At 53.0% G+C, this 228605-nt stretch overlaps 5 protein-coding genes and 1 long non-coding RNA gene across 15 annotated transcripts; 1 reads left to right on the top strand and 5 right to left on the bottom strand.

Moving 5' to 3' along the window:
• The first annotated feature begins 3049 nt into the window (after positions 1 to 3049).
• On the top strand, positions 3050 to 186056 carry CDH23 (cadherin related 23). Its single transcript, XM_058421437.1, has 68 exons — positions 3050 to 3232; positions 14482 to 14556; positions 17731 to 17808; positions 43461 to 43603; positions 46468 to 46515; positions 46703 to 46795; positions 79764 to 79958; positions 83201 to 83329; positions 89275 to 89353; positions 99130 to 99242; positions 101166 to 101354; positions 109350 to 109499; positions 110747 to 110905; positions 125494 to 125558; positions 126080 to 126317; positions 126864 to 126969; positions 127052 to 127179; positions 130150 to 130222; positions 130474 to 130590; positions 130911 to 131023; positions 133115 to 133222; positions 134397 to 134586; positions 135378 to 135523; positions 135855 to 136074; positions 136898 to 137050; positions 138049 to 138162; positions 139353 to 139501; positions 146886 to 146946; positions 147824 to 147972; positions 148948 to 149083; positions 149269 to 149657; positions 149750 to 149851; positions 151449 to 151598; positions 152319 to 152447; positions 152572 to 152700; positions 153605 to 153832; positions 168816 to 169037; positions 169121 to 169240; positions 171111 to 171291; positions 172142 to 172275; positions 172504 to 172713; positions 172857 to 172964; positions 173424 to 173526; positions 174365 to 174490; positions 174575 to 174778; positions 175000 to 175458; positions 176262 to 176378; positions 176948 to 177172; positions 177256 to 177425; positions 177689 to 177826; positions 177982 to 178101; positions 178522 to 178699; positions 179328 to 179539; positions 180057 to 180251; positions 180552 to 180662; positions 180855 to 180984; positions 181143 to 181406; positions 181531 to 181692; positions 181809 to 182065; positions 182325 to 182422; positions 182506 to 182626; positions 182799 to 182878; positions 183180 to 183220; positions 183495 to 183555; positions 183937 to 184066; positions 184148 to 184270; positions 184451 to 184564; positions 185508 to 186056. The coding sequence occupies exons 2-68, from the start codon at positions 14487 to 14489 to the stop codon at positions 185832 to 185834; spliced, it is 10080 nt and encodes a 3359-aa protein (XP_058277420.1). The 5' UTR covers positions 3050 to 3232; positions 14482 to 14486; the 3' UTR covers positions 185835 to 186056.
• C8H10orf105 (chromosome 8 C10orf105 homolog) lies at positions 140665 to 143812 on the bottom strand. The gene is made up of 2 exons (XM_040070572.2): positions 143760 to 143812; positions 140665 to 141630 (listed from the first exon to the last, which is right to left on the bottom strand). The coding sequence occupies exon 2, from the start codon at positions 141623 to 141625 to the stop codon at positions 141209 to 141211; it is 417 nt and encodes a 138-aa protein (XP_039926506.1). The 5' UTR covers positions 141626 to 141630; positions 143760 to 143812; the 3' UTR covers positions 140665 to 141208.
• VSIR (V-set immunoregulatory receptor) lies at positions 157113 to 167297 on the bottom strand. 3 transcript variants are annotated; one of them, XM_040070569.2, is made up of 7 exons: positions 167109 to 167297; positions 162251 to 162712; positions 161526 to 161573; positions 160134 to 160241; positions 158678 to 158705; positions 158055 to 158242; positions 157113 to 157819 (listed from the first exon to the last, which is right to left on the bottom strand). In XM_040070569.2, exons 1-7 carry the CDS (start codon positions 167170 to 167172, stop codon positions 157782 to 157784), a joined length of 936 nt encoding a protein of 311 aa, XP_039926503.1. In that variant the 5' UTR covers positions 167173 to 167297; the 3' UTR covers positions 157113 to 157781. The 3 variants fall into 3 exon arrangements, with proteins under 3 accessions (XP_039926503.1, XP_039926505.1, XP_039926504.1); XM_040070571.2 differs by having other exon boundaries at positions 158055 to 158239; XM_040070570.2 differs by having other exon boundaries at positions 162251 to 162709.
• A 1312-nt stretch (positions 186057 to 187368) lies between the features above and the next one.
• Positions 187369 to 194891, bottom strand: LOC120755940 (prosaposin-like). The gene is made up of 15 exons (XM_040071580.1): positions 194767 to 194891; positions 191181 to 191305; positions 190825 to 190899; positions 190616 to 190741; positions 190226 to 190420; positions 189593 to 189736; positions 189272 to 189328; positions 189022 to 189030; positions 188830 to 188937; positions 188543 to 188629; positions 188268 to 188451; positions 188028 to 188197; positions 187872 to 187952; positions 187619 to 187726; positions 187369 to 187536 (listed from the first exon to the last, which is right to left on the bottom strand). Exons 1-15 carry the CDS (start codon positions 194825 to 194827, stop codon positions 187501 to 187503), a joined length of 1566 nt encoding a protein of 521 aa, XP_039927514.1. The 5' UTR covers positions 194828 to 194891; the 3' UTR covers positions 187369 to 187500.
• Positions 194892 to 195522: 631 nt separating this feature from the next.
• On the bottom strand, positions 195523 to 217764 carry PSAP (prosaposin). 4 transcript variants are annotated; one of them, XM_040071999.2, is made up of 14 exons: positions 217663 to 217764; positions 208728 to 208861; positions 207607 to 207681; positions 206788 to 206913; positions 206336 to 206530; positions 205475 to 205618; positions 204931 to 204987; positions 202204 to 202317; positions 201334 to 201429; positions 200966 to 201152; positions 200661 to 200812; positions 198884 to 198964; positions 198340 to 198447; positions 195523 to 197796 (listed from the first exon to the last, which is right to left on the bottom strand). In XM_040071999.2, exons 1-14 carry the CDS (start codon positions 217715 to 217717, stop codon positions 197761 to 197763), a joined length of 1560 nt encoding a protein of 519 aa, XP_039927933.1. In that variant the 5' UTR covers positions 217718 to 217764; the 3' UTR covers positions 195523 to 197760. The 4 variants fall into 4 exon arrangements, with proteins under 4 accessions (XP_039927933.1, XP_039927930.1, XP_058277641.1 ...); XM_040071996.2 differs by lacking the exon at positions 217663 to 217764 and adding an exon at positions 215713 to 216036; XM_058421658.1 differs by lacking the exon at positions 195523 to 197796 and having other exon boundaries at positions 198280 to 198447.
• Positions 217765 to 222441: 4677 nt separating this feature from the next.
• LOC120755900 (uncharacterized) lies at positions 222442 to 224355 on the bottom strand. 5 transcript variants are annotated; one of them, XR_005701909.1, is made up of 2 exons: positions 224315 to 224355; positions 222442 to 223908 (listed from the first exon to the last, which is right to left on the bottom strand). It is a non-coding gene; the product is annotated as an uncharacterized LOC120755900 (long non-coding RNA). The 5 variants fall into 5 exon arrangements; XR_005701906.1 differs by having other exon boundaries at positions 224006 to 224345; XR_005701905.1 differs by having other exon boundaries at positions 224010 to 224345.
• Positions 224356 to 228605: the final 4250 nt, after the last annotated feature.

The raw sequence follows: 228605 nt of genomic DNA, 5'->3' as shown, positions 1-228605 counted from the left end.
AGGCCTCGCTGCAGGGAAGGTGGCACAGCCCTGGGGTGCTCCATGAGCCCACACCGGGAACGAGCTGCTCCAAGGCCTCGCTGCAGGGAAGGTGGCCCGGCCGAGGGGGCGGTGGCACGGGACGGGGCACAGGCTGTGCTGTGGATTCTCTGTGGCCGTTCATGGATCCTCTGCGCCTGTAGATGGCACCTTTTCCTCTGCTGAGGAGGAGGAATAAACCGAGCGAAAGGAGAAAACCCAGGCTGCTAAGGTAGGGCTCCTCGAGATGTGCTTCGGGTGTGCGGCATGAAGGGACCCGGGCAATCCCACAGCTGGCCCCGGTTTTGGTCCAGATCACCTGGATCATCACCGGACCCTCTCCCAGTTTACACTGCCCATCGCTAGGAAATCGCAAGGGATTTCCTGAGGGAAAAGTGCTTCCAGCTGCACAGAGAGCTGCTCCAAAGGTGGTTTGGTGTTTTTTTGTTTTTTTTTTTTAACCCTCATTAACCCGTCGTGGATCTAACGAGCCCAGCCTGGGCTCTCGGTGGCCCCAGCAGGGGACAGGTGCTGCTGGCTCCACCTGGGGCTGCACAGGGAGACCGCCCTGCAAAGAGGCTGCTTTGGGGTCTGCAAGGCTTTTTGGGGCTCACCAAAATCACCTTGATCCTTCTTGCCATGTGTCACCACCACAGGAATGCTTGTTCCAGGGGTAGTTCACTCGGACCCACCTGTAAACACAAGCTGGCAGATCCCTGAGGAATTCCCACAGAATTAGGTTTGTGCTACAGAGGTGAGCCCAGCTTCTGCCCCTCCTGCTGTCTCCAGAGGATCACCTTACAAATGTGCAATTTGAAACCCAGTACTTCTGTATTTCTAAAGGGAAGAAAAACCCAACAAAACAGAACCAGCTGCTCTTTAGGTGCTTTTTTTTCTTCTTCAGAGTGAGAATTCCAGCGATCCCTTAACTTTGCTGGGCTTTCTCACCAGCTTCCTTCACTCATAAATTCCTAAACAAACAGCATGATTCTAATATTGGCCCTAAAATTCTGGGTGAAATGGACCTGGAAATTAATTTCACACCGGAAAAGCCAGCTCACTGTCAGCCACAGCACAGGTGGTCGAAAAGAAAACTCCAAGATGGCTCTACAAATTAATTCTGTGGCTCGGATGAGAGGGTAGCAGGCAGGGAGCTGCCTCCCTCACGGCATCATCCCAACCCGCGCTGCACCATGGCGTGCTGGAAAGCTGTGGGACACGGAGGGTGCACCACACCACCTGGGGCTTGTGGTCTGTGGGGGACAAAATCACCGTGTTTCCTCTGCCAAAAAAGTGGAAGCAGGGGGCACGGGCTGCTTTTTCCTGAGCATGAAAACAGCCTTCCACTTTTACACAGGTCTTACCTACCGGGGGGAAAAAAAAAAAGGGGGGGGGAGGGTAGTTTGGGGAAGCACTTCCAGGGACCCTTGTGGGAGACTCCTGGGGAAAAGGAGGCGTGAAGAAATGACTGATGGCACAATATTGCACGGGCTGCTTGTCAGGCAGCGATGTCCATGTGGCCCCTGGAGCCCGCGGCAGAACGTGGTCCAGGGCAAGCAGAGGTAATTCAGGGCCTTAGCGGGGCGGGATTTTGCACGTGTCCGTGTTTTCCCTGCCTTCCGTGTGATATTTCATCTATTTAGAGGCAAACGGCAATCTCGGCTCGCGCAGCGCAAGGCAGGCAGAGGAGCGAGGAGAGCTGGATGCGGGAACGTTCCCTGGCTGGGTGGAAAATGAGAGGGGGAGAAGGCCTGCAGTACAATTTCAAGGTTGAGTGAGTGGTGCCAGGAGGCTGCGAAAGGCTCTGCTGAGCTGCTCTGTGTTCACGGGCAGGATGGAGAAGGGAGGTCATGGGATCTGCCTCCAAAAAAATCAGGTTTCCCTGTAATGAGTCTGTGGAGAAAGGCTGGGATAGAGGGAGGTTACCCCGGCCCTGCAGCTCCCTGCTTTGGGGTTGGTGTTAATTACGATCCCAGTAGCAACCAGGAGCATCTCTCTGCTCACAAAGCATCACTTTCTTCTACTGCCTTTTTTTCCCAGCTCTGAGCCTGTGGAAAGGCACGTCTCCCATGGGCTGGGTCTTGGAGTACCATGGATTTCTCCTCACAGGAGCTTGGGAACATCAGCTCAGCGTGAGCTGGTCTAAGGCCCGGCCTGCACACAGCTATTGCTGTCCTTGCCTGATTTAAACCAACCCTGACAGGGAGGTACAGATCACAAGATACTGAATTCCTGTGTGTTTTGTGAACCTAGGCACTGAAATCCCCCCAGTCCTCCCTCCCCTCCTTGATGGGCAGGGCTGCAGCCTGTTCTCCATCAGGAACGGGACCGGGAGCCCAAGCCAGACCCTCAGGCCAGGAGGAACTCAGCCTTGTTAGAGCTGACTTATGTAAAACGGGTGACATATCTCCAAACCAGTCAGGATGTGAGCAGAAATCCACGGTGCGAAGCCACGGCACAGGAACCTGGCAGAGGAGAGGTGTGCTCCTGCTTAAATAGAAACCCTGACCTGAATTTATCAGGGGAGGCCGTGAGTGAGATACCACCTGTGCAAAGTCAGAGCAGCTACAGGCACCCAGGCCTGAGACATGTCTTCACCTCAGCTTTTGCTGTGGTTCCTCCCCGTTTTTGTCATGTCTCCCCTCACTAGCTGCTTGCCTTTGCGGACATGGCTGGGATGCACACGGCGTGAGGAGCCCGGCCGCGTACACGCTGCGGTGTGATGTTGAAGAGGGAGAGGCAGGGATGAAGCCCCCAGGAGAGAGAGAGACCCCCCGGAGCAGGTGGCTCAGCTCAGCAGGGTGCTCAGAGCCCCAGACAGGAAACACCTGTACCTCTCCTCTCCTGGTGACCCCCAAGGTCGGTGCCGGCCACGCAGGCCCATTCCTTATGGAACCTAATGCAGTGCAGGTGTGATGTGAGGAAATGATCTGCCAGCACCTTAATTAGCTGCAGAGAGCTCATTGCAGTCACCTGCTTGCCAGGGACTCCGGGTCTCAGCCCCAAAGCAGCCGCAGGGGTGCCAGGGTTGGTGGGGGAATCCCCCCATCCCCAGGGAGGGGCAGGAGCAGACCTGTGCCCAATTCCGACCAGTCAGCCCCGGAGCTGTGCTAATGGCATAATTCGAAGCTGCTCAAGAGAGGCAAGGGCTTAATTACCCTCTCCTGCTGCAGGGGTATTTTCCCACTGGTGCTCCAGGATCAGGGCTGTGGAGGTGAGTGGAGGGGAAGGGCCCTCACATCCCTGGAAGTGCTGGAGGCTGGCCAGACAGGGCTTGGAGCACCCTGGTCCCGTGAAAGTGTCCCTGGCCATGGCAGGGGGATGGAACGAGATGTCTTTTAATGTCCCTTCCCACCCAAACCATTCTGGGATTCTGTGGCTCCCAGGCGAGGTTCCAGGGTGGGCTTTAACAGCACATCCGCACTTATTTAGCGTTTTAATCAAGACTGGTGGCCATGGGCTCGGCCGCGTGGCAAAGCTGCGGCCACACGTGTGAGTAGCAGGGCAGGACCCGCAGCCCTGCCCCTTCCCGGGATCCCGGAACGCGGAGTCACCCCCGCGGTGTGGCTGGTGTCACCGCCGCTGGCTTCCCGCGGCTTTGTCGCTTCCAGGGCGGCAAGAAACGGGGCGAAGCGGGGCGCTTGGCCCTTCTCCCAGAAGCTGCTCGTAGGGAGGCGTTGGCCCGGGGGCAGGAAGGCCGTGCCAGGCTCGGGAGGGCACGGGGGGGTTGGTGGGAGCCGGGCAGGCACAGCTCCGGGGACAGCAGCCGGGCAGGAATATCCGTGCGGCTCCGCCGTGCCCGGATCGCTTTCCTGCTCATGTATGATTGATTTACCTGCTCCGGGCCCCGCCAGCTGCTCCCGAGCGCGGGTCAGAGAAATTACAGCGTTAACAAAAGCGAAAAAGGAGAATTCAAGCCCCCGAGGTGGAGTTAAACTTTCGGTAACCAGCGCCCGCTCGGGCTGAAGTCGGGGTTGAGCGGGCGGCTGCTGCCCGTGGGGGGAGCCCGGGATTTGGGAAGCGAGCCGGGGATTTGGGGCGTCTGGGAGTCCCCAGGGAGGGGTCAGGAGGGGGGAGAGGTGGAGCCGGCGCTGAAATCCCGGGTACCTGGGCAAGGGGCGCTGCGCCGCCCGCGTCAGTGCCTCCCGCGCTCCTTCCCTCTCCCTCCCCTTCCTCCTCCTCCTCCTCCCGCGGCTCACGCGGCTCGCAGGGCGGCGGGGGGGGCCCGGGGGGTCGCCGCTGACACCGGGCTCCGCGACATCCAGCGCAGGTAATGCCCCGCCGCTTCTCCCTGCTCCCGGTGGGTTTATCCGTTCGGGAGGAGCGGGATGTGGGGCCGAGGGCATCGCCCCTTCCCTTCCCTTCGCGCGGGGTCCCCCTTCCCAAACCGCCTCGGCTCGCTTCCACCGAGCGAAGGTGTTTTCCTGGGGGCCGAGCCCTGCCTTTGTTGTTGTATTTTGGGCGGGGGGACTCGCTCGGCGCGGTGAGGACGGGGGGAGCCCAGCCTTTCTCCCCTTTTCCAAAAGAACACCGGGAATGTGCGGTGGTGCCCGCTGTCCTGCCCCCGAGGGAGCGGGCGCCGTGGCCCCCCACCGTGCCTGGCTCGAATTTGGAGTTCGGGCTGCTCAGGAGCTGCAAAGTTTCCGGGATAAGCCGGGGCTGAACTTCTTCCCAGACGTGGGAATGCCGCGCCGCGGCCGCGCGTGGGGGCTGAGCCGCAGGGGAAGCGGTGGGATTTTTAAATCCCCTCCGAACATTATTAAACGGGAGCGCAGCGTTTTAACGTGCCGAACTCGCCCTGAGCGCTCTGAGAAAACACTTTGTTTTCGGTTGCTTTCCCCCCTCTGATTCTTTACTTGCTGCCGCTTTCCTTCGTCTCCCTCAAAACCTGCAGCCCCTCTTTTCCCTAAATCCGTCCTCTGTCCGCCTTGCCGGCCGCTGTCGTTTCCCCAAGCCGCCTCTCCTCCCCCTCAGCGTTCTCCAGGCGGAGAGGGATGCTGGAACGGGACATTTCCTATGCCCGTGTGTGATTCCTTTGTTGCCGGTCTGGGTTTTTTCCCTGTGCCGGGGAAAAGCCGCGTCTGGCAGCGGGTTCCTTGGGCAGGAGGGCTGGCAGGGCTCGCTGTGCCGGGCTGCGCGCAACAAGCGCCTGGCTCCTTCCCGGGATCTTCCCGCTGCATCCTGCGGGAGCCTGGGACGCTTCGAGCACGTGGGATAGAGCTGGTGCATTGAGAGGTTTGAATTTTTTTTTTTTTTTTTTTTTTTTTTGGGAGCGGGGAGCCGGGGGGATAAAGTATTCCCGTGGGATGCTCGCATTTGTGAAAATTCAGGTGGTTGTTTCAGCAGAGTGAGTTTTGTACCTTTGTCTCTCCTTCCCCCCTGTCCTGGGGAAGGAGGAATCGCTGTGTAGTTCTGTTTTCCTTCCTTGGCACAAAGCTTTCTTGTTTCCAAAGGAGTCGGGTCGTGTCCTGAAAAATACAATGTTAAAGATACCTCTTGTATTCCCACACTATCTTTGTGGGAAACTGTAAAAATTGATGTTGTCCTTTTTTTTTGTTTTTTGGCGATAAGTGGGAGCAGCAATGTTTGGCAGAGGTGGGAGCGGTGGAGCTTGGCTGGCTGCAGTGCTGAGCCTGGGGAGGGCCCCTGCCCCTTTTCTCAGGAGCATCACCTGGGTGCAGCAGGGAGGAGGAGGCAGCATCAGAGCCATTCCTGCAATCTTCTCCAGAGGGATGCCCAGGGCACGGCAGCTCTGCTGACCTGGTGCAAGGGAAAAGGGCTCTGCAGTTCTCTCTGGGCACAGCCCTGAGCAGCTGAGGGTGAAAGGACCCCTTAAAAAAGGATTCAGTTTATGAAGTTTCTTAGATGGTCTGGAGCACAGATTATTTTTGAATTTAAGAAGCTTTAGGATATGGGATTGGCTTGATGAGGGGGCTGGCCTGTGGCCTCTTGTTAGGGTGTATAATATCCCAGCTGCTCGCAGCCAGGCTAATTGAGCTGGAGCTTTGCTTTGGGAGCATGAACAGTTTCATGTGCAACCTAAAACTTCCCTGTTTTTTCCCACTACAGTATCCTGCTTCTTCCAGTAAGACTTCTCATAACATTGCAGGAGAAACGGGGTTATTTTGGGGCTTTTGTGGCCCAGCACCTACAGAGGTGAAAATTCCTGCCTTTGTGCTGATGTTATTATCTGACTCTGTTCCAGTGTGTGCATTCTGCACCTGAAATGGGGAGAAACTGGGAATTCTAAGGGTTAAGACCCAAATCTTGCAGATGTGCTGGATCTTGCCAGGGGTTTGGTAAGGACCAGGTGCTGGAATAGCATTTATCCATGGGCTGTGCTCAGCTTGGAGTTTCAGTGTGGGCAGGAGGTACTTGTTCATGGGTCCTGGTGACTTTCAGTCCGTGAAGGTGAAGATTAGATGGGATATTAGGAAGGAATTCCTTGCTGTGAGGGTGTTGAGGCCCTGGCACAGGGAACCCAGAAGAGCTGTGGCTGCCCCTGGATCCTTCGCAGTGCCCAAGGCCAGGCTGGATGGGACTGGAGCACCCTGGAATAGGGGAAGGTGTCCCTCCTCATGGCTGTGTGGTCTTTGAAGTTCCCTCTGACCAGAGGGGCAATCCTGACACACACTGTCCCTTTTGCAGCCTCCTGGCAGCATCCATTTGAACCCCTGTCCTGGAGCCAAGGATGTGGCTGTACTGTCCCTTCAGAGCCTCTGGCAGAGCCTGGATTGCTTTGCTGTGCTCTGTGTTTGATAAAACAACTGCTCTCCTGGGAAGAAAGGGGTCCTGCTTGATGTGTGCTAAGGGAGAGAGTCACTGGGGGCAAATTCCCAATGGAAGTGGAGCAAAGTGCCGAGTGTGCTACACCTTTGGAAAGGGCTTGTAGGAGAGGGAGTGGACAGCTTCAGGGGCCCTCAGCCACATCTGGGCTCTCAGGAGGGCTCGCATGAACCAGCCTGTCCCTGGTGATGAACTGCTGTCATTAATCCAAATAACTTCATCCCTGCTGCCTGCCTTTGTCTTTCCATGCAATCCTTGCTCCCTGGGGCTGCTCTTTGAGACTGAGGGATTTTAAGGGGGTTCCTCCTGAGTATCCCCATCTTCCTTTCCCTGTGCTTCTGTACTTTTTTTCCCTGCTCCTACAATTCCAGCTGACGAGTGATTATCCCCAGCGTGCCCACCGTGCTGCTCCGCCAGGCAGAGCTTCCCTTTCATTAGTGGGAACAGCCGGCGGGCCCTGGAGAGGTCTTGGAGCAGCAAAGTGCCTCTTTGGAAAGGAGCTTTGTGTGAAAGCAGCAAGGACGCTTCCTCTTGATTTGGATGAGGCAAGAAACGGCCTGAGAGCCTTTGCAGCTCTGGGTCATCAGTGGGAAGTTTTTTTGTGGGTATTCCTACGGTGGTTGTGGTTTTTTTACCCTTCTGCTGAAGCATCCCTTTTACCCTCTGGTTTTAAGAGCTACCATTCCAGTTGCCGTAGGCCTGAACAAAATAGCCTTGCTGCAAACTGCCAGTCTGGAGCTTAGGGGTATCTGGAGGTGGGGAGACGGGATAAAATCCCAGGTGCACACACCCAGGGTCCTGGGCTTGGAGCACTGTCTGCTGAGTGTTTACCAAGGGAGATGGAGTTAACTTGAATAATTCACCCATCTCCTTTGGCAGGGCTTTAGAATGCAGCTCGGTGACCGATTGGGAAGAGCTGGCGGTTCTGAGGCTGGAGACTTGCTCTTGAGGCTGATGCTGAATCCTTTATCGCTGCTGTCGAGGAGCAGTCTGGGGCAAAGCTTCTACTCTGCTCCCCCTGCTGCAGAAGGGGGATCCTTGTCCTGGAAGCTACAGCTGGATGTGGCAAGGAGGGAGGTGCTGAGGCACACCCTTCCAGCACGCCCTTTTTTCCCCCTTTAATCCCACTTCACACACGTTGTCCTCTTCTTCCCCTTCAAACCCCCCTGAGCCAAGCAGAACTCATGTGCCAGATACGGAGCGGGCAGGACACCCAGGATCTGTGGGCATGGGCTGGGTCCAGCAGCACGGGCGCTCCCAGGGATCCTGTGCAGGAGCCTGAGGATGCTGAATGTTTTTCCTGCATCCATGGGCTGGGTCCAGCAGCACAGGCACTCCCAGGGATCCTGTGCGGGAGCCTGAGGATGCTGAACACTTTTCCTGCATCCATGGGCTGGGTCCAGCAGCACGGGCGCTCCCAGGGATCCTGTGCGGGAGCCTGAGGATGCTGAACACTTTTCCTGCATCCATGGGCTGGGTCCAGCAGCACAGGCACTCCCAGGGATCCTGTGCGGGAGCCTGAGGATGCTGAACACTTCTCTTGCATCCATGGGCATGGGCTGGGTCCAGCAGCACGGGCACTCCCAGGGATCCTGTGCGGGAGCCTGAGGATGCTGAATGTTTTTCCTGCATCCATGGGCTGGGTCCAGCAGCACAGGCACTCCCAGGGATCCTGTGCGGGAGCCTGAGGATGCTGAATGCTTTTCCTGCATCCATGGGCTGGGTCCAGCAGCACGGGCACTCCCAGGAATCCTGTGCGGGAGCCTGAGGATGCTGAACACTTTTCCTGCATCCATGGGCATGGGCTGGGTCCAGCAGCACGGGCACTCCCAGGGATCCTGTGCGGGAGCCTGAGGATGCTGAACACTTCTCTTGCATCCATGGGCTGGGTCCAGCAGCACAGGCACTCCCAGGGATCCTGTGCGGGAGCCTGAGGATGCTGAACACTTTTCCTGCATCCATGGGCTGGGTCCAGCAGCATGGGTGCTCCCAGGGATCCTGTGCGGGAGCCTGAGGATGCTGAACACTTTTCCTGCATCCATGGGCTGGGTCCAGCAGCATGGGTGCTCCCAGGGATCCTGTGCGGGAGCCTGAGGATGCTGAACACTTCTCCTGCACTGTTTTGATGGCAGTGCTTGGAAGTCCAGCCAGGCTGCTGCCTGCCCTGGGTTGGAGGGAGGCTCCCTTCTTGCAGGCAGGGCACAAGATAGGAAGTGTCTGGCATCCCGTTCCTGGGCAGGCTTGGAGACAGGCCCTCAGCATCCTCACATCTGCCACTTTGTCCATTCCTGTAGATTTTCTAAGAGCCTGGAGAGAGGCTCCTGTCTTGTGAGACCAGACTGTGTGTGTCACTTCACTGCATGCAGCTTTCCACTTCCTCCTAAAGCAAGAATTCCCGCCTTTCCTTCCCCCCCCCCCCCCCTCCTTTTTTTCTCCCTCTTTCTCACCCTGAACCCAGGCTCTGTTGCTGTTGGCTGCTTTTCCACCTTTTCATCCCACGTTAGCATCATCTGCTCTGCAGCTTTGCTGTGCTGCTTCCATGTGTTGGTGCCTGTTGCCTTGGTCTCCATGGCCCATCCCAGCCTTCCTCCCAGCTCAGGAGCTGCTGTTCCAGCTGAAGAGAGGTTTTGTGATGGAAAATGGTTGCTATGATGCCGATGGTGACTAGCAACCTGTGCTAGAGGCTCTGCAGAGCCAGTGCTGCCCCACTTGAAAGGAAAGAAATTGGGAATTCCTACTTTTCTCTCCCCAGAAATGTAGCTGCCCTCACCACGGGGGGACGGCTGGCAGTGACTGATGCAGCAGGGAATGGGGACTCTCTTCCCAAAGCTCTCAGGGTGTTATTTTAGTATCCCGTGGATGCAGAAGATGAGTTGGATGCGTTATTTGGCTTTTCCTTGGCGATGCCCCAGTCGTGGTGGAAGGTTTGTGTGCTGCCTCTGCTGAGCTGGGCCGTTCTTGGGCTTCTCTCGTGTCAGGGGCTTGGAGGACCGATGTCATTGCCAATGCAGGCGCAGCCTTCCCGCAAGGACTGAGGAGTTTAACGATGACATTTCCTTCTGGGCCTGGGTTCCTGGTTAAACGATGTCTTAATGCCATTTTCAAGCTAATGTTTGTTTCCTGTGGGAAAGCAAACGTCTGGAAGCACCAACCAAAATACTTCCACTCCTGCGGAAGTACTTCTGTTTTAAAATGTAAGTAAGCTGCTGGAAGGGAGGGAAACTTTTGGGTGTTAGTAGTTGTCAGTAAGGAACAGCTCCAGCTTTTTCCCTGGAAGAAGAAAGGTTTGAGTACCCCCAGCTGGGAAGTGCAGAGCTTTGTGGGGAGAAAACACCCCTGTCTCCAACCTCAGCTTTGATTTTGGGGAGAAGGAAGAAGAGAGAGCATTTTCCACACTCTTTTCTCCTGCAAACACCGTCTCAGGTGGGTTGTGACAGGTGCCAGCAGCTGTGCCCTTTATTCCCTGTGGGCATCCATATTCCCCCTCTCATGTGCATACCAATATCCTGGCCTGTATTTATTTAACAGGGAAATTTTATTTCCTTTCGCTGCAGGGAACAGAAGGGAAAAAAAAGTTTTTTTAAAAAAAACGGGGGCCAAATTTTTTCACTGGGAACAAATCTCATTTTCAAGAGTCCTGACAAAATGAGCCATAAAATTACAATATTTCAAAGTGCTTTGTAATTCTAGCGTGGACGGCTCTTCATCATAGAATCTGAAAGCTCAGAAAATATAAAACTCATTAGATTAAAATAAACCACCTACCGCACGGGAGAAAAGCTTATTTATCAATATCAATTTACTTCTGATTACCCTGTTCTGCAATTCGTTATTTTTGGGAATTATGATTTGGGTATGGCTCACGCCAATAGGGGGGTGGGAATGAAAAAAAGAAAAGATCAGAATTAACTTGTAATTTTTTCCTTTTGAATCCTACCTTATTATAAATCCCTGGCCAAGAGGCAATAATGAGGAGAAAGGTGCACATCCAGCAGTGATTTTCTAAGGAGCAGAGGGCCGGGGAAGCTGGGAAGGCAGCAGAGGCCGGTTGTTTTGGTGCCAGGGGTGGTTTTTTGGACCCCATCTCCTGGCTGCCCTTCCAAGGTGATGGAGGAAGCCTGGGAGAGAGGGGTCCTCCAGCAGCCGGATGGATGCGGGGGGATCCCAGTGACACCTCAGCTGCTTCCTTCCCACCTCAGAGCCTGTGTGGGAGCGGGGCTGTCTCTCTTTGGGGGACACCAGGGCTGTTTCACTGGAGGAAAAGGGGCCTTTTTGGGAAGGCACCCCCAGTCCCCTCCTGTGGCAGCCATTCGGGAGGCGCTCTGATTTACGCTTTCGTTTCTTCTCCACAACCCCGGCGCGGCGCGCACGGGGAGCTCAGGCTGTAAATCCTGAGGCTCGAGCATCGCGGTGATGTTTGGGGCCGGGAGGACCAGGTGTGGGGGAAGAGGGGGACAGAGGTTCTGGGGAACGTGTGCAGATGCCAGCATCTGTGTCAAGGGTGTGTAAGGGAGCGGCTCTGCGGACCCGGTGCAGGCGATGGCGCGTTCTGCGTGCGCGGGGCGCAGAGCAAGAGCCCCGGCAGCGCTCTCAAACAGGAGCCAGCCCGGGTGCAGAGCCTGGCGGCGGCTGCTGAAGCACCCCGAGAGCAGCCCGCTGTAGTGACGCACCCCCACAGCCAAGCAGGCCATTCTGCTTGGAAAACGTTTCGGTTCACCTTTGAACACGTAAGGAAGTTAAACTAGAATTTTCCGTAGCCTTCTGCTTGGAATTAGCCCAGAGCCAGCACAAGGGCACTGATTGGGCTTTGGAAGTGTACCTCGAAGCCTGTTGCCAATTTCACAGGGCAAGGTGCCAAAAAGCCCACCTAGACCATCAAGTTCAAAAAAGACCGCACAGAACTACTCAATCGCTTTTTAAGGTGAATTAGCAAAGCGTCAGAGGCTTCTCTGGCACCCGTGCTCGGCTTTTGTTTCTGTATCATTTGTTGTTTTCAGTTTTTATGCAAACCTTTATTTTACAAAACACACTTAGAGAGCCTGTTTTAATGGCTTAAAATAATTTTTAATTTTAAAAATCATTGCAAGCCGTTTCTCTCTGAGGGCTGGCCCCTCAGAGGTGTCGGACCTTCGGGGGGTTTTATCACGCCTGACCCCATGCAAGATTCCATCAGTCTTTGGAGCGGTGGGGGCGTTCCATAGAGGTGAGGTGCCACGAGGCTCCTGCAGCGTGGCCAGGACGTGGGCTTGGCCAGGTTTGGGGGTGCAGCAGTGCTGTTGGGGCGGTGAAAAAGGAGGCATTTGGAGGAGGCAGGCTGAAAAACCTCTGCTCGACCTGAGGTGATTCCTAAACTGTCATGTTCCAGATTTGTTGGCACTGCAGTGTTTCCTCAGCTTCCCTCTTCTCGAGCAGCTCTGTGTGGATGGGGAAGCCTCTGGTTTAACATCAGTGCTTTGGCAGCCAGCAGGAGACAACTCCTGGGCTCCCAGGGACGCCTTGCCCAGAGACGTTCTCACGCTGTAAAACCGTACCGGGTGCTCCCTCCAAAGAGCCTCTCGCAGGCACAAGGTGCAGTTTGATCTGCTCTTAGTCACAATTTTTTAAGTTCTCCCCGGAGGCTTCTCGATCCCATTCCTTAAATTTGCAGCATTCGAGTGAACCATCTCCAAAAACCGCTGAAGAGCTGCAATATTAATGAAGACAGAGAAAAATCAAAATGACATTTCAGGCAATTACTTACATAATGAAGTGACTGACTTGGAATATCCAATATTTAGATTTATCATGACACTCGAAAGGGGATGCTGTCAGCCGCCTTTATTTCTACATCACATAAATTGTTTCTCCACTGCCCTGTTGCTTTTCAAACATGGGCTGTGAAGCTGGAAAATAATGTTCACGCTCGCTTGGGCTGATAGCGGTGCTGTTTGAGAAGAAAGTTAGTGTTTTCCTCAGTGGCATTTTGGCACTGCAGAAGGCAGAGGAACTCATTTCCATCTCATCCTCTCTGGCTGCAGCACCGGCAGTTTGGGCTCTGCATTCCATGCTGGGTGCAGGAACAAGGATGCTGCCTGAGATTTCTTCCTCCCCAAAACCTATTAAGGTGGGGGGATAATTGAGGTGTTTGGTAGCTTTTCTTAATGACAAGAATCTATTCTGCTTTTGTTGGCCAAGTGTAAGGGTTTAAAGGGCTTGTCAGGATGCCTGGCTCCTGGGAAAGTGGCCAGTTTTGTTTAGAAACTGGGCTCTTGGGTGCTCTGCTGACACCGAAGTCAGAAGCTTGTAGCTTGTCCTGGGGTGGAGGTTTAAACTCTCCTGCCCTGGCTGTGTTTTCTGGGGTGATGGGCATGATTACACCGGAATGTCTTCTCAGGCTTTCACTGAAATACCTGAAGATGTACAAAACACACCACAGCACCGTTTTTCCTGTCTAGGCAGAGACCTCTCCATCCCCGAGACTCTCCGTAGCAAAATAGCGGCAGAAATTAGAATTTCAGGCCCTTGCTGCGGTGGCAGAGTTGTTACGAGCTGTCATCTCTGACACATCCATCAGTAAAAATAAGATAGGTGTAGCTATTGCTTTGGAGCTCCTTTAGGAACATCCGTGAGGATTCCCATGAGTCTCTAAGAGGGGAGGGCAGAGCCCTTCACCCTTGGCTGGGTTGGGATAACTCTACCCCTGCTGTGGGTGCAGCAGGGTGCTGTGAAGGGAAGTTCAGCTGGCTGTCACCTCCTGTCCCTGGGGCTGCTGCTGTGCCACCCTCAGCCGGTGGGAGAACATTCCCCTGCCCAGAGCTTGCAGAGCACCCAGGGAAACGCGGAGAGTTTCAGAGCTGGGTCACTGGGGGGTCCTGTCAGCCTCAGGCTCTGCCTGAGGAAGCCTCTGGGGGGGGGTCTTCTTGCGCCTTTATTCCCTGTCTAAAACACGTGGTTCATGTTTGCCTCCAGGGTGGAATGGTTTAAACTCCACGTGTGAATCTCCTCGCAAAGGGGCTCTTGGCTGCGGTTTTGTGGGGTTGGTTTGGAAAAAGCTTTGGGTTTGGTGGTCTGCACACCAAGTGAGGATGTGGCTGTGCTGGCCACTCCCTGGTGGTGCTTTATTCTGTTTCTTTAGTGTGAGGAGCCTTGCACCATGTTCATAATTTGGGAGGGATGAGGGCACGCTTGGCAGCCTCCCTGCTTCCCGTGCTCCCACAGTTCCTGCTCTGGTGGTGTGAGAGGTTCGAGGGGCTCTGCTCCCAAATCTTGGTGCCTCTCCAGCGATTCTGGGTCAAGCTTCCCGTGCAGCTCTGCCAAACTGTATCAAATCCGTGCGCTGGCAGCTCGCTGCTCTTGCTCCTGGGTCACAGCAGCTCTTCCTCTGCTCCGGTGCTGCAGCAGCTCATCCCAGCCGGGGCTGCTCCTCTCCTGGCCACAGAGCTCCCTGTGGCTCGTCCCCTCCCAGGAGAGGAGCTTTGGGAAGCAGAAAGGGGAAAATGGAGCACCTCCGCCAGGAGAGTGCTGGTTTCCATGGCCAAGAGGACGTTTGAAACGCAGCATCGATGTCCTGAGGGTTCCCCTGTGGCATCGGGGAGCTGAGGCACAACCTGGGGCAAGGCTGCACCCCGAGCCTGATTTAGGGAGACAAGGTCGTGTCTGTCAGGTGCTGGACTTGATACTGCCTCTCTTCTTTGACAGGAACCATGAAGTGTCACGTGGCTGCTGCCGGCAGCTTCCTGCCTCTCCTCTTGCTCCTGGAGCTGGTCTCTCCAGGTAAGTCTGCCTTGCTCTCTCCCTGCTTGTTTGCAAGGTGCAGAGGTGGCAATTGCTGTGTTTGTGATCTCCAGGTGAATGTGCAAAGCTGCACTGCTGGGGTGATGTGGGGGTGAGCAAACCTCCTGTCTCCATCCCATGAAATCGTGGGGACCTGCACATCATGCTCCCACTTTTCTCATAGTCCTTACTGACTGCACACAGCTGGCCCTTCTTGGGAGAGAGAGCAGGTGGGACTGGGAGAAGCCTTGCAGAGGGATGGATGAACCCAGCAGTGGCAGATGCTCCTGGTGAATCTCGATGGAAAGCTCTTGGCAACTCCCAGCTGCGGATTTACCAAGGCAAAGCTGGTGCTGGACCTGGCACCAGGGCAATTTACATAAATAAAACCTAAAGAAAACTGGAGGGGGGTGGATCAGGAGCAGGGATGTAAACCAGAAGCTTGTTAGCTGTGCAACAGCAGAATATTGCTGGCCAGGCTCTCCCTCTGCTTTCAGCAGCAGAATGATGCCCTGAACTGTGCTTTAATAGATGCTGGGGGGAAAATAACTCCTGTCCAAGCTGCAAAACCTCATTTCTAATTCCAGATGGGGAAAAGGCAGGGCTGTGGGCCAGAAGAGCCTCCACAGTAAGCTCTTTCCATTGATGCTCTGGATCTTCCCTGGCATGGGGGCTTCTGGGACAATGGCTTTTTGGTGTAGAAAATGTGCCTTTTGGAACTGGTTCTGGCACATCACAGGGTGCATAGGAGCTGTGAACGTAGAGCAAAGCCCCGTGAAAATTTGGATTGTTACAGGACTGGCCTAACCCCGCTGGGTGCTGGTGTGGGGAGAGGGTGCCTGTGTGGCTCTTGCTGATAAACAGTAGCCAGCGTGTGTCCATTTGATAGCACCGTGCCCTTTGGAATAAAGGCTTTTTCCCCCCATTTTCTCCTCTCCTGAAGCCTGGAGATGGCTTGCCCAGATTGGCAGCCTGATTAAGCAGTCAGTGGATGACATTAGCTGTGAGTGACAGGCGCAGTCAATCTCCCTCCGGTGTCATGCTGGATCAAGGAGAGCCTCGCTGGGTAACTGCCCCAGCGCTGCTCTGGAAAGGGACGAACGAGGGAAAGAGGCAATCCCACAAGAGTCCTTTACACTTGCCAGTCTGTCCCGGTGGAAGGGGGATGCTGGGGTCTGCCTGCCCAGCTGGGGGCTTGCAGGCCTTGGATAGGCAGCACACGGAGACGGATCTGGAGGCCTTGCAGCTCAGCAGCATCCCAGCCCTTCCATCCTAAAGCCTGCCCAGGGCTTGGGGTGGCATCTCTTGGGGTGAGAAGCAAGGGCTGGCACAGCTGCTGTGCCTGCGGTAGGGATAAACACATGGATGCCCTGCCACGTACGCACCCTGGGTGCTGCAGGTGATGGGGCAGCTCTTCCCAGAAGGTTTGCAGAGCTCCTGATGAAGCAGTGAGCTGGGATATAATAGGCAAGTGGAGCCTGAGTGCGCTTGGAGTGTTTGGAAGGGGATGGTTCTGCTCCTGCCTGGCTCCCGCTGCAGGAGATGAGCAGAGACCTCTGTCACCCGAGGTCTCCCTGGAGCCTTCTCATCTCCAGGCTGAACACCCCCAGCTTTCCCAGCCTGGCTCCAGAGCAGAGGGGCCCTGACTCTCTTGGCATCTCCACAGCCTCCTCTGGAGTCTCTCCAGCAGGTCCATGTCCTTCCTGTTCTGGAGGTCGCCATCTTGTGTCAAGGGCTACAGGGATGGAACATCCCAGGGTACAGCTGGGGGTTGTGGCAATCTCTCAGAAGGAAACTCCAGCCTTTGTCCCAGGGTTTGCAGCCCAAAGCGGTGTCCTGCCTCCAGACCCTCCCTGAGCGTTTCCCGGCTCTCAGGTGCTGGTCTCCCTCCTCCCTGAGCACACACGTCCCGTGTGCCGGGTGGGTTGGAAGCCTCCCGGCACCCACTGCAGCTGGATTTGGAAAGCGCAACTTATTTTTAGCGTGCTGGTGATATTAAGAAATGTATTTTGAAACAGAAAGGTTTTGCAGAAGCCAGCCCCGTGTGCCAAGGGCTGCTGGGGTGTTTTAGCCTCGTTTGCCCCTCCTGGAGCCTGCTGGCCCCAGCGTGGCAGCCAGTGACAAGTGTGCTGCCAAGCCTCTGGAGATGCTCTTAGCTCTCAAATAACCCATTTTGTCAGGTTCCTTTTTATTTTCTTTCCAGGCACTTAACTCCAGAGGCTGGGATTTAAATGTGCCTTTGCAACAGCACTGCCTCCAGTGCTTTCCCATTTCTCAGGGTGTTTAACCAATCTGGTGCCTCAGGAAAGAGGGCAGCGCTGGAAAATCCCTGTCTCGTTACGGAGGGAGCCCTGGGGGAGCTCGGGGGACACGTGCCCATGTCCCCGGGAGCAGATTTGTTGGGACGCACACCTGGGAGCTGTGTTTGAAAGGTCTCGGGAGCATCTCCTTCCTTGGGGAGCTTGGCAGGCACAGAGACTGCAGAAGCTTGGCCTGTTCTTGTTTCCTGAGGTGGGATGCTGAACACGCTCTGACAAACCTTCCTGGGAAATCATCGCATGCCTCTCCCGCCGCCTCTTTCCCTGCAGCCCTGGAACAGTAGCTCTTTCCTGGTTGACTCTTTCCCTGGCTCCGGCTGCCTTTGTCACTCTCCTACGTGCTCTGCACTTGACTCTGTCCCCTAATGAGGCTGCACGGGCCCGGGGCAGGCTCGCGAGCTCCAGCGCCGTGCGAGCGGGAGTGGAGAGGAGCGAGCCTGGTTATTAAAGGTGAAAGGAGGCAATTAGAGGGAAAGGCAGCCGGGTGATGGGAGAGGGAAGGAGCACGGGGGTTTGCTGGGGTGGCTGACGAGGCAAAAGGCTCTCAGCCGCGGGAGCAAAGCGAAGGTATTAATCCTGGGCTAAAGCAGTAATTGATGCTCGTGGTCCCCGTGCTGTCGGCTTTCGCCCGCCCCTCTGCCTTTTGGAAAATACCAGATCCAGAAAGGCTGGTGGAGGGAAGTGGCTCACCTGCCAGCCTTTATGGGGGACCTCATGGGGCTTTCTGTCCTCCTGCTAGCTCTTGTCTTGGGGCTTACCCCTTGCTGGCATGGTACACGGTGAGCATTCCCGAGCCTTTCCCGGCCTTGCTGGCCCATGCCAGGGAAATAACTCCTTGTTTTTGTCCTCTTCCCAGGACAAGGCAATCGCCTGCCGTACTTCATCAACTACTTCTTTGACACCTACCTGCTGATCAACGAGGACACACCTGTGGGTAAGCGGGATGGGCCTGTGGGCACGGGCTGCCGCCGCACCATGGAGAAGTGTGGAAAAGGAATGCTGTTCGTTTGATTGACACACGGAGCTTTTATTTCTTTATTTAGCTGGGGATCGGTTTTTAGTAAATGCAGAAATCGACCTGGTCATTCTCGGCGCCTTCCCGGGCTCTCAGTCCATTAAACTTGTGGTCTTCAATCAGGGCTCGTGACTGGCTTTTAATGTGGGAGGAATCGATTGGGAGGCTGGGATAGAGCCTGTGGAGGTCCCTTCTGCCACCCACAGCCCGAGCAGCACCTCCTTAAGAAAGGGCTCTTGCTGCACCCACGTTGTTACCAGAGGGTTGGAAGAGTCTGGAGAGATCTCCAGTGACTGCTCAGCTCTACCAGCGCTTCCAGCTGAGCTGTCTGTGCCTTCCAGGGGCCCCTGTGGGCTTTGGGGCGGTGTCTGAGCACGCAGGCAGGACGGGGAGTCTTGGTTTGGGTGGAAGGTAGAGGCTCCTCCGTGGCAGCTGAGCTCTGCAGAGCTCACCCTCTGGAGAAGCCCTGGGAAGGGAGCAGGAGTGAGAGCTGGTCGGGAACAGCCTAATGGAAATGCTTCCTCACGGAGCACCTTGCTCTCCAAGTACTTGAGCTTGAAATACCTTATGGGAATTGGACTGTACTTCTATTTTGTCAGAAAATAGGAAGATTTCCTACAGCCTGCTTTCCAGTGACACATTATGCAAGTCAAGTTGTTCTTGGAATTACTTTGGCGGTTGAATTTCATTTTCTTTTTTTGAACTTTGTACTACAGTGAGTGTGTGTATATATATATATATAAAATTGACTCTTAAGAATATTGGCACCTTGAGATTTTGCTTCCAGATGCACCGGAGGAAAGTGTCAGCCTGGGAAGTGTTGACACACTCAGTTGTCTCTGTGTTTCCTGCTGTTGGTAGGCGTTTTCTGAGTTAAGGTTTATTAGCTTTAAAAAAAAACAAACGTAGCATCTGGAAATACCTTTCTGAGATCCTGAGTGTGAGGAGCAGAACAGTGTGTGGCGCCTGTTCCCTGGAGAGAAAAAAAAAAAAGTGTCTTTCATGAGCGCCCATCCCTACTGCATCCCTCCCTACAGCATCCCCTCCCTCCAAACCCAGCAGCTCCCTGCCTGCTGCCTGCCATGCCGAAAGGGATCTTAAGCAACAATTAAGAGATCATTCCCCCTCTAATCACTTACAAGAGTAAATTAGTCTTGTCAGGAGCTATTAAGACAGAGAGCTTGGAATTCATTAGGCGAGATTGGGCCGAGGGAGCTGCTGGCGCTGCCGCCAGTCCAGGCTGATTAATTTCTCCCAAAACATCATCAATGCCCATCTGTTTCATTTAGGTCTGGGGAGAGCAATTTTCAGGTGGACTGACCCTGTAGTCAGTTATTTCACCCAGAAGCAATGGAAACACACACACACGTGCAGAGGGAGTTGGAGATGGGAGGGCTCCAGATAGGTGCCGGGGAGGGAATTGTAGGAGAAAGGAGGGAGAGGGCTAGAGAGGAGGGATGAGGAGGAGGGATGGTGGTTGATTGGGCTGTGGTGGCATGGGCAGGACAGGGCCCCAGGAGAGCCAGCCGCCAGCAGCTGTATCACCCTGTGTTTTACTTGGAAAATGGGTTTGTTATCCGACTGGGTAACAGCCCTTGGGAGATGAGTGCGCAGGAGAGGCACTGTCCGTCTCTATCCTGCTGCTCTTTGCCTTATGCAAAATCGTCCCAAGGGCCATTTTGCATAATCCCAGACCTCGTGGAGGGCTGTGGGCAAGGGTTGCCGTGGATGCCAGGTGGATGAGTGGCTGGAGGGCCCTGGGAAGGTGGCACTGCTGCCACGGGGGCTCCTGCAGCCCTGGATTTGTCTGCAGGTGGGAATGGGCAGGCATCTCTCCAGGCTCCTCTTGGTCGGGGTCCCTGGTGCTGCCAAAGGAGCGTCTCCTTAGCATAATGTAATGACTGGAGTCTAATTGCCCAGCAAATGGATTTGCTGTGAGCAGGACAGCAATGGGAAAATGAAGATGATCCATCATGTCAGGTCTGTAAGTAGCCTTATAACCACCTAGCTTGGATTCACCCAGGTTTCTCTGAAAGCTTTCATGCCTCAACGCCTTGCAAAATGCGTGACAAAAGAGGCCATTCAGACGAGTGCAATTCCACTTCCCCTTCATCCCAGCGATAACACCTTAGCGTCACTGGAATAATGTTGTCTTAAAAGAGCGGGAGACACTTCATGCACTGCACTTGAGGTGATAACGTGTGCTTGGCCTTGCCCTCAGGCCATGTCACGTCAGGGGCACGGTCAGCCAGGTGGGGACAGCAGCGTGTCCCCTCCTGCCCATCAGACCGGGGTCGTTCGTGCCTTGCGTGAAGCCGGCAGCGAGGCTACGTCTGCATCGTAGCTCGGGTTCACGGGGCTGTGAGCACTTGGTGGGAGGTGCCCCTGAGTACGGCAGGGCTTGTACCAAGATGATCTTTAGGGTCCCTTCCGACCCAAAGCACTCCACGATTCCCTGAAGGACTGGTGCCCCCTGTAAAGCCTGCTGAGGCTGGGCAGCGCACGGCACGGGGTGGGCTGACCATTCCCTGGGCAATGTGAGTGTGAGGACGTGCCGGTGGAGCTGATGACAGTGCCTGGGCCGGCTGGCAGGTGGGGAGGCTGGGCTCCCGCAGGACTTCTGCAGAGGCTGCCTGCTGCTTGATTCCAGTACTTACTCCTGGGTAGGAATGTCTGCAGCTGGGGCTCTGGGCTCTCCACCCCACCAGCTCACAGGGATGCCTGCTGTGACTGCTGAGATGCTCAGGCCCAGGTTCCCCAAATTTGGCTGCCTCAGCACCTCCTGCCACGTATCACCCTGGGACAGCACGGGGCCAAGGAGAGCCCCCAAGCCAGCGAGTCCCAGGGTCAGGAGCAGGGCGGAGGGATGGCCCCAGCAGCGCCAGCTCAGCGCCTTGCCCAGTGACCTGGGCTGTGTTTGCTGCTCAGAGCCCCCTTTTTCCTTCCCTCTGGCTCCATGGATCTCCCAGGAGGCCTGGGCTGTGCTCTCCATCCTGAGGTCCACTGTGCTCGGAGAGCAAGGCGGATGGAGGGAGGGATGGATGGATGGCTGGCTGACAGGGAATTTCATGGCTTGCTCTGCCCTCTTTCTGCTCTGTGCAGCTTTTGCTGAGCTGGCAAACGCTGTGAGCAGGGATATTTCTCCACTAAATTTGAATAGGCAGAGCTGAACCTTGCTCTTTGTGAGATCTCCTTCCGAACGGGCTGCCCGTGGAGCTGTGGCTCTCACTGTGCCCCCGAGGCTGCTGCAGCCTAAGAGGAGCCTGGGACCGGGGAGTGCCACCGAGGTCTGGGTGTACTTTGCTGGCCGGTGGCCGCTGAAGGGTTTGGGTCGGTGTGTGACACCTCGTGCCTGCTGGGACACAATTATTTCACAAGCAAACTAAAGAGGAATGTGGTATTCCACAGGCAGGGTGCTCCGCGGTAACTCCTCACGTGGATCTGAGGCAGCGCATCCCTCTGATATTTGTGGATGATTTGATTTCATTCTCTGTCCTACACAAGGACTAAGGCCAGAGGGATTTTCTTCTCCAGGCAGGGAAGGCTTCCATCCTCCACGCTCTCTATCTGTCCTTTCCAAGGCGATCATCTCTTTTCCAACACGGCCTTTTGCTGCCGTGCTCTGGACAGGGAGATGCTTTGGACCCAGGACAGGTCCCCGGGCGTGCTGGGCAGCTCAAGCTGCTGCTGAAGATAGGGTTATCAGTGTGGGATTGAGCACGGGCTCAACCTGCTTGATCCCACAGCTGTCGGCATCTGCCGGCGCCCGGGCTCCTCCAAATGCATCACTGGGAGGAAAAAGCCAGGAAAAAATGCTGGCTCTGTGATCCCTGCATGCTTCTGGACTGATTAAATCATTTCGGAGCTCGGATCTCCCTGCACGAGGCTTGGGGGCCATCTCCTGGGGACGGCTTTTGTGGAGGGCTGTGGCCGTCTGAGGGCAGACTCTTTTCCCTTCGGCGTCTCCGGGTCGCCCCCTGGCCTGCAGGCCGGTGCCGGAGGGGGATGTACCCGCTCCCGTGCGCCGCATGCTCCAAACGAGGCGCCAAAGCCAAAGAGAGTCTCGGCGCACCACGGGGTTAGAAGTCACAGCCGCACGACCAGAAAGTCCCCTAGGGGCACGCTGTTAATGAGGTGCTAATTGGCTAACGAGGAGGGTGGGGCTCGGGATGAAAGTTTGGAATTAACGCCTCCGGGGAGCGAGGCGGTAGGAGGAATACCGGGAGCAGCGCAGGAGTTCCAGCCGGGAGTCACCGCCTTCCTCGCAGCCAGGTGAGCCGCCAGTGGGAAAACCATCCCCGTATTTGTGTGCGTTTGCTGGCACAGCTCCTAGAACGCTCCCCAGGAGAGCTGCTGCCGGTCAGGGAGGCAAGGGCTGTGCAGCTGGGAGGAAGGCGAGACCTTTCCCCTGCCAGGGACAGCAGTGCTGCGCGTCTAGATCTATTTGTTAAGGGCTTTTCTTCTACTCTGCAGAGCTGGGTTCAGCTGGATCGGCATTTAGGCTTTAGCTGATGGTAGGCTTGCGAGGTGAGGTGCATTTGTAGGAGTCACGCTGGTGGTGCCCCATCCCTGGAAATATCCAAGGCCGGGTTGGACAGGGCTTGGAGCAACCTGGGACAGCAGGATGTGTCCCTGCCCATGAGAAGGGGTTGGAAAGAGATGGTTTCAAGGGTCCCTTCCCACCCAAACCATTCTGTGAGAGGACCGGGGAGGCTGCCCTTCCCTCTGCTCTTGGATTGTCTCTGATAAGCTTCAGCTGCTGGTGAAACCAGGCTGCTGCACGTAAATAATCCCCAGCTGAGAGGGCAGGCAAGTGGGTGAGTGCATGGTGGCCCTTGGTCTGTGGCTGGTGACAGAACTTGGGGACCAGGTGTGTTGGCACTGGCACAGGAGCTTGCAGTTCATAAGGATAGAAAACCCCACAGAGCTACTTTTGTCATTTATCTGACAGAAATAAGGTGAGTTGGCAAGGCTGGAGAACGCTGAACTCCTCAGTTTGCTTGCTGGGTAGGCCGCCCAGCAGCAAACACCTCTGGGGTGCCTGTGTGCCGCGGTCAGAGTTGATTTGGCCTTTTAGGAAGGGTAATTCCAGAGGGATGTGCCGGACTCTGGCTGTGCCGGAGATTGCGCGGTTTTGAGCCTGCCTCACGAGCTTCCTTGGGCCATTGCTGAGATTCTCCTTCCCAAAGGGAGGCTGTGGCCCCCTCACCTTCCTCTTCAGTGTTTGTCTATCACCCAATGGCTGTTTACTGCCTAAAACTGAATTTTCGGGGCTCTTGAGTGCTCTCCAGAGGAGCAGCCTCGTTTCTGAGTGTGCTGGCGAACCCTAATGAACAGCAATATTTGAGAAGAGGATCTCAGCTCTCCCAACTCAAGCCCTTTTTCAGTCATTTGAAGGCCCATTGATGAAATTACTTGTTGAGCTGCAGAAAGTACAGCATCCTTAATGAAAACTTAAGGCTAGAAAATTAGTTATTCCCAACATCAGGAAACTTAAGGTTTAAAAAAAAAAAAGAGCCCCACTCCCACCCAAACCCTTAACCCTGCGTCATTAAATTAATCACTTCATCAATCACTTAAACTTTCATATCTGCTTTGCTAATAGGCAGTAACATTAATGCTTATGTTAAAGAAGGGGAAGAGGGAGAAGGAAGAAAGTGTATTTGCAATATGGACTCATTAACGTGCCAGGGTAACCTTGCTCCTGGCAAGCGCCTCATCAAACCATCCCGAGGTTTGATCTCGCCACCTTTCGAGCCCTGGCACGGGGGCCAGGCCCTTTCCAGGGAGAGGGAGAAAGATGTGTCACTTTGGTAATGAGGGCTGGGGTGATTTTTTTTAATGTCTGGGATGGCTTTATCGGTATTAATTATCCATACAGGGCTGTGTGTAGGAGCTTCGTTTGCGGGCTGGCTTCTCGCTGTTTGTGCCCCATTCCTTGTTCCTCTGGAACGCCTGGGCTTGGATGTCAGCACTGTCCCAGCTCGGGTGAATTGGGCCTTCCAGGCTGATTGCAGACATTGACATGGGTGGCAAAACTGATAAAGAGCAGGGATAACAACGTGAGTCAGGCTTAACAAAGAGAAAAACGCAAGGAGAGGGGGAAAGCATGTACGTGTGTGTATATGTTCAAGTTAGGAGACATATATATATATATATATGTATCTTTGTGGAGGTGTTAATGTTCTAAGGGAATATTATTAGCCAAGGGTATTTCTTGCACTTGCATAGGCTCATAATTCTATTTTTGGCGGGGAAGGTGAGCTGTGATTTCACTATCAGAAAAAAAGGCTCTGCTTGCAAGCAGTGATGAACGTGCTTGTGTGTTTTGCCAGACCCGAAACTTGACGTATTTGGGTTGCGTGAGCTGAAAAAAGAGGGAAAAAACCCTAACTCCTTTACCCCTTACTTCTAATGTTGGCACATCTGAGGGCTCTGCAATCTGAATCTGCCCCTGGATCCCTGGCAATGTCCAAGGCCAGGCTGGACGGGGCTGGGAGCAAGCTGGGGTAGTGGAAGGTGTCCCTGCCTGTGGCAGGGGGTGGAACAGGACAGTCTTCAGGCTCCCTTTAAACCCAGACCGTACCATGACGCCCTCAACGACTCTTTTTACAGAATTTTCAGGCTAGTGAGGAAATTACCCTTTCAGTTAAAACTTCATGTAGTTGGGCACCGTACAAGTCCTTTCCTTTAAGAAAAGAAATTCAAACTATTTGCCACCACCAGCACCAAGTTGGTGGTTGTTGCTTAATGGTGTAAAACAAGTAAAAAAAAAATGCCGAGGGAGAAAAACAACAAAGAATTAAGGAAGGTCCAGCTTGATTGCCTGGGTGGCAGGGCCACCTCCTGGGCAGCTCGTTTTGTCATGTTTTCCATGGTTTTGGGGGGTGTGGGTGGCCTCGGTGTCGTCGCACGACTCCATCCACTTCTGGTCTCGCGGCTTTTACACTGATTTATCGCAGGCGTGTACTAATGCACCCTCCTGCCTTTGAATGGCTTAACGTGCTTGATTGGCAGGGGCAGTTAATAAATTGGTTCCTCCTGACAGGCTGCTTGGGTACATTGATGGCTTTTGAATTAACTGTAGCCACTTGGGAAGGGGGGGAACGAAAGCATTGTTGGACAACTCCGTGGAAACATCTGCTCCATTTGCAGTGCTGGTCAGAGCAGTGAAAAGGCTCTGTGCGCTCCCTCTCTCAAAGATTTATTAATATTGCTGCGTACACGAGGGGGAAAGATTTCAAACACTTGACATTTAATGGTTAGTAACTCAATTTTATTCCATTCATCTGCATGGCTTTGTCAGGTGCCGGCTCTGTCGAGGCTCTGGTATTGTATCACGGAGGTTGTCTTGCTGCCTGTGGGCAATTAGGAGGGTGATTTGGTACCTGAATCCGGAGAAACCTTTTTCTTTTTCCTTTCTAATTGATTATTAGCTTTGAGGTGAGAGCTGGTGTCGTGGAACGCAATATCCTTTCATAAACAGTGATGCGGTGGCTTTGCTTGCTCTGCCGTTGTGGCTTCAAGCAGTTAATTTGAAAAGAGGAGGGGGGCGAAAAAGACTTTGAAATACACAAAGTCCAAGGGAGGCGAACAGTTTGGGGTATGGAGAGAAGCGAGGAGCATCCTCCCAGGCAGAGATTAATGGTTGTTACTAATGATTTTGGGAAATAGAGGGGAAGGAATAAGACGTGACAGAAGACTGTAAAATCAGTAACAGCACTGCGGAAAACCCTGATTCTGGAAATGCACCTTTTCCGATATGACAGGAGCATCGAATTAAACACATCCTGCCGGATAAAGCAGCATTTCCCTGCGAAGGAGCACTGATGTGGACTGGGGCGGTGAGGCAAGAAGTGAGGGGACCACACAGAAAGCACCAGCCTGCCCCCACATCTCTCCCAGCAGCTTTCCTAGGGTCGTAAAGGGCGGGGGGGAAAAAACATCTCCCAGGATCTGCAAGTTGTTCTTTGCCTTGGAAAAACTGTCTGTGCTCCCATCAGGTGCAGAGTGAGGAGTGAGGGCTTGTAGAGAGCATCAGCCAGAAGTCATTGCCCACCCGCTCTGGTGGGGTGGGGGAAAGAGTCAGAAATTCAGGCTCTGTACTGGGGGGAAAAAAGTTCCAAGCTGGCTTCATCACACTGCAACAGGATGATCTCCTGCAGCCGTAAAAATTGGCAGCATCCTCCAAGTTCTCAGAGCGCTGGCAGGAGAATGAGTTTCACTGGTGCTGGGATGCTCCACAGGCAGTTTCTGGCAGCTGTCGGTGGGAAAGGTGTCTCCTAGGAGAGAGGGGAGGTCTCCGTGGATTTTAAATCAGGCGCTTGATTTCACATTCCAGGTTGTAAGGTGAGGGTGTAATTTTTCTTTTATTTTGCTGGTTAGTTCACCTCAAAAGCCAAAATTGCTGAGCTTGGTGGGCATCCTGCTGTAAAATCAGCTGGAATCTGTTGGAGAACCTTTCTTCCAGCAGTGGTGTTCCCCGCTCCAGCCCCCAGAAGCAGAAGTTCACCCGCGGACCAGCAAATACTGTCGGTGGTCTGGGTTTGCTGTTGGTGTATCCTGTACCCAGTGGTCTTAGCCAGGCAGGCAGAGGGACAGTTTCCACTGGGATGCCGCTCCTGGGAGTGAAGGAATGTTCTTAAAAGAAGTTTTCCTGTCGTGGACCTGCACTCAGCCTCTTTTGAACAAGATGCAGCGTCAGTGTTTGGGGTGCCCTGGCTGGAGGGGGGTGACAAGGCAGGGCTGGGCCAGCTGCTTTGCCAGGCAGGGGCTCATTCCTGCTTTCCCTGAAACCCTCTGCCTGTGCAAGTGGCCCCAGGTGGCTGCATAATGGCATCCCTAATTGTGCTCTGAACGAGATTAACTTCTTATCTGGCAGCCTGACACCTTTATTGTTATTAATGTGTGAATTATGCACTGTAGTGGCGTTTTTATGCACAACTTTGGTAGCAAATATTATCCTTTTGTCTGCTGGTGTCCGTTGCTTTGCCACCGTGGGATTCCCAGGCTCCAAGGGTGGGGATCCCAGAGGTCAAGGAATGCTGTTCCTGTTTCTTTCCTTATTAAATGGTCGCTGCCATTGCCCTGCAGCTCCTCCCTTCATTTCTTCTTTTGAACTGTGGGTGGAGGTGGTGGCGAGCAATTCCTCTGCTGAGTCTGGAGTTTCCTGGGACAGTGGTTGTTGGAATAGGACATGGAGGACGTGGGACCATTAGTCAGATGGGGTTTGGGGTTTTGGGGTGCCTACAGAGTTGGAGAGGCTTGGGACGCTGCCAGGCATGGGTGCAGGTGCCCATGGGGCCGAGGGTGCTCTGGCAGGGGCTGGATCTGTTCCTTGGCTCTGGTAGGGAAGGGAAAGGGAGCTGTGGAGGGTTGGGAGGTGGCTGCAATCCATCGACTGCACAAAAAGTAGTAGTTTCTGTGATGTAACTAGCTATTAAACAGGATAACAAGGTCAATAATGTCTTTGCCTGGAAGAGCTTCAGCCAACACTTCTATCAAAACCAATATTAATTTTCACTAATTAGGAGCTGCAGCTAATGAGTGTCACAGCTAATTTACCTCATCCATAACGAGGGAGAGGAGAGGGTCAGGCGCCTGGGATCAGAGCCTGCAAATCCACCTCCCCTCTGCTCCCCCTTCCTTCCTGGCCCAACATGTGTTTGTCACCTGGGTGGCTTCTGTCTTCAGGGACGTGGGAATATCTGTGTCGTGCTGTGCTGCCTTCCTTGGAGCACGGGGATGCTTTGGGAAGGCAGGGAAGGAGCTGGATGGGGAGATGCGCCGTGCAGCAGGTGTTGGGTGTTCCTGTGAGGAGAGGGAAAAAGAGCTTGGAAGGATGTGAAAGGGAAGTCTTTGGGAAAGAAAAGGATGCCTGTTGTCCTGAAGGGGAAGTTCTAGTGGAGTGTTTGCTCTTGAAACTCTTTAATTTCAGAAGCCTTTATTGTGTGTTTTATCCCTGTTCCCTTCCATACCTTTTGCCCACACGAGCCAGCCTGGAAAGCACCAAAGCAGTGAGTCTGTCACCATCTGTAGTCCTGTGACTCGCTCTGGGGGTTCTTTCCTTGGTACCTGACTCTGACAAGCTGCCTGAGTGCAGCAAATGTTTGTGGGGAGTGAATTTTTGTAAGCAGATATCTCTGGTGCTGTGCAGGTCGTCCTCCTGCATGGGTCACAGGCAGGAGCGTTCCATGGACGTTGCCAAGAGTGCTAAGAGGCAGCAGATTTCTGATTTGGAGTTATCCCTGTTTGCCTTGTAAGCTTGATCTGACGGCTCAGACAAGGGAAGAGAGGGCACAGTGAACATTGCATCCCTCTGAAACATCTTTATAGTCTGCGCTTTCTAAACAAGCCGGAGCCTAAGAATGATCCGCAGGGATTATTGCTTTAAATAAGAATACACTAGAGAAATTTGTGGTCTGCTGTCAGACAGCCTGTTGTTAGGGATGGCTAAAATTGACTGAATAAATGATTCACTGGTTTCATTCGCGTTGCCCTGACTATAAACCTCAGGAGTTTTCCTTGTCGGAATTGATCTGTTCTGCCGGCAAAGCCGCGAGCGGCGTGTGCGCCACCAGCCCATCCTGACGCCTTCCAGGAGGACGGAAGAGCTCTTGCCTTGTCCAAGGGATCTCTTCTAACAGACACCCTCCTGTTTGGGGTGTCTGGGGCCTCGGGAAAAGGGCTTGGCTTTTAGGCGTGTCCTGGGAAACTCCCACAGGGAGGTGATGTGCAGAGAAGAGCCTCTCTTGGGAACCAGCTCATCCCAGAGCATCCTTTTGGGGCATCCTGTGAGAATGTTCAGGTGGGAACTGCTTGTGGTCCTGGCTCCCACCCACATGTGTGGTGGGCTTTGCCTCCACTTTTGTTATCCAGCTGCCCAGCTAATTCTGGTTTGGGCAGGTTTATTGGATTTTTCCTCTAGCTGTTGGCCTGAAATTGCCACCCAGCCCGTGGCAGCTCCTGGAGAGGTGTTTCGCTTCTGTCTGCTCCAAGACTCACTGCACCCTTAAATGTCTGGACTTCTTGTTCTTCAGCAGCTCCTCCTGTGTCTGTCCTCAGCCTCAGTGGGGAGAGGAGAACATATAAACATAGATAATTATATATATATATATACACACACACACAGGAGAAATTTGTGCCCTGAGGCTGGGCACGTTATCTAGTGACCATCCTTGTCCCCTGCTTTCCCTTTGGTGGGGGCCAAGGTGGCTGAGAAAGTTTCTTGGATCTTATTGCCCAGGGAAAAGCGACCTTCAGGCAGAGTTCTTGGGGGGAAAAAGCTTCCCCAAGCGTGACAGATTTGACTATAAATCTCCAGATTAATGCCCAGGTTCCCAAGGTCTGTCGTCCTGCCTGGCACGTGAGCTGCTCAAAAACAACGTGCAGGCTCATCAGTCATTTGGGAGGCACAGCAGAAGGGAGGCTGCAGGGAGCCTGTGGACATGCCTGTGAGGGGACATGAGGGACAGATGAGACAGCATCCTCGTCTGAGGGCACACACAGGCGTCCCAAAAGCTGAGGAGCCTGGGATTGTGTCCCGGACAAGAGGTGGAGTTGAAAGAGAGGCAGGGCTTTTGCATGAGAAACAGCTGGAGTGAGGAGACGGAGGGCCAGGGCTGAGGGACACCCCAGGGTCTCTCTTTTCCTCTCTTTTTATCTTATGGAAAGAATCAAACTGGTTTTAAAGTAGATTCACTGTGAGTATCCCTTATTGGTACAGGTATTAAGTTGGTTATGAATTTCTTGCACTTTCACTCCTAGGAAAATCCTTCCCTTATTCGTTTTGCATTCACTCTTGATTGATAAGGTTTATTGTCACTCTTTAATAACCACAAATATAATCTCAGCCCAAATTTGAGGAATTTATGGGAATTTACCTAGGCCAGGGTATCTGCATCGTGCCAAGGACAAGGGCTAGAATAAAGGACAACCAAAAGCGAAGAAGAATGGCTCTCTTTTAATGGAGAGGAGGAAAAGAGGTGCATTTCTGGCTGATGGCAGCTCACTGATCACAAAGCAACAGTGCATGGAGGGCCTGTGGTGTGGTTGGATTGGTGGATTGAGTTTGATTTGAGGTTTTCTTTGAGGTTTTTAGCTGTCTCTTGTGCCGTGGGGATTGGTGGCCCCTGGGACAGTGTCCCCAGGGTTGTGGGATGGTTCTTCTCTGGGCTGTGATGCACCAAGGTTCTTTTATGGAGATCTACAAGGTCCTTCAGTAGAGCCAAGGGGCTGATGTGGATTTGATCTGGAAATCAGTTTTAGGTGGAAAGAGTAGGGTGGGTTTTCTTCATCCAAGAAATGGTCCAATAGCACCGAAAAGGTTCAGCTCTAGTGACTGTGCTCTGAAGAGGCTGGGATTGCACAGGAGGTGGAGGCTGCTACCCCAAAGGGGCTGGAGAAATGGATGTGTGTGCTATCTGTTGGGTCACAGGAGTCTCTGATGTGTATGGGTAGCAGGGAGATGCTGAATTTGGTGGTCAATACCCATTTCTCTCTCAATCAGGGCTTCAGGGGAAACAGAAGCTCTGAAAGTCTTCACTCTGAGCAATTGAAAGAAAAAAGCCTAAAACTGGGACTTATTGGATCACTTTTCTGTTCATAAATTTCCACTTTTAGAACAGTCTGTGAAACCTCGGTGATTGCTTTCTTTTTGCTTTCAAACAACCCAGCAGCTGGGATTTAGCGTGGAGTTTTGTGTTCGGTCTGGATTTAAAAATGTTGTTTGGTTTTCCATGTGACTGAGGGAGGCTTTTTGGGCACTGGCTGATCTGGACACCAGGTGGGGGATGTGTAGGCTCAGCCACTGCTTGCAGCTCAGACCCACCCTGCAGAAAGAGCAGCCAGGCTCCCACAGGTCACCTTGGCCAGGGGAATCATAGAATGCTGGAATGGTCTGTGTTAGACCAACTCATTCCAACCCAGGAACTTGGTATCCCAGGCTGCTCCAAGCCCCAGTGTCCAACCTGGCCTTGGGCACTGCCAGGGATGCAGGGGCAGCCACAGCTGCTCTGGGCACCCTGTGCCAGGGCCTCAGTTCCCTCACAGGGAACAATTCCTTCCCAATATCCCATCTAACCCTGCCCTCTGGCAGTTTAAAGCCCTTTCCCCTTGTCCTGTCTCCCAGAAGACGAGAACTGCTCCTGTTAGGAGGATTTGTGATTTCAGACGTGTCACAGGTACCATATAACCCACAATTTGTAGTACACTGTCGAGGAGGAGTCTGGGCTCATTGCACCCCCAAGGGATTGCATCAGTCTTGGAAACAGCCCTTCGCTGCTTCCCTTCTCACCCTGGTCTCCCTTGCTGCTGCCATGAAATTCCAGCAGCAAGCGTTTCCTGGAGCTCTGAGAGAAAGGGCACTGGGCAGGGAACATCCTGAATTCTTGCAAGGTGCTGTGGAAGTGACTGAGAGATGCTTTTGGTGGTGTTCTGCCTAAAGTCAATTAATTCTGATGTTCAACCCTGCTCTTCTTCTCTGTGACCACTTCTGCACTGTTACATACAAGTAAAACCTTATTAAAGTAAGGCCTTATAAAATCAGACCTTGCTATTTCAGCTGGGCTAGCACCTAGCCTGAGAAGTTCCCATGAGAAAAGAATCATAAGAATAAAAATCAGTTTGCATAACAATCTATTTTTGTGATAAAACAGTTTGCACCTATAAAATTAAAAAGTCTATCCCATGAGAATCTGTGGGAAAAAAAAGTAAACATATCTGGAAAGGAAAATGTAAACATGTACGCTGACCATTACCAACCGATAAACTGAGTTTCAATAATTTGCTAACCTGTTAAATTCAAACACAGTACCTTCTAATACCATATAAAAAGAAACTGTACAATGAAGACTTGACTATCCTACACGAAGACACAAGTGTCTTTGTCCTTCTCTGTTACAGCCCTGGCCAGGCTGCTCTGTGCTTTTTTGGGAAGCTGAGGCAGGCTGGATGCTGTGTGCTTGCAGGAGGATACGTTTTTGTGCAGGTGTCTCCACAAACCCTCGGAAAGCTCTTTGGTGGATTGCATTCCATCAACGTGCAAAGGCATTCCCACCTGACCGCAGTGACCATTTATGTGGGGTGAGCTGCCAGTTGCCAACACTCAGAGCAACACTTGTAGGAGCAATTAGCGAGAAATCCTTTGCCTGAAATATGTTTTTAATAAACCATTCACCGGATATATTCAAATAACAAATAAATCCCTGCAAACCCGAGTCTATTTGCAGACAACTAGCAAATGAGAAAGGCTAAATTAATTGAATGCTCCAGTCACTGGGGAGAACGGTCCAGCTGTAGCAGCACTCTCCAGATGTTTGTTTGCAGAAGAGTGTGCTTTTCATAGGAAAAGAAAAACACTCGTGGGTATATTAACTCAGAGACAAGTTTACAGCTGTGCGCTCGCACGCTCTGCCTCGCTCTCCCACCAGCCACTGTGGAGCTCTGTTCCAAGGTTTCCTCTTGCAATAAACAGCCTCTTTATTTCTCGCTCATTGTCCTCCTGGCCATGCTCAGGCATCTGTGACGTCCAAAGTGAGGCAATGGCCTTGTGAAAGCCTCGGGGGCTTCAGCAGATCTGGCCCTTGCTGAGCTCCAGGGTGTGCCACGTGGTGCAAGTACGGCTGGACCACTGCTGCTTGCAGTCGAGGCTGCTGTGGTTTGGCTCTTCCCTGGTTTTGGGGTGGGTGTGCCACACAGGGCCGTGGATTCGGAGAACAGGGCGCTGTGTGTGGCTGGTGGGAGCTCACAGGGATGAGTGGAAGAGCCTTGGGTTCAGTTTAATTCCATCCAAAGGTTGGAGCTTTGTCCAGCTTCTCCCGGAGGAGCTTGGCCTTATCAGCACACTGGAGTCATCAGTGCGGCGCTCTCCATCCATTTCCCTGGGCCTTGCTTTGTCTCTCTTGTTAAACAGGCCGAGCTGGTGGCGAAGCCCCGTAGCTGAAGCGCCCCATTACTCACAGGCCAGGGGACAATGGGACGTGGGGCCGCTCTTAAACGTCTCTGCACGCCGGCGTCATTAATAACGGGGCGCTGGCACCACGGCTCCTAAATAGCCTCATTTATCAACAAGCAATTTACTGCGGGGCGCAGATAAGCTCCTGCCTCACACACCCAGGCACCGCCTGCCAAGTCTCCCCCACCTCCCCTTTGGCATTTCAGAGGGACAGAGAGGGAGGAAATGCTCCCCTCGAGTTGTGACACGTGGCCAGCCCCGAGGAGCTGGGTTGTGTTTGGAGGAGTTGGGTTGATGGGCTGCCTGTGTTCCTCAGGCTCTGTCACCTTTTTGAGGAGAAACTTCCAAGCCCCTGGTTGTTTCTCTTGGTTCTCTCAAAGGTTGTGTTGTTTTGTTGTGGCTGCCCCTGGATCCCTGGAAGCATCCAAGGCCGAGTTGGACAGGGCTTGGAGCAGCCTGTGATAGTGGAAGGTGTCCCTGCCCATGGCAGGGAAGTTGCGACAAAGCTGTCTTTAAGGTCCCTTGCAGCTCAAATCCTGCCACAACTCTGTGATCCAGGGAGGAAGAGGAGCAGGAAATGTAACCTTTCCAAAACTGCCTGCCTTGGGTTTCTAATTCCTGCCCCGTTGCTCAAGTCCTGCTTTTACTGCAGCCGTATCTTGGAGATCAGCAGGTACTAGCTCAACTTTGGAGAGATAAATCAGGAAGGGGTTTCACTGCATCTTCATTATAACGAGGCAGAATTCATCACCCAGCGCGTGTTGTGAAACCTCAGAGAGTTACGGTGACAGTCCAAGGCCAGTTTACCTGTGGATCTGAGATCTGCAGACAAAAACCTGACCGCTGGTACCATTTCCTGTGGCTTTGGGACTTGGATGCTCGCAGCGCATCCCACTTTGGAGCAAACACCCGTGGTATTTGGGCTGAGGATGGCTGTATTTTTGTTCCCCTGAGCCATTCAGAGAGCAGAGCAGCTGGGCAAAAGCTGCAGCAGGAAAAGGGTTTGTATTCCCTGTGAGAGTGAGAGCCTCGGGGATGTTTCAGCTTTTGTGAGGCGCAGATGAGATTCCAAACGAGACGTGAATGAATCCCGTTCACTTGCGCAAGTGTAATTTGCTGACGGGTTCGTTTCGTTGTTGCCTTTTCTTTTTCCCTCTTTCCCCCATTCATGTTGATCAGCTCCTCGGCTTGACTGGGCTGCTGGTGGAGGAAGCAGTTCAGCAGCAGGACTTTTAGCGGGGCCTGTTGCAGTGGGAAAAGGGGTAATGGCTTTAAGCTGGAAGAGGGTGGATTTAGATTAAGCGTAGGCAAGGATTTTTTTACAGCGTGTGTGGTAGGGCGTCTTGTTTTAGTGCTTTTTCCCTAGGCCAGGCTGGACAAGGCTCTGAGAAACCTGGTCTAGTTGAAGATGCCCCTGCCCACAGCAGGAGGTTTGAATTAGAAGGCCTTAGACACTCCCTAGGAACCTGCAGCATCCTGACTTCTCCATTGGCATTGCTAATGTCCCTGCCTTATGGTTTGGGGGTGTCTGACACCCCAGAGGTGCTGCAGTCCTGGGAGACCTGCTCCGTGGGCATTGCAACCTAACGAGCTTTATCTCCGACCTCATATTAATTGCAGAGCAGCTTCTCTTTTCTAATTAACACAAAGCTATGTTACCTTGCCTGGCTAAAATGCAAAATACCGCGCGTGTCACCTTACTCATAAATCATTTACTTACACCAAGTAGCAGAGCACCTCATGAAGTAGATTTCTGGGACTCTGCTCTTCCCCTGTTTGCCGTGGTGTTTCTTCTAAAAAGTGAGATATGGCCAAAGGGAAGCGCTGAGCTCGAGGGTTGAGGGTCAGCTGCATCTTCTGCTCTCTGCCCTCCGGCTTTCTGTGCTGAGGGGGAGATGGCGGTGGGTGTGTGCCCCTGTTTTCCCGAGCTGAGACCTGTGACAGGCTTCCCTTTGATCTAAGTTAGTTAAAAAACGAACACTTTGGAGGGAACCGGATAGAAGGGAGGAAGGAACAAAGGAAATACTCCCTCGTTCTTTCTGGGGTGTTTCTGATTTCGAAGTTAATTAGAAAAGGATATTCTGTGGATTTAGGGTTTAAACTTAGTGTCAGATGTGTTAATCAAGGCTGCATTAGCCTGGCTTTCCGGGAGGAGTCGGTGGGGAGGGTGCACCGAGTGTTCCCGTGCTTTGGAGGCGGGCATGGATGTGGAGCAGTGCTCGTGGAAGGCTTTGGCCGTGCACAGAGAAGGAATTTTGCCTCAGAGGTGGGGAGCACCCTCCTCTCGCAGAGCTGCCAGAACTGGGGCTTGGGTCTCATGCAGCCAGGATTGGTTTGCTGGCAGCTTCTCCAGGCCAGTTTTGAAAGCCCCCAGGCGATGCTGGGATGTTTCTGCTCACCCCAGATTTATGTTTTCCTTTGCTTTCCAGTTCATCCTGCCTCTTCCCACCCCTCCACGTGACTCACAAGCAGTTGTTAGTAGTCACATGGAGGCAGCTCTGAGGAGCGAGGCTGCGCCTGATATTTAGGGTTTTTCCAGAGTTCCCTTTCCCCAGCCTCCTGGGAGGTGTGTGAGTACTGACAAAGATCACAGTCTGATTTCCAGCTGGCAGTGCTCAGGGATGAAATACATATTCCAGCCGAGCTTGGATTGGAAATGGTCCTGCCTGTTTTGTACCATCTTGGCTGTGCTCCTAGGGATTGCCCCGGTCTTCAGGAAAATTCAGGATATGTAAGGTGCTAGACAGAGTGCTTTCCTGAGTGGATGGGACATCTCATGCGTGTACAGCTCTGCCATAAAAAATTAAATTAATCTCGTGGGGTTTACCCCTTTGTGACCCCACCATGCTCAGTGCTAGTGCTTCCCTCCCTCCCACCTTTTGTATTTATTCTCCAAGTTTACCAAATGGGGACTTTCCACTCCGGGAAGTCTAAATACTTGAATTTCCCAATTCCCAGATGCTCTTCTTGTTCTCTGACCCTTCTCCAACAAAGGTCTGAGTGAACCAGCAGTTAATTTCTTTTAAAATTAGTGCCTTGACTGGTTGGTTCACCTGCAGAGCTCGTGGCTTGTGCCTTGGGAGCAGGATCACATCCAGGCCGGAGCCCCTCCTGTTGTGGGCATGAGAAGGACAGATACCAATAAAAGTGAATGACACTTTTTGACAGAGCAGCTTCTGCGAGGGGACTTTTTTTTTAGGGGTGCAAACAATGGATGGAGCAGAATTTGCATAAAACTCATTAGGAAAAAAGTACAAGTTTCATAAATCTTGTGATAAATTAATGCTATATCGTTCCGAACATGATGTATTAATTTTAGGATCAAATGAATGGGCCCGTGATCATTCTTGGTAATTATGAGGCACCCAGGCAGTTTGGAGGGGAAATTATTCTTAAGGTTTTTTTTTTTTTTTTAAGTGCTGGAGCCCTTTTTTCACCGGAAATACCTTAACAGACCCAAACCCCTCCTTTTACACGTGTTTCTTTTCTTATTCTATCTCCTGGGTGTTTTATTCAATGTGATTTTATTTACTTCCCTCTTTCATGCTGCAGCAGCCTGTTCCTTCCCAGACAAAAGGAAACAAAAGCCCTTTCAGTTTTTGAAAAGTCTCCCTGTTCTCCATGGTCCCAGGGGCAGCCTGTGGGTTTTGTAGTGAAGGAAAGGCAGGAATTGCTGGATCCCGGCTGGAGCAGGCAGGGAGAAGGTGCCTGGAGCACTGCTGTTCGGGACATTGCCCAGGGATGAGCTTTTCTTTGCTTCCCTATTTTCCAGGCAGGTTTGGAGATACCACAGCAATACTAAGGTGCATCAGTGATTTTGGCAGCAATCTCCAGCCTGGTTGGAGAGTTTTGGTTAATAAACCCATCTCCAGCCCAAGGAGGTGCCAGGGAGTGAACAAGGGATGCCATCTCCATCCATGGAATCCTGGAATGGTTTGGGTTGGAAGAGGTCATAAAGATCAACCAGTTCCATCCCTTTTCCATGGTCAGGGACACCTTCCGCTGTCCCAGGTTGCTCCAAGCCCTGTCCAACCTGGCCTTGGGCACTGCCAGGGATGGGACAGCCACCGCTGCTCTGGGCACCCTGTACCAGGGCCTCACACCGTCACAGGGAACAATTCCTTCCCAATATCCAATCTAAATCACCCTCTGTCAGTGTGAAGCCATTCCCTCCTGTCCTGTACCTCCATGCCCTTGTCCAAAGTCCCTCTCCAGCTGTCTTGGAGCCTCTTCAGGCGCTGGAAGGGGCTCTAAAGCCTTCCTGAAGCTTCTCTTCTCCAGGCTGAACGGCCCCAGCTCCCTCAGCTTTTCCACTCACAGCAGAGACACAGCACCAGCACCAAGCCACGTGTTTAAAAGTGGGTTTGGAGAGCTTGTGCGATACCTGTGCTGCTTTGAGACCCGCTGAAGGCTGCTGGAGGGCAATTACTCTGTCTTACCCGTGTCAGTGTAGATGCTGACTTTAATGCCACTTCTCTGCCTGGGTGTATGGCAGCAGCCAGGGGCTGCCTGCACAGCGTCTGCCGGCAGAGCCTCAGGAGGCATGTTTATTTTATCTTTCAACATGCCATTGATATTTCTGTATTTTTTCCTCGTCTTATTTGTGTTATAAAGTTAACCAAAGTGATCGGTTCTGAGCAAACCAAAGAAGCCCTCTGTGAAGGGAATGCTTAGCTCTTCTTTGCCGCTGCTCTCTCTGTCCTGAGCGGCTTTAGAAGCCCTTTTAAACAGCTTTAAGCACCCTTTTACGCACCTCTGTGAGAGCTGGGGGGCGGAAGGCAGGCAGTGCCTCTCTCTGAGGTTTACCCGCTAGCTGTCAGCTCTGCTTATGGACTCTGCCTCCACACTGACTCCCCACTTAAATAACTAAACGCAGCAGAGAAATCACAGGCTCTGTCTCGAAGCATCTGAGGAACCAGGGAAAACTCTTCTGCTGTGCTTTTCGCTTCCCAGCTTGACAAACTCCCTCAGAAATGGTTTTGACTGCACAGATTTGTTTTTCCTCTTTCCTGTCACCTCTGTGTTTGGCTCCTTTCCCTCCCATACATGACAGCAGCTTGTGGTTCCTGGACCAGCTGGTCCAAGGCTTTTTCCTCGCACCATTGGTGAAAAAACCCTTCTTTCTCTGATGGCAGAAATTGTTCTTTTGTCGTTTATTTGTTATGAGAGCCTTTTTTAAGCGGTGCTGGTGTCTCCCTGCCCTTTCTGCAATGCAGTTACTGGAGTGGAGGCAGCCTTGGTGGCGGGTCTGATGCTCCCCATCAGCACCTGCAAAGAGAAACGCGTAACGTTGAGCTCGGTTGAATTTTAGGAGTGGAAACTTCCCTGGCCAAGTCCTTCTGGAAAGTTTTGGCTCAAGTGGTTGAGCCCATCCTGAGAAGGAGGTCAGGGAGTATCTGTGGAGGTTGTGCCTATGGAATGAGCCACCAGACACCTGCTTTGGGATGAGGGGGGGTGAGTGGCTCACCCGTGGAGCTGTGATGTGCCTTTAGGTGCCCCTGGGCACAGCTGGGTGAGGTTGGCAGGGCTTTGGCCTCAGCATGGTTGTGTGGCAGGAGATTTGCTGTTCTGGTTCACCAGAGAATGCAGGAATGGAGGTGGAGAGACCCTGGTGCCTGCGAGAGATGTCCTGAGCCCTGCTGTGCTTTGGTTGCCCTCCCAGGCTGGCACTGTCCCCTCCACAGCAGGGGTTTTCCGTGCACACTCTGTCCCCAGCTCCGCATTTGTCCCCTCCAGGAAATTGGTGAAGCCTCAATCTGAGCATGGGAGCAGCTCCCACTTCCTGTGACCTCCTGCTTGAAACTAGATTTTACTTTACTTCCTTGGCCAAGGAGTCACCATCCTTTTCTTTCCCTCTCATTGCTCAGAGATTGCTGAGCAGCACAGAAATATTGGCATTTCATCTTTTCTTTTCAAAATCTTTGGGAAAGCGTCCACAGAAGGGCTTTCTATTCTTTTTTTTTTTTTTTTTTTCTGAGAGGTGAAAGAGAAAATGAATTAGAGGCACAGAAAAAGGAGCAGGTGACAAATGAGAAGAACAGGGCTGGAATTTCAAGATCAAATCCATCAAATCCCACCTCTGGGTGTGTCTGGGGCCAGCCTGCTCTGCTGAACTGGGCTGACTGGGGAGCCTGTGCTGGGTGCCTGGGGCAGGAAAGCGGGGATGCTGGGAAACCTGGGTTGTCCCATCTCCCTCCCAGGGAAGAAAGGGAGCTGAGGAAATGCGGTGGCAGCTGCTGGAAGTTCTACTTTCAGAAGTTAACTGTGGTGGTGGCCTTAGTGTAAGGTGGGGGTACTGAAATTATTCTAAACTCATTTTCTGCTGGTTTAAGGAGCTGAGGGACAGCTGAGGCGTTGGTGCCTTGTGGCAGCTTGTGACCTTGGTGGAGAAGCCAAAACGTGGTGGCTGTGCCCACACACATGACCCAGAGCTCAGGAGGGGTGAGGACGGCGAGTCGAGGAGAAACTGGCACTGGTTGTCAAAACCAGGATTAAAATGCTTTTTATATTAAAGCCTGGCTGGTGCCTCAAGTTTTGAGCCCAAAAGCCATCGCAGAAATTCCTATTAACCCCACATGGTGTGAATCAGACCTCTTAAAAGGGAAGCTTATTAGGCAATTAATTAGAAACCTGCCCCTTCTGTGCCCTCCATCCCATCCCAGCCCATTCCTGCTGGTCTGGGTCAGCATCTGCCTCTTTCCCTGGCCCTGGGGCTCTGCACTTTCCGAAACCTTCCAGGAGCTCTAGGATCCTTCCAGAGACTGAATTTGTTTTTTCTCCCTTTTCATCCTCCTCTTGAAAGCAAAACCAATGGAGATGAATTGGTGGGGCGCAACCCCCTTTTCCATTTTCCTCCTTGGCAAAGTGGAAGGGCAAGAAAAATGCAGAGGTTTACAGCTGCAAGTGAGGTGCTGAGACAAGGGTTCCCCAATGGGATGCAAATGTACCCCCCTAAAACAGCCAAACCTAAAATATATAAATATATATATATATATATATATATATATATATAGTAAAATCCCATAGGGAAGAGAACAGTGAAAATAAAAAAAAAAAAGCTCCTGAGGTCAATCAAAGTTCAGTGCTTGGAGAAAGAAGAAAATCTGTGTATGTGTGAGAAAGAGGGAGAAGTAGCTGTGATTGAGAGAAAGGAGGCAAAGGGAGACAAGATAAATTCTGATTATCTGTTGGAATCAAGACACTTAACTGCCCTGTCTGATTCCTGAGAGGAAACAAATGGAGCCTATAACTTTGTACTGCAGAAAGATAATTTGTCCCCGTTTCCTCAGCCCTTGCTGGAGCCAGGTCGGTGCTTGGGCTCGAGGAGGCTTGAGCAGCATCTCCAGCACGACCCTGGGGGGAGATGGAAGGTGTTTTTCTTCCTGAGAACCCTGAGAGGGGCGTCTGAGAGATGTGCTGCCGCACTGGCTCCTCATGCCCTGTCCAGGCAGGACCTTCTGCTTCCTGGTGATGGGGGGAAAAGTAGGATAAAACCAATGAATGCAAGAAATCGGTGCTCAAGGAATCAGCGGAAGGTAACTTGAACAGATTTTTGTTGTGGTGGTGAAGGAGGTGAAGCTTTAATACCACACCTGCAAACTTAGGGTAAAACTTGGAAAAAAACTTGGAGCAAGCAAAATCTTAAAGTCCCATCTCTCATTTCAGGCCTGTGTTTCTTATTATCTTCTATTTAATTTGTTGCATTTGTTAATAATGTTGGGTTTGATCTGTGTTTTATGCATTCATAATACTGCTTTATTTTTTCTTCCTTTTTTTCTGAACGAGGTGCTCTGAAAGTAGGACAGTGATTACTGCCTGACTGGGAGATAAGGGAAAGGGTGAAAGAGCTCTTAGCTTTTGGGAGGGTTTATTGGAGATGGAAATTTTCCCTGCTCACACTGCTTCTGAGCTGTCCCTACCTAAGCTCTAGTGAAGTTTCTTGTTTCTAACAAATCAAAGCACAAGGGGTTGAGGGGTCTGTCCTTGGTTTTGCTCCTTTCGAAGCAGAGGGTGGTCGAGCTCAGAGTGCTGTTTACCACGGATCCTACTCCAAAGACTGACAGGAGCAAGGCATGGAGGTGTGACAATGTGCTCTGCCCGGAAATGTCTTGTCTCCTTCTCCAGGTTGTCCTGAATTTAGGAACTCAGTTCCCAGACATTGGTTGGAGGTAGTTGCAGAGCAAAGAAAGAAGAATTAAATGTTAAATGCTGGTTGATTTAGTTATTTATTTATTGGTACAACTGGGTTTGCAACACACAAACCACGAATATGTTTAAAACTGGATGGCACATGGTTTTCCTGTTCAGCAGGGATTTTAAGATCCTTTCCCTTCCAAAGATGTGACCAAGACCTTTTGGAGTTTGAAGTATTTGCTATTCTGGAGGGCAATGATGCCTTGTTGATTTGGGTTTTTTGAACAGGGGGATAAAGTGTGGAAGCCTCTTTTCCTATTAACCTGGGCAGAATAAAGAAGTGTGATCCTGCATTTATTTTGTCCTAGTTACTGGCTTTCCATGCCACGGAGACTGAGTGTCTTCTTTTTCCCTTGGGGCAAAGAAACCTTTGCTGAGGATGACTTTGAGCATCCTCCAGCATGAAATCAAGCTGCTGTCTTGTTTTACTTCAGGGCTACAGGGTCTGAGAAAGTGCAGGGACTTTGTATCCGTGGGGTTGGCTGCACTGAAGAGGTGAGAACATTGCAGGTGAATGCCCTGATCACAGGCTGGGATAAAGCCACTTGTTTTTGTCTTTATCCAAAGGGCCCTTGGTTGTGACCCATCACTCTCTCACTTGCACCTGCTGGTGGAAGGAATGGGGTTTTTTCCCCCCCCAGTGATTAATTCTAGCTGCTCCCTTTAAAACAACTGCTATTCCTCCTCCAAACAAGAATTTGTCCGGGTTTGGGCGCTGAGTCTTGTTGTGGTTTTGTGCTCATTGCTCAGGATCACATTTTGTCCTCTCCGTGGATATGCTCGAGGTGGCCTGAGTCATCTCACTCTTCTTAGTCATGGATGAGGCAGTTCAAGCTTTTAAAGACTTTTTTTTTCTTTTTTTAAAGGAAGAGCATTTTTGCCAGCTCTTGAAATTCTGTGGCTTCCTCTTGTGTCCAGTCCTGTAGGTGATGCAGCCAGACAAATAGTTTGCAGATTTGCAACTGTGGCAGAAGCAGCTTTTTAGCCTAAAAGCCACTCCTGACTTCCCCAAGAGCACTGTGGCTCTCCAGGCAGGGTGTGGAATGGCTCCTTGCATGCTTGGATCCCTATTCCTGCCAGCAGAGCTGGCTCTGGGATGTTCTCTGCACCTGTGACCCTCCAGCCTTTTGCAGCAGGGTCAGAAAATGAATTTTTCCCAAAAGAGCCCAAATTACCAAGGGAATTCACCTGGCTGCTGGTGCCATGCTGTCACCCGAGCTTGTACCAGCAGCAATTTGACATGGCACTGTTACGTCCCCAGTGAGGCTGGTGGCCTTGGGACATGCCAGGCCAGCTGGGTCTTCACTCAGAATGTGCTTCACCGATGTCCTAGGGCACTAAATTTTTAATCACAAAGTCACGCAGGGCGAAGGCAAATGCCTTACAGAAGTCTATTATTTCTTCTTTATCTGCCAAAGTTGTAATCTCATCAAAGAATAAAATCAGGTTTGTTTGACAAGCTCTATTTTCCATAAAATCGTGTTGACTGGCATTTATTATGTTCCTATCATTTAATTCTTTATTAATGGAATCTCATATCGGCTTTTTCCATTATTTCCGCTGTGATTGATGTCACGCCAATCGATTGGGAATCGCCCGCCTCGCTCTGCTCTGCTCTCCAAACTGTGCTGCTGCTTTTGCCCTCTGCTCTGCTGGAGCTTCCCTCATCTTCCCAGAGGGGTGAAATTTGGGTCTCCATTCTCCTTGGCCAGGAGATCTGGGGGCATTTGGCAGCTCTGGTGCTGCCAGAGGTGGCTCACACAGACTGTCTCCCCTCCAATCCTCAAATCCGTGTGGCCAAGGAGAAATCTCACCCTTGTCCCCCCATCCTCGAGGCCAGGCAGCCTAGGGAATCCCCCATCGTTATCTCCATCCAGCGGGTTTGTTCCTCCTGTTTTCTCCCCCATCCTGCTGGGAGAGCAGCTGGGTGGGACAGCAGGCAGGCAGCCACGGCCAGCCAGCCGTGGCAGGCTGTGAGAGTGCACAGAGCACTCGTGGCGGGGGGGCACAATGATCTCAGAAGGTTCTTGTGGGACTGAAGTGAGGCCCCGGGGGTGGTGGCCGTCCCCTGGTTTTGTTGTCAGCTGCTGGCAGTGCCCCTTGGCAGGAAGGGTGTGAGGGAGGCAGGTCAGCGCTTACCCAGGGCAGGCGTGGGATCCTCCGTCTCTAGTGCCAGGGCTGAACCGGGCTCGCCTTCTCTTTTGATAGAGGGGAGGAAGGAGAGGATCTGTGGTTCAGACCATCTGTGGCAGACAGGACAGTCAGACCACGCACAGCCTGACTCCCCTTGAGTCACCGTGGAACATCGTGGGCGTGATTCCTGGTCTTCCGCAGACCTCTGTTCTCTGGCAGGCTGGACGCTGTCAGCTTTCCTTCTTCTCTGCCTCGTCTTGCTCAGGGTTTCTTTCCTCTCTGTGTCTCCCAGGTTCCTCCGTGACTCAGCTGCTGGCCCGGGACCTGGACAACGACCCGCTGGTCTTCGGGGTGGTCGGGGAGGAGGCCAGCCGGTTCTTTGCCGTGGAGAGCGTCACCGGTGTCGTGTGGCTCAGGCAGCCCCTGGACAGAGAGGTAAAGCTGGGGAAAAGCCGCCTCTGCTCAGATAAACAGTGCCTCTCCATCCTCTGTGACAGCTGAGATGGGTGTTGCTCCCTGGTGGGGTTGGGAATCTGAGCGTGGCCACGTTCCCTGGACACCTCGTCACTGTCCCCCAGTGCCGTGGGGACACGGGCAGTGGACAGCGTGCCCTGGTTTGGTCTGACTTGTTGGTTTTCCTGGATGCTGGAATAACATCTGTGGGTTTGGAAGTAGAGGAATTAGTGAGTGGGGATGAGCTACCAAGGAGCCAGGCTGCTCACACAGTCAGGGAAATATACAGGCTTCCTCTTTAAATCTCTATGCCAATTAAATCCTTTACTATTTAGAACAGCGAGTCGAGAGATGTGAGGTATCCCTGCGTATTCAATCTCATCAAGACTTTTCATCCTCTTGCGGATTCAGGCTGCTGGATGCTAAATTTGGCAAAATTCTTGCCTCAAAGCTGTTTCACCGCTCCTATTTTCAATGGCAGCTTTGGTGTGCAAGGCTGGAATCCCATCCAGGTGCCTGCTTTGCTAAAACCTTGGCCCTTGCCGCATTCCTGGAGCAAGGAGGAAGGGATAGCGGGAGGACTGGGAAAATGCCATGCGATTTGGGCACTGTGCTTAATTTCCCCTGTGCTTCTGCTGCCTGTATTTAGTGCTGCCTTGGCCAGCAGCAGCGTTGGGAAGATCAAACCCATTAACACACCTCCGGTGCTGGCGTTCCCTGCCGGAGCCAGCCAGGCATTGGGATGCAGAGGAACAGGGTGGTGCATGCTGCTCAGGCTGGGGCTGGGGGGAAGGCCAAACCCAATTTCACAGTGTTAAGAGCGAGACTTTGGGAAAATAAAGTGCTTTTCTTCACCCCTCTCCCCTCCACCTCCCTGTGCCAACAGCTGCTGGCGTGAGTCATAAATCTTCCCTCATCCAAATGCCTCCTGCTTCCCGATACTTCCTGTGCCAGCCTTAAGCCCAGGAAGGTGATCAATAGATTTCAGGTGTGGAGGGTGTGAAGGGAAGGAGCTGGGCAGAGCTTGGATGGGCTCAGCTGATCCCGGGGGCTCCAAGTCAGCCTTACATGGGAGACGCTGAAGGCAGGCCGGTGCTGAGAATGGATTTGGGAAAGGTGTAAGGGATGTGAGAGAGGTGTAAATGATGGTTTATGGTGGAGGACGAAGTCAGAGGGAGGGGATGGAGATGGGCAGAGGGCTGGGAGCAGAGAACACTGGCCTGCATGCACGTGTTCAGAAAGTCAGGGGAGAGAAAGGCGCTCGGGTGAGGTGCTGGGAGGGGAAAAGGAAGAGGTGAATTCTTGTACAGTGGAGGAGAAAGAAGGGAGAAGGAGTCATATAGTAAGGTAAATGATGCAGGAAAAGATGAAATACAGAAAAGGAGGAAGGAGCAAATGTATGGAGGCAAAAATGAATTTTAAAAGATTTTTCTTTTTTTACTCCTATGAAGATTAGAAGGAAAGCAGATTTTTTTAAAAAAATGGCAGACCCTGAGGCTAAAGAATTGTGTTAAAATAATTTTAAAGACAGCGGTCGGTATGTGGAAGCTTTCTCTGATTATTTTATTGAGTTTTTAAATTTTAAATGCTCAACAGGTTGCCTCTTATCTCCTGTTTTTCCTTTCTTCCCTATTGCGTTGGCCCTCGTGGACGGGTAGGGGGAAAAGAGGGCTGAAAGGCACTGATGCAGCACGGTGGGATGGCACAGGGAGCAGAGCATCTCCCCTCCCCCGGGAGTCCAGCTCTCCCTTCTGCCTACGAGCACTGCCCCGAGGCAGGAGTTAGGAAGGGCTTTCCCTGGTTGTACTGCTTGGATGGAAAGGTGGGAGCAAGAGGGCGTACACACTGTAGGGAGCTGTTCCCCAAACCCTTCTCCAAGGTGAACTTTGACTCTGGTGCAAGCAGAGCTCCTGCTCCGGGCGCTGCTGGCTGCTGCCTGTCCCTGAGCCGATCGCATTAGGAATAAATCAACCAGAGCTGCAGCACGGGGAGCCATTTCAAGCTGGCTTTTCCAGCCTTTCCTGCACGATGCTTTGGAAACTTCGAGTCGCTGTGCTCCGGCAGCTCAGGCAGGGCAAGGACACCAGAGGTGGGAAGGGATTCTCAGGACTGGAGGGGGACAAAAAACACCAGCTGGCAGGCAGGTACCAGATAGGTGTGGGGGCCTGAGACCTCCTGTCCATCTTTACATGATTCTTTGGTAAAATAGGAGCAAAACGATTGCTGGTGGGAAGAAAAGAGTCAAAAAGAGAAGGTCTGCCTCCACTAGCAATATCCCCCTTCCCTGACCCCAAAAAAATTCTTTCCCACTTGTTGTTCACCTCAGCATCAGTGACTTGATTAGATCCCTATTGCAAGCTTTTGATTTAAAGCAATGAGGGGTGGAGAGAAGTGTGTGGGTATTTTCATGGAATTTCAGCCAGTTCTCACTCCATAGGCTTGTCCCAGGATTCCTAGCTGTGTGATAGGGAAGTTGGGAAAGCAGCAGCAGGATTTGGAGGTCCTCACTGAGACTCTGTTGCACTGTCACAAGTCATAAACTGTCCCGTGTTTTAAGTGCCCAGCTGCCAATCAGGGAGTCGGTTCCTTAGCCCTGCATCCTCCTGACCCGGGGCAGGGCACCTCCCGTGCCTGTGGAATACATGGGAGCACTGCTGGCATTCAGATTCCCCGGGGTTTTCTGCCCAGTGCAGGTAATGGCGCTCAAGTACCTCTCCTCTTCTGGAAGGTCCTGAAAGCATTTTGCGTGTAATAACATTGGCTAAAGGTCCCCAGCCTGCCATCTGCAGATAAAAGCTGCAGTATCTTTAATTATAGGGTTTTTTTTCCTTCTTTTTCCCTTTCAGACTAAGTCAGAATTCACGGTTGAATTTTCTGTCAGTGACAGCCAAGGGGTGAGTGTGACTTCTCATTTCACGGTCTGCGGCGCGGGCGGAGGGGAGCGGGGCTGTGGGTCACAGCTGCACGGGGCAGAGAGAGGGGTCACCCTTGGCCCAGAGCCCGAAAACACAGCCACGAGCTGGCCTTGGCTCTAAATCCACGCCTAAAGCTGACACCCTGCTGCTGTCCCTGGCTCCGCAGGTGATCAAAGGGACGGTCAACATCCAGGTGGGAGACGTGAACGACAACGCCCCGCAGTTCCACAACCAGCCCTACAGCGTCCGCATCCCGGAGGTAGGGAGCACCTCTGCATGGATTCTGGCTCTTCCCTCAGTGGCCACTCGTGCTCTCTGGTTGCCACCACGGAGATGGCCGCCGAAGTACAGGGCTGTCCTCTTGTCCTGGACCCTCGCGAGGTTGCGGGAAGATGAAACTTCTGGGAGTTACCGCCTGAAAATGGGCAGAGGCGAAGTGTTTAGGTTTTGGGGGGAAGGAGGTGGAAGAGGAGATGTGGCGCTTTGGTGACATCTTTCCCGTGACGAATGGGAAGTTTGCAAATGAGCGTAAATGAGGATCTGCGTCTTGTTCTCTTCCTGGGAGCTGGGGGTATGCACAGCTCTTGTGACAGAGGTGACCTGAGGCAGGACCAAATATTTCCAAATGCCTGAATTCTGGCAGAGTACTGCCCAAAGGCCTCTGCCCTGGCTGGTGATTTCCTTTAACAGCTCCACAGCAGGACTCATCCCGTAATGTCCCTGGAATAAAATAGGTGGGAGGGGGCCACAGGAGATCATCTGGCTGGAGCTCCCAATAATCCAGAGAGAATTTTCATGTTAGGTCAGATTGCTCAGGGCTTTATCCAGCCAAGTGTTGAATATCCCTAAGGACAGAGTTTCCACAGCCTTCTGCTGCTCTCTGTGCTGGGCACTGCAAGGGAGGTGACATCTACTCATCCATCAGGGGCAGCTTCTGCACCTGCAGCCTGACGTGGCCAGGAATTTACAGGTCTGATGTGAATTTAGGCTTTAAAGCTGTGGCTTCTGCTGCCAGGTGGAGAGGGTGAGGATATTCCATTTGCAGCAGGGGGTTCGTAGGGCGTTTGACATCCTCCAGCGGAGGAAAGCTCTTTTTGCACCGCGGTGCTGGGGCAGTTTTCCTCAGGCCCTTCCTCGGTGTGCAGGTGAGGCCCCGTGTGCATTGTGTGCGTGTGAAATGAAGCAGCTTTGGTAACTGAGAGGTGCAAACGATTGTGTTACCGGGGTGTATTTAATATTCCTGCTGCTGCTGCCCTGCCGTGCCGGACTTTGATCCCTCCCCGTCCCTCTGCTGCGAGGATGAGGTTTCTTCATTAGAGCTGCTTGTGATGTATGAGCCAGGAGCTGGAGTCTCATCTTTGCACCGAGTCATCTGAAACCTCCCCGTGAGAGAGCCGCTGGGTCAGAGGCATTTCTGCTGCTCTTCAGAGCACGAGGGCTGGAGAAATGACTTGGCAAAACCAGGAGCCGGTGCCCCCCACTCCCGCCTTTGCTCGGGCCTCTGGAGCTGGCGGGTGGCTGCCGTGCCTGGCCGCTGCTCCTCCCGGCTGTGCTCTGCCTGCAGAGGTCTGCAGAGCAAAAGGAATGGCACACGAGGGTGGGAGGAGAACAGGCTCCGCTGCCCTGCCCTCAGATTTACCTCTGGATTTGCTGTTACGTGCCCTTCATGTGAGGAGATGGGAATGGGAGTCTGTGACTCCCCTGGGAGTCAGGGCTGTGTTAAGCACCAGTTTTTTATGTACCCGGAGTAACTGTGCCTCATCTCTTCTTGCTGATGGCTTCTGTCCTGAGAGCCAATATTACAAAGCTTGAGCGTTCACCATTTCCTATACTAAGCTGTGCCCAGCCTGGGGAGCAGGGCAGGCAAACGTCCTGGTTTGGAATCATGGAACCTTAGAGTCACTGAATGGTCTGCATTGCAGGGACCTTAGAGCTCCTCTAGTTCAGCTGCTGCCGTGGGCAGGGAAACATTCCACAGTTGCTCCAACCTGGCCTTGGACACTTCCAGAACTCCAGGAGCAGCCACAGCTTCTCTGGGCACCCTGTGCCAGGGCCTCCCCACCCTTTCAGGGAAGAATTTCTTCCCAATATCTAATTTAAACCTCCTCTCTGGCAGCTGAAGGCCATTCCCTTGTGCACTATCACTCCATGCCCTCACATGTGGAAAATTAAGACTGGCTGAGGAAAGGTAACTGCAGGCAGGCGATCTGGACAAAAAAAATATACAAAAGAAAAGGAGTCTGAACCTTGGAGCCCCTCTGTGCCATATCACACTGTGCACGTGAGCCGTGGTTCTGCTGTGGGGGATTCCTGGCTGTTCGGGGTACAGCAAGGCCGGTGTTCCCCCCGTGCAGCCTCCGAGCACCCGGCCTTGGGAGCTGTGCTCTTCTGGAGGTTGGCCTAATCTAATTACAGGGCAGCATGTGCCAGCTTCCAGTTTCTCCCCGTGATCTTTAACCAAGGGCACCGAGCGGAGGTAATGAGCCACAAATGCCTTGCTCCGCCAGCATCCTGGAGGCACTCCTGTTCTTTTGCCAGGGAGAGGGGGCCTTGCTTTGCCAGGCACTGTGAGAGCAGGGGATGGGGTCCCACCACCTCAAGAGGACCCTCCCAAGGGCTGCAGGCTGTGGGAGGTGTCAGCAGTAAACTTTTCCTTTGTCTGGTGGTACAGCTCTCACGGAGAAGATGTGCACTTGGCTTTGAGAGCTGTGCTGAGCCGTGAGTTTTCCTTGTTGCTTGTCCCTGACTGCTCGAAGCTGGAGGTGATGTGGCATGGAAAGGTGGCAGGGACACGTGGGGAGAGGCTGAGGCTGGGGAACCAGCCATGGTGGGGGATGTCGGGTCACCCTATGCTCCGGACAGCTTGAGGGTGAGCAGCGAGGACACAGGTACGAAAACCCACCTCAGAGAGCACCCAGCCCGAATCGAAGGGCTGTGGATAATGAACGAAGAGGGCCAGAGCTTGGAGAAAGAGAAGAGGCTAGTGTGGTTTTCAATAGACTGGCTCTGTGCAGATTTGGCAGCTAATGAGGGTTTTTCTCTTTTTAATTTTGAGATAAATGGACGTATCGATTTGCAGTTGTCGTAGCTAATGGAGCAGCAACCGAAAGGCTATTTAAACCTCGCTGCTATTGTGTGGCACTTGGAAAGTCAAAAGAAGAGTGTGCATAAATAAATGGAACATGAAGTAAACTGACCTTTAAAAACAATACTGCCTCTAAATACCCATCCTGGTGTTTTACGTGGTCCGCTTGGTGTGAGAATGGGAATTCATTTGGGCACGGGCTGCAGGTTGCGATCGCTCCGTGGTGTGGGGAGGGATGGAGAGGATGCAGCGCAGCAGCTCCCAACGCCCAGGCCGGGACCGCTGGAGTGGCACCGGTCCTCTGTGCTCACTGTGTGCTAATCTCATCCCTGGAATAGCTGCCGGGGGGCCGGGAGAGGGATATTGCTCCAGCGTAATCGTCCGTCCCGTCTGGGCAAGGGCGCCCCGTGCTCTGCTTGTCAAAAGGCAGCGAGGCGGGGCGGGCGCGCTCAAGTCTGCAAAGAAAAGGGGAATCCTGCTAGAATTGGCAACTTAATTCACCAAGCTGGCCTCGACAGAGCTCATTAAGTTCCCGTGTATTCATTTCAGGCTAATGGCTGTCATGCTGGCTGCTGTTTGATTTGCTGTAATAGACTTTTATGGCTTTCCAGTTTGCGAGGACGTGCGTGCCCGTGGCTGTGCCCCATGGTGCTGCTGTAGTACATTAGTTAGCTGCTCATGTGCTTGCTACTCTGACCTTCAGGGTTTGTTCTCCTCTTGGATGCATCCCTTGCACTTCATCTCCTGCTCACGGCCTCTTTTCTACCCCCCTCAGCCAGCCCCTCAGCGTCGCGTTTCTGGGAGCCTCAGGGTTTTGGCTTTTAAACAAGGGGAGATCTATTGCCAAGCCTGTGGCAGGCTGTGGTGGCCGTGCCTCAGTTTCTGGCAAGTCCAGTCTGCTTTATCTGATCTTTTTTCCGTTTGGCTGGATCCATAGGGAACTCGGAGTTCTCGGATTGTCGCGGTTCAGTCGCGGTGCTTTTAGGTGAAGCAAGCATGTGGAGAGGAGCCAAGCCCCTGTTCATGGTGCCTGGTATGATGGGGACGTCAGGGTGGGCTGTTCCCCCTGGGTGCCTGCTGGGCTCTCTGTCCCAGTCCCAAGCAGGAAAACTCCTGGGGCTTCCACACAACTTTCCATTTGCCTTTAACTCCTGGGGCAGTGGTGGAGTGACCATCCCTGGAGAGAATGTGGCACCTGGGGGCCTGGGTTAGCGGTGGCCTTGGCAGTGCTGGGGCAACAGCTGGACTCAATCCTAGAGGGCTTTGCCGTCCTCTAAATTGGAGGTAAACTATGAGGTAAACTAACTTCAAGTCTGGTACCTCCTTGGGAAAAGCTGTTTTCTCCTATAAGCTCCCAACATCCCGAACTTGCCGATCAAGTTCAAGCCATCTGTGGCCTTCTCTTGGCCTTGGAGCATCAGCAGAATGCTTTCTGCATGCTGGCAGAAATGTCATTTAATTGTTGGTTTCTTTGCTGAATGTTCCCTCAGGAGGTTTCCATTGGGGATTTCTCTCCTCTTGTGCTCTCCCCCACCTCATTGCCTCCTGTTACATTTATAACACACTGAGTGATTTATGAAGTGATGTGTGTTACGTCTTGAGGTTACACATCCCCATCCCTGGAAGTGTTCAGGGACAGGGTTGGATGGAGCTCTGAGCAACCTGGTCTAGTAGAAGGTGTCTGTGGCGGGGGGTTGGAACCAGGAGGTCTTTAATGTACCTTCCAAGCCCCAAACCATTCCATAATCCTGTGATCTTCCAGTAAAAAGCTCGGCACTGGGCCAGAGATTGCAATTCAGCGCCTCAGTCATTCATGAAATCCCAGCTGCATTGCAAGGGAAGTACCTGTAACTTCACAAGGACACAGGAGTTAGAGCTCTGCTTGCAAATTTGTAACCACAGCTCTCTGCCTTGGGAATGTGCTCATCTCGTCCGGAATTCAAGCAGGCAGAGCTGTGGGAAAGGAGTTTAAAAACAGAAAGTTTCTGGTCTGCATGCAGCAGTGTTGCAGCGACCACGGTCCAGCTTGCAGGTGTCTTATCTCCTGAGCTTAGCCCTGATTTGCCAATTTATTTTAATTGGGAGACAGGCGGGCACTCGCCATCAGCAGCAGTCCCTTCTGCTCGGGGAGCAGCCTTTGGGACTGAGCCTTCACGAGCTGCTGGGCACCATTTCCATCCTTAATATGGGGGTGTAGCTGAAATCGTGGCTTTTATGATGTCTTTTTCTTAATTGTGCAGAAAAGTATTTGGCGGGGAAGGAGGAGAGGAAGGAGGGGAGCATCAGTGCCCCGTCCCTTCGCACAGCCTGGAACCAGACCGTACCACACAGTGGGCAGGGAGGAGCAGAGAAGGGCCCAAAAGCTCTTGCTGTAATTAAAATTATTATTTTGCTTTAAGGGTAATAATGTCAGTAATTACATCAGTTTCCCTGCCATCCTGCCTGGGAGTCTTCAGGGGCTCGTATAATTCCATTGCCGTGGCTCGAGGCCTGATGCTGCGCATACGAAGCAGCTGCCGCGAGCTGAGCTCCCTCTCAGCTGCATTAGCCAGTCCCTTGCACCTTCTGGGGCTTTTTTCCTCCCCTCCTTTAAATAAAAGAGCTTTTACAGCGGAGGTGATAACAGAGCTGATAAGGAAGATGTTCTGACTGCGTTGCAAAAATGGTCTGTAGTCGTTGCTGGCTGCTTTCCTTCCTGTTTCTTTTTTTTAATTCCTTCACTCATTGTTTTCCTTCTCTCCTTACCCTTATGTTTCCATGTGGAGTTTAGAAGTAATTTACAGTGAATAACTTATCCCCCAAATCCAGTCATCCCTTCCTTCTGCTACCTTTGAGCATGCAAAACTGCAAATCAGATGCAGTTTTAAAAATTTACTTATTTATTCATTGCGGGGGTTTTTTGGTTTTGTTTTTAAAACTTCCTGGAAAGGCAGCAGGCAATTTACTGAGTTATTGAAGCTGTGTTCATTAGGCACTGTTGGACAGAAAAGCTGGTTCTCCTTCCTGGGTAGATCAAGCACTTCCATCTCCCCTCCATCCTGGCATCCCATTGGCGTGCCCAGTGCTGGTGATCTCCCACCTCCAGTGCCGTGGGACAAACAGGAGGTGGGGATTTGACTGGTGTTTGCTGTAGCAAGGGGATCTCTGTTGCACAGGTAATCATCTGTAGCAGGTGAAACACTTCCCAAACTTCCCAGACATCCTCAGTTTTAATTGTCTTTATTGTTGCTTTCCATGTGCAAGCAAAACATAAATGGGCTGGGAAGTGCAGGCCCTGTCCTGGGCTTTCCTTCTGGCTTTGGGATGCTGGCGGTGTCTTCAGGCAAGAGCTTGGAAGCACAGCAGGCACCAGCTGTCATCTTCTCCCTGCTTTTTTCCCACCAGGACTGGAGAAAAGAATTTAAACGAGACAGACTGCAGTGCATTGAGTAGAATGTGGGGTTACAGCTGACATTATAGATGTCAGAAGCCTAGAATGGTTTTGATTGGAAGGAATGTTTAAAGGGATATTTAGTCCATCCCCCTGTCATGGGCAAGGACAATTTCCACTATCCCAGGTTGTTCCAAGCCTCGTCCAGCCGGGCCTTGAACACTTCTAGGCCCGGGTCAGCCACGGCTTTCCTGGGCAGCCTGTGCCAGGGCCTCCCCACCCTCATTTTAAAAGGCTTTTTCCTTTGAAGGGGTCACCAGGTAGGAGCTCAGACCTGGAACATCCTTCACTCCGAAGGTCGTCTGCGTGCACGTTTCTGTTGTTACTGCTGGCGTGTTTGCTGTGACGCCAGAGGGTCTCGAGTGACGTCCTGGGGAGACAGAAAGTGTCCCCTGTCCCTTGTCTGGATTCACCAGCGAACAGGAGACCTTGGTCCTTTAATACACGTGACCGAGGAGTGAAATGAGAGATGCAACAGAAACTACTGGGGCGGAAAACTCCAAATGGCGTGGAAGTAATGCGTAAAGTGTCCTGGAGATAACAGTCATTTCCACCAGGCAAAACTTGGGCTCTTTCTGGAAGGGTACTTGCAGCAAAGCTGGGAGTGGGGAGGGGTGCAGCCTGAAAATTTGAAATACTTGTGCTGTCCTGGCCAGGGCGGTGCTGGGCAGGACGAGGGGGATGGGGAAAACTGCGGGTTTTGACCAGAAAGGGGAACCAGCGTGGGGAAGCAAGTAATTCGGTGCCTCCATGGAGGAGCTGTCATGCTGGGAAATTAGGAAATTATCTTGAGGGAGGGAGATGAAGGGAAAGTGTACAGCAGCATTCTCTGAGCGAGGAGAACCCAGGCAAAGAGGGGGAAGGTAATTTCAAATCAGTAATCACTCCTCATGGAAGAAAGGGGGGAAAGGGAAAACGCCCGAGCTCCTTTGCATGGGTGCTTAGGGCACACATCTGCTGATTTCAAAGCTCTGGTGGGTCTGTCCCAGCGTCATCCTTGAGGTCAGGACAGTGCCTGAGCTTAGAATGGCTGATGCCAGGTGCTGCTGGCTCCTCGGGATCCTGCTGGCATTGGTTGCTCAGACCAGGCACGTTCCTCTGGAGCAGAAACAGTGGCTGGTGGTCCCGCGGCAGTTCCTGCTGCAGGAGCAGCTCAGGCCTGGGCTGGAAGGTCTATTTTCCGGGGGACATTCCAGCCCAGCCCTTTCAGTGTAATTACTCTTACACATCTGGGCAGCAGATGGCTTCAAGGTCTCTTCCCTGTCCCCAGAAGGAGGGAGGGCTCTGTGCTGCCGAGAACAGAGGGGTGAGGAGGGAGTCAACGTGACCTACTGGTCACAGAACTATTGAATTAGTTTTGTTTTATCTCCCTTTCCTCTGCTTACCATCCTCTCCCAGGGGCCTGGGATGTGCCTTAGGATCTCATGCCAGCCAGGAAAAGCTGCATCCTCTCCCCTCACATCCCTGTTTGTTTACCTGCCTCTCCATACCTCACCTTTGGAGTCATCAGCAGGACCGTGTGCCTTGATGTAGGAATGGTTCTTAACTCCTTCAGGTGGCGAGTGGCAACTGCTCCGTGCCAGGAAGCAAAAAACCCGCCACTGAAAATGTACTTAACGTTTTTACTGGCTTAATCATGGGTTTAGGCTCCTTTTTTAGTCACAGCACCTAAATTAAGCACTGATTAAGGTCGTGCTGGAAGGGGCTGTGTGAGGGATGCTGGAACTTTAGGGTCCAGGCCCTTTTCCACCTGCAGTAACCAAGATCAGCAGCAGATCCGAGAGGTGGGCACACATTAGCATCCTTACTCTGTGCAGCATGGGAATGTGAAGCTGCAGCTGGCGCAAGAGGCACTTTTTTTGATAAGAACACCATTTTCAATTAAGATGGAAATATTTAGGGAAAATGTTGCCATTTTGACAGCAAAGCTGGGGAGAAATAGCATTTCAAAAGAGCCATAAAAATCGCTCTTGCAATAGATTCATTCCAATTTCTTCTTGAGAATTGCATTTTGTGTTTTATTAGTTTGTAATGTGTCAGTGACAGTCATGTATAATAAGCTTTCTACTGCTGGTCAAACTTTGTGGTAAAATAATAGACTAAATCAGCCTCTCTATAAGTTTTTTAAATATTTATGTGTGAACTGAACTGTTTGTATAGGTTTCAAACTGTTTTCATTACAAATGGAGGGAATTTGATCTAAGTAGAAGTTTCAATCAAAATTAAGGGGCCATTACTTAATTTCAGCCATTAATTGCTGTGGGAACTTAAAATGTGGGTGATTTATTTTGCTAGTGCAGATAATGGAGAGAGCAGGGAAAGTGAATAGAGGGTTCAAGGCAATTTTGGTTCAAGGAGGAAAAAAAATGGGAAGCTTTTCGTTTTGGAGATTTGCTTTATGGGAGATTTGTGAAACATATTTTTTTGTTTTTCTGAGACAGGATGCGAACTCGGTGTGGGTGAAAGAGGAGAAATGGTCACGGCTGTCACTTTGTGTAGGATGATGGTTGCTTGTCCCTCTTTTTCTGGGAGGTTGAGCTCGTTCTGTGTGGTCAAGGGGTTTTGCTGGGGTGCCAGGGAAATGTGTTTGGCCTCAGCTCTGAGCTCAGGTTAGACCAACAGACCCTGCCTTGGCTTTCATCGTGGTGATGTGTTACCTCCTTGGGCTTGTCCTGCAATTGTAACTCAAACTGGAAAGGGTAGTGGGAAGGAGGGGGGGAGAAGAGGAGATACGAGTGGCGTTGGCCACCTCCTGCCCAGCCCGTGTGTGAATAGTCCCAGTCACTCACACGTGTTTGGAGGCACCTCCTGACCTGGAGTCCGGCAGGTTGTGCCAGGATGGCCACCAGCACCACCTTCAAACGGTATTTAAGGAGGAAAAAAAGGAGTTTGTAGCCGATAGGCTGGTTTGCTCATCCAGGGGATGCTTTTTTAGCGCTTTTCCGTTCATTACCATCAGTGGAAGATGACCTTTCCTTTATTAGTAAATCTTTATTTAGAGGTAAGTCGAGAGGGTGGTTTTCCAAGCCATGGAGAAAGAGGGATCTACCCGTGCTCCATCCCATAACCAGAGCTGGATAAAAACCCTGAAAGTGTGACCGTTTTTACTGTCTGTGTGATTTAGATGACCCCGAATCTCCCTGGGTCAGGAGCTGCTGTGCCAGTGCTTGGAAAAACGCTTTATTGAACGCGCTGGAAACGCGCAGCCAGATGTGTGTGTGCAGATTCCTCAGCCCCCAGGAGAAAACGCTGCAGGACGCGCTGCCCACGCCTTGCCTTGAGGGGGCTGAGAGGGAAATGGCAGGACAGGTGCATGGTTTGTTTTCCTGTGTGGAACTCATACCTGTGGGGAAAGCAATTCCGCAAAGAGGCTGTGCCTGCTGATGTGAGCCCCACAAGGGTGGTGGCACTGCAAGTCACCCAGTCCTTGCACTCAGTGGGGAAATGGGTGCTGGGGAAGAGAGGCCAGGGGTTGTGCAGGTGGGGATGTCTCTGCCCCCCGTGTGGGACACAGTCATGGCATTGCCTCTGAGAACACCTGTGAGATCCTGCTGGGGAAAGGCTGGAGCCTGGATCCTCCTCCAGTGACAGGGATCACCACCAGCCCGGTGTCCCACCACCTCACAGGGCTTCACTGCAAGGCTTTCCCTTGGCGACCTCCTTTCTGAGGGACTCGAACACAAGACCTGCCCTGTGGAGGCTCAGGGGCTTATGCCCAAGATAGCTCTGCCTCAGCCCTGGCGGGACCGAGGCAAATGGGGAAAGATCCTCTTTTAGGTCACGGTGAGGAAAACCTCGCTCCCACAGGCCTTTGCAGCCACACGTTAATATTTCTCGGGTTTTGTTGTTTCATTGGTTTGTCAGGATTGTGTCACCCTGTTACCGCATATGCACCCCTCCAGAACGTTCTTCCTTCCCTTGGGCCCCACTGGGTTATTTTTGCCACAGTGCCCCACCCCTGTGATCCTGTGTCGGGAGGAGAGCAGCTCTCCTCTGGCAGGCAGCAAACCCATTTCTCACCTGGTTGTACAAAGCAGCCAGAGCTTCACCAGCTTCTTTCCTACAGCAGCCCCTCTGAAATGGAGCATGGGTGTCTGCACTGTGCTGGCCCCGTGTCCGCGGGGTGCGTGGGGTGTTTGGTGGCCCAGGTGCTTGCACCTAGCACCAAGGAGCCTGATCCCCACGTGTCTGGTGTTTTGGGCTTGGGAAAGGCAAGCAGAGGCTGGAAGGAGAGCACGGAGGAGCCACATAAATGGTAGATGGTGAGGAGAGGAGAGGAGAAGGCAACCTCAAGGAGATCTTTGGGAAAGGCAGGCAGCAGGGACAGGAGAGCAGAGCCTCACCTCCCTTCTGCACGTCCGAGCTTGAGGCTGGGCTGCGGCAGGCAGGCTTTATTTGGGGTGGGGGGGATCTGCTTAAAAAGCCTCAGTGAAGCGTTATGGAATCGGAATGTGAAGGGCAATTGAGCTGAAAGCCGTTCTCCTCCCGCAGCTCCGCGGCGGGACCCGCTCCTGGAATCCTACTGGCAGAGCGGGAGGTGGGGCTGCACCCCTGGGCTGGGTCCTCTCCCTGGGCAGGAGGTGGGCACTGAACACCCGACTAAACCAGAGCTGCGGAGGGAGGGATGCAGAGGAAGGTTTTTCTTTTTTACAGAATGGTGAAGAGGTTCCTGGGCTGCAGATGTCCTTCCCTGCAGGCATTGGTCTGCTCCCCAGTCAGTCCCTGCAGCTCGGGTGCCATCACCCCGTGTCCTTCTGTGGTCACACCCTTTGGCTGGTGCCCTTCCCTGCTCAGAGCAGCTTTCTCCCTGTGGAGCCCGTTAAGAAAACGCCACCCGCACACACAGGGATGCTCCAGAGCACTCGCTGGCATGGCCAAATGGCTGGTAATTTGGAATGATCAGAAGAAGCAGATTAATAAAAATCTTAACAAGAGGAGGAGTGTGGCTAGTTAAGAGTGGATGTAATCACTAAACACAAAAGTGGGTTTTTAGTCACTGTCACTTGTCTGTCTAGTCCTGGGAGTTTGTGGGGGCTTGGAGAGCTGCTGGTGCAGCCCCAAGGAGGGGATTAGAGAAGACCCCCTCAGTTTGGACCCCAGCACAGCCATGGTGTGAAATGCTCAGCCCAGTTGTGTACCCTGTCCTCTGTTATTGATTGCTGAACAGGCACAGTTAAGTGCCTCTCATTAATATTTGTTTTGGTCTTTTCCCTGAATTTTGATGAGTGGAGGAGATGCTGCTTATCTCTCTCCTGCAGGTTTTCTTTCTAGAGGATTCCTCTGGCTGGTGACAAACCTGGCTCTGTAGCCCTCAGGATGAGGGATGAGTTAGTGGCTGACACAAAATCTTGGGAACTCTGCAGAAAGCAAGCAAGGAGGCAAAATTAACACAAAATTAAGAGGTAAAAGCTCCCTGTTCACGTCGTCCAGATGAAATATGGAGTCCCAGGCTCTCCTGTGTTTGCAAATAGTCTTATAAGGGACTCTCTGGGCAGGCAGGTTGTGCTGGCTGAACTTTGAAATGGATGAGCAAGGAGGAATGTTGAGATGTAGAGCAGGCAGCCAGGGACGGCTGCCCAGTCATCAGTGCTCTTGTAGCTGGTTTTGAGGTTTCAGGTTGAGAGCGGAGGCTGTGGCAGTGGACACGTTCGTAGTTTGGGTGGGAAGGGACCTTCAAGTTCCTCTTGTTCCACTCCCTGCCATGGGCATGGACACCTTCCACTGTCCCAGGTTGCTCCAAGCCCCAGTGTCCAGCCTGGCCCTGGACACTTCCAGGGGTCCAGGGGCAGCCACAGCTGCTCTGGGCAGGCTGTTGCACTTCCTCTGCCTTTTGAGGTGGTCTGTGTGGTTATTCCCCTTCTCTGTCCCTAACCCTGCTGTGGGTGGATGACTCTCCCTTTACTTTCTATCCCCTTTTCCCAGGCAGCACACGCTGGCCCTGTGGGCCTAAATTGTTGGGTTATGACCAGTTTCTCTCATCCACTCAGACGTGAAAGGGATTTCTGAAACTCGCTTAAATAGGGCAAAGCACTTTTTCTTCCTGCCTTGTATAATAATGCCTTGTTTGTTAGGCTTGACTTAGCTGCGACTGGCCCACCCAAAGCCATTGAAATGATTCTGAGCAGCAGTTTCTGCCTGCTCAGGTTGTGCTCTCAGGCACTTTAGTTGCAGCTCCTGAAATGAAAGATTTCTGGTGTGCCCAAAGGCAGTGAAGAGAGCTGTTTTAATGTGGTTGCTTCTCCAAGTTTTCAACGGAGAGTTGGGTTCAGGTTCTCCTCTGAAGCAATATTAGAGTCCATGGAGCATGAGAAACTGCATTTGTTTGTGGGTTACAAATGAAGACCTGTCAAAAACCTTTTTAAGCACTGACAGAAGTTTTCTTTTTCATGATACATTTAACTTTTGAAGGCTTTGCCTCCCAAGGAGGCTTAGCTCTTCTCTCTCTCCCTTTCTATGAGTTTGGAAAAAGATGGATGGCAAAAGTTGCTCTTCTCTTTTTCACTCTGCCTCCCCATCTGTTTGGTGGAGTGTTGGATCCTCTGGGGTGCTCTTGCTTATGGAAAATAGTGTGGCCAGGAATGGAGGGGGTGGCAACACTGGGGGAGTGGGACATGGAGGCCTCCTTGTGCTTGAACCACGTGCTTCACCAGCTTCTTGTGGGCAAAGGGCCCAGGTTATTCCCATTGATTTGGTGTCAAGAGATGTTCTGCGAGGGATAAACATGTTTATAGGATTCCTGTCCTTTTGTTTTAAGAAGTAGGACGCCATTCCTGGACACAGGAGTTTGCTAGAACAGTGTCACATCAGTTCTTCATCACGGTGGTTGGCGATGCAGCCCCATTCCGAGGTGCAAGTGGTGTGTGAAACGCGGTGTTGCTCCTTGCTGTCTGCTGCAACTCAGCCTTTTATTCTGTGCAGGCTCTGGACAGGCACTGGGAAGCTGGTTTCAGGCACCATCCCTCGTTTTGTGTGCTCCCAGATACATGCATGGCTTCCATCTGAGCGTCTGAAACATCTTCCTGGCGGTGGGTTTGGAAATACGAAGTGACCGGGCACGTACAGAACAAAAAAGGGCTGTCAGAGCTGATGGGATTGCGGGGTTTTTGCCTCCCTCCAGACTCAGCTCAAGGGCTGTCCTAAAGCATTTGTGGGGAAGGCGAGCACTTGTCACAAGCAGTGTTTTTGTGTAAGCTCGGGAGTGTGAGCTCTCCCCTGTCCGTCCAGAAGGACGGGGATGCCAGGAGATGGGCTGGTGGGTGTCAGCCTTGATGCAGAGAGGTCTCCTCTGGTTCAGGTCCTTCTGCACTGGCGTTGTGGGGAGGGTTCACAAGGGCTTTCCTCCCATTCGTAGGCACTGGTGGTGTCGTGGCCTTAGTGGGACTGGTTGGTGTCAGAAGCCCAAAGAGCTGCCAGGTGCCCTGGCAGGGGCTGAGGAGGAGGAGCAGGAAGGAGAGGAGCAAACAGAAGGAGATGCATGGCTTTTGTGGAAATAAATCTGCTCACAAGGACCAAAGGATCTCCCTTACAGAGGAGGAGAAACATGTTCCTGGGTGTTTGGGGGGATTTTAGCAATCCAGCGGGAGTCCATGGAGAGGAAGTAGTAGCGCTGACACATGGTGGTTGCTTGGAGCTCCCAGACAGTCTGAAACAAGGAGGTTTTAATTCACTCATTCTTCCCATATCTAAAGTTTATTTATTTCAGTTTACTTAGACTTCTGCTTCTTCTCCTCCTTTTTGCCTTGGGCAAGGGGTGGGCATCCCTTGGCTCTGGAGCTGCTCCTGCTGCCCACCCACCACGTGCCACCAGGGCGGGGAGGGTTTAGCACGCCCAGGGCTGCTGGGGTGCCCCAGGCAGCATTTCTGCTCAGCTGCAGCTCATGGAGGTGCAGAAAGGGTGGCCTGGTGTGCTTTGGTCTGGGCAGTGGAGAGGCAGCACTGACTGCTGGTTTCCATCCTCCAGAGGCTGGGTCCAGCTGCTCATGGCCAGAACCGTGGAGATGTCCCTGCTTCAAAAACTGCCCCTTCCTCTGTTTTTTCCCCAAGTTCCTTTGATCCTGATTGCTGAATTACTAGCAGAGAAGATCTTGCTTGTTTCCGCTTGGCATTTTCCTGCTGTGTGTCCCTTCCAGCGCTGTGCTCCCACAACGCAGTCGGGCTGCTTGAGACCCCCTGGGGTCCTGTAGACCACGGACCTGTCCCACTGCCGCGGAGTTCCTGCTGTTGCTTGTAGGTCATATCATATTCTCTGCCCTAATGGTGAGTGCAAGGTGCCAAATATTCCCCCTCCATTCTTCCTTGCTGTCACTTGCCGTGTTCTTTCCAGCAGGGATTTCTCTCACCAAGCTCGTTGTAGGCCATACATTTTAAGTTGGCACACTGAAAGTGCTTTCATTTAATACGTCCTTTATCAGGGTTGATTTTCTATTGCTTTTTCCCTTCGGGTGTGCCTGGGGGAATTTATTCTTTTTAACAGGTTTATTCCAGTGTCAGGTATTGGTTCTAAAAGGCTGAGGAGGGAGGAGGGCTTTGATTTGTTGCATGGAAAATGCATTTGGCTTCTGTTCCCTTCCTTGAACTGTGGAGGGGTGGAAAAGAGGAGGAAACTGAAACTTCTGCCTGTTTAGCAGCAGCTTTCTCACCCTGCGCGTCTGTGTCACACTCGCTTGTCTTCCACCGCCACCAAAAGTTGGGTCCTGCAGGAAGCTGATGCGGAGAAGGTGCCAGACTTCTCCCTGGATATTTAAGTGGCACATCACTAATCCTTGCAGGTAGCCTGTGCGGGCAGAGTTTTCCACCTGCACGGAAGGGCTGCTGCCTGATGTTACTGCTCCTGGTGGAGCTGGGCTGGGCTTCTCAGCTGTGGCAGGACCTGTAGGAATAAGCACTTTTTCTTCTTGTGGAGGTGTGGAGACAGTGATTTTATCCACGGAAAATGCGTGAGCTGGTTGAAGTCCCCCTGTGAGAACTAGGGGAATGGGCACATGGAGACAGGATGATTTTATTATTTTATTGTATTTCTTTTCAGTGCTATTTTCCCTTTATTTTTCCATTATGTTCCACAAGTCTCGAGTTTCTCATAAGCAGAACTAGAAGCAGGGTTTGGGGTTGATGATTTAGTTAAATCTCTAGGAGGGATTAAATTGAGAAATACCCCCATACATCTCCCTTGCAGCTGAGGGTAAATTTAACCACTGATTCCAAAGCTTCTGAAAATGGCTTTGTCTGAAAATGAATTTTGGCCTCTCAAAGTTCAAACATTTATCCTGAGCCAGAAATACACACAGATTTGCTCTCTAATTTAATAAAGCCATCCAAATAATATGATTTGTCCCATAACCATCGTTTATGTTTCACAGCAAAATGATAATGAGAAAGTCATTAGAAGTAATAAACAAAACAAAACCCGCACAGCAAATCCTTCACTGAGCCTGACGGATGGGAAGAGGAGCAGCGTTTGAGTCTTAGGCCACGGGATGTTTGCCGGGTGCAGCTGTTTTCAAGGAGATGCGTTCTTGAAACATTATTTTTGCCCCTTGCCTTTTAATGGGGTTTTGCTGGCGGAGCAGGTCTGCGCTTGGGGTGGGTGCTGCACCCCGGCCAAGCTGGCCTTGCTGCTCTCACCCCCTCAGTTGGTTGCAATGGGTGATTAACAAGCATCTTTCTTCTCCCCCTCCAAAAAAATTCCCCCTCCTTATCACAGCTTTGACAAGGTGCTTTTGTTTAAATTTCCTGGCTGAATCTTGAACCGAGCACTCGGAAAGTGTTGAGAGCAAGAACTACATCCAGATATCAGAAGTGCTCTTTTTTAGCTTTTATTTATAGCTGGCTGTGCACTTTGGGCTGCAGCCTTAGCGCTCGCCTCTGGGTTATCCTCAGCCAGGTGAATTTTTCTTTGACTTCAGTGTTTTGCTCCAGTGGGCGTCTAGATTGGGTATTAGGAAAAATTCTTCACTGAAAATGTTGTCAGTTTCTGGAATAGGCTGTCCAGGGAAGTGCTGGAGTCACCATGCCAGGAGGGATTCTCTGGATGTGTGTGTGTGGCACCTGGGGACGTGTCTGAGTGGTGGGCTTGGCAGTGCCCAAAATATCCTGCATTTGTTGCTGCTGGACGTTTATTCTCTGCCTCTGATCCAGGCATTGAGGGAGGGACAGGATTTTGGTAACAGCCCTTATCTGGTGGTTTACTGGGGCTGATGGGCTTCCTTACAGGTCTCATTAATTGGTTTTTCCATCAGAGGACTCCTTTTGTTGATTTTTGTGCTTTCGGAATCACAGCGAAGGTGTGTGGGCCCAACACACTCCTTCCATCACAGACAGGGCTGGGATGCTGGAGGCAGCGAGATTTACTAGTGCAGAAGGCTCTGTAGGGGGACAGGAGCAGAGAGGAAGGAGTTTTCCCCTGCTGCCCCCATTTCTCAGCCCTTCCTGTCCTCTGCCCATTATCCCTGGGCTTCCCCATCATTCCAGATCCCAGAGGAGCTCCAAGGGCTGGCTCTGCCGGTGCTGGTGCCGTGCATCCTTAGTTTCTGACGCTCCTTCCCTGGCCCGAGCCAAGTGCTAGCAAATAACTCCTCCAATTAAACAAAAAAGTTTTTCATTCTTCTTACACCTAAAAGAAAATAAGTAACAATAGAAGAAATTCCGCTGGATGGAGGTTTTGGAGAGCACATCTTGTGCCTTGCTCTTTTCCTGCTGTGGAGTCCACCTGATGACCTGAAGGGTGCAAACCGAGGCATGTAACACCTTTTTACCTTCCTTTGAAAAACAAATGGTACATCTAAGCTGTCCTTGGGCAAACTCTTGCCCGCTGACATTTCAAAAATTGCTCTTTAAGGTTCCCCCTCACTCCCTCCTTGCTTGTGCTTCGCTCTCCTCCTAAAAGAAAATCCTATTTATGTTTTCACCTTTGAAAAAAAAGAGTTTAAATAAATAAGTAACTGTGCACAGGCTGGAGCTGCGTGGGGGTCAGAGGGGAGAGAGCTCTTCTGCTTTTCACTCCTTTTTCCCACCCAGATACACTGCGAGCAATTGGTTCTCTCCTGGGAAGATGAGACTCCCTGGCCTCCTGGCTGCTCTCATCCAGAAGGAACTTTTGTGTTTAAACGTGCTTAGCACTAAGCTGAACATGAATTTCCCCCAGGCCACCGAAAGCAGCTTCCAAGCTGCATTTTCAGCAGCCTGCTCTTCGCAGGGAGAGCTGCTGGGTGTGTGAAACCTGTGGAAAGCTGGAATGCCCAGAGGCACCCGTGTTTCAAATGAGCTCCCCGTTCGTGTCCAGAGGGCAAATCTTCATCTGGAGGTGCCTGAATTTTGTTTTCCAAGAGACTGAGCCTGAGGATGGTTTGGCAGGTGTACGCTTGATGTACCAGGGAGAAGCAAAGTGGTGTTGTAGTCCTGTGTTTTTGTCTTGGCTGCTCGGATGCTGGGCTGTCCCTGGGGAGCAGGGTGGCTGCTGTGGGTAACCAGCTCTCCTGGGGCTGAGAACTGAAGCCACTGTCGCTTGGGAGTGCTGGAGGAGATGCTGGTGGCTGCTCGTGGCTTTATGGAGAGGTGTAGAGCAGATACGCTCATCGTTTTGGGGGTATGTTCATGGTTCTGTGCAATGGACCTTGTGTGTGGCTGCAGTGTGGAGTCGAGCAAAGCGTGGGAATTGGGATTAAAAAGTGCTGGGAGAAAACCACTGCAGGGAACTGACAGATGTGGTTTGTTAATGACTGCAGAGGTGCTTTGGGTAAGAAGAATTGCAACCCCACGTTTTTTTTCCTGCAGTCTCTTTTTGCTGCCTCTCTGAAGGAAATGTCAGTGCGGAGACCAAAATGCCAGAGCCGGCTTTCCCCGAAATCCCTGTCGGGATGTTACCTGGCGCCTTCCAGGGGGCACCGAGGGAAGGGGAGAGCTCCCTTCTGCGAGAGGAGGGCCTCAGGAAGGTGGGGGGTGATGGCACAGCCACGTTTTGCTGCCCTTCCTGCCGGAGCATCCCCAGGCTGAAGGTGCACCCCGGGAATGGTCCCGGCATTCTCCCGAAGGCAATTCTCATTCAACCGGCAGTCGTTTGGAAATAGTCACTCATCAGGCACTTATGGATCTTTCAAGCCCCTTTCTCTCCCTGATAATCCCACCTCTTGGGAGGTATTGATTCTCCGCTGTTGGCTGCCTCTTGGTATTCCACAGTCTGTGTTAGCCCGTGGAAATCGCTGCGCTGTCATTTTCACAGCAATTACCTGCTCCGGGTTCCTTTCATCCCCAGCCCTTTCCCGGGGATCTGGGCGCTCTATTGACAAACCGCCCTGGAAGAAAGACGGCGTCGGGCTTTGGGAAGAAGACTCACGCAGCAAAAACTTTGGGGACAGTTTCCCTGTGGTGTGATCGTCTCAAAGGTGCTCAGCCAGGTTTTGGGGGAGTTTTTTGGACATCCACCACAGGAGGGATGCCGTGGCTTCCCAGCCTGCAGATGTGACTTCATGCCTTGCTTCTTTGCTTATGCCAAAAACGTAGGAAGTTCTTCACCTGGCTTCTGGGCAAAGGATCAGCCTGGAGAGATGAAGGCAGCTGTTTTCCAAGTCATCCTCAATCCTCTGCTGGGGAATGAGCTCCTTCCAGTACCTGGAGGGGCTTTTGACAGAGACAAGGGGGAAGGGCTTCATGCTGCCATAGGGCAGGGCTTGATGGGATGGGATATTGCCAAAAAATCCTTCCCTGTGAGGGTAGGGAGGCCATGGCACAGGGTGCCTAGAGAAGCTGTGGCTGCTCCATCCCTGGAAGTGTCCAAGGCCAGGTTGGATGGGGCTTGAAGCATATTCCACTGGGATAGTGGAAGGTGTCACTGCCCATGGCAGGGGCTTGGAACGAGATGGGCTTTAAGGTTCTTCCCACCCCAAACCATCCTAGGACTGTTCTCACTCTCCAGGAGGCCGTCCTTTGGTTTGGAGTTATGGTTCATCCATTTGACGAGGGTCAGATTTGGGAATTTGCTTTAATCCCATTTCAGGAGATTTTTTTTTTTCTTTCTGAGTGAACAAAAGTTGAAGAACAGGGTGATTTGCAGCAGTGGGTTTCCTCTGGCCCTGTCTGCTGCGGCACAGGAGCCGCAGCCCCCAGGAGCGGCGCCGAACTTGGCACAGAGTAGCACCTCCAAACTGGAAGGCATTTTGTTATTAAAGCAGCATGCCTGGGCAGTGAGGGCTCTCACTTGAACAGAATCCCCGTTCTAGCAGAGAATAAATTAAAAAGCCAACTGGCCACGGCTGCCTGAGGAGCACCGGGACCAGAGATAGGGCCAGAAGTCAGATAACAAACAGTGTCCAAAATTGCAGCGCCTGGTGCATGGCGTGAAATTAAAACCTTTCCTGCCTCCTCCTGCACGCTGTAACAAAACAGCTCCTGACACAGTCTGCCGGCACCAGGAGTGAAGAGGAGAATAATTAAATACGTGGGAGCTTTTGCATCTCAGGGAAGGGAAGGAAGGAGGCTTTTGTGCCATGGACCTTAGTGGTTTGGTCCTGCAGCTGGACTTGAGTTGGAAGGGTCTCTGGGCTGCCTTGCTGGGCAGGAATCTGCCTTTTCCCGTGTTTTGTTGGCTTTTCCTCCGAGTTTGGTCCCTGCACCTTCCCTGTTAGGCTCGGCAGCAGCCCTGGAATGTGCCTGTGTCGTACTGGCTGTCCTCTCCCCAGACCTGGCTGGCTTTCCATCCCCTGGGAAGGACATTTCTCTGGAGTTAGCACCCAGGAGTGATGAAGAGGGCAGCACTTTTTAATCAAAGTTACATTAGGTGAAGCTGATATTATTCACTCTGCTTTATTGCAGCTATTTTTACACGGGGGTTAGAAGTTAATACTACCCAGCGAGCCTGGTTTTGCTGGATTCTGGCAAGCCCCAAAATCCATCAGCACATCCAGACAGGGCAGGAAAGAGCCCCAGCAAAAAAATAAACTTGCTAGCTGAACTGCAAGGGAAAAAAAAAAAACCAAAAAAAACCAAAAAAAAACCAAAAAAACCAAAAAAACAAAAAAAAAAACCAAAAAAACCACCACCCAACAACATCCCAACAGTTAAAAACCCAAACCTTTTATAAAAACCAGACCCTTGATAATTGAGGGTCTGGTCTGGTCTGGAAGGGCAAAATCCAGCCAGGACCATCAGCTGCAATCAGCAGAAGGATGAGCTTCTCCAATCAGCACGGGAAGGGGAGCGGGAGCCGTAGCAGGAGGGCTGGGAAGGGGGGATACAGGGTTAGTTGTTTTTCCCTGCCCTGGCAAATGATCCTGACTCTCTCCTGCTCCACAGGCACAGGTGAAAAGGCTTGGTCTGATCCTGATGGGGAGCGGGGGTCAGCACTCAGGAGGAGGCTGGGACTGAAGGCAGTGCCTCAGAGGGAGTGGTTTCAGCAAGGAAGGTTTTGCCAGGGTTATGTGCATTGGGGTCTGTCTGGGTTTGGGGTTTTTCCCCCCACTCAGGTAATGCCATGTTAATTCCTTGAACCCGGCGAGGACTCTGGCAGGGATGGGATCTCCTCTGCTGCTTGCAAGAAGATGTGGTGAACTGAGAGAGGGAAGGAGGGAGTTGTCCCTCTGTTTCTAGAAAAGGACAAAAGTGCAGGGTTTTTTTTCTTTCTGCTTTATTTTCTCTCTTCTTCTCCCTTCCCACCTTGTTCCTGTTCTTTAATACAGACATCCCATGCTGGAATGTGCTTTCTAAGCCTTTTCCTGCTGTATTATCCCTGCAGGAGTTGTTGTGGTGAGCTTTTAAGACCCCATGGCCTTGGTTCTTGTGAAGTTCCCAGGGGCCCTCAGAGGCTGGGGCCCCTTTAAAACAAACTCCAGCATGCCAGCCAAGTGCTTTTATAATAAAACACCAGGTCTTTTTAAAAAACCACTTAAGGTGTTTTTAAAATCTGCTTGACACAACTGGTGTCACCAATAGATTGCTTTGACCCTTCTTCTGATGTGACTTCCCAGCGTGCGTGGCCACTTCTTTGGGCTGGATTGTAAAGGCTGGTTCCTTTGGCAACACGAGGAGAAATTAGAGGGAAAAATTGTTTGCCTCAACACAGAGGTTATGAGACTTCAGGCAGACGCATGCAATTGCAGAAAAAAACAGGGTTTTTAGAAGTTTTTGCTGCCATCCTTCCCCAAACCATGGTTAGGGGAGAGTTTGAAGGAGAGCTCAGGTTTTCAGAGGGGGTTATCAAGTTCTCTGGACTCCTAATGTTGAGGACTGGCTTCATATTGACAGAGAGTATGTTTGGATTAGATATTAGGAAGAAATTCTTCCCTGTGCTTCTAAATCCCCAAGGAACAGCCTGAGCAGGGGGTGAGGAGACCTCTCAAGCTGCCGAGGCAGTGGAGACAGCGTGAGGTGCAGAGGGCATGGCCCAGATCAGCCCCCAGGGCTGGGCCCCTTAAATCACAGCACAAACACACCACTTCTAATGGCAGTAATCAGAAGCACAGCTTTCCAAGTAGACCCACAAAATAAATCAGGTTGGACATGGCTTAGGTGCATCACTACGTTAAAAATAACTTTTCCCTTTTCTCTCTCATTTCCTAAATGTCTCATCCCCCAGCGCAACACAAGACACACAGAAACACCTGGAATCTTCAAATGGTCTGGGTGGGAAGGGGCCTTAAAGCCTAGCTCATCCCAGCCCCCTACCATGGGCAGGAGCACCTTCCATTGTGCCAGGCTGCTCCAAGCCCCTGTGTCCAACCTGGCCTTGGACACTGCCAGGGATCCAGGGACAGCCACCGCTGCTCTGGGCACCCTGTGCCAGGGCCTCACCTCCCTCTGAGTAAAGAATCTCTTTCTCACATCTAATCTAAATCTCTCCTCTTTCACTTTAAAGATGAGCATTACGGGTTTTTTTTCCCATTTGGGAAAAAAAAATTCCTCCTTTGGATTTCTGGCTTTATTGTGTGTCTAATTTTTCCTGCGGTTCGAAGCCGAGTCACCTCCATATTTTGTGTTTTGGAAGGCTGTTCCCTGCACGTTCCGCCGGCCCAGGCTGGTAGCTGCTCTCTCTGCCCGTGAGCAGCGCGGGGGCGGTGGGAGAGGGCGACCTGGGGCGTGACTCCCGCGGGGGAGCCGTGCCCGTGCCGTGCCTCCCGCAGGAGCGCTTCCCGCCGGAGTTTGCAACCTCAGCACCAGCAAGGCCTGGCGAGGAGACCCCAGCTGAACCCGTATCGATCCTTCCTCCGGTAATGAAGCCATCCTCGGGAAGACAGGGAGGTATTTTTTGAATCAGCACAGCTGTATGGATTTTGTGTTCTCCCTTGTCGAGGGTGGTACCTGCTCGCCGGCTGCTGCAGAGGCTTTTCCAGGAGTTTCTTTTTGATGGATCTTTGGGACTTGCAAATCCCAGATTTCAAAGGGAGTTGTGGGGTTTTTTCCTTAGTTTTCTGAGGACACATTACTCGCTCCTCCCGTGGTCAGAGGTGGGCTGCTCTGTGCCGGGAAAGGTGCTTTTAGCTTCTCCACCAGAGCAGCGGATAAATAAAATCAGTAAAGTAAATAAATACGGTAGAAAAGCGGGCAGGTTTCTTTCTGCCTGGCAAAGATGGGAATGCAAGAAGGAAAGGTGATCCTCTTTCCAGGATTAGATGCGCTAGATCAGAGGGTCTTTTGGAGATTCAAGAAAAGGGCATAATGAGAAGTGCTGGGATAGGAGGAGATAGCAGAGAGACAGTCAAGTGACGAAGCAAGTCCCAGTTCTTCCTGGCCAGCTTTGGTGGCCCTCCAAACTGGCTCAGGACAGCTTGAGAGCCAGGGAGGAGGCATGGAGAGGGACGTGTGGCTAGATAAGCATCCATAGATTTCATGTATATATTTGCAGTACGTTGTATAAATGAAGACAATACCTAATGATTCGTGGCTATTATTTGAAGTGTCCCACTGTTACAGATTTATTTGTCATTTCTCGTAGTAACACCGATGATAATGAATTCATTTGTATTAATGGGGGTGTCGTGGACTTCCGTTGATATCCCGCATTAATTAATGTACCATTAAAAGAAAGTGGCACCCAATTAATATCAAGTGGGAGCAGTGCTGCTGGTGTCCTGTCATTAGGGTTTCATTTGTAATGCATTGTGTGAACACTCTGCCTTAATGGAAGTCATTTGCCATCCAGAGCATCACCCAGTGGGCTGCCATGGGGTGCCAGAAAGTGAAAGTCAGTGGCAACGGATTAAAAAAAAAAAAAAACCAAACAAACAAACAAACAAACAAAAAAACCCCCAGGATCTGTCCAGTTTATGGCATAGCCCTTGAGCAGGAATAGGAAAACAGATTATTTTGTCTCATCCCACACTGAATGCTGGCTGGTAGTGGTAAATCACTCTGGTGTTTGACTTTGCTACTAAATTTTGATGTTGAGAGGAGGGACGGTGGAAAATCCCCCTGGGTCCTGTAATACCCCTGCCTTTGCTTCCCTAAACAAAAGCAGCCACTGCAGGAGTGCAGACCTTGACTGTGGCCACCTGGATCCACCTGATCCATGCTCACCATCTCTAGGAAGATGAGAGCCAAAGGGGTGCCAGCCCATCTGCCGTGGATGCCCTTGCAGAGAGGGAGGTTGCTCCAAACGCCCTTTTCCTGCAGGAAAATCACACCAGCAGGAGAGATGCGGTGCTGCTGGAGCCAGGGGCTCTCTGACTGACAGGTTTTCACATTCTTGGCGCTTGTGTCTGACTTTCAAATGTCTCGTTAGACCATCTTGGCTTCCCATCTGCTGTCTCCAGAACTGGGACTGACCTACCAGCAGCCGAGGAGGGAAGCACAGACTGCCTCCCAGCCCTCGCCGTGGCCCTGCCTGCTCCTTGAGGGCTGGAGATGCAGAATAGGAGAGAAATGTGGCTTTTGTGATGAAATTTGGCTGTGGATGCTGAGGTAGTGCAGTGGCGATTGCATCACCACCCTTTTCTTCTGCTGCCTCCCAGAGCAGTGGGAAGCTGCTGGCTTTTGCGAGTTGGAACTGGGTGGTCTTTAAGATCCTTCCCTACCCAACCTCCAAACCATTTTAGGATTCCATAACTCCTCTCCCATCTGCCTCTCCTGGGCTTTCCCCCCAAGAGCTGTGCTGCAGAAATGACTGGTGCCACCAGGAGCCCCAGCTCTTGGGGGTGCTGTGCCGCGGATCAGCCACCATATTGGCAAGGGCAACGGGAGATCTCCGGGCTGGAAAAAGCCGGCAGGTTTATCCCACGGGATACCAGAGCGTCTTCTGCTCTGTGTGGCTGCTGAGCGTCGTCGTCCTGCCAGCATGGCAAGTTCCCCTGTGGGCTGGGTGGTTGTGATGCCCCTTCCTCCAGCGCCGTACGCTGGGTCGGGCCGTGTCTGCCGTGAACGAGCGCTCTCGGCTCCAAGTGTGGTTATCCAGCAGCTAATTCCTCTCCAGCTCCTACAAAGCATCCCTTCCAGCTGTGTTTATGGTGTTTTCAAAAGGCCCTCAATTGAATTATAGCTCTGCGGTGGCCGTTTGCCAGTGTCACCCGATAATGAGGGAGGTCACTTAATGGAGAGAGCAACAAGAGGTACATATTAATGAGAGATGATTGAAAGGTGGGGTGGATTTCCACCAGGAAAAATAAAAATTGTAAGAAGGAAATTATCAGGTTTTAAAATCAAACTTTGAAATTGGAAATTGCCTGGCTTGGACGAGCAGTAATGCAATTAATAAATGTAATTAAAAATGCAATTAAGAACACAGGAATTGGAAGTCTGCACACATCCGTGTGAGCGTTCTGAGCTGGCACGCGAGCGAGGGACCCAGTCTGGCAGCCGGATCGCTCCCAGGATGGAGCGTGGGGACAGAAACCAAAACATGGGGCTGGTTTTTTCCTCTCGGCTGAGGCTGGCAGAGGGGCTGGCACTTGCTGTGACTCTGCTTCTGCAGTTATTTCCTGCAGCAAGCGATACCTGGGCGGGAATAGGTGACTTAAATCTGTCCCCAGGGTGAGAGAGGCAGAGTCCCAGCTGCATTAGGAGCATACTCGGAGTCCACCTCAGCTCTGTTCCACAGCACCCCGTGATGTCCTGCCTTCAGCCAGAGGCACTGAGCCCTCCTTCCCGCCTGCAATGATTCGGGATCGGTGGGATCGGCGGGAGCGCCTCTGCCCGGAGCGCAGGGATGTCTGAGCCGGCTTTTAGCAGAGCGCAAAGCTCCTTTCACCCGCCCCACTGCGCGCTGCAGAGGCGGGGAGAGGGAAAAGAGCCGCCAGGAACGGCAGCAGGGAATTATTTAAGAGTAATAGGTTGACCTGAGCTGTAACAGGAGCGCGGAGCAGCGAAGCATCTCCTGATGGGAGCGGTCAGCTCCTGCCTTGCTGCAGCGCGGAGCGGGAAGGGGGCGGCAGGAGTGGGGCTGGCGAGGCTGTGTCGGTGAGGGGATCGGGATCAGAGCTGCCTGCTGCTCGTGCCCGGCGCCGTGTGCCCCCCGGTCCGTTTGCGTCCCTCGTCTCACCGACCTTCCGCCAGCTGCTCGGCCAGATTGCCTGCCGTTTTTCCACATTATTTGCGTGGCTACAGCATGCATCGGCATCCTAATCATCCCCACCAGCTTCTGCCGGGTGACTTTGCCCTGGGAGGTCAGATGGAGGTCCTCTGCGTGGCCAGCCACTGGAGAGGGGCCGCTGGTGTGGAGGGATGAGCCCCAAAGAAACCAAAACAGACAATTCTGGTGTCCAGCCTTCTTGTCAGAGGGTTGTCATGGTTTAACCCGGCCGGCAGTTCAGAGCCACGCAGCTGGTTGCTCTGTGTGTTGGAAAAACAGATGCATTGAAGGGAGTATCTGGAAAATGAGCTCCCGGATCTCCTCTGCTTCGTCTCCCACCTTTGCTTCTTTCCCACTCTGACCCTGCTGTAAAAAGGTCAGCTCTCCATATTCCCCCTCTCAGCCCTTTGCCCACAGGGCTCCTGATGTCAGGCCAGCTGGACAAGAGTGATGGATCCAGGCACGTCTGGGGTGTTGGTGGCCCGTGGCCCGTGAAATGGTTTTGCTGTGGTGGGAAACTCTCAAAGGCACCGTGCAAATCTGCTCCCTGAGCAGAGCGAGTGCTCTGACAGCCAGAGGGACTTAATGCTGTGGGAGCAGGTGCCATGAGCCTCAGGAAAGAGGATGGAAGCTGGCTTTTCTGCAAGCAGCCCTTTTTTTTTTTTTTTCTTTTTTTGTGTTAGCCCTGTGTGAAAGGAGAGCCTTTTCACAAGAAACATTTGAGTTGGAAAGGACCCCTAAGATCATCAACTTGAACCACTAACGCAGCACTGCCAGGTCACACAGCCATGTCCCCTGGTGCCACAGCCTCACATCTTTTAAACCCCTCCAGGGACAGTGATTCCACCACTTGCTTGGGCAGCCTGTGACGGTGCGGGACAAACCTTCTGTGCTGGGTTTGCACGGCCTGGTTTTTGGTAGCAGGGGGCCACAGAGGTGGCTTCTGTAAGAAGCTGCTGGGGGCTTCCACCGTGTCCAGCAGAGACAGTCCCTGATGGCTCTGAAGGTGGACATGCTGCTGGCCAAGGCTGGGCCAGTTAGAGATGTTGGTAATGCCTCTGTGATAACAGATTTAAGGAGAAAGTCAAAACAAAGTTGAGACTGCAGTGTTAATTCCAGCCAGAGAAGAGGAGGTGAGAACATGGGAGGGAAATAACATGGAAACACCAAGGGCAGTGGAGAAGGAGGGGAGGCGGTGATCCAGGCACTGGAGCTGAGATTCCTCTGCAGGTTGTGATGAGACCATGGTGGAGCAGCCCTGCCCCTGCAGCCCTTGGGGATCCACAGGGATGCAGAGATCCATGCACAGCCCTTGGGGATCCACAGGGGATGCAGAGATCCACCCACAGCCCATGGGGATCCACAGGGGTGTAGAGATCCATGCACAGCCCCTGGGGGAGGTCCCACACAAGAGCAGGTGATGCCTGGAGGAGGCTGTGACCCAGTGGAAGACCCGGAGGAGGGAAGGGCCCTGCTCCCAGGCTGGAGCAGCATGTCCTTGGAGGGCTGCACCCCGTGGAAGAGTGACCCACACCACAGCGGTTTTGGGAGGACTGTGTGCCTGTGGGAGGGACTCACGTTGCAGCAGGTATGGGAGGATGGCTGCTCATGAGATTTGGACCCACTCTGGAGAAGTTCATGGAGAACTGTCTCCCGTGGGAGGGACCCCATGGTCTCACAGGGGAAGGACTCCTCTCCCTGCACAGTGGAAGAACTGACCAAACCCCCCCTGCCCTGTCAGTGGGAGAGAGGGCTTGGGGAAAGAAAGGGTGTTTTCTAAGAACTTATTTTACTTCTCATTATCCTCCTCTGATTTTGTCAGTAATAAATTCACTTTGTACTTCTAAGTTGAGCCTGTTTTGCCCTTGGAGTGTTTTCTCCCCATCCTTATTTCAACTCACGACCCCTTAGTTTAAATTTTTCTCTCCTCTGCCCAGCTGTGGCAGGGAAGGGAGAGTGAGCAGCTTTTGTAGGTGCCTGGCATTTGGCCAATGCCAAACCATGACACCTTTCCATGAAAAGATTTTTCCTGCTATTCAATCGAAACGTCCCCTGGCACAACTCGAGAGGAACATTTGGTGGCAGACAAGAGGAGGTGGTGTTCTGACTTTTTTCAGGTGTCTCTCATGTTCCAACCCCCCACTATGGATAGGGACACTCTCCACTATCCCAGGCTGCTCACACTGTGACCTCAGAGAGGGCATCTCCTCTGGATTGTCATCTACTTTGTATTGCCATATTGCCTTGGAGCAGCATCCACCCAAAATTTTATTACTAATGCCTATTAAAGGAAGGTTCATAAGAACACATTAAAGACTACCGGTGTGGCCAGAGAGTGAGGTGTAAATATTTTAAAAGTCCCTTGTTGGTAACCACTTCTTCAGCCTTAGTTGCCCTTTTGCAGGGAATGTTGCATAAGGCTTTGGTGCCCCAGCTGTCAGGGTTAACAGGGCACATCTGTGTCTGGAAACTCATGCTGAGGTCACACGGGAGGTGACAGCCCAGGGGAGCTGTTTGTTGTGGTGAGCTGTGCTTAGGCCATCCCATGACAGCTTTGGGATGGAAACACAACTTCCTGGGAGGATGTCAGGAGGGTAGAGCTGTGGGGCCCGGCAGTGGGACAAGGGGCAACAGGCAGAAACCGATGCACAGGAAGTTCCACCTGAAGAGGAGGAAGAGCTGTCCTGGGCAGTCGCCCAGCACCGGAACAGATTGTCCGGAGAGGGTGTGGCGTGTCCCTCTCTGGGGATATCCCAGAACCCTCTGGACACAATCCTGTGCCTTGTGCTCCGGGATGTCCCTGCTAGAGCAGGGAGGTGGGACTGGAACACGCACTGCAGTCAGACTCATCCTGTGATTATTTGTGATCGCTCACCTCTGCTCCGCTCAGGGAGATGCAAGGTCTCGGTCTCTCCGCTGCCTCCCCCTTGTGCAGCAACATCCTTCCATGTCTGAATAGGGGTTTTAGGGTCGTTCATTCCTTATTTTAACACAGACCTGTCCCTGCTGCTGAGGATCCACTGGAACAGAGCAGTCTCCTTATGATTTAGAGTTAAGCACTCTTGCATTACGGTTCAGTATTTCTTTTTGGACCCCCTCCCCCCCCCAAAAAAAAATTAATTTCTTCCAATACTTTTTTTTTTAACAATTTGAACTTTTCTTACTCATTTATTGCAAAATAAGGGCGGCACAAGCGGCGTCCCTACTTGGCACCCTAGAGCCCTTTAATTCCTGGAGCTGCCCCGGGGGGACCTGGGTGCTGGAGCTGCTCCTGCTGAGCTGCCAGATGAGGGATGCGGTGCTGGAGACAGGTCGGGAGCAGGTTCCGCTCCCGTTTGCCCTCCTCCTCCTCCTCCCCCCCAACAGGCGGCATCTGTCTGCATGTTTATTTTTAATCTCACATCTGCTGGCGTCGTAACAAAGATTTAATGACATGACACAGTTTTGTCACCAGTTCTTTTTTCTGTCGTGAATGAAGCCTCCATCGCAGGCTGCTGCAGAGAGCTGAAAGCTTTAAAAAATGACAGAATTTGGCGACTCGTGTAGGAAGCTCACCTGTTTGCCATGAGCACCTGTAGGCCGTTGTCTGCCTGGATAAGAAAATTATAGATTTTGTTATTTTTGCCCGTTGGTGAGATAAGCATAACCACAATTAGTCTTTGTTAACGAAGAAAAACCATGAAGGATATGCAGAAGAGTCCTATAAATGGACCAAATGCTGCAAAGGCAGAAACATGGTCCAGAACAGGGCTTTCCGAAGGCATCTCCCTGGTCTGTGTCCTCTGCCCGATATTTCCCATCAAACACAAGCCCCAGGCTCTTGTGTTTATCCAGATGTTTTGCTTCATTGTTTACATGAGGGGCCAAAGCTTCGAAGAAATAAAGATGTCAGCTTCCTGCTGAGGAATATCTTGAGCCTCTTTGACCCAGAAATGGCAAAAGGATTTTAAAGACATACTTTTTATGCTTTTTTAAGGCAGATGGCCTGAAATTCCGCTGGGTCCTGACTGTGCCTGCCTGGGCATAAGCATTGATGAGACCTTTTTCCCTGGAGGACTGTTGACATGGGATGTCTGCACCCTACAGCCAGTGTTGCTGGTTTGGGGGAATTTTTTTTTTTTTTTTTTTTTTTTTTTTTTTTTTTTTTTTTTTTTTTTTGCTTGAATTTGAGCTGTGGAAGAGAAGATGCGTACCCCGGAGCACTCCTTACAGGTCTGCATCCTCTCCCCTGTGCGCTGTTGGGAATAAGGGCACGTGTTTGGTGGTGAAATATTCGCAATGACCTGTGCATTTTGGGCAGGATCAGCGATTCCCCTCTCTGCGTCCATGCTGCTCTGCTTCCCGTAACACCCCTCCTATTGCCTGGAAGCCCTTCTGCTCCCCTCCTAAATTCACCCGGGCTGTGCTTAGCCCAGGCTCGTGATCCGGCCCTGGCGGCCCCCACAGCCCCTCAGATGCTTTGGTGTTGATGTCCGTGGCTGATTCCCAGCGCCGGACCTTTGCCGGGTCTGATCCCCTGCGTGCATGGCTCTGGCTGTCCTGGCCACGGAAAGGGAGCTGGTGGGCGAAGCTGTAAAACAAGGATAAGGCCAGGGAAGCGGCCCGGTGCTGTCTGCAGGGCTTGGAGCTGACAGCACCAAGGCTGGTGACCTCCGTGTCCCCTCCAGGCAGCTTCTCCTTTGGAAGGACGAGGAGATGAACTCCCTTCAAAGCCTGCTTTGGGGCTATTGTATGGAGTACAATGCGGGGGAAATGGAGCTCGCCTCTCTCACAGCCAGCCGAGAGCAGCCCCGTAATCGCGGGTGACCAGAGCGGATTTGCATGTTAAAAGCAGTGGCTAGGGGCACTTAAAAAGGAGGGGAAACGTATTCATCAGGGCCAGCTTTATCCTTATGAATATTATTATTCCCAGGGCGATACAGCCCAGACCCTTCGGCACAACCCTGGATGTGCTCTTGCTCTGCCTCTCCCTGTGAATGGGTAATTTGTAATGCTCTGTGCTGTGACTTTGGAACCCCGGCGGCTCTGGGAAGGAGGTGGAGCTGTGGAGCGAGGTGGTGGAAGCAGTGCCCTGGCAGCAGCAGTAGGAGGGCCGTGGGATGCTCTGGAGCTGCTCCCGGTGGTGATGGCTTGGGGGAAGCAGGTAGCCCAAAGGAGGGGCTGGGGAGAGGCTCTGGTCTTGTCTGAGGAGGTGTTTTAGGAGTGCTCGGGAAGCAAGCGCCCACCGCGGCCGCCCATGAAGGGCTGCTTCACCCAGCACACCCCCAGATGACAAAATCCTGGCTCCTGAGCAGTTCAGCTGCCCAAGCCAGGATTAAGGTGCCGAGTGCATGGCACAAAGTCGAGGGTTTACGCGGCAGCAGGCAGGGCTGGGTTAAGCCTTCCAGAAAATGAGCAGCTATAAGGCAAAGGACAGCGAAATTCCGGGAGAGATGGGCTGGGCAGGATGTGGTGTCTCCAGTGCTAGAAGGCTTTCGGGATGGGAATGATTTAGGTGGAGCACAGAGGACAGGTCTCTCCTCTCAGGTCCCTTCCAGCTATATCTTTCATGCTTTTGTGACTGCTGATCACCAAGAAACTTGAAGGCGCTTTAAAAAATAACCCTCAGGCTGTGCCCTGTGAGGCTTTCTAGAGCAGCTTGATTTAGAGGAGGGAAAAAAAAAAAAAATAAAGGAAATGGAAAACCTAAGTGGGAGCTGCAACCTCTGGCACCTTGGCAGAAGTGACACTGACGTAAGGGGAGGGGAATTTTGCTGGAGTCCGAGGTGAGCTTGGGTGTCGGTGTCCCTGCAGTGCCGCGTGCCGGGATACGAGGGCAGGGGGCACGAGGGATGTGTGTGGGATGAGTGTCCTGAGCCTGGGTTCGGCAGTGGCAGAGTGTGCCCTGGGTTCCCTGCTCTGTTGTACTGAATCCTGCCACCCACCTTGAGGGCAAATTTCTGCCGGCCTGAGCCTCAGCTGGGAAAATTTGGATTCTTTGGTTCTTTGCTGATGCCATCACCAGTATTAAGCTGGTTAAATAAGATTCCCTAGTATGGAGCCCTGTTTTTCTATATTTTCTAGTAGAAGCGTTGACTGGGACAACCTTTGCTTTACTGCAAGCCCCATGGTTCCCAAAAACCTGAAATGGCTCAGTTTGTTTTGCAGCTTTGGCCAAGGATTTTCTTGGAAGCGGTGCCCCATCTTCTAAGCTCTGCCTCTCCTCCAGCCTCCTTTGCATCCTCTCAGCACTTCAGGATACTTCTCCATAAGCTGAGGGGGAATAATTTAATATGAAGGGAGTTAACAATAAAACACAGAGACCTGGGGAGAGGTTTTCAGGAATAATCCATATTATCCCACCTGGCCATAACCAGGTCTCGCTTCTGACTTTGCTGCATCCCCTTTCAGGGTTTAGCTCCCTGCCAACCCTTGTGATCGTGTCACAGGCAGAGGGACGTGCCCAAGGTGCCGTGATCCCGTGTATACCTGGAGCCCCGGCAGAGCCTTTTTGCTGGCAGTCTGTGCTCGTGCCTTTAGGGAGAGACAAGAATATGCATTTTAAGATTTGCATAGGAACATGCAGCTGTTCCACCAAAAATGGATAATTGTTCTCCCCGCTGTGAAGTTAAACAATAAGAAGTGCCAAACTGCACTTGCCATTGCTGATTTTGTGCACTCAGCTGCATATTTTATGCATGTAGATTAGTTCCAGATTTATGACGATGGAGCTGTTCATGCCTGCGTTAATCGGGCCAGGTTGTAGTTGCTGTGGAAACTACAACTTTGACTTTTACGTGAAGTTCTGTGTTGCATTTAATGCTTTTTTCTTTTTTTTTTTCATTTCCCCCTATTTTTTTTAAAGCTCTCCTATATTTAATACTTCGTGGTGAAAACAGTGAGGGAGTCGGCGTCAAAAATAAAAGTGCCTTTGGGCAAAAAACAAGTTTCAGTAAAGAGAGCAATTTTTCTGGGAAGTTGGGATGTCTAGGAAAAAGAGGTGTTTGTGATAGAGCGCCATCTTGACCACAGCTGTATCACTATTATTATAAGTGTGCAGCAACTATTATAGGCCCTGCAATACTGTAATAAAGAATACAGCCGTGTCATTTATAAATGTCCTGGAAATACAGGACTGAACTTGCTGGGCCTCTTGATATCACTCCTGGTGGGAAAAGGAAATTGCTGGTGCATGTTTGATGTGAAAACACTGCACAGTGCTATCAGTATTTATTTTTTATCTCCAGAATACCCCTGTGGGCACTCCGATTTTCATCGTGAACGCCACGGACCCGGACCAGGGGGCGGGAGGCAGCGTGCTTTACTCCTTCCAGCCCCCTTCCAACTTCTTTGCCATCGACAGCGGCCGTGGCATCGTGTCGGTGATCCGGGAGCTGGACTACGAGGTCACGCAGGCCTACCAGCTCCAGGTGAACGCCACGGTGAGTCGTACCCTGGCGGCTGCGGGCCTGCAGGTGTTGTTTGGGGGTCATTTTACTGCCCTTAGCAGGGTGTTGCAGCAGTGCAGCCTCTGGGTGGTTCTGGGTCTCTGTGGAGAGCGGCTGCACCTCTCCAACAGCGTCTCACATGTGTCGGGGGCTTTGCAGGGAGGGGGGCAGCTCCCGGGTGAACCCCAGTACAGGGCGTACGGACCGCTCATGGAATGGTTTGGGTCAGGCACCTTAACGACCATCCCGTTCCAACACCCTGCCATGGGCAGGGACACCTTCTGGTAGGCCAGGCTGCCCCAGGCCCCATCCAGCCGGACCTGGAACACTTCCAGAGATGGAACTACATCCACGACTTCTCTGGGCAACCCGTGCCAGTGTCTCACCACCCTCAGTAAAGAATGTCTTTGGTAGATTGAATCCTCCAGGCTCATTCCTTGCACACTGTGGTTTATTACAAGTGGATTCACCGGTATTACGTTCAGACATCAAGAGTTAAAATTTTGGTGGACAGAGGAGAAACCAGGGTCTCAATTACAGTCAATGGCATCACCCTGGGAGGGGACCCCTGGGAGATGCGTCCAGCGTGGCAAATTCATGCCCCTTGTGAATGGGTGTTCAATCCCTGGTGTTCAGTCTAGAGGGAGCTGGAGAACATGGAGGAGCACACAGGCTGGAGCTCTGGATGGTCGCTCCTTCCCCACCTCACACGAAGCAGAGGAAGGTGAGGCTGAGCCCTGCAGTACGTCTGCCCAACTCTGTGCCCAGGAGAGGGGGGGAAACCCTCTCTGCCCCCTCCAGGCAACTGGCTGGAGCTCTTGAAGCATGTGATTTGATCAAGATCGTTGTCTTGATGCAGAACCACAAATGTCAGGGGGACACGGAGGGCTGTGCTTCGCTCTTCACGGCGCCGAGCCCGGACACTCGTGGACTGTAGGGCAAACACCACGGCCTGGCAGCCCGAGCCCTGCACATCAAAGGCTGTGGAATTTGCTCTGGAAACGGGTTTTGTTGTTTGGTTTTTTGTTTTTCATTTTGAAACATACCTCAGATCTGGGGTTTTTTTACTACTCCAGTGGGAAGAGGGCATCTCTGTTTTTTGCTCCCTTGCCAAGGTCTGTCGCTGACATGCTTTCCTGGGATGTGTTACTGAACTGGAAAATGTGGCACCAAACACAGTCCCAGATGGAAATATAACTTTCTTCCAGGATCCTCATTTCCTCAAGGATGCAGTGGTGTCAGCTTGGTCCATCCAGCTCCCTCTGGCCCTGTATCCCAGCAAAGATTAGATGGGGGCATATCTGATACTTCATAGAACCCCAGAAAGGTTTGGGTTTGAAGGGGTTGTAAAGCCCACTTCATCCCAACCCTCTGCCATGGCAGGGACACCTTCCACTATCCCAGGTTCCTCCAAGCCCTGTCCAGCCTGGCTTTGGACACTTCCAGGGATCCAGGGGCAGCCACAGCTTCTCTCGGCATCCTGTTACTTGCTCGATACACTCCTGGCATCCAGTGATTCCCAGCTAATGGAATCCAAAGAATTAAATGTTGTCTCTGAACCGGGCTGGATGGCAGCTGTGGGAATGTCTCCTTGGCTTGGTCAGTGCCAGTAATTCCTAGAAGAAAAGAGATGAGAAACCCCAGGGCAAAGCTGGGAAAGAAAGATGAGGGGTGCACCAGGGCAGCAGGAGCTGGAAGTGCAGATTTTTGCCTGCCCGACGAACAGTTTGCATGGTCCAGAATGGGGAATGGGGTGATGGTGGGCTCAGGGTGGCTGCAGGGATTGCTGAGGAGCACCAGTGCAAGGCAGGAGTCGTTCTGTCCCAGGGATGAAGGCAGCAAGCACAGAGAAAGGCTGGAAAGGACGGCAGGAGAGACAGTCCAGTGAGGAAACTGGAAGCATGCCTGCTTTCTCAGTGCTATCTGTGATGCCTTAAACAAAATTTAAGAGGTGAAGGGGAGGGGAAGGAACATTACCTGAAGAAACAAAGGACTTGAACCTGATGGCACTAACAGCAGAGTTGGAGTAAGCATCCACCCGGCCGCAGACACCGAGCCCTGCAGGTTAAGAGGATAATGTACAAGCTGAGTTGTTGAATAGAGTTTAAATTAACATTAATCTTCTGGCAATCAGTCTTTGCCTCTGCTCAGAGCTGCTTTGGAGGAGTGTGTGGTAACCCCTGATGGTCACCTACCAGCACAGTGCCTGACTGGGGCTAAGGAGACATTGATTCCCTTCCCTCCGAGTGCTCTCTTTACTCCTGCCCTTAGCAAAGGACTGGGGGTGTTGGGGTCACTTTTGAGCACCCATGGGACAAGGCTTCAGCAGGAAAACCAGTGGCAGCAGGAGAAGCTGGTGGCAGTGCCTGCTGCTGTGGCACTGGCTGCTGCGGAGGGGTCATGCTCAGGAAAGAGCCCGGGGCTCTGTCCTGGTGGGAAGTGATGGAGTGAAAGGGAGATGATCATGGAATCATGGAATGGTTAAGGTGGGAAGGGACATTTAAACACCATTTAGTCCAACACCCTGCCATGGGCAGGGACACCTTCCCCTGTCCCAGGGTTCTCCAAGCCCCATCGAAGCAGGCCTTGGACAATGCGAGGGATGCAGGGGCAGCCACAGCTTCCCTGGGCAAACTCACCACCCTGACAGCCAGGAATTTCTTCCTGATATGTGATCCAACCCTGCCTTCTTTCAGTGTGAAGCCATTCCCCCGTGTCCTGTCCCTCCGTGCCCTTGTCCCAGGTCCCTCTCCAGCTCTCTTGGAGCCCCTTTAGGCCCTGGAGGGGGCTCTGGGGTCTCCCAGAGCCTCCTCTTCAGCTGACCAAACTGTGTTAAGGCATCGGCCCTGTGGGTATGAGGGAGGCTGCTGGCACCCGCCCCTGGGTCTGACCGTGCAGAGGTACCTTGGGCTGTGTCTGCATCAGGAAGGAATTTACATTTTGAAGTAGATGTTGAACAGCATTGCTGCATTTTCGCTCAAAATGTGATGAAAACTAAATTGGTGTTTGCTTCATTTGAAAGGGCTGATGCAGCAATGAAATGCATATTGTATTTCAGCTTAGAGGGATGTTCAGTGGACAGTAATTCCAGCAGGTAGCTTGAAAAAGAGATGATTACCTCCACTACTCAGAAATCCTGCCCCAACTACAACCACAAGAGACTTAATGCTGCTGAATAATTCTGGTTTTCTGATAGAAATCCTTTCTCTTCCCTCCCTGCCCCTTCTTTTTTCAAGGACCAAGACAAAAACAAGCCACTGTCTACTCTGGCCAACCTGGCAATCACCATCACAGACGTGCAGGACATGGACCCCATCTTCATCAACCTGCCCTACAGCACAAACATCTACGAGAACTCGCCTCCGGTAAGGGCTGTGCTTGGTGGGGTTTCCTTCTGAAACGGTGCATTCCCAGCCAGATCCAAAACATTCAGCCCCTTTTTAAAACAGGCGGCCTAAGCGTGGGGGTTTGGGAAGCCTGGACCCCAAATAAAATATTTTCTTGGGGGTTTCTTCTTAAATTCTACAAAGGGTTTGTGTTGCTCAGAGCAGACAGTCGCCCCGTCTCCTCCCCACGCTCTATCTGCATGCCATTTCCAATAGAGAACTTGAAGGAAAAATCTAAACGCTCCTGAAATGAGGCAGTTTTGAAAATGCCAGAATCATCAGCCATTTCAGCACTTTGAGTCTTTTCCCCCAGGTTTTGCCAAATTGGTCCAATCATTTTAGTTCTTCTGAAACTCGGTTTGTCAGCAAACTCGCTGTTTGTGGAAAAACGTCTCCCAGTCTCTGAATACAGCAGGGATGAGGGGTTTTTTCCCCCACAGATGTCAGGGAGCGTGGAGGGCAGCTTGGGCTTTGGGTGCTGTTTGCTCTGCTCCCACCAAGGGCTTTAATCCAAGCACCAGCCCCTCTCCGCAGCATCCACAGCTGTGCATCCCACCACTTTGTCCACAGGGAAACGGTTGTGTGTGTGGAAGGAAAAACCTTGCCTTAAAATCATGGCATGGTGGGCACCCACACCACATGTGCATCCCATAACTTGTCTGGTGCTCTGGATCCCAAATGCCTGGTGGCTGAGTTCAGAGGGAGAGGGAACTCCAGCCTGCTCCAGTTCTTGCCCTTTCATTCACTTTGGAGCAAAGCCCTGACGTGGAGAGTGCTGGATCAATGGGGCTGAGTCATACTGTCTCAAATCCCATGGTGACACAGCACATTACTTGTCTGCTGGCCCGGAGGTGGCCAAAAAAACCCCAGCTTATTCATTAATTACTCACAAGGTAAAAGTTTTGTTGATGTTAAGGATATCTCTGGGATTGACAGAGTGAGGGAAATAAAACCCCACAAATTAGGTCACACTTAACTAGGAGGAAAACAGCCTTAAATGAAATTGGAGGTATGGAAGTGCCGTAAGTATGAAAAATCGTAGACTGTGCCACCTCCATGGAGTGCTCTGGTATGCAGGGAAGGGAATGTCTTCCAAATAATGATATATATTGAGGCTCAAGGATCCCTTTGTGTCAATACACTGACATGCACCACAGTTATTCCTGGAACATTCACTGTTTGCAGCCAGGAAAACAGCAAATAGCCACTGTGTAACGTGATACAGGAAAAGGAGGAAGGAATTCCCACCAGGTCTAGAGATTTTAATTTTTCTTGGCCACATGCAACATCTCCAAAGGCACTGAGGTATCCGAGATGGATAGGTGCCACCAGAGGCACGGTGAGGATTGCTGGAGTGGGGACTGCTTTGAGTGGTGTCACCCTCTGGTTTGGACCCAAATTCCCAGCCTTCCTGGGAGAAATTCCGTTGCTGCAACAAGGATGTGATTTGCTTTGACAAGCTTGGGGTTTAACACAGAGTCATTTGGATGGAAAAGACCTGAAAGTTCATCAAGCCCAGCCATTAATTATGTGTATTTTTTGTCTCCCAGTGTGTATCTTCTCATCAGCTCTGCCCTACCCCCTGAGTGGAGCCGTGTGTAGAGTGAGTGTCTTGGTTATCAAAATGATCACCACCAGTTTGGGTGGGGAGTCTGGGCTTGGCCAGCTCCCATCCAAAACCAGGCTGGCAGGTCAAACCAAGAGGCTGTGGTGCATTTTTGGGTGTTGTTTACCCTGACGTGTGACTCGGCAGGTCAAAATGTGCTCAAGGCATCTCGTCCCAGCCCTAAATCCAGGGAGCCAGCACTCCACGCATCTGCTCCCCATCTCTCTCTCTTCCCTCCTTTTATCTGTGGTGCACAGCATGTCTGTGTTCCCCTATCAATGTATCAGGCAAGAATACCTCATCTAAAGTGTATACATTACCTAATAAAATCCTTCTTATTGGGATTATTGCATCAAATTTTAATTTCCTCACTCGAGTAACAGCATGTCAGCCAGCCCGTCAGTGGAGAGCCGATAGAAGGTGAAAAGAGTGGATAAACTGCAGCAAATTACCGCAAACAGATCTCTATCAGCCCTTTGACTGGAATTGACTGGAATTAAGAAGTGAGAAATGGGATTTTTTTTTTTTTTTTCTTTTGCCGTGGCAGCTTTCTGAAGCGCTCACCCCCCGCCCCCTCCTCCTGCTGCAACGCTGGGCCGCGCTTTGCCTTTCAAGTCCCTAATCCTGTAAGAGAGGAAGAAGAAAAAGGGGTGGAGGGGCATGAGGAGGGAGAGAAGTGCAGTTGTAGCGCTTATTTCTCTCAGGCTGGGATCTGGGAGCATAATTGAGAAGCGTTTTGGGCAGGTGCTTATTGTGACACTGAGAAGAAAGCAATTTCTTACCGAGCAGAGGAAGAGGACGCAGCAGGGAGAGGCTGTGCTGTCCCTGGAGGTGTTGTATCTTCTTCCTTGATGTTGTTTACCATCCCAGCGTGGCTCAGACGTCTCTCCTAGGGCACCCCAGTGCGCCTGCAGCAGTGGCAAAGCTCCGAGGCGTTTTTCATCCTCAGGAGGTTTTTGGGTGTCTGTCCTCACCCAGGACAGCTGGAGACTGGGTGGCGTGGTTGCTGTTGGATGTCATGGAAAGGAAGGGTGGCCCAAGCGCTGGCACAAGCTGCCAGGGTAGTAGTGGAATCACCATCCCTGGAGGGATTTAAAAAATGTGTGGATGTGGCACCTGGGGACATGGGCTAGTGATGGCCTTGGTGGTGCTGGGGGAATGGTTGGACGGGATGATCTCAGAAGGCTTTTCCAACCGGAATGATTCTGTGATTCCATGTCCTCCAGGCAAGCTGACAGGGTCTGGAGGAGAGGGGCCATTTCCCCTTGCTGGGCTGCTGTGGTTCTGATGAGCTCCTGCTTCTGCACCCCAGCTGGGGCATGGTGCCGGCAGTGCGTGCAAGAGGAAGAATCCACTCGCCAGGAGACAAGCTGAGGGCTGTGGACGTGTGCTTCATCCCACAGGGAGCCCCTGAAGGCGAGAGTGGGGCCAAACCCCACTGGGGCCAAGACCAGCAGTTGTATTCCCGTGCAGTAGGATGGTGCAGATACATGTCAAACATCATTAAAACAGTTTTAATTCTTCAGCACCATCCCCCTCCTCCTCAGAAACTCTTTGAGTTGAAGAAATAATGTAGAATCAGTGCTGGTTTTGCCCTAGAGTCTCAATAGCTCAGAGTTAATTCTTTCTTACAATATTTCCAGCCCATCAGTGTGAACACTTTATTAAAAGCTCAGGATTTTATTAAAAAAGGATTGATTTACCCCTGCCCCTCTTCAAAAAACCCTCAGATTTTGTTTGGATAATGTGCCATTCTTTATTTTCTTTGCCTTTTTTTAAGCATAGGCTTTCCCAGATTATTACTTTTCTAAACCTTCTTCCTCCTCCCCCAGAGGGGAAGAGTTATACTGCTCTCTCTGTACCCACCAGCCGAGCCCTCTCCTTGCAGCCACTGCTGTCTGCAGTAGGCGGGCGAGGTGTGGCTTGTTTTAAAGGAAAAGTCATGGATATTTGGAGTTTCTAAGAGCTGCAGGGTCTTGCCACAGATTGCGCCCTGGGCCACTTCTTCAGCCCCTTTCCTGGACGGTTCAAGATTGCTCCCAAACACCGTGGTTCCTCGGGAAGGGATAATCCATGCCCAAGAGGTGGCGTCTGCCTGATTTAGAAAAATCTTGTGAAAGACCTGCCAGGAAGGATGGAAACCAGGTGGGATGTGAAGGATCTTGCCGTGGTTCCAGGAGACGGCATCCATGGATGGCAGGGAACCCAGCACCACTCCAACATGTGTTTACTGGACACTGGAGAAACGTGGCTCATCCCCAGGAGATGCTTGTGGAGCAGGAGGAGACACACAGGAGGCTGCAAGGAGAACGGGGGGAGCCCCACTGCCAAAACCCAGCAGCAGGATATCATCATCATCATCATCATGGGCCTGCCAAGGGCAGAGGGTGAACCTCAGCATGGTTCCTCGCAGCCCTTATTGCTGTGATCAAATGTCTGGATAATTTCTCTCCTGTGGGCATCTCTATGGCACGTGCCGCTGAGATATCCGAATGAGATTCCCCCTCCACCCCTCCCAAACTTCCCCTGCTGCCACATCCGCGCTCATCCTTTTATCTCTCCCTCCAGCCCTTCCCCTTGGCTCCTCCAGGAGAGGCCTCTCCCGCTGATAAAGCGGCCCATTGCTATTCCCCAGCCGTCGCAGGGCCCTGCCTTCCCTCTGCAGGAGGCAATTCCCATTCCGTGCTGCTCCCGAGCCGTGTGACAGGTGACGAGCGAGCTGTCAGGCAGGCCCGGTGCCTTCGCCCACTGCCCTTCCGCCGGGGAGCTCCCGCTGTGCCGGGGACGGGAGGGGGCTCTTTGCTGTCCCGTGAGAACGGGAGATTAAAGATTGCAGAGAGTTTGATTCTGCTGAATATGAGCACAGCGTATCGTACAACACGTGATATATATTAACACATATTACACAACTTATAGTATATATTACAATTAAATATATATATATATAGTATAAAGTATAATACATTTTAATTTAAGCAAAACTATGCTGGGACAGAGCACACTGAAATGCATCATCCTTTTCTTTTCCCCTCCACTTTGCCCTGTTCTCCTTTCCATGTCCCCTGTACTGCTTTCCCACCTGCTCCTTCCCCACTTCTGCGGTGTTTTTTCTCTCTCTGTGGGAAAGCACAGTTATTGTCAGTAATTTAGAGGCTCTCCGGGTGGCTGCTGAGCCTCACCATCCGAGTGCTGCTCAGAGGCCAGTGACCTGGGATTTATGGCTAATGTTCTCGGTTAATAACATGGATTTACTTAAGGAGTCCATTGCAATGCCCTCGGAGATCAGGCAGCGGGCAGCCTGCCTGGCCCTGGGAGCCTTCTTTACGGCCAGCAGCGGCATTGAGCCCACAGGGACACGGATCTGGAAGCCAGGGAAGACGGCGAGTCCCTGCTTTCCACCGGTGATGTTTCTGCCACAGCTTTCCCTTTGGCCTTTAGATGATGGATCATGGGGCAAGCACGAGGCTGCCGACCTCGTTAGATATGCAAACGCCTCTGCTGACATTTCCTTTGAGGGAAAAAAAAAATTAAAAAATTTGCTGCTTTCCCCACTGTTAATAAGCCAATGAAAACAAGAACAGCTGAGTTGTAAATTTTTTCACACTACATTAATTACGGGCATGTGCATGTGTTGGTATTCACAGGGGCTCACTGCACTGCGGCGGGGGAAGTTGACTTATGGAGCAGGATATTTTTATTTCAAGAGCTAAACAAGAATTTTGGGTCCTTCTTGCGTTGTTCTTGCCGGTCTTGGGGGACTCTTGGATCTTTTTGCTGGGCTTTAGGAACATTGCAGGATGGAGGGTGAGGTGGGTGAGCTGGCAGTTGCAGAAGCTCCTGCCTGTGGGCAATCCCTGGTTTTCAGCATCTGTCCAGCCCTCCCTCCTCCTCTCCCTCCTCGAGGGTTTCAGTCAAAATCTCTGCAGCTCACTTAGTTGTGCCGATGGTCAGTGTGAGCGGCCCTTATTGCTTGGGGTGCCACATTTGAGGAACACGGTGGCAGAAGAGGACGGGTTGAAACTGGGAGGCCAATGGCAGATTAAACTGGTGTAATGACCAAACTGAAGGTCGTGGTGAAGGGGAGTAACTGTTTCCTCCTGGTCATGCCCTCAGCATTCCCAGCTCCATCCTGGCCTGGGTTAGCAGAGCTCTGCAGCTCGCACCAGAGTGATGAGTAGTGACCCGGGACAACTTCAAGGGCAGGCAGTGGGACTTTCCATGGCTTGCCATGTCCTAGGACAGGCTATCCCTCAGCACCTGGGGCAGGTCGCTGTGGGAGCCCAGCAGTGCTGCGACACGTGTCCCTGTCCCTCCCCAGGGTACCACCGTGCGGATGATAACAGCCATCGACCAGGACAAGGGACGTCCCCGCGGCATCGGCTACACCATCGTCTCAGGTGAGGGCACAGAGGGGACCCCCAAGGGAGGGATGGATGGAAGGAGGGAAGGAGGGAGGGATGGAAGGAGGGATGGATGGAGGGAGGGATGGATGGATGGATGGATGGATGAATGGATGGGTGGATGGATGGAGGGAGGGATGGATGGATGGATGAATGGATGGGTGGATGAATGGATGCAGAAATGGAAGGAGGGATGGATGGAGGGATGGATGGATGGATGAATGGATGGGTGGATGGATGGAGGGAGGGATGGATGGATGGATGGAGGGAGGGATGGATGGATGGATGAATGGATGGGTGGATGAATGGATGCAGAAATGGATGGACAGATGGATGGAATGGGGGAATGACGATGGATGGAGGGAGTGATGGATGGATGATGGATGGATGGAATGGGGGAATGACAATGGATGGATGGATCAAGGGATGGATGGATGGATGGAGGGCATGGAGGATGGGCAATGGATGGATGGATGGAAGAAGGGTGGGATGGATGGATGGATGGATGGATGGATGGATGGATGGATGGATGGAATGGGGGAATGACGATGGATGGATGGAGGTCATGGGGGATGGGCAGTGGATGGATGGATGGATGGATGGAGGGATGGATGGATGGAGGGCATGGGGGATGGGCAATGGATGGATGGATGGATGGCATGGGGGATGGGCAATGGATGGATCAATCGAGGGGTGGATGGATGGATGAATGGATGGAGGGCGTAGGGGATGGGCGATGGATGGATGGATGGAATGGGGGAATGACAATGGATGGATCGATCGAGGGATGGATGGATGGATGGATGGAGGGCATGGGGGATGGACAATGGATGGATGGATGGATGGATGGATGGATGGATGGATGGATGGAAGAGATAGCTCTGCAATAAGCCTTTGTACATCCCATCCCTGGGAAATCATGGAGTAAAATAGATAGAGCGATTTACGATGGAAGGGATCTTAAAGATGATTGTTCCAACTCCCCTGCCATGGTCAGGGACACCTTCCACTAGACAGGTTGCTCCAAGCAAATTTGACAATGCCTCAGTTTGAAACCTTCTATTTCTAATGATGAGCCACAAACAGTTCAGCTTCACACATCACCATGGAGAGGATTTTCTGTTCCGGGAGGGAATGGGACTGGGTATGGACTGAACAGCTCCTGGTGGTTTCTGTGGTGTTTCTAAAAGTTTCAGAAGATGTGATGCAAGGACTGGGCCTGTGAGGGTGCAGAGCTAGAGAATGAGGCTTAATTAAAAAGGTGGTGCCTTTCTGCCTCCTGACAGGCACACAGATCGAGCCTACCTTTGGAGTCTGGCTCTGAAGCCTGGGAACCCTTCTTGGTGTGGATGAGTGGATCATTGCTGAGTCGTGCTTGGCCCCTTTGTCTCCACAGCCAGAGGATCCCTTCTGATGGCAACAGGGGCAGGGCAGGCTGGGGAGGTGTTTCCAGATAAAACCCAGCTGCCTTGTGGAAAGGCCAGTTTTGGGGGGTTGGGCCTGTTCATTTAAGGTGCCTTGAGCTCAGCAATCTCTGCCATACCCCAGCAGAGTTTGGTGCTCCCAGAGCTGCACTCAGATGCTGGTTTGGTGAGGACAGACAGACTGCTCGAGGTGACCCAGGTGTGAGGGACCAGCTTGGTGGGTGTGCGTTGTAACGCTTTTCCTGACATCACTTTCGGGGGGGCTTCTTCCCAGCAAGAAACTACGGCAGTGCCTCCCCTCCCCGCTGTGCCGAATGCTCCGGGTGCTGCCTCCACGTGCAGGAATAATTTCCCAGTTTCTTTTCCTTAAAGCCCAGCCATTTCAAACCCTCTTTTAATCAGCCTTGAGGGTCAAGGTGATTTCACCCTGACTTTCAAGTCCACTGATCCTGACTGGAAGTATCCAGCCTTTGAAGATGCGAGGATTATTTATTCCTCTAATTCCCTCTGCAATTTATTCGAGAGATTCTCCCAGATTGTGGGTATCAGCTGGCCAAGGTGCAGCAGGGACTGTCTTCTGGCTGATACAGGATCTTTTTCACTGGAGACCAGACTGAAACATCAATCTCATTTTGCAGAGGTTGCTGAATTACGGTGAGGATGGTAAAATAGCTGCTAGCTTAGTCATCCTGGATAGGCAGTGGGATGGTGGAAGGGGCATCAGGACGCTCTGGGATCCAGGTGGAATGTGGAGAAACCTGCAGGCAGATCACTGCACACAGCCTTGCATCTGCTTTTGTATGCCAAGAGCTTAACCCTTGCCCGCAGTCCTGCCCTGGTGAGGGCAGCTCTCCTACCGTAGGATCCAGCAGAACAGATCAAGAGTGATTTAAACTATTTTGAACTTTTTTTTTTTTTTTTCCCAAATGAGAATGATGAAGTGTTTTCTTAACTAGCCAGGAATCTTTCTCCTGTCATCACCAGGGTCTTATGGAGAAGGGGTTGGATGGGAATGATCAAATGATCAGCCTTTGGACTGAGCTGATGTTATTTTCTGATGTCTAAGAGTCCAGACACGGGACTGGCATCTAATGCGCTTCCAAAATCCTGCTCACTCAAGGCAAGCAATTTTCTTTTTGGCAGGCAGGTAAAGCCTAATTAATTTCTCATTATCCTCAATCACGATGGTAAAGGTCAGCAAGCAGATTTTTGTGCCTGAGCTGGAAAATTTTTATGGCAATTTTGCAAAAAAAAAAAAAAAAAAAAAACACCTAACATATGGGAATGGGGAAGCAAATTAAATTAGAAACTGACCGTAAGCAAAAGTGAAAGTGGCTGGTGAAAGTAGTAATTAAACCTGGCTCTTCAGCTCCCTTCCAGGAGGGGAGGTAGCAGTGATGCTGCTTCCCTTCCCCTGCAGGGATAGGTGGTACCTTTTCCCAGCTCTCAGAGTTTTTTGGGCACAGGGTTAGCGTGTGGCTGGTCTGATTTCGCCTTTTGGGCTGGTACATACAGCAGTAGAGAGCTGAGAAGCAACCTGGCCGTTCATCATACTTGGGGTGTTAATGCCGAAAGCATTGGTATGATTTGGAGGTGGGGTTTAAAAATGAATTCGGAATTGCTGCTGTCCCATTTTGTCCCATGTTTGGCTCCATCCCTCGGGCAGCCATGTCTGGGGATGTGCTGCAGCAGCTCTTATTTATACAGCTGTCTCCAGCACAAGGTCCTCCCGTGACAGGAACACAATAAAACTAAAAGATTAACCATAACCACATAAAATAAGGCTTGAGATCTAACTTTATGCCACCAGCTTACAAAGCTGTTAAGGCTGAGATGATGGAGGAGCACTGGTGTAGCTGTGCCATGGCTTTGGTATTTGTCCTGCCTGCACTGGGAAATCATTTCCATATCTAATAGGGAAAAGCCGTTCGGTTGTTTCTTCCTGCCCATCAGAGTGTTTTAACTCCAGGAAAATGTACTTTTTCGCTTCACACTTTGCAGGGAGCCGGCTCACTGCCCAATTAAAAAAGAAATCCAAATTGAGACCTCACAACTCAAGGCCCTCATGCCAGCAGGCTGGTCAGTGCCAGGGCTCCCATTGCTCCGAGTGATGCTCCTGCTGCTTTTCCTGTGGCCAGAGCCCGGTGAAAGCCCTCCCTCCCCGGCTGCAGTGACAGGTTGGAGATGCTCAGCCGCTGAGGTCAGGACTCTGTTTGAAGGACAGATAATTAATCCAGCAAAGTAATCCACAGCTCCTTTTTGGCAGATTTATGGAGATAGCCTCTGTACCGGGGACTCTGCCTCATCATCTTTCATTTCCCAGGCAAAGCGAGCGACTTGTTGTATAACACGACCTGTTCTAGATAAGGCTTTTCATTTAGGGGAACTCTCCGGGCTAACAGAGATTGATTTTCCGGCAGAATTCGGGAGGGCCCTGGCGTTTTGGGCAGGATCAGCCCTGCAGACGGCAGTGTGTTTTCACGTTTGCTGCCTCTGCACATCGCCTGGGGCACGGGGAATCCTCCAGCTCTGTAAGGGAAGGATTTTTAGCGTGAGTTAAACAGCAATTTAATTAATAGGCAGGAAGAGACTTTGGCCTGTGAGCTCTTCTCAGAAAAACATACTGACTCACATGTTGCTCGCTAGCAGTAAACTTCGGGCTTCATTTATTTCCAGGATAGCCAGGAGACTTGGAGTCTTCTGGCAGGAGGATGTGAAGGTGACCTGTGCTGGTTGGGCAGGCACTGAAGGGTTAACCCAGGGAATGGGGCCCACACGTCAGTCTCTGCCTGCCGGACACATTTCAGGTGCGGTGATGGATGGGCAGTGGGAGATTGCTCAAGGGCAATCTGTGGATCCTTCCTGGGGCTTGGAAAGTCCTTCAGGAGAGAGGGCAGGCAGCTTTTGAGCAGAGATGGATCTTAGGGCTATTCACAAACCCTCGGATGGGGTTCTGTCCCCCCCACCCCAAGCGGATTGTTTTATGAGACTGGTGCAGTGTCTAGCAAAGCCTCTCTTCCTTAAGCTGGTGCATCCCGAGGGTAAGATGAATTAACAATCATTATTTGCACACTGCAATAGAAGTGTGAGTAACAGAAGTGCGAGGGAAGCTGAAAAGAATAGCTCCTCATCTTCTGGATTTCCTGCAAAGGAATAAAATATCATATATATAGGTTTTTTCTATGTAATATATATATATGAGTAAAAAATCAGTGCAGTAGCTTGCAGAACATGTTTCCCATGCTCTTACCAAGAGCCAGAGTGCCACACTGCCTTCCTTGTGAAAGTGAATCCTTGAGGAAAGGTCAAGCGGCCAAAGAGGTCTCCAAGCCCTCAGCTGCTGACACCCCCTCCGTAGCTTGGCCTGACTTAATAAAGAAGGCAGAGCAGAGCAAACCACTTCCCTAAAACCCTTAAACCGGACATCGGGGAGAACCCTTGGAAGTGGGGAGCTGCTCATTTTGCTATTCCCTACATCGCTCCAGCTTTTTCCCACATTGGACTCGCTCGGTGAACTGCCGGGTGTTGAAGCCCTCATAAATTCCAGCTGCTGGGAGGGCCTTCCTGCGTGATTTAAAGGCAGCCATCATAGCAGAACATTTCTGTAGGAGGACACGCTGATGGGTGGAAAAGTGCCTCGCGCCGAGTTATCCATCAAAAGCTGTTTTTTTCCCCACCCTGCCAATGCAAGGGGATGAGACAGCACAAAGCAAAGACGGTGGCTGCGGTCACAGCCCCTCTTTCCTTGGCTCAGTTGCTCCCCACCTTCCTCCACGCTGCTTTTTGTCATCACGTTGGCATCCGCCTTTGGCTCCCTGGCCATCCAGGAATCATTGGGAAGAGGTATGATTTGGGATAATTGGTTTGCGTGGCAGGTGGTCCCCCAGCAAATGGCCCTCGGTAATTAAAACTATACATTCCCTTTCATGTGTAAATAGGAAACAAAAGCATCCTTTCTGTTTCATTTCTGGGACTTCCTGTTTAACTTCTAGGGATTTAACGTGTATTCAAGGCTGAGCAACCCGGTCTAGTGGAAGGTGTCCCTGCCCATGGCAGGGTCTTGGAATGAGATGATCTCCAAGGTCCTTTCCAACCCAAACCAGTCTGGGATTCAGTGTTGACAACCAGTGGAGAACGACAAACCTGGACCACCTCCGTTCACGTAGTGGTTAGCAAAAACAACTGGTTCTGAGATGGTTTTCAGTGGAGGAGTTTCAGAAAGCTGTGGAGCCTGGAGATGTGAGGTTTATGTCAAAAAGCCCATCATTTTAGATGACGTGGGGGAATGATGGTTGTGGTCCGAGACTCAGAATCCTTTTGTGTGGAGAATTACACTCAGAGCAGAAACTCTGCGGGTTCTGTTCTTCTCTCTGGTACTCGGCCACAGCTCCCAGGAAATTTGGGAGGGGAATTGCACCTTGGGTGATAGATACCTCCTTTTATTTCCTTGTACTCTACATTCAGTTTTTAAAAAGGGAAATGTGCGAGCATTTGATGTGAGCTCCTTTTGTGGCTCTGCAAGATCAGGAGTTCTGCTGGTTATGCTGGGTTGGACAAATCCGTTAGGAAAGATACTGAAAAGGCCTGTCTGCAGAGCACGTATGTGAGAAGGAGTGCTGGCACTCAGCTTTGGGCTCAGATCTGTTATCCCAGAGAGCAGCAAACCGAAGTCCTGAGCAGAAGAAGGGAGCACTGTTTCTAATACAGCACCTCGAATTCCCGGGAAGCTCAGGTTGCAATAACTGGTTTTCCTTTGGAAATGACTTGTTGCCTTTGAATTTAAGCACGGGGCGAGGTCCCTGCCCTGGCAGTGCTTCCCTGCCTGGGGGCAGAAACTCAAGGTGAAGAGCAGCGAGGTGCTCGCGGCAGCTGATGGACTATTTATACGCTAATAGCTGTGTCTGTTGCTGACTCCGTGAACCACATCCAACAGCATCTATTTCGGTGCCGAGGAGCCCTGACGGAGCACATTTTGATTAATAAATTACCTGGAGCAAGGTGTGTGATGGGTTCCCCTTTCACATCTCATGAAAGTCACCCGCTCCAAGCTCAGCGGCGGCTTCCCAACGTGAGCGGCCCTTCCTGTAGAGGGGGGTGGGACAATTATCCTGCCCTGGGAAAACGGCTCGCCCTGACTGGCAGGTAGAGCAGGGCAGTAGTTGCATCTCTCCCTCCAGGGGATTTGCACGGTGCTGGAAGGCTAAAGGGATAGGAAGGAAGGAGGAGATATTGATGTGGGTTGTTTCCCCCTTTTTTTCCCTTCCCTCCCCCCCTTCTCTGGGTTTGAGCCAGTACTTTTAACGGCCTTTTTAAACTGAGAGCTTGGCTGAGGGCAATTAAACATTATGGCTCTCATCTATAAAACCCCTCGTTATAGCAGTGTTTCTCTAAAATGATGCCTATGCCACCATCCGTTCCTCAATGAGCTTGGAAAAACACTGTGAATGGGCTCCTGTGATCCATCCCAGTGCTCCCAACCCAGCATCCCATCACTGCCTGCCTTCCCAGGCTCCTGCCTGGCTGCAGAGCGTGCAGGACCTGCTGCTGGCCCTGTACCTGTACATGGACAGATGGATGGAAAACTTCACCTTCCTCTGGACCCATGTCCTAACAAAAAGCTGGGTTTGTAGGTCCTGAGCAAGCCTGCTCCTCGCCAGGTGGGAGCAACAAGTCTGCCAGAAGCGGATTCATGCTGCCGTCCCAAAGTTCTCAATTTTTTTCTTGTTGTCATTCTCCTCTTTCCCTCTGTCTTTATGATATTTGAAACATTCTCTGCCTTATTCTTCTCTCTGCCCCCCATTTTGCTGCTCAGTCTTTCCTTTCCCATCCTTTAATTTCTGCCACATCTCTGTGTGTACCTCTGGTCTCTCCAGAGAGAGAAAAGACAAAAAACTGGTTAATTTCCCCCACCTTTTTTTTTTTTCCCTCGTTCTCAGGAAAGTGAAGTCAGGTGAAGATGATCAGAGAGATTTTGGCAAGGGAAATGTCTCAGGAAATGGGCATTGTTCAGCAGTGTGAGCGCTTCAGCAGGGTGCTCAGAGCAGTGAGGAAGTGGTGGTTGGAGAGGTATTGGAGACACCTCTTCCCCTACATTTGCAAATTTGAAAATTTGCAAAGCCAGGAATTCTCTGCTGATAGAAAGGAAGCCCCAGTGGGCGTAGGAGGAGTATCTGATAGTGTTGGGGAGGATGAGCTACAGAAAAGCCTCTGACATGCAGCCTGGGAGGCCCTTGGGTCCCCAGTTTAATTGCCCATCCTTCAAAAAATGACTGTGGTCAAATATGAAATGCATAACTATCTTTAGGACATGGAACACAGCACTGTGTTTAGTCAAATTCCTGCTTTATTGACATAATTTCACTAAATCCCATTGTTCCCATATTTCATTACACTTTATATTAGGGGGAGGTTTATGCCCTGAGGCATAAACTTTTCCATGGCAACCTGGTGTCCTGGAGCATTTAAATGCCTGGCAGCACAGTCCAGTCCATCTCGTGGAGTGCCCTTCAAAGCTGGGATCGGAAGGAGCTTCCTAAGGAGTCAGCCATAAATTACAGCGTGAAAGTGGGAAGTCAGGATGGAAAGAGGGGAATTGTCCAAGGGAGGAGACTGGAGATCTTCATGTACAGCAGCGAAAGATTAGGAAAAAAAAACCCTCAAGGCCGTTGCTAATATTTTAAGTGGCCTGGCATCAGCTCATTAAGCTGGCGAGCGGTCAGTGGGGCATTTCAGATGGAGAGAGGAGAGCAGCAAGGACAGGAATGGGAGGAATTCAGTCCAGAGGGAAGATAGAATGGCTCAGTAATGGGGAGAAAGGTGTTGAGGCACTTTGGGCTCTGGCAGAGAGAGGAGAGGCCGGGTGGGAGTGTGAGGGAGGGGGTGGCTGGACCCAGAGGCTTTGGCCATCCCAAGAAAGGTGCAGCTGTGATCAAACACAGGTTGGAAGGGAACAAGGTGGGTGCTCAGTGATGGGAAACAACCTTCCGTGGCAGCAGATTTGTCTTGCAGCTCCCTTCCAGGGAAATGACAAACACTGTGTGTGTTTCGTTCGTGCTGAGACGTATTGAGAAGACAGGATTTATTTTTTGCTTCCTTTTTACTGGGATGGCTGGAATGTACCTGCAGGGTTTCCTGGCTCCCGTCTGCGTCTGGTTCAGGGCTTTCTGCGTGCCTTGAGACGCTGAGGGGAGCTGTGTGGGTGACCATATGCCTGGATGTGACCTCCTTGGTCATCACTAATTCAGCAGCCGGCTCTGCTTTTGTGTCAGGCTGGTGTCAGGTGTCCCAGGCCCCACACACCAACTGCTGGCTTTTGTCTGGCTCCCAGGGAGAGCACCTGGGGCCGTCACAAACGCATTCCCGAGCAGGACATTGTCCTTTAGTGTCTGCTGGCCATGACACCCCAGCATCTTGTCTTAATCCTCTCTGGGTGCCTAATTCCTGAGGAGGATCCAGGCTGGGGATGGGATGGGATGGGATGGGATGGGATGGGATGGGATGGGATGGGATGGGATGGGATGGGGTGGGCTGTGGAGGCAGCCCAGTGCTCCGTGGCATCCCGGCTGGTTGCTTGCATGTCAGGACAGGCGCAGGGGCCCAATCTGGCTCCAGTAGAGGAAAACCAGGCAGCTCCACAGGGTCAACACATACAGCAAGAGCATAAAAGCGGGGCAAGTGCCTACACTATTTTGCTGATACTTTCACTGGCTTCAAATGCATCCAGCTAAGAAATTCTGAGCTGTGTGAGGCTTCTGTATTGCTTAATATAATTTATTTTTCTTTCTTTAAGCTCTGTAGCCTCTCCTTGAATACACGTGGACTTGTATCCCCGTCAGCACCCTCTGGCAAGACGCCCCACAGCTAAACCACCACCTGTTAGGTGGAAAGTTCCTCGTGAGCTTGGTCCATCTGTGCCTCCCTGTGATTATCCTGGGCTGATGTCCCTTAACTCCTGTGTTTTAGGAGAGGCCATGCCCACCCCAGGAACACGGCACCCTACAGATGCAGGTGGTCACTCAGAGGGGAGTGGCCGAATTTGGTCCTGCTTTCAGCTTTGCTGTTGCAAATTTTAATAACTAAAACCCTTTGAAATTCTTCAGCTGCCTCCAGCATTGGCAACTTTTGGCTGTTGAAGGAGAGCCCCATTTTGAGCCCTAAGCCGGGACAGGTGAGAGGAGGAGAGGAGTGTTAGAGCCATGACATTTTAAAGCACATTGGAATGGCGTGCCAGGTTCCCAGAACCCACTGCTTGGAGCTCATGTCCTCTTGCTGCCCTCCCTGTTGCCTCCAGCACTTTTTGGGATCGGCTGTGCCAGCTGCTTGTGCTCACATTCCTGTTATTCTTCTCAGGTAACACCAACAGCATCTTTGCACTGGACTACATCAGCGGAGCCTTAACCCTGAATGGGCCTCTGGACCGGGAAAATCCGTTCTACAGCGCTGGATTCATCCTCACAGTGAAGGTGAGACCTGCTCCAGCCGGGAAGCTCCACGTGGGGAGCGGGATGGGGAGGACATCCTGCCTGGGGACACCCCCTTCCAGGCAGCGCTGCAAACCTGGGATGTGTTGTTCCCCTGCCATCCGGAGCTGTGATGTGCTGACCCAGTGGGATGTTAAACACAGCCGCCTTCTCTGGGGCCCAAAACGTGATTCTCTCAATGTGGGTATTTCTGCTGTCCTGCCTGTGGCTGTGTCTGCCGGCAGCGTGCAGATACCGCAGGGTTGCGTATAGCACCAGGCGCATACTCAGGCACCTCAGCTGTGCCCACTTTTGCCTGTTTTCCCTCTCTCTCCCCTCCAAAACCCTGGATAGGCACGACACGTTGTCTTGTCAGCAGGCAGTGGTGTAACTGGGCATCATCCGTGCCTACCCGGCACGGGCAGGGAGTGATGCTGGAAGAAAAGGCGCTTGTCAAGAAAAGGCGCTGGAGCGTGGCTTGCCGGCCCCACCAGCCCCACCTGAGAGCGGCTCCGTGGCTCTGCTCACAGCCCTGTAATTAAAATCAATACCAAGCTGGGCAGCTGGTTGGAAACACATTTAGAAGTATAGATTCTGCTGGGCAGGGGCGGGGAAAAGTCAGCAGCGTAGGAAGGGTCATTGATTGGGAGGGAGGGAGGCAGCCAGCACGTCGCCGCCTTGTTTTGGCAAGTGTGATGTTTCCTTGGAGGGGCAGAGGGACAGGGAATCACCCTGCTAGGTCCCAGACACGGTTCATACCGTGAGGCTTTGTGTGTGAGGAGGAGATCCTCACCCATCCCTGGTGTCTTTTCATTGAGGCTTCTATAGTTTCAAAAATCGAGAGAGGGAGGATTGTCTGGTTTTAATAGGGACAAAAATATCTGTTTGATCTTGGAAAGGTTTGTGAGCCTGAAAACTTGCCCGCTTTCCTCCCTGCATGACAATGGAGTTCCAACCACATTCTGTTGATCTGATAGATTTCCATGTCCTGTCCCCACAAACTTCGCTTCCTCCCACAAATGCCAGCTCTCTGCGTCCCGCATCCCCAGGACCCAAAATGTTCTCTGCTGCTCTCATCCTGGAGCACGCAGTGAAAATACAGCTGGATTGCTCCTCGCTGGGATCAGCCTGTTCTGCTGTTGTGTGCAGAAGCAGTGAATAGCAATGAGCCGTGTGGGTCGTGATAGCGTTGCTTTTCCATGCCCACAGCGAAGCAAGATTATCCGAAGGACAAGAGGAGGGACTGGGCTTGAAAAGGCTGTTTCACGAGTCTTGCTTCTCTGGCATTAAAATCTCCGCTCTCTTCTTTTGGGAAGGAGGAATTAAAGTCCATCTTGAGACAGAGGTGCGATGCGGACTCATGACTCAGCTCTGTATTTAGACACGTGTTGCCCAAACCTATTTTAAGGTCTAAGTCTTCTTTCCCTCTGGTGCCCTAGTTTTCCATCCCTGTGTTTTTCAACACAGTGTGGTTCACTGTCAGCTCCCAGTCCCACATCAGGGATGGCAGAGGAGAGAGCAGGGGTGCTCTTTGCCCCGTTGAGCCTTCCCTTATTTTGAGGGCTGTCCCCTACATCTCACAAGGGACTTTTTTTTTTGTTTAAATGCTTGCGGTAAGGAAATCTCCCACTTGTCGCTGTGTGACTCCGGATCCTGCCAACCTGTTGCATGACAGAGGCAAGGAAGAACTTGGCCACAGTCATCCTGAGGGAAACGTTAAACCCCTGGGGAGGTTTTTGAGAGTGTTGTGGGACCAAAGCATGAATGATGGGAGAGTTGGGCCAACATCCCTGTGTGTTAGTGGAAGAGTGGCAAAGCCTACTGGGCATCCTCCTGTGGCAAAGCAGAGGAAGAGAAAGCTGCAACCACACCATTTTTGTCATTCTTTCTGGAGAACAAAGGCTTGTCTGTTTTCTGTCCGTGCAGGGGACAGAGCTGAACGATGACCGCACTCCCTCCAACGCCAGCGTCACCACCACCTTCAACATCCTGGTCATCGACGTCAACGACAACGCTCCCGAGTTCAACAGCTCCGAGTACAGTGTGGCCATCCCAGAGCTGGCCCAGGTGGGCTTTGCCCTTCCCCTCTTCATCCAGGTGCAGGACAAGGATGAGGTGAGGTATCCTCTCCCTCCTTTGCGGGGTAGCGCCGGTTTGGTTTCGGGGTGGGCGGGGGAGAAGTCACTGAGGTACCCGTGATGAAGTGCACGCTTCTGTCCCAACGTCCCCTTTTTCAGCTCTCGCTGCTGCCACTGCTCTCTTTGCTGTGTACCCCAGGGCCAGTTTCCCTCCCCAGTGTGCAGGCACTAATGCAGCCAGGGTTGCACGGCCCCTGAGAGGCAGAAAACAGGATTGTCTGAGAGGCTGATCCCCGCCTGCTTCTGAGGGCTCTTGTCAGGCCGTGCTGTGCCAGTCTGGATTAGCAAAGGAGGAAGGAAAATTCCTTCCAGGGCTCCAGGGTGGACCTGCCAGGGACAGGGAAGACAGGAGATGCCCCTCAGGGTGGACACGACTGGGATGCCAGTTCATCACTGCAAACAAGCCAGGAGCATTGGAGCCTTGTTCCTCCCACATGTCGACGGAGCTCTTATTTGTCACGCGCCGATCCGTGCCGTGTTTGGGATTGCAGCCTGTTTTCCAGCCTTGGGCTCCCAGCCTTCAATTACTCTGATTATTTGACTTGTGCAGTTCACGTCTGGCTGCTCCTGTGTGCTGGTCACCCCCCAGCCCTGCCACGCTGCCGGGTGTCTGCTCCAAACCAGTGCTGACACCTCATGGTGAGCTGTCCAAAATCGCTCGGAAAGGCTCTGCCCGCAGGCTCCCGCTGTTCCCGTTCTGCTTCAGGCTGAGCAGGAGAGGAGGGGAGGGGGTTTGTCAGAATGAATGGCATCATGGAATGGGTTGGGTTGGAACGGACCTGAAATATCATCTTGCTCCGACCCCCCTGCCATGGGCTGGGACAGCTTCCACTTCACCAGGTGGCTCAGAGCTCCATCCAGCATCACGGCAAAACATCGTCAGAATGTTTTCCTGAAGCTTCAGGTGATGGGAAACAGAACATCCCCCCCATGCCCCGAAATCCTGGTGGGTCAGTTAAAATGTGCATCTTTCAAGTTGCCTTTCCTGGCTGAGAAATGGATTTGCTGTTCCCCATCCCTGGGTGGAGTTCACCCCATCTCATCAAGCCACCCAGAAATCCCGTTGTTTTTTTTTTTTTCCATCTGAAGTGATTATAACACAGAGCTAATAACCTACTGATGACATGGTGTCACCGTCCAGGAGTTATGAGTTCAGCCTGAAGAGGTGCAGATGAGCTATTAAGCAGATAAAGAGACTGTTTTTTCTTGAAAATGTCAATTGCTAATAAAGATATGGATATGACAGATGCTTAGGATAGTTTCTGAATAGAGCTGCTGTCGTGCTTGCTGAGAGATGTCAGCAGATCCATTCTTGAAGGGCATTGTAACACTTCTGTTTGTGCCACCAGGATGAAGGATCTGTCATTATTTCTGGTTAAAAGCTCATTTTACCGGAGTGACTCCCATTCAAGAATTCACTTTTCAGCCTTGCTAATTTTAAAATGGGAGAATAAAAAATAGCCTTGCCTTCCCCATCACACCAGCAAAAAATAGACGCTGTTCTTTTGATGTATTTCTTTAACTTCCTGAGATTTCCCCAAAAGAATTGGCTGAAATTTTTAAAACTGCTGAGAGAAGAGGATCTCTTGTGCTAAGGGAGTCTGAAGGAGTTTTACTGTACGTGTCTTCAGAGACCATCATATTAGCACGGATTGCTTTGACCGTGGCATTATTTTCACTGATAAGAAGCAGAGGAGAGCTGATTCTTGGAATATCTGGAGGGAGGAAAGTTATAAGCAATTGGTTACTTTTTTTTTTTTCCCCTGCATTATCCTGTGATGGATTTTCCTTATTTCCTCTCATGGATGCTTGCAACTGGGTTAACTGTCAAGGTAGCACTTTGAGGGGGAAATAAAGGGAGAGGATGCCCAGGTGGTGTAAAGATGTGTATGAGATAGAAGTAGGACTGCACCTGCAGCTTCCCAGAGAAGTATTTGTAGAACTCCGAAGACCCACCAACTTTCAGTGAAAAAACTACAGAAAGGTTAGATAGTTGCCTGACAGCGATATTTTGCATGCTCAGGTACCGCCTGAGGGCTGTGAGGGTTTTACAAACCATCTGGATCTGAGGTAGCTGTGGTGGCACCGGGCCCCCTCGTCTCTCCGTGGATGCAGGGGTGCGGGGATGTGTTGGCAAGGACCGAGGTCTTCAGGCAGGGATGTGACTGAGGACGTGGCTGACAGAAGCTGTTCTGGCAGCGCTGGCTTCATGCTGGAGATGACACGACTCATTTGTGTAAGGGGCAGAGGGAAACGAGAAGAGAATTATACACATCTCCAGGGTAAGCAGAGGGAGAAATAAATGAGAGCAGATGGGTTGAGACACAGGAAATCAAAACTGGAGTCTTTGGGAAGATCACGTCGCTCGAGTTTGTCTCCTGCCTCCCAACTTATGTCACGAGGTCCTGGGAGAGTCCCTTGGCAGATTGGTTTATTTCCTGAGCCAGGCCACCCAGGCTGGTTCTGGCCCCTCTGGAAAATCCAGGCACTGCTCCTTTAGCCCTCCAGCTTGAGGTGCTGCTGCGAGGGAGCAGCCCACGGCTGGGCTTTGCCCCGTGCAGGGGCCCTGCGGGTCTGGGTGGTTTTGGGGAGCCTTCTTGTCACTGTGCCTTTGTAGAGCTGGGGAAAGGGCTGGCACGTGGGTCTGGCCTTTAGCACCCACGTGTGGTGGGTAGCCAAGGCTGTTAAACAAGGCTTTTCAAAACCAGGCCCACACAGCCTTTTTTAACCATGGGGTTTGGGGCCTTTCTTTCTTTCTTCTGGTGCGTTTTGCACAAACTGAAATGATGGCTTTTGGAAGGAGTCAGATTAGACGATTCAGCAAAGCACTTAAAAATGCATTTCTGCGGCACACGAGACCACACTTGAAAGCCTATGCTCGGATTTCCCTCTGTGCTGTAAGTGCCTTTCTGCGGCTCGGCTGGCGTTAACCTCTCAGACGGGGTTCCAAGCGAGTGTCTCCAAGGAGAAGCCCTTCCTCGGAGCCCAGCCCCTGCAAACCCCCAGCTTTCGCTCCCCAACGTGGCCGTGGTCCTGTCCCAGGAGGAGCCGGCTGGGCCTGTGAGGTGGGATGGGGAGCTCCTCGAGAGGGAGTTGAGCTGAGGTGGCCTCGCACGTGGATTTGGGGTGCAGCCAAGAGGTGTTCAGCCACGTGTGCTGGCTTCCCTTTCTGCATTCTCCAGGACTTACTGAAAGAGAAGTCAGTACACGGGCTTGGCACAGGGTTTTTCATCTGGCCTTCTTGAGCAACCTGTCTTGTGGAAGGTGTGCCTGCCCAGGGCACGGGGTTGGAATGAGCTGAGCTTTACGATCCCTTCCAACCCAAACCATTCCCGGGCTCTATGAGCCAAGAAAAACGCATTAATTGCTGTGCAGCTGAGTTTCTCTCCCTGCCAGATAGAGAGCAGACCCTTGATCAGCCTTCCCAAGCCATTCAAGAGCTGTTTATGAAAACCCATTGAGGTTTCCTAGTGTTTAGACTGAGTTTATACTCAACTGGACACCCCCAGGCTGTGGTTGGGTTCTCCTCTCATTCACATTCTGGTGGTTCGGCAGGGTGGGGATAAATCCTGTGTGCGAGGTGGAAGATTAAAGCACTGACTTACCTGCTTTTACAGCGAGGTTTGTTTCCAGGTTGAGAACAAGAGCCCTGAGCTGTGGAGCAGCTTGGTGTTAATTCAGAGGGCTCATCTGCTGCTGGGCTGGCTGATCTGGGGGACATGGGTGTCCTTTTTGGATATGCTGGTGTTCTCTACCTGGCAAGGGTTTGGCCGTGCAGGAGAAGGAGCAAGGCATCCTTTGGGGCATCCCCCGTTTCCTCTGGCTCTGAGATCCGTGGATGCCTGTTAAGGGGAGCAGCAGCCTGCTCTGCCAGGGCATGCCAGGGAAACCAGCTCTCCCATCGTGGCTTCCACTTGATTTTCCTCGACACGGTTGAGTGAAGAGGAAGAAAAGGGCAGAAGCTGTCTGAAGCACCACTATCTCAGCCTGACATTTTAAAATCATTTTGAAACAATTCTCTAAAATAAGCATATCGGGGAGGGTAAAATGGGGAATTTAAAATGAGGGGAAAACCTGGGCCATGGGAATACTCTCTCTCTTTGTTGCACGGAGCTCCACCAGAGACCCCCACCAGGATATCCTGTGTGCCCATCCGTGTGCAGGTGGCAATATATGATTCATCCAGAGCATATATATGCATATGACAGGCACAAGCACTATAAATATGATCTACATGGCAAGAAACTGTAAAGGAGAATTGACGGCACACGAGTATTCTCTCCCAAAAGTGCCAGCTGCCAGTCGGGCTGAATTAGATTTCACAGGGGTTTTTGCAATACATGGAATTCACCAGCAAATTACCCTTAAAGAGGGAAAATCAATCATTTGGAGCAGAGATAAGCTGAAGGCGAGGCAGCCTCGGATTGATCCCGTCTGTGCAGGCGTGTGTGGAATTCAGCAGATAACCTGGGGAGAGTGGGGAAGGAGAAAACTCCTCCAGGAGGGAGGGAGCGGGCAAGGACTGACACTTAGGATGGACAAAAAGATGTGAGAATAGGGCTGCTAGCATGGGGAGGAGGGTGGGGAGGGTTGGGGAGCATTTTGCTCCAGGCATCCTGCATTGCTCGCCAGCCCAGTGAGTTCCTTGGGGATGAAGGGGACAAATGCCAGTGCCCAGTGAGCCCTCAAAAGGGTCATTGGCACCGGGAAGAGGAAGAGGGGTGCTGGGATCCTGAGATGGCTGGGCAGTGGGAGAGAGGCAGGTAGAGGCTGTTCTGCATGAAATGCTTTGAAATGAGTGCAGGGAATAACCCCCTTCATGCCTTGTGTTTTCAGAGGGATCAAGTACCATTTGTGTCTGACTCACCTCGAGCCAGGCCCAAGTTATCCAAGCCCTACAAAAAGGCACTAATTGCTTTCAAAAAAACCGCAGCTTCTTATTTCCCCTTCCTTCACATCCACTCCTGAACTCTCAGCTCTTCCCTTTCTTTGTAGACTTCCCAGAATGAGGAATATTAAATCCTCCGTAGCTTGTTGTAGGTAATAGCCCAGAAAGTGCCTCGCAAGTGACTGGGAGGAAAGCTGGAGCTGCACTGGATTTTGTGCTTCAGGCAGGCAGGGCTCTCCATTTTGGAAAAGCAAATTGCACTGAGGGACCCAAGGGCAGATCTGTACTGAGGCAGCGTGAAAAGGACAAAACCAAGGATTCCCAGGCTGCTTTTCCCAAGTCTAGTTCACTTTGTGCTGAAAATGATCGCCGGAGATCAACCTACCCATGAGCCTCAGGGAATGCTGGGGTTGAGAAAGGGTTGTCAGCTTGTCTAGAGATTTGGATTATTTTATTTTTTTCTTTGTTTTCTCATGTAGCCACTGGTAAGTGATGCTAAATATTTGCTGTGACTGCTGGAAGGTGGAGTAATTCCTGAAGCATTTCTGGGTCTGCTGCCACAAGGAAGGGGCTGGGTGGGAGCATTGGTGATGGATGAAGCCAGCAGGGGATAGTGGGTGAAAAAGCAGCGAGAAAAATGATGATCCATCCTCAGTCCCATCTGAAACAGCTGATGCAGCTGCCCCAGCCTCCTGATGGGAGAAGGGATTTCCCGCTTCTTGGTGAGCTCTGCCACCTGAGTGTGGATTGCGAGCTGGAAGAGCAGGTTTTTGTCCGTGATCCACAGCAGGTGCATGAGCAGAACCCACCTGAAGCTTCAGAGCTCTAGGGTGGCAGCTGTACCCACCTGCTGGCATCTCACACCCTCACACCTGAGCTCCCACCCTTGCCTGCCAGGGTCCTACCTGTGCCCAGGGTTCTCCCCCTGGAATTTCAGAGGGATATCAGGCTGACAACCTGTCAGCAAATTGCCCAAAAGTGCTGCGTGATCAGCCAGCGGTGGCTTTTTTGGACGCAGGGAATGGGTGTGAGGTGGATGTGGCAGCGGGGCCACGGCGCAGCTCCGATTACACGCTCCGAGGAACACGCGCACGGAGAACAAAGCAGTAATTGTGCCCAACTGTGGCTCCAATTGTCTTTTAGCTGAGTCGACACGAAATTTCCATCGGTTGTGGTAGTGGCTGAGAGATTTGATTGCCGGGAGGGAGGCAGTGGGCAGCAGCTTTGAGCCACAGCAAGGGCAAGCCCCGAGTGCTGGCATGGGATGAGAGGAGCTGGAAAACGTGTGGCTGCATCCCAGCGCTGGGCGACAGCAAACTTCCCTCCAAAACCTGTTTTTTATGGGTCAATTTGTTTCAGGAGGAGACAGGTTTATTATTGTAGGGTTGCTGAGCTTTGGCAGGCTGCTCCTTAATTTGTGGCTCTAAAGGAAGGCAAAGGACTCGGTTTGTTTGCAGCGGTGAGGAAAAACTCGAGCCATGCGGGAGCTGGGGGTGAGGGGGTGGAGAGGGGAATGAGCACGTGAAGCAGGTCACTGACAACGTCCTCATCCTCATCCTTGGCGCTGCAAGGAGGTGATGGTGCTTGGCTGTGATTGCTGCATGCCAGGACCTCCGAGAGCCCGGGGATGCAGCGCTTGTTTTTCCTCTTCCCAGCCATGTTTCAAATCCGTTGTTTGCTCTGGGTGGCGGGAGCAGGCAGGAAGGGGTGAGGGAAATGTAAGCAGCTCCCTGTGGCTTCCTCTGGAGTGGGGGGTCCTTGCTGTGAGCTGGGCTTAGCCAGGCCCTTCTGCTGGGCAGCTGATAACAATTTGAATATTCAGATTTGCTTTCAGGCATCCGCAGGGGGCTCGCAAGCTCCGGGAACCAGGAGCAAGGAAAGCAGCATGGGGGCCGAGGCAAAAAAAATAAATAGCTGAATAAATATATAAATGGCAAGTCGCAGCAGCCCTCCCCAGAGGCAGCTGTACCCCCCTTCTCCAGACCTCACATGAGGCACTGGAGGGGCTGCTGATTAGGGATAGTGGGTATCTGGAGCTGATCTCCTTCCCCAGCTAGAGGGGAATTAATCCACCTGGCTCTCTTCCTGCAAATACTTGGATTTCTTTTGATGTCTCAACTTTTATCTCATGCCCCCAACAAACTCACTCTTCTTTGGCTTCCAAGAAAGTCCCTTGCATCTCGCTGCCACAAAAGGTGCTCTCGTGTACTGGAGGGAGGGTGCAGACCCTGGGAAAGATCCTGAGGGCTCTACAGCAGAGATGGGCAGAAATTCCTCCGTGAAGAAGCTTTTTGTCACTGGTGGGAAATGGTCATTTGCTGTAAATCGACATGCTGAGGTTAGGGGACAAAACAACTTGGGAAGGAATGCTTTCTTCTGCCATTCTCTGTATCCTCTGCTCCCTCCCTCCCAGGGGTGTGTCTGGGGTGTTGGGAGCACCCCTCACTTCCTCATTTGGCACTGAAACAGCTCGTGGAAAGTGCCAGTCTACCCTGAGATGCTCCCGCTGTCCACCAGCAGAGCACTGCTGGGCTCCTGACGCCCTGGTGTGGTTCTGTGGGTGTCCTCAGGGCTTGCTCCTGCCGTGGGGCTCCGCATGAGCTCTATGAGATTCTGCTCATGTCACCCGCTCTCAGCGGTCACACTTAGGCAGCTTTTGCTATTAGTGCCCCTTCGTGCATTTAATTGGCCACTTTTTCTGATAGGAGGGAGGTCATTCAAGGAAAATTGGAAATTCATCTCTGGCAGCTTCTGAGCTTGCTTTTCATGTGCTCTGCTGGCAGGGCTCCGAAAGCATCCGTGAGTTGGTGGCCTTGCTGCTTTGCTGGCCGGGTCTTGGGAGAGGAGGAGTTTATCCAGTTCCCAATTTGAGCTGCCTTACTGGAAAAAACCTTCTGCATGGGGGAGGCACCCACACTGTGCCCCCAGCCCGATGCAGTGAAATCCCCATGTGGTGTGTGGACCTTCAGCCAGCAAAGGCAACTTCCCCTCCGTGTGCCGCACGGGGTCATCGCAGGGATGCGTTCCCACTCCTCTCATGTGCATGTAGATTTTGCAAATAAAATGCCAACCTTGCTCTTTCAGGGACCCAATAGCGTTTTTGAGGTTTACCTGGTGGGCAACAACTCCAACCACTTCATCATCTCGCCGACCTCCATCCAGGGGAAGGCGGACATCCGTGTCCGTGTGGCGGTGCCGCTGGACTTCGAGACCATTCCTCGCTACGAATTTTCGGTAAGGCTGCACCCCTGGGCTCCGTGGGACAGCCACAGCTTTCAGCACGACCTAACGTGACCATTAAATGTCGGAAATGGATTTGTAGGGAATTCTCAAAGCCTGACAGAAGGCTCACATGGCCTTGCGCATTTGTATGCAAACTCTGAGATAAAGTGTGCTGCCTGAGAAAGGCCGTGGGATGGGACAGACATTGCTGAGAGAGAAATGGAACTGGAAATGAGTTTCAAATGATGACCTTGCAAACAGACCAGATACTTTGGAGAAATAGAGCTATGAAAGATGTATTGTAACGAGACCCACGTGGGGTATTTTAATAGGTGATTGGCTTTGAGGCATTTACAGTGTTCTGTGACAAAAGCTGATAGGTGAAAAAACGCTTATAATGTATTGTAATTAGGAAATAGTTTGGCTTCTGATTGTGATGGCATGAATTTTAACATCTGTACCGTCTCATCCTTCTGATTGGACCAAAAATGGAATAAAATCTTTGAAAACACCTCTCAGGAGCCCCATCTCTGGGTCAGAAAAAAGAGTTTTTCCGACGATTAAACATCTTCCTCTCTGTTGTCCAGTACTTGAAGAGGGCCCAGGAGAAAAATGGACAAACTTTTCAGCAGGACCTGTTGCAATAGGACAAGGGGGGTGGATTCTGATGCTTGATTTAAATTAGGAGTAAGGAAGGTTTTTTCCATGGGGGTGGTGAAACACTGGGGCAGGATACCCAGAGAGGTGGATGTCCCATTGCTGGAAGTTCAGGATCAGGTTGGATGGAGGTCTGAGCAACCCGGTCTAGTGGAAGATATTCCTGCCCATGGCAGGAGGTTGGACTAGGTGGTCTTTAAAGGTTCCTCCCAGCCCAAACCGTTCTGTCGTAGTCCCCACTATGAAACAGTGGAGCACTACAAAACAGCCAAAAAAATCAGGAATTATAATAAAGAAGGAGGTAGGTAAGAGATTTCTTCTGCACTTCCTCTTTCCAACATCCGAAGCCTCAGCTGCAAGAGCTTAAGCTGAGCAGGGCCATAAAAGCTTTATAGAGCATAAAACTTTGTTTTAGGAGCACTGATCAGGTGCCAAAACCCACTCGGTCCTCCTGCTCCAGCTCTCTTGGTGGTTTGCCTTGAGCTGGCTCAGCTGGTGAGGGAGCTGAGGAGAGCCTTGTTTACACCACTAAAGAAGGACAGGTGACTCTCCCAAGCTTCCCAGTGCCTCCAACCCTCCCCTTGCCTTCCCGTTTTGCCCAGCTCTTCGCAAACGAGAGCATCCCTGACCACGTCGGCTTCGCGCGGGTGAAAATCAACCTCATCAACGAGAACGACAACCGGCCCGTGTTCAGCAAGGCCCTCTACAACGTCAGCCTCTTGGAGAACACCACCGTGGGCACCACCGTCCTCCAGGTCCACGTGAGTAGGAGCATCCCAGCTCCCTTTGCCAAGTCCTTGCACTCTGGTGTCCCTCATCAAGGGCTGGCCTGGGAAGGGAGCATTGGGAGATGCTGGTGGCAGGGTGTAGAGTTCTCGTGGGGTTTTGGAGCAGATGTCTTCCCTTTTCCTGCTGTCTGGAAGATGTGTTTCCTGCCACAGCAGGGATTCAAAGAGAGTCCTGCACTGCATTTCATCTGCAGATACCGATGCCAGTGGTCACGGTGCCCCTGGTGTGGCTTTTCCCACTGCCCTCTTTGGAAGCATCATCTTCCTCCACCAAAGCGAGGTCGGTCGCGCCATTAAAAGGGCGAAGGATGGAAAAGGAGGGGCATGGCTCTGTTCAGCAGAGCCTGGTATTACATGGCTGGCAGCAGAACAGAGGCGGGCAGAGGTAGTGGTGATAGATAGCAGGGGGCGTTTCCATAGGGCTCGTTTCCTCTTTGGGTTGGTTGGAATCCCCATGGAGAGGACTCATTTCCTGGTGCATGAGAGCAATGCCAGTGCCAGTGTGAGGCACAGCAAGAGCCACAACAAAACCCTGTGCTGAAGTACCATTGGAAAAGGCACCAAAGCTCCTCTGGGATGGGGAATATTTCAGCAGGGAGCACCAAACCCCCTGCTGCACTTTGGGTGTGTTACTGCCACTACCGTTAGTCATGAGTGAGTTTGCTGGGCTCTCTCTCCAATGAATTTGCTCCAGCTGCCCTCATGCCCTCTCCTCGTCCCCCTGCTCTCCCAAGACGCAGCCCCTGGTCTCCCATGTGTGCAGGAATGCCAACTCAAGAGGATAAAAGCCAGGACAAAAGAGTTGGATGTATATGCCTGTGTGTAAGTGTGTTTACTTTACAAGCAGATGGTGTGAAACTGTATAGAGCCCCCGAGCTGTTCCCATCTGACAGTTATTAATATTTCAAGCAGATGTTTAGCTAGTCAGGCCGTCAGACACTAAACAATGAGATTGTTACTGCGTCTCCTCTTTCCCCAACTTCCAGCTATGCCAGCATTTCAGAGCGAACACAAAATGCCAGGAGTTGAATCCTCTATGATAAATCAGAATGGATGCAATTAGCGCTGAAATCCAAATTGCCCTCCCAGCTGATCCCAAACTTCTAACGACCCTCATAAAGTACCAGCTCCTCCCGCTGCGGCCGCTCGCCTTTGAGCTGCAGCCCTCTGGTTGTGCCACGTCTCTCCACCTGGCCCACGTGCTGCAGACAAAAAGCCTGCTTTCCTTGCTAATAAATTCCTCCTCTCCTTTTCTTCCTTCTTTCCCGCTTGCTTGAGAATATTCCTGGATATTCACTCACTGGGGTTAGGGATGGAGTTTTGGAGAAAGCCTGGCCAGCCACATGGCACACCCACTTCTTTGATGGCTGCTGGATGACATCCTCATGGAAGGGGACTATGGTTAGCTCGCCTCTTTTTGTGCTCCTTTGTGCAAATAAGTGTAGGTTCGGAGAGACAATGGGGTTCAGGGTGCTAAGGATAAATCAGGTGGCTTGTGGGGTCAAGAACATTGATGAACAGGGATGAACAGGGGTGTGCGTGGGCTGAGTGAGTGGTTGCTGAAGGGTGGCAGGAGGCTTCATGCCAGCTGCTGCTGGAGATGGCCAGGCACAGCTGGCAGGACAGAGCAGTGCCTGCAGCACCTTCCTGGCAGGGAGACGAGCAGTTAAAACCCCCGTAGCTGAAGCAAGGGAAGCCCAGTGTTGTGGGGAAGGAGGACAAGTTGCTCCCATCAGCCCAAAAGCCCCCGGGCTCTTTGCCCATTCCCAGCAAGTTCATCCTGGCTGTCCCACCTTGGCTGTGGCTGATGGGCCGTGTGTAGGCGAGGGGAAAGGCTCTCCTCAACGCCACCCTCTCCAGGCTGCCCTCAGCGTGGCCAGCTGAAAGGGAAAGGCAAAAGGAAAGAGCAAGTAGACTTCATTTGCGGTGACAAATGGCCATTTGTTTCTACAGCATTTCAGCTCCTAACGTTGGTGACAGCAGAGAAACATTGCCTGTTACACGTATAAATCAACTGTAAAACAACCCCGAGTGCAGGCAGCCAGCAGGGACCCAGAGCTGCTGCCTGCTCCCTGCCTCTTTCCCTTTTTGCCAAGGGATGAGTGGGCTCGGATCTGTGGATTCCCAGTCAAACCTCAGCCGCTTCCCTGGCACGGCGCAGCCTTGTCCACCCTCTAAGATTTTGTTTGCTCTCTGCTTAGCGTTCCCTCCATCTCCCTGTCCATTTATCCATCTGTTTAATTCTGTCCCTAAAAGGCATTTCTTGTTTATACTCAGGTGGTCATTTGCTTGCACAAGAGCATCTGGAGAGTCTAGGCTCCATTGGAAAACAGCTCCTGCCCTGTACAGGGAGCCCACAATGTGCCCAAGGGAAGCCTTCTCTCCTGCCTCCATGCTCTTGGAGCATGAGGACAAGTTGAGAGAGCTGGGAAAGGGGCTCAGCCTGGAGAAAAGGAGCCTCAGGGGGTCCTGCACAACTCCCTGACAGCAGGATGCAGCCAGGTGGGGTTGGGCTCTATTCCCAGTTAACCAGTTAGAGGACAAGAGGATACAGCCTCAAGTTGTGCCAAGGGAGGTTTACATTGGATATTAGGAAAAGTTTCTTCAGTGAAAAGGGTGGTCAGGCGTTGGAACAGGCTGCCCAGGGCATTGGTGGAGTCACCATCCTTGGGAGTGTTCAAAAACCCCATAAATGTGGTTGTGGGTGCATGGTGAGCTTGGCAGTGCTGGGTTCATGGTTGGACTCAATGACCTCGGAGGCCATTTCCAGCCTCAGTGATTCCATGATTGTTTACGCATGCGATAAACCTCTTAGGCCAGAGATTCCAGTTTTGCAGAGACCAGTGTGAAGGGCTCCTTACTCCAGCCAAAGCTTCTGGGTCACATAAATCGTGGCTGTTTGCAGTTACATGGCCATTGCACGTCCGTGACGACTGAAGGACAAGCAGCCTGTCCAGGCTCTGCAGTTGTTAGAGGCCTCTCTCAATGGAAACTTTGTTTTTGCCCCTGCCCCAGACTCTGCTGTGCCAGGAAAAGGCAGGCTGGAAAGGCTTGGAGGTCCCACACAGCAGCAAACACCTTCTGTGAAGCAGGAGCAAAGCTGGGAGGTGAGCAGAGCTCATCCTGAAGAGATGGGCCAGTTCTGCCCCAGCTACCAGCAGATATTGAAATACTATTTTTTTTTCTGAAACAACTGGCCATGAAGCCTTTTAATAACATAACAGAAAAGGTCAGAGAAAGAATTTCACACTTCTTGAGCAAGCAGGCAGCCAGTATAACTTCATGCCTTCCAGGAACGAGGCAGTGAGAACATACACTGCACCCTGAATTGACTGGGGCTCTGACAACCCTGCCAGGTCCTGCCTGCCTGGTGGCCAGTGGCTCGGGATGGGTGCTGGCTTTCCCAGTAGGAGCAGGCTGGGAGGATGGACCCCGGAGAGGTGTGGTGAGGTGTGGTGCCTGCTCTGGCTCGGGACAGAGGATGTGGGGCTCTGGGATAGGAAGCTCTGGGGAAGGACCATGCTGAGGCCATGATCAGAGTTATAGAATGCTTTAGGTTGGTAGGGACCTTGAAGGTCACCTAATTCCAACTCCACTGCTGTGGGCAGGGGCATCTGCTAATCCTTAGGTCCTTGAGTCCAGAGGCAGGAGAAGCCTGTTACCCACCATCCTGCTCCAGGCTGCCTCCTTGCTCGCAGCTGGGAGTGGTGCCGCTGCTCCACAAGCCCTCCTTCAGCACCTCAGCTGGGACAGGAGAAGAAAGGGAGATCTGAGGGCTCCGTGCCCAGGGGAGGGGGCTGATGCTGCGCTGGCTTCAGACATCGTTGCCCAGGTCCCTGCTCCTTCCTCTCCCAGGCGTGGAGGGTTTGGAAGCAGTCCCCTGTGCTCGTTCTGGTGAGGCTCCCCCAAGGAGCTCTTCTGCGACCTGGCCAGGGGAAGAGCAGGAGGGGGCTTTCAGCTGGAAAGTTTTTTTGGGTGGAAGAAGCTACATAAACATGGCCTTGCTTCTGAGGTCACCAAGACCCAGCCCAGCGTCCAGGGAGCTCCCTCCAACAGGGAGAGGAGGGGGCAGTTCAGCCCGGCATCCCCTCCTGTTCCCTGGTGGTGCCTGGCTGGGAAGCTCCGGGAAGGTGCGAGCCCGTGTTCGCACCGAGCCCGTGGCGTCTCGGGGTCCTGCCTCACTGCAGGGCTGCAGGGTGTGACAGCAGAGAGCACAGTGCCCCTCCAAACCCGCCTTCAGACACTGCTGCTTTGCCAGCAGCTGCCAGGGGCCTCCACAAGCTGTGCTCCCCTTGCCGATGTGTTTGCTAGACCTGGAGAATGGGGAAGGGGCCTAAGACGACCCAGCAGGAGGCGGGAATTAAGGGGCGGGAGATCTCCTTAAGCTCCTCGTTCTCTACAGATCTGCACAGCAAAGTCCTCCTGAAAAGCTCCGATAACCAAAATCATTAAAGCCCAAACAAGCCAAGAGTAACTTGTTTTTAACACAACAATGCATTTGATTTGCCTTGAAGTGTCTGGAGAAAAATGGTTCTCCAGGGAAGTGTGGAAAGTAATCCTAGCTCCGTGATCCCTCCTCTCCGCTTTATTTGCCCCGGTCTGGCTTGGCTGCACAGGCTGGGATCAGTGGCCGTGGGCTCCATCAGCTGGCTGGCAGGCAGCAGCGAGCTGGGGGGATGCTGCCAGTCCTCATCTGCTATCTCACCCTGGAAAACGGCTGGGATGGAGACAGGGAGGCATGGAGGGGCTTGCAGGGAACAAATCGCCCGCTTGATCTCCTTCAAGCCCCTCACAAGCATCTCCCGGCAGGCATTAGCCCCTGCTGTTCCTGATCCTTTCCTGCCAGCTCCCCCTGACTCCAGCCGGGTCAGGCATGGATCAGATAGAGGAGTCATGCTTTGGAAACCACATCGGCACCTCTCGGGGATGGTTTGTGTAGCTATTTGTCCCAAGTTCTTGCTGAGTCAATGACTTCCTTCTCTGTGGGATATCCTCCTCCCAAATCCCTGTGAGGTGACGTGCTCTGCCTTGTCCTGGTATCCTCCTTGCCCTGAAACACCTCTGGCTGGGGTGGGGCTGGGTTTCTCCTGATGACAACCACCCTCAAGGAGTCTGAAATGGATGTGGAGACTTTTCAGAGCTTTAAATACACAGACACACACAAAATACTTTTGGGCAAGCTGCTGGTGGGCATTCCAGAGTTATCTTTTGGAGACCCTCAGAGACAGTGGAGCATCTCCAGCAGACCTCAGATTATACACTGCGGTGCCCGATTCAGCCAGCAGGCATCGATTTCAGCACGGGAATGATTCTCTGTATCTTGTGATATGTGGCCAGGCAGGTAAAAAAAGCACTGCGTGCCCTCGGGGTTTGATAACCTGAATCTCTAAGGCAGTCTTGTGTGTAAAATCCCCACTACTTTCCCTGGTTTTTAATGAAACCTGGATTAAAATTTTCAGATTATTTGACGGAGGATGTGAGGAGATGGTGTCCCTGCCTTTCTGGCAAATACATTAGCCTGTGTGTCCTTATGTATGTGTGTGCATTCGATATATTTGTACACATACGGGTCCACGCTCCTGGCAGTCTCTTTCTCCTGCCCTCCATGGGTTCTCCCTCCCTGAACGTCATCCCCAGCACATCCATTCACCTGGATTCTCATCTTCCCCCTCCCTGCCGCTGCACTTCCTCGGGAGAAGCCTTGTTAGTAAGAACCTAATGAAGTAAATGTGCTAATTAACCTTCCATTACTCTCCTCATTAAATCAACCTTTAATTTGGCTGGCAAAGTTCCTCTCCTTTACCACCCAGCTGTCAGTTTTCTTCTGCTGCTTCGATCTCTCTTTGGCCTCATGTCGGGGATGGGAAAATCAATCCTGGCCTGATTTTCTTTCCCCTTCCTTCCAGCCAGCTGTAAACGCCAGTCAACAAGAAAGTAATAATGTACTTTTCCCACACTGGCAAGGAGAGTTGCAGACATCAATAAACAGCTCTTTAGGATGCAAATCACCTTCCCAATCAGCCATCAGCCTTTGAGTTTGGCAGGGAATGCCATGGTCTGTGGGCTCCCGCATCCCATCGCGCTGCTTTGCAGCCATCCCAGAGCAACTGTGGGATGCCCAGAGAGTTGCATCCCTCTGGGTTTGTCCCACTCCAGGCCCTGATGTGAGTGGAATGGGGCTTTGCAAGCCTTTGGGGGTTCTTCTGGCTCCCTTCAGTACTGGCCCCACCCTGCATCCCGGCCTCCCTTTGGCCACGGGCGCTCTGTATCCCCAGACATCTTGTTGGCTGTTGTTTCTTGGTGATCTCCGAAGCTTTTCCTTCCCCTTTTTCTTGGAGACCAAATGAATACAGAGGGGCAGAAGCAGTTGGAGATCAAGGGCAGTAGCAGAGGCTGCAGCTCTGAGGTGCTGGTGGGTGAGGGGCTCGCCCTGAGCTGAGTTTCTCTCTCACGTGGTGATGGTGACTTGTGGATCAGCCTCCGGGGAAATCCCACACTGCTCCTGATTTTGGAAAGGTTGCATGGAATAAGGACGCAGCCGTTGAAGGCAGGGAGTGTGGTGGGGAAATACCTTGCAAATCAATGGATGGATAAGAAGGCATCTAGAGTCTCTTCCATGGGGAATCAGTGTGGGATAAACCATCCCCTGTCGCTTCCCAGGTGGCACCTGGGTTGCTCTCGCAGCATTGGGACCAGAGCCTGGTGCAGCCCATCATCCCATGGTGGTCGGCAGGAATGCCACCATGAGGACAGCACAGGGCTTCTCAACCTTTCTCAACTGACTGACCCTCTACATGTTGCTCAGGGGGTTGAGTTTGTGTCCTGCTCTGCAGGGAGTCTGCCACACCTGCGTTAGGAGTAACTTGCACCTCCTCTGCCTTTTTGTGTGGGTTGTGGAAGTACAGGATGGGGAAGCACTGGGAGGACTCCCAGGCCAGCCTCCTCTTTTCCTTCCGCTTTATGTGAATGGAAGATCTCTTGGAATGTCCTTGCTGCAGAGGAGGAATGGACAGGGTGGTGGTAACTGAGGACTGCCAGCCAAATGTCGTGGGGCAACCTGGGTGTTGCTGAGTCTCAGACATGCAGAGGGGATCCAAGAACGCAGGAGGGCATTCAGAGGGCACTGGTGGGAATATGAAAGCATGGCCCAGCAGCAGCTCGTGGAGGCTGGAGAGCTCTCAGCTGGACGTTTCTGATGTCCTCCAAGCCTGGGCTTGTCCCTCCTTCCAGCCCTTCTCCCCACCCGTGGCCCACACAGCTCTCCCTCCCCGTCAGCATCTTAATTGATCTTGTTGTTCTTAGTCCCCCCCTCCCCAGTGCTCCATATCCAGCTGTGCTTAAACAGAACAAAATCTCTTCCAATTTCCCAGCCGCTTAAAAGAAAATTGAATCCTTTATCTGCAAGAGGAGAGGAAAACTGCAAACACACGAAACAGTAAAGAGTTAAATAATCAAAGCAGATGATTCCAAATTGCCTGGAAAGTTAAACATGAATGGCTTGGCTTCTTCCTGTGTGCTCCTTGGGTTTTTACAAGTATAAAAATATGCTTGCGCTCCTTGTTCCCACTAAATATTCTTATCAAGTCAGCACCGTAAATAAAGGGAAGGGGAGGAGGGAGTTACCAGGCGTGATTGACAGATCTGAAGTCCTCGTCTTTCTGTCAGGGCCCAGTGCTCTTTGGCTGTGTTTATCTCTTTAATCTAAATATCAATCCATGAGACTGAAATGGGGTGGAATAGGAATCATGACAGCCCGAGCACTGAGGAGAGAGAGGGAGAGACACTTATTGCAGCTTGTGCAGCCGTTCCCTGTCCTGATGGAGCTGTCAGGAAAAATGCACAGCAAGAGCACAGAGGTGGGAAAACAAAACAAAATCACAGCCGGGCCCCTTCCCCCTGCCCAACCAGAAAAAAAAAAAAAAAAAAAAAAAAAAAAAGAGAGAGAGAGAAAAAGCCCCAACAGTTCAGCCCATGAGAGGGAAAAGAAAATCAGGGGGCAAATGCAGCCCTGCTCCTGTCCAAATTGCATCCTGCAAAGCACAAGCCAGGCAGCAGGATCCCCCCCATGCCTTCCCCTCTTCCCAGCAGGAGATGGGGTTGGGTGGTTTTCCTTTGCTGCTGGCTTTGCCTGGTGATTTGGGATGTGGCTGGGAGTTCAAGGGTGAATTTTTCCCAAGGTGGTGCTCTTTGCAATGTGAACACCCTGGCCTCACACCTCCTTCTCAGCAGTCTCTTTAGGGCCATCACTGTCTTCACCTTGATACATCCTCTCCCAGACTCCTCATTCTTTTACACCTGTAGTGTTCCTGTAGAGCCAACACTCCTGGGATTTGAATCTGTTTTCAAATCTGCCCTCAGCTCCCACGTCTCTCCCAAAGCATCCAAGGCTGTGTTTCCTCGAGCAAAAGTCTTCTGTGGGAATCAGCACAGCATCCAGGGGGTGAGTGATGCTGTGACACAGACAGTGTCACCCCTGGACAGATGACCTTGTGCTGCTGACACGCTGAGGTTGGTGTGTGAAGAGGAGGGTCATTTACCTGAACTGGGTGTTTTGGAGCCATTAAATGTGCAAATCAGTTGGGTTTTGCCATTCCCTTTCTCCAGGCTGGGATGCAACATGTTCATGTCCATCTCCACCTCTTCAGCCCATCCTTCCTCTGTTGTTTTTATCCCCTGTCTCCTGCTGGGGCTCTCACCTGGGTGAGGTGCAGCTGCAGATGGTGGGTGGCATGACCAGCTTCCCAGAGCTCTTGCAAACACTTTAGTGATTGTTGAGAATTTATATTTCTTCCACCAGACTTTGACCTTAATTTCTTCCATTTTGCTGGGCTGTAAAATTTGTTAGAGACCCAACAGCGAAGTGATTGAGACATCAAGCCGGGCAGTTGTGGGGTTATTTAATTGCTGAGTTGTGCCACTTGCCATTTAGGTGGACAGCAAGAGAATATGAAACGATGTGGTTCATGAGTGGGCACCCAGCTCCAGTAAAACCCGTGGGCATTTAAACGGGTCTTGGTGTCACCGGTGAAAACCCACGCTGGAAAAGCCCATTTGTCTCCCTTGCGGGCCATCTTCAGTCAGGTGGTGCTTTAAAGCCCTGTCTCCAGCCTTTCCAGCAGCCTGGCTGCAGTACATCCCTGCCCGCTAAATCACGGCTGCCCAGGCAAGTGTTAACCTTGCCTGTGTGGAGCTGATGTTGCAGGGGCTGCTGTTATAAAATACAATCAAGAAGGCTCTTGTTTTCCCTGGTGGCTGGCACGAGAGGTGGGGAAAAGCTCTGCCGTTCCCAGGGGGGTTGATTGACTATTTTTCCCCCCTAGCCAGGTTCAGTGCAGCCCTCTGGGGTCATTAGCGCCGATTGAGCTGCCTGGCTCTGGGCAGGGTTTGGAGCTGCTGGGGAGGTGGTGGTAGCCCGGCATTGCCTTGATTCCCCACTCCCTCTTTCCCGGCTAATCACTGGAGCCACCGGGCTCCAGGGCCGGCCAGCCCGGCTCTGCTCGCGCCTGATTGCCGCCTCCCGCCAGGCAGCCTCCCTCTAAAAGCCTGGGAGAGAGCACGGCCGGGCCAGGCAATGCTGACAAAAGAGCTGTTTTCCGACTGAAGTCATTCCGTAATAACTTTAAGCAGGTTTTCCGCTGGTTTTCCATTCGGCTTTCGCAGCCCAGTGATTGCATCTCATGGATGCCCTTGGCCCTTCGCATTTGTCTCCTCCAAATCACAGATCAAATCCCAGTCCCAGTGGCTACCAGCAGCTAGCTGTTATTCCCCTGGGACCTGAGGTTGCCTGGAGGAAGGGATGTTTGGATGGTTGCCCACTTAAAACATGCAGGTTTTGGTGGCTCCAAAAATCAGTAGGAGGCCAGGGCACGGTTCCCCACCCTAGAATTCCTGTACCACAGTCTGAGCGGCCCGCGGCTGCCCAGTCAGCCCCAAGCAGCAGCTACATCATCCTCACTTTCCTAGAAAACCGAAAGAAAACTAGGAAGCAGATGGGAATCCTCCTTCTGTTTGTTTTCCCGAGCCACAGGCATCTTGCTGGAGCAAGCCAGGGGAGCAGGCAGGGACAAGGCTCTGCCCGGTCACTCCAGTAGCCTGACAGCTTTTTGACGTCCTGTAATTGCTTTCCTGCCACAGCTCTTTTAAGCAGAGAGCTCCTGGCCAAAGCAATTTGTTGCCCATCAATTTTTATTTCCTGCTCTGTGCATGTGAGGGAGGGAAAACAAAGGGGGCGAAGGAGAACAAACAGAGCTGGGACCTGCTCTGGCAGCACCGTGCTGAGGGAAAGGTGGGAAGAGTTCGGCTCTTCAGCCAGGCAGGACATGCCAGCCCTGATCGTCATTCCAAGGTGCTCTGCTCACCCCTGCAACCAACTTCCAGCTGCTCATCCCTGTCTGACAGTCTGGGGGGAGGACTGCCATCCCAGGGGCTCCGTGGGGGATCTGAGCCACCTCGAAGGGCTCTTCTTGGTTCTTTAAGCCCGTGCCGACTCCTGCTGCCGTGCTCCCTGAAGCTGCTGTGAGTGGAGTTAATCTCCGGCAGTTTAAGGAGTCGTTGAGTGGGTCTGGCGGATGATGAATGTCTAAACCATTACCCGGTGAAGCTCCATGGAGCTGTTTAAAACTGAATTCTCCCATGTAAATTTCTGCTCCATCAATCCTGATGACATGTCAAACATTGCTATTGTTTCCCGAACAAATTGGATGACATGCCCGTTCCTGCAGATTTGCCCAGGAGAGCAGAACTGCTCGCCAGCTCCCCGCTTTTGTCTCCAGCTCTGCTGGCCTGGCCTGCGGGCAGGGAAGGCTGGATGTGATGGCCCTTGGTGGGACAAAAGGACACATCCCAAATATTTGTGTTTGGGGGAAGCAGATGGACAGAGAGCCAGGCCGTGGGTATTTTTGTGTGATTCGTGTGCTGCGTGCCCACACCATGCTGCAGCTCAGTTAATCCTTTGGGTTATCCAGGCTTCCTCTTCTTGCCGCTCTCCCAGAGTTTAGCTGCACAAAAGTGGGATTTTTTTAGAAATGGTCTGCGCTGGTGACAGCTCATAAAAGTACAGATGTGGACCCACGTTTCCATCCTGCCCTTTTGCAGGCTCCACTGGGCAAATCCCGCTTTAATATTCCAGGCAGGAGAGGAGAGCTGTAAAAGCCATTTGATTGCTTCTCCAGGTGGAACCCCGAGAAACTTCCAGCCAGATGCCTTTCCTCCCCGGGCTGCGGGAATGGATGCTTGCACGCTGGGGGGGAAAATGAGTCAGTGATTGGGAAATGCCACAGGAAAACAGCTGGCGCCCTGGGATTGCTGACAGCTCGGTGGGATGTGGGGTGTTCTGCAGGCGTGCACTCTCTCGGAGCCCTCGGCATCGCTCTGCGGAGGGAGTGTGTGTTGTGTTGCCTCCCCAGGGGCTTGACCATCTGAGCATCCTTTTTACCCTTAGAGGGGAAAAAGCTTGGTAATGCAGAAACAGGTGAAGATCTCAAATTAAATACGCTGAGCGTGCGTGGTTTGGCTTTTTTTTAGCATGTTCCCTGTCATGCTCAACTAACCTGCTCCATTGCCCAGCATTATCTCTCCATGATGTTCGGTTGCCAGCAAAGCCATCCAGCTGGCCTCACCTTCCACCTCCCCGGTGTAAATCAGGGACATTAATTAGCCCGGCTGGCGAGGTGGTGGATGGGGCAGAGTCAGGCTGCCCGTCCTCCTGGCTCCTCGGGAGAGGAGCTTTTTGCCTCGCTGGCACTTTTGATGTCATCACAGCTTGTGCTCCAACCACCCTCTTGCTCCGCTCTCCCCAGGGCTCCCATTCCCTCCTCACTAACCTTCTTTTAACCTTCCTCCTTCCCTATCTTCTTCTTTTTTCCTCGTCAGAAGAAAATTACACTTTCCCAGTGTTGTCTGTCACCGCAATAAGCACTTACGAGTGCAATTGTATGGGGCCAAATGAAGGGAATTAGTTTTGCCTGTGCTTTCTGGTACTGTCAGACCCCCTGTAAATCATTATCTCATCACCAGCCCATCCAGGTGCATGGAAAATGCTTTTCTGGGCTCTGCTCTCACACCAGCCACTTAGGAATTAATGGAACCGAGGGATTCGCAGCAGTTGTGGGCACAGAAGTCACGGATAGGAAAAATCCTGGATGGAGGTTGAGAGCTGGCAGTCCTCGAAGCGCTCAAGGATTCTGGGGAGAGAGGACCCAAAAAAGGGGCTGGTGGCAGGTGTTAGGATGGAGGATTCACCCCAGAATGAGTTGGCTGAAGGATGCTGGTGTGGGTTGACCCCTCTTGTCCCCAGGATGTTTCCATATGGAAGAGTTGCCAGGCTCTGCCTGGGGTGGAGCACCTCCATGGATGTCCTCTGTGGGGGAAGATGGACCCTAGAGGGACTTGTCCCCCAGGAGCATGTGCTGCTCGCTCTCTGGGCATCTCTCCAGGCAGACTTCTGCAGATTTGTTCCATTTTACTGAACACAATTCCAATGGCCGCGGAAAGGAAATTGCATCGCAGCAGTGGAGGGGAAAACCGGCAAAACCAGTAGGTCTGGAAGGCTGGATCCACCAGAGCACCCTCTGTCTGGCGTCCAGCAGCCAAAGTTCAGAAATGGTTTTCTGAACCGGGAAACAGGTTCGCTTCTCAGCCTGGGAAGATGTTTGGGGAGAAAAGCTTAAATGATCCTGTCTGGTTTTCATGCCTTTTGCTCTCCGTCACCCCGTGGAGTGGCAGGGGAGCAGCACACCGGGGTACAGCTGTGCTCAAGCTCCTACTCTGCTGTCAAGGGTAATCAAGGCCATCGATAAATCAGGAAGGTTTCAGGAACAGGCTGTGTTCCATGCCACTCCTAAAATACAGCTTTTTCCTGGTATCTGGACATAAAATGTGTCTTTGACCCTGCTTCTTCACAGATCTGTTCGTCTCTAAGTAATCCAGACAGGACTCAGTTTAGAAAATATATTGGGGGAGAAAAAGGATGTTTTGGGGATTGCATTCCGCTTTCCTCACCTAAAAATAAAATTTTCTGCTCCTTTTTCCTGCCGCCACTCATGCATATTTTATATGTTCATTAGAGCAAAGACTTTAAAACACAAATAAATCTCGCTTTGCTCATCCAGAGCTGACACAGTGAGTTGTGAACACCTTTCCCAGAAGGTGCTGGTCGTTTAGCTGAGACCAGCCTGCTCCTGCTCTGGCAGCTGCCAGTGGAGTCGGTGCATCCTGCAGCATCCCGAGGCACTCCATCCATGGGAATGCAGCAGATTGCACCCCGGAAGGGCTGTCCTTGTGGAAAGCAACACCAAAATCACTATTCCTTGATTTTCCAGGTCTGCATTTTAACCTGGGGGGCCGTTCTGAAGTGTGATAGGTTTTTATTCCTCCACTCTTGTGGAGGAATAAACACCAGGCACCCATGAAAGACGCTCACTCACCCTCCGCTGCTACAGCTGGGCAGAGGAGAGGAAAAAAAATAATAACAAAACGTTCATGAGTTGAGATAAGGACTGGGAGAAAACTCTCCAAGGGCAGGTACAAAGTGAGTTTATTACTACCAAAATCAGAGGAGGATAAAGAGAAGTAAAATAAGCCCTAAAAAACCACCTTTTCTTCCCCCCAGCCCCTGCCTCCTTCCCACTGACAGAGCAGGGGACAGGGTGTGGGGGTTTTGGTCAGTTCATCACCCAAGGTTTTCTCCTGTTTGGATCAGGGAGAGGAGTCCTTCCCCTGTGAGACCATGGGGTCCTTCCCACAGGAGACAGTTCTCCATGAACTTCTCGAGTGGGTCCAAATCTCATGAGCAGCCATCCTCCCATACCTGCTGCAACGTGAGTCCCTCCCACAGGCACACAGTCCTCCCAAAACCGCTGTGGTGTGGGTCACTCTTCCACGGGGTGCAGCCCTCCAAGGACAGGCTGCTCCAGCCTGGGAGCAGGGCCCTTCCCTCCTCCAGGTCTTCCACTGGGTCACAGCCTCCTCCAGTTGCTTTTCTTCTTAAATCTGTTTTCACAGAGGCTGATTACCATCATTTCTAATTGACCCAGCGTCTGCCTGACCCATTGTCCATCTTCAGAGCCATCAGGGACTGGCTCTGCTGGACACGGTGGAAGCTCCCAGCAGCTTCTCACAGAAGCCACCTCTGTGGCCCCCTGCTACCAAAAACTAGGCCGTGCAAACCCCACACAGCTCTGGAATGCACAGGGAAGGATACGAGCTGTGGCTGAGGAGTCCCAGCTTTCTGCCTTCACGGGGACAGGAAGGGTGTCCCTCAGGAATTACCCACGGAGACTTTTATTTCAGGCGTGCTCCCCAGGTTAGCTTGGTGTGTCAGGGAAAGCCAGTAGGTGTAACGTTTCCCACTGCTAAGGGTTTCAGGGGCGGTGCTGAGGGATGTTCTTGGAGGGCTGTTAGCTAGAGCAGGCTGGGAGTCAGGGATGAGCAGGGCAGTGCAAACAGCCCCTGTCCTGCCGCTCTTGAGGGATAAAGGGCAGCACACCAGGTCTGCAGTGGTGTGTTCAATGCAACGTTTCCATAAATACCTTTGTTTATTAACTAAATTTTATGTTTTCCAGGCAACTGACAATGATGTGGGCACGTATGGGAAAGTCAGTTATTTCTTCAGCGACGACCCTGACCGGTAAGGTGCCTGACTGGCAGGAGTTCGATCCTCCAGAGTCCTCTTCTAGGCTCACTAGGCAGTCTCAGGGCGATTAAAGGCAGGTTATGTCCTGCCTGTGAGATCCCCTAGGATCCCCTGCCTTTGCTGTCTCCCACAGCCGTGGGTTCAGCGCACGCCTGATGCTCAGCACTTTTAATTGCTTTGCTAAGTTGGGACCTCCAGGCACCGGCATTGCTTGAGGCCAGTAAATGGTTTTGTAGTGAGTTTTCAGCCCTGGAGCAACACCTGTGGTGGAAGGTTGGGGAGCAGGCATGGACTGCCCAGCAGAACAGATCTGGGGGCCTCTGCCCCCATTTTCTCTGCCTGTGGAGCAGCGCTGAGGGTTTCTCACTGCTCCGCTATGCAGAGCTCTTGAAGGTGCTCTGTCACCTAATATCCCGCAGAAAAAAGTCGTGAACTTCACACTGTCAGGCCGTTGCCTCTCCGTCTCCAGTGTGTGGTCAGCGAGGCTTTTTCTCCTTCCTTTGCTGTCCCCTCAGTTTCTCCCTGGACAAGGACACAGGTGTGATCATCCTGACCGCTCGGCTGGACTTCGAGACCACGCAGCGCTACACGCTGACCGTCATCGCCCGGGATGGCGGCGGGGAGGAGACGGCGGGGCGCGTCAGGATCAACGTCCTTGACGTCAACGACAACGTCCCCACCTTCCAGAAGGAAGCCTACCTGGGGGCCCTGCGGGAGAACGAGCCCTCCGTCACCCAGGTGGTCCGGCTCCGGGTGAGGCGCTGCAGGGGCTCCGCCGCTTGGGATGTGCAGCAGGGAGACAGGAGTGGGATAAGAACCGCAGGATGGTTTGGATTGCAAGGGACCTTAGAGCTCAGACGGTTCTAACGCCCTGCCGTGTCCAGGAACATCTCCCACTATCCCACGTTGCTCCAAGCCCCGTTCAGCCTGGTCTTGAACACTTCCAGGGATGGGGCAGCCACAGCTTTTCTAGGCAACATGTGCCAAGGCCTCCCCACCCTCAGAGGGAAGGATTTCTTCCTAATACCTAACCTAAACCTCCCTCTGTCAGTTTAAAATGATCAGTGTTTGTGATGGGTTTAACAAACTCTTCCCAAGCAGGTCCCAATGACCGGTTTCCTTCTTGCACGAGAGGAGCAGGCGAGAGGAGGCTGGTTTGCAGATCTCCTGCGGGCCTCTGCTGGGCACAGCTCCCTCCATCCCTTTTCCGGTCTCCTTGGGCCCAGCCTGCACCTCCCATCCCCTCAGCTCTCCCTGGCACATCTCCCATGCCATGTATTCCTTCTGCTCACACCCTAGGCGTCTGATGAGGACTCCCCTCCAAACAACCAGATCTCCTACAGCATCGTGCAGGCGTCAGCCTTCCGCGACTACTTCGACATCACGGTGTCAGAAGGGTACGGAGGTAGGTGCTGGTCCTGGCGCCACAGGCCTCCCCTGGACGTGCCCACGTCTGCTCCCCTGACCCCCGCTGTGCTCCCTTCCAGTGATCAGCGTCAACCACCCCCTGGACTACGAGCAGGTGGCCAACGGGGTCATCTACCTGACGGTGATGGCCAAGGACGCCGGCAACCCGCCGCTCAACAGCACCGTCCCGGTCACCATCGAGGTGTTTGTAAGTACACCGCCTGGCATTCCTCTTTGCTTTCCCTGCAGTTGCTCCATAGCAGTGCCGTTAATTCATCAGTGACCCAGCAAGACTGTCCCACCCCGTGGATGTGTGTGGGTGGATTCCTATTGCACGTGTCTCGTGTATGTGTCATACGTGTCCTCATCCCTCACAGGGTGAGGAGCAGAGCAGGACCGGTGTGGAAATCCCTCTGGAGGAGGGGTTTCTGCTGGGAAATGCAAAACTTCACAGCGTTCCTCGGGAAGATCAGATCAGCGTGTCACTTTGAGGCACGTTGTGGTTTGAGGATGTCTGCAGGGAGGTGTCAGTGATGGAGACAGTTTGGTTGATAACGTGTCAGTCTCGCAGCTGTGGGATCTCTGCCAGGCTGGCAGCAGCGTCAGTCTGGGAAGGTGAAGGAGATAAGGCCAACGATGCTGTAAGACGGGAGTGAAGTCCCATGAGCCTGTCTCTCCTTCAGATCCCTCACCGTGCTCGAGAGAGGGGGAGCAAGGCAGTGCCCAGGGAGTTAGTGGTGGTTAAATACATCCTTCCCGCACCGCGCTTTCGGCAGCATAAACACCTCTTTTTCAAGACCACACTTTAGTGGGTCATCTCCCCGGGTTGGAGCTGTATGCTGGCAGGGTTTAAATAGCTGTCACTTTTCCCACTCACAACCAAAGGGAATTTCTCTCAGCTGGAAAAAGAAAAGAAATAAAAGCCAAAAACTAGGAAGAAAATGAGGGGGAAGTGTTTTGTGACGGCACTTGAGGAACAAGAGCTGTGAGAAGGCAGAACCAGAGCGAGTGTGGAGGGAGGTGATTTTTTTTCATCCTTTGGTTGTTGGTTTTTAATAAAGAAGTCAAACTCGCCTTGTAGATTTCCCATTAGGGGACAATACGCTTTTGTAGAGGGAGTCGCCGAGTCAGAACTAATAGCGCGCGCCGCGCCAGGATCCCAGGAAATAGCACCGCTAATAAGTTTCTGCCTCACTCCCTGCCACTGACGCCCTGCTCAGAGCCATGAGCCAGTGACTCACGGCCTGCCTGTGCCTGGAGGAGAGGGGCTGTGGGCTAAGCGTGGGTGTCTGCCGCTCTCAGCATCCTTGGATAGCACATCCGTGATAGGACAAGGGGGAGCAGCTCCAAACTGGAGGAGAGGGGCCGTCTAGGTTGGATATTGGGAAGAAGTTCTTCCCTGTGAGGGTGGTGAGGCCCTGGCACAGGGTTCCCAGAGAAGCTGTGGCTGCCCCTGGATCCCTGGAAGCATCCAAGGCCAGGCTGGACAGGGCTTGGAGCAGCCTGGGATAGTGGAAGGTGTCCCTGCCCACGGCAGGGGGTGGGAACTGTCTGAGCTTCAAAGTCCCTTCCAACACAGTCCGTTCGAAGATTCTGTGATACAATGGCTGTCTGAGGGTGAAGCTGTAGGGAGGAAGGCTGAGGGTCAGGAGAACATGGAAGCTGGTTTTAGCTGGATAACATTTTGTGTGGCAGTGGAAGAGTGCCGGGTTCTGTCTGGCATCGCTGCAGGTGCCTTGGGGAGCTCCTGTGGCTGAGGAGGGAAATGTCCTTCTCGAGTATTAGGCAGGTGCAGGCCAGCTCTGGCCAGATGGAGAGCCAGCCAGAAGCAAACCCTGCCTCCCTGGGACCAGGCTTGCCAGGCCGTGGCCTTGCTGAGCACGGCCTGATGATCTCAGGAACATTAATGACACGACGCAGCATCTGCTCTGGCTCGTGTCCGCCCAGCTGGAGCCCCAGCTCAGCCCCATCCAGCTGCCTGTGGATGCGCGCTCAGCCTCTCCGATGCCTTTAACCTGCCCAGGCCTCCTGGGTTTGCCCTGGGTGAGCCCCACCGATCCCTGGGAGGAGGAAGAGGGATGGTGAGGATGTCGCCGGGACAGGCAACAAGTTCCTCATTACCCTCAGAGGAGGCATCAGGAAAGCTGAGTGGCTCAAAGGCTGATTGAAGACCACCTGCTTACAGAAACTAAAACAGGGGCTGGCAATTTAATTGCAGCATGATGGGCATCGTTGGCACGTGAAATTGCTTCAAATCTCAAGTTCAGTGGCAGCAGGAGCAGCTCAGCCTGCAGGTCCATCAGTGGTCTCCGGGTAGGAAACGTCTCCAGAGCAGCTCCTGGGAAACAGAGAAGTCCATAACGGTGTTTTAATGTCCTGGCAGCTCCGTCCTTCCCTCCATAGGCAGTTGTTTAATTTAAGGCAGATTCTTAACCGTGTTTAAACAGCGTTTAAAGCCCCCTGGAGGAGCTTTAAACCCGTCCAAAATCTGTTTTGAGGGGTGTTGCAGGCGACTGCTCCTGCCTGGTTTCTCCAGGGTGGCCATAATCACTGGCAGAGACAGGCTTGGAGGGAGCACGTGGGGATGGAAACCAGCTTCCCCCCCGGAAAGCGCTATGGCTGCCCTCCGTGCAAACACCCACAACATTCCTCCTCTGGAAGGAAGGCATCCAAAGCTCAGCAGCTCCCCTGGCCAGTCCGATTTGCCTCACGACCTTGTGGCCAGGACAATCTGGAACAGTAAGCCACCCCTGTACTGCTCAGGGAGGGACAATCAGGTGTGTGTACGATGCTTCCTGTGGTGCCTGAGGCTTCCCAGGCTTGTGGCAGAGTCAGGAGCAGCTCAGGAGACGCTCCTCTCTCAGTGGTGGTGGTTCCTCAGCCCCGTGCTGGGTGATGAGGTGATGGGGTAGGCGGTAACATCGCCAGGGCAGGGCTCAGCAGAGTCACTGGCAGTCATCTCAGCTCAGCTCAGCTGCCCCCACAGTGAAACCCTGCGCTCAGCCCCCAGTGCCTCCCCCCAGTGCCTCCCCCGGGGCCGCCTTCCCCTCGCTGGCACCGTAACCTGGTCACTCCTTGGGGTGCAGTTGCCCGGGAGCATCCCCGTACCAGATTTTTGCAGCTACTTGCCCATTTTGCCTTGTTCCCAACCAGCCTCTCGACCTTCTCTTTGCTTCAGGATGAAAATGACAATCCCCCCACGTTCAGCAAGCCCTCCTACGTGATAGCCGTCATGGAGGACATCATGGCAGGTACGGGGCGCACTCCTGCTCCTTCTCTGGGCTCCCAGGAGGGCCCTGGGTATTTTACAGCCAGAACGGGATGGGCGATGCCTTTTGGGGGGGAACAGCCTGCTGGAGTCTCATAGCTGTGGGGCCTGGGGGTTTGGCCGCTCTGTGCGTGTGCAGGAGAAGGGACCCCTTGGCTGGGTGACCTGCAGGAGCAGTGTGGGGGTGCAGCGCAGTTCTGGCTCATCCCTGTCCTCATTTCTGCCTCCCCCAAGGGGCCACAGTGCTGTTTCTCAATGCCACAGACATGGACCGGTCCAGGGAGTACGGGCAGGAGTCAATCATCTACTCCCTGGAAGGCTCCTCGCATTTTCGGATCAATGCTCGCTCAGGTGAGCCTCCGGACGTGCTCTGCGCTTTTCCTTTCGGCTCCCTCTTTTGCCCCCGCCCTTCCCTCCTCTCCCCCAGTCAGCCTGCTTAGAAGTCCCACAATTTAAGGGGTTCACCAGATTTCAGACACCACCCCTTGCTCAGTCCCCCTGAGAGCTTCAGCAGGGGCATCCATGGAAACTCAGCTCCTCGCCCCAGGAAAGGCTTGGCTGTGAGGGTTCCTGTTAGTTAAGGAGCTGCCACGGCCCATCCATTTGGATCCAAAAGAAAACCTTGGTTTTAAGTGTTTCTTTTTTAACCTTGTCATTTCCTGTGGCTGCAGGAGAAATCACAACAACATCTTTGCTGGACCGGGAGGCCAAATCCGAGTACATCCTCATTGTCCGGGCGGTGGATGGAGGCGTGGGGCACCATCAGAAGACAGGCATTGCTATGGTGAGGGTGGGGAGAATTCCTATCTCCTTGAGCCAGTGGTGCCCACCTGGGGCCGGGACTGTGGAGAGCTGCAGTGTTTCATTTTCGCTGTGTGAAGAGCACGCAGTGGTTGCTCCCTCTGCGCTACCCTGCCGCTGCCCCCGAAATGACTGTCCAGGTGGTGTAGACCTTGAAGTCAGCTTGCTTTCCTGGAAAACCATTGGCACAGGAGCCACTTGACTTTCCAGAGCCCATGGATGTGGTAATGAGTCCCATTTCCCCTGCAGAGCACTCCCTTTGTTCCTCTCCAGAAGGGGCTTACTTGGAGAGCCTATCGGTACACGTGATTATTCCTTAATCTGTTCACGTGCTGCCCGGGTCAGGGGTTTCCAGCTGGTGAGGCATGCCTGTGCTCCTGGGAAGGCTCTGGTCGAGGTGCAGGTTGAAGCCTTGTGTTTTGCATTGCCCTTTTCAGGCCTCAGGGAAGACTGTTGTTGGCAAAGCCAAAAGGAAATATCAGGAGATCAAAAGCCAAGGGTCCATCCTTGATGGACTTGATGATCCTAAAGATCTTTTCCAACCTTAACTATTCCATGATTCTCTCTCTCACTGCCCATGGCATCACATTTCTTTGGAGATTTCATTCATTTGGATGCTCCTGCTCCTGGGATGCTCGGTTGGGTGGCAGGAGACACGTCCCACACAACACAGGGCGATGCAGAAAAGTCCGTGGTTGTGCAGAGGAGTAGTCCTAAAATAACTGTCCCTCCTGCCGAGGGCCGTCAGGAGGTCTGTGGTAGCAGACTGGAAGCTCCCTATGGAACCTCCCAGAGACATGTGATGGCCTTGGCCGGGCACCAGCTTGGCCTGTGGAACGCTGAGATCTCCTTTGGGGCTCCAGATGGGATTGTGTTCTCCTGATAGCCTTGTTAAAAGGCAAAGCAAGGGGGAGAAAGGTGCCTCCTGGTCCCTAAAAAGTGAAAGAATATTAAAACTCAGTGAGATTAGGGCAGGTGGATAAGTTTGTCTGCCGGGATATGTTCCTGGCACTCAAAATAATAATTTTTGATCGGGAATAAATTCAGGGCCCTTGCAAGGTCCCCGGGTGATGTAAGGCACACGAGCTGCTCAGAGTAGGGGTGGATCGGCAACCTTCCCCAGGGACCACCCTGGTGCCTCGGCTTTTCCCTGGAGACTGTGTGTCCAGACTGGCCTCTTCTACCACGGGGTGGCACCAGCAGCTCGGCCTGGTGTGACAGCGGGACACGGTGGCGTGGGAGCAGGGAAGATCCCAGGAAAAGCTCCTCTAGGACCTGCTGAGGGACGGTGGCTGCCAGAGGCTCCCCTGGAGCTGCAGCCCTTTCCCTCAGACACCCGTAGAGCCCCACAGGCTGGGGAGAAATGGGTGCTGTGGGGAGGTGAGAGACTCCCAGGCAGCTGGATGCATCCCACGGGCTCGCTGCTGTCACTGGGATGCCATTTGTCACACGGGACATGAAGACAGGTAACACTTCAGGGCACCGTCCTCGCCCCTGCTCTTGTCTTTGCACCTCCCACCCCGTTTACCATACTCTCTCCTGATTTCTCATTTATCCTTGTTTTTTTTTCCTGTTGTTTTTTTACCAGTCACTCAGAGTTTTCCTTCATTTCCTGACACATTCCCACTGCATCCTCCCCCGCTGATTTTCATCCCCCTTCCAGTGAAGGAGCTGCTTGTAGACACACCTTGTGCCCTGTGGTTGTTCTTAATTGTGATAAATACACAGGAGCAAAACCCAGTTTGGCTATGCCAAGGAGCCTTGGCTGCGAAGCTGCAGGACGTTGGTTTTTTGCAGGTTTTCCCTCCCGAGGGTGAACACAGAATCACAAAACCATAGAAAAATTCAGGTCAGGAAAGGTCTCTGAGAGGCTCAGGTCCAGCCATTCCCTCGGGGCTGCCAGGGCCAGCACTAACCCATGGCCCCAGGTGCCACAGCTACACATCTTTTAAATCCCCTGCGGAATGGTGACTCTGCCACTGCCTGAAACGCGTGTTGGGTACGTCCAGGGGACGTTCCACGCCTCGGGAACCTGCACCTCCTACAGCAGCTTTGCTTCCTTGGTCTCCCACAGGTGAATATCACGCTGCTGGACATCAATGACAACTATCCCACCTGGAAGGACGAGCCATACTTCATTAACCTGGTGGAAATGACCCCCCCCAACTCGGACGTCACCACGGTACGTGTGGGGCGAGGTGCTGCTGGTACTGAAGGGTTGGCTGGAGCAGGGGGTCACCTCCAGACGGGTGTCACCTTCTAGCTGTGGCGTCACCCGTGTCGCCTTCGGTCTGGCACCATCTTGCAGAATTCCGTTCGAAAGCTTGCTCCTGAGCCTCCCCGCTGCTGACCATCCCCTGTGTTTCTTCTCCCTGCTGCGATATTTTTTTTTTCCTCTCCAAATCGTGTGGATTTTGCCCAAATCCTCCTTTTCTTAGCCTCAGCTGCGACCTCCTTCAAGGACCTCTCAGAAAGACTTTGATTTACAGCCTTTCAAGTCCCTCTGGCGAAATAAAAGAGAAGGAGAGGGGGAGGCTTCTATTCCATCACGCCGAGAGAAAAATGACGGGAACAAAATGGAAAATAAATGAGGGAAAAGTGAAGAGAATCCACAAAATCATACAAGGAGGAAGGCTGCAAAAAAAAAAAAAAAAATGGGGAAGAAGGGTCTGGCAGTGCTGCCCGAGCCAGAGCACAGTGGTTTCCTCTCCTTCAGCCCTGCTGCTCAGCGCCAGCTTGAAGTCATCTTGCCTTTGACAACCCAATTAGTTGCTGGGAAAATAATTATTTTGTCACTGATCTGATGTAAATTCAGCTGCGGGACAAGCAGCGGGGAGCTGTGGAAGTTATGAGGGCAATGAAATCGGGGTGTTTTTTAATGTAAATGTCTCCTGTAATTAAAAATGTCACAGGGAGAACAATAAAGCACGAAATATCTGGCGTGGAGGAGAACTCCACCAAGAAATTATTCCCAGCATTCCTGATGTGGCAGCACAAGCTCCTCAGCGTGCCTCTTTGTCCCATTTACTTCAGTTTTCCAAAGGATCCTTGTTTTTTAGCTGGTTTTATTCAAGAGGAGGAAAATCCAGTTTGATTGCTTCACATTCGTGTCTTGTTGTGCCATTACCTCCTGTGCTCACAGGCCAGTTTTGGGGAGATTTAACACTGCAGCAGAGGTCTCGAGGGTGCAAAATCCCTGCAAATGTCATGAAAACACAGAGCTGGATGGAGGAAGAACTTCTGGCTGCTGCTGGTTCAGGGAAACCGAGCTCGACAGCAGCAAACCTCGGCGGGGACTCCCCCGGGAGTTAATTCCCAGCACTCTCCCGTAATTCTGTGCTGTTCCCCCCCGGCAGGTGGTGGCTGTTGACCCGGACCTGGGGGAGAACGGCACGGTGGTGTACAGCATCCGGCCTCCCAACAAGTTCTACAGCCTCAACAGCACCACGGGCAAGATCCGCACCTCGGGCGTGCTGCTGGACCGGGAGAATCCCAACGCCCAGGAGGCCCAGCTCATGCGCAGGATCGTGGTGTCCGTCACCGACTGTAAGCTTCCATCCCACACTGGCTGTTGTCGCTGATGAGCTGAACCTTCCCTGGCCCGATTTTGCCTTTTTGACAAAGTCTCTTCCATTTTCTTTTCTCCTGTTTCGAGCAGGAGTGTTTCTGAGGTTAAAAAATGGGAGTAGCTTTAAACCTGCTGCTCAGGCAAACTAGAAACCCTTCAAAACGTGAGCGCAGTCATTCATGTAGCAGCCCTGAGAATGAGCCTGAGAGGCAGGAACTCTCCCTCCCCTCAGCCTTGCTCCATTGGCATCCCAGAAAATCAATTGACCAGGTGAGGGAAACAGAGCTGATGGGTTTTTCTCTGGAAATATTGCAGTAGGGAAACTTTTCTTAGGAAAAAAGGCAGGCGCACAAAGACAATTCTTTCTTTTCAGGACAAAGGGGAACGGTTTTAAACCAAAAGAGGAGAGATTGAGATTAGATGTTGGGAGGAAATGCTTTACTAAGAGGGGGGTGGGACAGGTTGCCCAGAGAAGCTGTGACTGCTCTAAGCCTGGAAGAGTCCCAGGCCACTTTGGACGGGGCTTGGAGCTACCTGGCCTAGTGGAAAGTGTGTAAGATTATCTTACATTATCTGTAAGGTCCTTTCCAATCCAAACGGTTCTAAGATTCCATCTAATAGTCCATCCGTGGCAGATCATCTGTGACAAATCAGGACCATCGCCCCATCCTGCACTGCTGTCTGATAGCGGGTGAGGGCTCCTTTTTAGGGGAAAAGGGTGGAAGCATCTCAAGCGTTAACCTTGAGACCCCATTCCTGGCCCCCGCAGGTGGGAGGCCACCCCTGAGAGCCACCAGCAGTGCCACAGTTTTTGTCAACCTGCTGGACCTGAACGACAATGACCCCACTTTCCAAAACCTGCCCTTTGTTGCTGAGATCGCCGAGGGCCTCCCCGTGGGCTCCTCTGTCTTCCAGGTGAGCGTGTCCCACTGCTGACATTCCTCATGCTGGGAGCTGCTGCCATCGCTGCTGTGGCTTCTGCAAAGAGGGCTAGCGGCGCATCCTCTCCCTTCTCCTCATCCTCTCCATCTCCGCCATCCTCTCCATCCCCTTCTCTTTGCCATCCCCTAGCAGTGGAACAGGGGGGATGCAGAAGGGGCTGTGCATCTTTACTCCGTGGGCTCGCTTCCGGTGGGGAGGATCCTCCAAGGCCGTTTCACCCCTGCATCCTTGGGGCCGAAGCGCTCGGGATTTCTGTTCCACGACCGCCGTGGCTGGGAGATGATCGAGGTGCTCTCCCCACCAGGTCGTGGCCATCGACCTGGACGAGGGCCCCAACGGGCAGGTGTCGTACCGCATGCAGGTGGGGATGCCCCGCATGGATTTCCTCATCAACAGCACCAGCGGGCTGGTCACCTCCACGGCCGTGCTGGACAGGGAGCGGATCCCCGAGTACCTCCTGCGGGTGGTGGCCAGCGACGCCGGCGCGCCCGCCAAGAGCTCCACCAGCACCCTCACTGTCAAAGGTGGGTGACAAGGACACCTCCTTGGAGGAAAAGCAGCTTCTGTAGGAGACACACGGAAAACAGGATCAGGTCTGGCTTTGTGCACAACAGGACACAGGGACGGCTCCTGTCCCCGCAGGCTCCGTGTCTGCTGTCAACGCGCTGCAGAGATGGGGAAAACATGACGTTTCTGGCAGGGCTACCAGATTCTCTCTCTTTTTTTTTTTTTTTCCCTCCATTCCCCCATCCCCAGTGTTGCTTTTTCTTTTGCTTTGGCATGTGATTCCCATCAGCTGCGTGCCTGGACAGCCCACGCAATTCCAGTTCAGAGCTGGAGCCTTATTGCCGTGGCCTGTCTTTAATTTAATGCCTCGCTATTTACTGGCTTCCTCCAAGTCCACTGCTGAAAAAGGATAAGTGTTATCTGGAAATAAGCTGACCCTGGATTGTCCTCAGGCCTGAGTTTGGAAAAGAAGCTCCTGGTCCTGTACCTTCAGAGCTCTCTGACATGCCCCAGGAAATACTGAGCTTGTATTTAAGCCCCTTATTTTCCTTTGAATGAAGATGAAAACAGGCTTGGTGAAAATAGTAACTTGAGTTTCAGTGATGTAATGGTTTTTTTGGCTGTGAGGAGGGTGATCTGCGTGTATCAGAGGCAACCAAACACAGCCTACAGCCACTCGGCAGGAAGCCGCACTGCACAAGTGGCAGGGAGGGTCGGGCAGAGCGTTCCCCGGGATGCTGAGAGCAGCAGGCAGGAGGTCAGGGAGCCCAGCAGAACCAGCCTGGCATCTGCAGGAGGGGCAGCCCTGGCAGCACGCTCAGCTCCGCTCCCCCTTTTCAGTTCTGGACGTGAACGACGAGAACCCCACCTTCTTCCCCGCCGTCTACAACGTGTCCCTGCCCGAGGACGTGGCCCGGGATTTCAAAGTGGTCCGGCTCAACTGCACGGATGCTGACATCGGGCTGAACGCTGAGCTCAGCTACTTCATCACAGGTGTGAGCCCCTTGCAGAACGGGAGCTTCGGCTGCAGGCAGGCCGAGCTCGGCCAGGGTGTTCTGCGCTTCAGCGCTGCCTTTCCCAGCCCCTCCAAACCTTGTCCGGCATCGCCCTCTGCTGAACGGCCCCGCTTGGCTCCCGGCCCTGCTGGCCGCTGCTGACCCCCGGCTTCCCTAGAAAAGCGCTGGGACGGGCACAACACGGCCTGGGAGCGAGGGCTGGGGTGGTTTTTGTGAGTGTTTGTGGTTGGAAGCTATAAAGGGAATTTTGGGCCATTTTCGTAGCCCTGTGGGCAGCGGGGTTGGGTGGGTGGCGATGCCGCCCAGGCAGTGCCCGGCTTGCTCCGCAGCTGCAGCACCTGCAGCGGGAGCTGGGGAATCCCCTGGCCACGGTTGACTTGCAAACTGCATACTGTGCCCTCAGGAGGAGGGTAAAAACAGAAGTGTCACCAGAGAGTCATTTTTCCCACAACAGCAGCCTGCTGTTTGATGTCACGGCCCCTCCGGCCTCTCTGCGAGTGAAACAGGGTGTGTTGTCCCACAGGTACCACGGCTCACGTGCAGAGTTACCCCAGCTTGCTTCCAAAGCACTCAGGAAATGGTTCAGCTTTTTCTGGCCACTGGGTTTTTCCTGTGCTGTGAGGCAGAGGGAAGGTGCTCTGCTGGGGACATGATACAAAACCATCCTCGCACAGCTGGGCTGACCCCATGCCCGGGGTCAGAATCCAAGGAAATGGCCTCAAGTTGCACCAGGGAAAGTTCAGATTAGATACTGGGAAAAATTTCTTCACTGAAGTGGTAGCCAGGTGCTGGAACAGGCTGTCCAGGGAAGTAGTGGATGCTTCATCCCTGGAGGTGTTAAAGGTCGACAGGAGCAGCCTGGTCTAGTGGGTGTCCCTGCCCATGGCGAGGTGTTGGAGCAAGATGACCTTTAAGGTCCCTCCCCACCCAACCCAAACCATTCCAGGTTTCTGTTCTACTTGTCCTTTGCTGCAGGTGGGAACCAGGATGGCAAATTCAGCGTCGGCTTCAGGGATGGGGTGGTCAGGACAGTCGTGAGTCTGGACAGGGAGACAGTGGCATCCTACACCCTGATCCTGGAGGCCATCGGTAAGGATTTCCAGGGATCCCACGGGACCACTGCCACACAGCCTCACCTGGTGGCCGTGCACATGCCGAGCTCCCTCGCAGGCACGTCAGAGGGGCAGCAACCTCCGCTCTACAAACCGGAGCCTGTGCCTGGTGCTACCATTTCACTGCCCACATGAATTCATGTGTCCCGGTTCCGTCATGACTTTTGCAGAGGGTGTATTCTCCTCTCAGGTTTGCCCAGCCCCAGGGCTCTCCTTTCACGTGGGGAGGAAGGCTCCCTGTTCCTGAGAGGCTCCACACTGTCCAGGGCGGCCCTCTACCCAAAAATGCCAACGCCACGGCATCGTTCCCCCCATGCTGTGCCAGCCCTTGGCTCTGTGGCTGCTGATTAACCCTGAGCCACCTGGCACAGGCAGACGGTCCGTGTGCCAAGCTCAGCTTGGCTGTCATCCCCAGAGCTTTATAATGATGTGCCTGTTCACAGATGACTTGGATGCCCCTTTTGAAAGGAGAAATAAGTGGCCTGGACAGAACTGTTGGGGGCACAGCATTGCAGGTGCCACAGGGGTTGCAGAAGGGTTGCTGCACCGCCTGGGCACCCAGGACTGGATCCCAAGGGACAGAGGGTCTGTTGTGCTCCTCCGATGGGGGTCACACTGCCTGTGTTTTCCCAGATCCCACAGGCTCCCAGCTGGGTGGGTTAGTGCTCCCTGCAAGACAGGCACGTTGAAAAATCCAACCCCAACCCCCTGCGTCCCAGTGCCTTGTTCTTCCTGGAAAATCCAAGAGTTGTGCTGCCATGTCTACTGAAATCAACCCATCCTGGTGCTCTTTGACTGTGGGCTGAGCTGTGGCTATGGAAAACTCATCAGGCTGTCTTCACCTCTCAAAACCCGGGCCTCCAGCAGTCCCTTCACTCGGTGTATGGGATTGCAAATCCTCCCTAATGATAGAAATGAGGCATTTCTAGCCTCACTGGGCTCCATGGCAGAGCTTGGGCTTTTCCCTTTTCTTTCAAAATAGGAATGGAAAAAAAAAAAAACAAAACAAAAACCCCATGGTTCAGTGTGAGATTTGAAAGCTGCAAATAGATGAAATGTTTTGGTTTAGAAATCTCGATCCTGTTATTTCAGCAGCCGTGGGCTGAGCACCACCTGTGCAAAGAGGAGGTGACTGAACCTCCCTCCCTCACTTTCTTCTCCCTACAGACAACGGCCCCACCGGGAACCGGCGCACCGGGACTGCCACCGTGTACGTGACCGTCCTGGATGTCAACGACAACAGACCCATCTTCCTGCAGAGCAGCTATGAAGTCAGTGTCCCCGAGGACATCCCGGCTGCCAGCAGCATAGTGCAGGCACGTGGCTCCTCCCCTGGCACCCTGGGGTGGGAGGTGGGAGTCCCCCACCAACTGTGCCCTGACCATGAGCTGCTGGAAGCCCAGGGCAGAGATTCTCCCTCCCTGCCGGTGGTCTGTTCCCTCCGGGCAGGATGATATGTGTTCTTGCTCATCCACTCCTCTGCTAGTCCAGGCTGCGAGTGCCAGGGACAAGGCAGCAAAGAACAAGGGAAGATTAAGAAACTCACCCCATTTCTGCAGGGGGTGAGAGGAGAAGAGCCAAGCCCTGTGCTTGCGAGGCCGCTTTGGCTACATCCCTGCTTTCTCCCTCCTCCCAAACAGAGATCTCCATGGGGAGGGAGAAGAGTGCCTGCAAAGAGATGCTCGGGGAGGGGGGAAAACCCTCGGAGAGGGAGAAAAGCATTTGGACGCGGCTTTCATTTTTGTTCCTGTTTGAGGGAGCGGTGGGCAGAGCTGAATGGCTCAGTGAGCACCGAATGAATGCGGGCATTCACACAGGCTCCGGGGCCTTCCAGCATCCCTTCAAACCCAGCGCTCTTCTGGAGCGGGCACCAAAGGCTCTTTGCAGAGGGCCCTGGGAAGGCTCCTCCTGCCCTCAGTACCTCTGCCGGCACAGGGAAAGGGGCAGCTTTGTCCCTGGCTGCGGTGGGCAGGATGAGTCACTGGTGGAGGAGAAAGGAGCCTTTTGCCTCCTGCAGCAAAGGTTTGCTGGGAACCGCCGCCTGTCCGCTCCTGTGGTTCCTCATCACCTGCTTTGCCATGGCATGGTGTACCTGATGTGTCTGGGATCAGACATCAGTCTGCCGTCCTAGGATGGAGGTGTGTCCCTGCACAGGACTCCTAAATTTGAGCTGGTTTGGCAAGTCGGAGGGAATGCAGGGAACTTGAGTCTGGCTGGTGTCAAGGTGCCTTTTCTTAGAACCCGCTTCCCAAAAAAGGGGGAAAGTCCATGGCAAAAGACAGGAAGTATTTGGGGGAAGTTGATTTTCCACAGAACAGCATGGAAGAGAAGCAGAAATGAGCCATCGTTCAGCTTTAGTTTAATTTACATCTTCAGTGTGAACCATGCGTACTGAAGGTCTCTCCCTTCAAATGCATCCCCGTGTCCCCACATCCCCAGGGCAGCAGGAGAGTTTCTGAATGTTTCCACATCCCTTTTTCCCAAAACCAGGCAGACCAGAACCAGAGAGCAGGAATGGGAATGCATTGACCACGGCAACCCACAGCTGCCTGCATGGAAGGGGTGACAGGGACCAGGCAGCACGTGGGAGCACGAGCCTCCCTCCAGCTGCTCCGGAGCACAGCTCGGGGGGAAATCTCCACTGAGGATTGCTTTCTATGGAGCAGGTTTGCCCTGGGCTGCCCCTCTTCCAGTAGCCAGGTTGCTCCTGCTCTCTTCCCGGCTGTTTGTTCAGGTGGAGCACAACTTGCACAATGTTTTCCAAAAGAAATGAAGCAGCAGGATTTTTTTTGGACTGCCCAGCAGTAGCTGCACATGGGTGTGGTTTGGATGCCTTCACCAGCCCCAGCAGGAAGCAATAACCCAGAAAGCATTTAGGAACCTGACACTGCAAAATCTCCTGTCACCTCACAGAGCCACTGCCTGGAAATGAGTTGCTCAAAGGGTCTCTGCGGGGTTGCTCAGGATACCAAGGGATGCTTGAGAAGGAAGCCAAAATCTTGGGAAAGAGCAGCAAGGCGAGATCACATTTTGGTGGACTCCATGATGTCCCAGTCCTGGCCGGTGGAGAGGCTTCTGGGACAGGCGAGCGGGCTGTGAGACACCAGCTGGCTCCTCCTGAGGCTGCTGATGGAGCTCCTCAGGGAGCCCAGGCGCTTCCAGAGCCTCAGCTGGGGCTCGCTGGCATCCGCGGCGTGGTGGGGCAGGCGCTCGTGGGGGCCGGAGAGGGCCCGGCCCAGCGCCACTGGCTTGCAGAGGGTGACAAAGATGAGGAGGGTGGCCAGGACCAGGAGGATGCAGAGGAGCCCGACCGTGATGGGCAGCCAGTCTGTCACCTCAGGGGGTGCGGCACTGGCTGGGACCGGCTCCACGGCGGGAACCAGAAGCCCAGGGAGAGGCGGGATGGGAGAGGTCCCGTTGGCAGAGTCCTCTGTGCTCATCTTCCCTGCGGTGCAAGGTGACACAGAGAAGTGGCACGGGTGATTACCACGTGGAAGCTGGACAGACAGCCATGCTCTGGTTAAGCTGATGGGTTCTTGTCATGCTTGGACATCCGAAGTTCTCCCAGCCATGTTCTCAGTGGCACAGGGGATGTCCATCTGCTTTGCCAGGAGGCAAAGCACAGAGGTGGGGTTTACACTTGCCAAGTATGGCCCTGAACTGAAGTGCAAAACCACCTGGCAAAGAAATCTACCGCTATTTACGTGTGGTACCGTGGCCCCTGGGAGCACACACACATTGCATGAAGATTTTCTGGAAGGGATAAATACCAATGTGCTACGGAAAGTTCAAAATCCTCCCCCCAAGCTGCTGAGGTTTGGTTCTCCTCTGTTGCCCAGAAATACAGGTTTGTTGCACTGGCCATCGTTTGGGGCTTTTGTGATTGTTCTCCTGAAGAAATTGGACAGTTGTCCTGTGCTCTGGGAGGGCTCCTCCTGCCTACCCATCGAGCTGCAGTGCTGTACTAGCAGTGTCTTTATTCTTTTGCAGGGGTGAGTAGTAACACCCTCCCCCTACTCGTGCCAAAAATCCTCATGTAAGGCATTTTGCTGACCTGCTGTCAGCTCAGACGTGTCACAGGTGATGCAAACCAGCTTCCCAAAGTGCTAGCAGTGGTAGCTGTTACCTAACACCTGCTGGAGACTGTCCTCTCCTTTCCCCAGCGGGTCAGATCCTCCTCCCAAGAGCACTTGGCACCCACTTTTTTACTCACATGTACCCCCCATGCCCCAGACAGGCTGTGCCAGAGTCTGGCATCTCTCCAGATGGGGATGAGGAGAAGAGGGCTGGAGAAATCCTGTTTGTGCCAACCCTCTTCAGTGCCCTTGGTGCTCCAGCCTCTGTGCTGGAGGTAAAGCTTTATTATGCTGACTTTCCTGTGGAGATGCAGGAGAGCTGTCTAGCTGGTCTGTGGCTGGGCAGTCTCCTGGTAAACTTGGATTTGGATTGAGCCAATTTAAAACTGAGATCTTAGGAGGGGAAAGGTGGGGCTGCAGGGGCTGCCAGATGTTGGAGTCCAGGGCATTCCTTTGGTTGCCCTGGAGGGTCAGGGACCTGGGCAGGGGGGTCTGGGACCCCAGCCCAGAGCCCAGAGCTCAGAGAGACACTGGATTTGATTTCAGTCCATGGGAGAGGCTTCTTGCACTGCAGGAAGCATTGCAGGCCACAAGAGTGTAAAAATAGTAGTTTAGTATATCACAGGGTGAAAAAACAGTGAGTTTGGGATTCTTGGGGTCTCTGGGGCTGCTCTTGCAGCCACCATCCCGAAGTCACACAGGCACGTGTGAGGCAGCAGCCAAACGTTCACCATAGAACATCCCAAAAGTGGAGAAAATACATCAGCGACATAGTTTGAATCACTAAGGGTGTGTCAGCCCGCTCAGGGCTTGGGGGTCTTTGGGGAGATGGTGCTGTTTCCATGGGTCAGAGCCAGGTCTGTGCCTGGAAAATGGGAAATGCAAAAACAAATGGGCCAGCGCGTGAGAGCTGTGTGTACTGCAGGCAGTGCCAGGGGCTGGGGCTCTTGTCACCTCGTCCACAGTGATGTTTTCACCTCTCTTCACCCCAAAAGTATTTTTTTATCCCTGACTAGCTCGGTCCCTTCCCCTCGGCTTTGGGAACAGAGCAGCAATCCCAAGGATCCCCTTGGTGCGTGGACAGGCTTCTCTGTGCTGCCCCAGCACCAAAGCCAGCAGGTAGGGCTGCAGCGTGTCTCACACCAAAGGCAGCCTGAATCAAGGTTTCCACGGCTACCTTCCTGCTGGCATTTGCTGACTGCATGTGTTCAGCGTGGTGACCTTACACTGTTCCTTAAGAGCCAGCCAGGAGGCGTGGACAATCCCTTCAGGCTGCTTTTGCTCCCTTGCTCATGGCTGCAGAGTTTGTCTTTGAAATTCACTTGACAGTGTTCCATAGAAACCCATCGGGAGGGATCACACCGATGTTTTCCCAGGCTTTTTCAGCCGTGCCCTGTTCTCCATCCAGCCTCTCTTCACACCCAGCTCAGCTGGCAGAGCTTTCATAGCATTGCCCCTTCCCAGCATCACTATCCCACCCAGACTCCATATTCTTCACCTGGGTGGGTTAAAAGAGATTTTCCTGTCCTGGAAATCCTCCCCAGGGGAGGTTCATCCCTGCCTGGTCAGCTCCAGATATCACACACACATGAGCTCTCGGGCTCCAGCACTGGCCACCAGGCAGATGAGGATCAGAGGGAAAAAAAAGACAAACTGCAAAAGAAAAGAAAAAAAAGAAAAAAAAAAAAAAAAGGTGGGAAGGAAGAAAAAAAGAATTATTCTCGTGCATGGGCAGCAGAGAGGGTTTTTCTGCCCAGCACCAAGCACTGCTCCCTGGCCTGGCCCAACTGCCTAGTTTGGCGTTTTTTCCATATGCTCTCCCTCCCTTTCCTCAAACTCCCGCAGAGAAAAGGCTGTTTTCAGGCACTGCCTGTGGCACGGCTCCCGTGAAAAGCAGTTCTCATTCCCCTCCCCAGCTTGCTTAGCAGCACTTTTCCTGGAGCTCCCCGACCTTTCCCAATGTACTAAACCTTTCCAGCGGCTTGCAGGAGGAGGCGATGCTGGGCGGTTCCAAACACGGCTGCCCGGCCCGGGCGGTCGGGTTCCCGGAGCAGAGGGCTGGGAGTGATGCTGCTCCCCGTCCCCCTCGCCCTTACACGGCGCAGCTGCCCTCACAGGACTCTCCCCCTCTCCCAGCGGCCGGAGAGGCGCAGCAAGGCGGCGGGGCAGGGAGGAGGGATGGATGCCCGACCTCGTGCCCGCCCCGAGCTCCGCATCCCCCCCCGCTGTCAGCCCTTTCCCCAGGCCGAGGGCAGCAGCTCTGCGGCCGGGGCTCTGTCTCAGCGCTGGGGGTGACCCGAGGGGCCGGCAGCGGCTTTGCCGCGGGGCTTTGGGCTCCGTACCTCTCACCAGCCGGCCGAGCCCGGGCTCTGCTCCCGCACTCCTCCCGCCTCGCCGCCTCCGCCGCCGCGCTCTGCCGCTGCCAGCCCGCTCCTCCCTTGGGGCAGGGTGGCACGGGGGTGGCAGCCGCGCTGGGGACAGCCTGAGCGAGCAAAGCCGAGGGGCGCTGAGCCCCTTCCCGGGCTTTGCCAGCGCCCCGGAGCTGTGTCCCTCTGGAGCCGTGCCCCTTGCTGGGCTGGAGCCCCCCGGGACGCGTCCCTGCAGGATTTGTCCCTGTAGGGTGACTCAGTGGTGCGGTGGTGGGCCGAGCCCCCTGTGGTGGGAGAGGTGGCCCCTGCCCTCCTCATGCCTGCTCCCCCTTTTCCCAGAAAATCTCCTCTTTTCCCATTCTGTTATTGCCCCTCCTCATCCTTTTCTGACACCTTTCCAGTAGCGGGGGGGTGTTGACAGGAGGCTGTGACAGGCTGGCTGTGCTTGCAGAGGATAAAATAGGCTGGAGCTCAGCTCGGCTGCACAAGATGCTTTCCACCTGCAGCAGAAAGAGCTTTTCTCCCACTGCTTGCCTTGCTGTTGTTTTCCCGAGTTTGGGACAGCCTGTCAAAAATCCCAAACCTTTCCTTTGGGACCTCAGCAGGTCAAACCAGCAGCAGCCAAACTTTCCTCAGGCTGCAGGCTGGCAGGAGCACGCCTTGCTTTAATGCAAACTGCTGATTTTTAGTAAAAACCAAATGCCTGGGCTGACCCATATCACCTAGTTTATGTGCCAGAGCCCCAGGCTTGGGGCCAGCTGGGAAGAGGATGGCCCGAGGGCTGTTTGCAAGGTGCAGTTGGCTCATCCTGAAATGCACTGTCTTGTGCAAGGAATAGCACAAAAAGCTGTAAAGGTTTGCCTCCCATCCCTTTGGTTTTCCTCCTCTGGCTACATGATAGCTTCTTCCAGTGCCATGCCAAGGCAGCTGGTCTGCCTGGGCATCGCTCGCCTGCTGCTGCGGGGCCCGTCCGTCCCACGGGAGAGGAGACAGCCCAGCCCTGCCTCAGGGAGCCCAGCAGGTGAAAGAGCTGGTTCGTGAGGGAGAACTCCCCACTGTGAAAGGAAGTCCTTGGTGGAACATGGACTAAGCCACAAGCAAGGTACAGACTGGTGTGGGACAGAGGAAAACAGCATGTGTGGGCACAGGGATGAGAAATCCAGATAGAGGTCCGTATTTTCCAAGTGTTCTGCTGACACAGAGGAAGGGAGGAAGAGCAGTTCAAGGTACCTCAAAACCGCATTTCAGAGGAGCATCTCTGACCCCTGCAAGTGTTGTGTGGGGCTGGGGGTGAGAGCCCTCACTGTTCCCACTGCATGTGCATCCTTTGCAGCATCCTTCGCTCTTTCCAGCATAAATCTGGGTGCAAACCTTCCCAGGAAGAAGAAACTACTGGGTGGCATTGTAGGAGGAAGATGAGGAAGACCCCTTGCAGAGGGAAGCAGGGAGAGAATAAAGGCTTGGGGCATTCCCTACATCCTCGCCCTGGTGATTTTTGAGCGGCCACGCTGCGGTCGAGCTTTGGGTGCTTCGTAGGGAGGGGGTTTTGCCGAGAGAAGATGCAGGGGCTCGGTGCCAGCCGGACTGGAACCCCCGGCCCTGCTGGCCACCGCCAGGTCCCGCTTCCCAGCTGCCGACTGCCCCAGCTGCAGGCCGGGGCTTTAGGGAAAGCACTGCAGTCTTGTTCAGTGACACCAGAGGGGAGCCGTGCCTTGGTTTTCCCAGGGCGGAGGGCGGACTCGGTCCGTGCCGGGACTGTGCAGTGCATCAGAGCCTAGGGGTGCTCCCACCCCTGCTCAGGGGCTCACAAGGACGCTCTAGGCCGGTTTTGTTCACATTTCCTTTGGCAGCGTGCTGCTGCTTGGGTGATTCACCAGGATGCCATGGGCTGCGTGCCCACGGGAGCAGCTCCCCCTGCCCAGCTCCATCCCTGGCGGCAATCGCCGCCGGGACACGCATTGAAATGCGGGGTAGGATTGATGGAGGCACCTCCTCCAGCACACCGACCCGTGGGATTTGTGGTGTGGTCCTGAGGCTCAGCTCCCACCCCAGTCCAGCCGCTGAGCTGGCAGCTCCTGAGCCCACTATCCCTGCTGTCCAGTGAGGAAGGGAGGGTAGCTTACTTTGCTTTGTGTTTGGTAAGCTCCCCAGCTCAGGTGGAGGAGAAGGATGTCCCGCTTTGGCAGGGTAGGAGGACTAGTCCTCATCTGGAATCCTCCACCCTTCACCTCTACTCCTCTGCTTTTCTCTCAAAGGTGAAAGCCACCGATGCGGACGAAGGCATTAACGGGAGAGTGTGGTACAGGATTGTCAAGGGTAAGTCCAGGTGCCCCTCTGTGCATCAGGGAGTTTGTCCCAGGCTCTGCCCAGCCTCGGGAGGTTGGGCTCGCCATCCTTTTGCACTTGGAAGGCCACAGAACCATTTCTCCCAGCCCTAAGCAAAATCCAGCTTTAAGGCTCGTTGCTGGGAAATGATTTGGCATGGATGGACAGCTAGATAGAGCCCTAAAATCAACCCTAAAATCACAGAATGGTTTGGGCTGGGACGGGACCCTAAAGTAGGGACCTTAAAGTTCACCTCATTCCAACCCCCTGCCATGGGCAGGGACACCTTCTGCTACTCCAGGTTGCTCCAAGCTCCTCCAACATGGTCTTGGACGCTGCCAGGGATGGGGCAGCCACGGCTCCTCTGGGCAACCTATGCCAGGGCCTCACCATCCTCACAGGGAAGAATTTCTTTAGAATATCTTTTCCCCTCCCTTCTTTCAGTTTGAAGCCATTCCCCCTTGTCCTGTCCTTCCATCCCTTGTCCTCAGTCCCTCCCCAGCTCTCCTGGACCCTCGTTAGGCCCTGGAAGGGGCTCTAAGGTCTCCCCAGAGCCTCCTCTCTTCTCCAGACTGAACAGCTGATCCACCTGTCCCAGCCTGGATCCCGAGCAGAGTTGTGCCAGCCCTCAGAGCATCTTTGTGGCCTCCTCTGGACTCGCTCCAACACATCCACATTTTCCTTACTCAGTGGGATTCTGTAGCTCCCCCTGGCCTGACCCAGGGCCAAACACTGATGTAGCTGAGTCTGATGTAGCCAGAGGAGATGGGGCTGTAGTTTTGCTGAATAGTCTCCCTCCAAAAGAGGGAGTGTGTCACCAGGAGGGATGTCGAGGCAGCGGGCCTCTCATTTTTTCTCCCTCCACCAGGAAATGAGCACAACCACTTCCGCATCAATCCCAGCACGGGGCTGGTGATGCGAGGTGTGCGGCACCTGGACAGGGAGCAGAACTCCTCCCACGTGCTGGAGGTGGAGGCCTACAACACGGAGCAGGGGCCCATGAGGAGCTCCGTGCGGGTGAGGACCCCGCAGCCCCCGCGGGCTGCACGTTCGCACAAAATGTTTGGGATGCTTGGTCCTTTCCAGTGCTTGCAGTTGAACAGGAAATTAAAAAGATCTGCCACGAAGATGCTGATGGAAGGTGACCGGGGTAGAGAAGAGCTTGTTGGTGGGGGTGGTTGTTTAATTTTGGTTTTTTCCTGTGACATTTTGGTGCCATTAGGCTGCTGAGTGGTGCAGCAGTCACTCAGAGGGCATCCTGCTCGCTCGGGAAGATGCAGCTCTGCCGCTGGGAAGAAAAGCTGAGCCTCAGCCTGTTGAAAACTGTGTGTCCTGGCCAGGCACTATATAAACAATCCAGGACCCCATGGTGACACCCTTCAGCTGTGGCACACCAGCTTCCCACGGTTCCCACAAACCCAGCGCTGCAGTTGCATCTCTTCTTAGACCCAGTGGCGGGGTGGGCTCTGGCTGAGTGTGAAGTGCCCCCAGCACCAGCAGCAAGCAGAAAACCAGGAGAAGGAAGTGTGTTCCCTGGGGAAACAGCACTGAACTTGGAGCAGATTTTCCCACCAAGTCACTAGCGTTTCTGTGTTGCGAGGTCTCCAAGGGTTTGATCAGGGGATCCCACAGGATGGAGGAATTAATGTGCCCAGCGTACCTCCCCCCCAGCAGGGAAAGACTGACTCACTCCGACCCACGGGGCTTGTTTAAATCTGTGATGTTAAACCATTTGTGTTCGCTCTCCGTCACATGGTGTTTGAAGAAGAGATTATCACAGGATCAAGGAATGAGTTGAGTTGGAAGGGACCTTAAATCTCCCCTACTTCCAACCCCCCTGCCATTGTCGGGGACACCTCCGGTAGCCCGGGTTGCTCCAAGCCCTGTCCAGTCTGGCTTTGAACACGCTGAAGTGTTTCTCCCTCGAGCACCGTGAAGCGTTTCTTTCCCAAGCTCTCCCGGTTCACGCCCGGTTTCTCCGGGGCTTCCCAGGTGATCGTGTACGTGGAAGACGTCAACGACGAGGTGCCGGTGTTCACCCAGCGCCAGTACAACCGCCTGGGGCTGCGGGAGACGGCGGGAATCGGGACATCGGTGGCAGTGGTCCGGGCCACCGACCGAGACACAGGTGGGAAGGGCGGGGTGAGGAACACGCAGTGTGGGGCAGAGCGGTGGGATCAGCCACCGCACAGATCCTGGCTTGGCTGGGCTGAAATCCCGTGAGATGGGCTCTGCCGGGGGTAGGCATCAGTGGTGCCTGCCTCTTTGGGGTGCTTGGTCCAGCCAGCACCACGGTTCCTGCTGCCTCCCCAGGGAACGGCGGTCTGGTGAACTACAAAATCGTGTCAGGTGCGGAAGGGAAGTTTGAGATCGACGAGAGCACGGGCCTCATCACCACCATAGAGTACCTGGACTACGAGACCAAAACCAGCTACCTGATGAATGTGTCTGCCACGGACCAAGCGCCCCCCAACAACCAGGGCTTCTGCAGCGTGTACGTCAGCCTGCTGAATGAGCTGGACGAGGCCGTGCAGTTCTCCAACAGCAGCTACGAGGCCGTGATCATGGAGAACATCCCCCTGGGCTCCGAGGTGCTCCGCGTCCAGGCTCGCTCCATCGACAACCTCAACCAGATCACCTACAAGTTTGACCCCAACACCAACCCACAAGCGCTGTCCCTCTTCAAAATCAATGGCATCACGGTAAGCAGCCACAGCATGGTTCCTCCTGGCTTCCTTGGGCACTGGGGGCTTTGGTTTTGGTGGCCACTGCAGCAGTTGCTCATGCTCGGCAGGGTGTGATCACGGTCAGAGGCCAGGTGGACCGAGAGAAAGGGGATTTCTACACCTTGACAGTGGTGGCTGATGACGGAGGACCGAAGATTGACTCCACAGTGGTGAGTAGCTTCTCCCAGCTTCCCCACCACCCGCTGTCTACCTCAGATCCCCTCCCTCTCCCACCTCTGGCGTGGGACAGCCTGTCCTAGCTGAGCTTTCTGCTCCAGCTTCCAGGGTCCGGAAACCCTGATCTGGGGGGAAACCTGCTAAAACAGTTTTGAAGGAGGTAAATTTAGGGGCCTCGAAATACTCCTCAGTGGTTTGTGCTTCAGAGGGTTATATTTAGAAGTTTCACAGGCAGCCAGGCAGGGGGTGATTTGCATTTCTCTCCCAAGTGCAGGGCCAGCCCAGGGGTGCCCGTGGCTCTGCTCTCCACACAACGCCGTGCTCTTTTCTGAACCTCTCCCAGGGTGAGGGGCAGATATGCCAGCCTTAGCTAGGAAAAAGCAAAGGGGTGCCCCAAAAGTGGAGCCACCAAATCGCTGCAGAGGGATAGCCATGACCCCTGGCACTGCTGTGGTAGGATGCAGGGTTAACCCGTGCTTCCTCATCCCTCACTAACTGCTCATTGTTTGTGTTCTCTGTTTCTCCCTCTGCTTTCCTCCAACAGAAGGTAAGCGTGTCCATCGTGCTGGGGACCAGAATCCCTCCCAAGTTCCACACTGAGCTGCAGGGAGGGACTGGGGTGGAGGTCTCCAGCACTGTCCCACCAGCACTAGCCTCCCCACTGCCCCCAGGACGTGGGGCAGCCCCGAGAGCCACCCTGCTGCTGGAGAGCAGAATCCCAGCGCCCTGATCCGGCACTTGGGACAGCAGCTGCCGGATCCGCCGCAGTAGCTGAATGAGTTCTCCCTGCTCCTGGCTCTCTGTTTGAATTCGGCAGCAACAATAACTGAATCACCCCAGGGCGCACAGCTCGCTCCCCAGCTTCCTCCCGGGATGTTGTCGCATTCAGCCTGGCTGCACCTGGGAGCTTGGGGCACCCGTAAATAAATCCCCGGGAACAGAAAGGTTCTTCCTCTCTCATTTCTGTGCTGCCCTGCAGCACTTGGATTACAAACCCGATGAGAGCATTTCCTCTGCCTGATTGTGGCCAAGGTAGCCAGGTCCCCCTGGAGCATCTTGTGCTCATGTGCCTTTTTCCAGGAGGGAGCTCAGGTCTCCTCCACACCCAGCTTTCCCTGGTTGAGCTGAGCACACTCAGCTCTGCTGTCTTGAGCTTTAAAGCAAGTCCTGCCTGACACTGCTGCTGTGAGCATGGGTGAAATCACTGCCAGGAAAAGGTTTAGCAGGAAAGGGTCACCCTGCAGCAGCCTGAGCTGCCCAGATATTTGGAGGATAAAAACCAGAGGATGTTCCACAAAAAAACCATGCTGCTTGAGAGATGCAGCAGCTTTGCGCTGTTTTTCAGCCTCCAAGTGTCCTTCCTCCTCCTCCTGCTCCACCTCCCCCTCCTCCTCCTCCTTTGCAGACAGGGATGTAACTTCAGCACCTGTGCTCAAACAGCTGCATCATTCCCACGGGGGATGGATGGCACGCTGTTGGCCCTTTAGAGGGCTGTGGTGTGTTGGTAGTGTGCCAGGGTGTCAGGGTCAGTGCTGGGTGGGCAGGGGTCTGGCTCTTGTCCACGCCCTGAGCCCCGTGCCCCCCTCACAGGTGACAATCACAGTCCTGGACGAGAACGACAACAGCCCCCAGTTCGACATCACCTCTGACTCGTCTGTCAGTGTGGCCGAGGACAGCCCTGTGGGCAAGAGGGTGGCTCTGGTCCTGGCCCGAGATCCAGATGCAGGCAGGAATGGCCAGGTAGGGAGGGAGACATTTGGACAATGCTCTCAGGCATGTGCTATGATTCCTGGGATTTTCCTGTGCAGGGCTAGGAGTTGGACTCGATGATCCCTGTGGGTCCCTTCCAGCTTCTACGAGACTGTGTGTAGTGTTTCACTGGCACAGAAATCCCCTTGCCAGCATCCTCCCAACCCCTTCCCTCTGCATCCCTGTGAGAGCAAGCTCTGGTCATTAATGCCAGTGGTTTCAGGGGGGGTGTGCAGTTAGTACCAGCAATCCTCAGTCAAGGCATGCAGCAGGAGGGGAATAAACATCGTCCTTGGGCTGTCTGAGGCAGAGAGCTTTGTGGGACAAGTGTCAAAAGGAGCCCTGCAATCTGAAAACCAGCTGTGGCCTCTCCTGCCGTGGGGGCCGGCAGCAAAGTCCTTGGCAGGCTGAGCAGGAAGCTCTCTGACATTTGTTATTTTGATTACCCTGCAGACGAGCGTTAATGAGGTTCCATCGCCCTTAATAACAAAAAATTGCTGGCAGCAGCGGAGCTGCCAGGGGGTTGGCCCTGTTTGCTTCGGGGTGGCTGCAATAAGCCAGCACACCTGTGGGTCCCGCTACACTGGACCTTTCCAAAAGCTGAGACGTCTCGGGGGGATGCTGGGTTTATTTTTGCAGGGTCTCCTTTCTCTTCCTCCTCCTCAGCATCACTCTGCCTGCCCTGCTTTTCTTTCCCTGTGATGTTTCCAGGTGACTTTCTCACTGACGTCAGGGAATATCGGCCGGGCCTTTGAGATCCGTACCACCAACAACACCTACGGCGAGGTGTTTGTGGCACGGCCGCTGGACCGGGAGCTGCTGGATCACTACACCTTAAGGGTCAGCACCAAACCACTCCCCCCTCACCCCTTGGGCTCCTGGTTTCAGCACTGAGGCTGTTCGCTTGGAGCTGTGGGCTTCAAAGTAGCCCTTTTTTCCTTGAAAATCCACCCCCAAACCACAGATCCAAGCATCAGATGGCGGCGTTCCTCCCCGGAGGAAGGAGCACATTCTGCGAGTGAACGTCCTTGATGTCAACGACAACCCTCCTGTCATCGACAGCCCCTTCGGCTACAACGTGAGCGTGAGTGAGGTGAGCACCCAGCTCCTCTCCTTCCATCCTCCCAGGGTCAGGTCTGACCACAAGGCCAGTGGGGACAACGGAGTGTCCCTTGCAAACGTCACCTTGGGTCCCTCAAGGATCAGTGACCCCTTGCCACCCTCGCTTTGGGTGATGTAAGGGTTGGTGACCCCTTGAAAGCCCTCACTGGTGACCTACTCCTAGTTTTGGGCTAGGAAAATGCTCTACAAGCAGCTTAAGCCCGTGAGGCTGCAGGGACCAGCCGGAAGGAGAAGTGGCTACACACCCGTGGAAATGCCACCGAAGTGACACAAGAGACGGTGCGGTACAGAATAAGAATGGCTCTCAGGAAGCAGCTTAGCAAGGCCTAGATAATTAAGCAATAAAACACAATCAGGCATGAGAAAAGACAACTTATTTCCTGACAGTTTAATTCCTGGACTGAGGCGGGGGGGATTCTCAGTTTGGTGATGAAAAATGAAATATGAGTAATAGCCAGTGCCACTTAGCTGTGAGGAACTGCTGCGCATGATTTATAGCTTAGCATTAAGGATATTGCCCTGTTAAGGTTTTCTTATCTATTTAATGTGTATTCAGAGGAGGCTGAAGAACAGAATTTCTGTTTTGATTTTCCCCATAATGGGACTATCCAAAAATAATTAGCCGAGCTCTGGGTCCATTACACAGCCTTCACCTTTGCACACCCTGTGGGTTTCATGCTCTTCCAGTCTGTGCCAGACTAGATAAGACCTAATGTGCAGCTTTCTGCTGAGCTGCTGGGTATCGGGGCAGTGAGTTTGGAGCCTCAAGCGTGTCAGTGCCCTCTCCATATTCGAATTACATTATTAATTAGGCATTTTATATGTGATGAGGCTCGTGGGATTTACGTCACGTGTCTCTGCTGCTCATCCTGCAGAACGTCGGCGGTGGCACGGCGGTGGCCCAGGTACGCGCCACCGACCGGGACATCGGCCTGAACAGTGTCCTCTCCTTCTACATCACCCGTGGGAATGAGGACCTGACCTTCCGCATGGACCGTGTCACCGGCGAGATCGCCACCCGGCCTTCCCCGCCCGACCGCGAGCGCCAGAGCTTCTACAGCCTCGTGGTCACCGTGGAGGACGAGGGCAACCCCTCCCTGTCGGTGAGCCACCAAAACGGGCCTTTGGGGAGCAGGGTGGGTCTGGGCAGCGCCGTGGGAGTGAGCTTGGCACCGAGTGTGGAACGTGAACGGAAGAAAAGCACAGGGTGTAACGTTTTGGTGACTCAGGGCCCAAACCTGCTGTGCACAGATTTGGTGCAGAGTCTCCTTCAATGCCTGGTCCTGCAGGTCCCTCCCTCACAGTCATTCAGCAGGCCTTATCTCCCATCTCCAAATGCAAAAAATATGAGCATCCTATGGGGAAGTGTGCTGGCTGCTGCTGCCCTGCTCACAGGCTTCCGGGTGCTGGGTCTGTAAGGGCTCCAGACATTGCCCACCCATCTCAGCGCTGGGAGAGGCTGGAGCAGCAGCTCAGCCCCAGTTCCATTCACCATTGACATCATGTCTGCTGTGGTCCTGAAGAGCTCTGGTGATTTTGACAAGGGCCCGGAGTGCCAGGACAAGGGCGAGTGGCATCCGACTGAAAGGGGGTTGCTGTGAGACCCCACCCATCACCCCACGGCCTGGGGAAGGGGCCCTCGCTTGGTTCGTCGTTTGTGCCTCTGGGGATGAATTTGGCATGGGAGAGCCAAAAGAGCAAGTACCACGTGGGGCGTTTTCCAGTCCTGAGTCCCTCTAACCCCAGTCTCTGTAGAGCGGTAAGTGAGCGCCCATGTGCACGAATGGTGAGATGGGCTGACACCTTGTGTGGCACTCTGCCATCCTTCCCGTCTCCCACCTCCACCTGCTATCTCTCACCATCTCTCTGCTCTGCCGACGGAGCTCTGCCTGCAAAGCCCTGCTCTACATTTTGATGAAACAGGTCACAGCCAGCAGTGCAAACTGTGGCTGTGATTCTCACTTCAGGCTTTGCACTCTCAGCTCCTCCCTCCCGGTTGGTTCACGCTCCAGCTTCTGCATCAGTTGCTTTGTCACGGAGGCTCAAGCCTAGGTAAGTCTCTTCCCCCGGAAGGAGAGAAGGCAGCTTCATGTGACCGCAGCACACGATGCCACCGGCTCCTCCTTGTCCCCATCATCACTGTGGGAGCATCGCTGTGCTGAGGAATGCCGTGTGCTGAGCTGGCAAATCCCGTTGCCGTGGCAATGGCTTCTTCCCTTCCCGGTGCCAGCGAGGACAAGTGGCACAGCTTATCGCTCCTCGCTGCCCAGGCAGTGTCCCAGCAGCCCTGCCTGTCCTCAGAGGCTCTGCTGTGTGCCCACCGTGTCATGAGCACGCGTTACACCAGCAGCAACGATCCAAATCCCGGCGACACAAAGTGCCCAGTGACCCAATTCCTGAGTGGAGAGAAGAGTTTTGGCCCTTTTCAGAGCCTGAGGATGCTCAGGTCTTGGGAAAGGCTGTCCAGCGTGTTGCTGGGTGCCCCCTGGCCTCACGCCTGGGAGAGGAAGCGGTGTCCGTCAGGGGCTTGCTGCCTGCCAGAAACTGCTTTCACAAGGAACTCCGAGCTGGTGCAACAATGCACAAAAGGGGATGATTGTCTGTAGTTTGTACATCCATCCGTGGGTTTCAAGGTTTGGCCTTCTCTGTGTGGGGGAAGCAGAGGAGATGGAGCTGAGAGAGGACTGGGAAATCCTCACTTGGAAGGGGTGATCTGGGATACCCAGGACAGCAAGGGAGCAGGGAAGACTGGCTGAGAGGAATCTCTTGAGAGCTGGAAATGCAGGAACAAAGGGATAAAATGCTGCTGATAAAAGGAAAATATTTTTATAAAAAAGCATTACAGGAGAGAAAAACCTTCACAAGCTGGTGAGCTGCAACTGGAAGGTGTGTGGGACTTCCAGGAGTCACCTGGGCGCTGTCTGACCCTGAGCCGAGCCAGCGGCTGCCCCTCCCCAGGGGCTGGCCCTGCTCTGGAGTGGTCGGGTTGCTTCCTGCAGCAGCAGGAGCGTCTGCCCAAGGAAGTTGCAGCACCCCTGTCCACTGGGACAGGGGTCCTGTGGCACCCACAGCCCCAGGCACTGCTGGCTCCTGCAAGGCAAGGTGGATGCTCGCTGCCCAGATGATCTCGCGGCTGGGTCACCTTCGCCACGAGCATCTCTGTCATCTTCTCCATGTGGGGTAGTAGGGGCCAAGCACCCCTGTGCAGGACTCTTGCTCCAGAACACATGGAAGCCTGGGAAGCCATTTCTTTGTCTCTCCTAGAAGTCTTTAGTTTTCTTTCTGGCGGGAAAACTGCTGCCACTCAGTGCCCCAGCATGCCACACCAGAGCCTCTGGCAGAGAGCTTAGCTCTGCCTGCAGCACCGGGCATCCCGCAAAATGGGGTTCCTGCCACACAGAGCAAAACCTGTTCCCAACAAAGCTTTGGTCTGTCACTTAACAGTGCATTCGTTAGGGAACAGAGCGACTTGGAGAGGGTTCCAAAGCCGTTCAGACCTGCAGGCAGGCAAAGCCCTGGCATGCCTTTCCAGCGGAGCTGCTGAGACAGGGAGAAGGAAGTGCTGGAGGCACCAGGTGCTGGATTCCCCAGCAAAGCCGGGAAGGGGCTGAGCCCTGGGTGGCAATTAAGCACGAGTCCTGTGCTCAGGATGTTACATCCGTAGTACATGAGGGTGTGGGTGCTGGTTTCTCCTTCATCCCTGAACCACTTTGAGGGTGTCCTGCTGAAGCCAGCGCAGGATAATAAATCCTGCAGCAGCCTGGGGACTCCCCAGCCCGTTCCGGTGGCAAATTCTGTTTCTTCTAGCCACGTAGCATGGAAATTCCTGTGGTGCCAGGGTTGCTCTGCCTGGCCACACCGCCTGGTGCAGCTGTTTTGCTATGACTAATGTTTATGTTTGTCTCGAGGCCTGTTTTTACTCACCTTACAACAAAAAGAAAAAAGGAAAAAAAAAAAAAGAAAAAACCAACAAACACACTCTGAAGTAACAGTGTCTGCCACAAGGTCTGATATCATCACTGGGGCTGAGTCACGCTCAGTGACCGTAGTACGGCTCAGGAGCCGTAGTTTCTTTTGGATAGGCAATGCCATATGCTGTGTTCAGACGCTGCAGGAGCACCCACGTCCCCCAGGGCACCACAGAGTCCTGTCACGGTGGCCCCGGCACTGGCTGCTCTGGCCGTGCTGGCCCCAGGAGGGCAAGGGGAAGCATTTCCCACTGCACCCCCCATGCCTCCACCTCTCCACAGGGGCTCTTGGCCCCGTCACGGGAACATCCTCCAACACCCTCCAGATGAACTTCCTAATTGACAGGCATTAAAAAAAAAAACCAAACAAAAAAAACCCCATAAAAACAAAAGAAAACCATAAACATCCTTTTTTCCCTTTTAATCAGCACTGATAATGAAACAAACAGAAAGATAAATTGCCCTGATCCCAAGCCAAGGATTAAACTGCAGCAGAAATGAGGCTTCTCCCAACATGTGTCCTGCTGAAAAGGCAGCAGCATCACAAGTCCATGGCCATTTCAAAAGGCTGGTAAGGAAAGAGGGCTCTGGTGGCAGCAGGGAGCCTCACCCCTTCCTGTTTTGCAAAGAAAAAAGGTAGTACAAGGTTGTCTGGTGATCCTGTTTTGTTCCATGCTGAATAAAGTATTTTACCATCCACTCCCAGAGAGGATGTTCAGTCAAGGATCCAGAAATGTGTTGATGTTGCAGAGTTTAGACCCTGGTAATAAGTTAATCCTCAGGGAAGTCTGCAGGTGCAGGACATCCTTCCATCCCCACATCCTCAATTTTCAGCTGGTCTGTAAAATGTGAGCTGTACAGAGCCATGCACTTCTCCATGGAAACAGGTAGTTAAAAATCGAAATCCGAGCGAGAGAGGTTCACTTTCAGTCCCAGAGCAGTGGCAGGATGGGAGACAAGGGCAGGGATCCTGCACACAGCTTCGTTTCTTAAGGCATGGCTGGCCCTGGCCCTGCCACCCTCCCGGGGCCGTTGTCTTGGTGAGCATGGCGTGGTCTGCTGGATGTGGTTTCCTCTGGGGTTTTTAGGCTTTCAAGGAATTTGGTGAGTCAGGAACAGGATCTGGAAAAGGGCAGACCAGGGATATTAGTCCAGCTTACAGCTGAAGGGATATTATTCCAGGAAGTGGCCAAACTCTGCTTTTGCGTGGAAAACAGAGGGTTTAGGTCCTTCCCATCTTTTAAGCCGTGGGTCTCGATGTCCTACACGCCACCAAGTTTGCCGCCGATGTTTAACCCCTCACTTTCCCCTTTCCTCCCGCCGCCTCCAGAGCGGCTCAGCGTGGCCGGGCACTCACCCAGGGTGGGGAAGAAGCAGTCCCCGGGCCCGGGGGGCGACAGGGGCGTGCTGGGCTCCGAGAGCAGGTGCCGGCCGGACTCCGAGGGCAGCCGGCTGGCCGCGTAGGAGAGCTGGGGCCGGGGCCGGGGCTCCGCGCTCGCCGACGGCACCGCCTCGAACACGGGGTTCTCAATGCCCTGGGCGCTGCTGCGGGACAGGAGAGGCATTTGCGTCTTTATTCCAGGAGCCTTTTTTATCCCCAGGGGTTTGGCTGAGCGTCGGGAACGGGCCAGCAGGGCGGGGAGCGGGTGCAGGCGGCGGCGCCTCAGCCGAGAGCCGCTGGGGAGCCCGGCGCAGGGGGAAGGTTGAGCCAAAGCGGCTTCGGGCCCTTCCTGGGGTGCTGGGAGACAAGGGCCCTTGAAAAACGGAAGGAGGCACTTCCCATGTGGAGACAGGGAAGAGAAACGGCGATTTCCCAGAAAGGGAAAGGACTCGCCAGCACCCCTTTCACTGTGCCGGGCTGAGGGTATGTGCCGGCTCCAAGGGGAAGGAGGAAAGGACAAACCCTTGTGGGGTCTGGGATGCAGGCTGCAGGGACGTGTGAGGAGCTGGGGGGAGCTGAGAACACATGCCTTTCCTTACCTGTCCATCCTGACAAGCTCGTGGGCACCTGCCAAAGACAAAATGTTTGGGGTGAGTGCTGCCAGCAGAAGGCCCGCCATCGGGCCCAGCCCCACTGCCAGGGCTGTCGTCTGGTGTCTCACCCACCTCCGATTCCTCCTCTCCCTTTGCATTCCTCCCTCCCTCACTCGCTTCTTTAGCCCTCTGCTTTGCTCCCAAACCTTCTTCTCTGCATCCCTGCCCTCTCCTTGTTCACTCCCCAGCCCGGCTTCCTGCCAGAGACCACAGGCTCCAAAGAAGGGGAAGAGGCACTTGTGCAGGCATGGGGTGAAGTGAGGTGCAGCTGCAGTCTGGCCCCACTCGTGCCCGGGTGCAGCCACCACGCACCCATGGCACCGTCCTGGGGCTCTGCAAACACCACCTGCCCCCGTTTGGCTGGGCAGCACCGTGTTGGGTGTTCCCTCAGCCCCTCAGCCGCAGCACATCCCACAGATCCCGTGTCACTGGGCTCTGCTGGATGCCTGTCTGCCAGCACCCTGAGCTGAGGTGCTTGAGTTTCGGCCTAAGATGTGCCAAAAAAAGTGCTGTGTGGAAATAAGCTGGTCCGTGATACCTGAGAGGCAAACCCCCCCTGGATTTTGGCTGCCCTCTGGTGTGAAGTAGCATCCAGGTGATGCTTTGCAGACGGAGGTGGGAGCTGCAGCCCAGCCGCAGCTAAATGGGTGCCTGAAGGGCATGGCTGCCGAAAGCACAGTTCTCATTCTCGTGGCTGGCACTGTGCCCGCTGTTGCTGCAAAAAACCCACTTCTCCAAAGCTCTCCTCGGAGCCTCACAGCCGCCCACCAAGCCGGGAGAGGAAAACCGCAGGGTCCCCGCTTGCCCAAGGGCTGATGAAATGGCTCTGCCAGTTAAGGTGGTGCCCCTTTCCGCCTGATTACCGAAACCTCTGGGAGCCAAGCACAGGCAGGAGCTGGCAGCCGGCTGTGCCTCAGCACAGCCTGGGATTCCAGGGCTGGGGCAGCAGAGGGGAGACCTGGCTTGCTGCACTCCTACGGCCACAGGCGTGTCAGGGGTCTTTTTAAACAGCAGCGTGAGAAAAAGTGCGAATAATGCTTTTCAGTCACTTGGAAGGCAAGGCTGCTGTTTCAGGTATGCAGTGGAGGGAGGGATGAGATGCCTCTCACGGTGGATGTGCAGGAAAGGGCTCAGGGAACATCCACAGAGTCTCAGTGCCCCCAGCACACTGCTGGTGCCCCCTCCCATCCCACACTCCTCAGCAGCAGCCTGCAGGCATGTCTGGTCCTTCCCAGGACAGCTCTGCAGGAGGCATCTGGCAGGGACCTGTCTTTGGGGCACCTTCCACCACGCCCGTGGGCCCTGGGGCAGCCGAAGCAGCTGATCCCAGTGGGGCACATTCCCACCCGGCCCTGCCAGGCCGGCGCAGCGCGGGGGATGGGATGGGTGTCCCGGTACGTACGCCTGCTGCTGGCAGCTTGTCTCTGCTTGTAGATGAGGAGCAGGATGAGGGGCAGGCAGAGGATGCCCACGATGCAGGCGCCCGTGGCAAGCGCGGCGGCCGTGATGTCTGCAACAGAAGAGCACAGAGATGAACCCTCCCATTCACCTGCCCTTCCCTTGGCTTCCCCCAGCCAAAATCACAGGATTGGTTAGGACAGAAGGGACCTTAAAGATGACTAAGTCCAGCACATGGCAGCCCCGTGTTGCCTCAGAGCTGATGCAGTGTGGTTCCCACACACACAGGATTCACCCTGGGATGTGTTGCCAGCTGTGGAGATAAGCTCTGAGGCATCCTGTTAGAACTTGGGCCAGAGTCCTTCATTGCTGCAGGACATCCCAAGGATTTTGGTCCTCTAGATATGAGGAGAGAAGCCCTGATAAAGGCTCCCAGTAACGTTGGAGCGCTGACTCTGACCCACTGCCAGCCTCAAAGTGCTCAGGCATCAAAGGGCCTGTTACCCACAGCCTCTGCTGATTAATGTGCCCCTGGAGAGTGTCACCCACAGAGGCTCTCAGGCAGGCTGGCAGCCTGCAGGCCCATCTGTGACCATCAAGGCACTTGTGGGATGGCTCATGGGGAGGCTGAGGGCTGCTGAAATCAAGGGCAGGTTCAGCTCCTCTCGTGCGCATCCATCTGAGGAAGCAGCTTCTGGCTCCATGTGTCTATGTTTCAGGAGGGGACATTTTTCTCTGTTTTCCTGACAGGCCAGGGTGTCCCAGCACTTGAGACTGAAGTTTAGGGACAAGAAAACACAGCTCATGGGGACCAGGAGCTGCTTCCCTTGTCTGGGCATGCTGTAAAACAATTTTAGCTGAATCTGCCCATTTAGGAGCCAGCAAAGGGGGATACACGGAGCGACCCAGCAAGAAACCAGCTGCACAGTGAAGTGTGGGCATCTCCATGTCTAGACACAGCTCTGGGGAGAGCCCCACATTGTCTGAGCACTCAAGCAAGATTTGGGTTTCCCCTGCTCGAGGCAGAGGTGGCCCAGGTTTGGGGTGTAGCAAGAGGTTCCTGCTCCTCTTTACCTTTCTGTCCCTTCCCATCTGCTCGTGGCAGCGGCTGCTAAATCCCTGCTGTGGGAGGGGGCTCAGGTGCTTTACAACAACAGGGTGAATGATCTCCAGGAGCTTCAGGACTGTCATGTCCAGGTGATGGGCTGAAGAAGGCTCTCCTCCGCCTGAGGGTGTGCCTGTCGTGCGCACCCTGTTGGAAGGGCAATGGAAACCACCCTCCCAACACCCGGCTGTGAGGCTGTGTGTGGGCACTGGTGTGCTGGCAGTGATCCCGAGGGAAGGCACGGGCCTGGGTGGCGAGCAGCACCTTGGAAAGAGGGGTTTTTCCCTTTACCTTTGCCGGTGGTGGTGTGAAATGTGCAGTTTTGAAGCCCTCCTTTGCCTGCAGAAGAGAACAGAAAAGCTCAGGGTTCACTCAGGTCTCAGAGAACTCCCAACCTGCTGGCTGTCCTTGCCTTTTCACCCTGGTATTGAGAGCATCATCCCAGGGCAGCCCAAAGCAGGAGTTTAACCCTGGGAAGTGTTCACTGAGATCCCTGATGCAAGACCCCCTTTCTCCATGGCAGCAGGGCCCATCCCTGAGAGTGCAGCCTCTTTTATTTCAGTCTGAAAGAAAAGTTATCAAATGCTGAAAATCAAGGCCAGGAGATGCCTTCCCCTCCCTCATGCCTCTCCCACTGGGCTGCTCTCCCAAGGTTATCTGTGAGCCCTCACTCAGGCTTGCACCACCAGCCAGCTCCTTTTAAGTTGAGGCTTGTTTTCCACTCTGCCAGAAGGAGGTTGAAGATCAGTGAAACTATGTACTGTGGATTTTATTGCATTCCACCCTCTCGAGTTATTAAGATTTTTTTTTTTTTTTTTTTTTTTTTTTTATGTTTCATTGCTCACTTGCACTAATTCAAACCTACAACATCTGCTGCTCTTTGACTTTTGGAACGTGCCCTGCACTTCCAGCATCAGCACACGCTGCCTCCCCAGCCCCGGTGCTGCATCCCCCCTTCCCTGCGCTGTGCCCTGGCACGGATGCAGGGCTGGCAGGGGCTCCCTTGCCCCCCTCACCTCTCTGGATCTGTAGCTCCACGAAGCCGTGAGCCACCTGCATGGTGTGGGGCTTGCCGTGGCCTTCCCTCCTGACCTCCACGGCGTAGCAGCAGTAATTCCCGCTGTCCTGCAGCGTCAGGTTCATCACCACGATGTGGAAGGCGCCGTGGCGGTCAGGCACAAACTCCACGCCGTGGTGGCCGCTTTGCCGCCCGTGGGGCGATTTCTGGGAGCCGTTGCCCGGCGGCTCGTGGTGCCTGCTGAGGTCGCGGTGCAGCTCCTTCTCGGTGACGTTGCGGATGTGCCTCTTGTCGGAGCAGCTCTGGTCGCCTGTGCTGCTGAAGTACCAGGTCTTGTAGAGCAGGTCGTGGCGCTCGGCCAGGGCGCCGCTGATGCGGCAGGTCAGGGTGACGTTCTGGCCCTCGGGGCAGACGCAGAGCGAGTACGGGGTGGTGATCAGGAAAGCTGCTGCCCCTCCTGCTGGGGAGAAGGTGCCGAGTCAGAGCCCGAATTTGTAGCAAAACTGCCCAAACAAGCACGGCAAACCCACCACCAGTGTTGGCAAAGGGCGGGCAGGCCCTGGCACAGGGTGCCCCGAAGAGCTGTGGCTGCCCCTGGATCCCTGGAAGTGTCCAAGGCCAGGTTGGATGGTGCTCTGAACAGCCTGGGGTAGTGGAAGGTGTTGAAATTACATGATCTTTAACTCCCAGTTCTAACCCAGATCATTGCAGGATTTTGTAGCAGGGCTGGGAGCACAACTTCACCCTAGGAGTCAGCTCTGCGGGAGAGACGTGCTTGAAATACAGCTGAGCATCAGCAGCAGGGAGGCAGGAGCTTCTCTGGGCCAGCAGAGGTGTGGGGCAGGGCGGCAAAGGAGGAGGAGAGGAGAAGCAAGGCAGCAGGCTTGTGAAGGAAGAAACACAAGCGCTGCTGGGCCAGCTGCAAAAAAATAAAAGGAGCAAAAACAAACAGAAAAAGTTCCAGGAGGAGCAGTGACCCCTCCTTTTCCCCCAGATGAGGCGGGGAGCAGGTCCTACCCTCCTTGTTTTTCAGCCCCCAGGGAGGAAAAGGGGGAACTGGCTGATGCTGGCAGTGAGTAGCTGCTGGAATATGAAAACAATTTTCAGAGAGAAATTCTGGAACGCGGGCAGGAGGCGTGGCAGAAGAGGGAGCAAGGGGCACCCTGCGGCATTGCTGGTCCTTCCCCAGCACACGGGTGGAGGGTACTGCTGGGTGAGGGGAGGGAAAAGTGCAAAGACAGGAGAGGTTTTGGTGCTCTGGCCCTGCCGCTCCTTCTCCACTTCGAAAGCTGGAGAAAAAACAGATCCTGGGTTTATTTACTTTAAATTGCTGTGGGAAAGAGGTTTCTGGGGTTGGTTTGCAGCAGAGAAGATGTTACGAGGATGAAATGTTGGTTTTTTGTTGTTTTTTTTTTTATTTTGGTAACATCCTGTTGTGCCATTAGCTCCACCACGTTTCGCTTTGAGGTTTCTCGCTTGCTTTATCGAGAGGGTGTCAATCGCAGGCAGGGCGTGATGTGCCTGCCCGCAAGCATCCAGCCAGGCCAGAGGCTCCCCACTGCTGGGCCACCCCGAGAGCATCCTCCTCCTGGGAGCAGAGTCACTCTGTCACCTGCCTGGCCGAGGCTCTGCTGCAGAGTGAAACCAAAAACGTGCCTTCCACGCCTTGTGGTTATCTCTGACTCTTACGTGGTGGTGCAAGAGCAGCCGTGGAGCCCCCGAGCCCCTGCCCGAGGATGCTCTGCGGGGAGAGGGAAGCTTTGGGAAGGAGATCGGCCCCAGTGCACTCTCTTCTCCGGAGCCCACAGTGCCGAGGAGTCCCCAGAGGCAGGGATGGCGTGACCTTTGCCTGACCACTCCGGCTAATTGCTTCCTGTTCCCACAGCACGTGCAGCAGCACGTCCCCGGAGCTGCTCTGGGGCAGAGGTTTGCGTGGCCTGAGCTCAGCGCTGCAGTCTCGTTTTCAAGCCCTGACTCCTCTTATCCTCGGGTGCTGCTGGGGCCGGGATGCACGGCCAGGCTGGATGGGTTCTGGCAGGTGGCAGAGCGGGTCCCCCAGCTCCTTGCCAAAGCACTGAGCACAAAAGGCACCTCAGATGTGTTTCTCGATACCTGCTGCAAGGGGAAGTGCCCCATTCACATCGGGGGTCTCCTGGGAGCCAGAGGAAGGAAAGCCAGGGCTCTATTGGAGGAAGCCACGCTTCCAACACCTTCCAAAAGTAATCTGCAGGAGTCTTTTGTTTTCCACACAGCCCCCTCGAATGAAGTAGGGCCGTCCTGCTCATCCCCGCACAGTTTGCAGAGCTCTGCCTTGCTGAACCATCCAGCCTCCACCTCCGGAGCTTGATGGGAACCGTCTGCATGGAAAGTCAGCACAGCCCACGCTTTCGGGGAGGGGCAGAGGTTACCATGTGTGCAACTTTTGGCATTGCAGGCTTCCCTTCCTTTTCTGCAGCGGGAGAAGGCTCTCAAGAGCCCTGGAGTGGAGAAGAAAGCAGCTGGCAAGGCACGGCACAGCCCAGAGCGGTGCCAGGGCAGTTGGCGTTCCCTGCCCAAGATGTACCAAGGCTTCAAACGCATGCTGGATGCCAGATGGAGCCCAGAGGAAACATCTTCTGGTGGTGTCTTTATGCTAAAGCCCATGGATCTTAAATCTCCTGGGCCTCTTCCATGCCCAGAGCCCAGGCTTAGCTCCTTCCACACCCCAGTCAAACAATTGCCTTTGAAGTCAGAGCTGCTGGCAAATGCCAAAATGAAGCCAGATGCCCATCTCTGCGCATCTCCGGCTGGTTGGACCAGCTGAGGGCTGAGCTCAGAGCTGTTGTCTGGTTACCATCTGCTAAAGACAGAGGAGGTCTCAAGCAGGTGCCCAAAGTGCTGGCATCACTCTCTTGACACCTGGGAGCTCTGTTCTCAGACAAAACAGAAACACAATAAAGTGCAGAAACCTGTGCTGCTTGGCTGACCAACAGCTTAAATAAATCGGGATTTCACACCACATTCTGGGTCAGTGAAGCTGTCTGCTTCTCCTGTGTTTGGTCCCCGGCCTTGGCAAGCAGGTGTTTGATCTGTGCACTCCTGTGCTTGACAGAAGTGATTTCCACATCAGGCCACCTCTTTCCACTCTGAGGAAATCTGCAGGGATCAGGGGATGGAGCCTTTGGAGGGGCTGTTGGATGCAGAAGTGGAGCAAGGAGCTCTGCTTTCTTCCTCTTCTGGGAGTTCTTGTAACAGGCTCACATCAAAGTGCCCCAAGCCCCATCATCACTGTGCTGTGATTATGCTTCAGAGTTACCAGCCAGGTGAGATGTGCAGGGGCATCCATAGCTCTGCAGGGGCACCTCGAGCACGAAAGAAAGAGGAGAGAAGAAACTCGCCGAGGATGCCCAAGACATGTTAACAGTCCTCATCTCCTGCACCCCAGGGGCCAAATGGCTTTCCAGCAGTGGGGATACCCATCATCCAGGCAGTGGAGGGAGCAGCCTCAGGGTTGTGCCTTGCTCCTCTTCCAGCACAGCCCTGGCTCAGGGATGGCACCTGGGATGCGATTTTGGAAAGCCAGCTCAGCTGCCATCCTTTAGGTGAAGAGGAGCCACTTCCCCATCCACCTGGCTGCCAGCATCCCTGAGCTGGATGTCTCCAAGGGCTATTTCTCCATCAATCCCTGCTAAATTTAGCCAGGGGTTCAGAAAGTTTTGGCAGGCGTGGGGTTGCGCAAAACTCAGTTCCTCTGGCACCAGCCTCATGTTGAAATCAGCATCCAAGCTTGTTGCACTGCAGAAGGCCTGAAGTTCAGTCCCAGCACCCCAGATGCATACACGAAATCATTCAAATCCCTGTGGAGATGCTGGGAATTGCTCCCTGATTCCGAGACTTGGATGAGAAGCAAAACGTGGTTCAATCCACACCAGCCTTGCTGTCCCAGAGGAGAGAAGGGACTTCTGGCCCCATTGCGGTGGGGCATCTCTGGGCATCTTTTCTTCCTGGAGATGCGCTGGCAGAAGTCGCGGAGGCAGCCGCTTTGTCCCGGGAGAGAGGGTGAAGCCAAGCCCGATGCTCATCCTCCGCCTGCGCAGGGCCGGGAGGGATCAAGGTCCTTCCCAGCTTCCTTCTCCGAGTCGTCGTCCGGAGCGGAGCCGCGGCTTTAACGCCACCGCCCCGGTCTCACTGCCTGGCCCCGAACCCCCGAGCGGAAACGCTGCCTGCCAGTGCCGGTGCGGAGTCAGCCCTCTCCCAAAGCATCCCCCCTGAGAAGCGGCCAGAGAGCTTCCAGCGCTGGGAAGCGCTCCCTCCGGGGAAGGGGAACAACTCGGCAGCCCCTCACAGTGACCCTGGCCACGGCTGGTTGCCCACCCGGAGAAGCTGCCCGGCGCATCCTCAGAGAGGGCATCCCAGCCCCGCTCGCACGAATCCCGTCTCTCCCTCCCGCAGGGCTGTTGGAAGGGTCTTCTCACCGTGGCACAGCCGGGGACCCCCACCGTGCCGGGGAAAAGTACCGTGCGGGAGCGGAGCAGCTTTTCCAGCCCGGGGTCTCCAGCGGGAGGCTGGCGGAGACAGGGGGCTGCTTTCCTTCCACGCACGTTAGATCAAAGCAGAGGAAGAAAAACAGTCTCAGAGAAGAGAACAGAACAGCAGTTCCCCTGTGGCCCCTTTACCCCAGCACAAGCAGCGCCGTGTGAAACACTGGCTCGATCCCCCCACACGCACCAAAATCACGGGGCAGGACAGCAAACAACGGCCCGAACAGCCCCGATTCCGTGTGCCCAAGCACAGCCCCGGCAGGCGAACACGGTGCCCCGGTGAGGAGAGTTTTCTCCGGGCAGGGAGGAGAGGAAAGCGAGCTGGATGGAGCTTACCGTGGGAAGCCAGCAGGCAGAGCGCAGCCAGGAGCGGCCCGGTGCGGAGGGACGCTGTCCCCATGGCGGCGGGGTGACGGGGGAGAGGTGGCCTCTGCGGAGCCACCGCAAGCTCTGAGCAGCCCCGCAGCCACGGCCGGACTTGCACACACAGGAAATTTCATTGCGATTCGCGCAGCGCTGGAGAGACCGGCGAGCACCCCCCGGAGGTGAGAGGCTGCAGGGAGCTGCGGGCGGGAGCGCCCGCGGGTGGGGGTCGCTCCGGAGCCCACCTCCCCGGGCACTGGTGCCTCGCTTAGAGCCAGCGGGTCGCCCTGCGTGCGTTTTTGGGGTGCTGAGGAGGATGCTCGCCGTGCCAAGGGACTCGCGGTTGCTGGTCTCCATCCTTTTCCAAGCAGGAGCCGATTCCTTGGGCCGGGTTGTAACTTTGCTCGCAGTTACTGGTTTTCGCTTGTTTGTGAGCATCAAGGAGGCAGAACCTCTCCTGGGATGAACGGGCACCAGGTACAGGGGAGGGTTACTCGGAGCAACGCCGACTTGGAAAAGGGAACGGAGCTTTCACCCCAAAAAATGGGAGCCAAGCCTCCTACAGCCCATTTACACTCTGCCCTGAGACGACAAAGCAGCCCCGTGGTATGACACATAATTCCTCCTGGAGCTTCTCTTCAAATTCCAAAGGCATCAACAAAATCTCTGGCTGCAGCTGAGAGCTGCCTCATTTCCAGTCAGCCTTCCCTGGAAAGAGGAGCCCAGAGACACGTGGAGTTTTGCAAACTGCAGGAAACTTTGCTGTTTGCCTGCTGTGAATCCGGAGTGTGCAGGGAAATAGAAAAGCACCTCATTACCGTGTGGCATTGTGGTTTTTACTGCAAACACGGCTGTGATGCTCCTGCCAAAAATGTAACCCTTGGCTGCCTGGAAGAAATTTGTTGCTGGGGGAAGTGTAGGTGTGGAGCCCAGACACCCCAAGGTAGTGGTTTATTGTCACCAGCCCCCACCTCTGTGGTGAGCCCTTAGGCAGAGTGGTGTGCCGCTGCCACCTCCCCATCCCCAGGAGGGGTGACACTCCCGTAAGACAGCCAGGACATCCAGGTGCCCGTGCAGGGCCAGGGATGGCTGGAAGAGGCTCTGATCCAGCTGAGCCTGACCAGTAGTGATGTTGTGGTCAGCAGGGAGGCGGTGGGACCGTGAGGGGTCAGTCCAAGATGCTTGGTTTTGTTCCTCCCCTGAACCACGGCAGCATCGTCTCCAGGTATTTTCCATCCATATTGCCACACTTGTCTGTAACAACCAGGGTGTCCCCAGTGTCAAGGCAAGGACTCACACAGGCCTCCTCTAAAGGCAGGGAGGCACAGTGGGGTTCAGCATCTATTTTGCGCTGTGCCATGGGCTGCTCCCTGGTGTTGCCATCAATGGTAAACCGTGAAAAGAGGAGGAATCCCACAGAGGCACGCTTTGCTTGAGAACAAGGGTGTGATTTAATCTCAGCACATTTATCTCTGTACCCAGCTGTTACCTGGAAGTGCATCTGAAGCACTTCAGGAATGCACGGCTCATTTCATTTGGAGCCCTGCACTCTGTGTCTCTTGGTAGTGCTGAGCTCGTGTTGGTCACTGACCTTGACAGATCCAGCCTTTCCCAGCTGGCTCCAGAGGCTGCCCAGCAAATGCCTCCGCAGTGCTTAACGCCGTGTCCCGTGTCCCACAGGCCACCACCATGGTGTACGTCACCATCCTGGATGAGAATGACAACGCTCCCGCCTTCCGGCAGCAGCTGTACGAGGTGACCCTCGACGAAGGGCCCTCCACGCTCAACGCCACGCTGGTCACCGTGCAGGCCCTGGATTGGGACGAGGGACCCAATGGCACGGTGGCCTATGCCATCACCGAAGGCAACATCATGGGCACCTTCCACATCGACAACGCCACGGTCAGTACGAACGCCGGCCCCGTTCCAGACACGTCCCTGTGCCGCTCCCTTCACCCCCAAGCTGCCCTCCCCTGTCCTTGCAGGGGGAGATCCGCACGGTGAAGGAGCTGGACTACGAGATCAGCCATGGGCGCTACACCTTGATCGTCACCGCCACCGACCAGTGCCCCATCATCTCGCGCCGGCTGACGTCGACCGCCACAGTAAGGAGCTGACGGGGGGGGTTGCAACACTGTGGCCTCTCTGGGGTCGGAGAGTTCCCACTTCGTGGGCAGTTTCACATCTCCTTCCAGTGGTCACCAGTTGCTTTTCCCAGCTGTGGCCGGTTTTCCCAGTTGCTGTCACCTTGCTCCCTCAAGGGTGTTTCAAAACGGGGTCACGTGCAAGAGACGCTTCTGGGTTAATTAGCCCAGTTATTTGGTCCTGCAAAGACATAGGCAAATTCCTGGAACTCCTTTTAAGTTACATTATGTCTTCTTGAGATGTCCTCTTGGTCCTTCCTGCTTGAAGGGGCAGCAGGTAGTGAAGCATTGCTATAGCATTAATTTCAGCTTCATCTTGATCTTTTCTTGTTATTTATGTGCTTTTAAAAGTCCCTTTTCCCTTGTAAGGAGGTTATTTAAAGCCTCAAGTCATTTTTATATTGCTTTGCTCTGTAGCTCTTTCTGTTTTCCCTGGGCCACAGTGACCCAAACTTAACGCACTGCTCAAAGACTGGGGAGGGCAGGCGAGCAGCTCCAAAGCAAATATTTTGCAGGAATTGAGTACACCGATTATTTTTGTGACCAAAACCAACATTTGACGAATTGTACAGCGTGCCCAGATGGATTTGGTGGTCTGCAGGTGGCAGGGATGGGTTAAATCTTCTGTCTTGATTGCCACAGACCTGTGCCACCCATTTACCTCACCCTGATGTCGAGCCACAGGCTTTGTAATCCCCCAAAAGGAGATAAGTTCTTGTGTGTGAAGGGGGAAAAAAAGAGAAAAACTGCAGGGGAGATACCAGTGTGGGAAATTTCCATGGATAAAATCTGTCTCCACAAGCCTGGCAATGGGACTTGGGAAGTGGCAGTGGACAAAGGGAAGGCCTTCAGATTTGGGCATCTGATACTGCTGGGGATGACTTCTTGGCCAAGGACAGACCCAGGGTTTAACTGCAGGCAGTGAAGGCAATGGTTGTCATGTGCTGCAGGCGAAGGCAGAGCTTCCCCTGCGCTTGGCTCAAGCAGAGACTTGAGCTTGGAAACCCCTTCAGCAACAAGCACCGAAGCCAGGAAAGATAAGAAACACCCTCCCTCCACTGTTCAAGGAGTTTGTGCCAGCAATGCATGAAAACACAGTTTTTAGGAGGAGGTTTAGGGATTATTTGAGATCCCCAGTGATGGGAAGTCCATCACCCTGATAAGGCGTGCCAGTGTTTGTTTTCTCCACTGCTAGGAAACAGAGCAGAGACTTGGATATACTCTCTGTTAAGATTAGATTTAACCAGCAACAAATGCCCATCTGGTGGATTTCACTGTTCTTCAACTCAGGATGAAATCAGAAGACTCCTCATTTCCAGTGTCTTTCTCATAACCACCTGTACCACCAGTGGTGGTGGTGGTGGTTTTGTTGGACCAAGGATGCAACCCGTCAATTTTTTAAAGTTTGCTCAGCATTAGGAATTATTTGTCAGAGGAAAAGGAGCGACCCAGTGTGCAGCTGGCTGCAGGAGACTGGGTGTCTCCAAACTCACGTCTGTGGTTTTGTCTGTCCTCTTTGGACGTGGATGTGGAGGACACTGGGGTTTTGCATTGATTCCCCACCGTGGTGTGTGGCCCAGAGGTTTAGCAGTGTGCAGCTGGAGTCCTGTAGTGCGGCTGCAGGACAGGCACGCTCAGAAATAACCGAGTTTGAATCTCTGAGCTGTGGGATGGATGTCCGGTGAACCCAGAAAAGCCAGAAATACGGGAGGCATTCTGCCATGTCACCCACCAACAGCTTCTTCCCATGCTCATGGCCAGTGGGGTGGTCTTCCCTTCCCCTTCCATCCCTCTCCTCTCACAACCCTCACGCTTCTCACCGTGACCGCAGGTGCTGGTGAACCTCAATGACATCAACGACAACTGTCCCACCTTCCCACGGCCCTACGAGGGTCCCTTCGATGTCACTGAGGGGCAGCCCGGCCCTCGTGTCTGGACTTTCCTGGCCCATGACGGGGACTCAGGACCCAGTGGACAAGTGGAATACAGCATCATCGCCGGGGACCCCCTGGGTGAGTGGGGATGGGGGTCGTCGCCTCTCCCGCTGGCTGCCCCATGGAAGAGCCTGGCTTTGGGGAGAGGGCTCGGGGCAGGAACGCTTCAGAAAAGCCATCCTCCCTCCCAGCTCGGCCTGTCGACACCAGGAAATCCTGTTTTGAGCAACAGGAAACTTAACCTCTTCACGCCTGGATGGGAGGTGGCTGGGGCTTGTGGAGGGAAGGGGGAAATCTGCTCAACAATAAAGGTGAAAAGAAATCAAAAAGGCAAAAAACCAAAGCGCAGAAAGAGAAACTGAGCCTTGTCCTGACTCCCTGTGGGGTTTGCAGAGTATTGGGGACCGAGTTGCTCTCCATCACTCAGGGCTCCACCAGCACCTTGGTGCAGATGGCAGAGGAGCTGAGGGCATTCCTTAACGTGGGTACATCTGGGTGAAGGTGAAGGGAGTGGTGACTTTGGTCCAGGGAATCTGGAAGGCGGAGCTCAGTCCCATCTCCCAGCTGACCCCACTGCAAAGCTTTTCCAGAACAAGCAGGACGAGGCCCTTCAGCTCATGGGTCGTCTGTGCTGCGTAGTCCACGCTGCTCTGGCCATCCCAGGGCATGGAGGGGCTGTTGGCAACTTCAGAAAGTCCCAGAAAACAGGGACAGGCGCCTCTTAATTGGCCATTCACCCCATCCCCTGCTCCTGCTGCTGCCTGTGAGTGCATCTAGCACAGTCCCCAGCTGTCACAATCCTCCTGTATCTGCAGTAATGGGGCATGGGTTTGCCCCCAGACCTGCCACAGTGCCCCAGCTCCCAGACAAGCCACTCCCTTGGGGAGCCAAAGCATGGTGAGAGCCAGGGCCCCGCTGTCTCCGGCAGGGGAATTTGTCATCTCCCCGGTGGAAGGAGAGCTGCGGGTGCGGAAGGACGCCGAGCTGGACCGTGAGAACATCCCCTTCTATAACCTCACCATCGCCGCCCGGGACCGGGGGGTGCCTCCCCTCAGCTCCACTGTGAGTCCCCCAGCCTGGCACGGGGGGCTGCGGCCCCATGCCCAGATCCTTTCCTTTTGCTCTCTGGCTTCATTCTCCTCCCTTCCCTCCACCTCCTTCTCCTGGTCCCTAGGCCTTTCCATATGGGGCTGATTTGAGGAAGCCCACCTCTTGCCTGGGGAGTGCAAGAAAAGGATGGGAGGCATGGAAATACGTGCCACACGCCTGCCCCGCTTCTCTCCCTGGCAGATCCTGGTGGGTATCCGTGTGCTGGACATAAACGACAATGACCCCGTGCTGCTGAACCTCCCGATGAACCTCACCCTGAGCGAGAACGCTGCCGTCTCCAGCTTCGTCACCCGCGTCCTCGCGCGGGACGCGGACCAGGGCCCCAACGCCCTTCTGACCTTCGACATAACAGCAGGGAACACAGAGAATGCCTTCTACATCAACAGCACCGTACGGCCCCGGCCCGGGGGTGGGGTGGGATGCTGGGATGAGGAGGCTGGGAACCCAGCTGTGCTGTCTGGCATCCCTGTCCTGGCAGGAGATGTCCTAGGGGAAGCATTCCGCACACCCCGCGTGGTGTTTTCTCCCTTCAGAGCGGCGTTGTGTACGTGAACCGCCCGCTGGACAGGGAGCGTGTGGCCGAGTACAGGCTGACCGTGACGGTGAAGGACAACCCCGAGAACATGCGCAATGCCAGGCGGGTAATTACGGACACTGCCGGCACCTCCAGCGGCACAGACAGGGGGGCGGGTGGGAAAAGGGGTTCCTGCCGTGGCCACAAACAAGGGGTGCCTTTACCCACGGTGTTTCTGATGGCAGCCCCATCCCCAGAAAGCATCTGGGGGTCACAAGGAGGGGGCTACAGCCCCATCCCCAGCAGAGAACAGGACCAGTAGGATCTAGGGCAAGTCCAAAGTCATTTGTTGACTCCACGCAACAGCGGCAGATGTCGTGGGAGGTGGGGCAATGTTGGGCTGGAGAGCTGGACGACCACAAAGATAGTGGAACCTCCTTTGGCTGACTGCCCCAGCGGGAGGGTCCCTGCACACCTTCGAGGGTAGTCCGGGGAATGCAGCTTTGACTAGAGGTGGGAGAGGGGGAAGGTGAGCTCAAGGAAAGGACATTATGGTCATCGCTCTCTTGTTCCAATTTTCCTTTAGGATTTTGACCTGCTGGTCATTTCCCTAGCTGATGAGAATGACAACCGCCCTCTCTTCACCCAGAGCTCCTACCAGGCTGAGGTGATGGAGAATTCGCCCCCTGGTAGGTCTCTCTTCACTCTCTTATGTGGGTCCCTTCAGGGCTGGATGAGGGGAGCTGTCTCCTGGCCGTGGGGAGGAGAGAGGACCTTGAGCAGGGCAGGGCCGCAGATCAGTAGGACAGGGATGCTGAGTCTGAGGAGCTTGTGCCTTGATCAGCCTTGACGAGGCCGTAGCTTTGGTCCAAGCTGCTTGTGGAAACCCTTCCTGGCACAGGCCAAAACTCGGCACCATGTGGTAATTGCTCAGCTGCAGCAGGTGCCCATGGGCTGAGCGGAGCCTTGGGGGCAGCCCTGAGGACACCCATCTGCCCGATACCCTGAAGAGGATGGGCTGCCATCTCTCCATCACCTGGAACTTCCCTGCGCCAGGGGTTAGAGATTTTTAGAAGAGTCCAGCCTGTCCAGATAGACACTTCCCAGACAAAGATTTAGAAGCACTCTTCTTACTGTTTTGCTTTACCTTCCTGCCGTTTAAATTTCTCCCTGCTCCAAGACCTCAGCTATCCTGTCCTGCCATTGAGCAACACCTCAAGCAAAGGTTTTGGGTGCCTCCAGGTGACACCCTTGGTAGCAGGGTGCTGGTGCCACCCCTCTGATGGATGTGTCTGTCTGTTTGCTTTTAGCTGGATGTCCCACCGCCTCTCCTGGGCCTCTCCTGCGAGTTGGTCTGCAAGGCTGCAGCAGCCACCCCCCCCAGTGCCTCATGCCCCATGAGGCCCGGCTCTGTCACCTCCTCCATTCATTCATTGCTGTCCCTCATGCGTCACTGGGGTGGGAGGGGGACAGGGGGGCCCTGCAGCTTACTGCCACACTCCCTAATGCTTTTGTCATCTCATCCAGGGACTCCGGTCACAATGCTCAATGGACCCATCCAAGCTCTGGATGCTGACCAGGGCAGCAATGCTGTGGTGACCTATGGGCTCCTGAAGGCGTCCCCAGACCTCTTTGTTGTCAACAACAAGACAGGTGAGGTGGCTCAGCTGATCTGTCCCTAGTCCAGGGCCACCAGGGCCCCACGTGGTCTGCCACCAGGCTTTTCCTCTTCTCCAGGTGTGGTTTCGGTGAAGCCTGGAGGTGTGATAGACCGAGAGGCTTTGCTGGACCCTCACCTGGAATTCACTCTGGTGGCTCGTGATGTGGGGGGGCTGAACAGCACTGCCAGCCTGGCAGTGACCATCCTGGATGACAATGACAACCGCCCTGTCTTCCAGCCGGCATCCATCACGGCGCGGCTGTTGGAGAACAGCCCTCCAGGTCAGGACTGGATGCGAGGGTGGGAAATGGGGTGACCTGGGTGTCCCCTTGGGACTGTGAAGATCCAGCTCCCAATGGCACAGTTGACCAGGATGGGGTCAAAGGGAAAATCTGGGAATTGAGGCTGGCCATGTTGCTTGGTGGTGTTTGCTTTGGGACCAAGGGCTTGTTACTGCTGCCCTCCAATCCTCGCTTGAGAGGGCTGTGTCCCACCTTTCCAGGCTTCTCCGTCCTCCAGGTGACAGCCACGGATGCTGACAGTGGCCTCAACCAGCAGCTGGACTACCGTATTGAGGGTGGCGGTCAGGACAGGTTCCTGATCGATGCCACCACGGGGGTGATCCGCGTGGCCAACATCACCATCGACCGCGAGGAGCGCGATGCCTACCGGCTGACCGTGGTGGCCGTGGACCAGGGCACCCCGGCGCTGTCGGGCACGGCCACCGTCAGCATCGTCATCGACGACATCAACGACTGCCGGCCCGAGTTCATCAACCCCATCCAGACAGTCAGCATCCCCGAGTCGGCTCCCCCTGGCACCGTGGTGGCCGAGGTGACCGCCATCGACAGGGACCTCCACCCTCGCCTGGAGTACTACTTGCTGGGGATCGTGGCCCGCGATGACACGGACGCGCTGGTGCCCGAACAGCAAGGAGTGTTCACGGTGGATTTTAGGACAGGTAGGAGAGCGGGAAGGGCGGAGTGGGCAGTGTGGACCCCTCTCCTCGTTTCTGCTTCTACTTCTTCTTCTCTGCATGCAGGTAGGTGTCCAAGGTACAGGGAGGCGATGCTCCTCTCCTGCCTCCCTGCTGTCCTCCTCCGGCTGCCCTGTCTTCTCTTCCCTGTCTGACTGACTTAACTTTGCTTTCTTTTCTGGCTCTCAGCCTGCCAGATTTTTTGTCTCTGTGTCTGTGCTCATTTTTGTCTCCACCCGTGGCCTCCCTCCATCTCACCCATCTCCATTGGCAGAGATGGCCTCCGCTGTGGGCCGGGGGCTGCTCAGCCTTGGCAGACTGGACCCAAGCACCCTCACTGGGAGAGCGAAGGGGCACTCCAGGGGAGGTGGTGGGCACCTTTGGGGAAGGAGGGCCAGGAACTCCCCATGTCTCTTCTGTGGAAGCACAAAGGTGACCCAGGAAAGAACAATGCCCTTGTTGGGAAAGATACAGGACAAGGTTGTTAAAGGCTGAGCTCAGGTGGATGGGGTTGTGCAGGGGAGCAGCAACAGCTGCTCCCAGACCCCTTTTAGATGCACAACTGGAACCCCCAGAGGCCATGTGGAACAGGCAGGTAGGAAGGACATGGAGAAGAGGGGGAGAACAGTTGTCCTTTCCTGTAGCTCTTGAGCATTTTCCTCATTCACCCTTTGGAGAGACAGGAGAACAAGCACGGTGCACGGTGCAGCAGTCAGCTGGTACACACCTCCCTGCCCAAGCTGGGGCACAGGCACAGCCTGTGACATCCATCTCTTTGGGGTTCCCAGGAGCTGTGAAGATCAAAACTCCCCTCAACCGTGAACTAGTGGCCACCTACGAGGTCACCATCTCTGTCCATGACAACGCCAGCGAAGTCATCGACCACTCGGTCAGCGTCCCCAACGGTAAGGCTTGTCCCCAGGTGGTGTGGGGACAGGCACTGGCACAGCCCTTCCCAGGCACCACCGCAGCTTCTGCGCAATCAGCAGCTCTCCCACCTTCCTCCCCATCCTGGCCAGTAACATTCCCAGTGGAACCAGTCCTGGACCAGCTGCCATCAGGCTCAGGTTCTCCCCTGAGGACTCCTTTAGAGAGAATGTCTCAGACATCCCAGGGCTGCAGTGGTTATGGAAAGGATTGTGTGCCCATAACCTCACCGTGGGAGGCACTCATTTCTTCATTACCATTCCTACCACACCTTGCCACCCCACTATGGATAAATTCAGGCTCATGTGTGAGGAGACACACAAAGATCAGGAGCAGGTGTTCCCCTGCAGCATAGGGACATCCATAGCTTGCTCAGGGAGTAGTGGCTTTGGGGCATGTTGCAATTTTTCTCAATGAACCAGCTGGCTCTCCTGGACTTTCATACTTGCAGCTTTACAATCCTCCTTCCTCCCAACCTTCCTTCGCTTTCCTTTCTCACCTGTTCTCCTTCTGTTCTCTCCCACTGTGGTCTCCACGGTGGCCACAGCCAAGCTGACAGTCAACGTCTTGGATGTCAATGACAACACACCCCGCTTCCGCCCCTTCGGGGTCACCTATTTCACTGAGAGGATCCTGGAGGGAGCCACGGAGGGCACCACTCTCATCTCCATCTCAGCAGTGGACCCGGACAAAGGTGCCAATGGGCAGATCACCTACGAGCTGCTGAACCTCTCTCCGGAAGGTTACGCCTGTCTGGAGGACCATTCGGCAGGTTGGTGGCCTGGGGAGGTGGGAATCTGGGGCAGGTCGGTGACCGGGGTCAGGTTTCTCATTTCAGGGTCTGCCATCCTCTAGGGAAGGTTGTGGCCAACAGGACAGTGGACTACGAGGAGGTGCAGTGGCTGAACTTCACCGTCCGCGCCTCCGACAACGGCTCTCCCCGCAGATCCGCTGAGATCCCCGTGTACCTGCAGATCGTGGACATCAATGACAACAACCCTGTTTTCAGTCAACCGTCCTACCAGGTGAGCTGGGCTCCCCTGTTAAACTCTGTGTGTGGGGCTGGGTGCTGCCTGCCTGCTGAGGACAGGCACAGGGCTGGGGGCTCTCCAGGAACACCTTCTCCTCCCGCTGCCCGTGCTTGAACGATTTGGAGAAGATGGCCAGCCCTGCCTCGCGCTTTGTGCCAGCACCTTGTTGGGAGCCTGGCTGTGCCCAGTCCCGGGGGCCACCTGTGCCCTCAGTTACACCCAGGCTGAGCCAGTCCTGCCTGCTCCCTCCCTTACAGAAAGCTGTATTTGAGGACGTGCCACTGGGGACGGTCATCCTGAGCGTCACGGCCACCGATGCGGATTCTGGGCAATTTGCTCTCATCCAGTACAGCCTGGGAGATGGAGAGGGCAAGTTTGGGATAAATCCCAGCACGGTAAGGAGCCAACCGAGGCTGGAACGGAGCAGGGAAAGGGATGGGAGGCTGAAATAGTCCCAGTCTGTGCCTTGCTCCCACACCTCACCTTCTGCCCCTTCTTGAGTACCAGCTCTGCCAGACGAGGTCCACCTGAAAGTCTCTGTGTGCTGCAGGGTGACATCTACATCCTGTCAGCCCTGGACCGGGAAAAGAAGGATCACTACACACTGACAGCCGTGGCCAGGGACAACCCTGGGGATGTCTCCAGTAACCGTCGGGAGAACTCTGTGCAGGTAGGGCTCTCCTCCTCCCATCACCCCTTGGGTGCTGGTCGCCAGCGAGAAGGTGTTGAAGCTCCGCCTTTCCTCCCCAGTGGCTGGACCAGGGGGGAATCGGGCAGAAGGAAGAGCGGATGACGCCAGGAGCTGTGGGGTGGATGGTGCGGGGCACTTTGTGCGCTGGGGACAGCACGTCGGCAGGAGGGCCAGGGGAGGGTGACGCTATTGTCTGCGAGTGCTGTGGCATGAATGGGTGCCCCAGCCACGGCGGGCCCCATTGTTGGAGGCAGGAATTCAGCTGGTGGAGTTAAACAAATAGCAGGAAGGGCACCTCTCTCCAGCAGCAGAGCTTCAGGTCACAGCAGGGGTATGGCCCCAGGGGCTGCCCAGCCTTCCCCAGCCTCACATCACCCAGCTGGCTGTGCTTTGTCAAAGGTGCTGATCACAGTCCTGGACATCAACGATGTCAGGCCCCAGTTCAGCAAGAGCCAGTTCAGCACCAGCGTCTACGAGAATGAGCCTGCGGGGACATCGGTGATCACCATGAGTGCCACTGACCTGGACGAAGGGGACAACGGCGTGGTGACCTACAGCATCGAGGGTCCTGGAGCGGGTGCGTGCTGGGGGCAAGGGGCTCTTCCCCAGGAAGGAGGGTTACGAGGAGAAAGGAGCCATAGGCACCAAGCCTACACCCATCTCCCGCGGCTGGTTTGGACTCGTGGGATCAATACTGAAAGCGTGGAGCTTTCTCTATTGCTCTGCAGTTTCCAGTTCCTCATGGTGTGGGATGTTTGGACTTTGCCTGCCTTCATGCTGCAGCCCAGCCTTGGCATATGCTCTTGTCTTCCCAGCCCCAGCAGGACTTTCTATGTGCACCAGTGTGCCTTGGAGCAAACTCACTGCCTGCTTTAGGTGCAGGCTTTGAAGGGGCAAAGAGCATGGGTGGACAGTGCTAGTGCCTGAAACCCAGTATATCTGCGCACTGAGAAATTGCAGAAGTGTTCCAAAAGCTCCACTGTTCCAGCCTGGGCGGGAGAGAACTGCAGGCAGGGCTGAGCAGGGAGTAGGTCCCAGAGAGGAGGGTGTGGCAATGTGGCTGGGATGCTCTGAGAGCCCTGAGACCACCCACACCCCTGGCCTGCTGTGGGGGGTGCACTTCAGCGGTATACTCCCTTCTAGTCATTATTTATCTGGTGAAAAGTGTCCTGAGCCAGAGGTGCGGGTTTTTTCTCTGTCCCCAGAGGCTTTCAAGATCAATAAAGACTCTGGGCTTGTCACATCCCGGCGACGCCTGCAGTCCTACGAGAGGTTCAACCTGACTGTGGTGGCCACGGACAAGGGGCATCCCCCTCTCTGGGGGACCACCATGCTCCACATCGAGGTCATCGACATCAACGACAACCGCCCCGTCTTCATCCGCCCGCCCAACGGCACCATCCTGCACATCAAGGAGGTAAATCCCTCGGGAGGGAGCAGGGTCACGCCGTGTTGAGAGTGTGTTCAGGAGCGCTCCTGCCTATGACAGCAAAATCCAAACTCCGTCTCCACTGGGGATGCAACAAGACCTTGATTTGGCATGTGGCAAGAAGGTTTGGGTCATAGGGGTGGACATTCAAAAACAGCCTCTCTCCATACATGCAAGCAGGGCGCTGGGGCGGATTTGGGGAACAGAAACCCCAGCAGCACTCAGAATTAGTAAACAGTCTGTGCATGCAGGGCGTGTTTATAAACAGGGGCTGGAAATGCTGACATTCTCCTTTCTGGGAAGCCAGGCCTGACTCAGCCAGTCCCCACCCACCAGGCCAGAGGCAATCATGGCCAGCCCCCTGCTGGGTTTTGGGTGGTGGGAGCCTGCTTACCTCCAAACCCCAGGGATTTTGAGCCAAGGGGGTCGGAGGGGCAGGAGGGGCAGGGGAAGCAGGGGGTTTGCATGCAGTGCCAAGGCTGAAGGGCCGTGTGTGTGCAAGCAGGAGATCCCCCTGCGGTCCAACGTCTACGAGGTCTATGCCACGGACAAAGACGAGGGTCTCAACGGCGTGGTGCTCTACAACCTGCTGAAAACCGGAGCAGGGAACAAGGACTGGGAGTACTTCAGCATCGACTCTGTCAGCGGGCTGATCCAGACGGCCATGCGGCTGGACCGGGAGAAGCAGGCAGTGTACAACGTGAGCCAGGCAGGGGGCCTCGAGGCCCTGGGTGCAGCATGGGGCTGGGCTGGTGGGGTGCAAGTGATGTGGTGGGGATGGGGTCTGCTGACACAGTTGTGGAGATGTCACACCTTCGCAGGAACTGGGGGGTTATCAAGTGCCACAGGAGGGTTGCATCCTGGTGGGCCAGCACCTAATTCCCTGTTAAATTCCCCCCAAAATCCTCCACCGTCCAGCTGTCCTCTCTGCCCCTGCCTCAGTGATGTCTCCCAGGCCGTGTGGTTTGGCCCAGGACAGCTCTTTTGCCTCTCTCCCCAGCTGATCATCGTGGCCTGCGACCAGGGCCAGCCACCCTACGAGACCATGCAGCCGCTCCAGGTAGCGCTCGATGACATCGATGACAATGAACCCATCTTCCTCAGGCCACCTGTAAGGCACCGTGGTGAAGGGGGCGGGATGCAGGGTGTGCAGGGGATGCAGGGATGCGGATGCCAGTGAGCACATGTGACTGAGTGTGCACACCTGGGCACCACCATGGTGGGGTGCACCATGGGATTTGTCCACTTTTATCTGAAGCAGCCTCAGTGCTCACAGCATTCCTTTCCCTGGGGTCTTTGGCAGAGGGATAGCCCCCAGTACCAGGCACTCTCTGTCCCGGAGCACTCGCGGCCGGGCACCGTGGTGGGGAACGTCACTGGTGCGGTGGACGCAGACGAGGGCTCCAACGCCATTGTCTACTACTTCATAGCAGGTGGGTGTGGGGACGGCAGCTCTGTGTCCCCCACACACCCCTCACCCAGGATTTCCGTCCTCTCCCTGCTGCCTCTCTGCCCTGCTCAACGGGCAAGGTGGCGTTTTGGAAGTGCCAAGCCCAAAGAGGACTGACTGGGGGTGCCGTTCTGCACCCAGCTGGGAACCAGGAGAGCAACTTCCAGCTGAGCCGAGAAGGGAAGCTGAAGGTCTTGCGAGACCTGGACCGGGAGAAGGAGCCGTACCACTCCATCATCGTCAAAGCATCCAGCCAGAGGAACTGGGCTCCTCCCCGGGGCCAGCGGGCGGGCAGAGCCCAGTTCTGGGATCTCAGCGAGGACCTGACCCTTCAGGAGGTGCGGATCTTCCTGGACGACATCAATGACCAGTCCCCCCAGTTCACCAAGTCGGAATACACGGCGGGTAAGAGGTGCTGGGGGCTGGGGGGGCACCAGGAGCCAGAGACACGTCCAGGGAAATCCAGCAGGATGATGGAGCAGCAAGAGCCAGCCCGGCCCCAGGTCCCTTTCCCATCTCTCCCTCAAAGGGGTTGCCACCGATGCCAAGGTGGGGTCGGAGCTGATCAGAGTGCTCGCGGTGGACGCCGATGTGGGCAATAACAGCCTGGTCCTGTACAACATCCTGGGCATCCGCTACATCAAGCAACATTCCAATGACTCTGAGGAGGTGGCCAACATCTTCAGCATCGGTGGGTGCCCAGGCTTCTGCAGGAGCACGGGGCCTTGGGCAGAGACATCCCTGTGGCCAAAGATGTCCCCATGGCTGGGGTCACTCATCCCGGGCTTGTGACCATCTGTTCCACAGGAACGCTTGATGGCATCCTGCGAACCTTTGACCTCTTCACGGCCTACAACCCCGGCTACTTTGTGGTGGACATTATGGCCTCTGACCTGGTGGGCCACAATGACACGGCCGTTGTGGGGATTTACATCCTGCGGGATGACCAGCGGGTCAAAATCATCATCAACGAGATCCCGGACAAGGTCAGGCAGTTCGAGGAGGAGTTCATCAGCCTGCTCTCCAACATCACAGGCGCCATCGTCAACACCGATGACGTGCAGGTAACCATCCGCCTTGGAGGCTGCTCTGAGGGGTAGATAACCTTCCACATGCTGTTTGGGAGTTCTCCTTGGAGGAAGTCCTGCCTGGATAACCATAGACACCCCTGGGATCTGAAGGTGACAGATTACACCCCAGGCTGGGGTGTTCTGAAGGGGTCCAGACAGGCGCTGGAGGGTCTCCTGCCACACGAGCACACCTCGAGGCATGCTCGGGAGGAGACTCCTCTCCCACACTGCACACCTTGCTGTCTCTCCCCAGTTCCACGTTGACAAGAAAGGCCGGGTGAACTTTGCCCAGACGGAGCTGCTGATCCACGTGGTGAACAGGGAGACCAACCGCATCCTGGACGTGGATCGGTACGTCCCCTGGCCCCCCGCCCCTCCGGGCTCCTTGGGGACCCTCAGTAGTCACGGTGCCCAAGCAACCCTTCTGTTCCCAGGGTCATTCAGATGATAGATGAGAACAAGGAGCAGCTGAGGAATCTCTTCAGGAACTACAATGTGCTGGACGTGCAGCCTGCCATTGCTGCCCGGGCACCGGACGACCTCTCGGCTCTGCAGGTAAGGGTCCCGCTGGGGTTGGAGGTGCTGCTCGCAGAGGGGGTGGTGTCGCTTCCCGTGGGGTCCGGTCAGTGCCACGAGAGGTGTTCCTCCCGTATAACCTGGGGCACGTGGCCACCAGCGGGTGCTGGCTGCATGCCGGAGGTTTCCCCCGTGCCCCTGTCTCTCCCAGATGGCAATCATCGTGCTGGCCGTCCTGCTCTTCCTGGCTGCCATGCTCTTCATCCTCATGAACTGGTACTACCGGACAGTGTGAGTAACTCCCGGGCTCTGCCCAGCCCCCGCGATGCCCCCTCAGGCCAGGGCGACCAGCCTGGCTTCTCCTGGCCCTGGAAATGCCAGCAAGCAAAGGAGGGCATCCGCTTCCCAACGCCTCTTCCTCCAAAATGCAGGGCTTTAATACTGACGGTACCTCTCCCCTCCAAGCTCCCCAGCCGTATTTGATATTTATTATTTAATGCGTGCCCTGTATGAAGGTTATTGCAAATCCGTATGTCCTGTTTTCCAGCATCTTCCTTCTTTTCTGCCCTGATTGGCTGTGTTTCTTTTGCAGGCACAAAAGGAAGCTGAAAGCCATCGTGGCTGGCTCCACTGGTGAGCAGTGTTTGGGGTGTCCAGCTGCATGGGAGAGTGGGGTGCGTGGAGAGCACGGAGGGCGGGTCGCAGGGAGACGTGGGGAGATCGTGGGGTGTATATCAGGAGTGATCCTGCCCAGCGAGGTCTGATCAGCATCAGGCTCTGCGTTACCTGCCACACCCCACCTTGTTTCTCGCTGCCTTTTCGGTTGCTCTTTATCCCTCCCTGATACAGAAGTGTCCCCCCGTGGCTTGCTGCTAAGCCCACCAGCTCTCATCCCGGCGTTTTGCAGGAAACAGAGGCTTCATGGACATCATGGACATGCCAAACACCAACAAGTACTCCTTTGATGGGTGAGTGCCACCTCCTGGGGTTGGAGGCTGCTCCCAAGAGAGGGATGACTGTGTTTTGGAGCCAGGAGGTGGAGACATGATGTCTGCTCTGCTCGGCTCTGCTCTGCTCTGCTCTGCATGGAGCATTACTGATCCTGGGACACGTGCTTGCTCAGGGAGCTTTCTAAACTAAAAAGTATTATTCTCTATCCTGTGTCTTCCTCTCTGCCGATCCTGGCCAGGTTTGGGGTAAGCAGAGATAACGGGCGGGGTTTGACACCCGTCTGTCTCCAGAGCGGCCGAATTCATACCTGCACAGGGCAGGAGGAGGCAGTGCGACCTCGGGGTCAGGGATAACGCCGCCCTTCGCCCGCTCTGATGGCTGTTCCTCCCCCCGGGCAGGGCCAACCCGGTGTGGCTGGACCCCTTCTGCAGGAACATGGAGCTGGCGGCGCAGGCGGAGCACGAGGACGACCTGCCGGAGAACCTGAGCGAGATCACCGACCTCTGGAACAGCCCTGCCCGCACCCACGTGAGACACGGCCCCGCCGGGACACCGCGGCCCCGCGCCTGCCGCCCTCCGCGGCTCCTGAGCCGCCCTCTCCTCCCGCAGGGCACCTTCGGGAGAGAGCCCTCCGCCGCCAAGCCCGAGGACGACCGCTACCTGCGGGCGGCCATCCAGGAGTACGACAACATCGCCAAGCTGGGGCAGATCATGCGGGAGGGACCCATCAAGGTGAGTGTGGAGGGCAGGCGACCTGCACCGAGGAGTCCTCTCTTACAGCTGGCACCTTCCAGGGTCACAGCGCCGGAGGGTGGTGTCGATGTCGCTCCAGAAAACGCTGGGATGAGGCCGGCCTCCCTCCCATCAAACCGTCTTCCCTGGATAACCCCCAGTCTCTCCCCCTCCACCCAGGGCACTCTCCTGAAGGTGGTCCTGGATGATTACATGCGCCTGAAAAAGCTCTTTGCCCAGCGGATGGTGCATAAGGCCACCGCCAGTCAGGGGGACCGCTCCTCGGTCTCGGAGGTAGAGGGGTGTGCGTGGGCGTGGGGAGATGCTTGCCGTGCCCTCTGGGATGCAGTGTGTCTTCCTGGCCCCGCAGGCTGTGGTCACCCCCTGTGGCCGTGGTCCCTGCCACCCGGTGGTCTCCCCGCTCTCTGCTTGGTCAAAACAGGCCGGATATCGCTTTTCCGCTGGTTTCCACTGCTGTTTTTCCTCTGGTTTTCCAGGCTGCGGGTTCCCCACAGCAATTCCCTGTGTTTCTTCTGATCAGCAGCAGCACCCTTGGTCTTTCTGACCTCTCTTTGCCCCTCTTTGCAGACTGAGCTCTGTCCATCAGCTCCCATTTCTACCAAGGCTGGCTAAAGCTGTGGGGCATCATCTTCCCTTCCTTCTGCTTCTCTGGTTTTTGCCTCAAAACCACAGGTCCTTGAGGCAAAAACACTGGGATGGAGGGTGTTGGGGCAGAAGAGCTGGTATGGGGAGAAGCAGCTCCTCCTGTGTCCTTCTACCCTTTGTGGGGGTGCAAAACGAGGGGCAAAGAGAGCAGAGGAGAGCAGTGGGGTGGGAGATGCCTTTCAGCCCTTCTGCCCTCCATCTATCCATGCCTTTATTGCTCTCCAGCCCCATCCAGCCTTCCTTCATCTTCTTTCCCTGTCTGCCACCTGCCCCTCCACCCTCATACGACCCCAAATTCCAGCCGGGGTCGAAACTCCTCCTTGGCCACTCTGGGGGCGGCTGCAGGACACACCATCTGCCTGGCAGCCGGTGCCTGAGCCGGGGCATCCACCCAAGGATGGAGCGATCCAGCTGGAGGTCATCTCCTGGTGATCCTCATCACCGTGCTCTGAGGGTGCTCCAGAAGAGGAGGGCCCTTCCCTCTGGCTGGACTCCAGCATTGCAGGAGTCCGGGAAGCCGGGAGCCGCTTTGGCCACGGTGGTGATTCCCTACTCCGTGGCTCTCTTGCAGCTGATCCAGAAGGAGCTGGAGGACGAGGAGGAGGAGCGCAGCCCCGGCCAGGGCAGCCTGCGCTTCCGACACAAGCAGCCAGTGGAGCTGAAAGGTCCCGACGGCATCCACGTGGTGCACGGCAGCACGGGCACGCTGCTGGCCTCCGACCTCAACAGCCTGCCCGAGGACGACCAGAAGGTGCTGGGTCGCTCGCTGGAGACTCTGACCGCCGACTGCGGGGGCTACAGCGACCACAACGCGCGCACCGAGTCGGCCAAGTCCACGCCCCTGCACAAGATGCGGGAGGTGATCATGGAGAGCCCTCTGGAGATCACCGAGCTATGACGAGCGGTGGTGCCGCTGGTGCTCCTCGAGGCCAGCCGGGGCCGGCGGGGATGGAACACAGACGGGGGGCCGTGGTGGGGGCCAGGGCAGCCCGAGACCGGAGCTTGGCCCCCGCTTCCCCTGCAGGAGTCCAGGCTACCCGGGGCAGATGGCTCCGGTGGCCTTGGAGAGCTTGGCCCCGGGAGAGGGCTCTCAGGATCGGAATGCTTTTACTCGCCTGTCATTTATCCATGAAACCATTAAATTTTTTTTATTTTTCCTATTAAAAAAAAAAAGGTTTTTTTTTTCTTAAAAAAAAAAAAAAAAAAGGGAAAAGAAAAGCTAAAGAATCTGATGAGTCCAGACTGGACGGGGCAGGGGAAGGTGCAGTGAGGATGCGGATGATATGCTGCCACAGCATCCCCGGGCACAGGCTGGGGACAAGCAGCTGTCACACCTCGACCATGAGCATGGGGTGCTGGGGTGGGGCCAGGGAAGCGTGGGGGGAGACCAAATCCTTTTGGCATTAATGTCACCTTTCCAGTAAGGAAAGACCTAAAAAATTAAAAAGAAAGAAAACCCAACCCAAAGACATTCCTCCATTTCGCTGGCTTTACCAAAACTTGTTGCAATGTCAAAAAAGAGAGAGAGTAACTGGGGCTTCTGGATGTGGAGTACTCGTGTGTGTCTTTTGTTGCCCTTTTCTTTCCCATTCTCTCTTGCATTTGGGTTTGTTTGTTCGGGGGTTTGTTTCCAGTCGTAACTTTGTGGAGAGTTTCGGGCACGGTCTGTTACGGGACTCAGAAATACACTGTCTATGGCTTTGGGTAACCTGTCTGTCGTCCTTCCTCCCAGGATCCATCAGACCCAAACCCCCTTTGCAAGAGAAGACCCTCTTTTAACTCACCCCTCAATCCATCGTCCTCACAAGATGCCCCCCTGGCTGTTGCTGCACTTTGGATTTTAGGGGAAGCATTCAAGGTTCTCGAGGTTTACCCACACCCCCGTTGCAGCCCCCAGCACGAGGAAGGACACAACCAGCCGGGCTGACGGGAAGAGTTTATTTGTGATGGGATGCTCCCGTGCACGCTCAGGACCGGGCGCGGCGGGCATCCTCCCGATACAGCAGGGACGAGCCAGCACCCCGCTGCCCTCACCACCACGGCTGGGTCAGCACAGGGCCCCCAGCAGGGATCGGGGTGTGAAAGGAAATCCTTGCACCCAAACTCATTCATTTTATGTTCAGGTGAGACTGCTGCCAGCCAAGAGCAGGGGCCGGCATTTGGGCGGCAGAACCCAGCCCAGCCCACGGGGACAGATCCACCTTGCAGGATCTGGGCCTTACGGGTGGTTCAGGGTGGGATGGAGAGGTGGAGAAGGGGTTGGGGGCTGGAGATAGAGGTGTGAATAGAGGCTGGGGATATTGCAGTCACCCTGAGAGACATCAAGGCGGAATCCCTAGTCCTGAAAATATTAACGAGTCCCTTAACCTGATTTGGAAATCCAAGCCCCAGGAGCGGAAGAGGAAGTGGCCGAGGGCGCTGGGGTTCCCCGCAGCCCCGCCGGCAGGATGAGGCCGGTTGGCTCCTGCCATTGCCGTCTGTGAGTGCAGGCACGTCCCGAGGGAAGGGAGCCGGGATCCCGAACCAAACGGCAGAGCAAGTCCAGCCAGCTGAGGAGATGGCTCCTAGTTCCACACGTGACGCCGGCAGTGTGCGACGGCCTGCGGGAGGGACGGGGCAGGAGGGGATGCAGGGACCGCCGGCACCCTGCCGGCCCCGGGAGGGGACACCGCTGGCACTTACATTGCACTCGACCGCCGTGGCCATGTTCTTGCACCAGTATTGCGGGCCCCAGACACAGGGGGCCGAGCCCAGGAGATCCTCCTTGCCTGAGTCACAGGCTCTGAGTTTCTGCGTTGCGGAGGAAAAGGGTGGGAGGGAGAGGAAGAAAACCTCCACGAGGAGCCTCTGACCGCCCTGGCCCACTCCCAGCCCACAGGCTTGGACAAAGGATGCCCGTCTCGGCCCGGGCCGCCGCAGGGATGAGGACACTTACAGTGCAGACGAAGGTGGGGTCCATCATCTGCACGAAGAGCCGCACGACCGCCGGCTCGTACTGCAACACGAGCGCCTGGCACTGGTGGGGAGAGAGGGGTGAGCCCCGGGCGTCGGGGGTGTCCCCGCCGGGCTGGGTGTGCTCCCCTCAGCTCACCTTGCTGGTGAGCGGCATGGGCAGCATGGCGCAGCCCTTCTCCAGCGCCTCGCCCAGCTCCTCCAGCGTCTCGTTCTTGAGCAGCTCGTTGTCGAAGTAGGTGATGACGATCTGGCAGACGTTGCAGAAGGCGCCCGAGCTCACCGCCAGCTGCTCCAGGGATTCAGCCCCTGGAGGACACGGCCATCAGCACCCGGCGGAGGGGACACCCTGCTCGCCGGGGTCTGGGTGCCAGCTCACCGGGCTGGGCGTCCCCGCTGCGGGGGCAGCAGCGCAGCATGGTGCAGACGGCCGCGGGGTCGGTGGCCTGCAGCAGCATGACCAGCACGGCTTTGCCGTAGGAGTTGACGAAGTCCTTGCACTGCCCGATGACGCCGTGGGGCAGCATGTAACACACCTTCTCCATGTCATTCACCAGTTGCTCCTGCCGGCACAAGGCAGAGGAGGGAAACCCCGGCTCCTCGCTGCCCCTCTGCCCGCTGTCCCAGCCCCACCCCAGCACCAGTGGGGCTCACCTCTGTCACATTGTTCTCCAGGAGGCTCTCGACTGTCTTCACGGTGAACTGGCACACGTCACACAGCGGAGTGCTCCCCACCCTGTCCTGTCGGGACAAGGGGGTGGGATGCATGCCGAGCCCCCCAGAGCCTCCCTCATCCTATCCCACCGTCATCCCCCACGTAAGGCATTCCCCACCTTGGACAACTGGAGGTGCTTGAGGAAACAAAATACAAAATAAGGGTCCCCCTTTCACACCGTTTGGATTTCAAGGAGCACAGCGGAACTGAGAGGGTCCCCACTTACCCCCAGCATGCTCAGGACCTGCATCACCTTCTCTGTGAGCAGCGTGTGGAGGGGCAGTGCCGAGGCAGAGGCACAGAGTCCCAGCTGGCCACACAGCTCCATTGGGCCCTGGGGAGAGAAACGTCCCAAATCAGGCGGGCTTTGACCCCAGGGAGGGGAATTCCAGCGCATCAGGGCATGGATCTCACTTACCTCAGCCTGCTACCGGTGGAGGGGCCAGAAAATGGGAAGAAAAAATGAAAACAAAATATAATTGCAGCCGTTGCAAGGCAGAGAGAAGGGGGGAGAAAAAAACACATTTAATATTTTGCAGGAATATTAGGCAGTGATTTGAAGCATAAAAAAGGGATCATTTGCTGATGAGGCCCCTTGGCTGTGCCACTCAGGCCCCCAGCTGGCAGCCAGTCACCCCGGGCATTGCGAGGAGCTCTCAGCCTCTTACCAGGTAGCGCAGCAGCTGGGCAGCCGTGTCCGTGTACTCGGCCAGGGAGTGCTTGCACTGTGGGAGGGAGACACCGCGTCAGGGCCCGACGGCAGGCACCCCTCCCTGGGCAGGCATCTGCTCCCGTCCAGGAGGAGAAGGGAGCCTGGAAGTGCCCCTTCCCTTCTAGCCCATCTCTGGCAGTGTCCAAGGCCAGGCTGGACAGGTCTTGGAGCAGCCTGGGATAGTGGAAGGGGTCCCTGCCCATGGCGGGGGTGGGGTGGGATTGTCTCTAAGGCCCCTCCAGCCCAAACCCCTGTTGGTTCCCTGCTGCCCCCTCACCCGCTGTGCCAGGTCGGGTGTCAGGGTCTCGCACACCCGCTTGGCGTGGCCCACCAGTGCCCAGGTGAAGGCAGTGTTGGTCCCCAGCTCCTGCTGCACGGCCGTCACCAGCTGCAGGCAGTCCCCACACACCTCTTCTACCTCCTGCAGGACAACAAGGGCAGGGACACATTGATACCCCACAAAATCAAACAAATCGCCGCTTGCCTCCCACAACCCACATTTGCAGGGCTAAGATTTAAATACTGGCTGCAGTTTGGGGCAGCACTCTGACCGGCATCTCTCTAGCTCCCTCCTGCACCCTGAAATATCCCCCCAAATTGGTGACACCCCCAGCCAGAAGTCATTTCAGCTCCACAGAAGTTTTAGGGGCTTTCTCTAATTGCTGTTAAGTGGGCAATGCTTTCAAGGGGATTCTCATACCCGAGCAGCATTAGGACACTGGCACAGATTGCCCAGAGGAGCTGTGGCTGCGCTGTTCCTGGAAGTGTCCAAGGCCAGCTCGGGGCAGCCTGGACACGTTGTTCCCTGTCCATGGCAGGGGTTTGGGATGAGATGATCTGTAAGGTCCCTTCCAACCCAAACCATGCCACGATGCCATGGTGAGCACCGTTCTTGCCCGTGCCACAGTACCTGGGCCTCACTGTGAGGCAGATCCTGGGGATGGAGCAGGAGGGGCACGTTGGCCATGAAGGGGGCGATGAGGTTGGCAAAGTCCTGCGTGGGGCCTGTGGCAGCTGGTGGTGGCTGCTGATACTTCAAGGTCCCCGTGGGTTTGCTCCGCGGCTGGCACAACTTGATGGTCCCACACACCACCTTTGGTTGAGACTGCGGGAGCAGAGCCGGGGGGTGGGGGCTTGAGGCTGCATCTCCTCCATCACACCCACCCCGGGTCATTTCCCTCTCCATCTTGTCCTTCAGATGGTTTTTCCTAGGCTCATTTGGAGCATCCTTTGCACTGCAAGCCCCCAAGACATCCCACACTATGGAAAAACCCAAACCCGGGGCCTTCCCCTGCATTACCAGCACTTGCTTGCCCAGCTGGACAAGGACGAGGATGCCGGTGTCCACCATCCTCTTGCACTTGACAGACCAGTCCTGGAAGGGCAGGTACTGGCATCTCTTATCCAAGAAGAGCCGCAGCTTTTCCTGGGTGACAGAGGGAGTGTTCAGGGCCTCATGGTTGGTGGGGAGGAACACCAGCCCCATTTCCCCTCCCTGCTGACACCCACCTCGGTGCGGTTGTCCTGCAGGATCTTGCCCACCACGGAGACTGCCACCTGGCACAGGTGACAGGGGATCCCCTTCTGCTGAGAGAGAGGGGACACGTTGGGAGGCTGTCACGGCACCCAGACCCTCCGCTTGCTCCCCAGATCCCAATCCTCCAAACACTCCAGACCCCAAAAACCCTCCCCAGGAACGCCCCGGGGCACCCGTCGGCTTTTGCCATTTACACTGAGGACCCGGCTGCTGCTGGATGCCGGGTGCCGGGGTGGGCAGGCTGGAATTGTCCCGCCACGGCCGTGCTCTGGGGCACGTGGGCACCACTCCCGCAGCCCCCCGCGTTCCCTGCTCCCAGCGCGGTTACCCCCAGCGCCCGGTCCCAGGCGGTGAGCCGGCACAGCTCCAGCGCCCCGCACTTGGCCGCGGTCGCCACGTCGCGGCACCAATCCTCCGGCCGCTCGCCACACTCGTGGAGGGGGCTGGCCCCGGCTGCGGGAGGGGAGAGGAGACTGTCAGCCCTCAAGGCACCGCAAGAAACCCAACTAACCTCCCTGTCAGCCCCGCAGCGAGCCAGGAGCGATGCTCCGTGGGAAACGATTTGTGGAGAATTCTTAAAGCTCGACAGAAGGCTCACATAGTTCTGTGTATCTGTACTTTGAGATAAAAAATGCTGACTTGGAAATTTCATGGGATAGGACAGACATTGCTGAGAGAGAAATGGAACTGGGAACAAGTTTCAAATTATGACCTTGCAAACAGACCAGATACTTTTGGAGAAATGGAACGATGAAAGATGCATTGTAGCAGGACCCACGAGGGGGAATTTTAGATGACTGGCTTTAAGACATTTACAGCATTGTGTGGCAAAAGCTGATAGGCCAAGAAACGTTTACAATGTATTGTAGTTAGGAAATAGTTTGGCTTCTGATTGCGATGGCGTCAATTATAACATCTGTACTGTCTCACCCCTTCACGTGAGACTAAAAATGGAATAAAAGCTTTTAAAACACCTCTCAGTTGCCCCATCTCTGGGTCAGAAAAAGATGTAATCTGAAAACGCTCCTCTTCCTCCTCCTGTTGTGATTCCACCTCAACTCCCAAAATCGGGGAGGGAGTGTTTCATTTGTAAATGAATTTTTAAGGTCGGTTTTGCTAGGCTGTCAGCTTTTCCAGTGGGATGTCACAGGGTCGGAAGCAAAGGGAGATTGGGGCTCATTCTCAGCCTCTCAGCACCCTCTGCCACGCTGCGGAGGCGGCTGCTTATAAAAGCAGCAATAAATCTTGCAAAACGGGCAAAGCCGGGGCGCCGGCGCTCAGCCCCGCACGGCAGCCGGATAGTCACGCCACGGCTCCCGGCGACGATTGAGCAACCCCACTTTTGGTGGGGTTCTTTTGGTTTTATTTCCTCCACACGACAGCGTTTTCTCCTGACTGTAAATCCCCGGCACGGCAGCGGCGGTGTGGCGCAAGAGCAGCGCTCTAATTGCCACCTTGGTGTGTCAGGGCTCATTTTCGACGGGGCGAGTGTTTGTTTCCACCGGGAGCTGTGCCCACCCAGGATGAGGCCGGGAGGAGGCGGCGAGAGGGCACAGCCCAAGCCCTTCGCCGCCTTGCTTCGGCCGGGAGCCGCTCCGGGAATCTGGGGGCAAACGGGGAGCAGCTCCCGAGCAAAGGGACAGACAGACAGACCCCGCTGCAGGCCCTTTTGCAAGAGGCGTTTCTGAACAAAGCACGACCCTCTCTGCCCGTAGCATTTGCACCCAGCTTCTATCCCCCAGCCCGGGCCATGATTTTGCAGAGCAGGAACAAAGCCAAAAGCAGAAATCGCTCCTTCCACCCAACCCTGCCCTCATCGGGTTTCTCCCCAAAAGCTGCTTTCCCTGCGAGCTGGATTTTAGCAACGCCTCCGGCTGATCCGTGGGTCTGCAGCGTGAGGTGTCCGCGGCCGGGGTTGTGGGGACAGGGGTCCCAAGCCGCCCCTCTGCCCCCAGCGCTCCGGCGCGGCTCGGCGGGCGCCGGGCGCTCCTTCAGCCCCGATTTCCCCACCGGGCTGACAGCGGCGCTGGGGCAGGCGAGCCCCGGGGCAGGGCGAGGCCCCCCCGGGTTCCCAGGCTTCCCACACACCTTCCCAGCTGCGCGATGCCGCGCTCGCCGCATCAGCTGAGAAGGATATAGTTACGATTTTCAGCCCCAGCATCAGGGCAAACAGGAATGGCAAGTCAGCAGAGGCATTAAGGAGCAGCACCAAAACCAAGGAGACAACAACCCCAGAGCTTTTTCCTGAGCTGGCCCCCCAGCATCTCTCGCGGATCTGTGTTGGAGCCCAGACCCCACGGTGGGGTCAGGAGGATCTAAAAGACACGGGTGGTTTTGTCCCGCGCTTCCCTGGCTCGCAGGGATCCCCAGCTCAGCACTGACTCCTCACCCTGCTCAGGCTGAAAGTCAGGCAACGAGCGCTGGGCCAGAAAACAATTAGGACTAACCAAAACACGCAGCAGCTGAGAGCAGGGGGAGCTTCCCCAGGTGGAAACCACTGCCACGGGGCAAGCGGCTGGGGCCACTGCTGTCCCGTGAGCTCTCCGACACGTTTCAAAGCCGTGCTGGAGCCGCCGCACGCTGCCAGGCACACGGGCAGCAGGGTTATTAAAGATGCCATTTTTGGCAAAGGAGCGAGGCAGGGATGCTCCCGTGCCGCTGCAGCCACGGCTGCCCTATTCCTGTCTGCCAGGCCCGCGGGAGGGGGTGGGCTTTGCTCAGGGGGTGCAGCGCCGAGCTCCAGCTCTGGCAGGGCTGTGCTGGCGTTCCGTGGAGCCCCGGCCCAGCCGGCAGAGCCTGGCGAGCCGGTTGTGATGTAAACCCCGGGGGTGGCAGCGTGGGCCCCAGCGCCCCAATTCCCGGCCTGGCGCACGCCCCTGTTACAGCAAGAACCATAAATACGCTCTTGCCGGCTCCCAAACCCTTCTCCGAGGCTCGCAGGGTCCCCGGTCCCGCAGCACGCCCGAGCCGTGCGGCTCCCGGGGCAGCGTCAGCCCGGGGCTGGACGTGCCGAGCACGGGTGAACTTTCCTGCTCTGCCTGTTGCTGTCTGGAACACCCGGACACGTCCCCCCGCCCCGGGTCACGCGTGCGCACCCCACAAGCGCTCCGCCACAAAACCCGGGCACGGCCCTCCGGGGAGCCCGATGGGCTGAGCCTGGGGTGACCGGGGTGCAAGGGCGGCTCTTCGCCCTAAAACAAGGGGGGTTTGCTTGTAACAGCAGGGCTCCCCTTATTCCGGGGAAGATTTCCCCAAGAAGCAGCGATTCGCCCTCAAGCAAGGACCAGAGGTTAGGAACAGGCCTTTCCCAGCTTGTTTCCTGGGGCTGGGCAGCAGCTGACTAAGGGACGGCAGCAGAGGTTTGCCTGCAGGAGGATTCGCTCACAGATACCCAAGCACCGATGCTGAGAGGGCTCCTGAGGTGAGCAGAGCACATCACCCCTCCCGGAGCTCAGCAAGCAACTTCCTGCCTCCTGCATCTCCTGAGAGGAGCCTCGGGAAAAGGGCAGCTTCAGGTGGCAGCAAGGGCACGCTGTCGTGACAAGCAAGTGGCTTCCCTCAGCTCACACCCCGGCAGCCAGGCCCCAAGACCAAGGGCAGGAGAGGGAACAGCCCCTCTCCCTCTCCCCACCGCTGCAGACACTCACTCTATCCACTGCCCACTCCTTCCATGCCCCAGCACACCACCTGCTGTGCCTGAATCCCAGAGCACAAACCCCTTTTGCCCCGAGATCACCTTTAAGGGCTAAATTTCCAGTTGTCACCTCCAGGTGGGTAACACAGACAGCGGTGCCACCTTTCCCAGCTCTACCCAACTCCAACACCACATTAGACACCAAAGCTGGGAATAGTTCTGGGATTCAGCAGGGTTTATGGGCTCTCCACACCCTACCTAGCCCCAGGCCTGGCCTTACCTTGGTAGGAGCCCAGGCACACAGAAATGATCAGCACCAAGCCACTCCATTTGCTCTCCATGCCGCTCCTAAGAGTCCTCAGTGGCTGGCTCCTCTCCTGTGCTGCTGGCTCCCAGACTGAGGAATCTTGGATGGGCTGGGAGAAGCAGTGAGAATCCACACCTACGCAGGGCAATTACCACACCCCTCACTTTATGCCTTGATTATAAAATCATCACCAGGGAGGGAGGGACCAGAGCCAGGCAGGTATTCCCAGGAGGTCAGAAGCAGCCCAGAAGCTGCTGCTCAGCGCTAACCTGGTTGCAGAGGGTGGGCACGGCCAGGGAAAACTGTCCCGGAGCCACGTGACAGCACCATGTCCCCTGCCTTTAAATGACACTTCTGTATTGTATCTGGAATCGGGCAAGGAATGAGGACACACGGGAAGCCACATTAAGCGCGAGTCAGCAGGGAAGGCCGGTATCAAGAAGTCCCTCTGGCCTGCGCAAGGCAGCGATTGCAACACGGGGCTGTTGCCTCACACCAGGCGTTGTGTTTGTCCAGGGAAGAGAGCAGCAGCAATCCCAGGCAAGCCTCTTCCACCTGCAACCACGCTCAGCAGAACAAAGGCTTGATGGGACATGCAGCGTAATGGGAACCTGAATCCTTTCAGCCCGATTCCCAGTGACACCTTGGGATGTTGCCTTCTCCTGGCCCTGCAGCCAAGGGGAACCTCAACAAGAACCTCTGCCAATGAGAAAAATGAGACATATGAACTGACCGGTTTACAGACTTTTTATTGTTCATTAAGGAAGCTTTTGTGCAAAAAAAAAAAAAAAAAAGGAAAAATCAAGACAATGTTCTTTAGAAAGCAACTGCACAGCATCCCCCCAGCATGACTCAAGCAGGTCAGGTGCCACAGTCCACAGGAAGGGAGAAAACTAAAGGGACTCCCAGCATCAGCACAGGACTTCCCCTGGTTCACCTTGCCAGCATGAATCCTACTAAAAACCCCAGGAAAATAAAACCTTCCCAACGTGCCAAGTGGTCAGTGCAGCCCCGCCTCCCCCCAAGGAGGATCACACCATCCAGTTCAGAACACCAAATGCCACCCTCCGTGCCGTGGTGTAACACAACCCGTCCCTCCAGGGCAGCCATGCCCAAGGGACGGAGCCCATCTCCTATCTGCTCTATCTACCCCATACACACCACCAGAACCACTGCACAAGCCTGCCAGGACAGAAAGCTGCAGGTATTTTATGTCTTTAAGGGAAATTTTCCTTTTTTTTCCCCTCTTGTTTAAAGCCATGAGTGCTTCAGCACTCAGGAATTGGGAGAGAACAATCTCTATTGCCATCTGTCAGCACTGCCCAGGCTTTTAGTATGTACACAGATGAACCAGAAACCTGCAGTCCAGTGGTTTTCCAATGAAAAATACTCTAGTTTGCTGCTACAGCTGCCCCACAGGAACAGCAGGAGTTACCAGCATCTTTCTGAACCGGAATGGAATTTCCAAAGCTCCACATCTGCCCAGCTGCTCCTTTCCAGAGGTCTCCTCAGAGCTACTTCAGTGCCTCTGCTTTGGGGATTAACACCCAATGCAAGGTCTGTCCCAAGCAATACAAGCAGGATTCTCACTCCCAAGGACCCTTCACATCAAAGGCCTGCCATGTTTCCAGGGTAGCAGCCTGCCTTGAAGGCTTTTTTTTTTTTTTTTTTTGAGATTTCAGGCCATTTAAGTGGAATTTCAGAGAGGAGTGAAAGGCAGGTTGTCAAGTGTGCCAGCAGAGCTTCAAATACCTATTTTAGTGCTCCTACCACCTGCCACCTCTGTTTGCTGCATTTCCCAAGAGAAATGGGAACCCTGGATAACAATTCATACCTCCAGTTACTCAGAAGGGCGTCAGTGGGAGGTACCCCCAGGCCTCACAGCACCTCTCAAGTTTTAAGTTTTAAATGACTGAAATACACTGAGAGGAAAAACAGATGAAGGAGCAAACAGGTTACAATAAAACCCATTTTTACACAAATTCCACCCTCAGTGCTGAGCTCCCTCTGACATATTCCCAGCTCCTGCTGACTTGATCCTCCTCCATCTTCCAGTGACAGCTCACGCTACCTCCTCAGTACCCAGCTGGCTGCTTGTGGGAAGCTGCAAGACCAAGCAGAATTGAGCAACTAGGATAAGAAAAAAGGGAGTCACTCCTCAGGCAGGCCAGCATGCTTCAGGACACTGACATCCCACTGGACTGGGCTCGGCAGCAGAACACGCACGCTGAGACCGAGCAGTCCAAGGAAATCAGAAGGATGTGATCCAAGGCTGAGGGAAAGCTTTCCTTAGCAAAAACAACACCATGAGCCACAAGCGTGGTCACTCAAATGCAAAAAGGCTGATCACTCAAATGCATCTTTTTAAGTTCCAGTGATTTTTGAAAGCTAGCTGGGCACACAAAGCCCCCTCCTCTGCATCTGTACAGCTTTGAAAATTCCAGCCGAAAGGGTTCCCGGATTCAACATTATCCCTTAGAGTTCCCATACACAGAAAATAAACATTCCAGCCCGATGTTAAAAATGCAAAGCATGTAAAATCTTCCCAATGCTGCCTACAGAAAGACATTGGAAAGTTTAGTCGCTATCTTGCTTTTTTTTTTTAATTAAAAGATAAGAGCCTCATCTCATTTCACCATCTCTGTCATTCTTCCCAGCACACAAAAAAAACACTTCAGCCTGCCAATTAAAAAAAAAAAAAAAAATCTACAACACACCTGACTATTTTTAGGAGCATAATGGGTTAAACTGTACAATCAGAAGTATCTTTGTTAAGTCTGTTAAGTCGACAACGAAAATCTGATCCTTCAACAGCAGCACTGCTACAGAAGAGTTACAACAAAGGAACTTGAAGGTCAAATTGTTAATGAGGCGGAGAGGAGGGACAGGTGAGATACAGCTCTCCGCCAACCTCGGCCCACATTTCCTAAGAGCCATGGCAAACTTTCAGAACTGGAAATTCTTCTTCTAGTTCCACACATGACGTTTGCAGTGATCAACAGCCTAAAGGGGAAGAAATAGCTGATATTAGGGAAAAAAGCCAGTTTGCAAACAAGCAGCAAACAACCTTATCCTGAGCCAAGATCTTGGGAGCAAATTTGTTTTTCTTAAAGTAAGGGATTTCAAAGACAACTAGAATAAATAACATCCTGAGCCTCACCAGCCAGGAGCTTTAGGAAAGAAGGCTGATGACCCTTAGCCATTAAGGCCTGGCAGAAAAAGCCATACTGGAAGACAATTTTTAGATCCTCAGAGATTGTGACATGGTCTGTTGGCTGCAGGAACACTGACTAAATATAAAGCTGACACTGTACCTTACTAAAGATTCTGAAATACTAGCAGACAGGTGTGGGACACAAAAAAGAGAGGAAAATCAGCTTTGAGAAAGCTAAGAGCCACGAAACACCCTCCAATCAAACTAGTACCCTTTTTGCTTTTTGTGAACAGGAATTCATCCACTTGGAAGTGCAGTAGAAGCCAAAAACAGCTCAGAAGGAGCTGTCAAAGATCAGTAGGAAAGCGGAGGCAGAACGCTGCTTTACGTACATTGCACTGGGCAGCAGTGTCCATGTTCTTACACCAGTAGCCCGGACCCCAGACACAGGCATCGTTCCCCAGGAGAGGCTCCTTAGCTGACTCACAGACTCCGAGTTTCTGGGAAAACAGCAGCAGCACAGTCAGCGCCTTTCTCACCGCACCAGGAGACCTCCAGTGCAGCCTCACGTCTGAGCTCCCATCTGAGCTCAACCAGCAGCCATGTAACCTGACCCGGGGGAGAGTGAAGTTACTGGAACTCCTTCCTATCAAGTTTTGAAAAACGTTCAGGGCACATCAGACCCTGTCACTGAACCTCAGCAGAGGACAACCACTGGCAGCTCTCTGCTTCTGCCCTTCCTTGCGCTGGCCTGGCAGTCAGACAGCTGTCCATTCAGGAAGCCGCAGGCCCTGCACCGGGGGCTTGCTCCAAGCATTCAGCGTGCTGATTTTGATTCCAGCAGAGTTTCTGCATGCTGGGCATTGAAAGGCGCCCAGGACAGTAGGCAGGACTGTATCAGAGCCCGCACTCAATAAAACCAAACGCAGTACTCACAGTGCAAACAAAAGTGGGATCCATCACCTCTGCCAAGAGTTGCACAACCACGGGTTCATACTGTTCCACAAACTGCACACACTGTAAAAAAACACAGTGAGAGATCCTCCTGTTAGAGCCTCTGAAAGCAGAGGAATGTGTGGTCTGCAGTAGGCAGGCCTGCGTGCTACCCCAAACACCCCAACAACACACGCCACAAGGATAAAGCAGAGGCTTGAGCTCTGCACACGGCAAAGGAGTCAGGCACTAATCACGCAACTACAACATTGTTTCTGCTAGCTCATACCTGCCTGCAGCTGGCTGTAGACACGCTATGAGGAGATGAAGGGGTCACAAGGAAAAGTACCAAACAGGACAGGCTTTGGGAAAAGAACCAGGCACAAGAAGCTTTGACTGCAAAGCTTCGTCTCTGACAGTGGAGATCACGCCTGTCTCAAGAGGAAAGCACACAGAACCAGCTGGAGACAAAGCACCCTGAGCAGGACAGCAGGAAGGGCTCCTAAGCACTGGTACTCGAGCTGTTCCCTCAGACAAGGCGGCAGCAGCAGCACTTCCTGCCAGAACAGCCTCCCTCCCTCTAGTGGAGAGGCTGGCTCCAGAGCTGAGTAAGATGCTGCTGTTCTCAGCAGAGACAAACAGCACCAATTAATAAACCAAACACAGCTATTAAACAGCCTCACAGCAGGAAGAGCTGTTCCACAGCTGCTTTAAGCCTCTGTATTCAACCCCCAGTAAACTCATAAGCAGTTGCCACTTGCTGATGCTCAGCAGCCACCTAATAAGATTTTCAGGTAAATCTTGGTATCAGTGGTCTAACAGGTGTCCCATTAGTATTACACCAGCCTACTTCCAATTACTTCATTAATCCCCTGAACGGGATCAGTGTTGAGGGAAAATAAATAAATAAAACCTTCAACAGCTCCCACCCACTGTTCTCTGAGAATTGCCAGGCAAACCTTTCCTGACTGCAAATTAGTACAACAATCCAGCCAGTCAATTCAGGCCCTTAAAAGCAGACATCTATTCAAGGGACTGCCAACTCCCAAGGATGGGAACTGAGCAAACCTAATCCCCCTGCGCCCCAAACTCCTCCCAGCCTTTAGCAGAGAAGGCTGTTACAAAACCCAGCAAGAGAAGCTGATCTCTAGTTTTTCCAAATACTCTGCAAGATGTCCCTGCCCACAGCAGGCGGGGTGCAATTAGACAGTCTTTAAGGTCGCTTCCAACCCAAACCATTCCAGCATTCCTTGTTTCACCTTTCTGATCATCTCCATCTGCCTTGCTCTGACTGGAAGGCAGGCTGCCACACAGCAGTGTCCGCAAGGTCATTCAACCGCCTCAGATCAAGCCTTTCCCCCAGTTTTTTGTTGGGGTTTTTTCATTTTGTTTGTTTGTTTTTGTTTTTCCCTACTGCACAGGAGAAGCTGCTATGTTTTGGTGCTAATTAGTAAAGGGAAAAACCTGTGAAAGATCAGGTTGCTGGACACAAGCCAGTCCCAGCTGCACCTGTGGACAGTTTGTCTCCAGCCAGAGATAAGGCACTTGGCCAAACACAGAGATCTCTGTTAGGAGTACCTGGACATTTATAGCAGAAGTAGAGACACTTGAGAGACGGACCTAAAATTAGCATATGGACAGAGTATCAGAGGAAACACTGAGAAAATGAGGTTAAGCGTAACTGTCACTGTTAGAACCTATGTAAACCCAACAAATCAACAGGGGCAACTCCCAGCCAAGACCATGGCTTTTTAGTCTGCCTCCAGCACAAACATCTCACCTGTTCACTGACAGACTCCGGCAGGAAGTGACAGACTTTTTCCAGTAAAGCTTCAATTTCAGCTGTCGTGGCATTCTTCTCCAGCTCTTTGTCTGCATAAGCCACTACCATCTTGCAGATATCACAGAAGCCGCCTGCAGGTTTCACTACAACTAAGAAGGAAAATAAAAAACAAACCGAACATCAGCGCTTGGACAGTTTCTCCCAAAGAGTAGAAAGGAGGCAGCATCAGCAGTGTCCTCACAAGAGATCTCGTCATAGGTGAGCCAGCTCATCCTGAGCGCCACAGACCCCTCGTCACCCACCTGGCTGCTGGGGAAGCTTGCTGACTGCACAGCATTTCAGCATGGCACACACAGCTTCAGGATTTGTTGCCTCCAAGAGCATGTCGATCACAGCCTGCCCATAGACCTCGATGAAGTCCTTGCACTGGTCCTTGACACTTCCCGGGAACAGGCGGCAGACCACCTCCATCTCATGCACAATCTCCTCCTGAAGCACGGGGCAGGAGGAGTAAATGAGGGAGGGAAGTTTGCTCATAAGCACACCTTTTCTGTCCCACCCAGGATAGAAATTTGGCTGTTGTGAAAACAGGCGGTGAAGCTGACTTTCCTTGTGCAGCCCCATCTCAGCCAAAGCCCAGGAAGGGGCACACTGCCCACCACTCACACACCTCTGTCTTGTTGCTCTCCAAGAGGCCGGTCACTTCTTTCACCATGGTCTCACAGATTTCACACAAGGAAAAAGTCTTCTCTTGAACTGAGGCTTTCTGAGTACACGGAAGAAACACACACACACAATAAATCAGCACTGGACCACACGCGACCGGGACAATCCCTAACAGCATTTACCTAGCTGCTCAGTTTGGGCACTATTCAAAAGGTCACACAGAACCCAAAACCAGCCTCAAAGGTCTCAGTAAAAAGCCTGAGCAAACAGGCATTTTGTATGACGAATTTTAAGACTACAACCCCCAGGCTGTACAAGGAGGTGAATTTAGCAGACACAAAGAAATAAGCAGTCCCACTGAGACGGAAGTCAAGGGAAATATACTGTGGTTTTTAAAATACATTAATGGAGAACAACATTTCCTAGAATTGAGAGCAACCCCTGCTTGTAAAAATAACCTCTGGAGAAGCAAAGGTGCTTCTCTCCAAACTCACAGCTTCAGCATTCTGATTCTGATCCCTCATCTGCACATGCAGAGTGCTGCCCCATTTTTAAAAGGGATCAAAGTATGACTCCAAACAAAGAGCAAAACTCAAACAGAATTTACATTGAAGGTGTCGTTCAGAACTGCTGGAACAAGAGTGCCCTTTCAATCCTGAAGCATTGCCTTGTAGCTCTGGTTCACTGTAGGCTCTGCTGTTCAAACAAATCAGCCAGCTTTCCTACTTCACAAACCAGTATCAGAAACAAGAAAAGGCCAGGAATTTGTAGGCAGGAAGGCTTGGATTATTCTGTGCACGAAAGCTCATCTTTTTCACCTAGTTTGTTACGATAAAGCAAAAAAGGAAAGCAAAGTACAAAAAGCCCATCTTACCTCCACAATTTCCATTTTCACCTCGTGAACCACCTGAGCTGGCACCAGAGGCTGAAGAGGAACAGACTTCACAGAAGAACAGAACCCAACCATGGCACAAATGTCCTTTGGTTGCTGGAAAGAGACGTATAAGCAATTTTTTTTTAAAGTCTAAAAGTCTCTGCCCTTTCTACAGAGCCTGTGAGCTGGCACAGAGAGCAAAATTTTAAAAAGCTCCAACACAACCTAAAGTTTTGTGACTACTTCTACTTCAAGTATTGCCAAAGCATTTGGTAAGGTTATAGGCAGGACAGCTACTGGATGGAATTTAGCAGCTCCTGTTAAAGAGGGAGACATTAAAAACCCCACCTAAAAAACCACATCCCATGAGCCACACTAGTCGAGCCTTCAAAAGGAGTTGACTTAAGAGCTACCAACACCAAAACGAGCCACCAGCAGCATCACTGGCCAGAGCTGCATCCACAAAGCTGCTCCCCAGCCTGAAGTAATCACAGGAGAGCCCAATTATCCTGACTGCAGAGTTCACCCAAAAGCTGAAAGAAACACCTAGAAGAAAGAACCTCTTCCCTCATCCACAAACTACCTTCTTTAGAGCTGCCAGAAACATCACATTCTGCAAACAGAAACAGTGTCTCACATTACTGAACACAGCCTACAAGAAACAAAAGTTGAGCTTGTTAAAACCCAAGCCTAACTGCAACAGTTGAACTTGCAGTGTTCTCACAGTAAGAGAAAACAGCAAACAGAAACCAAGTCTTTAAAAAGGCTTTATTTCTCAAAGAAATGCACTCTTTATGCATTTATTTTTTGAATCATACATTACTAAGTGCACAAAAACGCCAGACACAAGGCAAACTGCTCTAAGGAGGATACCCAAAGATGTGAGAAAGGCTGTAGAGAGTGAGACACAAAACTTGCATTTTCCCACCTGAAGTCTACTTAAGCTAGAAAAAGCCACCCTTGGTCCTACAGGTAGTTAGATCACATCTCACCCTTTACAAGCCTCGTACAGCAGAGGCTTATCCCAGAGTTAATATTAATACATCATGCCACAATCTCATGCACAAGCAAAAGCAGCACCTCAGAGACACGGTGCTGCTTCAGACTACTCTAGGCAGCACCTTTAAGTCAAGCCCTTTGGTTCATGCATGGTAAGAAGCAGTTCCAGGTATTAATGCTACAGCAACACCCACATACACACAATGTTCTCTCACAGAGAGATGACAGACACAAGGTCCCACAGGACAGGTTAAAATTAAAAGCCAAAATTGCTCTAGGAAGCCTTCATCTTTTCAGTTCATATACTTCAAACATCTACACCATTTTCCTAGATTTAAAGGTTAACCAAGTAAAGACCTGGGGACAGCTTTGCTCAAGCCCTTTTGAGCACAGACTTTAAACCAGCAGCTGTCAGGAGCCACTGGCAAGCTTTTTCCTCATCTGTCCTTCTATAAGAGGCAGGATATTCTCTGGTCTGCTGGCCAAAGCACAATCAAAAGTTGAAATCGTAGTAGCACAAACTGGTATCTGGAGCCGGAAGTAGGACTGATGCGCTGGAGGAAGCCTGTAGTCTTTCTCTGTTTTAATCACATAAATATCCCTTGTATCTGTCAGCACTGAGTACAGTCACACCAAGTGTACAGCTAAGAGAGCAAGAAGTGAACTACAAGCCCTTTAAGAGCAAAGGGTGAACTACAAGCAGGCTATCACCACAGGCAAGCTGCTCACCTACCTGATCCTTCTGTTGACAGGGGAGATGGGAGACAGAAGAAGAAAGGAGAAATTGAAGATAACAGTTAAGAGAAAAAACACATCAAGCACTTGGAACTGCATATATTCTTTCCACAAAGATAATGGAATAGGACACAGTCCCCACCCCAAAGATCCTCGGCTGCAGCAACTCACATTTAATTGCACAGTGCTAACCAGCATTATTCATCTGCAGTTACTGAGGCATCCTGGGGAAGACTACCTCTGGAGAGTCTGGACAACACTCAGATGCACACAAGGTGTGGTCATATTCCAATTTCAGGTATTAACAACACACTGCGTTGCAATGCTTAAAATGAGAAACTAAGTGCTGTTGGAACAAACATTGACTTCCCTCCAAATGTTTAAGAAACACAATGAGCTTCTAAGCAGCCCTTAGACTGGAAACAAAAAATGGCCACTGTGCTGGCAAATTCAGGTTCAAGTCAGCCACATATTCACCCCTAATCTGTCATGTCACCTGTGGCATCTACAGACTGCACTGTCCACAGAAAGGCTCAGCCACTTTTTTAAAGGCCCTGAGCTCTCTGGATAGAGAGGTGCTGTGTATGAGGTTGATGTATGCTGCTGCAGAAGGTACCCCTCACTTTCCATGGCTCCTGTCAAGAGCTCAGAGAGCAGGAACCTTGAGACAGCAGTTCCAGAAGGATGTTTAGCCTTGCTTCCAGGAGACACCTTATCTGTCACACGTGAACTCATTTTGCAATGTGACTTAACACATTTTGGGGGAGGGGGGAAGTGGTGTAAGCACAGGACTGAGATAAAAAAATACAAAGGAACTGTGTAACCTATCTTCCTATTTGAAAGCATTAGAGTGCCTTTTGCACTGCAGAAGTGGTTTTAAAATGGAAGGAAACGTGCTAAAGAAAGCATCCTGAAACTGAAATTACTGTCCAATTAAACACCAAGTTCAAAGCATTAACACCAAGACTTAGAGAGCTAGGGCTCTGATCTTACCATGTGCATCATCATCTGGATGGCCAGGTCAGAATACTCAGAGATGTAGGTCTTGCACTGCAGAAAGTGGCAAAAGAAAGTCTCGTGACTACCAAACCACTCACGCTGTAGAGTTCATCTCAAATAATCTAATACATCTCAAGGTATTAATTTACCTGCTCTACTGCATAACAGCAGGTCTTTCAGAGCTTGGCCCAAATACAAGATGGCATTTCAGGTTACAAAACTGCTGCACAGATAACTGCTTAACCTTTTCTCTTCCTCTCAGGGCAAAAAGTCCCCCACCCACCCAGACCATTTTTGTGTAAAAGGCCTGTAAGGGCTAGAAGCAACCTCGAATCTTTCTCCTCCTCCCCAGTCCCACACATCCCACCCAACCTTCCTGACCCTGAAGTTTACTATTTCGGTGTTATGTTATATTGTGTTACAACACGCAGCAGTCTCCTTTGTGATATCAAACAGAGAATATGATCAGGGGATTAAGGCAAACTATTTTATGTTTGTTAACAGGAACAGAATTTTGCAATAAGAAAGGACAGTTTACCATATCTGACATCCCAGGCCCCAAACGGTCACACTCCTCCTTGGCATGAGCAACCAAAGACTTCACAAAAGAGGAGTTTGTCTTCACAGCTTCCTGAACATCAGTGACCAGCTGAATGCAATCCTGGCACACATCCCCACTTGCCTGGACAAAGAGTGAAAGGAAACTGAAGTTGACACAACTTCACATGACAGGTTTTAGTAGCTCCTGTTACTACCAAGTTTCACATGCTATTCTGAGCTATGTACCAGCCTTAGTAAATACCCTAGAGAATACTTTGAAGCCTGAGCAAGCAGGGAGACGAGCTACTGCTGGTGTGTGCACCAGCCACTAGATGGAGATTAGGGACCTACTTGGCTCCAAAGCTGAGATAATAGTTAAGATAACCAATCTTCAAATCTCTTGGTTTTGTTACAGACCACAATGGGGAGCTTCCTAAATCTGGCATAGATCTTACCTGTTCCACCCACAGCAGCTTGTTCTCAACCCACTCACTGCTCAACTCCCACACCCCGGCTTGCTGTCAACACTCAACCTCTGCACCCAAGTTCATTGCCTCATCTATTCCCCTTTGTCAACTATTTGTTCTTTTCCAATCCAGTCTGCCACCCCTACATTCAGAGACAAATGCATCCCCTGAGGAACACAGCTAGCAGGTTGCTCAAAAAAAGGGCAGACCTGTTCTTCCTTCGAACCCCAGTGCCAAACCTTCTGTCAGAAGAAATTGTTTCCAGCAAGACCTGCTTGATTACCACAGTCCTGGATGGCAACAGCACAGCACAAGACTCGTCTTTACAGACTGTAGAGCTTAATCCAAGATTACACAAATGGTCCACGCTAGAACAGCCCTGGCACCCTTACCTTAGGCTTCTGCTTGGGTTTGTCCTGAGGGTAAAGAAGAAGAGGCACGTTAGCCATGAACGGGGATGCCAGTTCAGAGAAATCCAGCTCTGGGATCTTGTTGGTCTGGAGCTGTTTCTGGAGCTTCATTGCTGCAAGGTGCTTCTGAAGGGACTGGCACAGAGCCAGGGCACTGCACACAACCTCAGGTTTATCCTGGGGAAGACAAGATAACACACAAAAAGCTCCAAACTCATGTCACTTTTAAAGTTCAGAGTAGAGAGTCATTCAGCTGAAAAATGGAAAGACAGGGAAAATGTTTGATAGCAAGGAAGAAGCCTTCAAACTACTGGTACCAGTGATCCACACAGGACTGAAGGATCACATGCACAATCTTAGGCAGAAGAGAAATTCGGGTGTCAACAGGAGCACAGGTTTTTAATATCAGCAGCTGAAAATCGCTATCTACTTACGAGCTCTTCCTTGATCATATCCATGATAACTGGTAGGTAGGAATCCACAATTTCTTTGCACTCAGAGACAAGGCCTGGATCAGGAAGAAACTCGCATGTCTTTTCCAAGTAAGAGCGGATCTCATCCTATGAAAGATGAGGTGAGCAGAGATAGATTATACCCCTCTCTCTCTCTCAAATGCTCCTTCCATTCCCAAAATGCACAATACAAAGCCTGAAACAAGCTCCTCAGATTCAGGGAGGTTCAGACAGCCACAGGCAAAACTAGAATTAGGTTCTACACAATAGATACATTTTCCCCAGTTCTGGACCTCCGATGAGACCCTGCCACAGCACAAACATGTCACACTGCTTGTGTGGCCTGCAACAGTCCAGCCTTACTAGAACAGAACATCTACAATTAAGAGGAGAAAGTGAACTTCTGGGCTCATGGGACAGTGACTTGTTTAGCACTGACAGGTTCGTAAAAGAAAAAGGGAAGCAGTGCCCACAAACCAAAACAAAGGCCACCTGGTGTAACCACCCACTCCTAGAGACCACAGTACCCCACCTTTTAATACTGATGCCCCACTGGCACAAGAACAACTTTATGACGCATCTACAGTCAATCAGGAATGTGTTAAGGCATGGTAGGCTCTAGAATTTGCTTATTTCTAAACCAGCAGAGGCTGTTTAAAAGCCTTTTCCCATGCATTCCTGTCCCTTTCAACATCTGCTGCTTATGTTAGGAAAACAACAAAGACTCCTCTTCCATCCCTCACCACGAGATCTTAAAACCAAATAGTGCTTAGGGGTGAGGAGAAAAGGAGCTCTGCTTACCTCAGTGCCATTATCCTTTAGAACTTTGCCCGCAACCGTCACAAGCTCCTTACACAAGTCACAGGGAATACTGCTCTGGAGAGAGAAGCAGAGAGTTACATGGAGAAAGAATTAAGTACCTGTAAGAGCAGAGTGTGAACAACAACACAAAGAACAAACATTACATCTGGAATTAAGGAAGAAATCCTGGTTGAGGCCAGGGTGGGAAGAGGTATTTTTAAACAAAGAGTGAGGCTATTTCAAGCATGTCCAGCTAGAGTTTCGTTGGTAAACAAAAGCTGTATGAAGAAGCTGGCACGCTGCCACTTGCTCATTTCACCTCCTCCCGGACTGGGAAACAAATCAACTTGAAACAAAGTTGATTGCCCCAAGATGCCTTCTCCTTTTACCTTTTCCTGCAGAGAGCTCACACTTGCAAGAAATCTTAGAACATTTCAGGCTGCTTCAACCATTTTCAGGCTGCTTCAACCATTGTAGTTATGCTGACATTCCTCCCTCCCCCTACTTTTCCTTAAACTGAATTTTCTCTGCACAGACACAGCCAATATGGACTGAATGCACCTGTAAGTAAAACACCTTCTCTCCTAGAAAACGGTGAAACAATACCCAAACTACAGCTACATCTAGTAAAGCAGTCACATTTAGTGAAAAATGCAACTTGAAAAGCTGCATTAAATGTAACATTTGTACTATTATTTACTGTCACGCTTTCCATAATTTAACATACACTGCATCTTTCTGGCAAATTTAACCTTTGAGAAAGACCTAGAGAAATATGCAGCCTTTTCATAATAATCGCCCAAGTTCAGGAAAGGCTCCTACGAATTAGGACAATACAGTAACAGTAACAATACAGAGGAACAGGTGAAATCCACTAGCTCCATTCCATACATTGCTGGGTCGTTGTGCAACAGGTCACGGGAGGAGTCAGCAGACGAGCTGTGCAAGGCAGAGCAGTGAAACGCAACCTTTATCCAGCGCCCAAACTGAGGCACGGCAACCTCGGCAGAGTGGGATGTAGCACTTTACTCCAATCAGAGATTTAAGAAACCTTCTCAGCATGTGGCAAGCAGCCACCTGCGCCCCACAGGGCCTGGGAGCTCTCAGAGGCCAGCACTTACCACGGCAGGCTTGTTCCAGACGTTCTGCTGGCAGTGTTTCACTGCCCCGCACTGCGACGCCGTGCGAATGCTCTGACACCACACCTCCGGCCCCTTCACACACTCCTTCTGCCACAGGACAGGGCTTGCCACGGCTGCCAGACAGAGCAAACAGAATCAGCCCTTCCAGCTGCAAAGCTAGCAGCTTAACATCATACAGAATAACCAACTGCTTATGAATCTTTTTAAGCACATTCCAATCCAGAAATTTTGAACCTGTCCCAAACACAGTTTACAGAGCCAATGAAAAAGAAAACTTGGAAAAGCTGTAAAGGCTGAACTTCCCAAGTCTCAGCACTTCAGCAGTCCGCTCCCCCAGCGTCCACCTCTTGTAAAAAATTTTTTAAAATCCCAAAATACAAAACCTCACTTTGCTTAGCACACAAGAAATACCAGATGACTTGAAACAGAAAAACTGCCCATTACAGAAATCTACCCTACAGACAGCTGATTCCCAAAGCTACAGTCTCCCTGCTCTCCTGCCCTACTGGCACTTCAGCTCTGAACCAGCTTGTAATTGCTGTCTGCATTCCTCCTCCCACATGAAGCATCCTGTTCTCACACAGCAAGTGAGAGAGTGAGGAAAGAAATTAGATTAGGAGCCACGACAATGTACACATTGCATGGAAGACTTAAGAGCAGGTACAGATCAAAACACTGATCATAAACAGCAAGCTTTAAGAACGTTCTATCATACTTTTTAAACCCACTAAATCTATTTAGAATTCCCCCTTTTTTTTTTCCTCTTGGTCACATCTTCAACTGTGTACAGAAAAATCTGTGGGGGTGAAAAAATGTACCAGTCTTTTTTTGGACATTACCTCCCTTCCCCGTGACTGCCATGCAAACGATGAAGTTTTCAAGTAAGATACAGAATACCTTTAATGGACAGTCCTGGCAAAGAAATGTAAAGCATCTGCACTGTGAGTAATCAGTAGGACGAGTGAATCAAATGCATGTTTTCGCTGACTATCCAAGCTTCTTTTCTTAAATTGTGCTGTCTGGACCTGACACCCAACTTCTCTCTTTTCTAAAACCATCCTATCTGTCACTAAGTTCTGTTTCTTCAGGAGACAATGCCCTACATTACACTAACCAATCAAGAAACAAATCCTAAAATTGGCATCAGGCAGGCTCCAAAGAAATCCACCGTGGTCCAAGCCCACAAGGCACTGCTGCCAATGTTTACAAAAATTTAAAAAAACCAACAAAAACAAAACATAAAGCCAACCTGATCAAACCTATTAGCTGTACAGGTGTTCTCTTTACAGCAATGCTGTTTGCACATCACAAAACCCTGCAAAATTACACTGCCAACCGTGAGGCAGGAGTCCAGCTGTTTCATCCCTATGAAGCTTCTAGTAAGGTTACAGCAGATAAACAATCACTTTCCCATTTCTCATGTCTTGTTCTAGACAATTAGAGGATCGATTTAGAGCTGAATTACCAGCGCATCTACAAGGTACACGGCCACCACTCATCAAACAGCCAGATAAACACTGCTTTATAGGTGGCACTTGGCAGCCTTCTCAGCTGTTGATTTATATATAAAGCCTGTTTGCACTGGATTTCAGAGCAATGACCCATTTATTTTAGGAAAAACGTGCTTTGCACACCTGATTTTTTACACAAGAGCTGGAAGCTTGTCACCTTCTCTCCCAGTAAAAAACCTTTATGACACATCACTCTTGAGCAGGAGAGAACACTGGTACTCCCTGGGAGACTGCAGGAGTAAGACTTCAAAGCTTCTAATCATGTATGGTTAGCAGAATATTTAAAGCCTGTTCTAAACTCCAGCATTATTGATCTGGAAGCCCTCAGAATAGTTAATTCTGAAAGTCAGACTGGCCAGCCAAAGAGCTGTCAGCTCTGGCAGGATGACAATAAACAAGAATACATTCGGTTGGGGGAAAGTTATTCTTCCCTTTCAGATACTGTCATTGAACAGTGGTAGGAAGGCTCTAGAAGCAGAGTCAAGCTCTGAATGAAGCCAGTCAAGACCTGGACTCGAAACAGTGGAATCAAGGACTCCCAGCTATTTACAAGTACAGCTTTTAACCTATGCCTTTATCAAAAGACAATTACTCCTCCTACACTGAAACATACTACAAAACTGAACTATACCACTCCAGTAACAGTTATTCCAAGCAGTCTCTCAAACTCTTGATTTAGGAGAGTGTTTTAAAGCCAAATGGAGCATTCATGCTGTAACTTGCATTGGTTTGATCAGGCTCTTAATGAGCTTTCAGGTTTTGTTTGACTTCTTATTTTAAGATCCTCTCACTGTACAACTTTTCAGACCTGTACCAGCTCCAGCACAATGTCTTCTTCCTTCTTCACAGATTTAACAATAGATCATTATGAAGTGTATGACAAAAATACTGTGCTTTAGGTTTATTTTTACTTATCAGCTTTGCTGGCTGCATGTCAAGACAGCTCTGTATGTTACGTCTTCAGTACAGATCTTTCCAGTCACACAGTGACTAAGCAAATTTGTTTGTTAGGGCCACACACAGCTGGCATATTTTAGAGCAGCTACAGAACAAAGATGACACACACTAACCATGGCCTCTTTTCTGACACCTTCTACAGTGACTTCAAACACAGTTAAATTCTTATTAGTTTGTTCAGTATTATGGGGAAGTACTTTTGTTTGAAATATTGTATCTAACATGCAGGATGGACCAACAATATCCACCCTCCCTTTCTGAACATTCTGGGAAAAACATAAACGAAGCTATAAAAGCTCTGCATTAATTCAGATCCTGCAGATTCAGAAAAGAATAGCTGGAAACTCTCTACTGTCACCACTTTTTCCCTTTTAGCTTGTTCTCCTCTCCTATTGAACTGCAAAACAGAATTTTTCCTTCATACACTAACCTGTATTACAACAAAAGCAAACATGCTCGTGAAGTGTGTTAAGACCTTGTGCTGTCTCAGAACAAATAGTTTTCAGTTTTGACTCTTCCCTCCAAATAGTCTTTGCCACAAAAGGAGCAACATCTTTACATGGTACTTCACATCACCACAGCAGCAACCCAAGAAAAAGCAAAGCACCGTAAGTTACCTCAAACAGCTCCCAGTGCTTGATGGATAAACCCAAGGGAATTATTTTCTTTGTAATCTCTGCCATATCTATTTTCTATATTGTTCTTAAGCTCATCCATTTTTAATAGATTTCTCCTTTCTCTGTAGATCAGCTCTCAACAGTCACATAATGCCCCCTGTCTCCTGAAGTTCTTGCAAGCCACTATTCTTAGAGCATAAAACAAGTTTATCTGTGAAGGCCAAGGTGTTTCTTTACTTGTCCCCTTCACTGGTTTCTCCCCGCTTGAACACCTTCAGATGCGGCTTTTTCTATGTAAGAAAACACAGCCTTTGCTTTACCAAGTCCATCTAACATACAGACACAAAATTGGGAAGTAGAGGTGATATATCACCTTTTCCACCTGGCTTATAAAGCCATGCATGTGAAAGCACAGCTCAGTTCTTCACTCCTCTCCAGAAAACAGGAACCTAAAAGGAAGGAAGCTTATAATGTCTGGATTGCCATTCTGCAAGGACAGCTAAAGGAAAACTGCTAGGCAATTACCTTTCTTGGAAAACACCTTGCCTGCCCTCCAGCATTTGTCTCACTCTTCTTCCATGGAGAGCCACTCTGAAATTTTTCCTCTAGACTCTCAGAAAAACATCCTAAGAAATCCCCTCCAAAGCTGCACTGAAGCTACGAATGAGACTTAAAAGTTAACACCATATCTAAGTGTCAGTGAACAAGCATTCTGAGGGGCCAGATCAGATTCCCTAAAGAGCCAAAGGATGAACAGAAAACTACCATTCAGAACACAAAGAAATTCAACCTGAAGACTCCAGCCTCCTCCAAACCCAACTGCTAGAAAAACCCTTGGTTACAAATTGACCTGTAAGTCGGCAAAAAAAAAAACCCCAAAACAAACAAACAAAAAAACCACGTGGAAAGTGCTGAGCTGCTGTTCAAGTCAATGGATTGAAGTAAAGTGTTAAAATGTGAAGATCATTTAAGGTGCTGTGAACTCTTACACTTTTGTGACAGTCCAGCCTGCCTAAGTGCATTAACCTATTCATCAGGAAGGATGTTATACCCAGGCTGTCCTACTTGCAGTGTTAAAAAAAAATAAGTTCATTATCTCCCAGAGACACCACAGACGAAGCGAATGCATCAGCCTCTGCCATCTGCGCTCTGTTAGTTACTGGCTTTTCCCCACGTCCTTTGAGACTTCCAAAAGCAAAGTGTGTTTAAGTTAAAGAAGTCAAGAGGGATCAACTTCTCTTCACCAAAGTTTACAAAGTGTTAAGAAGTGAAGGAGTGATCCCATCCTGACGTTATCTGAAGGGGTCAATACTCCACAGCCACTCTGGTCAGTTAATGAGTAAAACTTCAAAAGTTGTAACCACCATCACAGAGCAGTGCCTCTTGCCAAAGGGCTCCTGTGCCTCTGGATTAATGAGGCAGTAGTAAAGTGGCCATAACATTGGAGGGATTACAGGCAATTTGAAGAAAAACTGGAGAAAACGTGGTTAGCATTCCAGTTAAAAATGAGTCTTCCTGTCCAATATCTACCAACGAAAAACCAAGCTTGAAAGATTTCTAATTATTGTGATGGGCAAGAAATGAGTTTGGAGTTAACACCACAACCAGGCTCTCCCCCAGTGCTGGGAACTCATTCTCAATTTGGCACACTGCCTCTGCCTCAGGTGCTCCCTTGCCTTCCTCCCCACAGAACACAAGCATGGCAAGAGAAGCAGTTTGTGTAGGTACAAGCAATCGCAACAAAGTTAAAGAGAGCAGAGAACTGGATGAGCTGGAATAGTAAAAGCACCTCCACTGGCCCAGTAAATTCTCCCAGGTAAATGCAAATGCTGCAAAAGAGTAATTTCCAAGTTGACCAGATGTTGCCAAGCAAGGCCTGACTGCTGCCTGAGATTTCTCTTTGGCAGAATCCAGAAGAGGTAACTGGATGTTCTAGGGCACCTGGTAGTCATCTAGGTTAAGTGGTCCCATACAGTATGCTAAGATATCCCCAAAAGGTTATGAGCAGCATTTTTCCCTGCAGCAGATGCCTGTAGAAATACTCTCAAATGTTTTGGGCACACTTGTGGTTCATCTCCATTCTTTCTGGTTTTGTTCTGAGGGGATGCAAGGGACAGATTTTATGTGAGTCTCTGCAGAAATCCTGTATTTAACATTCCTTTTTAAACAGACAAATATATCCACAGCACAAAGACTGGGAAAACCTGCTATCAGGCATCTGAAACCAAACATTGCCCCATGACCAAATACAGAGAAGCACTGCCCTAAAATACATACACACACTTCAATGCAGCCTTTTTAATTGCAATAGGAACTCTGATATTTTACTAGTAGCAAATTAATTGCATTTAAAAGCGTCTCCATTACAGGGAAAAAAACCAACCAACCAACCAACCAAACAAACAAACTAAAAACACCAGAAAGCGAGTAAATCCTTTAAGGAAAAAAAATCCACTCTCTTTTTATGTCAGAGTTCTACGGGCTGCCCCAGCCTGCTTTGAAGAATCAGATCTACACGAGATACCGAAACAAAAACCCATGGCAGGCAGCAGTAACTGGTCTTGCTTCCCCCAGATACACGATCAAGACGTCCCTGCATTTTATACCAGAAAAGCCTTCCCTGAAATAGCACAGTCCAACCTCCCGGGGAGCCTCAGCTGCCATCAGGTGACACATCCAGTTCTGCTGATGAGCTCCCTCTCTCTGGCTCCACCCTCGCCATCACCCCGGTGTTTGGGGGCTCCCAGCGCAGCTCCTCTGGGGTGCAGAAAGGCCGCCCTGGGCTGGGGCAGCTCTGCGGCTCCGCTGGCGCATTGGGCCGGGTGTGACCGGGAAGAACGGCTGGCTCAGCTCCCCCAGACACAACCAACAGCAGCCCGTTCTATTTATACCTGCCCGGCAAACAAGCAGGGGATTGTGCAAGCGCAGGTTTACACAAGGCACATGACTGCTGTGCTATCAAAGCACCGGCCTGACGGCTCCTCACAGCCACTTACTCCTCCAAGAAAACACGGACTTTATTTCTATATAATCACAGCACCATCCAGGTCGGAAAAGACCTCCAAGATCAGAGTCCAACCTGTGATCAGTCACCACCTTGTCATCCAGACCAGAGCACTGAGCGCCAGGTCCAGATGTTTCTTGAACGCCTCCCTGGGTAGCCCATTCCAGCGCTGACAACCCTTTCTGAGAAGGAATTTCTCCTGATTTCCAGCCTGGACTTGCTTTCCAGACCCTTTCCCAGCTCCATTCCCTTCTCTGGACACACTCAGTGTCCTTCCTGTAGTGAAGGCCCAGAACTGGACCAAGTTTTGAGGTGTGGCCTCAGCAGTGCCCAGCACAGAGGGACAGTCAGTGCCCTGGTCACGCTGGACACATCACAGCTGGCACATGACACCCTCTACTCTTCTCCTAATTTAATCCGCAGCAGTGGGCTGCACCCATGTGTTTTGTTGTTGCTGTTTTTGTGGGGGGTTTTTGGTGGGGTTTTTTTTTTGTTTGTTTGTGTTGTTTTGGTTTTGTTGTTGTTGTTTTGTTTTGGGCTTTTTGTTTGTTTTTTTGGTTGGTTGGGGGTTTTTTTGGTAGAAACCACATTCATAGCAGAACAAGCCTGCAAACTATAGAACAGTTATCTGCTTTATCCATATCTTCAAGAAAATTCAAGCCAGGCTAACTGAGCCTACAATTTCCTGTCCCCAGATCTTCTGACCAGTGCTTGCTAGAGGAATTACACATTAACTTGAATCTTCCTTCCTTGCAAGGTTTTAAGCCTACTATTTTAGGGGAGGGAGGAATGTGAAAAAAATCATATCCTCAAAATTTTCTACTTTCCACTCCCAGCTTAACTTTTAATTTAGCAAAAGGGGGGAAAATACTCACTTGAAGAGAAACTGAGTCCTGCTTTAATAGCACACCAGCCTTCCTCCTTCCTGCCTGGCCTCAAAGACAAGGGATAATCAGAGTCCGCATCAGTAGTCCAGAGATGCCAGGGCCTGTACACCATGCTTTAATTCCTCCATGTCTCCCTTAAAGGGAAGATGCATAGAAGCCCTGAAAGTAGGTCAACCAAAAACCCTCATGGCCTGTAAGGCAGCCAAGTGACTCCATTAGGATCTGACAAGGGTGGCTCAATTTTTGCACAGCTAATTAGCGAGCTCAGCAGACGAAAACGGTATTTCGGGCTGTCACAGCAAAATCTTCAGGAAAATCTGCAAGGTAGGTGAGGCAATTAGCATTCATAACAGACCCCTGGTGAAAAAAGACAGCTGTTTATTTGTGTTAAAAGAGTGGCTTCCTAAGGAAAAACAGGCCTGACTAGTCTCCTGCTACCCTCAGCTGCATACCTTGCCTCTAACAGGTAGGCCAAGCGAACTCTCATTGCTGAACTGGTTTCTCATTACAATTTCCCTAAATACACTAATGGGAAAGCTGGTGGATACATCAAGGTGAAGGCTTTTCACTTTCAAAGCGCAAGAAACTGCAATGATTTCAACAATTTGGAAACAGTCCCAGAAGGAGTGGTAACTGATGGCAGCTAATTCAGCGCAGAGCGGACTCAAAGGACACTATGAAAGCACACAAACAATGCAGAGTGAAAGCTGATATTTTCTTTCTTGCTTCCTGCCTGAAAAGCCAGATAATCCATTAAACTGTCCACGATCAGCATATTAAATATTATCAGTATATCTAGGTGAAGGTGTCCCTGTCCTCAGCAGAGGGTTGGAACTAGATGACCTTTAATGTCCCTTCCAACCCAGGCCATTCTATGATTTTATGACATTAAAAATACAATAAAGTACAAGACTCACATACAATCATGAAAAATTTCACAGGATTATTTACTGTACTATGCCAGCTGGTTACTCCTATAGCCTTTCAACAGCCAGTCAGGCTTTTTTTTTTTTTCCTTCCCCACTGACTTTTGAAATGCTGCAGGTTGAACTTGTGAGCAAATAAGTTTTAATACTAAAATAGTCTAATTTAGAAGAAAACTCTCCAAGTAGCTGTGCACATCACTCTGTAAGTCCTTACTTCGGGATTTCTAGCTATGCCATCCCACAGCCTAAAGGCGTATTACCACTCATCAGACTATGAATCATTTCTGTACACCTGTCAAGCTTCTGCAATGTACAAAACACAAGTATTGCATATTCTAACCTCTAATCCTACGGCTAAAGGGAGACGATCACCCATTCCCCCCATGGCTTTCACCTCAGCAACAACAGGTAACGAGACAGCGAGCGGCAAAATCAGTGTAATTTTCCATATGGAGCAGGAGATCCTAATGTAAAAACGTAACAGCAAAGGCCAGCTCCCGCCATCTGCAAGAGGATTAGCAGCCATCTATCCCTGAAGTGGCGGAGATAAACAGCGCTGCTGGCAGGAAAAATAGTCCTTCCCAATTGTCCCCCCCAACCCGGGCTCTGAGCTGCCCGATTCGTGTCGGACGCGGACGCACAGCGAGCACGGATCCATCGGGGAGTCATTTCCCCAGCAGCAGCGGGGATGGCCGGATCCTCACGGCGGCTCCCCGCTTCTCCCTGCCTTTCCCCGGCGCTATTTTTGGGCGACTCTTCCACCCCGCAAGCACAGCCTTTCCATCACAGCCAGCCCGAAAGCGCCCTTGAAACCCCCACTCCCCCTCCCCTCACGGCTGCTTCCTCTGTTCGGGATCTGGAGCGGGTCCTGCCGGGGGAATACAAACAGCGCTAGGACCGGCCTTCGCCCCCCCGCGCCTCGTCCCGCGCACGCTGGGCGCTCGGAGACCCTCTCCTGAGCCCGCCGGGTCTAAGCTGGATGGGGAAGGGGCTCGGGAGGACAGCGCTTTACCGGCGGCCAAGAGCCCGAGGAGGCTGAGGAGCCCGAAGATCAGCAGCCGCGCCATCGCTTCCCCCTCCGTGCCCGTCTGCAATGCGGCGCCGCCGGCACCGCCCGCTCCCGCCCTTATATAGCGGCAGGAGGCGCACGCGCGCACACCGCCCCGCCCTCCCGCGCGCGCGCAATGGCGGGACCCGGGGGAGGGGGCCGGAGGCGTGAGGGGGCGCGGCCTCGCAAAATGGCGGCGGCTGTTTCGCGGCGGTGGTTTCGCGCCCGGGGCCGGAGCTCCCCCGGCCCACAGCTGCAAACGCCGTTCCTTGCCTGGCCGGGAAGAAAAAAAGCGTTCAAGGCGATTTTTGCCTCCACGGCCTACGCTGAGGCAGTGGGAGTCCCAAAGCCAGGAGTCGTGTCTCCCCCCACAGACCAGCCAGGCTGGCAGCATTTGATTGAGGCACACGCCGACGTGGAGACGTAGGGGGTTGGAATGCGCCTTTTCCAATCCGCTGCCGTGCCCTTCCCACTAGACCAGGTTGGTCAAGGCTGTCTCCCACCTGGCTTTGAACAGTTCCGGGGATGGTGCATCCACAAACCCTCCTGTGCAGCCTGTGCCAGTGCCTCAAGCCCCTCACAGTAATCAAAGTTTCCTCCTAATACCCAACTTAAACTGCCTCTCCATTAAATTCTACCCATCCCCCCTTGTCCTGTCGCTACAATTACTGATGAAGAATCCCTCCCCAGCTTCCCTGTGGCCTCCAGCTAGCGGGATGTGCTGTGAGGTCTGTGCAAACATCAGGTTGGATATGTGCCACCGCGGTGCTTCCCACCTTGCTTGCGAGGCAATGGGAATGATAGTTTTTCCTTGCCATGCAGGAAAGGCTCCCCGGTGTCACAGGGCAGCCAGCTATCCCTGTGGTCCAAATGAACAGCAATTACAAGTATAATTAGGAACAACAGCCTGAATTCACTTGCTGTCTCCCAGCCTCTTGCTTCTGCATTGCCCCTTGCACTGATTCAGCTAACTGTAAAAACAAACTAACCCGGGGGAGGGGGGGGGAAAAAATAATAATAAAAAAAAAATCAGTGCTTTCCTGACTGGATCAACAAACTGAACCAGTTCAGCTGAGGGAGAGAGCAGATCCCTTGTGGGCTCCCCAGTACTGGGCAGAGCAGACAGACCAGCTCCTCTCTTCTTGTAAACCCACGCTCAAGCTGGAAGAAGGGCCCTTGATAATGCTTCCCACAGCCTGGGGAATTGGGCATTCCCTGTGCCTCAGCATAACACAAACTTATCCCATCTAAAGAGCTTGGCCTCTGCCAGGTCTATCCTGCCCAGTTCATGGAGACCTTCCAGGTACTGCCCTCCATCTGAGAGCACACATGTTTTTACCTTGTTAGGTCCTTACCTACACGTTCATTTTTCAAGGACCAGACTCGTTGATAACATTCAAGGTTTACTTGCAGCGTAAAGGTTAGGAGGAAATGATCTGTTCTGTTTCACTTCGCCAGGCTGTACCAGAGCAGTATAACACACATTTCTCCTTTTCTTATAAGGACCTTTTAAAAGCCAAGCTACGAAGCCCCAGTCACTGTGATTTTCTTCACAAACCGCATCAGGAGAACTTGATGCTTACAGAGGGCCTTTCCCCCTGCACAAGTGAGCTTCATTTGGAGCCTCCAGAGGCTCTGCTATCACCAACATCGGGATCCAGGTTCTTAGGGAATTCCCAAACTGGAGCCAGTGCGCCCAGACTGAATCAGCGAGGCAGAAAGCCACCCCCAGTTTTGGCCAGACTAAACAAGCAACCTTTACTCTGGCTCTAAAGCCACCTTGCCTAGGCAGGGCTCGGTGCACTGCCCTTATCTCATAGTGCACATAAAGTGTTGATGAGGCACCTCAGCATTCCAACCAGCAGCCAGCTACTAACCTAGGAAAACACACACCAAAAAAAAAGTGCTTTGTGAAGAATATTTAAAAGGATGTTAAGTAAGAGTGTCTGGAACAGGAGACCTATTTCAGCAGTCAGGGTGTTTTTCTTCTAGGAGCTGAAGGACGGGGGGAAGGAAAGAGCAGCTTGGAGCCAGCAGGTTCTACCCCCAATCTGTTATCATTTCAGGCTAGCCCAGGTTTTCCTGGAGCTTTGCCAATTCCCATTGCTTTGGGACCTTTTTTTCCTCTCTCTCAAGCACACAGCATATAATGCTTGGCAATAACAAATTGTCTCCATGACTTAGCTCTCCTGGTCTAGCCATACTGTCTGCTAGTTCCCTCACTTCAAAGTAGAATTAAACAAAATAAAGCAGCATCAAGAGTTCAAGCATCAGCTGTCTGCTGTAGATGTTTGGAAGAACGGGAAACTCCAAAGGATATCTCAGCCTGTTGGGACCAGGCCTGGCTCACAGATGTGATCTGAGACCTGGCACTGAGGGCATGAGCTACAGCCACCAGCCACTGTCTGCCTGCCACCTTCTGCTTTTGCTGAGCTTCTGCTGAGATTTGGGGTTTTTCCTGAAGATAAACCTCCCAGATAAGGCTTCTCAGGAAGGGTCATGGCTTGTCTGTAGTGACATACAGCTGAGTCACTTGGCTGCAGCTGAGGAAGAAGGAGGCCTTCCCCAGCCGAAACTTGGTTTTTAGCTCCGTTTTCTGGGAGGCGCATGCTCTGCGTGGAGAAAGTGAGTAGGAAGAGCTGGGAAAGCTGCAGCCAAGTGAGGGACTTTCCTGCAGCCAAGCACATGACTCACTCTCCAGCTGCCTCCCCTACCAACCAGTTGGACTGGGCCAGCACCAGAGCCCGGCTGGGTTTGATGCTCAGTTTTGTCGTGCCTACAGCGCACAAATTCCTTCCCCGTCACCTCGCCCTTCTGGCGCCCGATTCTGTGCTTTGCATAAGTGGGGCACGTGAGGAATCTCTGTTTGGCAATCCTGGGAGGCAAGCCAGAGGCCCCTGCAGGCTCTGGTTTTGCAGCTGCAGCCAGCTCTGCAGGAGAAGTGTTCTCTTTGCAAAAGAAAAAAACTAAAACAAGTGAAATAAATAAAGAGAGGCGTTTTCCGCAGCAGCCTGGCTTTCAGACTCTTCTGCATTTCCACTCAGACTGCAGCAGGAGGAGAAGAAGCAAAGCCAGCTACAAATTACAGCCTGACAACCTCGTGCAGAGCCTTGAACACATTGGAAGTTCATTCCAGCCCAAGAGCAGCCTCCCTGTGATTCACCAAATGGTTTGGGCTTGCAGGTCCCAATGGAGTGCAGGCAGACACCCACACACACCCACCCTTCCTCACCACTAACAGGCTGCAGAAATAGCTCCTGCTCTGACATTCTTCCCAGAGCAGAAAGCACCAGAGCATGTTCCAAATGGGATGGCAGTGCTGCAGGGACTGCATGCAAGGGCAGAGCTGCAGCTCGGCAACACCGGCAACCACCAGGGCACATGGGACCTGTCCCACTCCTCCTGGCACACACACAGAGCAAATGAAACAACCAAAAACACAACCCTGACCCACAGAAACAGATGGTCCTTGAGTGGATCAGGGGCCTGAATCAGCCCAGGGTACAGAGAGCAGCATGTGATGAGCCAGCTCGGCTGTAAGAGCGAGACTACAGCAGCTTCAAATGGAAAGAGAGTAGGTTTAGGTGAGACATGAGAAAGAAATACTTTCCTGTGAGGGTGGGGAGGCCCTGGCACAGGCTGCCCAGAGAAGCTAGGGCTGCCCCATCCCTGCAAGTGTTCAAGGCCAGGTTGGACAGGGCTTGGAGCAACCCAGTCCAGTGGAAGGTGTCCCCACCCATGGCAGAGGTTTGAAACAGAATGGCCTCCAAGGTCCCTTCCAACCCAAACCATGCTGCAATTCTATGACCCTACACATTTTCAGCCTCTCAGCCCCTGGCATCAGCACAAACAGCCATACACTGCCGAGCCCAGGGGCTGATCTGGCTTTAGGAGTGATTCCTTCCTCTCCCCAAGCAGTTTTTTGCCTGGATCGGGTTCACTGTCTGAACGCCTGTGGCACAGCACGAGGTGAAAGCATCGAGGACCATCCCCCTTTGGCAGCCGTGCCACAGTAGAGCTCTCAATTAACACTGGCACGGTCACAGGCTGCATTCCTTCCCACGTTCAGCTCAGCCACAACTTAATTATCAAAAGGGGTCACATCAAGTACACTGGATTTTCCAAGCAAAGCATAACATAAAACCTCAAATCACTGCAGCTAATTCTCATTTCAGTATTTCCTTGGTCAGCTGTCACAAGTTGTGCATTTTAGTTACAAGCTGTGTTTTGTTTCCTGGTTTCCTCAGCATTTTAGGTACTACTTACTGGGATTAAACTCCTGTTTCAAGGCAAACCATATCCCAAGGCAACTGGTACTTCAAACCAAGTAGAGCAACACAAAGAGCATCAGCAGCCATAAAAGCTTTGCCCTCGTGAACCAGGATTTCTGATCAGCTCTAGCAAGATACGGAACAGCAACAAAGTTGACAGAAAAGCAGATGAGTCCTCCTAAATACAAGGGAATCAGCAGTGCAGCACCAGCTCATCAATGTTTTAAAGGATATGCACCAAGATGCAGAATTCTGTTCCTGCTTCCATTCTGTCATCTTGCCAGGGTCATAAGCAGTAAGATTGCAGCCAGATAAATCTCTGCCACAACCTCTGAAGCAGGGTTTCTTTTTAGAAATGTCAAGTAGTATGTTCCTCTAAATCCTATTTAGCCTAACCACCCCAAAAATTTAGAATTTACAACCTATACATCTAGGCTATTCAGGAAGAAAACAAATGAAAATGTATAACAGATTTTAAAATATACTTCAATAGAAATATATAAAACATAAAATATGGAGCTGAGATCCTTTCATTTGGTCTTTGTTTTGCTAGTTTTTGAGGATTCCACATAGAAGCTGTTTTTTGCACCTAGGGCTTTTTTAGCCATGGAAGTAATTGCCCTCCAGTGTTTTCCATCTGCTGTGAGTCATTTGGGCTCACACAGAAGTGATTAGATAATCACGGGACACCAGGAGCTATGGCTTTAAGGAAAAGCACAAAGAATTACAGCTTTTGCAGGAAAAATAAAAGTGGGCAGAGAACAGCTACAAAGGCTGCTGTAAGGAACCGGGCTGACGAAACACACCCACCGCCCCGACTTTCTTCACACAGTTTCGTTCTCTGTTGAAATACTTGTTTTCTCTTCCTCCATTATCCAAAGCAAAAAGGAAGGCGCTAAATAGAATCTATTACTTGGGGAAGAAGGTACAAAACAGAAGAGTTTGGACCAGCAATAAAAGCCCAAGTAAGCTGTCCTCAAAACTTTGGATTTGGAGCCAAGAGCTCATGTGCAGGAAAGAGAGAAGGAATAGAAGAAGATCATGTATTTTAATATCTTAATAAACAGCCTGAGCAGTCATGCAGAGATCACTGCTTTCCTGCTCACTGGATCTGTGCTATTTCAAGGTCTACAGTTCTTTTTTTAGGTCACAAAAAGCATCAGGCAGCTCCTCCACACATGTGATCTCGCCTCAGCTGCACACTCACAGCCCAGGACTTTGAAGCCAGGCTGTGGATTTCACTGAAATTTGCAGCAGCAGCCAATCACTGCAGCCAGAAGCAGCACGGGTTGAGATTAATCAAAATCCCAAGGCCACAGGGGGGAAGTGGCAAGTGCAGCTACTGTGGCTCCCACCACAAGGTCTGTCTTCATCATACTGGTGGATACACCCCACACCCAGAGTCGAGGGCATCGGAATAGCTGCTCTCTTCTACAAAAGGGTAAAAATACAGCCAGAGACTCAGTCTCTTTCTTCCACGGTCCCAGCTAAGTCTGGGACTGTAGCAGTTTGGAGCAAGCTGCCCAGTGTGGTGTTCATCTCTTGCTTGATCCAAGTCTGACAGGCATCCCACAGCAAACTTCCTGAGCCTCTTCTAGGGTTTCTTCACCTTCCAATTTCATAAAGCAAAAGCATGCTTTGCTCCAGGGAAAAAAACCACCAGGATTGTGGCATGAAGAGGGCAAACAACTATGATTCAATACCTTTGGATTTCACAAGAGGATTCCCTGGAGCAATCTCCTTTCCTGTGTCCTTCCCACTGTTCACCCCACAGCAGCTGGGGAAACATTGGAGTATCTCCTCAAAACAGCAAACATGGCAATAGAGACGCTTTATGAATTCCATGGGCAGTGCTGACTAATGAAGTATTGGCATCCTGGTTTTCCATGGCAGCCACAATTTCCATGATTATCACCTCATGTGTGTCTTTACACTTGCTCTTCATAGGAAAAAAAAAAAAAAAAAAAAAATCAATCAAGACTTATTTTCACCCTCAGTTTGTTACTCTTCATCCTGAGAAAGTCAGCATCATGTACCCACACAAGCTCAGCTACTGCCAGGAAATAGCTGGAGCAAACCTCACTATTCTGCTGAGCTTTGTTTGCCATGGTAAACGTCAAAGGAAAAACAAAACCCTTCTTATTCTTCCCCAGGGACGGGCAGAGAGGAGTAGGAGTTAGCATTCAACCTTGGGCACTGCCACCCAGTCAGCTGCAGAACAAAAGCAGGACTGAGAGAGGAGAACAGCAGGACTGTGGAGAGCAGCAAATGGTACCCCTGGCTTAACACGCTGGGTCACACCCAGCACCTGTGGAAGGACAGGGAGAAAAACCAACCCAAGGCACCTCAGGCATCTACTGCAAACCTGCTGAAAAATAACCATCCCCACCTAACCTCACAAGGCCACTGCAACTGCCTTTTAAAGCTCATCCAACAGCTGCTTCCCCTCAGGTTGTAATTCTCATTCTCAGCTGCAGCTGATCTCTCTCTGTGCTCCTTTAGTGGGACAAGGTTCAGAACCACATTCGGACCTTGCTAGCAGATCTGCAAATGAGATTAATTAACCCCGAGGGATTTGGCAACTGTTTTTTCCATAAAATTGAGGATTATCAGGTTTGAGCTGCTCCTGTTTCACTGGGAAGCTTAGAAAGCAAACAAATTTTGCTCTTATTTGGTTTTCCCGTTGCTGCCTGGGACTATCAGAAGATAGGTGGAATTCGTAGTGATTTCTAGTAAGTGTTTGGGCTTCCCCAGCTTGCTCTGAACAGCTGTTCCAGTGACAGCCTCCCTGCTGGCAGCAGTGTCCTCCTACAGGTGTCCTCACAAAGCAGGTGATCTTGGTGGGCCTCATCCTGCTCTCTCCCTGACACCCATGGGTTCCATAGCAGGAGGGTCCCGCCCTGTGCCACGCACCGTCTCTCGTTCCACAATACACCTTTCAAATGAGACCACCACGACTAGAGCAGCCAAGGTGGAGAAGCAACTTCCATCCTTCCAGGCTGCCAGGATGCAACAGTGCCATTTGCTAGAGGGGAATCTTCCAGAGGTCCAGCTGCAGGGCTTGGCTGACCCCATGGACATCCCAGTGAACTCCCCAGGCTCCTGGGCAGATACTTGTTCTCTGCCCTTTATCTGCTCAGGTGCTTTTTTTTCAGATTCTTTTTTGGAAAGACCCTTCTCTGTTACGAGCAAGGCTCCAAAGGTCCCGGTGTCCTCATTGTGTAAAGCAGTGAGGATTTGATTATCACCAAGCCAGAAAGGTCTCCAGGCAGAGGTGTTATTTTCCCTTTGTAAACAGACCCACAAGGCCACAGCATGACTTTAGGGGATTGTCAGAAGCTACCCAGGGCTGAGTGGTGTTTACAGTGGAACTGTTGCACACCAGAGCTGGTGCTGGAAGGGGCTTCCCTGCTCCCTGTCACGCCCTGGCCACGAGCTCCTGCTGCTTCCCTGCTAAGGGACAGGCTCACCCTGAGTAGGCCTGATCAGCTCCTGATCCAGCCACATCAGGAGCATCAGGGGGATCCAGCTCTGAACTCCCCCTGCAAAGGAAAGGCAATAAAAGATGAGATTACAGGCTCACTTTACTGCAGGACTCACAAAGGGAGGGAGAGGAAACGTGTCAGGGAGACAAAGAGAGCACTGCACCAATAAACCTCACTGATGAAATCATTCAGCATGAGGAACCTCTTCCAACCTAGAGATTCTGGAAGGTTACATCAACATTTGAGGACACTTTGATAAAACCACACCATTTCATAAACAGCTTGATGCCAAGGGTTTGGTTTAGATATTAATAAGTCACCGGTGCCAGAATTTATTTCCATACTCTTAAGACCCGTGATGTTCTGGGTGAAGAGCAGAAGAGGACAGCCTGCAGCAGAGACCACGCTGTGGTCTGTGCCTGTGGCCCTGTGTGGCGCTTCCCAAGTAAAACCCAAGTGGGCACCCCGGCTGAATTGCTCAGCACCTCAGTCACTCCTTGGCTTTGCTCAGAACTTTCCACTACAAAGTGGTTCTCACTTCCTTCTATTTGGAGGTGAGAAAATGAGACAAGTCATGATTTTGCAGACATTTCCTCTCCCACTGAGGCCCAGAGTGGGTAACTGCTGCCATTTAGCAAAATCAGCTCCTTTTTGCTGGGGTTTTCCCACACAAGCTGGTCAGAAAGAAAAGGAGCTACACTTGGTTTATCCTAAATAGAGTTCCCTTACTTGAATGGTGTTGGGAAAGTGGGCTGTCAGAAGGGGGATTTTCATGTTTGTAGAGATCAGGGAGACACGGATTTTACCAGCTGAGGATGCTGCTGGCCTTTCTGAGATGCTGGCAGCTTTTTTTTCTCTGCAGGGCTGCTCCAGAACCAATGACACTGGTACAAATGCACTTGCAGCCTGCATGTGATCCCCTCTCTCTTCTCTCTCACATTTTTTCCTCCGTGACAGAAGCTTCAAAAGCTGGACCAGAAAGCACGAGGCTTCCTGCTCACCTGGGAGAGCAGCAGACTGGCCTTGCTGGGATAGGGGACATCAGAGGCTTTTTTTACTGGTGTCACTACTTTAAGGTTTGCCAGCCTCTCTTCTCGACAGAAGTCCCCCTGGCTCAGCTGCTCTCATCATGTCAAATGTGAATCTTTTGCGTTGCAGGTTTGGAAAGCGTTTGCGATGATTAAAAATAAACCAACTTCTTTGTTTCGCCCTCAGCACTTCTAGAGAAGCGGAATTGAAAAGGGAACAGAAAATGAGGTGCAGGGTCATTTGAAGATTCTGCAGATGTTTGTGGGGGGCTGCAGGAGGCAGCAAGGGAAGGGTGAGTGGAGCTCAGTCAAAAGCACATCAGCTGTCAGCACCTCCATTCCCACCGAGCTCCCACCCTCAATGTGAAGGCTTGTTTTAATTACACCTGCTGAGAAAGTGGGGGAAAGAGCCACTGAAAGTCTCTCTGGAGGTCTCAAATAATGGGATGTGCTGGGGCTGCACAAGCCAGACAGTCAGGAAAGCAAACATGAGAAATCAGCCGTGTCCACAGGTACTTGATAAAAACTGGCCAAGTATCCATTCTCCGCGGAGAGCAGAACTCCTTCCTCGGGTGCTGAGCCGACAGCAAATCCTGCTGCCTTAGGGAGAGCCCTTTTCATGCTGTTTGCTGGCTGTCATCGCCCCCAGCCCCTGGGTCCTGTGGCCAGGGCCAATGTTGGGGCTTGCTGCCGCCTTTGTGGGCAGTTTGCTTTTTCTTCTTTGATGACAACACTCTCCCCTCGACAGCTGATGCACCAGGGCTGTGCATCGTGACTTCGGGTGCGGGACGCCCCTGAGGGGCCCAGCAGAATCGCTGAGACAGGAACAGGCACAGCCGGGGGAGACAAGGGCTACGCAGGGAGCAGACGGGAGCTTTTTTGGGTTAATCCGTAGGAGAGATGGGGAAGGAGGAACAGAAAAAAGCAGGTGTGGGGTCTGGCGGCCCTCGATTTTCCCCTCCAACCTGCAGGGCCAGGAAGCACGGGGGGGGCTCGGCTCCCGGAGAGGGGGAACCCTCCAAAGGCAGGGCAGCGGCCGCGGCTGTCCGGGACCGGCTCGCAGAGAGGAGAGCGGGCGGCAGGTGGCGGCAGGAGCGCGGCGAGAGACCGGAGCAGCTGCGGCCGGGGCTCCGAAAATGGGTGAGAACACGGGGTTCCCGAGCCTGGCTCTATTACAGCCTTCTTTGGCATGGGACCCATCAGCGGCGGCGAGGGGGGAGCACCCCGCTGATGGTTACAAGGAGGCAGGTTTCCCAGTAGGAGGGAATGGAAATGTTTCATTATTCATTGAAACATAAAAACGAAAACCAAAAACCCAAACAAACAAACAAAAAAACCAAAAAATCCCTCACCAAACAAACGAAACAAAAAAAACCCCACCAAACAGACAAAAAACCCTGGAAAAGTTTCAGTTCTCAGCTGAGCATTCCACAGGAAAAGCAGGGCAGCCTTGGCACAGAGGATGGGAACTCCCTTGTGAGGTTTATGTGGGAAGTTTCGAGAGGAAACATCCAAGGACAGGTGGATCGGCGATTAAAAATGGCATTCAGCCCTTGGAAGATAAGGAGGATTTTCACACTGTCACCTTCCTGATAGCAGCCCATAGCCAGGGAGTCTTTGGAGCTCTCATTAAAGCCTTGGGAACGCTCTCCTTGGGAAGGCCTGGTGCAGGTTATGGGAAACTGGAGCCCCCGGTGTGTGCTGGCTGTGCACCCCCTGCTCCCAGCTCGGGGTGATACACCCCCAGCCTGGCACTGACATCAGCCTGCTCCCTCTTCAGACCACGGGCAACTTCCTTTGGGAAAAGGAAAAGAGGAGGAATTGAAAAGTCTTCTGCCAATAAACTGGATCCTTTGGGGTTTTCTCTTCTCACACGCAGCATCCACACGAGGCACTTTGTTTTAAACAAGCTTTGGAGACTCAAAAGGGTGCAGAAATAGCAATGCTTTATTATGCCAAAGGAAAGTGCAAGTAAGCCTGTTCCCTGAGGATCGGGAGATTTGCTTTTAGCTCTTACGAGCTCAAAGGGCTGTAGATAATATAGCAGGAAATCCAGATTTAATGGTTGGAGCTAGATGATCTTCTAGGGTTTTTCCAACCCAAACCAGTCTGCAACTCCCCGA

The sequence above is a fragment of the Hirundo rustica genome, chromosome 8, assembly GCF_015227805.2.
Source record: "Hirundo rustica isolate bHirRus1 chromosome 8, bHirRus1.pri.v3, whole genome shotgun sequence".
Lineage (NCBI taxonomy): Eukaryota > Metazoa > Chordata > Aves > Passeriformes > Hirundinidae > Hirundo > Hirundo rustica.
The sequence above is the reverse complement of the archived record's forward strand: the minus strand, read 5'-3'. Positions and strand labels throughout refer to the sequence as shown.

Coding starts and splice junctions, on each gene's coding strand:
- VSIR (XM_040070569.2), bottom strand. CDS start 167,172: ATGGGGACAGCGTCCCTCCGCACCGGGCCGCTCCTGGCTGCGCTCTGC. Junction 160,242..161,525: donor TCACACCACCACCGGCAAAG/GTAAAGGGAAAA, acceptor CTTCTGTTGCAG/ACATCACGGCCGCCGCGCTT. Junction 157,820..158,054: donor CTGCTTCTTCCCCACCCTGG/GTGAGTGCCCGG, acceptor GCCCTTTTCCAG/ATCCTGTTCCTGACTCACCA.
- LOC120755940 (XM_040071580.1), bottom strand. CDS start 194,827: ATGGAGAGCAAATGGAGTGGCTTGGTGCTGATCATTTCTGTGTGCCTG. Junction 188,452..188,542: donor TGGAGAACAATGTGACAGAG/GTGAGCCCCACT, acceptor TTGTGCCGGCAG/GAGCAACTGGTGAATGACAT. Junction 187,727..187,871: donor ACCCCACCTTCGTCTGCACT/GTAAGTGTCCTC, acceptor TCCGCAACGCAG/AAACTCAGAGCCTGTGACTC.
- C8H10orf105 (XM_040070572.2), bottom strand. CDS start 141,625: ATGAGCACAGAGGACTCTGCCAACGGGACCTCTCCCATCCCGCCTCTC.
- CDH23 (XM_058421437.1), top strand. CDS start 14,487: ATGAAGTGTCACGTGGCTGCTGCCGGCAGCTTCCTGCCTCTCCTCTTG. Junction 169,038..169,120: donor TCCACATCGACAACGCCACG/GTCAGTACGAAC, acceptor CTGTCCTTGCAG/GGGGAGATCCGCACGGTGAA. Junction 174,491..174,574: donor TGTTGTCAACAACAAGACAG/GTGAGGTGGCTC, acceptor CCTCTTCTCCAG/GTGTGGTTTCGGTGAAGCCT.
- PSAP (XM_058421657.1), bottom strand. CDS start 215,836: ATGGTGTACAGGCCCTGGCATCTCTGGACTACTGATGCGGACTCTGAT. Junction 208,862..215,712: donor AGGACTCAGTTTCTCTTCAA/GTGAGTATTTTC, acceptor TCTGTCTGGCAG/CCGTGGCAAGCCCTGTCCTG. Junction 206,914..207,606: donor TAAAGGATAATGGCACTGAG/GTAAGCAGAGCT, acceptor CATCTTTCATAG/GATGAGATCCGCTCTTACTT.